The sequence below is a fragment of the Pseudorca crassidens genome, chromosome 10, assembly GCF_039906515.1.
Source record: "Pseudorca crassidens isolate mPseCra1 chromosome 10, mPseCra1.hap1, whole genome shotgun sequence".
NCBI lineage: Eukaryota > Metazoa > Chordata > Mammalia > Artiodactyla > Delphinidae > Pseudorca > Pseudorca crassidens.
This window is the reverse complement of record NC_090305.1, coordinates 2,405,441-2,649,522: the sequence shown is the minus strand read 5'-3', so window position 1 is coordinate 2,649,522 and position 244,082 is coordinate 2,405,441. Positions and strand designations below refer to the sequence as shown.

Genomic DNA, 244,082 nt, shown 5'->3' with positions numbered 1-244,082 from the left:
CTCTGCATGATTCTCAAACGAATGGTAAGTAACTGGACTACTATTTTTATCTTCAGCGATATTAACCACACTCTGCATTGACATCACATCCACTGCTTCACACTGACCTCAGTTGGCCCCTAACCAAATCGCCCTTCCGTAGTGACCCAAAGAGCTTGTGGCAGGATGTAATCCAGTACTCTACTTCCTTCCTTCATTAAAACCATCTTCTCCAAAAAGAAGGAAGGAAGGGAGGGAAGGAGAAAGAGGGAGACAGAGAGAAGGAGATAGGAAGGGAAGGAGGAAGGGAGGGAGGGAAGGAGAAGGGGAGTCAGTTGAACCACGCAGGGTGTTTAGTGACATAGCTGAGTTATCTTGTAGTGTAAGCTTGTTATCTCTTTGCCAACTGGTGACAATTTGAGAAGCGAAAGCCAGTTTGCAGGCTGTGCTATGAGCATCTCTGCAATCCATTTGGGTGCATAGAAAATAAGCTGTTACACATCTACCGTAGGAAGAGAAGCTGAGTCTCAGAGAGACTCAGGGGGACCCTGCATTGGATTAGGAATTAGATCGGTGCTTGTCCGGCCCCCATTATTTCTCAGGCTGAATCCCTGAAGGTCCCTCCTAGGTAGGGTAATTGACAGAGACCTAAGGGACAAAGAATTGGCTCAAGGGACCATAGGTTGGCATTCGGACTAAATGGTTTAATGACTTGATGAATAGATTGATCCTTAGAGGCCAGAAAAACCACTCCAAGTGAGTCAAGGGCAGGCCTGGAGTATGGAGCTCCTGCCCAGTGGGTGAAGGCCAGGGCTCTTGGTAGCAGTTTATTAGCTCAGTGACCACACAGCTGGGCCGCCCAGCAGCTCCCACAGGCTTGCCCGAACAATAGGAAGAGCATAGGGTTTGCTTTGGTTGTCAGAACTTCACATCTAATGAAATGCACAGCAGTCTACACGGCAGGAACACTACCAGTTGCTAAAGACGTATCAATATTCGTGTCTACACTGGGAGGCTAAGAGAACAAACTCTAAATCAACGTTTAACTGGAATATCACTGGGAAATCAAAACCCAATTCTCCAACCTCACATAAATGCTCACTGTATTTTCGATTTTAAAATTGCATTTTAGTTACAAAAATTAAAGACACATGAAAAGATTTCCACTGGAATAAATAAAATCAAACAACTTAAAGAAGTATACATAGTGTAAAAAATTAATGAACAGAAGCCTCAGTTAAATAGAGCCGAGAGACCAGCAGGGGGAGCTCTCACCCCTGCATTCAGAGCTGAGCCCAACCAGAAAGAAGAAAGATTCCCTTCTTTCCTGCTAGGACTCAACCACAGACTCTTTGTTTACTATTTTTGTTGCCCTCCTAACTTCTTTTCCCCTCTATAAGATGTTATCCTTCCCATGCCATGTGGAGACTTGCCGGTGGTTCACCAAGGTTGCAGGCCCCAAATTGCGGTTCTCTTCTGATCCTGAATAAACCCGTCTTTGCTGGAGAAATACCAGGCGGTCCTTTGGGTTCAAGTCAACAGCAAAGGGAACATCTTCCTCCCTCCCATCTCTATCCTTCCTCAGAGGCAGGCACCACCCTGAATTTGCTGTGTCTCCTTCTGGAACTCTTTTCTATGCATTTATATACATATTTGCATTTACAAATACATAGTCTTCTTTTGGCAAAAATGGAATCATTGTTCCTTATTCTGCAGCATATTAAAACTCTGTAGTGTGTTTTACAGATATTTTAATGTCAACTTTCTTTTTTTTTTTTTGCGGTACCCGGGCCTCTCACTATTGTGGCCTCTCCCGTTGCGGAGCACAGGCTCCGGACGCGCAGGTTCAGCAGCCATAGCTCACGGGCCTAGCCGCACCGCGGCATGTGGGATCTTCCCGGACCGGGGCACGAACCCGTGTCCCCTGCATCGGCAGGCGGACTCCCAACCACTGCGCCACCAGGGAAGCCCCGTGCTTCATCTTTTTAGCCTTGCCACCAGCATCAGCCTTCTTGGCTGCAGGTTTTTTCTCCTTAGTATCTGGCTTCTCAGCCTTTTCACCCGCCATCTTGCAAGATGGAACAGAGCCCAGCACAGTTTTAAAGTGACGGGGATACAGCAGTGAACGAGACGCGCAGGCCCCTGCCCTCATGGAGTCATATTCTGCTGGGAAGAGACAGACAACAAAGAAGCGAACAAGATGGTGAGGAGTCCAGGGAAGAAAGAAAGATGGGGGTTCTGAAATGCAGTAAAGTGCATGGGAAGGGCTTCTTTATTTTTTTGTGTGTTTTACCCACATAATTTTATTTCAAATATTTATAAATTTGAAGAGCACTGCTTAAGGGCTTCTTTAAAGTGGAGTCAGGGAAGGCTTTTCTGAGAGGAAAATGGAAATGGGGGACACACTTAGGGGCTGGGGGTGGAGGCGGGAGTCAGAGATCTGAGAAACCCTTGAAATGGTGGTGAGCATCTGGTGCATCTGCATTTTTCTCCAAGGATCCCTCCCCCCAGATATTAAGAACCAGTGCATTCAGCTGCTTAATGAGGCTTTAGGGGGTTGAGTCCAGAGCTGGGTGTTACATGCACAGAATGCATTAGTACCACCCCCATTTCTGGCTCAAATGTCAGTGCTTTGTCGTATAATCGAATCTGGACTCATGAGGACCCGCCCAGAGGCGGGCTTGCGCTCAGCTGGGACACCTTCCTGCTCTCACGTCAGTTATGGGGACACTGCATGTTGGCAGCGTGGACAGCACTGGACACACAGCCCGGCCTGGTGGCGCGGGGGCGGAATCGGGATCAGGGTCGTGGCCCGGCGTAGTCAGGGCCGGGGTCGGGGGCGAGGTTGGGCTCAAGGTCGGGGACAGACAGGGCCGGAGTCTAGGACCCGGGTACGGCGAGGGGGAGGGGGCGGGGCCAGGGGCGGGGGGGTCAGGGGACGGGCTAGGGGCGGGGCAGTGGGTGGGGTCGAGGTCGGGGGTCAGAGGTCGGGGATCAGGGGTCGGGGTCGCGGCCCCGCCGGCCGCGTTCCGGCTGCGTGCTGCCCTGTGTCCTCTCTGCAGGCGGGCCGAGTCGGAGGCTGTGCACGCGGAGCGGCCGGGGCCTCGGGGCAGCAGCGCCCGCGGAGACGCCGCCGTGGACGAGCCGGTGGCCAGCGGCGCCGAGCGGTAAGAGGCGGCCCGGCCCGCACCTGCGGGACGCCCACCCCCCAGCCCCGCCCCGGGTCCCCGTCACAGAGGCCGGGCCGCGCACTCACCCCGCACACCCCGCGGCGCCGCATCCCCAGCGCCCGCGCGCGCCTCCCTCCCGGTCCTTCCGCCCGGGCGCGGCGCAGGTGGATCGGTTCTTACTGATGCAGGGCATCCCTGAGCTGCGTTCTCTGCGTCTTCGGGACCCACCCTTCCTCTAGGGGACAAACAGTTGTAAATGACTAGGAAAGACACTGAGTACTGCGGTGGCTTCAGTTTGTGGTTTTTTTGCAGATACCCATGCCCTAAGCAATAACTTAATCCGTTTAAGCAACGCCTTAAAGATTGCTTCACTTGTTTTATGACACTGTAGTTCTCGGAGACTTATGCCTTAAACAGGAGCGGGCCTTTTGGTACCTCTGAGGCATGTGGGAGTGTCGGCTGTGCCCGTGTGTAAGGTTAATCCTGCTTTCAAACGGAGCACCTGGCTTAAATCATTAAAAGCAGAGTTCGTGACCCTGTGTTTTAATTCCAGATAACTCACCATACTTTTTCTAATTTGTGTTTTATCGTCCTGTCTGAAAATATCTCCCTTCTCACTTCAGACCTTCACTTCCTCCTCTTCTGTCATTTAGCCCTTCCTCCTTGCTTTTTCTGTGCGCCCGTATTTGTCTGATCGCCTCTGGCTTCCAGTTAATTTCCTGTTGCTACCCCGCCTCGCCCCACAGGCCCTCTCTCCCGCGTTCTGAGCTTTCTCCTGAGCTCCTTTGTGTGCGGAGCCCAAGTTCACGCGCTCTTTGAAATCAGCCTCGTGCCGTACCCTCAGCGTGCCTGTCCCACACCTGTGCAGGATTGTGAGGAAACAGAGAAGCGGGACGGGGGGAAGAAATGGTGAGGACAGCGGCCCCAGGCTGCGCGCGTCCGTCTCCCGAGACGTACGGGCAGCTGCCCGGCAAGCAGCGTCGGGGGATACCGAATGGAAATTTTTCTTTTTTTTTTTTATTTTAAATTTTTATCCTATATTGGAGTATAGTTGGTTGACAATGTGTTAGTTTCAGGTGTACAGCAGAGTGACTCAGTTATACATAAACATCTTTTCTTTTTCAAATTCTTTTCCCATTTAGGTTATTACTGAGTGTTGAGTAGAGTTCCCTGAAAATTTTTATGTCTTTTAACAAAGGAAAAGCTAACCAGCTTCTTTGTAAATCTCCAAACATTTCTCTTTTAAAAAAAATATATTTATTTATTTTTGGCTGCGTTGGGTCTTCGTTGCTGCGCGCGGGCTTTCTCTAGTTGTGGCGATGGGGGGCTGCTCTTTGTTGCGGCGCGCGGGCTTCTCATTGCGGTGGCTTCTCTTGTTGCGGAGCACGGGCTCTAGGCGCTCAGGCTTCAGTAGTTGTGGCACACGGGCTCAGTAGTTGTGGCATACGGGTTCAGTAGTTGTGGCACATGGGCTTAGTTGCTCCGTGGCATGTGGGATCTTCCCGGCCCAGGGCTCGAACCGTGGCCCCTGCATCGGCGGGTGGATTCTTAACCACTGCGCCACCAGGGAAGTCCTCCAAGCATTTCTAATTGCAGTTGGATTTGGTGAAACATGCCACCTTGAACCGTCGGGCAATGCTCACCTTTTAAATTTTCTCACACGTGTTTTGTGAAAAATATTGGTAAGGCAGGTGGATATCAAATAGTAGAACCAATGCCCACCCTGTAGGCAGTTTGCACTCTGGCTGACTTCATGGACTACTGACAGCCTTCCTTACTGGCTGACAAATTTGGTTACTTTCATTCTATGACCTCAACAGCATGGTTTTCATCACCTCCCCTTTATCATGTTAAGGTAAGGCTATTTCTCTCACAGGTTATTTTGTACCTTAGGGAACCAGGATTACAGAGCTGAGAGAAGCTTGAGAATCTGTCAGGAGGCTTTAAAAATACAAATATCTGGGGCTTCCCTGGTGGCGCAGTGGTTGAGAGTCCGCCTGCCGATGCAGGGGACACGGGTTCGTGCCCCGGTCCGGGAGGATCCCACATGCCGCGGAGTAGCTGGGCCTGTGAGCCATGGCCGCTGAGCCTGCGCATCCGGAGCCTGTGCTCCGCAACGGGAGAGGCCACAACAGTGAGAGGTCCGCGTACGGCAAAAAAACAAAACACAAATATCTGGCTTCATCTTACTGAATCAGAATCTGTGTCAGTTTCTTCAACTATTATTTTTAAAGAGCTCCCTTGGCGATTCTCAAGCAGAGACTAGATCCAATGCATGTTATCTCAGAGAGCAGAGAATTTTATTAATTTTATTTTTCATGAAAACCTCCAGAGAAAGATAATCTGCAGCCCACATTCCAATGTTCAGCTCTCCTTCCTGTCGAGAGAGAACTTCCCTGTGGATCAATTAAATCCTCATCCTGTACTTAAGCTTATTTGTCCCCGTTTCTCCTTAGTGCAGAGATAATACCTAGTACTACCTGCTTGGAGTTTGGTTTGCAAAGGATTTTCTCATTTGAGATTTAAAAAAAAAAAAAACTGAGTTCATCCCTCAAAGATCACTTTTTAAAATTAACTGCTCACCTCTTCACTTTCCCTTTCCAGGATAAATGATCACATCCCTCTCCCGCATGCACCCCACGCTTCTCCCGCATACCACTCAGCACAGTGTCTGGAACATAAATCCTCAATAGGTCTTGTACCTGTCCTTATTCATTTTTTGCCTTAAAAAATATTTCCTAAGTGTTTCTCAGCATCTGGAGTCTAGAATGAGAGGTGGGCTGGTCAGTGTTGAGTATGTGAGAATCTTGTTCGGTTGATGGAAAGACTTTTATACTCTTTCAGGTCTGATACTCAGACATATGAACTCTGGTGACTGTGCCATTGTGACCTGGACATTTCATCATACTTTTTAAATCACCAGTTTTGAAAACTGGTGTGCCATTATTTTAACAAAATGTGAATGAAATCATAAATTCGTATAAAAGCCTTTCATTTCCTAAGAGGTGTTATCCAGCTGATGATAGTTGGATGAGAACATTGCCCACTCCTCACAAATGCTGAGTGTCCTTTATAGGAGGGGGGGGGCGGTCATGGAACTTTGTGCCTTTTGTTATATTTTAACCAAGGGACTTGTACAATTATGTACTTGAGCTTTTAAATTTTTCTTACATTAAGTGTATCCTAAAACAAATACTGTTTTAGAACTTATCTCACTGGAATTTGGATACAGAAGTACCCGTTCCTGAAAATAAAAACCTCCCACCTGGAAGGGATGGTGCCACAGGTGGTAAGAAATCCTCGATGTGTCTATTTATATTTATACTTATAAATATATGAAAATTTATATTCTAATTTATAATATGAACAACCACTCATATTAAAGGGGGCTTGTTTTGAATATCACCAGTTTTATGTACCTATTAATTGTCTTTTTTTTCATACACATTCTTTCAGACAAAATGAACAAGGTAAGGATAGGTATTTGGTTTTAAGTAATTCACAAAAATTATTTTAACATTACCATGTATGCTCCTTAAATAAAATTTCTTTCCTCAAAGTTAAACTTTAAAATTTTATTTCTATAAAGTTCTTCAAACAAGTCAAAGCCTTTATTTACTATTTTACAAGGCTGCAAATTGGTCATTAAATATCTTACTATATTACTTTTTTTCAACATAACAGTGTTATAAATGGAAATTAACATTGTAGCGAAGATAATGCTTTCCAGTCACTGCCAAAAGGGAAGTGGTCTCAGCCCTTAAGATATCTTGAAGCAGCTGAAATGGTTATATTTTGTTTTGAAGTAGTGAAAAAAATGAATCTTTCGTTTACTTTTTTTGATCAAAAATAAAACAGTTAATAAAATAAAGACAGTCTTAATGATAGTCAAGGCTTATTAGTTAACACTGTTTAGTTGATGTTTATAAACAGATTATACTAATTCCTACTGAGGTCAGTAAAAACCGTTTATATGGATATGAGGGAGTATTATAGGACTTTACTATATATTGCTTGGTTAGAACAAGAACTATACATTCTTAGAACAAGAGTCGGGAACAGAGATGTCATGTGTTTAAGTCTGCTGCTTTATAGAACCAGTTGGAAATTCCAGTAGAGCAACTCATGCTGGAACTTACTTTGTCAGAGCATGCTCCCAAAAGAACACAGGTAGGGTTTTATTCATCACACTCTGAAAGTATTATTTTTTTTAAAAAAGGCATGCAGTTACTGACTAAAATGTTGTCCGTAGTTTTCCTGTTCTTAGAATAGTAAACAAGGGATATTCCAGGTACGGAGTTATCCTCTCAACAAAGGAAGTGCTACGGAGAACAGGTGAGAGAATATTTCTGTTTGTAAACCCCTAAATGACTGAAGTAAATCCAAGTACAGATGAGTTAACTGCTCAGCTGAAGTACGAGGCCGAAAAACAAACAGAAGGAAAGAAGTATTGTGTGCAAGTAGTGGGAGGTTACAGCGACGCTCCCTAAAATAGGGCATGGCTGGCAGACAGCACGGTATGTGGTGAAGAGGTGACTGGGCCTTTACCAGGAGGGTCTAGATGGAGAGAGCTTGGACTTCCCGTTCGAGTGAAAAGGAACCGTAATAGGAAAGTAATAATTCACGTGCCAGGAATGATTTTCGTTCCTTACGCGTATTAACTCATTTAACCCTCAGGACAGTCCTGCAAGGGAGGTGCTGTTGTCATTGTCCCTGTTTTACGGGTGAGGACATGGAAGCAGGTGACAGGTACCAGATGGTTGGACCAGAATGTGAAGGCTTGGTTCACGCTCTCACACCCCCTTCCCTGCTTCAGTCCCTTCCTGGGATTTGAATTCTTACTTTTTGCTCTTAAACTTTGGTGTGCGTGAGAACCAGCTAGAAGCCTTCTTCAAAACGCAGGTTACTGTTATTGGGCAATTAACATGTATGGAGCACCGCCGAAATTAACATGTACCGAGCACCCCCGGGTGTTGCTGTTACATAGCGTATTATTGAATGGGGATGCTGAGTTGCGTTCCTCTTTTGTCAACACAGTTTTAACAACTCTGTGGCTCCCTTGACAGCCGCTGTCTCTTCAGCTGAGGATTCTCCCGTGTGGCTCGGGACACAGCTCACCTAGCGCTAACACTGAGGGGAGAACCAAGAGGCACGAAGGGGATTGTAGTGACTCATGTCCTGGGATGCGGGTGGTGACGGGGGGAGGAAGCCTGCTTTAAGAGAAGGAACGCAAAGGAAGAGGTCAAGTGACGTGAGAGGACGTAAATGAGTCGGCAGAGCGCAGGGGTTGGAGACGTGAACGTGGGACCCAATGCCAGGGTTTAATCCCAGCTCCACCACCTACGAGATGAGCGACCTCAGCCAGTCGGGGCCTCAGTTCCCTCATCTGTCAAAGGTAGAGAATGAAACTGCCGACCTCATGGGGCTGTTGTGAGGACTAAACAGAATCACGCGTTTGGTGGGTGTTCGTGATTGATGCTGGGGAGGCCTGGTGATGGTGCAGAGTTGGAAGCTTGGGGTCAGTGAGACATTTTACTACTGAGATGTTTCTCCTCAATATGCTGTCAACAAGGAAAGGTTAAAAGTCACCGTAGCTTTCATTTAGTGTTTAACAATTTGCAAAGTACATTCATATGATTGTCTGCTTCTTAGACCACCTCCAGGGTGGGTATTATAATTTCCATTTTGCTCGTTGGTGGCAAAGCGGTTCAAGCCTACGTCTTCCGCATCCAGATTCCAAGCTGTTTGTTTCTCACTGTGCTACATGGATTGTGTCTGTTATCAATTATAGATTTAAGGTGATTTTCCTGTGATTTTCAGAGGCAAGTCAGTAAAGCTGTAGTATTTATTAGCTAAATAAATCAATTTTTACTATTTTCTGTACTTTTCAAAATCCTTCAAGGCTGCTTTGTTGTCTTTAGTGTAAATTGGCTTTAAAAGCAGCAGGAAGATAATGGGGCTATAAATATGTCAGTTAACACATCAGATCTTTCCATGGCAGTATTTCTAGTAAGCGTTAAACAAATACTAACTGTAAACTCAGTATTCTGTGGCCTGGCTTTTTTGCAGTTTTCATTTGAATATAATACCTGGAAGTATTAGTCCTAAAATAAAAGAGCACAATCAGATGAAAATTCCAATAGACTCTCTCTGGGATCATTTTTGTTTGATAGACATTGGTTTGCTTCCTTTTTTGATAGAATAATTTTTTAAAAACCACAGTGGCTAAAGTAGAAGCCCTTCTTAAGTAACCTAGCTACCTTCTTCGAGAGTTTCCTTTTATCTGATTCTGGGTAAATAAACATGTCACTATAATTTCAATTGGAGTTGGATAGCCTCCTTTTCACGCATCATAGTTGAACGTACAATATATCATAGGCAAATAGCTATAATTAGACACTTTCAGCCTAGTGGCCATTCATAGCCAGTTAGCCATTTGTAGGTATAATGATCTAGTCACCTGTGCATGTACAAAGGGATGCCCAGTTACTGTTTTAATCTGTACTTTAAAAAATGTATATAGCTGTATATAATTAGAGCATATTTGAAAATTAACATGTTTCTGTTATAGATAGATACACATATGCCATTGGGAACCAAACATTAGCTAGTCTTCGATAAGTTTTCTTATTCATTATCATTTTAATAGCATTTTAATTCTAGACAACCAACCATTCATTAAATAAATCATTTTTTAAGGGATTTCAAAAAATCTTCAGTGGAAACTGGCTGTAATGTGACCAGTAATCACATAAGGCTCTTCGCTGTGAACCACTCACTAACAAGTGCTTCAGTGGACAAGCCAGTTGGCTCCTACCCTGCCCTGCAGACGCCATTAAGTCACTGCTGGCCTTATGCTGCTGGAGACTTTTTTAAGGACAGAAATGAGCCTCATATTAATTTATGCTCAACTCTAGGAAACAATAGTGGCGAACTTTTAACTGCGCCAAATTGGAATCTGAAGTATGGAAACAGCAGTGTGGAAGAAAATTTAACAGATGAAAGTGATTTATCAGAAAATGAAAAAGCAAACGATACTTTACTCAGCTATTTTAAAAAGATGGACCTGAACCTAAAGCCAGAAACAATAGAAAATGTAGAAGACTCTTTCACAGAAGAACCAAGTGAAGTATTTCCATATCCTGATTTTCTTCCCCCTCCTTTCAATACCCTGGACTTGCACAAATTAGCCATCTCAAAATCTGAAAATTGGAAAATGACAGTGGAGCCTCTAGACAGCTCTCTGGAACATTTGGTAGCTCGTTTACTGGACTTAGAGAGATTGCAGCGCATGACTATTCAAAGAGAACGGCCGAGACTGCAGACTTCCTTCTGTGCTCCCTTAGCCACCGAACGACCCTCTTCCTCCAAAGCTGTACCCAGAATGAGACAGCCCAGACCTTCCGACTCTGTGGGTCTTCAGACAACTTGTGTAGGGAAAAGTCACGAGGAGAGGAAAACCAATTCTGGTTCTTGCAAGCTTGAATACAATGCTCCCAAGTGGGATTGCAGCCGTGCTGGGAAGTACAAGTGGAACCCTAGACCAGCTCTGAAAACCTCACCCACCACAAAACAGGTGATTGCAGCTTACGACGACTTTAAGAACCCCAAGGTCTCCATTTTAAACCCACGCGGAGAACTGTCAGCCGAGCCTGCTCCTGCCGAGACAGCCCGGGTGCTGGTTAAAATGCTCTCAAGCAGATGTCTGCCACCAAAGTCTCCTACACCAGTCTCACCTGTACCTCTGTCTTTCCCTGAAAATCAGAGGGAAGAAGTTAAGGCACCACCAAGGACCGGAAAGAAACTTTACCGAAAAGACATGGTACCGAACAGACCATTCTGTATTCAGAAGCTAAACTGTTAATCACCTTCGTTGATAGCTAAGGATAAGTGCTCACCCATCGACCAAAAATAACTTTTCTTTCCTGCATCTCAACGTGAGCAAGTCTATTCCAAGAAGCCTGGCAAAAATATGGTTCCTCATTCCGAGGTACAGGTATTACACACACACACACACACACACACACAATTCCTGAATGTGCTGTGGAGTGGAACTTGTGACAGTCGCAGCTGAGATGTCTACATATAAACCAGGGGCTTCCCTGATGACATATTTGAGTCTCTTACATGTTATGTTTCAAAGGAATGTTTCACTTGGAAAACCGTTCTATTCAAGATGGTTCTTTTGTTGTGATTGTTTCCCAGTGTGATTCCATCGTCAATAAATGGCATAATAGACTTATCGCTGGTACAATTATTCTTTTATTCTGTTCTATTAAACAATCATAAGAGTCAGTGATTTTTTTTTCTTTTTTTAATTGGAGTTGATTTACAGTGTTGTGTTAGTCTCAGGTGCACAGAAAAGTGATTCAGTTATACATATATATGTATATATTTTTTCAGGTTCTTTTCCATTATTACAAGATATTGAATATAGTTCCCTGTGCTATACATTAGGTTTTTGTTGTGTATCTGTTTTATATATAGTAGTGTGTATCTGTTAATCCCAAACTCCTAATTTATCCCTTCCCCTTTGGTAAACCATAAGTTTGTTTTCTGAGTCTGTTTATGTTTTGCAAATAAGTTCATTTGCATCATTTTTTAAGATTCCACATATAAGTAACATCATGTAGTATTTGTCTCTCTCAATGATTTTTTTTTCCTCCGCTGGTACCCTTTCTTCTTTCCCTTCCCATCTCGACAAATCTCCTTTGTCTGTCATTTTGAGCTAAACTTTGGGTATTTGCTTGGCCATTAAAAGCTAAAGAAGTTGCTATTTTGTTAAATTAACATACAAGATCCTCTAGGTCCTCCCATGAATCCTTAGAAACTTTCCCTTCCCCAGGCCCTTTGTCATATACAGGAAAGCAAGATCATTTCTCTTTGGGGCCTAGCTACAGGTTCAGGCTTGAAACAACCCGCTTCCCTCAGATCTAATAGTTTTAGGATATTGAAGATATCCACAGAGCCTCGGTTCTGTCCACAGAGCAGCCCAAATCTCTCAGTTCATGGGATTTTTCCCCAAGGCTCTTTGTTGCTGGAAGTGTTAATCTTGGTTAGATAAAGCTCAGACAGCCAGAGCTTAACTCATTAACGGGTGAAAAAGGGAAACTATGCAATTGACACACTTCACTGTACGTAAGAGTCAGGGAAACAAAAAAGGAGAGTCCTGGTTTCTCCCGGAGGCCTACGGAAACAGAATCTTTGGGAGTCGGGCCCCGGGATCCACTTTGCAGAAGGCGGCATCCCAGGTGATCTTATTGCAGGTGGTTCTTGGAACGACATACTTGAAAAACACTGTAAAGGGGAAAACCCGATGTAACACGCATGGATCAGAGTTTGGATATTTTGGGGGGTAGTGGGCTTTGGTTTTGGTGGATGGTTAGTGAGTTCAAATTAGTTTTTATTTAACGTTAAAAAAAACACACACATGATTAAAACTTCAAACATAACCAAAAGGGAAAGGCTTCTTCCCACCCCCAAACTCCTCCCCGGCACTAAGGCAGTCAGTATTAAGCTTCTGTATATCATCCCCCTAAATAAGATGGAATATTCGAGTTAGGGATGGGTGAGATGATTTAAGGGACAATTGAAATAAATGTTGAAGAGGCAACTTGTTTGAAACGAGGTAGCTTGTTTCCTCTATTCTATCGTTAGGAAAAGAACAAGGCTCAAATAGTATTTAGAGGCAGGGGTCAGAGTATGCTTAGCTTTTAGGTTAATTTCAAAGAACGTTCTGGAACCTCATCAACAGCAGTAACAAATAAACTTAGTTGTTCAGGATCCCTTATTATAATAGACTTTTACCTAAATCCCACATAATGAGCGTCTTTAGCCAAATGGCGTAACATCCCATTCACAGACTGTAATACAGACGTGGACTTGTACTTTCACTCAGTTCCAACCTGCAATGACCTTCTTCGTTTCCTCCACCAGCTCTTTACTCCTGCCTACAATTCTGAGTCCTGAACCTTACGTACGAGCCCTTTGTATCCATTCTCATTTTCTTCTTTCTTTACGTGTTTCGATTTTTAGCCCCTCACCTGTAGAGCTGGAATGAGCTAATTTTTCCTTGTAATCCCTTCAGGAAGGGACATGCATTTTGTCCACTGCTGCAGCCCGGTCACTGCTTGGCAGGTGGTAGACATCCTTTAAGGCGTTCGACTGGAGTGGACTTCACCCATCACAGAGGACTGTGACGTTCGCAAAGCAGCTTCAAGCACTCGCTCCCAGGCTCCGCCGCCGCTAACAGCCCCAGCTCCTCAGGCAGGTTCCCTAACCTCTCTGTTCTTCACTTACCCAATTTGTAAAGCGAGTAGGATACCTTTTATCTCATATAATCACGTGAGATCAAGTGAATTAAGTGCCTGGCAAACTCAGGCACGTCATCAGGGAGAGTAGGAAGGGCACAGGAAGGCAGAGCGGTTGGAGTGGGCTGCCCCGGCACTGGACTGTCACCGGATTAAGTGACAGCTCACGATAGACCGTCAGCGTCCCACTTCTCGGGAGGCACGTGCCGGGCACTGGGGACCTGTAATGTCTTAGAGGTAGGTAATGGCAAATTTCTCATTGGGAACATAACCAGACTGTTTTATTTAGGATGCCATTGGACCGAAAAAAATAAAAAGAAAGTAACAACTGAAACACCTACCAGATAGCTTTCAGTTAAGAGTCCCAAATTGCTCTAAATGTAGTTATGTAAAAGCTGTTAGCAGCACGGCTAAGACTTCAATTATGAGGCAAAGGGACTAGTAATTATATAACATGTCTGGAGCACTTGGTTAAAACAGAGTTGCTGGGATTGGATTCTCTTTCCGGTGTTTAAACCGAGGCCCTAGAACGAGGCACCGCGTACAATGATGGGGGAAAACAGGCAACACATAGAAACCGGTGAGGAGAAAAACTCACCACGGAGCAGGGCGGGGGGGGGGGGGGTTGATGTGTAGTTATCAACAAATTCAAGACATTTTGCTACTTCCCAGACCTGCTGGAAGTCAACTTCTACCACTGTTTTTGCAGAAACAGTTGGCAGTTTGCAACAGACATGTACAAAGTAACCCTGCTCAGGAAATTCTAGTTAACTCTGGCTTTCTGGCTTGCTCGTGGATCCCACGTTCAGCCTCCAGCACTGACACTTCTTGGCTCCTTTCCGGGTCTTAACTGAGGTAGAGTCTGAGTTTCTCATCCGTAGGAGAAAGCCCGTGCTGAAAGTTGCCATCAACCTAAATCCACCCTGCATACTACTTCCCCTGATAAAAACAGGATCGCATGACCCCTGCCCATCACTTTGGATAGATGACTACGTAGCTCTTAGTCCTGTACCAGGCCGCACAGGAAACACACCCGGGGCTTTGACAAGAAGGCTCTCCAGAGCCGCTGCCACTCAGCCCATCGCTCCAACCACCACGACCTGGCCAGCCACCGCTGGCAGGGGCTCCAGCTGGATCGGACGTGCTCTACAAAGCCAGCCTGGGCCTCTGGCCTCCGCCCTCCGGTCCTGTTTTGCGTGTGCTGAAGGTTCACACGACCTCCCTGTTCCTCTTAAGTATTTCATCACTATTCTGTTTAAAGCTGAAGACAGTTCCTTAGGAGAAAATAAAGAATGGGCAGAAGCGGACAGGGGTCCAATACTCGTCAGGCTTCCCTGCCTGCAATGAACTGACTGATTTAAGTCATTACAGGAAGGGGTCATCCCGTTACGCATCGTTTCTATCCCTAGGAAAAGGGAAGCACGTGTAGCGGGAACGAGAACACAGCACCTCTGGCGTGTGCTCTGCGCTCAGCGGCTTGCAGGCTGTCTCCGGGCTGCAGGTTCTGGGCGCAGGTCCGCTCGCTCGGCGGGACCTCCTCCCCACCCTCCCCTGCGTGAGACTCACAAAGCCTGCTGGATGTCTTCCGACGACTTTCCCTAACCTGGCGGTTCCCAGTCATATCTGAGCACAAAACACTTCGCAAAGCACATCTATGAAGATCAGGTAAGAAAGAGTGTTTCTGACCTAAAGCTAAATGTAAGATACCAAACCCGAGCAATGAAAACTCAGGAGGCAGTATGGTAACAAGAGGCACATTTTATTACATTTTCCTAATAAGTCAACTGGGAACATTGCTGCTGAAATGCAACTTACAATTCAAATGACACTGGGAATAATTAGGACACATGTCAAGTATTTTCAGAGATGAGCTTCCATATCTTGATCACTAAATGGAAAGATTCTTCAGAAGAACAGTCCCTTACCCTACACATAGGAGAAGAAAAATTAAAGATACCATGATGATATCTATCAAAATAACTGGAAAGCATTTAAAAAGTCAATTTAGTGTACATTAATTGACATGTAAAACACATGAATTTGTAGTGAACATTTCTATAAGGACATTTCGTCTCAGAAAAGAATGATAAAATTTACGTTAAATATACGCCTGAACTAGGATGCTATGAAAAAGCAAGCACTTCATGAGGCCCAATTTCTGACAATGTCATGATAACTAACATAAAGTAACTGTGCATTTGATATCTGGCTTCTTTCCTATCTCGACATTTAAAAGGGGGTTCCCTCAACTGCTCGGCCTAAATCTGAAGGCATGTGATGCCCGTTTCAGAGTCTCCTTCTCCCCGGCCAGCTACAGAAGTCCATCCAGGTGAAGGGGCGGGGCAAGAATGCAAAAAGGGACAAACCTGAGAACTTTACACCTCACTGCCTCCACCACATACCCAGAACACTGTGACTGTAAAAATGTCCTGAGTATTTGTTTTAGTCAAGAAAAGAAAGTGGTAATTATAATGGCAAAAAACAATTTTTTTTTAAACACAAAATTATTTTGAGAAAAAGAGTGGAATGAAACAGGCACTGGGGAATAAAGAAACAGGACGCTATTAATAAGGACGTGAAGGTGAGGGTGAATACAAATGCTGGGAGGGTCTTAAGATTTATGACAAGACACTCCCTTCAAAACCCTGACATTGCAGCCTAATTTCTGATAACCTTCGAGAACAGGTCTACCCAGAGAACGGTGTCTAAAATGTGGAAGCTCAACCATCCCCCCAACTACAGAGAGAACTATGCCGTCCTAGGACTTATGGATCCTGAAGTCTCACAATCACTTGGCATCATTTTTGCCATAAAGTGAAATACAGCAAGACCTTTGTGAGAGTAACTACACAGCAGCTGACCGCGCGTCTGTGGAGGATGGTCCATGCCCTGGGCCCACCTAGCAGAGGGCTTGCGGAGCTCCACGTCTCTCTGCCTTAGAACATTACAGACTCCAATACAATTACGTGTGTGTGGATAAACACTGCTTACAGGGTTCCTTTCAAGTAGATAAATCAAGGAATGCTGAGTTCGGGAATTTCAAAGATCTACGGAACGTGCCCTCGCCATTTCCCTTAGGAAGGACCGCTGGCAGTGCTCTGGGTATCTGGTCTACTTCAAGACCGCGCCCGGAGCAGCGGCTGAACACAGACACTGCGGGCGAGCTGGAGAAGAGGGCGCCCCAGGCGCTGAGCAGCGCTCGCTCTCAGGGCTCCTTCCGACCCTTTGCACCAGCCAAGGAGACGTGGCACGGCACGTGGGCGGCTACCTTCAGACGGATGCTCTTCCGGTGGCTACTGTCTTTCTAATAATCCTTAGGGACCAATCTTGACAACCACGTGTGATGTGGAACCTCACCACCCACACGGCCAACATCACTAGATCTGACCACTACTCTCATCCTGGGGGGGGGGGGGAAGCGGGGGAGAGGCAGGAAGCGTGATAAAGCGAAAACTTTACAATGAACACAGGAGCGCCACTCTAAGCCCCCAACAGTAATGCACCCCAAATCATAATGCTGAAAACTAAAAAACTGGACAAAAATTAAATGGAGGATTCTTTTTTTTTTAATCTTTTATAGGACAGAAACCTTAGCTCATGTCTTCTGGTGTCATCATCTTCCACTGAGCTGCACCTAAAACACAAAGAACAAGTAACAAGCAACTTTGTTTTTTAAAGAACACGTAACAGTTTTGAAGGCATAAGATGAACTGTCTCTAAGTGGAAGTTAACTTACTTAAATAAGTATATAAAATGAAGCCATGAAAATCACCAGAAACATACAAACGCTAACTATCAATATTCTGAGTGAAAATGCCTAGGAGAGACTTGACCATGCAGCATATTATCACCAAAGTAAACAGCGGTGGGAAAATCACTACCCGTTTCACTCAGGTAGGAAAGCTGCACCTGTGGTGCCCTGTTTACAAGGCGCCACCACCTGAGGATGAGAACCACCTGGCGTTTATGTCAGTTTACGTCTGAACCACGAGGAGACGGGGGTACAGCGTCAAAGCTGGCCTATCGTATCACCTATCACCTTCCTGGCTGTAGTGCATCTCATGCCTTTAAATGGAGTAAACCCACCAGAAGAATGCTGCTACTCTGATTTTCCATTCTTGAATGCACCAAAATGTGCATGCTTGTTGTAATTAGGTGCCTGGGTGAATAAAAAAATCCCATTTACAATTTAAAAATATTATTTCAACCCCTAAAATCTGATGATTTTCCACATTCCTCAGGGAGACAAGCATTAATTTTACCACCCAAACAGAAAAGATTGCATACATTTCTGAAAATTCTCTGCTATCATGTTAAAAAATGCTAATTCCTTCGTGTTGCAAAGCCAAAGCGATTTACATGATTTTGTTTTCAATTGTTGCTAAATGTTTATCTACACATGCTGTCAGAAATAACCTTGTTAGGGAGGTGGAGCTGGTGTCTCAGCAAATCAGACCCCTTGGAGAAGGCGGCGAGTGGCCTGTGCCCCGTTTTCCTTTTTCTCTTTCCGCACCATCAGAAGGAAAAGTGAGAAAATAGCAGAAACATTAGTTAAATCCTGAATTATACCCCACAACCTACAGGAATTACCTCACTACACTGAAAGCTGACAATACTGGTAGAATTTTTTGATGAAATAATTAGGATCCTAATTATTAATAAAATGATAAACTTCTGGCTAGGTTTACATCTTTAACAAATAATTCTTTCAGTTAAAGACTTAAAGGAAGAAACGCAAGGTTGCTTTTAACTCTATATCGTTTACCTGACTTACCAGCACTGAAGACAAAAACTTTTAAAAATGGCTACAAATGCCTTGTTCACAAAAGACTTTATTACCTAGTGATGCATACTGAGAACATACAGAAATCTGCATGGTCCACCGTCACATGCAGTAGAACAATCTTCACTTTACAATAAGTGAGTGTCAACTGTTTTATGCAATAGACAACACTGTAAAGTCACATCCTTAAAGAAAAGCTTCATTTACAAAAGAAATAAAAGGTAAAGAAGCAATTACCGCTTTTAAAAAGCAGCTGCTTTGTTCAAGAGTGGAAGGTTTATGCCTGTATTGAAAGACAACATGATCACAAATAATGAAAACAATGAACAAATGAAAAACACTTTTACCATAAAGCAGTACACTTTCAAAATGACATACAAATAGTTAAAAATTTCACTATGTTGTCTAACTTTTCAATATGAGGACTTGCGGAATTAGGCCTCAACATCTGTTACTAGGGAATGAAAGCTACGCATCGTTTCTGTGTCACTAGGAACTGTATTTAAACAAAATGTATATAAAGTCTATAGCAAGTTGATTTAAAAAAATTAAAGTTAATAAGAAACAGTACACTGAAGGCGCTCTATCCATCAAGCGCATACTCTTCAAATTTTAAATGTGATGAACAGAACAGAAATTGTAACTATGCCACAGTTGCAATGCCAAAAAATAAAACAAGATCAGTTATCACACATGCAGGGAATTCTGCCACAAAGCTAATATCCCTCATTTGTCAATTGTTCCAATAAAATAACATCTTAAAACACCAGTGATGTTGATGGTTTAGCTTACCTTCAGTGTACTGAATGTTGTACACAACCTGCTTTAAAAGAGGAGACCATCCCTGCAGGCAGGCTCAAGAAGGAACAGGCCCCTTCGGCACTGACTACCCAGGGCATGCTGCTGTGGCCTGCACACACACACCTAGGAAAACGTGAATATAAACAGCATTTACGCTGGCCTTTTTACCTGGAGACCAAAACGAAGCCAAGTTTGCTAAAAATAAATCAACCACCCAGTATTACTGCTCGCTTTATAACAGATGCTTCTGTCTTTTATGTGAACTGCAACCATTTACATTAGCACTGTAATTCTGTGCAGTCTTGGCAATTAAAACATTTCTACAGTGAAATTTCACATAAGACACAAAACAGATTAACTAACATTTCTAAAAGAAATATCACCCTTGGTGTTAATTCAAATATATCATGCTTCCTCAAATTTGCAGGAGAAATATTTATAAGTTTATATACATTAATAAACTGCTGTGAAATTTCTTCAGTCTTTGTATTTAATTACTCAAACCCTTGGAGCTTCTTCATCTCGCTTAAATCTTCTCCTGGATGAAGGCATGCTGTAGGGCCTGGTTGATGCTAATCCGTTTAGCTGGGTCCAACATTAGGATCTGGTCCAACAAGTCCTTCAGCTGGTGCACTTTTTTACGCTGGTCTTCAGGAAGTCGCTGGCACCCAATCAAGTCAGCCAACAGGTCCTTAGTTGGATTAATGGTGCTCATGACAGTAACTTTCTCCTACAAATAATGTTTTAAATGTGTATCTCTAAATAAATTACTAAACATACACAACCTAAAACCTGAATGAAAAGGCCAGCCCCAAGTTAGCTATGACAGTTCAAACATCATTCTGTAACTTAATTTTATGAACAGATCAGAATGACAGCAGAAAGGAATTCTGAGAATTCAAAAACATAGTTAAGTGATTAAGGTCAGGATGGGGTGTGAACAAAGGCATGGAGGTCTGGAACAAGCAGCGTGCCCGCTGGCCTACTGCCAGGTGTGGGATGGTGGGGTCCATGGAGTCGTGAGGAGGGGGAACGGCTGAGGACCGCAGTCTTTCTGAGGAGTTAAATACATTATCTTACAGGTAAGAGGGCGCCAAGGAAGAATCTTTAAGCAGGGAGAGTAACACGCTCGGATTTGTTTTCAAAAAGACCACTGGCAGCAGTACGGAAGCTGGATGGGAAGCCAGACCAAGAGAGGGACCCAAGGAGAGAGAAAAGGGCCTGAATACGATAAAAATAAACTCATTGTACTAGGCAAACATTTTAAAATCTTTTCCATAACCTGACGTGTCTTATTCAGGAACTGGCCAACTGCAACAGGAATTATTTTTATTGTTTTAAAATACTCGCATCTCCTAGAACCACCCGGCACGCAATCCGTTAACGTAAGATAATCATCTAACGTAGCACACCTAAAGGACACTTACCCTCTCTGTTACTTTATCAACTTCTATGTACATGAAGTTGAGGTTTTGATCAAAATGTTGGTCTTTAAATACGCCTTTCCGAATCATCTGGCAATAAAACAGAACAGTTGGATTTTGAGCTCTTAGACAACACTGGTAGTCTGGTCTACCGATGACCCCAGTACACAAGTCACACAAGTGTTCCTGTTTAGTGTCTCTGGGTTTGCTTCCTTATTTGAGAATGATCTCCGATTCCTTGTTCTCGAGAGAATAACACCTTTGGAAAAGCTCAGACAAATGCTGTACTTAAGACTACTTAACAACATGAAGTTATATTTTCCCGGGCAGTGACTTAAACCAATTACAATAAATATCATGTTGTGCTTTCACTATTCAACACTGAAGACTAAGTGAGCAGAGACTTACATCAGTGGTTCTTAGGAAAAATACTACACAAGTGGGGCCTTCTCTCTTGGCAGTTAAGAAACCTAAGGACGTTTAAAAAATTATGTTCTAACAGCCCTAAAGTGATAGCAGGTCAGGCCTCGTTAAAACAAGTACCAACATAGCTAATTTCTGTGTTTCTGTCTAAACGAGTCCAACATAACAGAATTTGGACAGAACTTAAAAAACATAATGGCTTCTGACCTACAGGGAGAAAAATCTGTAAATCTCTCAGAAAGTCAGCACATAAGCTGAAATCATAAAAGCCTAAGATACGGTCTTTAGACATTTTTATAAATGCCTATAAAGTTCTTGATTTGTGTTAATCAAACAAACTAATATTACAGCTCAAGCATTAACGGTGAGTTTCACGTTAAAAAGATGTCATTTGCCGTGAGTTTTCTCGGTACCTTCTTCCTCTCCCAGCAGCTTCCAACCTCTATAAACGGACTGCCACCAAGTCCCCCGCTCATTCTCTGATGACTGAGTCCTTCTCTCCACCATCTGCCTACCTGGACCTGCATCTTTTCTCACTGCAGCTGTTACCAATACAGGTGTGCTCCCAGGAACCCTCCTGCTGCTCTGCCTATCACTGAATGACAACCAGTGGAACAAGGGAAGGACAGAGATGTGAAAACAGTCGCATGTATCCTCTCTCCCTCAGTTCCAATTCTACCTTAAACTATGGGCCCTACGCTTCTGCTTAATTCAGGAGAGTAAAGAAAAGCACAAAGGCAGACTTTAGACGAGAAAAGGAAAATGGGATTCTCTTATTCTCTCTTGACAGCTCTTGGCTGGTTAGAACCACTAATTTAAACACCAGAAATGAGAAGAGCTAAGGAATCAGAGTAGCCACGTGCCCACCTCTCAGAAACTGTTTTATAGCCACGAGAGATGAGTGTCAGCAACCACGAATCTGCCGGAGGCGCCACGAAGACCTCGGAAACAAGCTCCCACTAACTCCTACCTTATTTGGCATCTTTCCTTTGAGATCCATGGCGAGCTTCAACATGTGGTTATTGGTTTTGCCAGGAAATAAAATCTTTCCAGTGTAGAGTTCATACAAGGTGCAGCCTACGGACCACATATCTATACCATAGTCATAGCTTTTACCTATAACTGAAAACATAATGCAAATTTTAACGTATGACGATAAAAACAATCAACTACTGTTTACTTCCATTAACAGGGGAATCAACTTAGCTCGGACTATGTAACCACAGTCTGAGTACCTCACTTTCACATTAGCTTCATATTCTTTCCCACTAATTCTTTATGGGACTCTTCAACTTAGAAACCTTAAAAACATGAGGGCGTGGGGAAGCAGTGAAGGGGCAGAAGGAAGGGTGCATCTCTTCTATCCTTTCATTGCGCCTTTGGTGGAGGGCTCGCCAGCCTCGGCCAAGGCCGAGGAAGGGGAAGAACACAGGACCCAGACGGTCCACAGTGTGACAGGCCCTGAGGAAGTGAGAGCAGTCGCCCGAAGCCGAGGGCTTTCCACACCTGCCACAACCACGGCCATCCCACCTGAGGAGCATGAACTGGCTACGGTTCCCTTCCTCACGAATGACTCAAGCCGCTGCCGCAGCGCCGGAAAACACTGCTTAGACCGTCAGCGTGCCGCTCCCACTGCGCACGGCGGCCCAGGTCGAGGAGCGCTGGAAGGAACTTACTGATTTCGGGGGCGCGATAAAATCTACTGACAAGGTAAGGCGTTATGTCATTATCCGCCACATGTGACGCCGACCCGAAGTCGCAGAGCTTTAGAATAGTTTTTGATTCATTAACCTGCAAAACATTTTATAATTGAAGTTTAACTCACGCCGGGAGAAATTAAGACACATGATCAGATTAAAAAAAACGGCTCTGAGAAGTTATTCCCAATACTGAGAACAAAGTCACTCACTTGAAAATTCCTTTTCTAATTATTTTATAATTCAACTTCCTAATTGTGAAGAATTAAGAGCTCTCAAATATTTGATCATAAATTAGTAAAAGAACTTTCTTCAGTGAGGAAATAAGAGATAATGCCAAGTAAATTTAACCAAAGCTATTTAGGAAAGGGTGGAATAGTAACAGAAGGCACTGAAGCAAAGCATCTTCTAAAAACCCCCAGGAAACCCGAACCAATCAAGTTACTGCCTAAAGGAACACGAAGACGGTCACTGGGAAGAAATCAGACTTAGATTAACTTACAACTGACTTAAGTTAACTTTCGTTTGCCAGAAAATTACGATGGCAATGAAAGCAGAAGAATGATTCAGATTCAATTTGGACAAAAAGAGAATAAAAACAATTCTTCATCCGAAGCTGCTAGACCTTCCCAAATTTAGCACTCCCTTCGAGTCTAAAAAACATTAAATCCCTTAAATGTAAAGAAAGTATTAGGAAAATGTTAAATATATTTGGCAAGACGGATAAACAGGAGCACTGTATTGGTCATTTGTCTCTTTTCTCCTTTGTCAACACTTCCACATTCACAGCGACAGTGGCACCTTCTGAGAGAGGTTGGAGATGCTCCCATGGCTACTGCCACACTCATGAGCCGGAGCATGTTCAGGGTTAACAAGTGAAGGTAATCCACATTCCAGAGTCCCCACCCCCCTTCAAAAGAGACACACACAAATTCTGAGTTGGGACTTGAACTTGGCCTACTGTTCCCACCCCAAAGACACGTAACACTTTAAATAAGCAGCCCTGGGCAGTCTCTCCTGGGATACCATAAAGCCTGGTCAGTGCTACAGACTGGTCCACTACAGACGACATCCACGGAATTAAGATAATACAGGAAAAGTACTTTTAAAGTTTTTAAATATAAACTGCATTCAGCCACTTAAGGGTGCAGCTGCAGTAACCAGAGAAAACCCCGGGGCCACTTTAACATCTGAGTCTGCCAGGGGAGTGCTCGGGCTGGGTGACATGCCCTCAGCAGCCAGGGACCCACACTCAGGCACTTCCCTCCACGCGCCCGCGGGGAACGCAGCACTTCTGCCGGCCTGACGGCTGAAATCCTGGGCTAAAAGCTTTGGATTTTCATTAACAAACAGCGCCGCGTGGTTGAGGATGTCTGTTTGTTCCTTTCTCAGGAAGAAGGCCAAACTGTCTGAAACCCATGTGAAAACCTATACTAGTTTAGCACTAACTCAAAGAAAAATGAAGTTTTAAAAACAAGAGCTTCTAAGATGCTAACAAATGTCTTATTACTTAACCTCCATGGTGGTTACACAGATGTTCAGTGCATAGTTACCTTTACCTTATACATAGTTTATACATTCTTTGATATGGATGGTGTACTTCACAATTCAAAAAAGAGAGAGAAAAATTGAGGTAAAGATCAACTATGAAGTGGACTGTGCAGCCTACAGCTGACACTGTGGCCGCCAGTTCACTGGAATTACTCAGCCACTCTAACCTCAAGTAACATCAGAGATGCAGTACCTTCCTTTGAAACTCAGACCAAACGTACAAAATGGAACGCCTCATTAATGTGGTGGTCTGGAAGGAGATATTTTAAGATTTTTAAAGAAGAAGAGAAAGCGAAATCTGAACTAAGAGCTAAGTTACTGACAAGGAGTCCAAAACAAACTTTAATGGGATTGTATCTTTCTTAAAAACATGTGGAACATGTTATGGGCAGACGAGCTAGAATCCCCCAGCTGTGAACAGCCCCGACTCTGACAGCATGACAGAGAAAGGGCTGGGGAGGGAAGGGGCGCATACACACCAATCACTCCATTGTAATGAGATGTGTTTCTAAGTTTCAAAAACATAAGCACTGGGAAATCTGCATGTACCACACCAGAAGGCACGAGCTAGGAGAGGTCAAGACTGGGAAAGGCTCCCTTCCATACAAGGCCCAAGAACGACCGAGCTTTCCTGGGTGTGGCCGCCAGAAGCCACAGCTTCTAAAGCATGAAGAATAAATGAAAAAGAATTATTCCTGGACACCCTAAACTCAACCCCATGCATCTACTTCAGAGAGGGTAACTCCCTTAAACGTCCCTCGCTCTGTCAGTCTATAAAACTAGAGAACAAAAGACTGTGAACACTCCTTATTTCAAAACAGCAACACTGCAGCATTTCTCCAGGTACCCGAGGAAGCCCATCGTTACTACCTCAAAGCATTCTGGAGGTCTGTGTGCACTCATCAAATCCATCAATCAACAGGAAAAAATTGGGACAGCAGCCTACTTCCTCTCCATACTTTACTATAAAATTTCATGGCCCAATTTCTAGAAGAGTAAAAACTGGCAAAGTCATTTGTAATGGGTAATGCACTGAATTATTCTTCAAAGGTGTCATTTCTAGAACACAGTGGTGATCACATTATAGTAGAAGTTATATGGATATAACAAGGCAGCCTGATCGTTTGACTTACCAAGATATTGTCTGGCTTGATATCTGCATGGAGGATATTGCATCTTTTAAGGAGTTTTAGTGCCAAGAACAACTGCTGACTATAGGATCGTACAGCCTTAATATGAAGGCCAACATCCTTACCATATTTTTTTAACACCTCTCGTAAATTCATACTTTTAGGAAAGAAAAAAACAAATAAAATTAGGGTTAAAATGCAAAGTGGAAATTAAGGAAGGCAAAACCATTTTCAAGCATAAAGTAAAATCAAGTTCAAAGCATGAATTACAATGAAAACACTCTGTTCAAGAACCCCCTCCCACGGCCCAAACGTTTGATAAATTATCCTACATTGAAATGGGAGCACATGAAACTGTGTGTACACAACACAATTTTCAAAATGAAGAGAAGGGAAGGTATGCAGTGCTAAAATTCCTACTGATGTGGAATGGGCTTCCGCTGGAAAGCATAAACATGAAGCCACAATTCTGAAGGGGGATGTCATATTCCTCCTCCACTATTCCCATTTCTTTTCACTGTGGCTTAATCCTTTCTTGAAGTACTTAATTTTCAGAGAACTCTCTGCTGAGCTGAAGGCCACACGAGGTGAGCGTGTGACACACAGTACACAGCCAATCACTGTTTACACATTAACAACTGTCAAGAAGCTAGGTCTTCACCAATAGTTAAAAACACATCAAATACCCAGAACATTTATCACGGCATCTATCTGAACTGAGGTTGGCAACGGTGAAGAGGCTGAGTTTTCAGGGTAATGTACAGGTTTTGACACTGTACCTCAGAGGCTCAAACACGAGGCAGAGATGCTGTTTGTGATAAAAGTGTCTGAAGAGTCGCAAACAATGAAATTTGTCATCAGGATCAGCATCGTTCAATTTTTTCAAGAATTCTAGTTCTTTTAAACCAGTTTTTTGCCTGAAATGAAAAAGAAAATTAGGTCAAAATTGGATACATCAAGAATTTAGGAAAACTATGCAAACAATAAATGCTGGAGAGGGTGTGGAGGAAAGGGAACCCTCTTGCACTGTTGGTGGGAATGTAAATTGATACAGCCACTATGGAGAACAGTATGGAGGTTCCTTTAAAAGCAGAACCTACCATATGACCCAGCAATCCCACTACTGGGCATATACCCTGAGAAAACCATAATTCAAAAGAGTCATGTATCAAAATGTTCATTGCAGCTCTATGTACAATAGCCAGAACGTGGAAGCAACCTAAGTGTCCAGTGACAGATGAATGGATACAGAAGATGTGGCACATACATACAATAGAGCGTTACTCAGCCGTAAAAAGAAACAAAATGGAGTTATTTGTAGAGACGTGGATGAACCCAGAGACTGTCATACAGAGTGAAGCAAGTCAGAAAGAGAAAAACAAATATCATGCTAACGCATATACGTGGAATCTAGAAAATGGTACAGATGAACCGGTCTGCAGGGCAGAAATAGATACTGAGAACAAACGTATGGACACCCGGGGGGAGAGCCAGGGTGGGTGTGTGGGGTGGGATGAATTGGGCGATTGGTATTGACATATATGCCCTACTATGTATAAAACAGATAACTAATAAGAACCTGCTGTATAGCACAGGGAACTCCACTTCGCTGTACAGGAGAAACTAACACAGCACTGTAAAACAACTATACCCCAATTTAAAAAAAAAAGAATTTAGGAAAACTAAATAATATGTATTTATTTAGTGATGTGTTTAGTCTGTTTTTTTTTTTAAGTACTAATAACAGAACTGTTGAGGAACACAAGTCTCTATATCATTCACACAATACTTTACTCTTAGCCAAATACTGTTTTCATGGAGTTAATTTCCAAAATAATCAATGAACAAAACAGAAACATAGAGGAATAAACCCACCTTGCTTGAACGGAGATCAATCTTGCACATTTTATCTCAAGATGTCTTGATGTAAATATTATCCTCTGAAATTCTAGTTATAATTTGTCAATAGACTAGTTTAAAATTAGTGTCTATAATACAGCAGCTGGGGACTTCCATCAAACAAACTTTCTAAGCCTAGGCAACCTAAGACTTCAGTATAAACCTAAACACTTCTTTCTTGCGTTTCCAAACCAGTGCCAAGTTGACTTTAATGCCAGCTCAGTGTGTGGCACAGATTATGCATTAACGCACACGGGTATGCAATCACCTCCCTGCTCATAAGGAGAGGAGGCAACAAAGATACAGATAATTCCCAGAACTATCTGATTCGACGCCTTTTGCAGGCCACCGTATGCTCAGTGACACCTGATCAATCTGCCCTTTTGATTTCTCACCTTTCGGCTTGAGCTTAAGCTGTTCACAGCAAAGGACGGTCGTAAGACAAGCGGTAGGCGGAAGGAGTCTGAGCTGACATCAGTGCACAAAGCAAGTGCTGAAATGCACTGAAATGAATTAAATACAATCAGCCTACGGCTCGAGAGCGTCTCACAGAACAACACGTGACGATCGATCAAATACCCAGAGCTGCTCTGTCGCTTTATAAGCCCAATACCTGTCCTACGCAGACTGTGGTCACTATTTAAAAACAGGCTTATTTGTGAACACCCGCGAAGGTGTCGGTGAAGGTTTTGTTCTGTGTCCTGAACTTACATGAGCTCGTTGTTCCGAATGATCTTCACGGCCACCTCCTGGTTGGCCCTCGCATTATCCCTGGCTCGGACCACGTTACTGAACACGCCTTGACCCGTGTAGCCATACACGTTATAACGCTTATCCAGGACTTCACCTATGTTCACACCTGAAAAGGTAAGCTAAAAGATTAGAATTCTGACCATAATAGACTACTGCACAAAACTGTGAGATACACATCAGAAAAGTCGAAAAGTAGGATACACAGTGCAGTCACTTAAAAACTGTCAAATCCCTGCTGCGTGCTTGGCTTCCTGGACACCATGCAGACTCAAGGCCTCGCCCCCGTCGTGACCCTCTTGCGTAATGTGGTTAAAGCTGCCGGCTGCCAACCGCTGCAGGAAGACTTTCTGCTCTCCTAGCAACTGCTGACGGTCCTAACACCGAGGAAGGAAGAACTGTGCTCACTGCAGGGTCTCCAGCTGCAGTCTGCGTGGCTGGCACCCCTTCCCTCTGGAGGATGATCTCATGGCTGAAAATAACTCTGAACAGATTTAAGCTGCACATCAAGTCTTCACCTCACTTCAATTTGTGATGCTTCTGGGCTGTAACATGGGTTCATGAAGCTGCTAGACGTGCCCCACTTTTGAAGTGACGGCACTGTGATGTGACTTTCAGAGTCCTCCCAAGTGTGAAGGCACTAGGCCACGTACTTTTACAAGCTGTTACAATGAACTCTAAAATTAATAAGAACTGTATTGAAAAAGGATAGATACATGTATAACTGAGTCACTCCGCCATACACCTGAAACTATCACATTGTTAACAACCATGCTCCAATAGAAAATAAAAAGTTAAAAAAACAAAAACAAGAAACTGTGATCTTACGATAATAGCCTTCTGCATCAGTCCAGTTATCCCTGAGGTTGGGATTCTCTTTGAAATCTTTTCCAATGCCAGCAGCCCGCAGACGCGCACTCTGAAATTAAGGCAGCAACATGAGCTATTTAGCCACCAAACGGGCAGACATTTAAAGCACTTCCTTTAAAAGAAAAACAGGTAGAACCAGCTAAAATTTGATAACATTTTATGCCAACTTAAATAAACTTGTACTATGACTTGTGTAAATGCAACACAGCAGAAACACGATTATCTAAGTCTCCTGAATCACAATAATGCTCAAGAAAAAAAGTAACAAGTTATCTTCACATTTCTTTTACTGCCCTAGTCACGCAACACCCCCTCCCTGTCTCCTCCCATCTATGGGTGAAATGTCACTGGCTGTGTTAGAAGATGAGTTTAAGAATATCTGGTACTTCTGAAGTGTCTTCACTACACGTCACTCACATCACTCTCCATGACACCCAGAAAGCCCTTCAACATCATCCAGGTGGATGATGGGTGCCAATACTTGAACTGGCTCAAAATCATCTCACGCTTTCTTAACCCATCTCTTTTGCGTGCTCCTGTGGCAGCACACCACACAAGGGACACGTTACTTAAGCCAATCACCGGTGTCTTCAGGGTCCTGGACATCACTGCTTTATCCTAGTCCATTTTTAATCTCCCTGTCACATGTTTATCTCTCCCACCTCCCTTCACCAAAGCCTCTGTATTTCTCACGTTCTTTTAAATTTATGATGGAAATGGTCTGCTACTTTTGAGACCATTTTTCAAGAAAATCTTTTCAAGAAAAACCACTGATAAAGTGGCTAACGGTACAAAATTTCTCAACCCACTCCTTGTAACATTTCCAACTCTTCCATGACTTCTATTAGGCTCCAAATCCTTAAGTTCCCAATCGCCTACAATGCAGAGGCCCAAAGTGGACCCTAGGCCTGAAAATTACTGATGTCACCTGGTCTCCCCTGACTGCAGCACACACACACAGAGGCTTGTAAAGCCAAGCAGCAAGCTGTTTAAATAGAAAATACCTACGCGTTCAAGTCATCTGCTGTTTAACTGTATGAAGCCCTCAGACTGCTCTGCTGTACTTGTCTTAAAATTTGATTTAACTTCAGACAGAGAAAAGATGCCAAACTAGTATAAAGAGATTCTAGATACACTTCACCCAGACGGTCCGAATGTTAGCATCAGTTTGCTTTATCCTTCTCTCTCTCTCTATGTATATACCACTGAAATACGTATTTGTTATATACCCTTTTCTGATTAACAGTTCTGTTTTTATGACTTAAAATTACTCACGTCAAAATATGCAGCAAACATATCATCAGATTCTGTGAACATGTCGGGCGCCAACAGCTTCTTCTGAGATGAACCTTAATGGAAATTAGCATTAATATTTGAAAAATGAAGAGATGCAAATGGAAACACAAATAATATATCAATGGAAAATCACTAACAGCAATTCTAACTTCCTTTTCCTCTTGCACATCCGTTTTTCACCAATATCCAGCTTACAATCACTCTGTGACACTAAGACATATGCAGCTATCCACTTTTTACTGAGAGTGCGCTTCAGAAAGCTGAAAGACCTAACAGCGGTACTTCCACTAACGCTGAATTAATATGCTAGTAACTAAGCAACGATTAGGTATTACAAGGGATGCTCCTCTCTAAACTGCAATTTCTCTCAGAAGGTTAGCACCCCGCACTATGAGTACAGATCTGCGTATTTCTCTCCTAAAACGCCTAATGGCCCCATTAGAACACTGGGCAAAAAAATAAATGTAAGGAAAAAAGAATGCAACAGCCTTAACCATACGAACACATGCCCGACCTCATACGCCCAACTCAAACGCAAATTAAAGTCACAATGAAATACCATCCTATGAGACTGGCTACAAATCTAAAAGTATGACAACATTCTGTTAACAAGGCCCTGGGTAAAAAGCCCTCAGACATGGCTTGTGGGATGGCAAAACTGTATAACCTTTACAGAGGGGATCTGGAAGTATAGAGCAAAATGACATATTCATTCAGACCCAGAAATCCCACTTCTATGAAACCATTCCAAAGACACAGTAACAAGCAGGAAAAAACGACTTAATGCACAACGCTATTATCATTGATGCTCCAATCAGCAGCCAAACATCTACCATTAGAAGACTAACTGCATAAACTACGGCACACTCATCACACTGTGGGAATACGCAGCTGTAAAAGGGAACGAAGGTCATTTCATACAGATGAGTATGTATAATATTTTGTGTGCATGTGTAGACAGAATATAAACACATGCATGTATGAAAGATGTTTTAGTGATTTTTTTAAAACTCAAAATATTCCTAAAAATCAAAAGCAAATGAAAATAAGCCTAAACCAAATCAAACTGGTGGTATAACCGCACAGAGAACTATTTCAAAAACCTTTAGAACAACACAGGTTTGTATACATCTTGAAATACATCCTAAGGACAAAACCATTACATTTTCAAACTGCATTCAGTACATTTAATACTGACAATCGCAGTGATAACTCTGCGTATGAAAGTTTCAAAATAACCTAAGTACCTGTGCTTATTAGGAACCAAGTTTTTCTACTGTAAAAGAGAGAAATACAAAGTCAAGAAAGTTAATAAAAACCCTGTAATCTCGAATGTGAATTGGCAAATCAGTATGAACTCCTCCTTTCCAAAAACGTATGTATTTCCTAGTTTGGTCCGCTGAAAAGGCCCAGCAGCAATGGGCACCCCTAAGTGCCCTGTAGTCTCCAACTGGCATTTCCTACCAAGTGGAACCAAGGATCCCTGGAATAATAACTGATTCTGCTCTGGGGCAAGACACACACAAGGTGAGCCTATGACGTCTTACTGCCTTGGAACAGGAGTCAGCAAACTACAGATGGGGCCGAATTTGGCCCCTTGCTTGTTCCTGTATGGCCCTGACACGTGAACACCTCGTGAACTTCAGTCCATCAAGCGTTTTGGGAACGTGGCCATGCTCATCCATCTGTGCTGGCCCAGCTGCTCTGCACCACGAGAGCAGAGCTCAGTAGTTGGAACAGAGAAAAAAGTCTAAAATAATTACAAAAGCCTAAAATATTGGATATTTTACAGAAAGCCCCTGTCCCAGAAAGTAAAACAGCCATGTTAAATAAATACTGCAGGGTTTGCCTCAAAAAGACACCAGAAACCCACTTAAAAGGGGCTCCCTCCTCGTGTGAAGAGAGAACAATCTAAGCTTCAAAAAGAAAATGGCAGCAGTGGATCCAAACAAGAGCATAATGACACCAGAGAGTAAAACCCAACAAAATACCCAAAACCTCGCTGCTCACCTCTGGAGGCTGCTGGGGCACCAGCTCTATGCCATGCTAAAAACTGGTCAATAGCGAAAATAATCAAGCATTTAACCTGCCTTTCCTGTATGAACTAGATTTTGGGGTAACCAAAGAATGGAAACCTCTTCTTTTACAGAATTAGAGCTAATAATTCAACAGGAATGATATTTTGAAAATCACCACTTTGGAAACCCTGCCGCCCCCGATGAAATAATGGATCTAAGTAGGGACCATCGATGGCTGCTAAAAGCGTGAGGCAAACAGCTGAACAGAAACTTCAGTGGAATATCTTACCTAAACACACAACCTCAGTGCCAATAAAAACAGGGACAGCCACACCACACCTACGTGCCACCAGATGTGATATAGAAGTACATACCGCCAGTTAATGAAGCATTCCTGCCCCAAAAAATTAAGCCGACACCTATTCAAGTCTCTAACGCTAACTACTAGTTTTCAAGAAATACGGAGAGCGGAAATAAATGACACAAGAACGTGGCCAGACAAAATCAGAGTAGAGAAGTTCACAGGACACAGGCCCTAGCACCTTCACAAGTAAAGGGGGGCGTCGGGGGGCGGGGGACAGACCACACCACAATGAGAAAACTATTAAAAAAGAGACTTCAGAGATGTATACCCCAAACATAATGTGTATCTTATTTGGATTTTGACTCAAACCAACCAACTTTAGACATCAGATATTTAAAAATTATCAACTTTATCAAGTGTAAGTAATGTTTTTTAAAAGGTCCTTATCTAGCAGATACAAACTGAAGTATTCCCAGATGAAATCAAATCATGGCTGGGATGTGCCTGAAAATAGCCTAGCAAGCCAGAGCGAAGGCGGTGAGCACGCGCGTGGGGTTCAGGGCGACACTCAGGTCACGCCTGCTCACGGGGAGCAGTCACTGAGGCGCCCAGGGCCCTGCCGTCCTCTGCAGTTTGTTGCAGAAGCAGCATTCCTAGTCCCCCATCCCACCCCCATCCCCAAATAACCTCCCTCCTTAGGAAGTAACAGGGCTGCAAATTCAGAGAAAAGCATGGTTGAAACAAAACTGCAACTGACTCACCATTATTCTGTTCGACTGTCATGAGATTATGCTTGGCCTTGACTGAGGCCTCAAACGTATCAACGTTCTCCCGTTCATACTCCTTGACGTCGGCAGCGACGCGTTCCAGGACGTCCTCCGGGGAGGGAGAGCGGGTACGGGTGCTGCTCTGGGGGCTGCTGGGCTCAGATGGCGCGGACATGTTGCTGTCCTCAGCAAGGTATTTGTATTTCTGCGGTAACGACACAGAGTGTTACTGTCACAACATCTGGTGCTAAGAGGGCCTGAACTGAAAAGTTAAGTGTCAAGTAATGCTAAAAAAGTTTTAAAGGTATTGAAGTCTTAACTGAATTAGATCCACAATCCCTTATATGTAATTCCAAATCCACAAAACTCTGAAAGCTTTGCTATGTCTGGTGCACATTCATTAGGTGGCAAAACCTGCGCTGCAGAGATGTGATGCTCTGAACAGGCTCACCTTCCCCAGTGTGAACACGATACGCCTCACTCACTGCAAAACTCTCCTAGTGGCTGATAATGGGGTGCTGTGCTAGACCCCATTGATGGGGCAAAGGAATATACATATATGCACCATATTACCTTTCTAACATTCACATATTTCTGAGTTCTGAAGCACATCTGGCCCCAAAGGTTGGAGATAAGGGATTGTGGACCTGGGTAAGAACAAAAAAAGATTCAACCAAGTCTTTAGGGATATCAGTTTAATAACAGTTTCATCAGTGCCCCACAAAGGTAAGTTTCCTCTGGAATTCTAGTTATGCCCTATGTACTCAGGTGATTCAAATTCTTCCCCTCACTCTGAAATGCTGTGGTTGCTCTCTCTGTTTACACAAGCTGCTACGACTGTCCTTTCCTTGTCTGCTGTCCTCCTAACAGCACCCAAGTATGTTTCATATGTTCCAGAATTCTTCCTCTCAGCTCCATCACTCATCCCCATCACATGATGGTGAGAGAAGGCGCTTTACAGGGACCACCGTCCTCCAAGGCTGGAGTAGCCAGGCCTCATCTCAGGATGGCAGGGAGAACCGGCAGCCTTCCCAGGCAGCTCACCTTACCATTAGGCCTGAGTTTGACACCCTTTCCCACTCAATCCCTGCATCGCTCGGCTCTCAAGGAGTCTTACAATTATTGAGATGTTCCATTTAAACGTTCACAACTGCATTAGAAAATGTGCCATTTTATTAGGCATTAAAAAACCTTTCCCACATATTAACAGGCTATTTATAAGTTTGAGCTAAAGGAAATTCCTCCAATTTATACTCACTTATGAGGGTTTTCTTGTTCATCAACTTAAAGAAAAAAAAAAGAAAGCAAACTCCAAATTTTGTCTTATAAAAGAGGTTTATATCAGAATCCCATGTATAACAAAAAAGATTAACTGTTTCAATTTTATTAAGGAACCACCTTCCTTTCAAGACCTATTCAATTGCTACTATTGTCACTGCATTGTCAAAGTAAAAATCCTTAATTTTGTTACAATAGTGGTGAAGGAGTGTTGATCAACATGTTCCTGAAACCACGCACCTGAACAATGGCCTGCCTTTGTATTCTTCTCTGTTCTATCAAGGCTTCTTCATCTTCCTCCTCAACATCGAAGTCTTCAAGGCTTAGAAAAAATTACACACATCCGTGTAATTAACTTCAAACACAGAGACTCCAAAAGCATTACGTTTATACATTTTAAAAAAATAAAAGCTGGAAAATGTAGGTCATCAGTACATTGAGCAAAAATCTTAAGCCACCCCACTCTATCCTTGCTTTCGAACTGTCCTGGTTTGGAATCCTGGCAAGTAACTTAACCTTCTACGTCTCATTTTCCTCCTCACCTGTTTCATAGCACAAAGACTGGGAACAAAAGAAAGATGCCTAAGTTTAAAAGTCATCACTAGCTGTGCCTTGTAGTAAAGTCATTTCATCTCCGCAGCCCTCGTTTCCACACCTATACAACAAGAGGGGGGCTGGGATACACAAGTAAACTGCTACCTTTTCTGGGTCACAGAAGCCTTTGAGAGCTATAGATCCTTTCCCCACCCAAAATGCCCAGGTAGACATTTGCACACAATCTGAAGGGAAAGTGGCTCTCCCTGCAAACACTGCCCCGAGCGGTTCAGATGGTCCCACAAGAACCCCGCACTCTTCATGATCGCTCCTAGCGCAGCCCTTTCTACGACCTGCTGGGTGTTCACTGCAGAGGTGTAAGCGACCTGCACTTGGAAGGTACCAGGTCTGCGCAGGACACTTTCCCTCCACTCAGCCCTCTTCTCTCCCAGCTCCAACCAGGGCTCCTCAGCTCAAGCGCTGCTAACACTAGGACGGTTCTGTGCGGTGGGGCATATCCTATGCACCGGAGGATGCAGAACAGTGTCCCTGGCCTCCCGCTACTAGATGACAACTAAACAGGTCTTCAGGCATCACCAAAACATCCCAGGGAGGCAAAGCTCCCCCCGCTGAGAACCACTGCTCTGAATTCGTCTCACTTGTTTTTGAGATGTGCCATTTAGACAACGAAGTTTGCATTAAAAACTGTCCCCGTGAGTTTATTAGGCTGAACATTTCTGCATTTTCCACACTATAACAGGCACAGCAAGTGTGTACCGTTTACACAAAATGCAAAGTCTACACTTAGTAAAAAAAAATCCCCCCACCAAAACTGGTAACTGAGATTGGCAGGATACCTCTATGGTTCCTAATGAAAATACAGAAGGAAAGGCTCGTGATAAAGTGACGGCCCATATTCACCCCAGCCAAACCCAAATTCAGACAACCATGACCTCTGTCACATAACCTATAAAACCTGCACAGAAGATGAACTTAAATTCAGGGTCAAATTAATGTATTTGCTTAAAATATTCAGAAGGAAATTAAAGATTTCCAAGTCAAACAGTGTTTCTCTGATTTGGAAAAAGGAAATTATAGGAAAGTTCCGTTCTTACTTATCATCAGATGAAGATTCCTGCTCAACTTTCATTCCTTCAGAAAGACTTCCTTTAAATTTATCTTCCTTTACTTTGCTTCTGCTCCTACGTCTACGACCACCCCGTGACCGAGACCGCCTTCTCAGGCGTGATCTGCTCCTTCGACCTCTGTCCCTGTTTGAGGAGAAGAAGAAGACATATTTTAAAGGTCAATTAAAGCTGAGGAGGCTGTGAGTTTGCTGGGCGTAGGGGTAGTACAGGGACTCTCTGTACCTTTCAAAAGTTCAGCTCTGTTGTGAATCCAAAAGCGTTCTAAAAGTCAAGTCTTTAAAAACAGTTAAAATTTTTAAACAAAATTAACACACCAACAGTAAGATATGGATACCCAGCCTAACTGACGACAACTAAACCACAGCTACTCTTCTCATCAACTACAAAGGGGCGCGAGGGAACTGTCGGGCTCTGTACCTCGATGGCAGCTGTGCAACCACACATCTGTCGAAACTCACAACTTTACAACAAAAAGGGTGAATTTTACTTTATGTAAATAATATATCTCGATAAACTTGATTTTTAAAAAGATCACTGCTGAATAAAGTACGGGAAAGACAAAGGTGACAGAAATTATAAGTCTAGTTAATACGGCCCTCAGACATTGTTATAAATGCCCTGTTAACCAAACAGAAAGTGACTTCAGAGTGCAAGTATGAAGGTGGGAGTCTGTGTGCGACAGTGCTGTGGGACCCCAAGAGAAGGCCGTGAGTCTATAGAGGGCTGATAAACTAGGTTCATGTCACATCTGACCATGTTTATCTCAGACTTCTTCTGAAAACTTACTAAAACAACATTAAAAGGAACAATGACAAAATAAAACCTTCAGTCAAAGACAATGTGAAGAGATGTGACAACAGATACCAATAAAAGCTTGAAACATGCAAAGTGGACAGAAAAGCAGCAGCAGATCAAATCTAAATCTTAGTCCAATAGGGACACACAAGGTAAGTAAGAAACAAGTCAGTGCCTGCCACAAAGCCCCAGAAAGTCTCAAGATCTGGAGATACTGTATCCTCTGAAGGATGGAGTACAAGGGAAAAGCTAAAGAGAATTGGCTGAAATCCTTTAGGAGGTATATTCCCCTTTCTGACTCAGTGGAGAATGCCACCAGCCGCCCCTCCCCACACTACCGCAGGAAACTTAATATTCACTTTACAGAGAGGTAGTGGTGGTTGTGAAAACTGGCCCACGGCACTGGAGGGCACTGCACTGGGAAGAGAAGGGTTAAGGGGGGACCCACATTATTTAGGACCAGAACTCTACTGGCAGCCATGTCTTACTCTCCAGCAGACGAGGAGATTCTGGAAAACTCACAAGCCCAAAAGGAAAGATCTACAGTCACTGATAACGCTAATCCGCCACCAAACTGCAAGTTCCAGGTTGTCCGAATGGAAGAAAGCTTCCATCTAGCGTTCTAAACCAGAATAGAAAAATAAATAAATAAACAGTCATCTGCGACTCTCCTGGCAGTCCAGTGGTTAGGACTCTGTACTTCCACGTCAGGGGGACCAGGTTCCATCCCTGGTCAGAGATCTAAGTTCCTACTCTCATGGAGAGGATAGGCAGATGAATCGGAATAGGCAGCAAGGGAGGATCCACCTGGTGGAGGAAAGTCCTCAAATGAAAAGGCAAACAAGCAGCCAAAGAAATCTGGGTAGAAACAATACACAGGGTAGAGGAGAGACTACAGAGAAGAAAAGCGCCACAAAATAGACTCATTATCATCTATGACATAAAGATGCTACTTCCATAAAATGAGAGTAAAATGTTACTAAAAAACAGCCAACAAGGTCTTGGAAATTTAAAAAATTATGAGTGTGCAGAAGGGAGAAAAACAAAATCAACAGAAAGGTAAGAAGGCAGATTGAGAAAGCTTCTCAAGACTGAAAGTAGAACAAAAGGACAAACATAAAAGATGAGCGAGAAACACATTCACAGAAAGAGAGACAAAATGAAAAGGCAGAGACTTCGTACCAGATGAAGGAACAAGATAAAACCCCAGAAGAACAACTAAATGAAGGAGAGATAGGCAACCATCCAGAAAAAGAATTCCGAATAATGATAGTGAAGATGATCCAGGACGTTGGAAAAAGAATGGAGGCAAAGATCGAGAAGATGCAAGAAATGTTTAACAAAGGCCTAGAAGAATTAAAGAACAAACAAACAGAGATGAACAATAACTGAAATGAAAAATACACTAGAAGGAATCAATAGCAGAATAACTGAGGCAGAACAACGGATAAGTGACAAGGAAGACAGAATGGAGGAATTCACTGCTGTGGAACAGAATAAAGAAAAAAGAATGAAAAGAAATGAAGACAGCCTAAGAGACCTCTGGGATAACATTAAACACAACAACATTTGCATTATAGGGGTCCCAGAAGGAGAAGAGAGAGAGAAATGACCTGAGAAAATATCTGAAGAGGTTATAGTCAAAAATTTCCCTAACATGGGAAAGGAAATAGCCACCCAAGTCCAGGAAGCACAGAGTCCCAGGCAGGATAAACCCAAGGAGAAACAAACATTACTGAAATCAACAAGGGAAAAATGACAAATAACATACAAGGGAACTCCCATAAGGTTAACAGCTGATTTCTCAGCAGAAACTCTACAAGCCAGAAGGGAGTAGCACCATATATTCAAAGTGATGAAAGGGAAGAACCTACGATCAATATTACTCTACCCAGCAAAGATCTCATTCAGATTCGATGGAGAAATCAAAAGCTTTACAGACAAGCAAAAGCTAAGAGAATTCAGCCTATCAAACCAGCCCTACAACAAATGCTAAAGGAACTTCTCTAAGTGGGAAACACAAGAGAAGAAAAGGACCTACAAAAACACACCCATAACAATTAAGAAAACGGTAATAGGAAGACAAATATCGATAATTACCTTAAACGTGAAAGGATTAAATGCTCCCACCAAAAGACACAGGCTTGCTGAATGGATACAAAAACAAGACCCATATATATGCTGTCTACAAGAGACCCACTTCAGACCTAGGGACACAAACAGACTGAAAGTGAGGGGATGGAAAAAGATACTCTATGCAAATGGAATCAAATGAAAGCTGGAGTAGCAATACTCACATCAGATAAAACAGACTTAAAAATAAAGGCTGTTACAAGAGACAAGGAAGGACACTACATAATGGTCAAGGGATCACTCCGAGAAAACAATTATAAATATTCACGCACCCAACATAGCAGCACCTCAATACATAAGACAACTGTTAATAACTATAAAGGAGAAAATTGACAGTAACACAATAATAGTAGGGGACTTAAACACCTCACTTACACCAATGGACAGATCATCCAGACAGAAAATTAATAAGGAAACACAAACTTTAAATGACACAAGAGACCAGATAGATTTAATTGATATTTAAAGGACATTCCATCCCAAAACAGCAGATTACACTTTCTTCTCAAGTGCACACAGAACATTCTCCAGGATTGATCAAAACTTGGGTCACAAATCAAACCTCAGTAAATTTAAGAAAATTGAAATCACAACAAGCATCATTTCCGACCACAATGCTATGAGATTAGAAATCAATTACAGGGAAAAGAACGTAAAAAACACAAACACATGGAGGGTAAACAATACGCTACTAAATAACCAAGAGAGTCACTGAAGAAATCAAAGAGGAAATCTAACAATACCTGGAGACTAATGACAATGAAAACACGACGATCCAAAACCTATGGGATGCAGCAAAAGCAGTTCTAAGAGGGAAATTTATAGCAATACAAGCCTACCTCAAGAAACAAGAAAAATCTCAAATAAACAATCTAACCTTGCACCTAAAGGAACTAGAGAAAGAAGAACAAACAAAACCCAAAGTTAGTAGAAGGAAAGAAATCATAAAGATCAGAGCAGAAATAAGTGAAATAGAAACAAAGAAAACAATAGCAAAGATCAATAAAACTAAAAGCTGGTTCTTTGAGAAGATAAACAAAATTGATAAACCTTTAGCCAGACTCATCAAGAAAAAGAGGAAGAGGACTCAAATCAATAAAATTAGAAATGAAAAGGAGAAGTTACAATGGACACCACAGAAATACAAAGCATCGTAAGAGACTACTACAAGCAACTCTATGCCAATAAAATGGACAACCTGGAAGAAATGGGCAAATTCTTAGAAAGGTATAACCTTCTAAGAATGAACTAGGAAGAAATAGAAAATATGAACAGACCAATCACAAGTAATGAAATTGAAACTGTGATCAAAAATCTTCCAACAAACAAAAGTCCAGGACCAGATGGCTTCACAGGTGAATTCTATCAAACATTTAGAGAAGAGCTAACACCCATCCTTCTCAAACTCTTCCAAAAAACTGCGGAGGAAGGAACACTCCCAAACTCATTCTATGAGGCCACCATCACCCTGATACCAAAACCAGACAAAGAAACTACAAAAAAAAAAATTACAGACCAAAATCACTGATGAATACAGATGCAAAAATCCTCAACAAAATACTAGCAAATGGAATCCAACAACACATTAAAAGGATCATACACCATGATCAAGTGGGATTTATCCCAGGGATGAAAGGCTTCTTCAATATACGCAAATCAATCAATGTGATACACCATACTAACAAACTGAAGGAGAAAAACCATATGATCACCTCAATAGATGCAGAAAAAGCTTCTGACAAAGTTCAACACCCATTTATGATAAAAACTCTGTAGAAAGTGGGCATAGAGGGAACCAACCTCAACATAATAAAGGCCATATATGACAAACCCACAGCAAACATCATTCTCAATGGTGAAAAACTGAAAGCATTTCCTCTAAGATCAGGAACAAGACAAGGATGTCCACTCTCACCACTATTATTCAACATAGTTTTGGAAGTCCTAGCCACAGCAATCAGAGAAGAAAAAGAAATAAAAAGAATACAAATTGGAAAAGAACAAGTAAAATTGTCACTGTCTGCAGATGACATGATACTATACATAGATAATCCTAAAGATGCCACAAGAAAACTACTAGAGCTAATCAATGCATTTGGTAAAGTTGCAGGATACAAAATTAATGCACCGAAATCTCTTGCATTCCTATACACTAACAACTAAATATCAGAAAGAGAAATTAAGGAAACAATTCCATTCACCACTGCAACAAAAAGAATAAAATACCTAGGAATAAACCTACCTAAGGAGATAAAAGACCTGTACTCAGAAAACTATAAGACACTGATGAAAGGAATCAAAAATGACACAAACAGATGGAAACATATACCATGTTCTTGGATGGAAGAATCAATATTGCGAAAATTTCTACATTACCCAAAGCAATCTAGAGATTCAATGCAATCCCTATCAAATTACCAGTGGCACTTTTTACAGAACTAGAACAAAAAATCTTAAAATCTGTATGGAGACACAAAAGACCCCGAATAACCAAAGCAGTCTTGAGGGAAAAACACGGAGATGGAGGAATCAGACTATATTACAAAGCTACAGTAATCAAGACAATATGGTACTGGCACAGAAACAGAAATATAGATCAATGGAACAGGATATAAAGCCCAGAGATAAACCGACACACCTATGGTGAACTAATCAATGGCAAAGGAGGCAAGAATATACAATGCAGAAAAGACAGTCTCTTCAATAAGTGGTGCTGGGAAAACTGGACAGCTACATGTAAAAGAATGAAATTAGAACACTCCCTAACACCATACACAAAAATAAACTCAAAATGGATTAGAGACCTAAATGTAAGACCAGACACTATAAAACTCTTAGAGGAAAACATAAGCAAAACACTCTGACATAAATCACAGCAAGATCTTTTTTGATCCACCTCCTAGAGTAATGGGAATAAAAACAAAAATAAACAAATGGGACCTAATGAAACGTCAAGGCTTTTGCACAGCAAAGGAAACCATAAACAAAACGAAAAAACAACCCTCAGAATGGGAGAATATATTTGCAAACTAATCAACAAAGGATTAATCTCCAAAATATATAAAAAACTCATGCAGCTCAATATTAAAAAAACAAACAACCCAATCCAAAAATGGGCAGAAGACCTAAATAGACATTTCTCCAAAGACATACAGATGGCCGAGAAGCACGTGAAAAGCTGCTCAACATCACTAATTATTAGTGAAATGCAAATCAAAACTACAATGAAGTATCACCTCACACCAGTTAGAATGGGCATCATCAGAAAATCTACAAACAACAAATGCTGGAGAGGGTGTGGAGAAAAGGGAACCCTCTTGCACTGTTGGTGGGAATGTAAATTAATACAATCACTATGGAGAACAGTATGGAGGTTCCTTAAAAAACTAAAAATAGAATTACCATATGACCCAGCAATCCCACTACTGGGCATATACCCAAGAAAACCATAATTCAAAAAGACACGTGCACCCCAATGTTCATTGCAGCAGTACCTACAATAGCCAGGTCATGGAAGCAACCTAAATGTCCATCGACAGACGAATGGATAAAGAAGATGTGGTACATCTATACAATGGAAATATTACTCAGCCATAAAAAAGAATGAAATTGGGTCATTTGTAGAGACGTGGATGGATCTAGAGACTGTCATACAGAGTGAAGTAAGTCAGAAAGAGATAAACAAATATCGTATATTAACGCATATATGTGGAACCTAGAAAAATGGTACAGATGAACTGGTCTGAAGGGCAGAAATAGAGACACATATGTAGAGAACAAACGTATGGACAACAGAGGGGAAAGCGGTAGGGGGCAGTGGTGGTGGAGTTTGGGAATGACATAAAAGAACCTGCTGTATAAAAATAAAATAAAATAAATTTAAAAAAAAAAGATGAGAGAGGGGGAAGTCAGTGTAACAATTTATAAGGTCTAATTGGAAAAAATCCAGAAAATAATGGGGGAGAAAGCAAACAAAAACATGAGAAAATTTCCCAGTACAGGCAGCCATAATCTCCCTGCTTTAAAGGGCCTATCTAGTGCCCCGCAAAATAAGTGGAAAAGAAGGAGCTGCTCATCAAGGCATTATTACAGTGAAATTTCGGAACACAGGACATTTCTTATAAAAAGAGAAAGAAAAAAGCAAGTCCTATAAAGAAACGCCCTCTTATCAGAGGAGGACTTCTGAATAGCAATATGGGAAGCTAGAAATCAGTGGAATAACAGTTTAAAAATTCTTAAGAAAATGATCTCAAACTAGAATTCTATTCCTTGATAAATCAGCAATGAGAATAACAGGCATTTTTTAGAGACACAGTTCCCCAAAATTGTCCTTTATGTTCACTTTCCTCAAAAAGCTATTGGAGATGCATTAGCAAACAAGGAGGTAAAGCAAAAAACTGGATACAGGAAACGGAATCACAACGTCAGAGAAGAACAAGGGACTCTGGAAAAGGGAAGCAAATCCTACGCAAACTACCGTCAGCTTGGAGCCAGAAGGCTGGGAGCATGAGAGTCCTCTCTTCCCCTCTCCCACCGACTGCTTGCTCTGGAATGAACGGTATGTATACGATCACAATGATTACATTAACCTCGACCATGTCCATCTGCAAGAAATGTGATGAAACTGGGCAGAAGAGAAACGTGTGAGGAACAGTATTAAAAAAACTAATGAAACCAAAACATATGGCAATAACTTAAAAAAATTTAGACAAACACACTATCAAGGCATTTCCACTTCTGAGAATCTAGTACACAAAAATATTCAAAGAGGGCTTCCCTGGTGGCGCAGTGGTTGAGAGTACACCTGCCGATGCAGGGGACGCGGGTTCGTGCCCCGGTCCGGGAGGATCCCACATGCTGTGGAGCGGCTGGGCCCGTGAGCCATGGCCGTTGAGCCTGCGCGTCCGGAGCCTGTGCTCCGCAACAGGGGAGGCCACAACAGTGAGAGGACCACATACCGCAAAAAAAAAAAAAAAAAAAACATTCAAAGATACATACATAAAGACTGGTTTCTACTGCTGTGAGTTAAAAGAGATCTTCACCCAAAGAGTCTTTCACGTCTACTGAGGACATCGTCTCCAAGTCGTGTTCTTAAGAGGACCAAATACAAGTTCACAGAAAAATAAATACAGAGCTGCAACTATGGAATGACAGGATACTCATTTATTACTGTGATCTAGCCTGCTAGTTAAAAGAAAAATCATAAGCCTAGTTCATTTAGTATTTATCTCGCTTTAAAACAGAGGAAAAAAAAGTCCTACTTAAAAAAAAAAAAAGATTGTGTTTTTAACGAACATGGATTTATATAAATTTGAAGGAAAACTCTATTAAAGAAAAATCAGTGTGTGTGAAACATCACACGTTGGTAATAGAAAACTATATGGCGTCACAGCTACAATTTTTCAGAGAAAACTGTTTGTTAAGAAAACCTACCAACTGAGCTTCAAAAACAGTCAGAGTTTGACGGATCAAACGGGTATCTTTACCTTCTCCGAGGAGACCGGCTTCTTCTTCTGGGAGATCGGCTTCGTCTGAGGGGGGAGCGGGACCTCCTCCTAACAGGAGATCTACTGGCTCTTCTTCGGGCTGGAGACCACCTACTGATTGGGCTGGCATCTTTTGACCTTTCCCGCCTACTGAGGATGTCATCTCGAGGTCGTGTTCTTAAGGAGACCAAATACAAGTTCAAAGAAGAATAAATCAAATCAGAATAAATGAATTTCTTCTGCATGTAAAGAACACTTGAAGAAAGGGCACATTAACCTAAAGGTAGTAAACACAGATTAATAAGTTTTATAACAAAAATTCAGATGATCACAGTGACATCTGGTGTTACGGCAGACACACAATAGAAGGTCTATTTCCTCTGGTCTCACAATTTGAAGAATTATTAAAGATTATTCATATTGTTAAAGCCACTGATTTTAATTTCAGATAAACAAATAAAACTTGCCCAAGTGAGTAATAATATTCCATTCCCTTGGTTTGAATACTGTTTTCTTTTTAAATTTTTGACATTTTTGCAATTAAGAGCCTTATTTTTAATGTATCAATTAAGAATAAAACCCCCCTTAAAAGTCAACATTAACCTCAGAAGAGGAAATACAGGTAAGAGTTTAGGGAAAAGGACAGTCCACCTAGTCATCGAAGTAAATATTGGTATAACTTATCTGGAAGGAAATGTGGCAGTTAACTTTCTAAAATGTAAACGTACATAATCTCAGACTGCAATTCCACTTCTATGAATCTATTCTAAAAGAAACTTAACACAGAACCAATGGATGTCTTTGCAAACAATCATGAAAAACTGGAACCAACCTCAACTTTCGTCAGTTTCAACAAGGGAATGGTTAAATATATTATGGTACGTCTACACTGTGAAATACCATGTTGCTATTATTGATATATGAAGAATTAAAAACGATCCTTATGTATTGTCACAGAAGTGTTTCATGAAAAAAGAAAATCACTGTTAACATAAATAGTATGAATCCTATTTTTAAGAAAAAAACGCATACATACAATTGTATGTGCATAGTAAAGGGGCTAGAAAGAGACAGTCTTCTTTGGAGTGGCAGCAGAGGAGGGATGGAAAAAGTGAATTTACAGGCTTCCAGCACGATTTAAATTTCTCTTTAATTAGCATGTATCTCTTCTGCAACTAAAAATAAAAATTTGTTTCAAATATTCAACTCTAGTCCTTGATAAACTCCTCCTCAGAATTTCCTTTTCAAACTGAAAGCAACAGAAAGAGAACAGGACCTTAAGAACGACGTCAGATAACACCAGCAACACTGTCTCCACAGAGCTGCAGGCAGAGCCATTTCATTACACTGCTTAGAAGAGTCAACAGGATCTCTTAAGATACAGCACTTTGAAAATAGCATTCTTGAAGCTTCTCAAAACATAGGATGATTTATTTAAACTTCAAGGCCAGTTCAGATTTATACCCATACACAGGAAACATTAACATGCAACAGTAGATGGCTAGGAATTCAGTTATCTTTGCATGGTATAAGCCGACATTCTTTTAGAAACTTGGTTGGTAATTTCTCATGTCTAATTACTGAATATAAAGACATTAAAAAATCAGTTTCTAAAGTAGCTTTTGGACTAATCTAAACAACACCCTCCCCTCTCCGCCAAAATCCCTTCTGTGCCTTTACTCATCAGTTCTATGACCCTAGGTAAGTTAGATAACCTCTCAATCTATTTTCTCATTTATAAATTAAGTATGACTTACTTCACTCTGTATTAAGTCAGAAAGAGAAAAACGAATACCGTATGCTAACAACTATATATGGAAACTAAAAAAGCAGTACTGATGAACCTAGTGGCAGGATAGGAATAAAGACGCAGATGTGGAGAACGGACTTGAGGACTCGGGGAGGGGGAAGGGCAAGCTGGGACGAAGTGAGAGAGTGGCATGGACATATACACACTACCAAACGTAAAATAGACAGCTAGTGGGAAGCAGCCGCATAGCACAGGGAGATCAGCTCGGTGCTCTGTGACCACCTAGAAGGGTGGGACAGGGAGGGTGGGAGGGAGGCTCAAGAGGGAGGGGATATGGGGATATATGTATACATATAGTTGATTCAATTTGTTGTACAGCAGAAACTAACACAACATTGTAAAGCAATTATACTCCAATAAAGATGTGAAAAAAAAATGATGACCAAAAAAAAATTAAGTATGAGGATCACTCCACTTCCTGAGAGACAATCATGAGAACTTATGAGAAAAGAACTGATGGACCAAATGTACATGAAATATTTTCATTATTATTGATAAAAAATAAAATCACTTTACACTATTCTTCCTAAACTTAAGAGGTACTATTTATTTTTTTCAATGAGATTACAAGTATATGAATTAGTAACAGAAAAAAACTTCCAGTTTTAATTTAATTATATTTTGGGGACCAAAAAAGACAACTGTAGTTCCAATCATATTGTCAGAATTCAAAATCATGTCAATTCAAAAGAATGGACAGATCACAATCCTTAAACTGATACCTCCATTTTTTAAATTGTCAGCCCATACTGTTCAAAGAACAATCCCTACTCTGGAACTATACAATCTCCTTACCCATAAAATGGGCACACATAGACTTATCAGCCAAATTACTTGGATTTAAAGGAGTGATTCTGCACATCAAATACTAAATTAAGAACTTTTAAAATGTCAATAAAATTAAAAATCACCTAGAGTCAAGATACTGACAAAAAAGTGCAAACATTAATATAGTTAGTGGACAGGGTTATACATAACACTATAAAACTCATTACCATCTCATTTTTATTGTCCACAAGTTCTAGTTTCTCCTCTGAAATCTGCTGCAATACAGCTTTGCAGTCAAGTTACCTTGGCGAAGAAAGGCGTCTCCGTTCAGGCTCCCTGCGTTTTCTTTCCAAGGATCGGCTCTTGGCTCTCCTACCAGGAGACAGAGTTCGAGAAGGTGACTTGCTTTGCTTAGACCTTCTATCATTTAAGAGTGGAGATCGACTTCTTCTTGACTTATCACGTTGTTTCGGAGACAAACTTCTTCTCTTGGGACTACGACCAGGTCTTCTACTGGGGGACCTATTTTCTTTCCCAGAGGAAGCATCTTTAGAGGGAGATTTAATTGGCTTCTTCTCTTTATCAGTTTCAGACCTTTTCGATTTTCTCTCTTTGGACCGTGACCTTCTGTCTTTGGATTTACCTCTCAAGTCAATTGGGGATCTAGATTTTTTGCCTCGATCACGACTTCTACTTTCATTTATAATTGGGGATTTTTTCCTATCTTTTGACTTACTTTTATCTTCAATTTTCACCTTGTCATCGGCAGGAGATCTGGCCTTCCCAATCTTCTCTTGAGAGCGCCTTCTAAGGGTAGGAGACTTGGACTTTCTTGCCTGATCTTGAGACTTGCTTCGTTTGGAGGGACTTTTGGACTTTTTCCTCTCCTTTGACTTGCTCCTCGTCGCCTTCTCTTTAACTATTTCCACACCTCCCTTACTTTTCTTTTTATCAGACCTATGTCTAGTCCGTTCTTTGGATCTGCTTTTACTTCGTTTTTTTGTACTATTTTTATTGTCCATAAGTTCAAGTTTCCCCTTCGTACTTGAAGATCTAGTACTAGACCTATTTCCATTTCGTGCCTTTTCATGAATCTCCCCCTCCTCTTCAGAGCCGGACTCATAACCTTGTAATATGAGCCCCATGCCAGACTGGACCTTTCCTTCCATTAACTCATTATCAAGTTCAGCTTTAATCAAGGCCCTCTGTTTCTCCAAGTCTTCCAGCAAAGCTAAATCATCAAGTTTAGTTCTTTTTGCTGGAGACATACCTTCTTTGTCAGAAGCATCAATAACCTCTTTTCTTTTGTGTTTCTTATGTTTATGCTTATGTTTATGTTTTTTATCCTTGTCTTCTTCTGAAGAATGTTTATGTTTCTTATGTTTACTTCTGTGTTTATGCTTCTTTTTTTTGTGACGACTGTGCTTATTTTGAGATTGGTCTTCTGATACTTCTCCATTTTCTTCATTTACACTCTTTTCAGAATTATCAGCATCTTCCATCCTATAAATGTATCAAACACATTTAAAAGTCACATCATTTATCAAGCATTCAGAATCATAACAAAATAATAGCAATGATGAAAAATACATCTCAATGGGATACAAGAAGTTAGTCACTGAAATATTTTATTTCAAAGGTACATGGCAAGAACTGAGTTGAACAGTGATTTAACTTTAATTTGTTTCTAATGGTTGAACTCAAATACCAGAAGTATTACAGGAAATACATAATGGGGGAGGTTAACATAATTATACTTAATAGAATAAGGAAGGGAATCCAAACCAGGTGCAACAAATTGTTAATGCTGACTTCCTTAAACAGTCACTCAAGTAACTTGGTTTTTAAACCAGCATTTCCCACCCAACTCAACACCAAAGGAACCCCCCCTCCCATTTTCTTTTTCCGTAAAACATTAGTAATGACATATATTGGGACACTCATCTCCGTCTCCGCTTGGATTCAGAAATATATATATATATTTAAATCTCTAGCGCCAATACAAAGCTGCGCCCGAAAGCAGCAGTCCCTTCATGCGCACAGGCGGCTGCTGGCTGATGCTGATATTGTAAACACATCCCGAGGGTTAAAAACTTCAAAGTTGGGCTTCCCTGGTGGTGCACTGGTTGAGAGTCCGCCTGCCGATGCAGGGGACACGGGTTCGTGCTCCGGTCCGGGAAGATCCCACATGCCGCGGAGCGGCTGGGCCCGTGAGCCATGGCCGCAGAGCCTGTGCGTCTGGAGCCTGTGCTCCGCAACGGGAGAGGCCACAGCAGTGAGAGGCCCACGTACCGCAAAAAAAAAAAAAAAAAAAAAAGGTGAGTAACACTGTCCTAAAGAATGAGTAAGAAATCAACCACAAGGGTTAAGGGGTACTTTAGATATAGGAAAAAAGATCAGTGTTACCAGGGTGTCAAACTTGTGGAAGAGACTGGTCTAACGGAGGTTAAGATCTCAAGTGGACCAATTCCAGATGAAAAGATATAGTATGGGATTCTGGAAGCACACGGTTGAGACAGTCAGAGGCTCAGGAACTGCAAGGTTAAGCTACTGGATGGATGGTCTGTAATGATACTGCTGTTATGGTCCTCCAGCCAGGTCTCAGTCTTCAATACACTTGGGGGATGAGGGGCGGGGCGAGCAGCCAACACAGCACAGCATGCTTGTGAAGTTACTCGCTCACAACAATGAGGGGGTGTGGAGAACATGGAGAACATACAACTACCACATGGCACGAACTTTGAATTTGGGGTGCCAGACTGCCAATGTCCGTTTCTGGCACTATGCACTGTGGGAAAGGAGAAAGTATTAAACGATGCTGCAGAGGAAGCCGTGTCTGCAGCTGAGTCAGGTTTCAGTCTGGCCTGACTTCTCTCAGATGTGGTATAAGAAGACACAGGATAGATGAAGTAGTGTTCTGGGATCATCAAATTTTCTCAGAGATTTGGAAAAGGAAAGTGTAATTTTTGTGTTTAAAAAAGAAAAAACCAACATGGCTTTATCAAGGAGGGGGGAAAAATCACAGATTTAGGGTGAAGATACAAAGACATTTCAACTTTGATCCTTGTATAGACTACAACCTCATACAGGTAACCACCTCCCTTCCCCAGAATCTCCCAGCCCACAGTCTAGAAGGTGAGCTATGTGTCGGTTTTTCTGAACCTTGAGTTACAGAGAGAAAAGCTTGAGAAAAACAGAACTAGGCTAATTCAAGATACAGAAGTAGGTACGGAGAACCTTTTTAAGGTCGGGAAGGGTTTTCAGGTATATAAAATCTCAGTGTCCGAAGTACAAAATTCTAGTCAATAAGCTAAAACCCAAACAATGTAGGGCAGCGGTCCCCAACCTTTTTGGCACCAGGGACCGGTTTCATGGAAGACAGGTTTTCCACGGACGGGGTAGCGGGGGATGGTTCAGGCAGAAACACGAGCGACGGGGAGCCACAGGGAGCCATGGGGAGCGGCAGATGAAGCTTCGCTCGCTCACCTCCTGCTGTGCGGCCCGGTTCCTAACAGGCCACGCACCGGCGCACCAGTAACGGTCCGCAGCCGGGGAGTTGGGGACCCCTGATCTAGGGAATTCCCTGGTGGCCCAGCGGTTAGGACTCCGAGCTCTCACAGCCAAGGGCCTGGGTTCAATCCCTGGCTGGGGACCTAAAATCCCAGAAGCTGCGGTGCAGCAAAAAACCAAACTCAAACCACCTGAAGACCCTCTAAGTATCCTCAAGAAAAAGGAGAGTTGGGTGGTAAGGTCTCCAGAGCCAGACTACCTGGGCTCAGTTCCTGGTCTCACTACTTACTAGTCATGTGGCCTTAGGTGAGTTTAAGCTTGCTGGAGAAAGGAGCAGTACCCACCTCAAGGCACGCGGTAAGGACAGCACAGTGCTGGTTAACAGACATCAAGGATAGCGAGGCCTAGCACAACCCTAGGGCCCCAAAAGTAAGTTGTGCTTATTGTTCAGACACTGGATAAATGTGCTCCCCACTGTGGATACTATGCAGCTGCAGACAGACACTAAGAGTGTTATTTTAAGGAATCCTGGCGGGAGCGAGGATCCTCAAGTCAAACGGCCTTGTTCCAACGCTGCCTGCAATGGGACACCTCTAATGTGACCTTAGACAAGCTACTCCCCTGGGCCTCAGTTTCCTCCACTGTAAAAACGGGGGACATAACAGTACTGGCAAATCACAGGTTTGTCGCAGCAATGAGTTCATACAAATTAAACTGTCACACAAAGTGCTCAAGAAGTACTGCCTCTGCCTATGTCCCCAGGACAGATGAGACTTCACATTCAAGGAGGTGGACGGGACTCGCCTAAGGGCAGGTGTATCTCAAGCTGATGAGAAGGCTGGTATTACATTCAAAGTCAGAGCTCTTGCATTTGCTCAAAGATGCTTTTAAAATGTCAGGTCATGTCACCACTCTGAGTGAAAACTGACTACTGTTTCCTACCTTATTCAGAGCAAAAACTTAAACTCTCTCTGAGTCCTATACTATCAGCCCAACCCGTCCACCACCCTGAACCCCTCGTTCCCTCCCACCCTCACTGCTCTCCTCCCACAGCAGGGGCTCTCCCACCAAAGGGCCTGGCACGCTTCCCCCAGACACAGTGCTGCTGCCCCTCGCCCACCTCAGGCCTTTGCTCAAATTACACTTCCTCAGCCAGGCCTCCGGGCCAGTTCCTTTTAACTGCTACCCCACCCTAGCCCACACAGATGCGCTTTCTCTGCTTAACTGCCCTCCACTTAATAGAATTCTTATTCATCTCTCCCTATTGTAACACAAGCCCTAAGAGGGCAGGATCTGAATCTGTTTAGCTCGATGCTCTATCCCCGAGGCCCATAAGACGATCTAAGCTAGAGCAGGTACTCAGTAAGTATTTGTTGTGTCAAAGAAACGATCTACATGGAGTAACATATAGAAACGGTATCACTGACTACAGCTGGTTTACACTGTCTGCACCCGCACTCGCAGCTCTTGACGGTGAACGCTTTTCACTCACTCACATCCCCAGTGCCCCATACAGTGCACGTGCCTATTTCTTGACGGCAAGACCCTCAAACGATTTAAATTTAACCACCTCCCGCAGAAAAATCTGCTCTTTTAACCCTTTTCCAACGCTTCCTATAATTTACAAGTCTTCCAAGGAGTTTCAATCAAAATTCTTAAGAGTTTACCCACAGGGGGCTTCCCTGGTGGTGCAGTGGTTGAGAGTCCGCCTGCCGATGCAGGGGACACGGGTTCGGGCCCCGGTCCGGGAAGATCCCACGTGCCGCGGAGCGGCTGGGCCCGTGAGCCATGGCCACTGAGCCTGCGCGTCCAGAGCCTGTGCTCCGCAATGGGAGAGGCCCGCGTACCGCAAAAAAAAAAAAAAAAAAAGAGTTTACCCACAGAGGAAGTAATTTCCTTCAAAAGAAAATCAAGCTCCTAAAGCCTCAGAATGAAGACTGACATCGCGGTTCCCAATGTTACTAAACAGTCATTCCCATGAGACCCCAGTTTTCCTTGTAACTTAATGAATGTAATTCAAGAAATAATGACTAGGCTGCTAATGAAACGCTACCAGTGCCTTAGGGCCAGCTAGGTTAACCTTAATAACTAACCCCAGAGTTCCCCTATACTGGGGTTAGGCAGAGAGCAGACCTTCAGCCTCCTCCGTTGATCTCTCAAGGCAAATTTCAAAGAAAATAACGAGTGAAGTCTGACTAGGTAAACCAGGGAAAGTTGAACTCAACGAATAAGTGAACTCGTAACATATCACATATAACGCACGAGCTTGTGCTAGGTCAGTTAATTTAGGTTCATTATCAACAACGTTCTTCTAAGCTTTAGGAAAATGTTTCTTGTAAAGAAACCTGATCATCTTCCTGGATGTGGCTCATATACAAGCTGCATACACATGACTTTATACTTTAACATTTACACCTGGCAGCCTAACACTGCACATTTAGCAGGTATGCGTCTACACTCAGCTGGTCTACAACAGGTGTGTCCTAAACCAGTACTTACTGAGAGCTGAGTAACAGCCTTCAAATCTCACTTGGAAACAAGGCTGAATTCAAAGTGCAGACAGTATGGAAGTGTTAAGCAGTATGCATTCACGTGTCTGGTTAAATACATTGTACAAGTTTCACCCTTCAAACAACCCAGGGGCATCTGGCACAATGAAAATAGCCATGGAACAACTTTAAAATAGTGACCAGTTACCAACCTCTAGCGTTATTTTAACTTCCTCTTTCACATATTTTTTTCAAAGAATATTCTTAATAACATCTTATTCGGGAAGCATTCAATTCATGCTTTGCAGTTGGGGGCAAGGGGGAGCAAAATGAATGCCACTGCATTTTATAAGGAAAATAATTAAGCCTGTTTCTCTGACTATGTAGATGTAAAAATAAAAATGGATTCAAAAGACCAACTAGTCTTAAAACGAACCTTCCTCTGCCCCCCACCTTTTCCAAGTGGGATATTAAGTTTCAAAGAGTTAGAACTGTCATATCATGAAAACGGACCTTTCTAGGACACTGGAAATAAATAAAAATGATTTCAAATGTTAAAGGCTATTTTTAAAAGGAGCCACACTGTATAGCGAGGGACCAGACAGTACAGAAGTCAGGAGCAGGGCTCTAGAACTAGACTGCCTGGGTTTCAATCCTGCATCTGTCACTTGGTGTGACCTTGGGCAAGCTAACTTAATTTCTCCATACTTCCGTTTCCTCATCTGTAAAATGTGGGAAATAACAGTATCCACCTCCGTCGGGTTGTTAGAAGGATTGACTGAGGTGATATTTGTTCAGTACCTGGTCTTGGTAAGTGCAAGTAAGTCAATGCATATAAAAATTTAAATGCTTAACCATCGAAAAAGGCTGAACTAAAGAGACTGACAAATGTAAAAGCCACTAAAAGGCCTTCAGGGAGCTTAAAACTATTTTATACCTTTACCTTTTCTAAATGTTCCACTTGGAATAGACTCCATGTAACTGTGAACTCCTCACTGTGTCCTCAAAAAAAAACTATTAAGACACTACATTCCAGCATTCACTGCGGGCAGCCAACAGGGTACCTGCTTTCTTAGCAAACTGTCATTTTCTATGGCAAAACATTTTCAAATAAGTGAAAGTGGGACACACACAGACCACACATTCCATGCAAAACAAGTGTCGAGGAGGGGGGAGGTGGAATTAAAGACTATCTCAGGGTCATTCATACTGCAGGGGCCAAAATAAATATTATTAAATCTAGTGTTATTTGAATATGTAAATAAACATGGCTGAGCCACTCCTCAAAAGGAATCTGAACTGTCCCTGAAATCAAATAAATGGACATACTATAGAACTTTAAACAGATTACTAGAAAAATCAGCCGCGTTGCCTAAGGTTTGGACCATCTTGTCATGAAGACTGGAACTGGGCCTCACTGTGAACTCGAGGAGAAACAAAAAGAGACAAAGTCTACCCAGAACTTCGGAATCCATCTGCCCTCTTTTAAGTCAAATTGAAGTGAAGATAATAAAGCAGCTTTCAGAGGCCTCTAATGAAAAACTTCGTAAATACCTCTGTCTAGCTGAGTAAAACAAATGACTGAGCAGTCCACAACTGGACGCACAGCAACGAAGCGATGGGCTGGCTGGTGGCAAAGATTTCTCCTCTCTCTCAGTCCAAAGTTGCTGGGAGAATGTATCTACCTCTTTCCTAAGACGTCAGGAAACAAGTCAGATAATGCGGATGCAAAAGAAAAGGTCGCTATAGGAAAACTGTTTTAAAATCCATTCTCTTCTAGGTTCTTGAGTTTTCCTAACACACGAAGAACAAGATACTGCTTTTAGTTAGGCAACGGTCACCCCTGCAGCATGTACAAGTCTGTTTTCGCTCGGCCGCATCGATCCTTATATTAGCTTAATTACAGACATGAAGTGCTTGGGTTTGGAAGTAGCTAACAATTTCTACTTCTTCCACTCGTACTCCCAAAGAAGCACTATAAACTCAGGCCAAAAATGCTAGGCCTCAAAACCGAGGACTTGATCTTACTTTGTCTCAAGTTTGCAAGTTGGCAAATTGCAGTAATAGGCCTGGGGGGGAGGGGAAGGGGGGATATCGGGTGGATGCTGGAGTAGAGTACAGGGTGGCAGGAGAAAGCACCCCGCCAGCCACAAACTACAGCTCTGGGGTGGTCAAGGAGCACGGCCCCGGCACCCCTTCTTCTCCCTGCTTTCAGGTCCTAAGACTGACAAGGGCAGCAGAAGCACTGGGGAAACCGCCTGCGGAGGGAAGGTCTCAGGGCTCGCCCGCGCCGCCCTGCTGCTCGGGGGCCCGCACCGAGGCCGCCGGGAGCCCCGCTCGTCCCCGCGGACTGCAGGCGGGCAGGCGCGCCCCCGCTGGAGCCGCGCGCTCGGGACCTGTAGAGGCCGCTCGCGCCCACGCCTCCCGGGGCAACGACGCGGCAGGCCCGGCCGCCCTCCACCCAGCAGCCGCGGCCTCCCGGCGAGCGGAGCGCGCAGGCCGCCCGCCCGCGCCCCACGACGCCTCGCGGGAGGCAAAGTTTGGCCACGGCCCCAGGGCCCGAACTTTCCCGCCCGCCCGCCCGGGCAGCTCTCCGCCCGTTCCCCCTCGGCCGACCCCAGGCGCCGGCCTTCCGCGCTCCTAGACTACTTACTCTGGCTGTTCCCGCAGCGACTGAGCCTCCGCGGCGGCCATCTTGAACTTCCTGACTCCTGGGCGGCGGTGGCGGTGGCTGCCCGGACGGTGGAAGCCACTGGAGGAGGAGGAAGAGGGAGCAGGGCCGTCGCGCATGTGCCGACAGCGTCGGGAACCGTGGAACTCAGAATTGCTCGGAGAATCCGGATATAAAATGCATCCGGGGACAGGGCGCACTAGCGTCATGACGCACTTCCGCGACGGGGCGGGGCTGCGGCGGCGAGGGCTGGGGCTTTAAAGGCACGCGTTGATTGGGTTAGAACCGACGTTACGTTCTAGGACCCCGGTGGGAAAAGGGGGTGTCCGCCTTGCGGGCGCGGTTCCGAGAACTAGTTACATTGTGGGGCCCACAGTTGGGTTAAAATTCTCAAACTGGGGCAAACAAGATGACTTTGCTTTTAAATGCCTTTTACTGTCTAGATAAGTCAATGTGAAGCGGCATTAAAGGAAACTTGTAGAAAGGCAGGAGTACTGGAAACCTAGGACTGTGCCTAGAACATAGGGAAATATTTTTATTGATACACTTCTTTGAAACTTTTGAACTTTGTTTAGCTTTTGCTAAGTACAGGGGTAACGATTCAGGAATCCGTTACTCCAGTTTAGTTTCGCTGGTTCTGTAATTGGTCCGAATAACTTTGTAACTTTGTTTTTCTATAATGAATTTACAGTAACGAGATTAAATGAAATATTGTGTGAGAAAACATTTACTGTCTCTTGGAGAGCTTTCAATACCATGGAAGTTTTTACATTCTCTGTCTCTCAAAAGAGACATATCTTTCTCCATACTCTGGAACCTGAAAGCAGGGTGATGATCACTTTTATTCTTATAATCCACTGAGTTTGGGTTTGACCTAGAAATTTGAGTTCGGAATATCTGAGCTTCTTATATATCTCTTGATTTTCAGAGAGGAAGAGTTACAAATACTCTTACAAAGTAAGTCCTTCGTTGGCTGGAATTCCAAATGTGTTAAAATGTTAAGCATTTTCCCCTTATAGACTTTATTAACATGGAACACTAAATCAATCCCTGGATATTTATTGATTTTTGTGGGTTCCCCCCCCACATACCTATTGTTGCATTTCTTTATATGGTCCTTAATTATATTGTTTTCCTTATGAAGGATTTCTCTTTCTCCTTAATAATCAAATCCAGGTATAATAACTTAGAAGGCTTCTTGCAAAGGAAATAGTTTTCAGAAATATGTTAAGAATGGTTTATATTTTCAACCATATATTTATCTATGTACGAATAGTGTGTAGGTTGGGATTTCAGAGTTCCACTAATTGTTCCTACCTCTAGATTCTCATCCCTGTATCTTTTCAAAGGTACTTTGTATATGGCAGCCTTGTATTTACAGTTTATTATATTCTCTGTCCCACGAAGGCAAGGCCATGTGTCATTGTGTTAAGAATAGCTCAAATATGTTATTAAAATAACAGAAAATTAGTACATTATTTTTAAATAAATAATTTTAAAATGAAAATAAACAGAGTGTAACAGACTTATTACAGATCTCTTCTTGGAATTGAGGGCAAGCCTGTAAGAGATCTCACCTTGGATATACAGTAGAATAATATACTTTAAGGCAAAGAAGCCTAGCAAACTGGCACTCAGAGGTAAGGTGACTTGCTTGTGATGACTCAGTTCCTGGGTGCCAAGACACGGTTTGAACTGAAATTTCTCGTCTGTGCTCTTCCTTCTTACTGTGCTGCTTCCCACAGAAATGTCATTGGTTTAGCATCCCCTTATTGAGCACCTACCCACACAGCTCTTTGGTTTTCAAACTCCTTTCGAATAAAGGTAACGGAAAGAGCACTGGATTGGCACCTAGAAATTCCTTATTTTCTCTGTGTCCGTAAGCTGTAGTCTCTTCCTTGTTGCTGATTCGTGGAACTCTCATAAACCAATCTTTCCTCAGTCATAACGTGATCTCCCTGACCTCCCTCGCCCCCCCCCCCCGCTCCGCGTTTCTTTGCAGCAGCTTTCATGTGGACATTAAACTAAGCACACCGAGTGTGGCGAAGGATAGGTGGGGAACACAGGAAGTAAGGTTCAGGCTTGAAGCCTGATTATGACTGGCTCAAGTTTAGACTTGGACAAACCATTCAAGTTTTTCAACAAAAGCATAGTAAAAATCAAGTTTCAGAAAATGATGCTGGCAAACACTTTTCTCTCGCTCGGTACTACTCTCGGAGGGTGCACTAGGACAGGATTTGTCAAGGACTCAGTCCGAACTATACTGCCGTTGAAGTTTTGGGAAAAACGGGGTTCTCTGAAGGCGAAGTTAAAGCAAACATCCACTTATTACTTTAATCATTCAGCAAACGTTTACTAGGCGACAAACTTAAGCCCAACTTTTCATTTTTAAACTTGAAGCCCATCCTCTCAGCCTCGCTACTTTTTCCTGTCCTAGTTCGGGAACCTTTGCACCGGAAAGCAGCCGCTACTGGGTCGATCCCGCGCCGGGAACGAGCTCAGGGGCTGACCCCGCCCACCGGAAGTCCCTGGAGGGGCGGGGCCTCGGCGAGCGCGCGTTTCTCGGCCCAGGGAGGCGCGTGCGTGCGTCCTTGCGTGCGTGCGCCTGGGAAAGGATGGGCGGGGCTGAGGAGAGCGGCAGCCCCGCCCCGCCCCGCCCTTCGGAGTCCAGCCAGCCTTGCGCCTGCGAGCGGGCCCGTGAGGGTTGCTCGGAGCTGCTGACGGATCTCGGGGACCGCAGCGCCCGGACGCCGGACACACTCTCCGGCCCGAGGACAAGGTTTGGGGGACAAGCATGCATTTTCGCACACTGGACTTTTTCTTACCGTTTTCCAAGTATTAGTGGTTTCCTGCAAGACGCACCTTCCCGAAATAGTGCGGTGCTTTAGCGTGACGTTCCTCCCGTGCCAAGCGATGTATTAAACTTGGACCTTCTAAGCTACCCCGTTCTTGATCGCGCCAAGCTCTTCATAGGCTCGTTATACCGTGGCTCGTTAGCAGACAAACAAACAGCTATCCTAATTCCTTTGAGGAAAACTGGCCCGCGCAGACTCCCCAGATGTCAATTCGAAGAATGTCGACCACCTTTTAGGTAACACGTAAGGTTTGACTCAGTTTAGATCTAGACTTGGGATTTGTAGATGCTTGGGAAGACACTGGGTTGAGTTTTTCCTTTATTACAAAACAAAAACTTTTCCCTTTGTTCCATGAAAATAGTTTTTTGTTCTTTGTTTTAAAGCAGCTCCAATGCATTCACGAATATCTGGAAAATACAAGAGAGCAAAAGAAAACGAAACGAAAACCACCCAGAGTTCCATTACCCAAACTGAACCAAAAATCATCTATGGGCCTATTGGGGCCTATTTCCACGTGAAATATTTCTTGTACTCCTGTATGGAATGTGATAGTTTGCTTTTCCACGTAACATGCCTATCTTTTTTTTTTTTTTTTTTTTTTTTTTGCGGTACGCGGGCCTCTCACTGTTGTGGCCTCTCCCGTCGCGGAGCACAGGCTCCGGACGCGCAGGCTCTGCGGCCATGGCTCACGGGCCCAGCCGCTCCGCGGCATGTGGGATCTTCCCGGCTCGGGGCACGAACCCGTGTCCCCTGCATCGGCAGGCGGACTCTCAACCACTGCGCCACCAGGGAAGCCCCATGCCTATCAATTTTTACATAATTCTAGCTTTAGTAAATGTCTTCGTAACTACACGATGGCCCTTTCTTTAGTTACTGGGTGTCCAGTAGGGTCAGTGTTGCTCTGTTGTGTGTGACTCTGATGAGGCAGTGTCTCCAATGGTGTTCAGAACGTGACCATTCAGGTCAGGAAGACCTGGGCTTCACCACGTGTTTAATCTTTGGAGCCTCACTTTACACCTCAGTAAGGTGAGCGTAATCATTCCCATCATGTCGGATTATTACAAGAATTAAATGAAATAATGAGTGAAAGTCCCTGGAGCATGTATTGATAAATACTAGCTATTTCTATAGGCAAGGTTTTTTTTTTTTAGTTTGTTTCTTTTGTTCTGATTTTTTTGTTTAGTTCCAGATTTTGTATGTAGTTACATACAATTGCTACACTGGGTGTAAGGGGTTTTATACACAGCTTTTCATAATTTTATTACGTAACACATAAATAATACATAAATTAGAAGCACTTTTTGCAGTAAGAAAAAATGAAAATTGTAATCCTACTCCCTGTAGATAATTATTATTCACATTTTATAATAGGGCTAGCTAGCCTTTCTCACTTTTTTATACTTGTATTCGTATATTAATGACATGTTAAAAACTGCAATTGCATTATGAACGCAGTCTCATAACGGGCCAAGGATAGCGAAGAGGCCAGTGTGGAGAGAGTGCAGTGATTACAGGAGTAGGAAGTAAAGCTGGAAAGGGAGTTTGTAGGATTTGGATTTCACTTAAAATTTATTGGACGGAGTAAGTGCAGGGTTGAAGAATGGCATAATTTATTTTAGAATGTTTTCTTGGCTGCTCCAAGGAGCTAGACAGCCGGGGACCTGGGGAGGAAAGGTGGAATCCAGTTAAGAGTGTAACTCAGTAATCCTGGTGAGTAGAGGTGGTGGCTTAGAACAGGGTGAAAGTGGGAAAAAGTGGTTGGATCCTGGATATATTTTGAAAGGACAAGCTGTAGAATTCCCTGATCGATTGGATGTGGGGTGTGAGAGACGGTGACTTAAAGGTATTTTGGCTTGAGCAGATATAATGCAATTGCCACTTAGAGCAGATTTAATTGGTGGGGATTGGGGGCAAATGAAGAGTTCTGTTTCAGTCATATTATGATTTCAGAGTCTATTAGATGTCTAATTGTAAGTGGGGTCTTAAAGACTTCAATTATTGTTGTCCATTTTCCCCTTCATTTCTATCAGTTTCTGCTACATGTATTTTGGTTCTTTGTTATTAGGTTCACGCATGTTTATAAACATTATATCCTATTGGATTGACACTTTCATCATTACAAAATGTCCCTCTTTTTCTGTAGTATTTTGTCTGACATTAGCACAGTCATTCCCACTTTCTGTGGTTGCTGCTTGCGTGATTTTTACTATGAAATCAAGTATATCTCTGTAGACAGCATGTAGTTGGGTCTTGTTTTTTAAAATCTATTCTAATCTCTGCCTTTTGATTAGAGATTGTTTAATCCACTCACATTCAATGTTATTGACATAGTTGGATTTATGTCTATGATTTTACTTTTCTGTATGTCTCATGTCTTATTGTGCCTTTGTGCCTCCTTTACTGTTTTCTTTTGAATCAAGTGAATATTTTCTAATGTAGCAGTTTAATCTCTAAGTGATTTTTCTCCCACTATTTTAGTTATTTCCTTTGTGGTTGCTCTAGGGCTTACCACATACATCTTAACTTACCAGAATTAGCTCCAAATTTGTACTAACGTAATTCCAATGAGATTAAAAACCTTACTCCAGTATAGGTTTGTTCTATTTGCCTATTTTTTGTGGTATAATTATTATATATATATTGTATCTATAAATGTTACAAACCCAACAGTACATTGTTATGCTGATTACTTTATATCTTTTAAGGAAACTGAGAGAAGAAAGGAAAGCAATACATATTTACAGTTGACCTTGAACAACACTGTGGGTCCACTTATACGTGGATTGTTTTCAATGAATACTGCAGTACTACGTGATCCGTGCTTGGTTGAATTCATGGGTGCAGAACCTTGGATATGGAGGGCCAACTGTAAAGTTATAACACGTTTTCAACTGCGAGGGGGGTCAGTGCCCTTAATACTACATTGCTCAAGGGTCGACTGTATAGCTTTTATTATGTATGACCTTCTTAGTTATCATTTCTGGTTCTCTTTATTTCTTGTTTTTATGGATCCAAGTCACCATCTGGAGTAATTTCTTTAGCTCAGTACAGCCTTGCTTCTACCCACCTCCTTTGTACTGCTGTGAGCAAATGTTACATTTCTATTCTATATGTTATAGACCCAACAATACATTTTATTATTTATACACATAAAATGTATTGTTTTATACAATTGCTTTTTTTCATGTGTGCATCTTTAAAACAACTTTATGGAGGTATGATTTGCATATCATAAAATCACCCATTTTAAGTGCACACTTCAGTGATTCTTAGCAAATTTCCATAATTGTGAACCATCACCATAATCCAGTTTCAGAACATTTTCATCACCCCTGTGGTATTTCCTCATGCCCACTGGCAGTCACTCGCCATTCCCACCCCTGCTCCCAAGCGACCATTAATATACTTTCTTTCTCTATGGATTTGTCTTTTCTCGGCAATCATTGTATTTTTCTTTTTCAATTTTATAGTACATTCTCAATTTTGTACAACTACTACCTCTGTCTAGTCCCAAATATTTTCATCACTCCAGAATAAAGCCTGTACCCACTAAGCTGTTTGTCCCCATTCCCCTATCCACCCAGCCCCTGGCAACCACTGGTCCGTATCCTGTTGCTATGGAGTCATCTATTTTGGATATTTTATCTATATGGAATAATATATTATGTGACCAGTTGAATCTGTCTTCTTTTACTTGTTTTAGAGGTTGATTCACATTGTAGTATGTATCAGTACTTCACTTCTTTCTATGGAGGAATAATATTCGATTGTATGAATATATACAATTGTTTTTTAAATCTCTTAAGAGAAGAAACAAAAAGGCATTTATGCTGTCTTTTGTAATTACCTAATTACCAGTGCTGTTTGTTTTTATGTGTTGATTCAGATTACTGTCTGTGGTCACTTTCTTTTAGCCTAAAGAACTTCCTTTAGTATTTCTTGTAGGGTGGGACTTCCAGCAGCAAATTCTCAGTTCTTGTTTATCTGGAAGTTTCTTTATTTCATCTTCATTTTTGAAAGATAACTTTTTAGATATACTATTATTGGTTGACAGGTTTTTATTTGACCCTTTTTTTTTTAATTTGTTTATTTTATTTTTGGCTGTGTTGGGTCTTCGTTGCTGCGTACAGGCTTTCTCTAGTTGTGGTGAAGGGGGGCTACTCTTCATTGCAGTGCGCAGGCTTCTCACCGTGGTGGCCTCTCCCGTTGAGGAACACGGGCTCTAGGCGCACGGGTCTCAATAGCTGTGGCACTTGGGCTCAGTAGTTGTGGCACGTGGGCTCCGTAGTTGTGGCTCACAGGCTCAGTAGTTGGGGCTCGTGGGCCCTAGAGCACAGGCTCAGTAGTTGTGACGCACAGGCCCAGTTGCTCCGCGGCATGTGGGATCTTCCCGGACCAGGCCTTGAACCCGTGTCCCCTGCATTGGCAGGCGGATTCTTAACCACTGCACCACCAGGGAAGCCTGTTTGACCCTTTTGAATATGTTATTACTCTGCCTCCTGCCTTCCATTGTTTCTGCTGAGAAACCTGCTGTTAATCTCATTGAGGTTAACTTTTTTTGGGCCACATCGCATCTTAGTTCCCCAACCAGGGATCAAACCCGTGCCCCCTGCAATGGAAGCTTGGAGTCCTAACCACTGAACCACCAGGGAAGTCCCAGTGTCCCCTTTAAATGATGAATTGTTTTTCTCTTGCTGCTTTGAAGATTTTCTCCTTGTGTTTGGCTTTCAGCAATTTTACTGTGATGTGTTTATATGTGGATTTCTTTTGCGTTTATTCTACTTGGAGTTCTTTGTTCTATGGCTTTTCAATAAATTTGGGAAGCTTCCAGCCATTATTTCTTCAAATATTTTTCTGCTCCTTTTCTTCTCTCTCTGGCAATCTCATTACACGTATGTTGGTGTGCTTTAGAGTGTCGCACAATCCTAAGGCTCTGTTCATTCTTTCAAAAATTCTTTTTTCTCTCTGTTTTCTGATTGCATAATTTCTATTGATCTATTGTCAAGTTTACTAATTTTTTTTTCTGCCAGTTCCAATCTACTGTTGAGCCCCTCTAATGAGGTTTTCATTTCAATTATTGTATTTTTCAACTCCGGAATTCCCGCTTGTTTTTTAAAAATAATTTCTCTTTATTGATATTCTGTATTCGATGTGACATTGTCATCAGACCTTACTTCTTTAACCATGTTTCCTTTAGTTCTTTGAACATGTTTACAGTGGCAACTTTGAAAGCCGCTGGTAAGTCCAGCATCTAGTTACTCTCACAGGCGGTTTCTATTGCCTGCTTTTTTCCCATGGTGTGGGGTCATACTTTCCTGTTTCTCTGCATGCCTTGTAACCTTTTGCTGGAAGTTGGCATGTTTTAGCAACTCTGGTTACTGGTTTCCACCCTTCTCCAGTCTTGTTATTATCATATGCTTGTTCATTTGTTTAGTGACTCAGTTATTCTAGTGAAGTCTGTTCCTTCCTCCCCCCATGCTGTGTGAAGTCTCTGGTGTTGCTCCTGAGGGAGTGCAGCCTTGCGGATTCCTACAGTCGCTCTGGGATGACAGTGGTTTTGGAAAGGTTCCCTTTGCCTGTTTCTTATACTGGCCATACCCCGGTGTGTTAAGCTCCACTAGGTGCTGGCTGACTGCTGTATTGTTTTCAACATTACCCTGGGGCATAAATGGGTCCACAGACTAAACCAATCAAATTCAGGGACATTTAACAGGATACTTTCTAAGGTCACTGTCTGAGATTTGACTGAGATCTGACTCAAGGTGGGTTCCTACCACCAGTCTCTATCCCTGGTTCTCTGTTACAAACGGCTGGCCTACAGTTTAACCTCCGTATGCAATGATTCTACCAATCTCCTCCGGGTTGTGTTTCCCCACATCCTCCACTGTTCTGAGAGCATCGGGAAGCTCGAACTTCCTCTCCTCTGTTGCAGATGAAGCCAGTTCTTTTGGGAGGAGATGAGAGGCTGTCTGTTATACAGCCTCCTGTAGCCTCCTGGCAAAGTCTCTGATCCAGGACTCTGGAGCTGGGAGTCGGGCAGTGACACGCCTCTCTCTGAGTGACACTGTGTTAGGGGCTGGGCGCTCGGCGGAAGGGGACAACGGTAGCCACAGGTCCTCTCCTTCTCCCAGTGCCTCTGCCTTGGGACCATGGCAAAGGCAGTCAGGGCCCCAGTATTCTCAGTGGTGCCACACTTGAGGTGTAAAGCCTTCAGTCCACAAACGGGAGCTGGGCAGAAGAAAGTCCTCTCCTCTTGGCTGCATCTCCTGGAACTTAGCCTGAGGAACAGGGAGCTGGGGGCAGAATGAGAAAGGCTGACAGCTCCAGAAGATGGCCCTCTGCCTGGGAGCTGGGGGACAGGGAGCCCCGTGTTTTGGGTGACACCAGGCTGGGGTGGAGTTTCTGTCTCTCTGATTTGGGAGGGTGTGAAGGAGGGAGCAGGTGTTGGTTCAAATACCACAAACTCTCGCTGATTTTACCAAATTATAGTAGATTTTCTTTTTTTTTTTTTTAAAGATGTTGGGGGTAGGAGTTTATTTATTTATTTTTGCTGTGTTAGGTCTTTGTTTCTGTGCGAGGGCTTTCTCTAGTTGCGGCGCGCGGGCTTCTCACTATTGCGGCCTCTCTTGTTGTGGAGCACAGGCTCCAGACGCGCAGGCTCAGTAGTTGTGGCTCACGGGCCCAGCCGCTCCGCGGCCTGTGGGATCTTCCCGGACTGGGGCACGAACCTGTGTCCCCTGCATTAGCAGGCAGATTCTCAACCACAGCGCCACCAGGGAAGCCCCTAGTAGATTTTCTTGAATGAGTGTTTCTTCATTTGCTGCATGCCCTTAGGATAATTTCCAGAGACTATAAGTGATTGTTTTAAATACCTTTTATCAGGTTTGCTGGGGAGTGGGTTCATGGAACTCCTCACACTGCAATGCCAGTTAAATGTCTAATTGTAGATGTGAAGTAGGCAGTGGATAGACAGGTCTGGAGTTCAAGGGTGAAAGTAGAGCCGGAGATAGACGTTCTGGAGACATGGCGTGTGCATGCATTTTAAGAATGAGATTGACCAAGCTCACTTAGGTTCTGGGCAAGAAGGTAGATGGAGAAGAGTGTCGGCAAGGTTTTAAAGGCCATGCTTATTTAGGGTGATTGGCAGTAAGCGTTATCACTTAGGTGCCATTAGAGAAAAAACGTTAAGTTCACATAAAGAGTTAGGAGACATTTAACAATTTCCTTAACTGCTCTGCGGCTAAGTAATAACGTGTGGCCTTGAGTGAGTTGTATAATCTCAGTTTCCTCGACTAAAATGAAGGAGTGGAGCTAGGTGATGACGAGAGCCTCATTGTACCTTCCAACTGCAGCCTATTATTCTTTAAAATTGCATAACTACACATTCTTGCTTTCTCCAATTCCAGGTACTTATATAAATTCCTGTACTCAGTGCTGGCAAGAGTTTGGTAAAATGGGCTTGCTTACACACTGCTGGTGGGAATGAATTTAGTAATGTGCTTCAAGATCCTTACGAATGTCAATGCCATTTGCCCCAGTTATTCCTCTTTCAGGGCTTCCCTGGTGGTCCAGTGGCTAAGACTCTGCGCTCCCAATGCAGGGGGCCCAGGTTCGATCCCTGGTCAGAGAATTAGATCCCGCATGCCACAACTAAGAGTTCACATGCTGCAACTAAAAAAAAAAAAAAAAAAAGATGCCACATGTTGCAGTTAAGACCCGGCATAGCCAAATAAATAAATAAATACCAGGCCAAAAAAATCTCCCTCAACTTTACATTTTGTTACAAAGTACTCTATCAGATGCACTCCAGACTTTTTAATATTCACTGTAGGTCTTTCCATGACTGATCAAACTAGAATTTTGATGTATATGTCACTTCTCAGTGACTTCAGAACCTTTTTGAAGTTTAGGGAAAGATGATTTAATTTTTCAGATAAAATTACCTTCTAAGATCTAGGTAAGATCTGCCTAGAAGTCAAAACATTTTGTATTAAAAAATTTTTTGTTATGTTGCAGTTGCAAGCACAGCAATTTGTGCAGTAGATCTCTGTACGCTATGTTCTTCAGTAAGTGAATGGATAAACAAACCGTTGTACATCAGTACAATAGAATACTATTCCAGGATAGTGAGAAATGAACTATCGTGCCACAAAAAGACATGGAGGGTTCTTAAATGCACGTAGCTAAGTAAAAGAAGTCTGAAAAGGCCGAATAGTATATGATTCCAACTATATGACGTTCTGTAAAAGGCAAAACTATGGAGACAGTGGTTGCCAGGGGCCCAAGGGGAGGGAGAGATGAACAGGCTGAACACAGAGGATTTTACGAGAGTGATACTATAATGGTGGATACGTGTCATTGTACATCTGTCCGAACCCATAGAACACACAACACCAAAAGGAACCCTAAAGTAAACTGTGCACTTTAGTTAATAATGTATCAACATTGGTCCATTAATTGTAATGAATGTAGCACACCTATTTAGGACATTAATAGTAGGGGAAACTGAGATGGGGAGAGAGGGAGTATACGATAACATTCTGTACTCTGTGCTCCGTTGTATGTAAACCTAAAACTCTAATAAAGTCTAGTTTTTAAAAAGCTCAGCTGTCAATTTGTGAGGTAGACCTCTGCATGTTTTGAGTGTGTGGGGGAGGTGTCTTTGTGTACGGGGTGGAGTCACAGATAACTAGATGTCATTTCAGCAACATTTTCCCCTCCACATTTACAATAGATTGGTTTTTTTTTTTTTTTTTTTGGCAGTACGCGGGCCTCTCACTGTTGTGGCCTCTCCTGTTGCGGAGCACAGGCTCCGGACGTGCAGGCTCAGCGGCCATGGCTCACGGGCCCAGCCGCTCCACGGCATGTGGGATCTTCCCGGACCGGGGCATGAACCCGTGTCCCCTGCATCGGCAGGCGGACTCTCAACCACTGCGTCACCAGGGAAGCCCTACAATAGATTGTTTTTAAAATTGTGTGCCTTGTAGTTTGAAAATTTAACACCCAACTGTATGTCAGTCATATCTCAATAAAACTGGGGAAAAAAAGGATTTAACACCAGCCTTTTAAAATGCCTTCTTATACGTTCTTTTCTCTTTTTTTTTTTCTATTCATAGGTAGGTCTGTGTTGTTAAATTAATGAATCTGAATTTACATTCCAGTACGTTTCCTGTGATCCTGACATTTACCAGAGGAAAGCATTATGTCCAAATCCTTTTTCCTAGGGTTCCTAGGGGAAGACTTTGAAGCTCAAGTTGCAAGCTTGGGAGAAATACTTTCCTTAGAGACGTGTGGGTGCAAGCTTTGCCAGGTCACGAGCAACACAAAGGACGCCTCCGGAGCCACGTCTTAATTTCCTGTTGAATGATAGGTGCCAGTACGGTTTTGAACCAGAAATGAAAATCGACTCAGATGAAAACTTCAAGTTTTAGAATGCAGATTAGTCAGAAAACAAACAGAATCTGGAAACGATGCCTCTTCTGTTACCAACGTACGTGCTCCCAGACCTAAATTCTGTGTCAGGTCCTAACCCCGGGTGGTCACAGCGACAGTCGTCGTGGGCCCGTGAATCAAGCGCACTGAAGAAGCTGGACAGTTCCTGCTCATGGGCCTTTCTCTCCTGTGGCTAATGTCCTCTGAGCTAAAATCAGGTAGGTAAGATAGAAAGACCCGGCCTGAGTGCTTTATATTATGCTGAATTATGCTGAATTTCTACTATACAATCTCAGAACCTGGGGAGAATTCAGTGTCCAAAGTTGTTTCAAAATGAGAACTGATAAAAGTCAGAAAAGAAGGAAGAAACGGCAATCGAGCTTACCTCTTAAAATGCTGTGATGAAAGAAGCCTTCTGTGTAGCCTGTTTTAGACCACAGTTGTACTAACTTATGTTGTAAATGTCAATAGAGACCTTTCGGATTTACACGTTTCCATTGTAACTGAGATCTAAGTAGAACTTAATGGGAAGACAATTTTCACAGTTTTTCACATGCTACGAAAAGTAATCATCAGCGCTTGATAGGGAAAAAGTTTTCTTGACACAAAGTGATTGGGGGAAACATAGGAATCAGTCATCACAGAAAGGAGTCAGTCATCAGTGTTTTTTAAATTGTCCATAGTGTTTGGCTTTCTGTGAAGCTGAACATGTTAGAAATCTCAGGAGACTTCTCGTTATGATAACTTAAGTCTCTGAACAGTCATTTTTCTGGAAAGTTTAGAGCATTTCTTTTTGGCTGTTGCTGTTCTTATTCACTCAGATGAAATTCAGAAAATCGTATTTTGGATGTGAACAGTCACGGCGCCTGTGTTTCCTAGTGCAGCTGGTTACTATTAGCCCTTTGCAGCTTGCAAAATTTCAGGCAGTTTGATATAATTCAGTATAATCAAAGAGTGTTGGAATAGAAAATGGTTTTCTAGTATATGCATTATATTGTCTCCTCTTAATGTCTGTTTGAATATATGTCCATAATTTTGAAGAGTTAAAAACTTCTCTACGTATCTTGACAAGCCTGCAGTCTATTAGCCATGAGGGCACAGTGGTGAAGAATACAGTTTGGTGCCACTGCCTGGATGGGTACTAGGGTGCCAGCAGTTTTACCACCTTTGATTTTGTACCATCAGTACAGCATCGACACAGCCAAAAACGCAGACGGCATCTCAGTGTCGTTATGAAAGTAGTTTTGACGTTGTAGACCCTATGAAAGGCGTCTGGAAACCCCCAATGGTTGTGGACCACACTTGGAGAACTGCGACGGTAGTTAGAAAAGTTAGTTAAATCGACAGAATAGGGAGGGATGACACTGTGCATTGGCTGACACTGCCAGGGGAGGGTTCCAGCCCCCGGAGGGCAGCGAAACTCATCACTGGTATCAGAGTCGCCAAGGAAAACACAGCGCGGTGTAGCGCTGGATGGACCAACACTTTTACTCGTGTAGAGAAGAGACAGAGGAAGATCAGCTCCAGTAAACAGTGTGTGTTGCTCTCCCACGGCCAGCAGTTCCCCACCCCAGCCGAGGCAGGACGAACGGCCTGCACGCATCTCTCTTGTGCTGCAGCAGAAGGACCCGATCCCTCCCCGAGGAGTCTGAAATACTGAAAGTCTGCGGGTTATCCAGACACCCACTGGAGCGGAGCAAAGGAGCCCACAGTGAGCCTGAAACAGGGAAATACATCCCACACAAGGCCGTAAAAGACCAGGCTGTGTGGGCTCTTTCCCTTGGTGAGGAAGTATCCAGGGAGCGAGCGAGGTCGAAGGGCCGTGGGCAGGAGATTGCCTTTCCCGGCAATTACGTGTGATCTGTTCCCACTCCAGTCTTACCTACTGCTTCTCTTTATCTAACCTCATCCAGTTGCTTTCCTTCTTTTTTTTGGTCAAATTATTTTGCCTTCATGTGTTCTGTAATGTTTTCTCGTTGAAAATTATTATAAAATTTAATCGTGGGGTTCCCTGGTGGCACAGTGGTTGAGAGTCCGCCTGCCGATGCAGGGGACACGGGTTCGTGCCCCGGTCCGGGAAGATCCCACATGCCGCGGAGCGGCTGGGCCCGTGAGCCATGGCCGCTGAGCCTGCGCGTCCGGAGCCTGTGCGCCGCAACGGGAGAGGCCGCAACAGTGAGAGACCCGCGTACCGAAAAAAAAAAAAAAATTTAATCGTATAGATGTTTGCTTTTAAAAATTAATAGTGGAGGAAATGAGGCCTCATTTAAAAATTATAACCAGCTAGCAGTCAATCCAAAGTAGTAAGTAAGTGCTGGATAGCTACCTATTACAAGTGTCCTCAAGACTGAAGAAAGGATAAAATCAAAACTTCCGGGACTCATGCCATCTTCATATGTGGGGGCCATGTCGTCGCTTCCAGTCACTGCCCCCTCCTCTTATTTTCTGCCTACTTAGAGCCTTTCGCCACTTTCACAAACTATTTGGCATAAACAATGCTGAATCCTGCCTACTTTGGGCGCTTGTTAAACTGATGACCGACTTCCTGTTGTCGATAGGATTATCAATAGAGAATGTAAAAGGCAGAGACATCCGCTACAGAATTGGATTATTTCTCCACTATTTCAACATGGGGAGTATTCCTGTGTTTTTCTCATTCTTGAAAGAGACAACGGCTACTAGACTCGCCCTTTTCACTTCACTGGAGGGACGGACGATCTCACCTCTCTTGAGGGTACCTCTGGTGTACCCTGCTAGAAGGAAGTCACCTGTTTCCTCTGGTCAGTGGGCACTGCCTCAAGTTATAAGTTCTAGGTAGTATTCTGGGGAGAATTTGAATTGCTTTGGATTAACTGTCCTGATGTGTAAGAATGGCTTGTAAACTCTGAAATGGTATACACTGGAGAGGGGCCAGCGAGACGATTTCTAATTTTTGACTACACGTAAGTTCATTCATCTTGCCAGGGACGAAACTTACAGATGTCAGATTATAAATATTGCTGCGACAAGAAACCATCTATAGACTATCTGAAACATTCTGCTGCCTTACTCATCTTATTTGGATAACATGAGTGGTTTCCCTAAATACTCAAGTCATGTGAAAAGTACTTTGCAATCTGTAAGTGTATGTACAAATAATAGCTACTGGAAGGTAATAAAGTAAGAGGAAGACATGAGAACAAGGGTGAAACACTTGCAAGAAAGAGGAGGCTGCCTAACACACAGACATGAGGGTGATGTGACTATGCAAGGGGACTTTGATCTTCAAGACAGGATTTCCATCTTTCAGTGTTGCTCCCTTTTATAAACTGTAACTTGGTTCTTGTGCTTTTTTCATCCATACAGGACTTAGTTTTGATAGGATATATATGAATCTGTAAATATATAGGTACAGATTTATATTGTATCTGTACTAACTACAATTCATAGAGTTAAAATGAGTATTTCTGATTGGTCTTCATTATCATTTTGAAGATTACAGATCATCTAAATATACTATATATATTCCTGAACTTTTTTTTTTTGACAGATAAAAATTTGCCTGAGATTCCCAAGCATCTCAATGCCCATACCCACAATTCCTACTCACATTTGTCCAATGAATGTGAAGAAAACAAAACAAAATAACGACAGCAACAAGATTGCATCAATATGCGAGTGACTTGCTGTTAATAGGTAAACTAGAAACCATGGAAAACTATAAAGTGAAAAATAAGTTATCTATGATCCTACCACCAAGAAATAGTCCCTATATTAACATTTTGATATTTCCTTCCAGTCCCTCTTTTTCTGGCTTTTTCCTTAAAAACAGTTTTTTGGGTTTTTTTAGATCTAAAGTGACACGTAGGTTATTTTTAGTCAGTTAAGATTTAGGTAGAACCAGTGAAGGAGGGCAAAACTTAATGGATGAAATAAAAAAGCTTTAAAACTTTTTAATTAAAATATTCTGTATTACTATTTAAAAAACAGACCTTGAATTTAGACATAGAAGTACAGAACCACACTCCCCCCAACCGTATACTTTCTTGCCTTTTAATCAGTGTGTTTTATGAATATACCAACAACATCCTGAGGTGTATGAAAATACAGAAACTCAGACCCTGCTACAGTTGATCCTCTGTGTCTGCAGGTTCTGCATCCATGAAGATTCAACAATATTTGGGGGGGAAATTCCAGAATGTTCCAAAAAGCCATACTCGAATTTGCTGCACATTGGCAACTATTTACAAAGCCTTTACATTGTGTTAGGTATTATAAGTAATTTAGAGACGATTTAAAGTATACTGGAGGATGTGCATAGGTTATATGCAAATACCACGCCATTTTATATAAGTTACTTGAGCTTCCATGGATTTTGGTATCTGAGGGGGCCCTGGAACCAATCCCCTGCAGATACCAAGGGACGGTTATAATTATTTTTCACTTTATTGCTACTAACATATTTTAGAAGGTTTTGAAATACTATAATAGTTGTTTTTCAGGTATTCATAAACATATTTTACACAATAATATGTGTCTTTCACAGAAGCTTTCAGTTTACTTCTTGGTGTTCTCATAACATTCTTCAACCCTTTCTATATAATTTTTTGTTTGGATTAGCTCCTCTCTTTGGAAAACCTTGCAACAGAAGGAGGATGGACCCCACCCAGAAACTGGTTCTGATGTTGAGACGGATGACACCACCATCACGCCAAGTGAGTATGGAAAAGCTTATTTACTGAAACTGTCTATAAAACAGAAAATCAGGGACATAGAAAATAGACTGGTGGTTGCCAAGGGGGAGGGGGTGGGGGAGGGTAGGAGTGGGAGTTTAGGATTAGCAGATGCAAACTGGTATATATAGAATGGATAAACAAGGTCCTACTGTATAGCACAAGCAACTATATTCAATATCCTGCGATAAACCATAATGGACAAGACTATGAGAAAGAATGTACATATATATATATATGCATCACTGAGTCACTTTGCTATACAGCAGTAATTAACACAACATTGTAACTATACTTCAGTAAAAAATAAATTAAAAAAAAAGTTTATTTACATAGTCAGGTTTTCTGGGGCGAGCAGCCGCTGGCTCCCAGCCTGGTTTGAAAGTGGCTCAAGAGAGCAGGGGAGGGCGACTGCCTTGGTTTGGCGTAGGGTCCCCACGACCCAGCCTGGGCTTGTGTGGTTTGAACTTGCACCAAAGTAGGAGCATTCGATGCTCTCATCAGCTTGCTCAGATGTGGGGCACAGGGGAGGGATATGGGAGGGGGGCTTGGACACTGTCTGTAGTCAAACATGGAAATTGGAATCAGACTGTGTATGCCAAATCTACCTTCCTGACCATTTGTGTAAATAGTTTTGAGGAATCTATTTTCTGTAGCATAGTTTAGGAGAATGATAACAATGTAATAGTGATGGTAGCTGACATGTATACTTACTGTGTGCCAGACACTGTAATCACTGCTTTACACATATTAGTTCATTTAATCTTATAATCAGTCTATGCAGTAGGCAATAGTATCTTCATTCTACAGATGAAAAATCTGCAAACAGAGAGGTGAGGTAATTTTCCTAAGCTCACATAGCTAGTGAGTGGCAGAGACGGGATTTGAAAACAAGTAAAGACAAATTACCTTTAATTCTTTTTTCTTTCTGATTGTTTGCACTGGCCTCCAATATTCCATGTTAATTAAAAAGATTTTAAGAATAATGAACTTTGAATCACTTCCAATTTGTCTGTGTGAATTCGAGCAAATTTTGGGTCCTGGGAAATGCTCTTCCAAGGGAACATGTATTTCTGCTTCTTTAATTTAACAACTTAGCAACATACCATTCCTACTGAATGATCCCGCACAGTTATAATTTTGTCCCTTTTTCATTGTGTTAGGATATAATATACATCTCTCTATTTTTTTAATAAAGTTAGATTTCAGAAAACATGAAAGAGGGAATACAACTGCCCACGTCTTTAATTAATTTGTACTGTCCTTGAGTTGGTAATTTATGGAGGAAAAAACTGGTACAGACTTTTATCTTCTTAGTGATGTGACTTTTTCTCACTAATCTCCTTAACGATTTTTTTTCTGCTCTTTTAAATGTTTAGCTAATTGCTATCTAAATATCACTCGTGGGAAGTTTGTTACTTTTAGCTCTGTGACTTAAGATACAATATTTGGTTAGAAAGGTGGTTGATAATAGTTTTTAGGTAAATACATATCTAGTAGAGACTTTTAAAATAATAATTTAACTTTTCTAAACTTTGTATAAAAATAAATCTAATCATGAAGTGCTTTGAGAACTTAAAAAGCATTACTGAATACAGCTGACTGCTTTTAGGAGAGCATCTTATTTTAACTGTTCAGGCTACTTTGAGACATTTTTTATTTCAATGCCCTTCTAAAGTCAATATTAACTATATGCGACTAATTGCATTTTTCTTGAAATCTGTTATAAAACAATTTCTTGCATAGGAAATGTACTTTCAGTAAAGGGAACAGTTTTTTTCTTTGATGTTTTGTTTTAGACATTGAGTGGTTTTAGCTTGTCCAGGGGATTTTTTTCATTATGGTGTGAGATAAGAGTCAAGAGTCTTTTTTTTTTAAAGTCTATCACATGGATTTCCAGTTGTTCCAACACCATTAAGTTACCTTTGTCTTTGTGCTGAGAAATCAAATGGCCGTATATGCATGGGTATAGTTTTGAACTGCCTGTTCTTTTCCATCGGTCAACATTTCTATTCCTACACCAATTCTGCACTGCCTTAATTACTGTATCTTTGCAGCAAGTTTTGACATTAGGTGGTATAAGATGTCCAACTTTGTTATTTTTCAAAATTGCTTGGCTATTCTAGGTCCTTTCCATTTCCACTCCCACATAAATTTTAGAATCTGTCAATTTTTACTTGTCTGAGAAACTGTTTACTTCTCCTTCCCTTTTTTAAAAGAGTTTTTAAAAATTGTGGTAAAATATACATACCTTTTATCATCTTAACTGTTCATAAGTGTAACTTCAGTGGCATCACTTACATCCACAGTCCTGTGTACTCATCCCCACTATCTGCACCCAACATAGACTCTGTCATCATCCCCAACATAGACTCTGTTCCCAGGAAATACCAACTCCTCCTTTTCTCCTCCCCACCCCCCTGGCAACCTCTTTTCTGATCTGTGTCTGTGAATTGCCTATTCTAGCTACCTCGTCTCAATGGAATCATACAGTATCTGTCCTTCTGTGTCTGGCTTATATCACTTAGTGAGACCTCATGGATATCTTCAAGGTCCATCCATGTTGTAGCATATATAAGCATTTAATTCCTTTTTATGGCTGAATAGTATCCCTTTGTGTAATATATATACACCACACTTTGTTTATCCATTCATTTATTGATGGACACGGTTGTTTCCACCATTGAGAATAGTGCTGCTGTGAACATGGGTGTGGAGATGCCTGTTTGAATCCCTGCTTTCAATCGTTTTGGATATACAGTTGACCGTTGAATGCAGGAGTTAGGGGTGCTGACCCTCCTACAGTTGAAAATCAGCATCTGACTTTTATTTTTTTTAAATAGGTGCAAAGTTTATTTTATATTTTTCAATATATTATTTTTTTTAATATTTTATTTTATACTGGAGTATAGCCGATTAACAATGTTGTGATAGTTTCAGGTGCACAGCAAAGGGACTCAGCCATAAATATACATGTATCCATTCTCTCCCTAACTCCCCTCCCATCTATTTTTTAAAAAATATTTATTTATTTATTTGGCTGCGTTGGGTCTTAGTTGCAACATGCGGGCTCTTTGTTGGGGCGTGCGGGCTTCTCTCTAGTTGTGGCTCCCGGGCTCTAGCGCGCATGGGCTTAGTTGCCCAGCGGCACGTGGGATCTTAGTTCCCCAACCAGGGAGCAAACCTGCGTCCCCTGCATTGGAAGGCGGATTCTTAACCACTGGACCACCAGGGAAGTCCCAGCTTCTAACTTTATAGTCAGCTCTCCATATCAGTGATTCTATATCCTTGAATTCGACCAACGATGGATCATGTAGTACTGTAGTATGTATGTATCGAAAAAAATAAATGTCAATTTGTTATACTCCACACATAAGTGGACCCTTGCAGTTCAAACCTGTGTTGTTCAAGGGTCAACTGTATACCTAGGAGCAGAATTCCTGGGTCATATGGTAATTCTAGATTTAATTTTTTGTGGAACTGCCAAGCAATTTTCACAATGACTGCACCTTTTTCCTTCATTTTTTTTTTTTTTTGGTAGCACCGCGTCTTAGTTGCAACAGGCAGACTCCTTAGTTGCAGCACGTCCTTCACTTTTTTTTTCTTAAAGCTAGATTTATTCTATTTTAAATACTATCCTTTATTATATTCCGTACTTCTTATTTTATTTTTTATTTTATTTTTTTTACATCTTTATTGGAGTATATTTGCTTTACAATGGTGTGTTAGTTTCTGCTTTATAACAAAGAGAATCAGTTATACATATACATATGTTCCCATATCTCTTCCCTCTTGCGTCTTCCTCCCTCCCACCCTCCCTATCCCACCCCTCTAGGTGGTCACAAAGCACCGAGCTGATCTCCCTGTGCTTTGCGGCTGCTTCCCACTAGCTATCTGTTTTACGTTTGGTAGTGTATTGCATGTCTTTCTTTCTCTCTCCCACCCTCCCTCCCTCCCTTCCTTTCTCCCTCTGAGGCTTGCGGGATCTTAGTTCCCCGACTATCTGGGATCGAACCCGCCACGCCTGCAGTGGAAGCTCGGAGTCCTAACCACTGGACCTCCAGGGAATTCCCTTGCATGTCTTTCTTGTTTAAACCTAGCAAACTCCACTTAGTTGTAGGATAACTTTTCATATTAAGCAAAATTAAATTCTAGCATACAAGTAAATAGAACAGAGAAAAGTCAGACTATTTTAGGTTTGAAAGGGTGGGTAATTACAGTGGACATAAGAAGCTAATTTAATTTGTCTAACTGTTCCTTTAAAGAAATTTGGAAGAAAGAAGAAAGGGAAAATAAAACAAAACAAAGTCTTGTCACCCCAAATTCTAACCTTAATGCTCTGTCTTCTCCCGTGTCTTTTTACTTACTTAGCTTGGCAACCACACCCAAGGGCACGCACTGGACCCGCTTCTCTCCCAAACTCAGTAATTCAAACACCCTCTCCCAACCACAACCGCTATGAGCGTTTTCAGTCTCAGTGTGATCAGTGGGAGAAACCGCTGACTTCTCCGTTTCCTCTTTTCTTTCTGCTCCTCTCCTGCCTGGTGTAGATTCCATGTTACATTATTTCATTTGCTCTTTCTTGATTATGTGGGCCACTCCCTTTTCTCTCTGTCTTTCCCAGCTCCCGTCTCCTAAAATCCTCACCCAGAAGAAACTTTGTAATTACCATCCCTGGTAGTTACATTCTGGGTTGGTGCTTTTTTTTCCTGCAACACTTAAAATATTTCATTCCACTGTTTTCATGCTTGCATGGTTTCTGGTGAGAAATCTGATATAATTCATATCCTTATTTTGCTATGGGTAAAGTGTTCTTTTTCTCTGGCTTCTTTCAAGATGTTTTCTTTGTCTTTGATCTTCTGCAGTTTGAATATGATATGCCGAGGTGTTTTGGTATTTATCCTGCCTCCTGTTGTCTGCGATTCCTGGATCTGTGGTTTGGTGAATGTCATTGATTTTGGAAAAGTGTCAGCTGTTATGACTTTGAATATTTCTTCTGTTCTTTCTTCTCTTTCTTTTCTTCCTGGCAGTTCCGTTACACTACGTTATACCTTTTGCAGTGGTCTCATATTTTGTGGATATTCTATTTCATTTTTTTCCATTCTTTTTTCTCCTTGCATTTTAGTTTTTTAAGTTTCTATTGATTGGTTTTCAACCTCTGATTCTTTCCTTGTCCATTCTGTCTACAGGCCCATCCATTCTTCACTTCTGTTACAGTGGTTTTGATTTCTAGACTTTCTTTTTGATTCTTTCTTAGTGTTTCCGTTTTCCTACATACACTACCTATCCTTACATGTTGTCTACTTTTCTCATTATTAGCGTATTAATCATAGTTATTTAAAATTCTTTTTTTTGTTGTTGTACGCGGGCCTCTCACTGCTGTGGCCTCTCCCGTTGCGGAGCACAGGCTCCGGACACAGGCTCAGCGGCCATGGCTCACGGGCCTAGCTGCTCCGCGGCATGTGGGATCTTCCGGGACCGGGGCATGAACCGGCGTGCCCTGCATCGGCAGGCGGACTCTCAACCACTGCGCCACCAGGGAAGCCCTATTTAAAATTCTTGATCTAATAATTCCAAATTTCCTGCCGTATCTGAGTTGGCTTCTGATGCGTGCTTTACCTCCTCACACTGCATTTTTTCCTTTCAGCATGCCTTAAAATTTTTTGTTGAAAGCTGTATATGATAAAATGAGATAGATATGCCTTTAATGAGATTTTATGTTTATCTGGCTTAGAGTTAGGCTGTGTTTACTGTTGGCTGCAGCTGTGGTGTCAGGGGTTAAAATCTCCTCTAGTGCCCTTGTTTTTGTGTCCCCTATTGTCTCCGGTATTCCTAGAGACTCCTTAAAGAAGTTCTGACACTTGCTGTTAATTTAGCTGTAATCCCCTGTGATTATAGAGGAGCTCTATTGATTTTGTGGTAAGGTATGTGGGGGGAGAAGCAATCTATTGTCCGTATTTGCCTTTGCCCACTTTGAAGGCTACAGGAGGACGGAGCTGTTTCCCTGCCCTTTGGCCAGTTAGGCGAAGGTAAAACCCCAGCCAGTAGGCTCTGGTAAAACAGTTTCCCTTGTTAACAAGAATAAAATACTCTGGGTGCACTTTTATGTGGTTCATTTCCCAATCCCCTCCTGGAAGCACAAAAGGATTTTTGTCTGACCTTTTCAGTGGTAGGATTCCAGGAGGTAAAACTCATGTAAGTATGGGATCCCCCCGCCCCAAGAATGGGCTCTCTTAGGATATTTTAACTCTCAAGCTTCTCCGCACTAAGCCTCCAGCAATTTATCAATTACAGTTTAAAGTGTTCTTTCCAATACTGGCACCAGCTGCCAGCTTCTGCTCCTAGGTATTTGTTCCCAGTAAGCTGTGATTCTTTGTATCTTAGATTCTTTATATCCTGTCTGTTTCCCCAGCTTTGGGGGCAGCAGTTTTCCCTGTGACCTCAATTCTCTGATGTATCAAAGAAGAATTAGTGATTTTCAGTTTGTTTAGACTTTTTCTTGTAAGAATGGAAGTGACAATGTAAAACCATTTTACATGTCAGCCCAGAAACCACAGAAGTGTGCTTGTTGATTTTTCAAAAGATCCTGCTATGATATTGATTGGAATTTGTGCTGAATCTGTAGTTCAGTTTAGAAAGAATTAACATGTTAACAATATTGAGTCTTTTGATCCATGGACATTGTATACATCTCCATTTATTTAGATATTTAAAAATTTCTCTGAGCAGCATTTTCTAGTTTTCAGTATATAGGTCTTAACACATATTTTGTTAAATTTATCCTTACATGTTTCACATTTCTTGGTGCCATGGTATCTGTTCAATGTCAATTGTCATTTGTTTACTGCTTTATATAGAATATAAATAATTTTTGTATATTGACTGTGTATCTCACAACTTTGTTAAACTCGTTATTTCTAGTGGTTTTTGTGCAGATCTGTTAGGATTTCTTATATATACATATACATATATTTTTTTGCGGTACGTGGTCCTCTCACTGCCGTGGCCTGTCCCGTTGCAGAGCACAGGCTCCGGACGCGCAGACTCAGTGGCCATGGTTCACGGGCCCAGCCGCTCCGCGGCATGTGGGATCTTCCCAGACCGGGGCACGAACCCGTGTCCCCTGCATCGGCAGGCGGACTCTCAACCACTGCGCCATCAGGGAAGCCCAGGATTTCTTATATATTAATCACTTGTTTGCAAATAAAGACACTTTAACGTCTTCCTTTCCAAGTCATATGATTTCTTAAAATTAATAGATGTTATTTTCCCTTAGCTTTGTTTTTTTCCTTTTCTTTTGGCTGCATGGCATGCATGATCTTAGTTCACTGACCGGGGATCAAACCCACGCCCCTGCAGTGGAAGCATGGCGTCTTAACCATTGGACCACCAGGGAAATCCAATAGATGTTAATTTTTAGAACAGTTTTAAATTTACAGAAAAATTGAATAGGCAGTACAAAGGGTTTCTATATTCTTCTCCTACCTCCACCCCTGCAATGTCTGCTGTTAACATCTTGCATTAGTGTGGTACATTTGTTATAATTAATAAATCAATATCGATACATTATGATTAACTGAGGTCCATAGTTCAATTAAGGCTCACTCTTTAAAATACACTTTTGTTTGTGGCTGCACCACAAATCGTGTGGGGTCTTAGCCCCCCAACCAGGGATTGAATCCATGCCCCCTGCACTGGACGTCTTAACCACTGGACCACCAGGGAAGTCCCAAGATTCACTATTTGCATCTTACAGTTCTATGGGTTTTGACAAATGTATAATATAATGTCATGTATCCACTATTACAGTATCATACAGAATAGTTTCATTGCCCTAAAAGTCTCCCGTGCTCCACCCATTCATCCCTCCTTTCCTCCCCCTGAATCCCTGACAACCACTGATCTTTTTACTGTTTCCATAATTTTGTCTTTTCTGAATATCATATACCTGGAATCATACCGTATGCAGTCTTTTCAGATTTGCTTCTTTTGTTTAGCAATATGTATTTACATTTCCTATGTGTCTTTTTAGGGGGAGGGGGTGCTTGATAATTCATTTATTTTTGTTGCTGAATAAAATTCCTTTGTCTGAATATACCACAGTTTATCCATTCACTTATTGAGCTAGGCTTCCTCATTAGGAGAAGAGTGATATTGCCAAGTGTGGCCTAAGGGAAGAAAGTAGCAGTGCAGCATGAAAGCTCAGTGTGTCCTCAGGACTAGAAGAAAGATAAGACACCAACAACGGATTCAGAATTCTAGAATACATATTGCTTTTATCTGATGCAGGTCTATCTTTAATATTATATTTTCCAAGCCATGAATAGCAGGGATTCCCTAGGCTAACTGGAAAATTATTATATATTTCTTTTCTTTATTCCCCACATTTGTGGAGTCCCTACTGTGTTTTAAGCACTATTCTAGGCATTGGGGAAATGATGGTGAACTCAGGATGTATAAGGCCCTCGCTCTTGCATTCTTGTAGGTAGGAAACATATAATAGTAAGTGCAGTGAAAAAATAAAGCAGAATGACAGGGTAGAAGAAAACTACTTAGGGGATGGTCATCAAAGCTTCTCTGAGGAAGTGACATTTGAACTGAGACTTGAATAATATGAAAGGGGAGCCATTGGGGGAAGAGTGTTCCAAACACCAGCAAGTGTGAAGACCCTGAGATAGGAATACATTTGATGTGTTCAAAATACAGGAAGGAGGCCCACGTTCCCACTGAAAACCATTTACCCCATTTTATGATGCGATCACAATGCTAGGGGGTGAACTTCTACAATATGCTGGTTTTGAGCGTTTAATTCTTCTATAAGACCTTTGTAAGCAATTGGTCAAATTGGACTTCCCTCGTGGTGCAGTGGTTAAGAATCCGATTGCTAATGAAGGGGACACGGGTTCGAGCTCTGGTCTGGGAAGATCCCACATGCCGCTGGGCAACTAAGCCCATGTGCCACAACTACTGAGCCTGCGCTTTAGAGCCCACAAGCCACAACTACTGAGCCCATGTGCCACAACTACTGAAGCCCGCGCGCCTAGAGCCTGCGTTCCACAACGAGAAAAGCCACTGCAATGAGAAGTCTGCGCACCGTGACGGAGAGCAGACCCCGCTCGCGGCAACTAGAGAAAGCCCGCGTGCAGCAACGAAGACCCAACACAGCCAAAAATAAATAAATAAAATAAACAAATTTATTTTTAAAAAAGAAATTGGTCAAATGGACTAACCTGCTATTCATATGTTCTTTTAACGGCTCCAATTACTAAACTTAAAGTTAGGTGGCATCGCATTCTCCAGACTTTCCTCCTCTCTGGGTCTTTGGGGTGCTTCCTCTTTATCCTCCCCTATGGCTTAGTCTTGAGTCTCGTTTCTTCTCACCCTGCTATCTGCTTAAGTGAGCTCATCCATTTCCATTATTTGTCAGTTATGGACTGGCTACTTGACAGATTTACTTGGATATCTCTCAGAAATCTCCCCCCACCTGCCTCAACTGGCTCCTTGGTCTTCCTTACCTCAATATATGAGATACCTCCATTCAAACCAGTCTACATCTAGTCCATCATCAAGTTCTATTAATTTTACCTTAAAACATCTATGAAATTCTCTGTGTTCTTTCTAATTCTGTTGTCACCACCGTAGTCCAAGCTTCCATCTTGTTGGAACTCCTGCAGTTGCCTCCTTTATTTCTCTATGATTTCTCCACTCTTGCCTTTGCTGTGCTCCAAACCATCTTCTAACCAGAAACTGGAGTAAGCTTTTAAAAGCGTGAATTAGGTTCTCATTGCTTTCCTGCTCCAAACCATTCAATAGTACTGTGGTTCTTTGAATGAAATCAAACTCCTTCAATGGCCTGTAAAGCCTTGATAATTTAGGCTCTATTTTCCAGTCTCATCTCTGAGCCTCACTGGCCTTATGTTAATCCTAAGGCATGCCGTGCTCTTTCTTATCTTAAGGCTTAGGGTTTTTGCTATTTCTTCTGCCTGGATTTCTCCTTTCTCACTCTTCACCTAGACTACTACAGCTTATCCTTCAGGTGTTGGCTTAAATGTCAATTCCATAGAGGGCTCTTCTCCAAATGACATTAAAGTGGTGCAGCCACTCTGGAAAACAGTATGGAGTTTCCTCGAAAAGCTAAAAATAGAACTACCGTGATTCACATGATTCAGCATTTCACTCCAGGTTATTTATCTGAAGAAAGCAAAAACACTAATTCAAAAAGATACATGCACCCCAATGCTCATAGCAGCATGATTTACAATTGCAGAGATATGGAAGCAACCTAAGTGTCCATCAACAGACAAATGGATAAAGAAGATTTGGTACATATATACAATGGAATATTACTCAGCCATAAAAAATAATGAAATTCTGTCGTTTGCAAAAACATGGATGGACCTAGAGAGTATTACGCTTAGTGAAATAAGTCAGACAAAGACAAATATTCTATATCATCACTTATATGTGGAATCTAAAAAATAAAACAAACAAATGTATGTAGCAAAAACAGAAACAGACTCACAGATATAAGAACAAACTAGTGGTTACCAGTGGGGAGAGGAAAGGGAGGAGGGGCAAGTTAGGAGCAGGGGATTAAGAGAAAAAATACTACATATAAAATAGACAAGCAACAAGGATGTATTATACAGAACAGGGAATATAGCCATTGTTTTATAATAACTTTAAATGGGGTATGATCTATAAAAATATTGAATCACTGTGTTTTACAACTGAAACTAAAATTAATAATGTAAATCAATTATACTTCAATTTTAAGAAAGGAAGCAAAGGTGCTTGAAACATATTTTTAGATTATGATTTTATTTTGTAAATTTTATGATTTTATTTATTTATTGTGAATAAATTGGCTACATGATGCAATTTTATAATTTTAAATAAACATAATATATGCCAGTCTGTATACCATAAAGATTATATTGGAAGGTGTTTAGTCTTAAAACTAAATAAATAATTTATCATAGGATTCTTATAAAATCTAACTCCTAGTACATATCAGAGATTCAGTGGATAAAACTTTCAGTTCAATTCCACAAATATTCATCGGGTACCTCTTATGTACTAGTTGCATCGTACTAGAAACTCATCTATCATTTAAAGCTGGGTACACCTGAAATAATTTAGTTATGACAAAGTGACACTGCAGTTACTGGCTGGGGATTTTTGTGTGTCTGTGGACATCTTCCATGAGGGGGCAGCAAAGGACCATTCTCATTTTGTTCTTATGTATGAAGTCTTAGACCTTACACATTGAAAACTGAAATATCAGGAATCTTCCAAGAGTAAGGGAAAACAGAGGGCATGGTTATAGCTTCACTTTGTTTCTAGGTTATCTTCTATATGGTCTCATGTGGTTTTTATACTGCAGAGTGGATTATCACACGCGGCCTGTGGTTTCAGTGACAGCTTTGTAATTGAATGCTGGCCGTGGGGTCAGCCCCTGGGGTCTGAATGCTGGAAGCGTGGCTTCCCAGCTGTGTGGCCTGCAGAGACTACTTCACCTTTCCGAGCCTGTTTCCCCATCTAATAAAACAAGGGGGTGGGTAGAATGGCAATGCCTCCTTCGCATGGTTTTAATAAACACAAGAGAATTTCTATATCCTGGAGAGGCTGAGAACAATTAAAAGATAGAGCTAGAGAAGACTAACCCAATAGCCTACTGTCTTGGCAGTACCTGTTAAGGGTCTGAAAAAGGAACGTATAGGCCATTACAGAGGTAGCTATATTTTTAAATTAATGAACATAATATTTATGTAACTTGTAAAGCCAATTAAATGCATGTGAATATTATGTTAAAATCTTTCACTATCGCAAATGGCTTATCTTTTTTTTTTTCTGGCCGCTCCATGAAACTTGCAGGGATCTTAGTTCCCTGATCAGGGATCAAACCTGGGCCCCAGCAGTGAAATTCCTCAAATGGCCTATCTTAATTTGGTAACTCCAGTTTTTTATCTTCTACGTAAGTAAATAAAATAAGATTTGAGGCACCGAGCTTGTTTCATCCTCACTTAATTCTCACAAATTTATTGTAATAATTATGTTTCTTCTTATTTCTGACATTTTTAACGGCTTTCATTTGTTAAGATTTCCTGATTATTTCTTTTTTCTCCTTTGCCTGTAAAACTTCATTGATGATGGTTTTGTTTTTTTATCTCTTGTGTTTAAATTTTTACTAGCTGTATTTGAAATATCTTTCTATCAATGTTGAGAATTAATCAGTATCTAACCTCCAACTTTCAAATAAAAGACATTTAGCCTGATTTCTTTTTCCATTTCTCCCTTGTGACATGCCTATATTTTGAGAAATAATCTAAAGTTTTAATCTGAGAATATTATTATTTTGGTTGTTTCATTTTGTGTCTTTTCAAATGGACCTCAAATGGTGCACAGAAATAGATGAATAATAATTTCTGGTTCATGACATGTTCTTACTACTGATCCATGCAAGGTCCTCATTTATTTTTTCCTTATTTTTAATATTGATTAAGCATCCATGAAGTTGCCATCCAATTCAACAGCCAGAGCCTTGATATTAACCTACAACTAGCTCTGTAGTACACGCCCCTCTTGTTCTGGGTCTCCCTGCATTTGAGGTATCCATCATTCCCTTGTCTTTTTGCCCGTTAGTCCTTTGCTTTACATGGCTTTATCTATATATTTCCTTAAAATATTATCTAATACACTTGTTTTTAACTAAAAAAAAATTATATCCATACTATATGGAATTTTTCAAAATTATATGGAGTCTTCTGACACCATCCCACTATATGTATATACCAGAGCTTGTTTTCCATTCTTCTATTGATAGACAGTTAGGTTGTCTCAAGGTTTTTCCTACTTTTTATTGTACTTAAGCAATAACTTCTTTGGGGCTTAAACCAAAGGGTAGAATTTCTGTTAATGTTTAGCTCAACAAATAGCACCGAGCACTTTCCAAAGTGGTTGTATGCAATAGACCGAACGTTTGCGTCCCCCTGAAATTCATATGTTGAGATCCTAACCTCCAGTGTGACGGTCTTAGGAGGTGGGGCCGTTAAGAGGTGATTAGGTCCTCTTTTGTGTGGAATTTGTGTCCTTGTCGAAGGGATTCTAGAGCGCTCTCTTGTCTCTCTGCCTTGTGAGGATACACTCGCCTTCTGCAACCTGGAAGAGGGTTCTCGCCAGAAGTCGGGCATGCTGACACCCTGATCTTAGGGTCCCCAGCCTCCAGAACCAGAAGAAATAAATTTCCATTGTTGATAGCCACCCAGTCTATGGTATTCTGCTACAGCAGCCTGAACAGACTAAGATGTACCAATTTAGAGTCCCATGGAATGGATATGAGCCTAATCAGCCTCTTCTCTAACACTTCTCTATTTCTTCCTCTTTTTTTTTAAGATTTTTTTGATGTGGACTGTTTTTAAGGTCTTTATTGCATTTGTTACAATATTGCTTCTGTTTTATGTTTTTTGGCCCCCGAGGCATGTGGGATCTTACCTCCCAGAGGAGGGATTGAACCCACACCCCCTGCACTGAAGTCTTAACCCTTGGACTGCCAGGGAAGTCCCAGGACTTCTCAGTTCAAAGGAAGATGGGAGACTTGGTGCCCTGCGTCGCCCAGCAGCACCTCTGCTTCCAGCGTGTCAGCATCCTGGAAGCCGGTTGTTTTCAGCTTCTCCGCCTGCCTTTATGGTGCTCCTCAGAGGTGGCAGCGATTTCACCTCTTCTGTTTATTTGCGTACTTTCAGGGCCTCGAAGGGTACATAAAAATGGTTAGTTCTTTCAACCATCATAACCATAAAAAGGTCATAACTATAAAACAAGTTACAGTCTATAACTAAAAAAACTAACCCTCCAAATTATAGTCTATTTTAATTTTATAGTGATATTAAGAATACATTACAATTGCAATTTTAAAGAGGTTTGCAGATTAAGAACTCTTTTGTTGTAACTTCTATGTTTGATAAATGAGGGGTTTTTTTGTTTGTTTTTGCGGTACGCGGGCCTCTCACTGTTGTGGCCTCTCCCGTTGCGGAGCACAGGCTCTGGACGCGCAGGCTCAGTGGCCATGGCTCACGGGCCCAGCCACTCCGCGGCATGTGGGATCTTCCCGGACCGGGGCACGAACCCGTGTCCCCTGCATCGGCAGGCGGACTCTCAACCACTGCACCACCAGGGAGCCCCCAAATGAGGTTTTTTAAATAGCCAGTGGTTTCTGGATTTTGATTACTTGTACAAAAATGATTATGCAAACTGGTGGTCACAGAGTTTCTCCCCAGGGATCTCCACTCGTGTGTTTACCAGCACATTGAACATACCAGAAGTTGTCAAGCTCTGTTGTCTCAAACTCAGTTTAAATTTGGCTGTCGATTTGAAATTTAGAGACAGAACTTTTCATTCGATTACTCTCAATGCTGTAATCCATACTTCAAACAAACTGGATCTAGCATATCTTTCTTTGCCTTCAGGCTTTCCAAAGGGGAAAAGTACACGGAAGAGCCATTAACCATTACAGATGGCCACTTCAGTTATGATGGTTATTTCTTTGTATTCTAAAACATCTGTTTATTTTATATTTGTAAGGTGGTAAAATCAGTTGATTCAACTAGCTCTCTCAAGAACAGGAAGTAATAAAATAAGAAGAAAAGATGCTTTTCCTCTGATCATTTTTGTGTTCTTTGTGGCTCATGGAATAGATCTGTTGCCTTCCTTTGTATCTGCCACGTACGCTGGGCAGGAAAGAAAAAGTAGGGGGAGGGAGGGAGAGAGAGGGAGGGAGAAATGAACTCTCCATTTTCTGCACTTTTCTGAGCAGCTTTTTTGTTTTTATTTGTGTAATTGCGTCTCAGCGCTGCCACCAGCCCCACCCCATTCCAAGGAAGTCCTGAAACAGATATGAAGCTCATCTCCAAATGCATTGACTATAAGTAGTTACTTATTTCCTTTTGCTTTTCAAAAATATGAGTCAGCATTGGATAAGTAGGAAAACTACCTTCTTTTCATTGGAAAGAAAGAAAGAGAGGGTCTGTGTGGTCAGGATCTATTTCTTCACAGGGGAAAAGGTCTGAATTAATAATAGTGGTTACTGTGTCCTAGGCACTGTTCAAAGTGATTTATGTACATTTAGTCCTCAAAACGGTCTAGGAAGTGGGTATTATTATTGCCCTCATTTTATAGTTGAGAGCCGACTGCCCATGGCCACATGGTTGGTGACTAGCAGAGCTGCAGGTTTCATGCTCTGATCCAATGTGCTCTTATCAAAGGCACCACCTAAGGTTAGTCCACAAAATACAGATCATGAGGTAGCCTCAGAGCTTCCCAGATGTCAAAGAAAAAAGGAAGCCAGGTTATTTGCAAGACTTCCGGCTATGATAAACGCAAAGCAATTGCTCAGAGGAAGCGCAGCTTTCCCAGGTAGTGGGGCCTGGGAAAGAGTTCTTCTTTGGATATTTATGAAGTTGATGCCATAGGATGTTGTGAACAAGATTTGTTGTAACACTCCCACAGCAATAGTGTGAGGCTTTTTTTTTGTCATGACAAATCAAGGAGGAACCACTATCTTATGATTCTGATGTGTGACTCTTCCGTCGTGTGGCATGATCCGAGGAGGTATGACACACTGATTAGGTGAACAGATGGATCCCACGTCTTCTGAGCAACCCTCCAGAAATGTGTGTTTCGAGGCTAAACTTTTGATAAACATAGAATAGCAAAGAATTTGATTTTATCCTTTCCTTCAGGAACCTAGAATGGATATATTATGTTGTCAAGGTACATCCTTGGATTTTAACCAACCCAGCAGAGAGTAGGATTAATATGTTTCCAAGTCTGCCCGACCTCAACACAGAGGATGTGATCTTCTAAGGATACTTTTTGCTATAAAATCCCATGATTCTATGGAAGTGAAATAAAGCTTCAGGTAAATAGAATTCCAGTTTTCAGATCCTAGAGTCTTAATCAATTGATTTAAGAGTACAGTGCTAGGGCTTCCCTGGTGGCGCAGTGGTTGAGAGTCCGCCTGCCGATGCAGGGGACACGGGTTCGTGCCCCGGTCCGGGAAGATCCCACATGCCGCAGAGCAGCTGTGCTGTGAGCCATGGCCGCTGAGCCTGCGCGTCCGGAGCCTGTTGCTCCGCAACGGGAGAGGCCACAACAGTGAGAGGCCCGCGTACCCCCCCAAAAAACCCCCAAAAAAACAAAAAAAAAAAAAAAAAAGGAAAAAAGAGTACAGTGCTATATTTCTAATATAGTGTTATATTTCTAATACCGTGTTATTCTTTTTTTTTTAATTGAAGTATAGTTGATTTACAATGTTGTGTTAGTTTCGGGTGTACAGCAAAGTGATTCAGTTATTTATATATATATATATAAATTCTTTTTCAGATTCTTTTCCATTATAGGTTATCACAAGATATTTTAAATTTTTAATTAATTTATTTATTTAGTTTTGGTTGTGTTGGATCTTCGTTGCCGCATGCCGGCTTTCTCTAGTTGCGGCGAGCGGGGGCTACTCTTCGTTGCGGTGTGCGGGCTTCTCACTGCGGTGGCTTCTCTCGTTGTGGAGCACAGGCTCTAGGCGCGTGGGCTTCAGTAGTTGTAGCACGAGGGCTCAGTAGTTGTGGCTCGCGGGCTCTAGAGCGCAGGCTCAGTAGTTGTGGTGCTCGGGCTTAGTTGCTCCGTGGCACGTGGGATCTTCCCGGACCAGGGCTTGAACCCATGTCCGCTGCATTGGCAGGTGGATTCTTAACCACTGCACCACCAGCGAAACCCTATCACAAGATATTGACCATAGTTCCCTGTGCTATACAGTAGGTCCTTGTTGTTTATTTTATGTATAAGACGGTGTCATTCTTGGTAATAGTAAAAGGAAGAAATAGGGAGAACAATTGTAGATTGCAGCTTTCTTTGGTTGGATCAGAGCTTCTTCACTCATACATACTCTGCCTTTCCACTTTTCTTTACCAATCATTATAACTTTCAAAATAGTGTAATTTTATATTCTAAGCATACTATTTTAACTTGTATTTATTTTTATCATAGGACATTTACAAAATAAGAATAAGCATGAAGAAAAAAATCACCCACAGTCCTACTTGAGTCTATAAATCTTTTTGGTCCTGTCTGTCCATCCCCACAACACGCATGCCCACTTACATGAAGGGTCAGAACACGCTCACTGTGTGTAACCTTCCTTATTCATGTAGTAAGGCATCATGGCATGGCTCTCAATGTCATGAAATATTGATGTGTGGAGTGGCTGCAGAGGACAGTGTTATGTAGACTGCTCAGGAATGATGCTCTACTGGTACTTACCTCACAGCAGGGACAGCCATACTGGTTGTTAAAATATGAAAAGACCTCCTTACTGGTGGGTAAGGGGTGCTTCCCTGAGTCCTCAGTGTGGCTTCCCACTGAATCTCTCCAGCAGCGAGAGGGCAAATGGATGGCCCATTAGGGGCCTCCTGGGTCCTGCTCTGGTGCTCGGCCAGCCCGATTTCTGAATAGTAAATGCCCACACCAGTGGTTTTGGGTATCCTTGAATGTATCATGATGTACCCTATTGTTGGTAATATTTAATCTGTTTTTAGGAAAGTATTTTTCCCTTAAATATATATTTTTAAAGTCTTCTGACAGATTTCATTGAAATGTTATGATATCTTGAGGAATCCATGGGTTTTCATGGGAAATGGGTGTCTAAAATTATCACAATTATTATTATTACAATTAATGTAATAATATATAACTGATTGGAACAGAGGTTTGGGCATATAAAAATCCAATTTACACACAGAGTATACCTGAGCCTAGACTTTATTTCCTTCTCTATAGAGCAGAAACCACGACATCTGAGTGGAATTCATTGTTTTTACGTTACTTTAAATTCACACCTTCAATGCATTTCTCTTTGGAGTATGATTTTTTTTTTTTTTTTTTTTTTTGCGTTACGCGGGCCTCTCACTGTTGTGGCCTCTCCCGCCGCGGAGCACAGGCTCTGGACGCGCAGGCCCAGCGGCCATGGCCCACGGGCCCAGCCGCTCCGCGGCATATGGGATCCTCCCAGACCGGGGCACGAACCCGCGCCCCCTGCATCGGCAGGCGGACTCCCAACCACCGCGCCACCAGGGAAGCCCCTGGAGTATGATTTTTTTTACTGTGATAATATATTACACTTCAGCGTCCTCCAATACTGTTCTAGCTTATTCTTCTTTATTTTCTTTCCTCACTTATTCATTCTTAACACACTCATACATATTTTTTTCAGATACCTTTTATATTTTCCCAGTCTTGATTAGAATTTCACATTTCATATTATTTGGTTAATTTTTTATAATCTGACCTCTGCATTTGTCCTCATACTGATAACAGTAAGTTACCAGCTTTTATCTGTTTTAAATAAGCAACTTTGTTATCAGGCTTATTTTAAAAAAGAAAGAAACTTGCAAATTTTTATTTACCCAAATCTTCAGAATGTGTTTTTGATTTTTTTGTTTTTGTTTTTTAAGCCATTTATGAAATGGCTATAACTTTTCATGGCAAATTTCCAAGTTGTCTCTTTTTGACCCTAGGAGGAGAATTTTTCTTTAATTCTCAGATGATGAGACCTGTTTGAGGTCAGCCCACACCTGCTCCTGCAATGACATTCTTTTCCTTGATTAATTAATTTAGGTAAGGGGAAGGCAAGTCCCTGCCCATTGGCCTTACTGTGAAAGACGTTGCAAGATTTTTGTCTTGTCTTCATCTCCATTTCTGTCACCCTCATCTAAGCCACTGAAGTGTCTCACCTGGTCTCTGCTTCTATTCCTTCTTCCCCGAAGCAGCAGAGTGATGTTTCAGAACATTAATCAGAGCAAAAATCCATCAGTGTTTTCTCCTTGTGCATCAAATAAAATTCATTCTGCTCACCATGGTCTGTAAGCCCCTATGCGTTCGGCCCTCCCTAAAGTTCCCCTTGAGCTCTTTAAGCTCCAGGCACACCTTCTTTTCCTCTATTTTAACTCTCTGAGCTTTTTCCGGGTGTCGTTCCTCTGCTGAGACCGCTTTTCCTCTTCCTCTGGACGTGTTCACTCTTCCTGGCTTCTCAGTCTTGGCTGCAAGGTCATGTTTTCAATATTTCTCGGTCTCAAGTAGCCTCTCACGCTAACTCACCACTTTTATTTCCTTCTCACGATTTAAGACTATGTGCCGTTGTCCCTTCTACTTTATTCAATAATTGTTCGCTAAGTGAGATGTAAGTTCTATCAGACTCGGGACCCTGTCTGTTTTGTCGGCAGTTGTTTGCCCAGCACAGACAGTGTTTACCGTACGATAGACGTATGACAAATACGTGTTGGTAGTCCATGCTCTAGCCTCCTTGGCAAAAGAGGGTTTATTACCTTTATATGAATTTGTCCAAGGTTTAGTTGTTTCCAGTTAAGTTTATACCAAGAGGGATCCATGTGCCCCCAAGTACTACCTCATTTCAACCAGTACATGAGGAATATCCAGCCTTACTTTAGGATCTAAATGCCACACCACAATTATCTATAGAAAGTGGCCGAATCTAGCTACTGAATAATGGTCCTTCTTAGGAAAAAATTTTAGACACGTACTTTATTTCTGTAGTTGCTGACAAGTGTTTTATTTTACAGAATAAAAGGCATCTTGCCTAGGGTAAAAGCAAAGGGCCCCTTCTTTGTAGGACTTTCCTTTCTGTTGTGGAAAGGATTTTCTTAGTTTCTCTGTGTCATGGTAATGTTGAATTCTCTGTTGGAAGGCCAGGGCTTTTGGTTTCCTTGATGTTCCTAGGCTCTGGGCTTTTGTTTAAGATTTGTATTTTAGGAGGGAACATTTCCATGGTTACACCCGTTCCTTTACCATCCTTGAAAAAAAAACGGTGACAAGTGGAGTGATCTGATTCCTGGATTACTACACAGATGTCTTTTGTATCTGCCTACATATGAAGCTCTTGGGCAACTTCCATTTCCGTGCATTCATTCCCTTGAACGCTTTTTTTAAATGAAGCGTGTTTTAAGATTAGGAATAAATGGCTTGGATTGGCAAATTAAACAAGGATGGCCTATGTTATGTTAATGGTCTAAACTCAATGTAAGATGAATTTAAAGGTAAGTATATGAAGGGAGAGATTGTTTCAGAGGCAAAACTAAAGAGCAGCGTCAGGCAGTATCACACACGTGTGAAGAATCAATGCCGCATTCAGAAAGACTTTGTGTTCAGAAGGAGTGTTCAGTTTTTTTAAATATAATGTTTCATGTCAAAATACTATAAGAAACCTCTGCACTTTTACTGACGTGGAGCAGTAAAACTCACTTTTCCTCAGGGCAGTCTGTATGCTTGTTGTTATTCCGCTCAAGCCTGGTCCAGCTGCACACAATCCAGCACTTTTCCGAGCATTGAAAGCGTTTGTTTGCACAGATGCGTTTGAATCTACACTCATGAGATAATTTCAAGTGAGATGAGGGAGCCAGAGAAAGACCTTCTCAGAATTAATGCAAAATCTAAATTGTGGAAAAGCAGTGCAGCTTTTTTTCATGTTAAAGTGGTGGTTAACTTATACTGTATTTCTCAATGAATAGATGAGAAATTTAATTTGAATATTAACTGTTGTGTGCAGACTGCTTGGCTGGTGGTTCATTATGAAGCATTTAGTGACTTTTACCATCTGGTGTCGCCCCCATCTTGCCTGACCCTTGGAGCCTATCTTTCCCTCCTGAGAGACTTCCTCTTATACTTTGGTGTCTACTCTCCTCCCGTGACCTATTTCAATTATAAATTATTACTAATATATAATTATTATTAATTTATAAATGCTTGTGGTTTAAACATAAACATAACACTAAAAGGGAAAACTCTATTGTCTTAACCTCTGGAGATATTTTATGAGTATATTAACATATATGTTATAATTTCTTTTTTTCTTACTAAATGGGGATCATGCTATATGAATTATTGTATAATTTTTTGTATACATCTTGAATTTACAGTGCTAGTATTTATAGATATTCTTCATTATTTGTAGTTGTTTTTGTAGATAGCGTATGTTTTGCTTCCTTGAATAAGTGTTTCAGTAGCTAAATTCCTGGAAGTGGGACTGTGAGAGGGCAAACAGGTATGAATATTTAAATTCAATAAACACCAACGAATTACCTTAAAAAGTACACCAATTTATACTCCCAATAAAACGTAAGAGAGTGATTTTTTTTTTTTTTACTACATTCTTACTAGCTCAGGACATTATCTTTTAAAAAAAAAAAATCTCTGCTAGTCTGATATGTACTGATGGGGTTCAGGACGTACTGCCCCACGGTGTGGCATCTTGGCATATTGAATATTTTAAGCTGAAGGAGTTTGAGAAAATGACAGACCTTTTGTCCTAACACCTTTTTAAAAAAATTTTTGTATTGAAGTGTAGTTGATTTACAATGTTGTGTTAATTTTTGCTGTACAGCAAAGTGACTCAGTTATACATACATATATGTTTTTTCATATTCTTTTCCATTATGGTTTCTCACAGGATATTGAGTATAGTTAATCACTGTGCTCTACAGTAGGACCTTGTTGTTTATCCGCTCTCTATATAATAGTTTCAATCTGCTAACCCCAAACTCCCAGTCCAGCCCTCTCCCCGCCCTCCCCCTTGGCAACCACGAGGCTGTTCTCTATGTCTGTGAGTCTGTTTCTGTTTCATAGCTACGTTCATTTGTGTCCTATTTTAGATTCCACATATAAGTGATATCAAATGGTATTTGTCTTTCTCTTTCCCAGCACCTTTATTGACTAATCTTTCCCCCATGATCCCCCATAATCTTTCCCCCATGGTTCACTTTTATCATAGACAACATGGCCTATATATCTGAGTCTGTATCTGGACCCTCTCTTCTGGTATAAAGAAGTGCGGTCGACTTTTGTATGAAAATTTTACACCTGTCCGCCTCATTAAGCTATCTTACTATTTCTAACACCGTGTCTGTTGAGTCTTTGTGATTTTCTTTTGAAATTATCATGTCATTCTGTAAGATCATCTTCAATCCTTTTCAATCTTCCTAATCCTTTGATTCAATTTATCTTTCTTATGAGCTATTAGGTCCTTCAAGTCAATGTTGTTTACTTTTTAATTTTTTTAAAAAAAATTTAAAACATACACACAAAATAAATAAATATAAAAACACCCAAAACCAAAAAGAATCCTCTTCTATGTTTTAACCCTAAGGCTAAAGTAGCTGAAAACTAAACTCAAAATTTGAAACTTAGGGCTGCTGAATTACTCTATCAGTCAAAGTCACCGTTCATGCAAGTAAAAGTTAGAACACAGAGTTAGAGAAAATCAAGACTCCGTGAACTTGAACGGGGATGCTTGAGACGGTTTAGAGAACTCCATGGAGAACTCATACAGCTGACTAACAATAACAACAAACATTTGATTAAAAGATGGGCGAAGGAACTAAACAGACGTTTTTGCAAAGAACAAGTTTCACTTCATCTGAATCAATCAGCGAAGGAAAACACGACTGCTTTTCCTAAAGACACGAGGGATAAAGCTATTGGCTAAAGGAGGGCATTGTTCAGCGTCTCACTTGCAGACTGTCTCCAGGTTAGATTACTGGCACATTAGGGACGATTACGGGTATATAACATGTTCTGATTTTTATGTGTTAACGTTCCAGCTGGTAGGTAATAATCCCTTGATGAAGTTGTTAAATTATGTCAGGTTCGAAGCTGGATGCAACTAAAACATGTTTGCTTCATGACTAACTTCTACGTCCATGGACATTATCCAGTGAGTGAGCGACAGGGCCCTTCTTTCGTGCTCCTGCTTCCTCTTTTCCAGTACATCTATCCTGTTATTTTGTTCTCGTATAGCCTACTTCTTTTAGGCTCAGGAAAGAATCTCTATGCAGGGCTGAACCCAACAAAGCGTGGCCCCAGCAGGGCTGGCACAAAATCAAGGGGAAGTTTGTAAAAGAGAGCTGCCTGGATTAACTGTTTAGTGCTTTCCTCACTGACCACACTTGGGTTGTACAGAGTGGGACGACCCTGCTGAACTATGTGCCTTGTCCACTCGCGGGCAATTTCCTTACTGTGTAAGCTGAATGCTGCACCTAACGTCGTGCTGTCTTTCCTTTAGAACCAAAAGACGAGGGACATATGCCCTTTAAATTTATCTGTATTCACATTTTCTAAAACTATCAGTCTACTTTTTAAATGAATGTAATAACGTTTATATACCTGGAAGGAATCTTCTGCCTCAGGAAGACATTGGCCAACATATTAATACTAAAAAAATGCCGACTGGAAATTAACTTTTTTAAAAAACATTCTGAAATTTCTGAAACATTTAGTGCTTCTTTTTTAAGAATTGCCTTCAGAACTTTAAGCATATTTTTACAAATATTGTCAATGGTGATAGATCTTCATCCACCAACATGGGATGTGATTATTGCGAATAGTCAAAAAGTCGTTCAGAGTGAACGCTGATGTATAATGCACGTGATTAAGCTAGGTAATGCCAACTTTTTATCTTTAAGAAAGAGATGTGTCTATAACATAAGTGACTAGATTTTGGTTTGTGGTGGATAAATTCACTTGTAATCTGCTCCGGCGGATTACTTTACATAAAAGCATTGTCATCATAAGGATTATTGAACAATGAATGTAATATGTTCTGCTGTTGTGTGTGTTTATAAATTTTTTGAAAATTTCTTTACCTCATTGACCCCTTTTGTAGATACTGTGTAGCAAATATAATATTTATGGTTATTATTTTATTATCAGCAGTAGGATTTACTTAGGAACATTGTCTTTTTCCCAGGAATGCTAATTCTAAATTAAATTATGTAAACTTCAAGCAACATGATACTGAACATTAGAATAGTGAGAGGCGAAGGATGTAAATATAAACAAATTTTAAAATTCTTATATTTTAGTCAAATTATAGAGAAATAATCATTTTAAAATAAAAGAAAAGAAAAATGGGACTTCCCTGGTGGCACAGTGGTTAAGAATCCACCTGCCAGTGCAGGGGACACAGGTTCAAACCCTGGTCGGGAAGATGCCACATGCTGCGGAGCAACTAAACCCGTGCGCCACAACTACTGAGCCTGCACTCTAGAGCCCATGAGCCACAACTACTGAGCCCATGTGCCACAACTATTGAAGCCTGCATGCCACAACTACTGAACCTGTGCTCTAGAGCTCACAAGCCACAACTACTGAGCCCATGTGCCACAACTATGGAAGCCTGTGTGCCACAACTACTGAACCTGTGCTCTAGAGCCCATGAGCCACAACGACTGAGCCCATGCACAACTACTGAGCCCGCGTGCCACAACTACTGAAGCCTGCGTGCCACAACTACTGAACCTGTGCGCCTACAGCCCATGCTCCGCAACAAGAGAAGCCACCACAATGAGAAGCCACGCACCGCAACAAAGAGTAGCCCCCACTTGCCGCAACTAGAGAAAGCCCGCATGCAGCAATGAAGACCCAACGCAGCCATAAATAAATAAATAAATAAATAAACAAATAAATAAAAGAAAAAAGAAAAAAAGAAAAATGCCCCAAATTACCTTTTTAATAAACTTTATTTTTTTAAATCTGTTTAATGCTTTTATGGTATATGGTATTTGTCATATCTTTTTTTATAACAATAAGATAGATATCACTAAACCCATTTAAAGAGGAGAGTTTCATAGAGGTAAATCACCTTGCTCAAGATCATACAGCAATAAGTGTTAAAATTGGGGAAAGAACGTAGGTTCTCTGACTCGAAACCCTATGTTTCAAAGGGTAGTTTACATGGGAACACCTTGCAGGGGGAAAATGGAGTGTTAAGTGAAGGGCATTAGATAGTCCTGCCTGTGTCCTTAACTAGCTGTGTGATTTAAGGTCAGTTTATTTCACCTCTTTGGGACTTAGTGTAGTCATTTGTCAAATGAGGGTGTTTCTTTTCCCCCCTGAATTATCGGCTAACTTCAGAGACTCTGTAAGGGCATACCGTCAATGTTATTTAAAAGGGCAGAGTGGGGAGAGGGTTACAAATATTACAAAGTCAGTCAGCTTTACGAAGTCAACTTCATATGATAACCACTAAGGATTAACACAAGTTCCATTGAATAGCAATGAATGTTTAAAAACACATGAACCACTATAGAATCACAAAAGCTGATAAAAAATTTTGTGGTTGTTTTATTAACTTAGTCAAATTCAACAAACTCCCTGTGGGTGTTTGCTTATTACGAGACTAGCTCAGAGAATATACAGAGGTGACAATATCTTTAATTTAAGGGGAGAACACAGATGCATCTGAGGAGGGAAACAGAGTTGCTGTAACTGTACCCCAGCCCCCATTTCTAGGATTCACATCTGTATAGTTTGAGGCCTCAGTTTACCTTTTAACACCCTCATTGCTCTAGCTGCAAATATAACATGATTATGCTGAGCTTACAGTTTCCTGGGGCCACCATAACAGAGTGCCACAATTGGGTGACTTAGAACAACAGGAACTTATTGTCTCACAGTTCTGGAGGCTGGAAGTCCAAAACCAAGGTGTCTGCAGGGCCGTGTTTCCTCTGAAAGCTGTAGGGGAAGAGTACTTTCTTGACTCTTCCAGCTTCCTGTAGTCCTACGTGTTCTTTGGCTTGTGGTAGTTTATCTCCAATCTTCACATGGAGTTCTCCTTGAGTCTCTTAACATAGTCTTCCTTCTGTGCATGTCTATCTGTGTTTCCAAATTTCCCCTTTTCCTAAGGACACACGTCCTTTTGGATTAGGGCCCACCCAAATCCTCATTTTAACTTGACTACCTCTGTAAATACCCTATTTTCAAATAAAGTCACATCCTGAGCTACTAAGAGTTCAGACTTCAGCATATCTTTTTTTGGAGGACATGAGGCAACCCATAACACTAAGAATACTCTGAGAATAGTGTTCTACTAGACGAATATTTCAATTATAAAACTTGGAGTTGTTTAATTTATTTTTTGTTGTTTTTAATATCCTTAGAACTGATGGACGGTTCTTTATTATTATTCCCCTGATACAGACCTGTTCTTAAAAGTGACTATAGCTACTTGGGGGCACATACAGCCCCCGTTACTGTGTGGATCATTCATCTCTCTTCCTTTTTGTATTTTATCTCATATTCATTTGTTTGTTTATTTATTTTAAAATAGTTATTAGCTACCTATTATGTGCCAGACATTGCGCTGGGCATTGGATTCTATTAGCTTTATTTCCATCTGACTTTGGGGAAAATTTCTGATAGAAGGTGTACTAACCCTGGAACATTAGAACACTATTCAATAATTTTTGTTACTCAGCTTGCTAAATTCTATTCTTAATATAATGAAACATTTTTATTATGGCTTTCTGAGCTTTCTGACCTAGAAGTATGGAGGGATGCCTTTAGATGTGTCCCTTCCAATGCAGAGACCATATTTTTCACCCATGATTTTTGTTCAACGCTTATCATTTGGGCACTTTCTTCAACTCCTCAAAAAGTCAAAGAAAGAAAATTTACAGAAAAACTGTAGAAATTTACAGAAAAACATGCAGAAGATGATCTGTGAGTCCATATGTAAAACTCATACAGGAATGTGAAATAGTTTATATTTGACACTGAGATTGAGAGACAAACAAACAAAATGGATCTAATAACAATTCTTAGCCCTTAAGGAATGGAGTAGGCATTCCAGAACTTCTGCTCAAAAAGATTTCAAACAGTGTTTCAGCTCCCAGACCACAGCCTGGTGCTCAAGCTCCAGCTTAGTTTTCTTTCTGCAAGTGACCAAGGGGCCGTTAGTTTTGAGGGGTAGCAAGGAATTGCAACACCAAGAAATGAAATAAAGTGAGTCAACAGGAAGCTGTGATGTGTGGGAAAGTCTTCCTTGTTCTTCAGTTAACCTTGATTTCTATTTATAAAATCCAGGGGAAGAGTTTCAAATGTGGAATTTCTTTTGAAAAGTTGGGAATATATTTGTTAAGATGTGAGCGATGATTTCCACTGTAGGACACTTGGGGGTGGCCTCTGATGCCTGCACACACGTGCAATCCCTCTGGTCATGCTGGCAGCACCTCCCCTACTCCCAGCCATCTGCCTCTCTCCCTCTACTGCCCAGGAAAGGACAGGACTTCATGGCTGTCACAGCCAAGCCAGCTGTGACAGCAAGCCACTTGCTTGCCCCCCCATCTTTCCCTCCCTTTTTTTAAAAAATTAATTAATTTATTTTTTTGGCTGCGTTGTGTCTTTGTTGCTGCCGTGGGCTTTCTCTAGTTGCGGCGAGCGGGGGCTACTCTTCGTTGTGGTGCACGGGCTTCTCATTGTGGTGGCTTCTCTTGTTGAGGAGCGCAGGCTCTAGGCACTCAGGCTTCAGTAGTTGTGGCACGCGGGCTCAGTAGTTGTGGCGCGCGGGCTTAGTTGCTCCGCGGCATGTGGGATCTTCCCGGACCAGGGATCAAACCTGCATCCTCTGCATTGGCAGGCAGCTTCTTAACCACCTCGCCACCAGGGAAGTCCTCCCTGTTTTTATGAAATAATATTGTGGAGAAATTGAAAGAGTACAGAAAAGTAAGGGATTAATTTGATAACTTTGCCCCCCTCTGCCTCCTTACAGGCCGGTGTGCTGCAGGAGAGGGGTGATTCAGGCCACACGGAGAACAGGGCTGACTGTTCTAGTTTATGGAACTGTGCCACATTCAGTCTGACTAGCCTTATCCGTTTTCTTCTACTTCAGGATGACCTTGCACTTTCTTGGAACAGCTGCCACGATTCCAGTGGACAACTAACCCTGCCTGTTTGTTAGTCTCCAATTACATCGGTAGACACACTGCTTACTTCTGCTGTAGTTCCTGGGAAAGATCTCAGTTGCCCGCACTTGGGTATGCTTTCCTGTGTTTGGGTTTATTAGTTTTGTGATTTTTTTTTTTTAAATACTTATTTTATTATTTATTTATTTATTTTTGGCAGTGGCGGGTCTTAGTTGCTGCACTTGGAATCTTTCGTTGAGGTGCGCAGGCTTCTCTCTAGTTGTGGTGTGCGGGTTTTCTCTCTCTAGTGGCGCACAGGTTCCAGAGCGCGTGGGCTCTGTAGTTTGCCACACGCGGGCTCTTTAGTTGAGCTGTGATAGCTCACTAGTTGTGGAGCGCGGGCTTAGTTGCCCCGTGGCATGTGGGATCTTAGTTCCCTGACCAGGGATCGAACCTGCATCCCCTGCATCGTAAGGCGGATTCTTTACCACTGGACCACAGGGAAGTCCCTGTGATCTTTTTTTTAAGGAGAAGTTGTGAAGTAAACTATTTAGATACCCAAAGACGGTACAAGTCATGCTTAGCCAAGAGTTCTTTGGAATTAACATATGTCTTAATATGTCTTAATAATGTGTCACACAGATGACCTCAGCTCTTCCCTTCTCTTCTTGTGGAAGCTTAACACTGAAACCCTGGGGAAATAGTACACCTGTCAGGGCTTGACATTTGTATTGAAATAGTTTCCAACAGTGTTCTCCCAGTCTGTTCTTATAAAGTTATGGAACCAAAAGAAAATAGGATTGGGCTTCCCTGGTGGCGCAGTGGTTGAGAGTCCGCCTGCCGTTGCAGGGGACGCGGGTTCGTGCCCCGGTCCGGGAAGATCCCACATGCCGCGGAGCGGCTGGGCCCGTGAGCCATGGCCGCTGAGCCTGCGCGTCCGGAGCCTGTGCTCCGCAACGGGAGAGGCCACGGCGGTGAGAGGCCCGCGTACCGCAAAAAAGAAAGAAAGAAAGAAAGAAAATAGGATTAACGCAAAACATCAACAACTAAGCAAAGGGAACAGTCCTCCACTGACGTGTAGAAGCCCGGTCCCGCCTTTGGAGCTGAACCCCTCTACCCGAGGGGTGGGGGGTCGCCTGAATGACCCAGAGAAACGGGCCTCACTTTCTTGGTTCATTTACAGCCCCGCCACCACCTCCCTTCCCTCCTGGCCACACCCCAACCTGAACTATCTCAGAATGGCTAGAGGCTCTGCTGTCCAGGATCGAAGCCTAAACGTCCCTCCTGACGCTGAAGCCATGGGCAGTCTGAACAGAACAAATTTGCAGTTTAACTTTTCCCACCTGAGCTTTCAAATGCCAAGTCTGTGTCACTTTTATGTTAATGGTCTCTCTTTCATCTGTCTGATGTGGCCTGGTCGGTATTAATAGGTTACATTTGTTCAGAGGTAAGTTTTATCCATTAAAAGAACAACTAGAGAATGTTCTTTTGTTTGAGATAATGAGGGCTCCTTGGAGATTACTTTACTAGTCAATTTTACATGAATGTTCTTTGAAGAGGGCCTCATTCTCTGCCACAGCTTTTCCCCTCAATTAACTCAAAAATGTCCCAAACTGAACTCGTCATCTTTGCTTCCTGAAGGCAGACCCCCCTTGACCCCCATTTCCAGGAGCGCCTCCCTCTGTTGGGTGACAGGCTCAAAGAGCTTTGACTCTTGTAACATTCTGCGTTCACCAAGAAGTATCCGTTGTTTTTGCTTTTCAAACTTCCTCTTGGACTTTTCCAATCCTGTCCATTTTTATGGCTACCACCCTGTTCAGCTCTTCATCCTTTCACACATGTATTTATTGTTATTTAACGTCCTAAGTATGTCCACGGACTTAACGGTCAGCAAACACGAACTGTCCACAGTGTGCTAAGACTTCCTCCTCCAAATCCATCGTACGGACCTTTCCAGACTACCTTTCCTCACGTGAGCTTTTATTATTCTGCCAGAGACTGTCATTGTCCCCAGCGTTCACTCTTCCCTTCACATGTAGAAACACAACCTTTAGCTGGGCACCTGGTCAGCCGGTCACCCAGGTAAAGGCGATTTTACCTCTCTTTCTGCATTTTCTCACTTCTCTGATTAAGTTATTCTTTGACTAAAGTTTTTCTACAGACAAAAGGCAGGCAGGGGACATGGCGGGGTTCTGTTCTGGGAAGGTCTCGTAGGGGGTTGCTCGTCACAGTGCCACAGCTGTGTATTTTGGGGTGGTACACTCTGATCCCCTTCATCTCACATTCAGGTCCCCACAAAGAAAGGATGCGATGGCTTCAGATAGTTACTCTCCTTCCTACTGGGCAGAGACCTCGCCCCAGTCCACCTCCTAAGACGGAGGTCATCCTGTAAGTTAGCTGCTCGTGGGCCCAGCACCTCCCCTGTGAGCCAGAGTGGTGGGAAGGCATGGCTGCTTCCTCAGAAGGCCTGTGGGCATGCGATGCTCCTCTCTGAGGCCACAGAGGCAGCGTTGACACCTGGAAGGTTAGGTGATCGTTCCAAGGAGCGTCCTTTCAAAGCCCCTGCGGTCCAGGTCTCTGGAGCACATCACCTCCCCAGTTTTGAGAAGACTTGCCTACTTGGATACCAAATGACCTAGTACCATTAATTTTTCACAAACCTACAGTACTTCCTTTGTCATAGAGCACATGCCTGCCTATGTGTGGGTCAGTTTGGGGGCTCTGCTCTTTTCAGTTGGTTTGGATCTATTCTGGTTTCAGTGTTAGTCTTAATTCCTGTAGATTTATATTGTCTTTGTGTCTATAGAGTAGTTTCTTTTATCTTGTTGTTCTACTTAAAGGATGTCTTGGACTTTCTTGGCCTTTTGCCTCTCATACAAATTTTAGAATCAGATTGTCAGTTTGCATTTTTAAGTCCCTGCTGGGATTTTGATTTATTTCGTGTTAATTTTAAACTAGATTTTATTTATTTTCAGAATGGTCTTTTTCTCTGTTTCTGATTTTTTAAATTATAATTATATTAGTATGATGTTTTACGGTGATGACGCAGGATTGGTAACTATCAGAAAGCCGGGACAGTATTTTGTATAATCTTTTAAGTGTTAAACGTGTCCTACAAGAAGAAAGTCCTTTCAGATAACGTTTGTAGCTGGTCATTACAATAGATTTGTTAGGCTAACCATCCAATCAAGATTGGTGGGTCAATCTGACATTTTACGGGAATCTCCAAACCCTGGGAGGGAGGGATGGAGCTCCCAATTATTTCCACTGAAACAATGATAGCAGGATTCTCAAACTCCCAGAGGCCTGTAGACATGTTCTCAATGAGCCCAGGTTCCTCAAAAATACTTTTAAATGTCTTATTTTAGATGATAATCTAAACAAATTGAGATGTATATATTCTGGATCTTTTAGGTGACCTTTATTTTCATAACCAAGTCATGTAATTTCTATGCCCAAAATTATAACAAGGAAATCCAGAAATCCATATGTAAAGGTTTTGATGTTTCCTTATCAAGAGTCACAGATTCACCAAAATCCTGTGAACCTCACTCCACCTGGCTGACCTGAGATAACTACTGGATGGGGGCTTCAAGTCTCCCAGTGTTTTCTGTCTCAGTGAGCTGCAGAATCACCTACCAGACTTTAATAGTGGTTGACATTATCATTATTTTAAATACGAGGGTAGATTACCGCAATATAAGAGTAAAATATGGCTTCCAGTCTCACAAATGTACAAGTGTGACAAATATTTTAATTTCTTCATAATAAATGTGTTTCCTGAGACCACCACAACCGTCTACCAGAGCAGGCGTGAAGCTACCCACACACTGCACTCGGCCACCAAACTGTCTTCCAAAGTGGCTGTACACTTTTGCATTCTCACCTGCAATAAATGAGAATTCCTGTTGTTCCACACGCTTGCTAGGGTGTTTAGGACTTCGGCCATTCTAATAGAAGTGTACCTGTATCTCATTGTTATTTTAATTTGCATTTCTCTGATGGCATATGATATAGTGCATCTTTTCATGTGCCTATTTGCCATCTGTATGTCTTCTTTGGTGAGGTGTCAAGATCTTTGGCCCATTTTTTAATCAGCTTTTTGTTTCCTTGTTGTTGAATTTTAAGAGCTCTTTGTATATTTTGGATAACGTTCCTTTATTAGATATGTGTTTGGCAAATATTTCCTCCCAGTCTGTGGTTTTGTCTTCTCATCCTCTTGACAGTGTCTCCTGCAGAGCAGAAGTTTTTAATTTTAATGAAGTCCAACTTATCAATTTTTTCTTTCATGGTTCATGCCTTTGGTGTTGAATGGAAAAAGTCATCACCATACCAAAGGTCACCTAGATTTTCTCCTATATTATCTTTTAGGAGTTTTGTTATTTTGTGTTTTACATGTTGGTCCATGATCTGTTTTGAATTAATTTTTGTGAAGGGTGTGTGGTCTGTCTAGATTCATTTCTTTGCATGTGAGTGTTCAGTTGTTCAAGCACCGTTTGTTAAAAAAGCTATCTTTGTTCCATTGTGTTACCTTTGCTCCTTTGTCAAAGACCAGTTGACTGTATTTATGTGGTGTATTTCTGGGTTCTCTATTCTGTTCCATTGATCTGATCTATTTGTCTAGTCTTTAACCAATATCACACTACCTTGGTTACTGTAGCTTTATAGTAAGTCTTGAAGTCAGGTAATATCAGGCCTCTGACTTTGTTCTTCTTCAGTGTTGTGTTGGCTAGTCTAGGTCTTTTGCCTGTCACATAAACTTTAGAATCGGTTTTCTAGGATTTTGACTGGGATTGTATTGAATTTGTATATTCTATTATATTATATTGGGAAGAACTGACATCTTGACAGTATTGAATCTTGCTGCTCATGAACATGGAATAGCTCTCCATTTATTTAGTTCTTTGATTTCATTCATCAGAGTTTGGTAGTTTTCTTCATGTAGATCTTGTACGCTTTTTTCTTTTTTTTTGGCTGCGTTGGGTCTTCATTGCTGTGTGTGGACTTTCTCTAGTTGCATCGAGCAGGGGCTACTCTTCGTTGCGGTGTGTGGGCTTCTCATTGCGGTGGCTTCTCTTGTTGCGGAGCACGGGCTCTAGGCGCGTGGGCTTCAATAGCTGTGGCGCGCAGGCTCAGCAGTTGTGGCTCGCAGGCTCTAGAGCACAGGCTCAGTAGTCATGGCGCACGGGATTTGTTGCTCTGTGGCATGTGGGATCTTCCTGGACCAGGGCTCGAACCCATGTCCCCTGCATTGGCAGGCGGATTCTTAACCACTGTGCCACCAGGGAAGTCCCACGTATTTTGTTAAATTTATAACTAAGTATTTCATTTTGGGGGTGCTAATGTAAATGGTATTGTGCTCTTAATTTCAGACTCCACTTGTTCATTGCTAATATAAAGGAAAGCAATTGACTTTTGTATATTAACACAATATATCCTGCAGCCTTACTATAATCAATTAGCTCCAGGAGGTTTTTTGTCAATTCTTTTAGATTTTCTACATAGTCATCATATCACCTGTCAACAAAGACAGGTTTATGTCTTCCTTCCCAATCTGTAAACTTTTTATTTCCTTTTCTTGTCTTAGTGCATTAGGAAAGACTTCCACTCTTTGAAAAGGGGTGGTGAGAGGGGATGTCCTTGCCTTGTAACTTATATAAGTGGGAAAGCTTCACGTTAAACATTAAGTATGTCAGTTTTTTGGTAATCTTTATCAAGTTGACAAAGCTTCTCTCTATTCCTAGTTTACTGAGAGTTTCTATCATGGGTGGCTGTTGGATTTTATCAAATGCTTTTTGTGCATCTGTTGACATAATCATGTAACTTATTTTTTAGTTAGTTGATGTGATCGATTATATTTATTGATTTTCTAATGTTGAACTAGCCTTGCATGCCTGGAACAAATCCCACTTGGTCATGGTGTATAATTCATTTTATACATTGCTAATATTTTGTTGAGAATTTTTTGTATCTATGTTCATGAGAGATATTGGTCTGTAGATTTCCTTACTTCCCATGTCTTTGTCTGATTTTGGTATAATACTTGCCTCATAGAATGAGTTAGGAAGTATTCTCTCCACTTCTGTCTTCTGAAAGAGGCTGTAGAGAATTGATATCATTTCTTCTTTCAATGTTTGGTAGAATTCACAAGTGAACCCATCTGGGTCTGGTGCTTTCTGTTTTGAAAGGTTAGTAATTATTGACTCAAGATGTTTAATAGATACGGGCCTGTTTAGATAGTCTATTTCTTCTTGTGTGAGTTTCGGCAGATTGTATCTTTTAAGGAATTGGTCCATTTCACCTAGGTTTATCAAATTTGTGGGCACAGAGTTTTTCATACTGGAATATGCAAATGATATCCCTCTTTCATTTCTGGTATCAGTAATTTGTATTCTCTCTCTTTTTTCTTAGTTAGCCTGGCTAGAGGTTTGTCAATTTTATTGATCTTTTTAAAGAACCGCCTTTTGGTTTCGTTGATTTTCTGTGCTGATTTCCTATTTTAAATTTCATTGATTTCTGCTCTAATTCATGTTCTTTTCTTCTGCTTACTGTGGATTTTATTTGCTCTTCTTTTTCTAGTTTCCTAAGGTGAAAGTTATATTGCTGATTTTAGACCTTTCTTCTTTTTTTTTAATTTTATTTTTTATTTTTTGGCTGCGTTGGGTCTTAGTTGTGGCATGCAGGATCTTCATTGAGGCATGCAGGATCTTTTGTTGCAGTGCACGGGCTTCTCTCTAGTTGTGGTGTGCAGATTTTTTTTTTCTCTTTCTAGTTGTGGCCCTCGGGGTCCAGGGCACGTGGGCTCTCTCATTGAGGTGCCCGGGTGTCTCATTGCGGTTCTCTTGTTGCAGAGCACAGGCTCTAGGCACGCGGGCTTCAGTAGTTGTGGTGCATAGGCTTAATTGCTCACGGCATATGGGATCTTCCTGGACCAGGGCTCAAACCCGTGTCCCCTGCATTGGCAGGTGGATTCTTTTTTTTTTTTTTGCGATATGCAGGCCTCTCACTGTTGTGGCCTCTCCCGTTGCGGAGCACAGGCTCAGGACGCGCAGGCTCAGCGGCCATGGCTCACGGGCCCAGCCGCTCCGCGGCATGTGGGATCTTCCCGGACCGGGGCATGAACCCGCATCCCCTGCATCGGCAGGCGGACTCTCAACCACTGCGCCACCAGGGAAGTCCTGGCACGTACTCTTTAAGAACTGTTATGTCTTCCTGGAGAATCAGCCCCTTTATCCAAATGTAATGCCCTTCGTTATCCCTGAAACTTTTCTTACTTTGAAGTCTGTTTTGCCTGAAATTGATGTAGCTGTTCCTGCTTTCTTTTGATTAGGTTAGCATGGTATACTTTTCTCCATCCATTTACTTTTAATCTGTATGTGACTTTATATTTAAAGTGGATTTCTTGTAGACAACATACAGTTTGATCCACCTTGATAATCTCTGTCTGTTAATTGGTACATTTAGACCATTGACATGGGCCTGTGATTTTGATGAAGCCCTGGCAGGTCTCAATAGCAAACAGATCTGCTTGGATATATTTTAATGGTAGTTGAGATAAGGCAAATGATGTACTTAGTACAGTGCCGAGGACATCATGAGTGTTCAATAGACCTTAGGCATCATAGTTAGGCTTATGACTTTTAGCCATCAACTTTAAAATTCACCCCTTGTATCTCTTCGTGCTGCCTCAGTGTGACTGAGACACTGCTGTTTATTACCCCGTCTTGTTCATTCACAGCTTGTCACTTCCAACATTCTGTTTCGAGTCACATCGGAGTAAGAATTCATTGAGCTGACAACCTATCACAGGGCATCTTTGCACATAAAGTGAACCAATTTATAGTCATTGCTGACAGCTGTTTTTTGAAGGAACGGCCATTTTCCTTAGCTGATTGCAAAGAACAGTGATTAATTCAGCTCATCAGCCTGCAGCAGCACATGCTAAAAAGGGTCTCATTGTGTGAAGCCTGCTGGTATCTTAAACCTGCATTTCTGAGTTTGTCAGAATTTCCTGAGCCTAGCCTGGAGTTCCGGAGGTCACTTCATCCACCTTCCTGTCTCCAGAGACCCCTAAATGAAAATAGAGCCTGCTTTTCCTCGGCAGTGGGCCCTGAGGAGAGGTGAATTTAGCAGCATCTGTGTTTCAGGATCCTGTGGACATTAGACAGGCCGCCCTCCTAGCCAGGTGACTTGTCAGGACCTGAAAGGGACAGAGTCTGATGCTACAATTACTGGAAATATTTAAGGAGCAGAGGCAGGACTGGCTCCCCTTCCCCCTCCCTGGTCTAGAGCGAGAGGAGGTGTGTGGTGAGATGAAGCGGACTTTTGTTTGTATGATACCCGAAGGAGGCATCCGTGCAGCTTACAACCATCCGAGCTCTTCTTCCCAATGTCTTTCTGCGATGGAAGGACTTGAGCGCCATGTTCGACATGACCTCCAGGACCTTGCTGTGGACCCCCGGGTGGAGCCAGGACCCTCCAGGAGAGCTGAGGGGTAGAAGAGACCCAGGAGAGTGTAGCGTAAGGACGGGGAGAGAGTGACAGCAGAGGGGGAGGAATCTCCAAACAGCAGTCTCGTGAAGTGGGCTTCAGCTAGACGGGCCGGGACTCCACGGTCAGCCGACCCTGAGTCCTTTTCTTTCTAGTGACAGCAGCCCAGCTCGGTGGACCAGACATTGGCCAGCGGCTGCCAGGACTTTCCTCTTCCCTCTACAGGGTGAACTGGGACGGGAGCATCTGCACCAATCCATAGAGTGGGGACCACCTTGCCAGCCGTGGGCTCAGGCGCCAGGCCCCAGCCATGAAAGTTCTTGCCTCCAAGCACCTGTCATCCAGGTGGGGAGGGAAAGTGGAGACGGATGACTGATCTTCTCCTCTGGGCCAGACGGGAATCCAGGAAGCGACTTCCTTCCTGTCCTCCACCGCCCGGCTCCTTCTTCTAGTCCGAGTTGTGCTTACTCTTTTTGTCACCCTCTTATGTGTGTCTTAAGCACATATATCTCCATTTTTTCCTCTTTAAATTTTTTATGTTAACACAAATGTTGCCACCTCCTTCCCCCAGTTCTCTGCCCAGCCAGTCAATGGTTTTGAATCCCTGATGCGTCCATTTCTGCTCGCTAGTTATTCTTCATGGAAACGGTATGAACAGATCAGTAAAAGTCACAGCAGCGTTTTGTTCAATTCATCATAACAAGTTACACTGGCCATGTTTCATAGCTTAGTGATAGAACATTTTGGTTGTGGAGTTTCTCCGGAGCTCTCCCATACCTTTTTTCATATATTTAAAATTCCTAATCAACTATACCTCAATAAAATTAAAAAAAAATAAAAAATGTAAGATTCCTTGACTTCTGTGAAGGAGGCGTATTTAGGACCCCCATTTTGCAGACACGGAAGCGACGGCTCAGGGCATCGCCAGCACGTTCGTCGCGAGGCTGGGCTGGGAGCTGGGGCTTCGGACTCCTTGTCTCCTGCCCACGTGTATTCAGCGCGCTCGGAAGGACGGAAGAGGCTGCTGCCTTGGGGAGCCGTGTTCAACTCACGTGCGTATTCCAGACACAGCTGTCGCTTCTGCAAAAATGGTCGAGAGGTTGACTCTTGAGCTGCCGGCCACCCACCGTGGTGGGAGGATGCGATTTGAGCCGGGCTGCTCGCCTTCGGGAAGCCACGTCTACATCCGCATCACCGCGGGGCGAGGCAGGAGGTAGGGTTTCCAGGACGGTTGGCAAGAATCGTGCCTTGTATCTCCCAGAGAACGCATACTGCTGTAAAGGAAGAACTAGTTGGTTTTTCTCCAGCTGCTGAGCTGTGAAGAAGCGAGAAGCTCTGTCTCCAGGGCAGGACAGTCCTCGGAGAGAACAGGGGGGCCCTGCCTCAGCACAGATGAGAAAACTGGGCGAGTGCACCTGCCCTGCGTCACGGGCTGCTCTTCCGCTGGTCCTTCTGGGGCCTCGCTGCCTAGAGAGGCCGCAGGCTGCAAGCCAGAGATGGCATCTCACCACGTTCTGCCATACACAGAGCAAAGCGTCATCTTCCTGCGGCCGTTCCGTGTAACGGGAGTGTGCTGGGAAGCAGCAGTCTCACAACTTCCCCTTGGTTCCTAACAACATTAAAAAGAAAAACGCTGGTGTGTCTGGAAGCAATTTCGGAGGCCTCTGGATGCGGCAGGTGTCCGTGATTGGCTGTCAGGTTGTCATTTACAAGACAGTTCACTGAGTAAGTGATTCCAAGGGGCTCAGGAACCAGATCCAGGACGGCACATGAGGCCCCATCCTGCAGTTGGAGCTGAACCTTGAGTCATTTGCTTGATGGATTTCTTTTCTTTCCCTAGAAACAGGAAATAGAGTCTCAGCTTTCTCCCTAAGCCTCAGGCAACAGGGCTCGTGCAGGAAGTCCCCTTCTCTCCTCATCCGGCAAACAAAGGTGCACCCACGTCCCCGAGCTCTGCAGACGCAGCTCTGCTTTCCGCCGCCGGGTCCCTGGATCCCTGTCCCCTCCTCTGGGCTGGTCCCAGCATAAATCTCCACATCTCGGGGTCACTCCCCCTCTGCACACAGGCTGCTTTGCAAGTGGGAGAAAGGGTCCACAGAACTGGATATAAATTTCCGTGCGAACAGATGGGTGGTGTGTTTGCACACAAACCTGTACGTATCACAAACCAACCCAGAGAGACGGGGACCTAGGCGATGCATAAAACATCTTGCCAGCAACGCTGTCAGCTTCATAAAGCTTCAGTTCGCTACCCTGACAGCCTGAAATGTCTCCCTTATTCCTGGAGGGAGCACAGGGTCCCAGGTGAGGTCACAGCGCAGCTGCATCAGCCCCTTCCATAGGGTGGACGGATGGCACCCTGAAATGCTTTCCTGAGCCACCTGTCCTGCCCAGGACCCCTCTGAGCACTGAAGCAGTCAACCAGTAAGAGATTCACAGCGCAGGGCAGGGTAGACACCTCGGGCGCCCGTGGCAGCCCAGCCCTTGCACTTGCAGGGGAGGCCCAAGGCCGGGGAAAAGCCACCAGTTATCTCTGGAAATGGCCAGCCTGTTTTTCAGTTCTCCCTTTGAGTGCTTGCTAGAACAGCATCTTAGAAGTGTGTTAAGGCCGCTGCCATCCTAGCAGCGTAGACAGGGGCATGAATGCTGCTTTCAAATGAAGCCCAGCTGGGAATCAGTATTGTCGTCCCCGGAGATCTGATTCCCAGCAGCTCCAACTGGTCCCATTATGCCAATCACCTCATCTCCTTTCTGTTTTCCTCACTGCCTTCCTCTCTTTATGAGTTTGTTCCCCTTTGGGAGTAATCTCCAAAATCCTCAGTTGTTTTCAGAATACTTTAAAAATTTTTTATTTTATATTGGGGCATGGTTGATTGGAACGATGTTGTTAGTTTCAGGTGTACAGCAAAGTGATTCAGTTATACAGTTATACGTACAGAATACTTTTGATTTACCTTTTTAAAGTAAACCTTTTAGTTGAGCATAATTCATACAGAGAAGTGCACAATGTCTGAGCTCCAAGAATGCCCACGAAATGAACACGCTAATGTAGCAAAGCAAACAGATATGGAAACAGAATCAGCCGCGTACCAGGAGCCCCCTAGGAGCCCCTTCCATCCCTGCCCCCCCACAGGGGAGCCCTCTGCTTCGTCCCTGGGAGCTGTCTTGGCTTATTTTGAACTTCACTTAAGGAGACTCGTGCGACAGTACGTCTCTGAGGTTCACCTGTGTCGTCGGGTGTGGAGTTGCTGAAGAGTCCTCGAACTCGTTTGCTCTGAAAGAACGCTTAACCAATAACAAGTGGAAGAAAATGACTTCGGACAGGAATTTTAAAGCCAGCTTGAGTGTGGATGGGAGATCCCAGAGAACTTGGCCTTCAGAGTGTCTGAGCTGGAGGTGGAAGGTGAGCTAAGAGCCCGTGCCCCCCCCCCAGCCCCCTGCTCTGCTCTGAGATGTGCTCCAGCTACCTCCCTCTTCATCCCAGATGGATGATCAAAATGAGGACAAATTGAGTGTCTCTTGTTCGCCTAAGTGAGTTTGTGTACCAAGCTGTGTGTACCTCCTGGAAAGACTGCCCACCTGAGCTTGGGATTCAGAGCCAAGTGGATCAACTGAGAATCTAGACTAATTTCCAGGAATGTGGAGTCAGACACAGCCACCGATGAATAAATCGACAAGCGTCCGTAAGTGCCGCTGCGCTTTTCCTTCACTCACCTACATCCACAGGCTCTGAACTAAGTCCTTCATTTCTTTTTTCATTGGTGAATGAGATTCCTATATCACAGAGCTGAAGATGCAAGCCATGATGTCATAGAGCAGCATATTCTACACCACTAAGAAATAAAAAGTGCCCGAGCTGGAGAGTCTAGTGGAGAGCCGTGTGCAAAGCTGAGACACTAAAATCATTCACTGTGCGGGGAAAAGAGAAATGACTCAGCCAGGCAGACACGTGAGCGAGGAAGCACACCTGCCTCCACCTGGGCACGCGGGGAAGCAAGGAAATAAAAGTCGCATGAAGATTTGGAGCCAAAGCCTATCGTGATCCGTCAGTGGACTGAATTCGCACCGGCGAGCGCAGCATCCGTTTTAAAGTGGCCTCTGTGTTGCTCCCTGATTCTGGCAGAAGCAAAGGCGGATCTTCCCTGGAGAAGGCAGACTTCCTCCAGGGAACTGCAGTGGTGAGATGCCATCAATCTCACATTTCAGGATCTTAGAATGGGAATACATGACGTTTGCTAATAACACCTACTTCTCCGACTTGTGGTGGAGATTGATGTGGAAACATACACACTGCTTAGTATATAATAAGTTCAATAAACGATAGTCACCACTGGGTATCGTGTCCCACCTCTCTGTGTTTATGAGTAGGTACCCTGGAGTCCCAGTAACTGGCCAGAGAGCACAATGAAAGTAACAGCGGGAAGCCTGGGCGGGCAGGGGAGGCTTCGTGCAGGAGAGGTCTTGAGCCTGGTTGTGAAGGATTGAACAAGTCAAGAGGGGAGAATATTCCAGGCTGTGGAAAGGGTATGAGCAAAGGCTGGAAGGCGGACGCAAACATGGCCTACGGAGAAGGAAGGGGATGAGTGCGAAGGGCACGGGTGTGAGAAGGGATGGGGAGGGGGCGCGGTTTGGAGTCCTGTCTGGAACTGATGGACGGTCCTGGTAAAGGAACGGTGTGCTGTCCCCGTCACCTGAGCTGACCAGGATGAGCTCTGATGGTGCAGCCACTGGAGAAGGGTGAAGCTGGGGACAGTCCTGAGCCGTGACCGGCTTTATGGCTGCAGCAGGACGGTGTGCTGGGGGGGTGGGAGGGGATGGGCCGCTGCACTGACACCCCAGGTGAACGCAGACAGTGTGAGTTGCAATAACATCACGTTGGAAGGAAAAATAAAGAGCAAAAAGATATAAGAGGTTATGACTTATGTATATTTCAAAGACACACAAAAAACAGTAGATGTTTATGGGAACACGTGATATGCAGTAAAAAAATGAAGAATCACATAGCCACCAACATGTGGGTGTGTGTGGGTGGATGGAATCCCAGGCACCTTTGCTGTATCTGTCATCCTTTATCTATTTAAAAGAGAGGGATACAGTGCTTGCATGTATGCAACTACATAGTAAAATGCTAGCAGGTTGTAATTTTAGTGGTCAGCACGGAGGCGCCAATTATATTATTTTCTGTATGTTTGCAAGTTTTTATAATTTTCAAAAAAATTAAACAATGAAAAACTGCAAAGAAATATATCAGAATGTTCCTAGAAATATATTACTGCGCTCACGTGGCTTGTGCCAGCGTGGGAGAAGCGTGTGATTCTTTTCTCCCCTTGGTTTTCCAAGTTCTGTGACTATAGTATTTTTTATAAGGAAACACTTACAGATGATTCTTTTAATTTGTTTAAAAAGTAACTATATGGAAAAGAAAAATGAATAGCAGACTCTGTATCAACCTCTTTGTATCAACCTCTCAGCAGACAGGGCTCCTTTGTAAGGTGTGATTAATAAAATCCGCTGGGGACGGTATTAGCGGGCTCTCTATTACCGGGCTCATGTCATACAAAGGGGGCAGTGTTGCTGATTCTGACACCAATATTTCCGCAGGCCTGAATTGACAGAATCTTTCTGAATGTGTCATTTATGGTACCAAATGAAAAAGGTCTTGTTCACCAGCCAGACTCTAGGCCCGAAAGGGACAGACAGATCTGTATGCGGGCTCTTTTGCCCAATTTAAAACCAGCATCTTCATAGTAACCAAAATTAATTCAGCACGAATTTTGCTGAATCGGATCCTGGGCCTGCAGGAGGGGGGTGCATCGATGGTCAGCTGCGTAGATGGGCCCAGTCCTCTCGCCGCCGGGGTCACTACACAGAAGTGTAGAAATGTGAATAAAGTTCCTCAAACCCCCAGTTCACAAACGCTGGGACAACCAGCATCCTCCCCGTGTTTGCAGGGAGGTGGGGGAGTTTCCAGGTTCTCGCAGTCGCCTCTAGCCTCTTGTTCTGAAATCCTTTCCCCAGATTGTTCCTCTTGAACCTGCAGCCCCCCACTGGGGCTCCCTCTCCCCCCAGGTTTGAGGAGGTGGGGTGCACGAGGGGGTGATGGAGGGGCTGAGCTACTGCCCCACAAAACTTCCTCCAAGTGAACACCCCCCCACCCCATAAAGCCCCCTGCTGATAAAGCCCTTCTGCTCTCCGCTGTTTCCTACTCCTCTATCTACTGTTTTTGTTTGGGTTTTGTTTTCTGGTCTAGGGTCTCCTAGCCATTCAGTCTTGCGCTGCCCTGAGTAAATATATTAACCAGAACAATTTTGTTCTTATAGTTTTATTCCCATCCATCTTGGCTTTGCCCCAAGGGCTGTTCCCCCCCCACCCCCACCCCCCCGCAACAAAATAGTACCTCAAAGGGTTTTGTCAAAAAAGAATTCTCCACGGAAGGTGAAATGCTGCCTGCAGAGGTTAAATGGTCACCATTCCGCCCCACAGTCCTGCTACGCGGGGCTCACCCCTTCACGACGTAGCTCGAGAATCAGAATGTATCTGGAGCCAAGCTGACCATATAGTTCTAAGTGTCAAACAAATGGTGAAAGCAGAAAGTTTTGTAGCTGTGGGTGTGGCATGGGGGAGAAAGCTAAGGCATTAGATGACCTGTAAGAGATTGTCTGAATTACTGAAATGATGGAAACAGAGGCAGAATTTTCTATAACGGCTCTGAGACCGGCTTCTTGTGCCCTCAGGCTGTTTTGCAGGCTGGGGGCGGTTCCCTCTGTCCAGAAGATGCCGTGGGCCCCGAGCTATCAGCCACTTCCTGGGGGGAGGGGCGGATGGGGTCTCTGCTCTGGTCTGATTGCCAAGCACGAGAGAGGCCTGCATTTTCCCGCCTGAAGTTGGGAGTAAAAGAACAGTGCAACTAGGACAAGCCCTGGAGTCCTGGTCCAGCTGAGCAGGGAGCTCATTTCTGAAAGTGGAGCTATAACAAGAGCCACCTGTGCCGTAATGACCTCCTAGATTAAGAAAAAGTTGAAAAACCAGACCTGAAGGAAGCAGAGTCCTTCCCACGAAGGCAGTGCAGCCCTAAGTCTGTTTTGGAAATGAACCAGCTGTGAGCGGACACGGCCCCACGCAGTGACTGGGGGTTGGTGTGGAGAAACAGGAGCCAGGCCCAGGAATCGAGAGAACAAAGCACGACACAGTCAACTGCAGCGCTGAGCTCCTCGCTTCACCCACGGCTGAGGTGGCGCTTGGTCATCACTTGCAAGTCCTCAGAATCTGTCCTGCCCGAGAGAGACCCCAAGACCCGAGTGCACACGTGGCCACTGCACAGCAGCTTTCCGTGAAAATGGCAGCAATGGGGGCGGACGCCTCACAGCTGGGCTGCGCATCGTTGCAAGCACTGATCGCCCGGTAGCTGGAAGGGTAGTGAGTGCTTGAGAAGAGAACGCTGGTTCAAGGACACGGAGTGTCCACTTATTTTTACTTCTGAAAACGCTTCACCTTGCGTTTCCACTGCCGCCTCTTCTACGGCTGTTGCCTCAGCTCGTACTTGCATCCTCTGCCCATAAAACAAGGTGAAGTGGATGTGGGACTTGACAGAATGAACCATTTGGCGTTGGGCACGTGGTTTTTCAGTAAAGGTGCCAGTACCAGCGTACGTGATGCTGGCACGATTGCACTTGGGGACAGCGCCTCCCACTGTCTTTCCTGTGAGGTGTCTGCGTCCCTTTCACTTGTGCTAACCCCTCAAGGAGACAGAGGGCTGCTGAATAACTACGGATGCACCCCAGGAACAAGACGTGCGGTCCAGCATCCCAGCTGGAGGAATCATTTTCTAGTCAATCTGCAGTGAACTTTAACCTAAAACAAGCCTGCTTTCAGAATTAACTAGACCGTTAGGGGGAGTATGACAGGGAAGATGCCCGATGTGCTCAGAAGAGCTTCTCGCAACCTGGTTATGATGCAGAGGGTGTGTGTCACCCCTGAGTGATGGAGGTGGCCCCCGCTTGGTATTCTTGATGTCACGTGGGTGAATATCCCCACTTACATGTACGCACACCTCTTGTCTCTTGCCTATAAACTGGGTGGTAAGATACTAGTGGTCAAAAATTGCTTGTTACACATCTTTCATGCTTAATGGAGTACTGAATTGAAATTGCTTATTTTGTGGACCTTTGCCACACCTGCCCCAGCAGGAGCCGGTAAATCACTGACCCAGGATTGGAAACTGAGTGCAGACAGGTTGGCTAGTCCTACGTACATCATTGATACAGGTTTGCACTAAATAAAATATTTACTGGGTGGAATATATACATTAATTATCCTAGAGATAAAAATTGGGGGAGATACAATTTATTATGGAAAATTTCATAAAATTTTCATAAATATTGAGAAGAAAAATAGTATAATAAATCTTCATGTATTCAGCACCCAGCTTACCAATTATCAACTCAAAAAAAAAAAACCCAATTATCAACACATACCCAACCTTTTTACATATATACACTCCCTGTGGATTATTTTGAAGCAAATCTCAGCTATCACATTTTGTCTATAAGCACTTCACTATGGCCCTCTAAAATAGTAAAACTCTTAAAAAAAATAACCATTATAACAACACCACCCCTAAAATAATTAACAATTACTTAGCATCATCAAATATCCATTCATTTAAAATATTTTTCAGATTGTCTCATATTTTTTATAGTTCTTTCAAATCAGGATCCAAAGAAGGTCAAATCACTGTAATTGACTGATATGCCGCTTAAGTCTCTTTTAAGCTAATCTCTGATTTCTCCCTTTCTCTCCCCACCCTTTGTATTTGTTGAAGAAACCAAATTATTTGTCCTGTAGGTCTGGGTTTTGCTAATTGCATTCCCATGGTATCTTTTAGCCTGTAGCTCTCAATGGTGAAAAACTGAAAGCATTTCCTCTAAGATCAGGAACAAGACAAGGATGTCCACTCTCGCCACTATTATTCAACATAGTTTTGGAAGTCCTAGCCACGGCAATCAGAGAAGAACAAGAAATAAAAGGAATACAAATTGGAAAAGAAGAAGTAAAACTGTTACTGTTTGCAGATGACATGACCCTATACATAGAGAATCCTAAAGATGCCACCAGAAAACTACTAGAGCTAATCAATGAATTTGGTAAAGTTGCAGGATACAAAATTATGCACAGAAATCTCTCGCATTCCTATACACTAACAATGAAAGATCAGAAAAAGAAATTAAGGAAATAATCACATTCACCATTGCAACAAAAAGAATAAAATACCTAGGAATAAATCTACCTAAGGAGGTAAAAGACCTGTACTCAGAAAACTATAAGACACTGATGAAAGAAATCAAAGATGACACAGACGGAGAGATATACCATGTTCTTGGACTGGAAGAATCAATATTGTGAAAGTGACAATACTACCCAAAGCAATCTACAGATTCAGTGCAATCCCTATCAAATTACCAATGACATTTTCCACAGAACTAGAACAAAAACCTTAAAATTTGTATGGAGACACAAAAGACCCAGAATAGCCAAAGCGGTCTTGAGGGGAAAAAATGGAGCTGGAGGAATCAGGCTCCCTGACTTCAGACTATACTACAAAGCTACAGTAACCAAGACAGTATGGTACTGGCACAAAAACAGAAACATAGATCAATGGAACAGGATAGAAAGCCCAGAGATAAACCCATGCACATATGGTCAACTAATCTATGACAAAGGAGGCAAGGATATACAGTGGAGAAAACACAGTCTCTTCAATAAGTGGTGCTGGGAAAACTGGACAGCTACATGTACAAGAATGAAATTAGAACACTCCCTAACACCATACACAAAAATAAACTCAAAATGCATTAAAGACCTAAATGTAAGACCAGAGACTATAAAACTCTTAGAGGAAAACATAAGCAAAACACTCTATGACATAAATCACAGCAAGATCCTTTTTGACTCACCTCCTAGAGAAATGGAAATAAAAACAAAAATAAACAAATGGGACCTAATGAAACTTCAAAGCTTTTGCACAGCAAAGGAAACCATAAACAAGACAAAAAGACAGCCCTCAGAATGGGAGAAAATACTTGCAAACGAAGCAACTGACAAAGGATTAATCTCCTAAATATACAAGCAGCTCATGCTGCTCAGTACCAAAGAAACAAACAACCCAATCCAAAAATGGGCAGAAGACCTAAATAGGCATTTCTCCAAAGAAGACACACAGATGGCCAAGAGACACATGAAAGGATGCTCAACATCACTAATTATTAGAAAAATGCAAATCAAAACTATAATGAGGTTATCACCTCACACCGGTTAGAATGGGCATCATCAGAAAATCTACAAACAACAAATGCTGGAGAGGGTGTGGAGAAAAGGGAACCCTCTTGCACTGCTGGTGGGAATGTAAATTGATACAGCCACTATGGAGAACAGTATGGAGGTTCCTTAAAAAGCTAAAAATAGAATTACCGTACAACCCAGCAATCCCACTACTGAGCATATACCCAGAGAAAACTGAAAAAGACATATGCACCCCAATGTTCATTGCAGCACTCTTTACAATAGCCAGGTCATGGAAGCAACGTAAATGCCCATCGACAGATGAATGGTTAAAGAAGATGTGGTACATATATACAATGGAATATTACGCAGCCATAAAAAGGAACGGAATTGGGTCATCTGTAGAGACGTGGATGGACCTAGAGTTTGTCATACAGAGTGAAGTAAGTCAGAAAGAGAAAAACAAATATCGTATGTTAATGTATATATGTAGAATCTATAAAAATGGTACAGATGAACTGGTTTGCAAGGCAGAAATAGAGACATATATGTAGAGAACAAACGTATGGACACCAAGGGGGGAAAGCAGCGGGGGGGGGCGTGGTGGTGGTGATGGTGATGGGATGAACTGGAAGATTGGGATTGACACGTATACACTGATATGTATAAAATGGATAACTAATAAGAACCTGCTGTATAAAAAATAAATTTAATTTAATTTAAAAATTCAAAAAAAGAAAGAAAAAAAAAAGACATCAGGGAGCTAAGAGGACATTGAAGCCAGGAGCCAGAAGCTGGGGAGGTGGCCTGGAGGCAGAGGCGCTGCTCCAACTAGAGGTGCTGACTCAGCAAGGGGCACCAAGGGGCCTCTGGGCGGAGGTAATGGTCTATTTGTTGACCTGCTGCTGGTTACACAGTGTGTTTACTTGGTGGAGATCCACTGAGATGGACTCATGATTTGAGTACTTTTCTCTTTATATGTTTTGTCTTAAAAAAAAAAAGTCATTTAAAGGCTTTGGCAATTAACAAACTAGGGTTTGAGGCCCAGCTCTGCTGCTTGGAAACGTGCCCTCAAGAGAGTTCATCTTTTTCAAAACCCAATCTCTTTAGGTGTAAAATGTGGAGTGTAAGTGACAGCCTCATGGGAGTGTTCTGAGGTGCAAATGAGAACTTGTCAAGTGGCCTGTCAGGTGCCTGGAAGCTGGTGGGGCTCAGAGAACAGCACCTCTGATGATGTGTTGCCTTTTTCTGAGAACCTGCTATGCCGGGTGCTGCATTTCTATCTCACCCTCTGCGGTCTGTGCCGTTTCACAGAGAAGGAAGCCAAGGCTCAGCGTGGTGAAGGCCTTGCTCTGGATGGTAAACAGCAAACAGCAGGGCTGAGATTCAGACTCAGGCCTTGTCCAGGACCAGGGCTGGGAACCCTTGTCTATATGGCTGGCGGATTAGTCATTACATGGAGAATCCACTTCCAGATCTGGCCTCTGTTTCTGCTAAGTGAATACAATCTCAAGATTAACTTCTAGATTCAGCCTTGTTTCACAGTATTTCCAGTTTGCCCAGATTAAACGTACTTGTCCCAATGAACTCTGTAGAAAAGGGAGGCATTTAATCTCATCTCAAGGTGAAATTGAGAAATGCGGTAAATTAGATTGCAGATTCTATTCCAGAGTAACCAAAGTAAATCTTTGCCAAGCTCAGAGGTAACTCAAGTGTTCATTAGTCTTTTTTTTTTTTTTACATTTTAATACTTGAATAATTGGAATTCATTTTTTGCAGCAAATATACGTTATATTTTTGTATTATTTATTCTCATGACTATGAAATCACACTTGTTTATGCATCCTCCATGTTCCATACCCAAACGCTTATGATCAGTGAATTCGTATTTTTACTTTATGTAAATGTTCATTAGTCTTAAAGAAGAAGGGGGGAGGGGGAGGGGAGGAGGAAAGGGCTTCCGTTTTCCAGGGCCAGGCTGGAGGGGGCTGCAGTGGAGGCTGGGAACGTGATGCCATGAGCCCATCCCAGAGCAGAGTTTAGGAAGCAGCTTCTGGAATGTGCTGCAGATCCCAGCCACGTGAGCCACGTTCTGCCTTGCTGGCCTTGCAGCCTGGAGAGGCCGACGGGCTTGTGCGCTGAGGCTCGTGCGCTCTAGTCAGGCGCGCCTTTGCGGGAGTTTAGGTGTCTGTCCCGTCGGGATGAGGCATCTACCCTCAGCAAGCTAGTACTTCATGTTTTTGTTTTTGTTTTTCCCTTGAGTTGCCTAGTAAACACTTCTACTGGAATATTCCAACCTTGCCTTGGATGAACTAAGAGGAAAAGCAATGTGTCCACACCCAGGCCAGCCCAGCCAGGCAGGGCAGAGGCCCTGGGGACCAGCTTCGTCGACGTGGCCACAGCTGCAGCTCCAGCTGGAACTCGGGGGCGTCTGGACAGCGGCACGGAGCCAGGTGGATCCCGGGGGGCGTTGACATTGGCCCCAGGCCCTCCCCTCTGCTCTCTCCAGCCCTTTCATACTTGTTGCTCTTTGTACACAGTCCCGGCACTTATCACTTAACACATCTGTACTCCCGACTCAGAGCCAGAGGCCAGCCCTGTTCACTGGGCATCTCGGGGGCCTACGTGGCATTTATATGTAATCAGTGCTCCTTGCATGAAACCAAATGGTGTGAGATTGACGTGGGGGACGGTCGGCACGAACCAGAACCGGGGGGAGTGTCCCAGTGTGACCTCCCTGGAGAGCGGGTAGGCACACAGTACCTGGGGGGCCCTCGCAGGCGAAATTAGAGTTATTTGCTTTTAAATGATTATTCTTTTGAACAAATTGAAAGAATGTTGTCAAATATACGCTCCGATACACTCGAATCAGATGATGGCGAAGGTTGGTGAGTTTGGCAGACGCGGGCTGGGAAGGGGTGCAGGGTGGGTGCCAGCAGGATCCTCGGGTGTGTCCACAAGGTGGCGCTCACCTCTCGTTCTCAGTTCCCATCCACCAATAGTCTGTCCTTAAATCGCTGCAGGACAATTAGGACGACACTGCTGTGTCCGTGTCTGGTTTCAGGCACCACCCCCTGCCTGCTCCAGAAGATTTCAGACACTCACGTGTGGTCTCGTGTCCCCAGGAGCCTGGCCCAGAACCGGCCCGGGTTAGCTCACGCACAGGTGTTTGGGTGGTGACAGGGTGTCTGCTTTGAGTAACTTGCTGTATTGGAACCTGTGGCCTTAGCTAGTGGGACCGTTGTCCTTAGTCTGTACTGCCGCTGAGGTGACCTGTCACACTGACCCGGTCACTGCAAACATGCCTGGGCTTTTTCCGTGCAAAAGTGTCAATTTACAAGAGAAAGAGTCTTGGTCTCTGAATTACATGAGAGGAGTTTTTAAAATGCAGACTGAACGACCCAGTATAAACAATGAGGAAAATCCTCCTTCTTTGCCTTAAACTTTCATACCATCCCTGTGGACACAAGGGGTGCGCCTATACAATTGTTCCATTGTCAGAGAGAACGAGCTTCATCAAGTTTCTTCCCTTCAAACGATCTTACAAACTGCCCGGCAAGAACGTTGACCAGGCATCTCACAGAACAATGAGACAAATTCCCCAGATGCTAACTCGGCCTCTTGACGAATCTCCAGATTCTTCGGGTTGAACCCAGTTTTCACTAGTTTTGAGAAAATTTGCAGTGACCATCCTTCCCCACGTCGTGTGACAGGGCCGAGCATTGTGTGTCCTACTTGGTGTAGGAATCTCCATAAAAGGGGAAACAATTCCCAGCCCGAAAACATTTAAAACAGTGCGCCTGTGGGCAATCTTCTGAAATGTCACCAGCTAACAAAAATAATCTGTCACGTTTCTGCCCTGCCTTACAGTCCATGCGCCCTTACACCCCGAGTAATCCTGTGGCACCCTGTGAGGGGTCCCGCAGATAGATGACTGTCCCACCGCGGACAGGAGGAAATGAAGAGTCAGGAGGTCAAGTGACTTGTATAACGTCACCGAATAGGTGAGTCTCAGAATCCGGACGAAGATCCACCTTGCCCCAGTCCCGGCCCCTCTTGCTTCACGTCCTTTGCTGTTTCCAGGAGCCAGGCACCTTCCTAGGTGTCAGGGACACAGCCGTGAGCAAGATGCACAAAATCTCTGCTTTTGTGGACATCTTAGTGGGGAGATGTGGATGCACAAATGAGCCACAGCGCAGGTGTTTTATTAAACGGTGATGGGGGCTTTGGAGAAAAAGAAAGCAAGGCAGTGGGGCACCCGGAGGGGGAGGGGGTCTGGTGCAGCTTTAAGGGGGCTCAGGCGACCTTTGAACAGAAGCCTGAAAGTGGGAGGGAGTGGGTCACACGGAACCTGCGGGAAACACTCCCAGGCCGGGGAACGGTGCTCACCCGGGCAGGGCCGGGGGCAGCGCAGGCGGGCTGTGAGGTCAGAGGGGGGATGGAAGCGGCCTGAGGAGGGCGCGGGTCGGGGGCCACCGTCCTGGTCTTGGCTTGGAGGTGAAGCCCTTACAGGGTTTCAAGCCGACGTGTGATATATTGCTTCCGTTCTAACAGGGTCACTCTGGAAGTTTCCCTCACAATGTAAATTTCCAATGAAATCCAAGGAAGCAGTGGTCCAGGTAAATGTGGCTAGGCTCACTTTCATTGTAGTCCTCCTAAACGGGACAAGGATGGGTGCCTGCTCTGGGGTCCCTGGTAAGGGGCTCTCTTCACCCACCTGGTCTCATTCTACCCTTACAATCAGCCACACGATGTAATGGCTATTACACCATTTTACAGATGAAGAGACTGGGGCTCAGAGAGGCTGAGTGACCCGAGTTTGCAGGTGACCAGCGACATCCCTTGAGCTCAGACTAGACTCAGTTGTCCCTCTTGTGAACACGTGCTCATTAGTGGCTGAAATGATCTTTGCAGTGGAAGAAAAGGTGATCCTTGCCCAAGTGCCTCCTAAGAAATACACTTACGGGCTTCCCTGGTGGCGCAGTGGTTGAGAGTCCGCCTGCCAATGCAGGGGACACGGGTTCGAGCCCTGGTCTGGGAAGATCCCACATGCCGCGGAGCAACTGGGCCCGTGAGCCACAATTACTGAGCCTGTGCGTCTGGAGCCTGTGCTCCGCAACAAGAGAGGCCGCGATAGTGAGAGGCCCGCGCACCGCGATGAAGAGTGGCCCCCGCTTGCTGCAACTAGAGAAAAGCCCTCGCACAGAAACGAAGACCCAACACAGCCATAATTAATTAATTAATTAATTAATAAAAGAAATCACAAGAGGCTTTATTAAAAAAAAAAGAAATACGCTTACAATAAAAACTGGCGAATATTTTAAGTGTCTTATTAACACAATGGCAGTGTCCCTTCATGACATTTGTATGTGCCATTCAACCTCCAAATCTTACTTTCAACAGTGAATCTAGTAATATGTAATAATTTTTAACAGAGGGCCTCTGATTAATCTTTGGTCCTATTAAGAAAACCAAAAACATTTAAACAGCATTTGCAAATATAATAATTTGATTTTCTTAATTATCTGATTAACAAGCAAATCGTGCCAAGCACTTAAGTAATTATCCCTGGAAAAATAACAAACAGAATCTGAACACATGATGAATTTTACATTTTCTTAAAATGTGAACGTAAAATGAGAATCTGAGACAACTATTTAACTGCACGCTTTAAATTAGAATTTCAGGATTGACCTGGCACTCCAGCACAGAATTCTCTGAAACAACAGATCGGAAAAAAACCAAATATTCACAGGCTTTTTCTTAACCCCAGTATTTCAAAGATAGGTTTGATTTATCTTCATCATTTTTACACCTAATTCTGTATCTTTTCAAGACGAAATGTCACGTGCTTACTAAGGAAATGATGATATCATTCCAAATGAACTTGGGGTTGAATTCCCAAGTGAATTCTGGAGACCCCTTACCACTGGCTGAGGTCACATGATGTGCAGGAGAATTAGTCAGGAAGTGTGGGCCAGAGGTAGGACGTCTAGGGAGAGTCTTCTTGACGGCCAAGCTGCACCTGGTTCCATACTTGCTGTGTCTGGTTCTGTACTCACTGTGCTGGTTCCGTACTTGTTGGGCTGGTTCCGTACTTACTGTGTCTGATTCTGTACTTGCTGTGCTGGTTCCGTACTTGCTGTGTCTGGTTCTGTACTCTCTGTGTCTGGTTCCGTACTTACTGTGTCTGGTTCTGTACTTGCTGTGCTGGTTCCGTACTTACTGTGTCTGGTTCTGTACTTGCTGTGCTGGTTCCGTACTTACTGTGTCTGGTTCTGTACTTGCTGTGCTGGTTCCGTACTTACTGTGTCTGGTTCTGTACTTGCTGTGTCTGGTTCTGTACTTGCTGTGTCTGATTCTGTACTCGCTGTGCTGGTTCCATACTTACTGTGTCTGGTTCTGTACTTACTGTGTCTGGTTCTGTACTTACTGTGTCTGGTTCTGTACTTGCTGTGCTGGTTCCGTACTTACTGTGTCTGGTTCCGTACTTGCTGTGCTGGTTCCGTACTTACTGTGTCTGGTTCTGTACTTGCTGTGTCTGGTTCCGTACTTACTGTGTCTGGTTCCGTACTTGCTGTGCTGGTTCCGTACTTACTGTGTCTGGTTCTGTACTTATTGTGTCTGGTTCTGTACTTGCTGTGTCTAGTTCTGTACTTACTGTGTCTGGTTCTGTACTTGCTGTGCTGGTTCCGTACTTACTGTGTCTGGTTCTGTACTTATTGTGTCTGGTTCTGTACTTGCTGTGTCTGGTTCTGTACTTACTGTGTCTGGTTCTGTACTTGCTGTGCTGATTCCGTACTTACTGTGTCTGGTTCTGTACTTATTGTGTCTGGTTCTGTACTTGCTGTGTCTGGTTCTGTACTTGCCATGTCCATATCTTGCGAACAGCTTGGTTTACCCTCTTGTCCCCTACATTCCGTTGTATGTCATCTCCTTCCTGCCCACGTGAATGGACTTCACAATGTTACTTCTGGCTGAATTCTAGCTTCTTTTCATCTTTTGCACGTTTGCTGCAGCCATAATGTACAGGCACTTAGATGATGCTGGACGGGGCTCTCTCTCTCTCCAAGGCTTGGTGTGACTGTGACCACAGTTTGGCATCAGGCCAATGGGGAGACCAGGGCGTGTGTGGCAGACAGTGACAATGAGGAAGGAGAAAGCAAATCTGAGTGACCCTGAGTGACCTTGAGGCAGGCAGAGGAGCGGGACGTGGGGAAGGTCTGTGAGGTATGTACTGGCTGGGCTGGGGCTGCAGAGAGCCGGGGCCGGGCCCGCAGGTTCCTGAGATGACGGGAGGACACAGGAGCCAGCAGGGTGGCTGCGTGCGCGTCTCTGAGCCAAGGTCCTGGGACCCCCGGGGGGAGGGAGGAGTGAGGGCGCAGCCAGGGAACGGGGAAGAAAACAGTGACCAGAGGCAACGGTGGGAGAGTGAGAGGTCAGGCGCTGAGCACACGAGGGGCTGCGAGGGACGAGGATGGGGCTCAGCGCCCTCAGTGAGGCAGGCTGGGCCGGACGGTGCTGCAGAAGCGGTCATGTGTGTACATGTGAGTATGCGTGTGTGAGAGTGTGTGTGTGCGTGTACATGTGTGTGAGTGCATGTACATGTGTGTGTGTGCGTGTCTGTGTGTGGGTTATGTGTGTGCGTCTATGCGTGTACGTGTGTGTGCATGTGTGTGTCTGTGTGTATCTGAGTGTGTGCGCGCACCTATGTGTGTGAGTGTGTGTCTGTACATGTGTGTGTGTGTGCGTGTCTGTGTTTGGGTTATGCGTGTGTGTGTGTATGTGAGTGTGTGTGCCTATGTGTGTGAGTGTGTGTCTGTGCGTATGTGTGTGTGCGTGCCTGTGTGTGTGAGTGTGCATATCTCTGTGTGTGAGTGTGCATATCTGTGTGTTGTGTGTGTGTGCATGTGTGTGTGTGAGTGTGCATATCTCTGTGTGTGTTGTGTGCGTGTGTGCATGTGTGTCTGTGTGTGAGTGTGCATATCTGTGTGTGTGAGTGTGCATATCTGTGTGTGTGCGTGTGTGTCTGTGTGTGAGTGTGCATATCTGTGTGTGTTGTGTGTGTGTGCATGTGTGTGTGAGTGTGCATATCTCTGTGTGTGTGTTGTGTGCGTGTGTGCATGTGTGTCTGTGTGCATATCTGTGTGTGTGAGTGTGCATATCTGTGTGTGTGCGTGTGTGTCTGTGTGTGAGTGTGCATATCTGTGTGTGTTGTGTGTGTGTGTGCATGTGTGTCTGTGTGTGAGTGTGCACGTACTCCCATTCCTGGGTTGGGCACAGCTTTTGCTGAAGCTGCCGTGGCTCGTCTTCCTACTTGCCTTTGGGACACAGAGGAAATGGTCTGACCAGGATGTGTGTCCATCTGAATGGCCGCGTCCTCAGAAAGATTTGGCCACAACGCAGTGACATCATGACACTGGAATTCCTTTCACTCTGGAAGACGTGGAAACAGCTGCACACGATTCTTTAGGGTCTGGTAGCTGTAATTCTCCATGTTTATAGAATTTTCTTTTACCTTAAAGTACATTCAAAATACTGACGTGGCAATATAAATAACCTCTATTCTTGTTTTTTTTTTTTTTATATTCTTGTTTTTAAAGCAAGAAGTCTCTTGAATTTGTATTTCTATTTAAAACCAAACCCCCAAGGAAAGCCCAAGCACACACAAGTTCCTCAGTGCTCCACGCACCTCTGTGGTCCCCAGCAGAGACAGCGGCTTCCCCGGGGTCCCCCAGGGTAGAGGCAGCCCCCTGGACCCCTCCCCTCAGCTCTGCAGACAGTGGGGAACAGAGCTGGTGCCGCAGCCCTGCAGTGTGTCCAGATGGGCAGCCCATATTCTGCCGTGTTGCCGTGTCCTGCACCCCCCGGCTGGGCTCACCACATGCACGATGGGCTTGTGGACGCAGGGATATTTCGAAAGCAGAAGCCTTTGGCACAATGACTCTTACTCTGTTTGCAGAAGAGAGTTGCCATCCACACAGAAAATTATAGTTTCTATGCATGTGGGTTTGGAATTTGAACAAGAAGTGGCTTTGTCCTGGAAACGCTTTATCATAGCTGAAAATTACGACTTCTTTCTTTGCCACATCACCAGATGCACAGAAGGCTCAGAGAGAGGAAAGCTCTGTGTTCGCTGCTTGCAAAATGCAAAAGCCACATCAGGGACGTGGCCATCATCTGAACCAGCATCTTGTCTGGAAATAATTATGCCTCACGAAGAAAGCTAAGGAAATCTGCAGTGCACAAAATACGACATCCAGACCCCAACGAAGGCGACAACATTCCCTTACGCTTTGGACCAGCTGGGCCCAAGACCCTTGGTGTGGAAAAAGCAGGTTTTGCCCACAGCTTCAATTAGAAACAGAATCAGATAAAATTAAAAAAAAAAAAAAGAAACAGAATCAAAGTCACGTTCATTACCCTGTTAAATAATGATGTATACATGAGGAGGGAAACTTCCAATAAACTGAAAAATCATTTTTATTGCTCAGTGTGAGACTGGGATTCTCGTAGCACTAAAACCATTCCAGATTCTTCTAGTATGTTCCTTCTGTCTACACAAGGGGCATGTGCTTAAAACATATGTAGACTTTGCAGACCCCATTCACCAGTTGGGAAACTGAGACACAAAAGAGGCATGAGTTTCCTCGTTCGGTCTGGACTCAGTTCCTTTCCCAAATCGAAGAAACTGTCCCGTCCTGCTGACCACGTGGGCAGGTTTGTGGCTAATGCACGCTGCGTCTGGGGCTGTGGGAAATGTGGGATGGGGCAGCGTGTCCTGCTTCCATACCCTGACACGTCTCTTCCTCTGTATTCTGCCCACAAAGGAACAATGGGGTTCACAGTCCCAGCCCAGGGGGTGAGCTACGAGTCCAATAAAGAACAAGCCAGACGCGCATCCAGCGTCGAGTCACACAACAAACTAGGCTCTGGTAAGATCGCGCCCTTGGAAGGGAGATGGGAAACCGTGTCGGTGTACCCAGCTCCTGCCGCTGCCTCAGCTGTGTCTGAGAACACAGGTGCGTGGGGAGAGGGGGTGGGCAAGCCAGGGGCTGGGGGGAGGGGGCTGGGGAGTTACTGTCTGGTCTGCACAGTTTCTGTTTTGAAGGATGGAAAGAGTTCTGGGGATGGAGGGTGGTGATGGGAGCCCAACAACATGGAGGTCCCTAATGCCACTGAACTCACGGCACACTTACAAATGGTTTAAAATGATACATTTTATGTTCTGTGTGTTTTACCGTAATTAAAAAATACATTTAAAAAGAAGCTAGTGGGGGGACTTCCCTGGCGGTCCAGTGGTTAAGACTCCACGCTTCCACTGCAGTGGGCACAGGTTCAGTCCTTGGTCAGGGAACTAAGACCCTGCATGCCGCGTGGCCCGGCCAAAAAACTAAATAAATAAAAATTAAAAAGAAATAAAAAAATAAAACCGCTAGATGACATAAAAAAAAAAAAAAAAAGCTAGGGCGTAAGTCTAACTCAAGGAATCAGGATTCCTTCTTCTGCCCCACGCACAGTTCTGGCCTGGCAGCCAGACTTGTGAATACAAGGGAATTTCACTCCTGTCTTTAAGTTGCTTATACGGTAAAGATAAAGGGGTTTTATGGATGTAATTCAGGTCCCTAATCAGTTGACTTTGAGGTCATTAAAAGGAAGATCTTCCTGGGTGGGCCTGACCTAACCAGGGGAGCCCTTTAACAGAGGACTTCCTGAGCAGAGAGATGTGAAGCAGCGGCTCTCTTGTCTGCTGAGCGGCAGGGAAGGGGGGTCCTGTAGGAGCTCTAGAGCCACACCCATACAGTCACAGGGACCTGAGTGCCACCAACTTGGCCCTCAAGTTGAGCGCTTGGAAGGGGACCCTCTCTTCCAGCCAGAGGAGACCCTGCAGGGGCCCCGCTGCCTTGCGTGTGGACTCCTGACCACAGGACCTGTGGGTTACCGTGTTTGTGCTGTGAGTGGCTGGGTCTGCGGTGCCCTGGCAGCAGCAGCAGGAGATGAATGTGACCTTGCGGTCGCCTCACCGGGCCTCTGCTGCGGTACACTCGCCGGGTACGGCCTCTCCCTGGAATCCCACGGCCAAAGGTGCCCACCCAGCAAGAGGGAAGCATTGCGTGGGAGACAGGTGCAGACGACCTTGCTTTATTTTGATTAAGTAAATGTGGAGCTGAAAGAACCCAGAGGAAGAGCGCAGCCAAGCTCGTGTCCTACAAACACATCAGCCTCTCAGACGAGACAAAGGCGTGGGTCTTAAACACACTTCAATACTTTACATCCGCTCTCCCAAGTGTGGATCTGACCTTGGGGATAGCGCTCTTCTCGTGTGGCCGTGCCCAGGATGAGGAGAGAGCTGAGCTGTGCGTGCCTGGAGCTCGGAAGCATTGAAAGGGAAGGTGGAAACAGTAGCAAGAGGACGTGGACACCGTCTGTGGCCACAGGCAAGTCACCTGGTTCCTCATCTCTGCATCCACACAGTGGTATAATCAGAGTGGCGCATCAGCGGGTCTCGTCCAGGCTGCGGGGAAGGCGATGCACCCGGGGAGCCGAGGTCCTCGCATCAGCACTTCTATCCCGTGGACTTCGCGCCAGCTCCAAGTTGTTCCTGACGAAGCAAGCGCGTACTGGACCAGGAGCCGGCAGGAGGATGCTGGACCCGCAACCCCTGCGAAGTCAAGGCCATTGAGTCCTAGCGGCCTCTCGTGTGGGGCAGAAGCTGAGTGAGTGAATGAACAAACGAGTGTAGGTTTAACGAGGCATCCTGGTCTCTGGAGCTGGAAGGCAGCCTTGAAATCAAGGTGCGCGGCAGCTGCTCCAGGACCACCGGGCCCGCACGCGGTGCCCGCCCCCCCCCGCCCCCGCCCAGTCTGCTTCCACGCCGGTCCTCCCACGGTCTGCCCCCATGGGAGCCCGAGCGCTGTCTTGGACATCAAATCAGACCATGTCACACCCCTACTTAAAATCCTCCAAGGCCTGCCCACCTCCCCAGCGTAACCCACGCACCCCTTACCTGTGTGTGTCGCCGGCAACCGCCCGCCTCTCCGCGTGGGGTCCCAGGCGATCTGAGCCGGCTCCTGCGGCGTGGCTCTCGCATCCCTCCGCTGGAACCCTTTCCCACCCTCTCTTGTCATCCGGGCTTATCCTCAGAGAGCCCTTCCCCGGCCAAACTAAGTGCCCCTCCCGCCCCCCAGGGTTCTCCATCACGTACAGCTGAGCAGGGTTTACCAACCAGGGGAGAAGGAAAGCTGGAAAGAACCTCGAGGGGTTGGACTGAAACTAGAAATATCGGTGTGAACTCATGCAGAGTGAGTGTGTGTGTGTGTGTGTGTGTGTGTGTGTGCGCACAGAATTAGACATGGAAATTTTTACAGACGTCTGTGTGTGTGAACGTGGTATATATATATATGTGTGTATGTGTGCATATATCTGTTTTCACACACGTGTGTATGTACACACGTACATATACCTACACATATTTCCAACCTCTGTCAGCTGGAAGGGCCTAGAAGCAATGACACCCCACTAGAAACAGGCACATTGACACTCAGATCTTAGTGGGAGCTAGGGCTGCTTCCAGGGCTGGGGTAGGAAAACCACAGGATAAGCCTGAAACATCTTTTCGTGCCAAAAAGTAAGGAAGCGCGCAAGAACGATGGGAACGTGTCAAAAGGACACAAGAACCAGCTTGAAGGGGCTCCCACTGGCTGATTTTTAGAATAGTTTAAGCATCAAAAGAAATAATCGGATTACAACCCCTGTATGAGATAGTAATCTGTGAGTCGTGAGTCCGTACTGATAAAAATAAGTAAGTAAATAAATAAACACATGAAGAGAAGGGAAAGCTGGTCTTTTTTTTTTTTTTTTTTTTTTTTTGTGGCGTTACGATACGCGGGCCTCTCATTGTTGTGGCCTGTGGGATTCTCCCAGACCGCGGCACGAACCTGTGTCCCCTGCACCGGCAGGCGGACTCCCAACCACTGCGCCACCAGGGAAGCCCGGGAAAGCTGTTCTTATAGCAGAATGCCAACCAATAGATGTAGAAGGAACAATGGAAATAAATAAGTACTACTAGGCAACAATAAGAGTAATGGTTGACACATGTGTATGTCACTGGTGGGTGGAGGTGTGATGAGAAACAGGATATTGTAAAAATATTGGACCATCTCCCCACAAAATGATTAATCAGATGCAAGGAGGGAAGGGGCAGACACAGCCTAACTCGGTGATCAAGGTCACAGCACCACAGCTGGGACAGGAGGGCGCCATGAACACAGCATCCCTGCAGTGGTGTTCCTGCTGGTGGAGGGGCCTGTGCCCTTGACGACAGTCAAGGATCCTAGAGGCAGGAAGGCTGGGAACTGGTCCAGATGGAAAGAGCCTAGTGGGGCCGAAGATCCACTGCAGTGTGTGCTCCATGTAGGAGCCTCTGTGGGGAAGGGAAAGAGAGCCTGCTGAGCCAACCGGTGAGACGTGGGCAAGGCCTGCAGGTGGGATGGCTGTGCTGTGTGGACTTTCTGCCTTGGAGACTCATGTGTGGCAGTGGAGGGGAGGGCCCTTGTTGCTAGGAGGTACCAGGGAGAATATTTAGGGGTGATGGGACATGAGGTCAGGAAGACTATCAATCTACATATCATCTATCTTTCTATCTATCTATCTATCTATCATCTATCCATCCATCAATCATCTCCCTATCATCTATCTATCATCTATCCATCCATCAATCATCTCCCTATCATCTATCTATCATCTATCCATCCATCAATCATCTCCCTATCATCTATCTATCTATCATCTATCCATCTATCTATCCATCCATCATCTATCTATCCATCAATCATCTCCCTATCATCTATCTATCATCTATCCATCCATCATCTATCTATCCATCAATCATCTCCCTATTATCTATCTATCGTCTATCCATCCATCTATCTATCCATCTATCATCTATCCATCCATCATCTATCTATCCATCAATCATCTCCCTATCATCTATCTATCGTCTATCCATCCATCATCTATCTATCCATCAATCATCTCCCTATTATCTATCTATCGTCTATCCATCCATCTATCTATCCATCTATCATCTATCCATCCATCATCTATCTATCCATCAATCATCTCCCTATCATCTATCTATCGTCTATCCATCCATCTATCTATCCATCCATCTATCCATCCATCATCTATCTATCCATCTATTATCTCCCTATCTATCATCTATTTATCTATCTATCTATCTATCCATCTGCCTATCCATCTATCATCTATCCATCTATCAGAGAGAGAAGGTGATGAAACAGTGCAGTAACATTAATGATAATTAACAACTAATTACATAATTGATAACCATATTAAAAATTTGGAAATCTAGGTGAAGGTAATTCTTCGTACTATTCTTACTTTTCTGTGCATTGGAAACTACTTCAAAATAATACTAAAACTGGATATGGTAATGCCTTCTCTATCCACCTGCCAGGGTTTTTGAAAAGACCAGACGAAATCATGTTAAATCTCTATTAAAAGGTGTTTTAATGCAAAAATATGTAATTATCTTGATAATATATCTGCCTATTTGTTTATTACCCATTTTCCTGAACAGAATGTCTGCTCCACATGAGATCAAGGCCCTTGTCCTCTTATTTCCTGTTGTTTCCCCTCCATGCCTAAAACACAATAAATATCTGTAGAACACATAAGCGAATCACAGAAATTAGCTCAAATTTTCACTCGTCATCATGACAGTACCATGGTGTATATGTTAATAAAGAGAAAATGTAATCGATCTTCTCTTAGAAACGTTTATAATCTAATAGTCTATTGACCTCCTACTCAAATAATTACTGGTACGTGACTATGTAGATACTGGTGTGTAATTAGGTATATTCATTTGTGTGGCAGAGTTTGATCTCCCTTAACACAGGGGTTGAAGATAACTCCCAGTTAAACAGAGCGGATAAAACCTGAGGAGTAAGTGTGCATTTTCTACTATAGACACCCCCCCCCCGAAGGGACACTGACAAGGCCTGAGGATGCCAGGGTATCGCCCTGCTCAGAACTAGGCCTTGGGCTCTGTGCCGTTGCACGAGCCACCACTGTGAGCCTCAGAGTAAGGAAGTGACCTTCGGAGGCCATTTTCTAGCAGACAGACCCTCTCGTTGTACGAGGGCTTGGCTGAATTTTCAGGGTTGGTGCAAAGTCATAGCTGGAGCAGTGAGGGAGGGAAGAGGGACAAAGAAACACTGGCTCCTCTCGAAGCCAAGTCAATGTGAGGGATTTTCCAGTTTGTTACTCCAACTGCTAGAACGTTCCAGGGAGTTGGAATTTGCCCCATTGCTCAACTGGGAGAGTCCGGTCCTTTTAAAAGGACCACTTCAGCCCCTAAAGTCCTAAGATGTAGTCTGAAGGCATAAGAGTGTCTGATACAAGAGCACTGTATAGCTCTTTCACTCTCTCTTATTAAAAATACACACTACAGGGCTTCCCTGGTGGCGCAGTGGTTGAGGGTCCGCCTGCCGATGCAGGGGACGCGGGTTTGTGCCCCGGTCCGGGAGGATCCCACATGCCGCGGAGCGGCTGGGCCCGTGAGCCATGGCCGCTGAGCCTGCACGTCCAGAGCCTGTGCTCCGCAGCGGGAGAGGCCACAACAGTGAGAGGCCCGTGTACCGGAAAAAAAAAAAAAAAAAAACACTACAGAAATAATTCTTTCGTTTTTCCTCTACTCCTCTTCAGGGTACCTTCCTAAACCTCCATAACCCACAAGTCAAAGTCACTCCCAAGATTCCCTATTTTCTTTTCCTCTAACTAGGGAAATGCCTTACTCCACCACTTTCCGCTCCTGCCTTCCACTTTAAAACTGTTGCTTTAATCTAGGAATATGGATTTAAAATAATCTTAGAAACTGAGAAAGGCTGTACAGGGACATAAAACCTGGAGAACACCCTCAGTATTTCAAGATTAAATAGAATCATGGGTTCAGGTAGAGAAACTCCTGGGCCATGAAAACTCTAACATGTGGAGGAGTAATGTGACTAAAATATCTTTATTTATGTATCTGGCTCCATTTTGTTTCTATGTGTATTTGGCCTTTTCCTTCTCACCTACATCTAATTTGTGTCATTTTATTGAAGTTCGCATGTCTCTTTAGTTCACCTTACCTTCTGTTTGTTTATGTAATACCCACGTTTCCAACCAACTTGTGAGCAATCTTCAGTTACATTTTATTTACTGCAGAATCATCAACAGAGGCACTGTAATATCAAAATCACTTTCATAAGCCATCTGTTGACAATATTCTAGATCTTCTTGGAAGTCATATCTTGTTACAAGAGTGATTCATACGAACCAGATGTCCAACGATATGGAAATAGCTTAGTAAACGGCAGTACTTCAAGATCATGGAATACTACGCGGCCATTAAAGTTATAGGTATATGATCTATTTTGAAACATAGAACCATATAATAGCTTATGGAAAAAATAATACATAAAGTTTATGTACACTTTGATTATACTTACGTTAAATATTTATATATCAGAGAAAGCGTTAAAGATAATATGCACAAATGGTGCCTGGCTCATTCTAGGGCCTAAGTGGTTTTCTTATTCGTCTTTCTTTCCTTTTCGTTCTGTTCCCTCAAATAAATACTCCATGATCTGTTGGCTGGTAGATCTCTAGAACCAAACCAAGGAATAAGAATCTACAGTTCTTTGCTCCCTAGTTTTCAGTTTTCTCTCCCCTAATAAATTTCTAGGAAAATCATTGTTAGGACATTGATATTTCTAGAACTGGATAACTGGATTTAGTTACTCTAAAATCAGCAGACAATTTTGCTAATGGAATAATATACATGTTCATTGCCTGTAGTAAAAAATGGAATGATATATATCTGTTGACAATAGAAAAAGGTGGAATAATATTGATACATTTCTGTTGACTGTATTAAAAACTAAAGCTGAATAATGCTTTCAAGCCCATTGTAGCTAAAAGAGGGAAACATAGGGGGTTTAATTCGTTGTCAAATGATAATAGTACGTAAAACACACAACAAAAACAAAACCCCCAAGCTACCTTGCCACAATCTCAGGGCAAACAGATCTTCAAACCAGAGCAATGGGACTGGTAAGGGCAGGGACCTCAGATTCGCTGTCCAGGGACTCACACATTTGATTTCCTACCTGCGGGAGCAGTGCATTCACCTGTTTAGGAACGACACATAGATCTGGTCTGTTTAACGGTGAGAGATATTCACGTCCTCCATAAGCCGTGGAGGTAGGTTAGACCCAGGTACAATCAGTCTGAATTAGCATAATTCATGGGGCGTCATTACTCCTGAGTTCACTCGGTGACCCGAGGCTGAGCCAGGGACTGAGACCCGCACGTGCATTATTAATTCTTCTACAGACCTCTGGCTCCCATGAGGTTTGCCATCAGTTTTTGGCCAGGCCTACAGTCATCCAGTGGCTTGAGTCAACCACTCTCCAGGTGGCTCCCCCCAATGGATGGCAAGATGGTACCGGCTGTTGGCCGGGGGGCCTCAGCTCCTCCCCACGTGCTCCTCTCTGCAGGGCTGCTCTCACAACACCTGGTGACCCGTTCCCCCCAGAGCTGGCAGGGCAAGAGTCTAGGTCAATGGCCCTCAACTGGGGGCCATTTTGCCCCCTCACCCCAGGGACATTCAGCAATGTCTGGAGACATTTCTGATTTTTACAACCGAGTAGGAGGTGCTACTGGAATCTAATGGGTAGAGGCTAGGGATGCTACCAAACATCTTATAATGCACAGAACATCTCCCCACAATAAAGAATTATGTGGTCCAAAGTGTTCATGGTGCCACTGTTGAGAAATCCGGGTTATAGGTGGAAGCGGCAACGTCTTTCACGGCCTGGCCTCAGAAGCCCTACACTGTCACTTCCCTGTATTCTCTTGGGCACACAGGGCCGGCCCTGATGCCGTGTGGGAGGGGTCACACAGGGGTGCAGATACTGGCAGACAAGGATTATCGCGGGTTCATCTTGGAGGTTTGTTAACACAGCACCAAGTCTTGAGAGTGGTCGTCTTTCTGCAGTGGGACTTATTTCCCTCTCTCTGCTTGTCTATATTTTCTGAATGTATGGAATAAGAATGTAATTTTATATAATAACATATACCTGTAACATTACATAATGCAAAATAAACATCAAAAACACTGCATTAAATCCCTGTAACACTACCTAGTGCTTTGTGAGATGTTATCCGCTGAGAATCATGGGGTCATGGGCCACACGTACATGATAATCTGACATTACAGGCTGTTTTTAATAAGAAGGTCAGACAGTAGCCAGGAGGGGTGGTTGGGATTCCTATTGTCCCCTTTTGGTGAGAAGACAGAGCCATTGTTCCTGAGAGGCCACTGCTTCCTGGAAGCCTAGTACCATCTGGGCTCTGACGAGAGCTTTCCTTGGTGTCCATTTTCTCTCTAAATCCTATTTTCCTGTTTCAAAACTTCAAGTAAAGCCAAAGAACCAAGCAACACTGTTACAGAAACTTTAGCTGACACTGTCCTTCCCTTTTCTCTTATCTGAACGAGTTATTATTCAGATTGCCTCTGACTCAAAGGGTAAACTCCCTTCCTCCTCTGCAAGGCTAGTTGGTGGTCCAGCGGGGTGCGCTGGGTTTAATCCTTCTTCCCTCATCTGGGGCCCTGCTCCATCGGTCACTCCCATTCTCGGGTTATCATCAACTTCTCCCTCACTATTGGCCAGTTCTTCTCAGCACATAAATGCACTTAAATCTTTCCATTCATTAAAATAATAATGATAAAATGGTACACGTCTTCCTTCTCTCCCACATCCGCCGCTGGCTAGTGTCCAATTTCTTCTCTTCCCCAACTTCCTACAGAGATGTCTATACTCCCTGCTTTTACTTCTTCACCCCCAGACCTTTCTTGTCCTCCCCAAGGTCAACACGGAGTCAAGGCAGAGACTTTTTGCTTGTATTTGCCCGTGTTTCTCAAAGACCGGCCCCACTCACTTGCAGTAGAGTCACCTGGAGGTCACCTGGAGGTCACCTGGAGGTCAACTGAGCTGAACCTCTTGGGTAGGGGTTGGGCTGGACTTTGCAGTTTTGAGGAGCTCTCGGGACTCACGGTCCCCAAAGTCTAAGAACCACCATCTGGCCTCATAGGTGAGAGACCTTCTTCCCACAAACTGTTATGTCGATGCTGCTTTCAAAGGCAGAACTGGGTCTGACTTGCAGCAGAAATTCTTGTGATGTGAAATCACATATAACGAGAAGGAAAAACACAGCCTACAAACACACATTTTGGTCCTGAAGAACATTTTTAGAGTTTGATCTCACTTCCGTTTTCTTTTTTCAATACCTACTTACCATAGAAATTGAGATTAGTCTTGGTGTTTCGGTGTGAAGGCGGAGGTGGAGGAGATTTGCATCTCTACCCAGCAGCACATCTCAGAATGACCCATCTTATCCACCAGGGAGGGAATGACTGTGTAAATGTGGAAGTGGGTTTGGAAGATCAAAGTGTTTACCTTGAACTCTGTCACCTCATCCCCTACAGCATCAGATTTTATCCGTGACTTTAGGTGGGTGATAGGGTTAGCAATGTGCTGTCTTGAAAACCCTAACTTCTTTAAAAAGACAAAACTAAACTAACGTGTCAAACCAAACCAATGCCCTAATCTACTGGTTAAATATTTGCATTTCTGAAACCTGGAGGTCGCGGACTGGTGGAGCCCTGGGACGCAGGTGTGGTGGAGACTTGCAGGAGATGGCAAAGGGCCGCCAACATCAGGAGGAAAGCGCAGGCTCCTGGGGTCCCTGTTCCCCAGGGAGGAATTCCTGGTAACCCTGCCAGGACAGCCCCTCCACGTCCGCCTGCTTCCGAGCAGACAGGGTCCTGCGAGCACAAGGTGGCGGTTCGGGGCCCCTGCCACTGCCTGCGAAGAGCTTGCCTCAGCTCATCCCCTTCTCAGCTCAATGCCCCAGCCCTGACCCCACAGCCCGGTCCTCTGGTGACAGGAGACAGGAAAGTCTCCATCTGGCAGTCCCGTCAGATCAGAACATCCTTTCTGGGGAGGACACTGCTTTGCGCTGGCTTTTTCCAAGGCAGTCCCGGGTCTCAGTTCCTGGGCACCCATGGAAACACAGAAGGAAATGACCCATGTCCCCTTAGCTCACCAGGTAACAGCCCCGAAGCAGCCCGCCGACTGCCCTGTTGAACACACTCGTTCAAGGCCACCCAGAGGTCCAGTGTGAGCGGCATGCTGGTGTGACAGGAGCCGGATGTGGCTCAGAGGACCTTAGCGTCCTTATTTCCTCTTTCTCTCAGGCAGCCTTGAGTGGGAGAGGCCGGGCTAAAGCCAGCATCTAGGCATTCAGAGGCATTAAAGGTGGCTGGAGTGATGAAGAGAAGGAGGGAGGTTATAAAGGAGAAGTTGGCAGGTGATTATGTCACCAACAGCGGGAAATGAGGGATGCAGTTTCTGAGCAGGGAAGGGCTCTGTCCTTGGCAGGTAGACTGGGACCAGGTCTTGGCCGGGGTTCTAATGGGCTCTTGGAAAAAGCAAAGGAGGTGTGGTTGGGTGAGCTGGGCGGGGTAGAGGGGGCAGTTTTACAATTTTCAAAAAGTTTTCTCCCTCCTCCTGCTTCCCACCCCCAAACTGAAATGAAACCAGTTGAGTCCAGAAGGATTCACAGTTAGGAGGGAGGCAGGTTGCAGAACCTCCATTTGCAGGTTTGGAAGGCAGTGCCTCGGTTCGGTGCCGTGACAGACCGTGTCCCATTGGTCCGAGGGAGAAACTTAACCCCACAATTACCTGATTTGAAAAGAGGCTTTGCTATCTTCTAAAACATTCTGTGTTTAGTTAGTAGACTTTCAACATTTTAAAAACAGGAAAAGATTCTAGGCGTGTTTCCCAGGATATACCAATGCACATGTAAATTACCACAAAGAACGCATAGGAGATGCTGCCACTGTAGAGAGAAAGCCTAGCTTGAAAGCAAGTGTGGAAAAATAGAAGTGAGGCCTGTGTTCTCTTTACTTTGGCCTGTCGTTACTGCGGACAACAATTCAAAAAATCTAGAACACTGAAAATTGCATCTTCTAAATCGGTACATTTTGAAGACATACATGGAGTATACATATATTTTTTAAAAGCATGAAAAGGGATAAATGGAGATGAAAATATTTTGTGGGGTGTTTTTGAAGACAACGTGGGGAAAATGCTTCAAAATGCTTTAAGAAGCAAAAAGAAAATGCTTCTTAAAATGGTAAATTTTAAGAGCATATTACAAAATTGCATATAAATAAATGTTTCTCTTTGTCCTGTGTGGGATAGCTGGTCCCTGACCTTCTTGAAGCTCTCCACACTCCATACACCCACAGCTGAGGAACTGCACAGATGTCAGACACGGTCCATTAGGAGGAGTGAGACGGAGCCACAACAATCCAGCCCAGGGAGGAAGAAAGAGCGGAAAAGCCACGTGCTTCTCTGGGATAACGGAAAACATCTGTCACAGACTCACAGGGCTGGGAGGACAGCTCTAAGACCTTGCCACCCTCCTGGAGCATACTTGCTGCTTCTGGCCGGAATCCCTTTCCAGGGCTGGGGTGGGACCCTGTTTCCACCTCCCCATCTCTGGATGGACATCTCTGTAGTGGTCCACGTGCCAGCTCTGGGTGTCTGGTGGTGAGGCCATCTAGACTCCGGGAAGCCGGCCTTCTTGAGAAAGTCAGAGGGTTCAAGGCAGAGGTATGACCAGAGGTGGGGGGCCAGGTATGGGGATACGAGGGTCCTGGGGCACCGCTCTGGGTCCTCGAAACAAGCCACTGCCTGAAAACCCTGCGTTGGGCACTTATTGGAAGGGAGACCCGTCTGAGAGGACGTGGTCTTTCCTCTGCTGTTCGTTCTTTCCATCTGGACGATTGAGGATCCCTGCGCTCTGTCTCTTCCTCTGCAAGCCTGTGTCTCTACTGGCTGGTCCAGGAGGCAACTCTGCTCCGCAGAGAGTGTTTTCAGGCCTCCCTCCTTTTTATAACATCTCAGAGAGGAGACGCAAAGAGGCTTGGCTACTGAGTGTCTTTCACACTGTGGCCTGAGACACACTAGTGCGACGAGAAATCCATGTCATGAGTTGGAGGCGGTATGAAAAACAAACAAACGAAACAAAACAGAAGGAGACACAGAAGGAAACAGGAATGAACTGAATTGAACCGGAACCACCAGAGTACCCGGCACAGAGTCAGGGTGAGTGTCATTTCCTGGAGTCTGTGTGAACCTTTTGTTCACGGTAACATCCACACACGCGCATCTGTGTGCGTCGTGTTTGTGTTCTTGGTTAGGATGGGAGACTTGTGTCCGGGCCGTGGTCCAACGGGTTTGGAAGCCACCGGTTCAGGGAGGTGTTGCCTCTGTGGGGCTGCGCAGAGGAACCTGTATTTCGTCTTCGCCCCTGCTTCCAGGCACAGACCTCCCAGCAGCCCTGGAATTTCTGGAGTGATGAGAGTGTGTTAGTCACGACCTGAGCTTACGTTAATGAGGTGCCTCTTGGTGGCCCCTGGGCAGCTGTGGGAGGACGGAGACGGGCAGCCAGAGGCGCCAGCGGGTGGTCAGAGGGTTGGCACTTGCAGCCCCAGCTCTGGCCTTTGGGGAGGGGAGAGGGCTGCAGATTTCTAATCACCCATGGCCAGTGATGTCGGCAGTCATGCCTATACAACAAGTGGCCCACAAAACCCCTGAACAGTGGGGTTCAGGGAGCTTCAGGTTGGGGAGCACACTGAGGTCCTGAGGGGCACGTGCCCCCCAGAAGGCGTGGGGGCTCTGCATCCCTCCCCACCTGTTGCCCTGTGCCTCTCTTCCATTGGGTTGTTCCTGAATTGTACCCTTTGTAACAAACCAATATATGTAAGTAACATGCTTTTCCGGGTTCTGGGAGTCACTCTAGTGAATCATCAAACCCGAGGGGGGTGGGTCACAGGAGGCCCCAGGCTTGTAGTCGGCCGGACAAAAGGGGGTGGTGGCCTGGGCCCCTCATTTGTGGTTTGAGCCTGAAGTGAGGACAGTCTTGTGGGGTCTGCGTTCACCCCGGGTGACAGTGTCAGAACTGAATTGAGTTGCAGGACACCCAGTGGGTGTTGGAGAGCTGGGCGTGGTGTGAAGAACCCCACGCATTTGAGGTCAGAAAAAGGACCACACGGGGGCTCAGAGGAGGAACGCGGTTCCACTGTGATCTGCTCCGTGTCGCCCGCAGCAGGTGGGCAGCAACCAGGCGCCTGTCCCCGATGGCGACCGACTTTACTCTCCCGCCCCCTCAGGGGCAAAGTCCAGGCGTTTTCCTGCTCGACCTGCTGTGGAGTCTGTCTCCTCTGGCTCAGGTGAGGCACATGTTGTCTATTGTTTGTTTAGCAATTGATGAGACACTGCCATAAAACTCGTTGCTGCTTTCTCGGTGGACTTCTCAACTCCGGAATAATGGGAGATGTTAGCAAAATGAGGCAAAAGCTGTCCTACCTGTCCTGATTTTCTCTACCACTGTCCCACAGAAAGCCACAGAGGCAACGTTACATTTTCTAATGACCACTATGAAAACGCAAAAAGAAATGAGCAGGAACTAATTCTAATAATTTATTTTAGCCAATCCAATAGATCCAAAATATTATCATTTCAACAAGTAACACAAAAAGATTATTGCTGAGATACTTCACATTCCTCTGTGCTGCTCCCTTTATTTTTTATTTTTTTTTTTGTGGTACGCAGGCCTCTCACTGCTGTGGCCTCTCCCGTTGCGGAGCACAGGCTCCGGACGCGCAGGCTCAGCGGCCATGGCTCACGGGCCCAGCCGCTCCGCGGCATGTGGGATCCTCCCGGACCGGGGCACGAACCCGTGTCCCCTGCATCGGCAGGTGGACTCTCAACCACTGCGCCACCAGGGAAGCCCGCTGCTCCCTTTTTGATTCTTGTGTATATTTCACACTCACAGCACACCTCAGTTCAGAATTGGCCGTATTTCAGGTACTCACTGGCTAAATGTGGTGAGTAGCTATCCAGATAGTGCAGCTCTACGTTGTCTAGCACACAGAGAGGTTAAACCACTGTCCCAAGGCTACCCAGCTGATAAGAGGCAGAGCCACGATTCATATCTAGACAGCCTTGACCTGGGCCTGGGCCCGCGGTCACTTTGCTGCGCTGCCCCTCTGTGCATGGCCACCACGGGCATGGCATTTCTGATGCAAAGGGAAGGGCTCCTTGGATGGTGGAGGGGGGACCGTGGAGTGGTGACCTAAGATGCCCAGACTGCATGGAAGAGGAAACACAGCAAGGAGAGGCTGACGTGGCACAGGCCACCCTGAGTGTGAAGGGAGCGGTTCTGCAGAAGTTCAACGAAGGGCAACGTGAGAAGGTCATCGGTGGCTCGGAGCCAGAGGTCCTGAAAGAAGAACAATACCAGTGATGCTGACCTCTGGACGTGCTGTGAAACGGCTGAAGGGAGAGGAAAGAAAAGTCATCGGAGTTAGGAGGTCAAGGAAGGCAGTGAGGGTAGGGTGAGAGCTGGAGGTGGTCAATAACTCAGGCAGGGCGCAGATGGAGAGAGACCACGTGAGGCTAACGTCCTCACCTGAAGCCTAACGCAGAGACAAAACACGCTTGAAAAGAGCTGACAAGCACAGACCGAGGAACCCATCAGCAAAGGCAAATTATGTAAGGAAATATGTGGCTGGGATACTGCGTAAGAGTCTATGAGGTGGGGTTACAGCAAAAGCATTAAATGATGGATGGATTTTATCTGCATAAAAATGAAAAACTCCTGTACCTAGAAAAAGTTATAAACACGTTAAACATAGATGAAACACAGGATAAAATATTGCCATATGAAAGAACAAAGGTAATAAACAAGTTGTAAAGAATTCAAAACAGAATAGAAAGGAAAGCAAATCGTAAAAGGGCAGCTTGCAGAAAAACTACATGTGACTAAGAAAAACAAGGAGAAAGACAGTCTCACTAGCAGCTAAAGAAATTCAAGTCAACATTGAAATGCAATCTTCACCTATCACATTGCAAAGGTGAAAAAAAATACCAGGTTTGGATATGGGTTTGGGGAAAGAGGCACTTATATAAACTACTGATGAGAACGTACGTACATCGGGGCAGTCTTTTTGGAGGGGATTTCAGTTCTATTGCTATGTAACAAAAGACCGCCAAACTGGGTGGCTTCACAGATATTTTATTACCTCAAGGGGTTCTGTGGATCTCCTGGGCTTAGCTGGGTGGTCCTGATGCTGGACCTAGAGTCACCTGGGGGCTCCTGCTGGGCTGGAGCATGCCAGGGTGCTCCGTACACGGCTGGCCATGGAGCTGGCTGGAAGCTCGGTTTGGGATGCCAACGGAAGCACCTCCACGTGCCTCTGTGGGGAGACCGGCAGTTAGGTTTTAAGAGAGGGTGTCTCAGAAGCAAGTGTTTATGAGAGGCGGGAAGGGAAGCCACCGGGCCAGCTAAAAGCCCTGTCTACGGGCCCAGTATCACTTCTACCATATTGCATTAGTCAAAGCAGGCCCAGGGCCCAGCCACGGTGGTGGAGGAATAAACTGCACCTTTTGGTGGGGGAGGTACGTTACAGAAGAGCGTGTAGCGTGAGAGATGCTGCCACCATCTCTGGAAAATTCAGTATCCCACAGAAGGCAATTAGACAATATTTATTATAAGTCCCTAGTGTCCGTAAATCCTTTGTCCCAACAAATTCTGCTTCTGAAAATTAGTTTGAAATGCATAGTTGTAGATATTCCTGAAGACTTGGCTATTTAAAAATTGTTCCTCATAACATCAAGTTGAAAGGTATTCTCGTGGCTTCAAATAGGAAATTGAGTGAGTAAATGCATGTGCAGATCTAAGCAAAGCAGCGTCCTGAGGTGGGGTCTGGGGGTTGCAAAGGAGGGGTAATGCCGTTGGGTGCTGTTTTCCCCTTCCCGGCTTGGAGCCTCTCAGACACTCCTGAGCAGGGGTTTGGGGGCAGCCGGGAGGTCGGCAGATGGGGTCCTTTGCCTGCTGAGCAGCAGGAGGAACTAGGGATTTTGAGCTGCTCGAGAGGGGCTGAGCGTGAAAATGATCTCCCCAAATTCTGAATTCTGATTTGTGGCAGGTGGAGCAGACATTCTGCTCCACAGAGGCCAGAGCTAGCGCGGCAGGTGGAGACAAAGGCGAGGCCACTTCTACTTCCCTGGAAGGGAGGGCTTTCGACGACCTGAACGGGGACCCGAGGCACACGGTGGCCGAGCCCCTCTGCGCACCGGGAGTGGGCACGGTGACAGCCAGCCCGGTTCAGGCTGTGTGTCGGCCCGAACTTGGGGGACGTGCCCCTCCTCTGTGGCCCCTGGTGGTCCATTAGAACAGCGAGGGGTGAAGTCCAGGACCCCCGGCACGGGGAGACCCAGGGCCCTGAGCCTCGTCCGCAGGAGCGGAGTCCCCTGCCTGCTTCTCCGCCCGACTTTCCTGTGTCAGGCAGTCCGTCTCCACGTAGGGCCTCTGGGCGCAGGGGACACACATCGCCCTGTATGCCGTGGCCCCAGAGGAGAGCTATTGCCCGTCACTCCCGCGACTGTGCCGGGGGCATCTGCTCCTCCTGGCCCGGGTCGTTCTCAGCCCTGAACCAACCGCAGTGGCCAGAAGATGTCAAAGCAGACCGCTGGGCCCGGGGGACGGTACAGCTCTACCTGAGCCACACGGGGTCAGAGCAGGGGTGACACTGTGGTCCCCCAAAAGGACCCTGAGGGAATATACGCCTGGTGGGAAAACAGTATGTCCACTCCAGAAAGTTACCCAGGGTCACCAAGGTGGCTGGACCACAGCCAAGTCCAGGCCTTTGCAAAAGATGACACCAGCGCAGTGTAGCACTTCGAGCCCCAGCTCCGCCCTCACGGCTCTGTAACTGTAGCCCCTCTGCCCCTCGTCTATAAAATGGGAAAAACAGAGCCGGCCTCACAGGGTCCTCTTAAGGGTTAGATTAGTTAAAGCAGCAGAAGTGCTTCGTCAGTTCCCGGCACTGACTGAATGTTGGCCCTCACTGTGGATGGTCCTTTACGAGGTCTGCAAAGCCCAGAATGGGCAGCTGGCCGATGGAAACGGTCCAGTAGGAGGGCGTGCTGAGCGGCGGCGCTTCGCTCAGAACAGACTTCACCCTAGAGGCCACGCAGTGTCGACTGCGTCCCTGGGGTCTCCACTGAGGGTCAGGAGCGGGGTGGGAGGGGGGTGGGCTGTGTCTTGCCCTCTGTGGCACCATCAGTACCACCGGGGGAGGCAGCAGCTCCCCGCACACACCCCCACCCCACCCCCGCCGAATTCATTTGGACGGGAGCCTCTGAAACAGTGGCCCAGGCATCCCGTCTGTTTCAGGCTTGAATTCCACCCAGAAAGCTTTGGGGCCGGCTGAGGTCTGGGCACGTACACTTGGTGCTGTGTTTGGGATATCCCGGAGTAAACACCATCTTCATCCAAGGCAGTTAAACCAAGAGTTCTGTGGTCCAGGCAGTCTGGGGAGACAGGAATCGTACAGCCTTGACTCCTGGGCGTAAGGACTTCAACACGCAGACGTGAGGAAAAGCTTCACAGAACACAGAAAGTAAGACAAGTGCACAGCGCTGGGAAGGGACTAGGAAATCAGATGACGAGGCCGAGGAGGGCTTCTCCCTCTGAGAAGAGGCCTCTTCGATGGAGTCCCGGACAGGTGGACAGAGCAGCCTGGACACACAAAGGAAGGGGCGGTGAGAGGTCAGGGGAAGCTGCTGTCAGCCTCTGCTCGCTGGAGGGTCTGGGATGCTCTTCCCAGCTCTGATGCGACCCCTCCTACACACGAGTTTCTGCTCAATGTACTAAGTGGAATAGTCAAGAAAACAAACTACGAGACGACGGAGCAATGCCTTTGACGTCTTGACAGACAGCGATTTCCATCTGCCACACTTCCGGTTGCGTAAAATGAAGAAGTTTTAGATATTCAAGCTCTAAAAACAAATACTTCTCAGAAACCCTTGATCGTAAAGCCAAGGAGGATGTGCTCCATCAAAAAGAGGAAGCAACTCAGGAAGAAGGAAACCCGAGACCCAGGAAGCATGGAGTGGAACCTACGAGGCAGGTGGAGGGGATTCGCGGGGCGTCAGCCACGCGCGACAGCGAGACACCAAGCCCGACCTGGGCAGGTCGGTGGCTGCAGGACGTGTGCATTCAAGAGGCTGGAATTATTAGAACGCTTCTGAACATTGGGATGTGTGTTCTGGCTTCTGGTTTAGGCACGTAAGGAGCTTGGAAGTCACCACTCCACGCTAACAACAAGTAAAAGGTCAAACAAACTGAAAAAATCAACAGCTCTTCTTAGAACGGCCAGAGAAGTAAGGTCATAGCGCAAACTGCTGCCCCCCCAAACTGGAGAGACAGACAGCTAGATACAGAGCATCACAACTTACTGCAGAAACCGGACACCTGGGCTGTAATTAGTGAACGACTTCAGCTCAGTGTGGGCCATTCCAGGGGACTCAGTCATTGGCGGGTGGTTGGGGGCGCACACTTTTGTGAGTTTTACCTCCAGGAGCTCAATCAGGTTCCCACTGTAAATATCAAAGAAAAATCCCTTCCCGCTTCCAGCAGGGGGAGGGGAAAGGAGACCATCTCGAATACACCAGAGCACTCTGCTCCTCTCAACAAGGTCTGCTCTCGGAAGACACTAGTTAACCAGAGCCCAACCTGCTGGGCTGTTATCAGAGCGAAGCTGACCCGAGGGAAGGGACACCCCAACTCCAGCCCCCTCTAGCCATCCAGTCCCACGTAAGCGGGGAGGGAAAAAAACCTGAGAAGCACCTCTGCAGCTCTCAGCCCAGGGGCAGAGGTTCTAAAAGACTTTTACCTGGTGTATCACGGCCAGCTATCGAGAAAAATATTATAGGGCAGAGCAAAAGGCAAAAAACACAATTTGAGGAGACAGCGAAAACATCGGAACCAGACATGGCAGGGATGTTAGAACAACCATCAGATAGTTCATTAGACTAGGGACTAAATATGCTAAGGGCTTAACGGGTAAAGTAAACAGCATGTGAGAACAGATGGGCAACGCAAGCAGAGAGACAGAAATCCTAAGAAAGACCCAAAAAGAAATGCTGGAGATCAAAAACTCTGTACCCGACGTGAAGAATGCCTTTGATGGGCTTCTTGGTAGACTGGCCCCGGCTGAGGAAAGATGTGAGCAAAGTGCAAAAGCCATATGGAGCTTGAGGCCAAAGGAAAAACAGTCATCCTAAACCCTCCACCACACACACACACACACACACGCGCGCGCGCGCGCACACGCACGCACCAACTTTCTGTTCCCCTGACCCCTGGGGCTAAACGGCCCAGCTGAGGAACACCCAGGGCAGGGCTGCTCCCCTGATACCGGGAAAAAGTGATGGGCAGGTCCGCCTTTGCCCTCAGATGGTTCTGAAATGGGCCATATAAACTGCTTCAAATAAATTAACCAAGAACAGAAGAATAAGAGAGGTATTTATTGAGGTCTAAGTGTTTGACAAATACAGACTCATTTCATCCTCGCTTTGATCTCCAGTGCTATGGTTACCCCTATTTATAGGAGAGGGAACTGACGCACAGGGTTTCCATCAGTTTGCCTCAAATCACACAGCAAGTAAGAAGCCGGGCTGGGACCCGAACCCCGACAGTCTGGGGGCTTGGGGACCAAGTCCACGACCACGACTCCTGGCCACAACGCTGTGACCCGGGTCAGAGCAGCCTTGACCCTCACTGCCGTCCACCGCGCGCCCGGCGAGGCTTCCATCCAGCCCAGCAGAGCCAGGCAACCTTAGAAGCACTCCGAAACCCACCCAATGACCGAGAAGAACGCCAGCCACAGAAGGACCACATCCGCACAGCGCCAAGCCTCGGTCGGTCTTGACTGAATTCCAGGGCAGAGGCCAAGGCCACCGGAGCGCGCTGGCGGGGGAGCGGACTTGGCGTCGCCGTACGGTGCAGCCGTCCCAGCGCTTCTCGGGCTCGTAGGGCTCCCGGCGGCGGGCGGGGAAGAGGCGCTGGCTCTTCCCGCGCCTGCTGCGCGGCGCCGCCTTGTCCGCGGGCGACTCGTTCTTCTCCAGCGGCGTCGCTGCGCAGCCGCACGTCGTCGTGCACGTCTAAGGTGAAGCGCGGCCCGCTCTTGCCGCGCGTCGGCGCCACCCTCAGGTCGTAGAAGGGGTGGTCGTGCGGCCGGATCCGGGCCTCCGCGGCCTACAGCGGCCGCTCCGCGCCGGCCGCGCGCAGCTCGCGGAAGGCGGGGCGCCGCGCCATCAGCGCCTCGCTGAGGACCTGCCCCACGGGCCGCCCCTGTGGATGCGCGCGGCGCGCCGGTGCCCGCAGCCGGCTCAGGAGCTGGACGTCGCCTCTACCTCCTCGCGCTCGCGGTCCGGCAGGAAGCTCGTGTCCACGGCCGCGTCCTTGCCCTCGGGGTCGCCCCCCTCGGGGTCCTCGTCGCCGTCGTCGGGCGAGAAGGACAGACCGCAGATCCGGCGCCGCTGCTCCCGCTGGCGCTCCCGCCCGCGCCGCGCGTCCAGCTGCCGGCGCCGCCGCCGCTCCCGCCGTTCGCGCTGCGCCCGCTGCATCTCGCGCTGGCGCGCCAGGGCCTCCAGCCGCGCCTTCACGTCTTGCAGGGTCAGCAGCCCCGCGGTGCTCCGCTTCAGCTCGGCCTCCATCGCGTCGCAGTGGGCGCGAACTTCCGGCCCACCTTGGGCTTGCTGATGGTCTCCTCGGCTATGCGCCGCTTCAGGACCCCCGTGTGCGCCTTCTGCTTCTCGCGCTGGTTGAGCGGGTGCAGGGCCCGGCCGGCCCGCGCATATGGTGCCCTTGTACCGAGCCGTGCCGCCCGCCGGCTCCCCCGGGCCACGCGCGCCGCGTGCTCTCGGCCCCGGCCTGGGAGCTCGGAGCCACCGCGTGGACTCTATAGCGGGGAACAGAGGCAGGGAGTTCCGGAGGGACCAGAGTGACAGCTCGGCGAACGGTCTAGATGGACGCGTTCCAACAGAATGGAACGTTCTGTAGCTGCGCTGACCCAGGTGCAGCCGTATGGGGCTTACTGAGCACGAGGCGCTGGGTTTTCACTTTATTTCAATTAATCTAAATTTCAGTAACCACATGTGACTGTGGCTCCCGTACTGGACGGTGCAAGCCTGGGAGCTGCACATGGACAGGGTTGGTCTGCCCAGCAAACTCTTACCTGTCCAGGTACCCACTCAAGCACGGACATGCAAGAGTCAGAGCCGCCAGAGAGCCGACCTGCACTGGACCTGAGCCTGGCTTCGTGTGTGCTGACCGCAGGAAAACAGTGTGAGCGAAAAGCACCTCTCTCCTCAGTCAGGTACATGGCTCCTCTCGGGCACACAAGCCAGTGAGGGGAGAAGGGTCAGACAGAAGCATCTTCCCGTACCTCCGTGGAGGGTGTTAATGTCAGCTGAGTTCCCGTCAGTATGTTAGGGGCGGGGCAGGACCGTGCTAGTTGCTGTCCCTACCCCTCCCTTAAGAGCCATTCCTGCAATATGTCTGTCCCCCTGGTGCCCAGCGCGCAAGTTCCCAGAAGCAGTGTGGGCACAGCCCTTGCTGGGGGAGCCGTAGGGGACAGAGGGGATCTGAGCCCAAAACTGACTTCTTGGCGTTCTAACCAAAGCAGAGTGAGGGCCCCCTAATTCATTGATTTCAACCTGAGCCAACCGTCTTCCCTTGGGACCAGACCTGTCCTGCCTCGGGCCCCACAGCTCCACCCCTATAAGCTCTGGACGTTGACTCATCCAGCCATCCTGCTGCACTGTGACCCCGTGGAATGCAGCAGCTCGTCAGGCAGAGACTCCTGAACCCTCGGCTGCCTCCGGGAAGCCTCCCATTGCCTTCCTTCAGCCTCAACGAGAACCTTTATCACAGGAAGGTAGAACATGGCACCTACGTGCCCAGAAGCAAGTAGGGTGGTGGTACCGCCCACCAAATTGGCCAAACAAGAAATCTGGGTGATTTCCCGGACTGCTATCCTCCACACGTAGCCAGTGACCGCACCCCCCCAGATCGTTGATAGGTTTTCCTTTTCTCTCCCTTCCCACCACTTGCCTTAACCCAGGAGCTCTGCTTTTTCCCCACCTAAAGCCCACAGGTGCCCTGTCGGCATGTTCTCAATCTCGTCCATCTTGTGTACACTGTCCAGGGATCCTCGTAAGAAGGGAACCTGGTAATGTCGCTCTGCTCCTTGAAAATCTCCTCCAACTCTCCCTTTAAGATCACATGGGAATCCTTCCTTCTCCTCCCAGGTCTCTAATAACGCCCCCCCCCACCCTCCATCTCCCAGCGCCCCACACCACCCGGCGTCCAGCAGCCACCCGGAACTTTGCACTGTTCCTGAACAGAGCTGTGCCTTTGGGGACACTCTTCCTACAAGTCCTGCTCCCGCCGGGGGTCCCTCAGGACCTCCCACAGAAAACCTGCAGCTCGCAGCACAGCCCCTCCCAGATGTACAAAGCTACCAACTCCCTCCTGTCTCCAGGCTCCCCAAATCATAACCTTTCTTAGACATAATACAAATCGGACTACTTGGCGGCCCCCATTCTCAATTAGATACGCCAACCAGTCACACTTTAATCCAATCAACTCCAGTATGGCCACAGCCACTGACTGCCCTTCCTCCCATCTAATCACAGTCTGAATGTCAGTGTCGTCCCCAAACCTCATCATCCCGGCTTCCGATTAGCCGGCATCCGTCCTCTCAACTCAATCACAGTCTCCGTACAGCATAGCCAGCCAGCCCCCAGAATGAACAAGGTTACTCTCAAACTCCTCGAAAAGGTTGGCAGGAGGAGGCAGACCTATCTTAAGAGTCTCAAATCCTGATTTTACGAATATTCCCCACACGTTCCCAGATGCTAACCGCTTGTGACCTCAATCCTCAATGAAAAGCAAAACGCTACTGCCTTAAACTCTTTTCAACTTTATCTGCAGATAACAGTGACAGAAGAGGGGCTGGAGCAGCAGTCTGCTTCAGTGAATCTGAAATGCCGATTAAATAAGCAAATTTTAATTTAGAGAAAATGTAATCGACTCCAGGCTTAGTTACAAGGTGAAACAAACATGCAAACGAACAGCAGCAAATTTTTTATTTTATTTTTTTAAATTTTTACATATGTTCCCATATCTCCTCCCTCTTGCGTCTCCCTCCACCCTCCCTATCCCACCCCTCCAGGCGGTCACAAAGCACTGAGCTGATCTCCCTGTGCTATGCAGCTGCTTCCCACTAGCTATTTTACATTTGGTAGTGGATATATGTCCATGCCACTCTCTCACTTCGTCCCAGCTTACCCTTCCCCCTCCCCGTGTCCTTAAGTCCATTCTCTACATCTGCGTCTTTATTCCTGTCCTGCCCTTAGGTTCATCAGAACCTTTTTTTTCCCTTAAATTCCATATATATGTGTTAGCATACGGTATTTGTCTCTCTCTTTCTGACTTACTTCACTCTGTATGACAGACTCTAGGTCTATCCACCTCATTACAAATAGCTCAGTTTCGTTTCTTTTTATGGCTGAGTAAAATTCCATTGTATATATGTGCCACATCTTCTTTATCCATTCATCCGATGATGGGCACCTAGGTTGTTTCCATCTCCAGGCTATTGTAAATAGAGCTGCAACGATTATTTAGTTTTCCTTTTAGTTTTGTGGAATTCTCCACACTTCAGTTTTCTCATATGAAAAATTACAAACTGGATTATCGGGTCCTTTTGAGTTGTACAGGTGTAGGGTTCAATCAAGAGAACTTGCTCGTAGCTCATCTAATTTGATCACAGCCATGGCTCAGGGAGCCTGGAGCTTCTTTGCTTGGATAATTCCTACTGGCTGCTGGTTATCTAGAAATCCAGATTTCTCTGGGGGGGTGGGGAGATGCCAGCTCAACCAAAGGCATTAGCTCATAGACCATATCAGACTTCGGTTGGCCACAGCTGGGCTGACGTGTTATCAAATTAGTCCAAAGGTAAATCCAAAGGGCTGGGAAAGGAGTGGATTAAGTCCAAGAAACTACTGATTTGGTGGCAGAGGAGTTGGGGCAGCCTCTGGCCTTCATGGCCAGAGCCTGGCAAATGGGTGCTTCTCAGACTTTCCAAGGACCCAGTTGTGAACATCTTCACTAGTAGCTTAGTCTAGGGGAATGAACGTAAGGAACCAGATCCCTTTCGTTCCCTTGGAGCTGATTGATTGTGAGATTTTTCCATTCCTAGTTTCCTGGTTGGGGAAGTTCTTCACTTCCCTGAGAAGCCCTTCCCTATGCCCTTGCCAACCCTGCAAACTCACTCCATGCACTACTTTGAGAGGGTGGAGTGTGTAGGTCTCACTCGGCCCCTTCTCCTTTCTTCCATCCTTCCCAGACGTAACAGTACTGTCACCTGCCACATGCTTCATCAGTGCTCAGAAGCCGGGGACAAGAGGGATGAATTGCACTGTCAAGGTGGCCCCAGATTACCCAACCCAGATTGCTGTCTGATTTCTGTTCATTTAATTTTTTGAAACAAAAATGTTTTTATACTACATGAATTTTGTAAAAACTTTATATAAAATGGTCTTTATGTAACCCAAGCCTGAGAGAGAATAATTATTCGTAGTTGGCATTTACTTCCAGACTTCAAATGCATATGTAAATATGTATTTTAATATAAATGAGATCATTGTGTACATTGATAACTTCAAATGATATGTCATACTTCTTTCCATTCTAACACTTAAAGGCCTATCAGATACTTTTCAGTGGCCCCAGTGTATTTCAATACAGGAAAGTATTACAGTTTACCAATTTTCTATTGCTTGACATTTAAATTTTTTTAACTCTACAATGATCATTCTTAAAGCTACATATCTGTGAGAGAACTCTTATAGTGCCTGGCATTTAATATCTATTGTTATTATAATTATTAGTAATCCTTTTTAATCTGATAGCCCTTGACTTTCTTTGATTTTAAGTTGAGCATCTTGTGCTCTTTAAATTTCATGACAAAATTCTTAACCTACTTTTCTATTGAGGAAATTTCTTCTTTTCTTATTGATTTATAAGAACTCTTTATATATTGAGAATACCAACCCTTTATCTGTCATATAAGTTCCAAACATTTCTACCAGTTTGTTCTTTGCATTTTAACTTTGTTTAGGGTTTTGTTTTTGTTTTTTTCTTGCCACATAGCATTGTTTTGTATTTTCATTTTTATGTAGCCAAAAGTCAGTCTTTTTTTTTTTTGACTTGTAAGTTTAATATATGTTTTAAAACTCAGTCAGTTTTGTAACATTGTTTTATGATCTGGGATCTTATTTCTGAACATACTGTAAGGCAGTGATTTAGATTTTTTCCCAAAAGGTACTAAATTAAAATGAAAACTTAGGAATATTTCTCAACCTGCTCCATGGACCATAGGTATTTTTTCTTACTAGTAGTAAGAAAAACAATAAAAATGAATTTTTTTGTAGGGATTTGCCATGTAAAAAGCTTGTTTACATACTGTATCAGCTAGGAACCTTTCTGTTCCAGGTAAGAGAAGCCTGACTCAAACTGGCTTAAATAAGAGATTCAATGACCCACTTATCGGGAAAGACCAGGCATCGTGTGGGCTTTGGATGTAGCTGGATTCAGAAGGTCAGTAAGCTCACCCTCCTTTCTGCTTCATTCTTACGCTGACACTTGTTAGGGTCATAAGATGATGTCCAGCAATTTCCAGGAATTACCTGCTGTCTCACCCATATCCAGGGCAGAGAGAGATTGTTCTTTTGATCGTTCTCGGAAGAGTGAGGGAGTTTCTTTCCCGGGTCCCATAATAAATTTCTCTTTGTCCAGCCATGGAGTCCAGGAAAACGATAAATGGTCTCTTTCGATTTAATCAGTCAGAGCCTTCTCTAGAGCAGGGGGCGGGGTGGTGGGGGGCAGCGGTGGGATGTGCTGGGGAAAGGTGACGATCCATCCAAGCAAAAATTGGGGTCACATCACTGAGAGGCTGGGAGGATGGAAGCTGAGCGCTCAAATTAGCAAACCCTTACCATGCATACACCAGCCTGTTTGTTACTTATAGGAACCCTGTGCAGGCAGGTGGTTACTAACTTCCCTGTTTTATGGATGAGAATACCAAAGGCTAGAAGAGTGACATGATTTGCCTTGATCGCTCGCCTAGATGGTGGCAAAGCTCAAATCATATGACTCTAGACTCTCCGCTCAAATCATACGACCCTCAACTCTCCGCTCTGCCTAGTACTCAAATGACCTCCCTTCAAGCTTAACATCGCCATTTAGTACGTGGGACTGCATCCGTTCTACAAATGAGTTTAAAGAATTAAAAGGTCAAAAGGAGATATTAGCTGTTGGCTGAGTCGATGCTTCTAATAGAGGTAGAGCATTATGTGAGGTTCCACCATGGTGGCTTCAGAAGAACTGGACATGAGGATCCTGGTCTGCCTCAGCTGGGTTCCCCCAAAGAGGAGCATATGGTACAAAGGCTTATGCGTGGGTGGTTTATTTGTCAATGTGGCCACAGGGGACAGGAGGGAGAGTCCGGGTGAGACGGGAGGCTGAGGAGGACAGCCGGGACAGTCAAGGCAGCCACCTCTGTAGGGGACTTCCTGACCCCACAGGAACTTTTGGAAGCTCTAGAAATGGGTCATCACGGGGTGGGGAGAAAAGGGGAAGCATTTATCCTACAGCTCACGTCCCCAGTCGTCCCTGGTTTTTCTCAGGGTGTCAAAAGCCCTGCATTTCTGAGCTGTGCATAAGTGAGTGCCCAGTGGGTTGGTTGGACATCCCAGCCGGTCACTGCAGTGGCCAGAAGGAGATGGGACAAGAGGATTTTAAGTGGGGCACCAGGGGTCTTCAACACGTGATCCATTATAAGCCGATAAAACAAAGCTTGAGTTAACGAGATGGTACACAAACAAGCCTGAGTTCCTGTTTCCCTAGCTAGCATCTGGTAAGTTCATGCCTGGAGTATTACAACTGAAAAGGTCTTCCTGGTTTTTCTCTGTTCGACTACTGCAGTAATCTTCCTAAAACACACTAAAAATTTCCATTTTGTCACTACTTTACTGAAAGGGTTCATTCCTCTGCACTGCTTGCAGGATTATGTACAAATGTTTTTGCTTGGCATTCAGTATTCTTCACCATCGGTTTTACCATCATTAAACAGCTGTACTCCCCCCGTCACTACCCAAGCTGGCCTCAAGCCAGTCTAATTTCCTTACCGTTTGGTAAGCAGGCCAAGATTATTCCTTCTCTGTGCCTTCGTTAATATTGTTCCCTCTAACGGACAGGGATGACATGCAAAACATTTACCAACCACCAAGGCAGGCACTGGCCAATTGGCATGAGGTCTGAGCCAGTCAGAACTGATGGCAGGTGTAACTGACAAACGGGTCGACCAGTTGGCTCAGCTGCCATTCTCCTTGTGTCTCTTGGACCCCATCTCTCCCTGTCCTCCATGAAAGTTTCCTGGATTGCTGTTACTTATGTTGTTCTTTCCTTCTTCCTGCCTTGTGTCCTGAGTATTCTTAAAGCTGTTCATGTGATGACATAACAGCCTAAAACACCTGCACTTGTGGGCAACACTTTACTGCCTTTTCATATGGGGACAATTTCATGATATTTTCTGTAGAGAGAATAGAAAGATATAATTCAGTCTTTCCTATAACATAGCTGATCAAAAATAGTTATTGATATTTTAGAAAAGTTTCAGCTTCAAAAATTTATGACTGATGACACACACTCTTAGAATTTTTGTCATATGTGAGGAAACCTCTACTAAGGTTCCTTCATCTCTGAGCTGTAAAATTTCAGGAGATTTAGATGTCTGTGGGATGCCCTTTGAATTGCCTTTGGATGAATTCCTGAAAGCCATTCCAGCACCAGGATAGCCAACGATATTGTATCTGTGTGATGGCGTCAAGACGTGGCCCCCAAATTCTTAGACACTTCTCTCATTGAGAGATGGATCTATGTCTCCTCCCCCTTGAATCTAGGTAGACTTGTGATTTGGTTGTAGCCAACAGATAGCTAGACCAGGAAAAGCAACACAGATGCTACTTTGTTCTCTGGGATTCTCGCCTTTGGAGCCCCGATCCATCATGTAAGAAGTTGAGTTCCTCCAAGGCTGCCATCCTTGGGAAGGAAGCCTGGGCCACATTAGGAGCTGAGGTCCCAGCTGACAGCCAGCATCAACCAGCAGACGTGATTCTGGCCCCAGCGATGGAGTCACCCCTTCCACGGGGTCTTCCAGCCGAGGGCCTGGACGTTGTGGGGCAGAGACATGCTGTGCCCTGTCCGAATTTCGGTCCCAGAGAATCCATGAGAGCAATAAGACGGTTGTTTGTAGCACTAGGTAACACAGTGCTAGTGACCAAAATAACCGTGGACAAAAGTAGCTGTGACCTAGGTACACTCCTAAGGTTGTGGGGTGCCAGGCTTGAGCACAAATGGAGGTCTGTATATCACACGTGTAAATATCTGAAGTTTCTAGATTGAATATTATAAATCATGCTAATGAACTATTAAATAAAGGTGCTGTCTCCTCCTTCACTGAAAAGTATCCTTCATGGTGACCGGGAAGGCCAGGTTTGGATTTAGAATTCCCATCAGAGCCCCCTCCCCTTCTTCAGATCCCCCCAACTCCACCCAGCACCTGTGGCGTACGCACCCCACGCTCCACCCATACCCCCTGAAAACAGCCCCATCGTAGCCTTTCTTGGCCCTGCAGGGGCACAGCCAGCAGTGGGGCTTGTCATCCACATGAGGGTGGCTTCAGATGAGACCACATCTGGGCAGGATGAACATCAGGGCAGGATGTTGCAGGATCCCAGGTCTGGTGTAGAGTCTGGGTGGTGGGCTCTGGTGTGCATCCAACAACGTGGACCCGCAAACTTCTCACCAGTGGTCGGGGCGGAGTCAATCTTGTACAGCCCAAAGGCATTGCTTGTGCCAACTACAAAAATGAATCTCTCTCAACTCAGACCTCAATTTTCAGTTCGACTTCCCCTTTGCCATTTCCCAAGAATATCCCCGGCCAGTTCAGTGCCACCTGAGAGGAGGGGAAGTATGACGGAGGGCAAGTCATTGTGGAAAGAGACAGCCATACTGTCACTTGTGGTCGGAGCTTCTCACTTTGGGAAACACTCCAGGAGCATGGGGCGCAGAGAAGAGGCCCAGGCAAGCAAGGGGCTGGGAAGCTATAGCTCCATTCGCTTCATGGAAACCCACCTCCATCCCATTTCTTGGCTTGCTCATGCCCTCTTGAAAGACGCCCTGCGGAAAGCAAGATGTACGCCAGATTTGGCCTCTGAGACCCGGTAAAGAATTTCAGCTGGAGCAGAGGTTGACGTTAGTGGCCCCCGGGCTACATTTGACCTGCAAATGTGTTTTTATTTGGCCTGTACAGTGTTTTAAATGTATTTCTTAATAAGGGGTTAGCCTTTAAAAACTGGAAGATATCACACGAAATTCTCGATTTCTTGCTTTTCCTAGAAATTAGGATGATCTGGAACACGGGGCCTGCATTCCCCCAGAGCAACAAGCAGCCACCCCTTAGATAGGACACAGGCTCCTGGGGTCTCCAGGCCTCACCACCACACTGGTCTCTGTCTGGGTCTACTTCCTGGGGCGTTTGCGTGTCCAGTGCGTGGGTTAGAGAAGCTGGACACAGACACCTGCAGAAGATGGTACCTGCTGATGGACGGCCCTGCAGATGGCAAAGGGCTTAACGTCTGCTGAATGAGTAAACGTCTGGAAAAGTGAAAGGTTAGTAAACACATTCAGGAGGAAAGAGAGCAAAACAAGAATCTTAACTGTGGGCTTCCCTGGTGGCGCAGTGGTTGAGAGTCCGCCTGCCGATGCAGGGGACACGGGTTCGTGCCCCGGTCCGGGAAGATCCCACATGCCGCAGCGCGGCTGGGCCCGTGAGCCATGGCCGCTGAGCCTGCACGTCCAGAGCCTGTGCTCTGCAACGGGAGAGGCCGCAGCAGTGAGAGGCCCGCGTACTGCAAAAAAAAAAAAAAAAAAAAAAATCTTAACTGTGTCAGTCCCCTTTAATGGGTAAATCTAGTAGCGCTAGGGTTATTGATTTTATGTTATAACACTGACTATATGTTACTAATAATAGATTCTAATTCAATCCCATCCTTAAAGAGAAGGAAGCGTGTAACACTTCTCAAAGTGGATAAACCGAAACAAAAGGCTACATTGCAGCCCCATCAGTGAACTGCTTCAAATCTGTCGTGAAACCTAAGTTTATCATGCGCTTTCTTTAAAAAAATTTAATTAAAAAAAATTACCTGCCCATCTTATGTAACCCTTTAAAAAAAAAACACAACAGTATGGCAGTTCCTCAAAAGACTAACATAGAATTACCATATAATCTAGCAACCTCACTTCTGCATATGCACCCAAAAGACGTGAAAATAGTCTTGAAGAGATATCCGTGCACCCATGTTCACAGCAGCATCACTTACAACAGCCAAGAGGTGGAAGCAGCCCAAGTGTCCATCAAAGAATAAGTGGGTCAGCGAAGTGTGGTCCATGCATAAAGTGGAATACGAGTCAGCCTTAAAAAGGAAGGAATTCCGACACATGCTGTAATATGGATGAACCTGGAAGACATTATACTCAGTGGAAAAAGCCAGTGACTAGAAGCCATATACCGTGTGATTCCAAAGAGGTTCCTAGACTCGTCAGGATCAGAGACAGAAAGTAGGACGATGGTCTCAAGGGGCTGAAGAGGGGCACAGGGAGTTAGTGTTTAATGGGGACAGAGTTTCTGTTTGGGAAGATGAAAAAGTTCTGTGGATGGATGGGGGTCACACAGCAATGTGAATGTACTTAATGTCACCGATTGTAAATTTAAATACCGTTAACATGGTAAACGCAAAAGATACACTTGCGATCGTCAGCTTCTCTTCTGAAGCTTGCTTCCCCCGAGAGGGTGCAGAACAGCTGTCAGAGAGGTGGCCAGAGCAGAGGATGGAGCAGGTCTCACGAGCCCGATGGGCCAGTGGAGGGGCCTCGTGGTCCTGGGTTAAAGGAGGTCACCGTCCGAACCCCACAGCTTCCTGGCCGGCAAACACCTCGTTAGACAAGTGCTGGGGGGATCAGAGCTCAACAGTCACAGCTACTTTTCAAAATAACTGTTATCCAAAGAAGATGCAGGAAAGCCAATTAAATGTGGACAAGCCCAGCCTAAGGTCTCCAGAAAAAGGTTATCACCCGGTCAAAGTAGCCTTGCAGCCCAAGAGGACCCACATTTGGAATCAAACCAGGGATACAGGACCTCGCCTGCTCCCCACGTGCAGCCCCGGTGGCTGCAGAGGTGCCTGTGGAACCAGCCAGGCAGGACACAGACCTGAGGCTGGGACGCACAGGCTCCCGAGTGTCCGATAATATTGCTGTTCCCCCTGTGCGTGTACGAGATTGTATGTTTTCGCCCCACAGCAACGTGTCTCAGTAAATATGAACGTCACATCTCATTACACCAAATGTATTACACTAAAATATACCTGGAGTTTCTGAAATGGGTACGTGAGTTTTACAAACTGAGATTCTCAGCTGTAATAGTATACTCACGTCACACAGCACCCACATGCCCACAGGCACTCAGAATCCTCCCCATCTCCCCAGGCTTGGACACTCGCCAGCCCTGCGACCTTAGCCAAGGTGCCTCCCTGCTCTCAGCTTCCTCATCTGTAAAATGGGGACAACAGTTAGTATTTACCTCAGAGAGTCGGGCAGTAAGTGCCTGATCGGTCCAGCAGTGGGTGTTTGTGAGGTAAGGTAAGCTCACCTTCCAGGTAGCGGAGCATCTGGGTAACTCCTGCCTCTGACCCTGAGACCCTCCTCGTATGTATGGGTCATTGATGTTTTAGTTTCAAACTCACCAGTTGAAATTTTTTTCTTTTTTTTAAATTTATTTTATTGCAGTGTAGTTGATTTACAATGTTGTGTTAATGTCTGCTGTACAGCAAAGTGACTCAGTTATGCATATATATACATTCTTTTTAGTGTTCTTGTCCATTATGGTTTATCCCAGGACATTGAATATAGTTCCCTGTTCTGTACAGTAGACCTTGTTTCACTTTTCTGTCAACACTGTTCCCCGAGGGCAGAGATGTGAGATGCAGAGGGAGAGACACTGGGGAAACGTCGAGGGGGAGGGGGAGACGTGATCTCTAAACACAATCACAGCCTGCATCTGAGTGCCTCAGAGTCTGGAACACTCGACTGGGTTCACTGTTATGACCCCCGTAGTGTGCCCGCCCCTCGAGAGCCAAGACGGGATGCGCCCAAGGGCCCTGCCGCCACTTTGGCTGGGACCCTGCCTGCCTCTGCCCAGGGAGTCTCCAGCTTTTCGGATGAGATCACCACCGTCTGAAACCGGGAGCAGAGCGCTTGGCCAGAATGTTCCAAATTAAGCCAGACACTGTGCTTTTTTTTTTTTTTTTTTTTTGAGGCGGGAGAACATGTGTTCGAGCTTTGTAAGAAAAAAACTACTCAGGCTTCGTGTTTTGATGACACTTGGCTCCCACCTCCTATAAGTCCAAACGTCTGTGGAACAGGGAAGTGAGCCCTGAGTCGAATGATAAAGCTGATGTGATTCATGAGTTTGTCGGGAGGAAAGGAGCAGGAAACGGAGGGGCTGGTGCCAGGGCTGTGACATCATCACTTTGGCATCCAGGCCCGTCCTGGAAAAATGCAGCCCGCGCCGCCCTGACGATTTCGAGACACAGGAGACAGAAGCTATTCGGTTGCTTGGCCAACTCCTGAGAGCAAGGGACTGGGTTTTGGAGGTCTTATCCCCCAGAGTGCGTGAAGGGTGAAATGTCAGTATGTGGACGGCCGCCAAGAGCTCCAGGAGAAGCCAAAGAAGAAACAAAACCCTTCACTTAAAACACCAGTGGGATACACACATATATACACATATATCTGCACATACACATATACATATGTATCTAATCCTATGTGTATATACAGATGTACCAACACACACACGCACACAGACACGTATATATTTAATCCTACGTCCTCTAAGAGACTTCTTAGTGAGGAGGGGAGGCCAGTGCGGGGGAGGTGGTGATGGGAGGAGGAGATGGGATTTTCATCTCCTTTCACCGAGGAGGACCAAGGGTACAGGGTCCGAGCCGTCCCACACGGTGACTAGACCTAAGGCTCTTCCACCTGGTCCACAAAGGGACAGTATTTCACCTTCACAGAACAAGTTAATGACCCCCTGATCCAAAGCAAGAGAACTGCAGGAAAGGGAGGGCCCCTCTGGCCTCCCAGAACCAGATGTACGAGCCCTCCCCCCACACACACTGCCGACCTTGCTGCCTCGGGGCCGGCTGGCTAAGTGAAGCACTGGCTGCGCCGCCTCTGTTCCGGATTCTCCCGCAGACTTTGCTGGTCGTTCGGCCGGGCTGGACCTCACTTCAGCCCTGCAGTCCCTCCCACGCCCGTGATGTGGTTCCCTTCTCTCTCTCCGTGCTCTGTGAGGGCAGGCGAGGCTCACTCATTTTGCATTCTCAGTACCTACGGTATAATAGGTGTTCAATACACTGATTTTAATTAATAAGTGCGCAAACAATGGATGAAAATTTTAAATTAAGAAATGAGTTGAGGCCCTTATCGCATGCAGACAGCCTCCATCCAGCAGGAAGGGACCCAGACATGACAGTTTCTGGGCAGCTACAAATGTAGCCCCACTTGAAGCCAGTATTCTTTTGCCACGTAGTCCACGTTTATTTAGTGAGAAGAGATAAATTTTCTTTTGGTGAAAATTGTATATGTCTTCCACCTAGGGGTTTATTAGAGACATTGAATATAACGTAGCATCGAAACTGACTGTATTTGGAGTTGTCTTTCATTTCACTCTTCCCATCACTTGTGACGAGATTACAATGAGTCACTCATATACACAAAGAATTGAAATAACACAGAGCCTTATTCAAAATGGATTTTAAGTGTATTTTTCTTGGCTTTCATTACCCCAAAAACATTTTCCATTTTTCTGGAGTCTTTATTATCTCTTGAGTTTTCTTTTGCAATTTTCTGAATACAACTTCTTGTTTACACGCTAAACAGTCTGAAATTTGTGCAATAAAACAAACCACTCAGTCCCGGGAAGCACCCTCTTCAGTGTGTTATCTGGTGTCAGAACCTCGCTTGACGTGGGATGAGCCTCAGCTGATGGAGACCAGTGGCTGCGCCTTCAGTCTTCACTCAGCTGGGAAGATGAGCGAATCCAAGGGGCTTCGTCTCACTCTCCACTTGGGGGAATGGACCGTGTGGGTGGGGAGAGGACCAATTTATATCAAGCCATTTATCTAAAGAGTCAACCATGGAAACCCGCACTAACCAAGGCCCCATTTGTGACTGGCTCCAGTAAGGCCTGAGCCCATGGGGGGCCTGGGGCCCAGAAAAGGTGCCTGGTATCTCACACCAGGTACCTTAATTCCAACCTGGGCCCGTCTCTCACTTCCATCAGAAGGCAAAATCAACATCCAGCCTTATGGTGACTGATGGCCATGAAATAATAAGGATAATAACGACAGCTCCCCCCCAGGTGTGAGCCCCACCCAGGTGGGTGTGTTTGCCGCGTGGCTGGTTCCCGGGCCGTGGAAGCAAGGTCCAGTGAGGCAGCACGTTGGGTGCAAGAAACAGGTGCTCATTGAATAGCTGCAACCGGGTGAATTTGCTGAAACATGGCTCTGGGTAAAGTTCCCTCTGTGTCCTTTTACTGAACCCTTACGATGTAACTGTGGGTGGAGCACTGCTGTGTCCATTTGACAGGTGAGAAAACTGAGGCGCAGAGGCAGACTGGTCCCCATACTTACAGCTGGTGCAAGGGACAGCTGATCTGAGCTCAGACCTGTTTGACCTCAGGATCTGTGCTCCTTCCGCGATCTCACGTGGTCCCTGGAGCCCCGGAGCCGGTTCTTTCAGAGAACTCATTGCTGTGTGCTGCCTGGCAAGGCACAAAGAATACCCACTGGAGTATCCACTGCCCACAAAGTCACCAGGCAGCAGAGGTTCAAGGCCGTTTGCAGGGCAGCAGAGCCTTATCTGCTGCCAACTGCAGATAAAGCCCAGCCGGAGCTCCCAGCGTGTCACTGCCACGAGGTGTGGCTTTATTTGATTCTATGTGGGCAGATTTTGTGAGGTAGAGAGGGGTCGAAGTCCGGGACTGCAGAAAGCAGCCCGCAAGCATGTTCTCGCAGGAGGTGCTGGGTTTGTGAGGGATGGGCCACGGGTCGGGGCTCCGTGGGCAGGCTGGGAGCGCTGCACACAGTCCGTGGTGTGGTCCTGCCTCTTTGTGTGTGTGTGTGTGTTCTGTGCGTGTTTTCCACGTCACATAGCACGCTTATGTGTTGTATGCGTGTGTGTGCATCGGTGAAGGAGGGGCACATGCCTGTGACCAGCCCCAGCACCTGGGCCTGGGGCAGAATCCCAGGCAGCGGGTGCGGCAGCTGGCTGAGCGGGGAGCTTCTCAGACCCGCTCCAGACCCGGTAAATCACCTGCTCTGGGGCTGGGTCCCGGCTATACTTGCTTTTTAACATGTTTCCTAGGCAGTTCTTATACTGAAAGATGAGAAACCCTGTTGGAGGGATTGGGCAGAAAGATGGATGTCCACTTTCTCCTCTTAGACGTGTGCAGTATTTGATACTTTTGTAATTTAAAAAAAATACAGGTTTGAGGGAAGAAAGAAAAGGAAGGAGAACAGAAAAAAGGCAGCATAGTTTGGGGTGGGGCTTGAATGTAGGAACCCCATTTCCCAGACACTGGATTCTGGACCGCGCCGTTTACAATCTGCCGTCACACTGTCCCCTCTTCTCTGCTTTTCCTTCTCTCTCTCTCTCTCTCTGTCTCTCTCCCTCTCAGACACTGTCACTCCCCACCAAGCAAATACCACTACAACACCCCCTCCCAGAAAGCCCCCAAACAGCCCCAAACTAGTATCTGCAAGGTGGCGGCTGCTGGAATTGCTTGTCCTGCCCAAGGGACCAGCGTTACTATTTCCCGAGCTGTACAGCACAGACAAGCCGCCCAAGAACTGCTTACAAAGTTGCCTTCTCATCATGAGCAAACACACCCACCATCTCCTGGCTTCCCGTCGACGTGGGGTTTATTCCACACACCTCGGTTACAAAATGAAGGTTGTTTGAGTTCAGTTTTTGAAAATGAGTTTCTTTCACTTGAAAATGCAGAAAAAGTCCATTCCAAAGAGCACCTTCAATTCTAAAATTTTTAGTTTTTCACTGTTGGAGTCTTTAAAGGGAAGCCATTCAGGGCCTGGCTCCCCGGCAGGTCCTGGCAGCTGTAAGTCCTACGCTGCACCAAGGGCAGGCAGTGCAAAGGGCCTGCGCTCACCGCAGGGGCCTTCCAGCCTGGGTGCCGCACGCTGGCAAACACTGACCTGAACTCTCAGCCCCTCGAGTCCTCTGCCGCTGGCTGTGCAGGCCTCTTGCCACTGTGCTTGTGAATAAGAGCAACCAGTTACCGGGTCTCTCACCGAACCGGGTACTTGACATAAGCTGCCCCCGATCGGCCTGCCAACCCGCAGGGTGGCGTGAGACCCGCTGCGTGGGGGAGGGGAGGGTGAGAGCCGCCTGGGGCTCCGACCCAGGTCCACAGCTGCCGGCACGTCTGTGCATGAACCCTGCTCTCTGCTACACTTGGCGGTGCCCGAGGCCTCACAGCAGCCCTCGCCCTGGCTCCAACCATGCGGAAGGAAGCGGTAATGGGGCTCTTTATGGGGGTGAGGCCAGGTCTTCACCAGGTGGGCAGGAGCCTGCGGCGTGGGTGGAAGAGCCACAGCCAGTGGACCAGTCCGCTCATGCAGGGCATCCTCGACCCAGGCCACACGTTGGAATCACTGACGAACTGAGGTCAGGAGATCCCATCCCAGGCTACACCCAGACCAAGGAGATCTGAATTTCTGGAACTATCTGTGAAGTTCCACAGGGATGCACAGCTGAGGTGGAGACCCCTGGGCTCCAGGCCGGTCAGCCTGGCTCCCCTACTGCTCCCTCGCATGGTTGGTTGTGGGCCTGCAGCCCTGGGTCACCCGGGGCGTCAGACAGGCCCAGCCTGGACCTCTCAGTAGGAACCTGCGTTTTAACAAGGCCCCTGGGTGATTCGCTTGTGTGTTACAGTCCCAGAAGTTCGGCTTCAGATGACTACCTCAGATGCCCCAGCATTTGAGAACCTCGGCAGACACCCCGGCAGCCAGACCTGGGGAGGGGTCTCGCCTTGAGCTCCCATCAGCAGCACGGTGGGAGCTGGTGACTCCCTCGAGGAGCCTTGGGGTCTGACAGCCATAGCGCAGGAGCGGGTGTCAGTGAGATCGTCCCCACTGACAGCTGCATCGTGGTTCAGTGCAGTTTTGGAAAATAGATCACCACTGCGATGATAATGGGTTATTTTCTTGTGTCTTAATGACCTTGATCGTGAAACAAAGCATCCTGTAACTTAGTAGCTTAAAACAGCAACTATTTGCTCAAATAACAACTGCTGCTCAAATAGATAACTGTTTATTTGTTCAAATTCAACTGTTTATTTGGTTCAGCAATGTGGGCTGAGGCAGCTGGGAGGTTCCGCTGCCGACCTCGCCTGGGGTCACCCTCGCAGCTGTGGCCACCTGGTGCATCAACGAGCCGGGGATGTTCTGAGACAGACGCAGTGGGCTGTGAGCCGCACTGCTGCCTGGGGGCCTTGGTTCTCCTGCACCTGGCCAGGTGAGCCTGGGCTTGTGACACGGTGGCGGCAGCAGTAGGAGAGCAGGACGTGGACGCCGAAAGGTCTCTGCTGGCCTCGCTCAGAACTCGCACGTCACTTCCAGCACACTCTGTCAGTTAAAGCAGGTTGCAAGGCCAGCCCAGACCCCAGGAACAGGGAAAGAAGCCACGTCTCCTGACGGGGACAACTGCAGAGGTTTTGCAGCTATTTTTAATCCACCCCGTCTTATCCTTTGGCCACAATTATTTCCATCATTCCCATGTGCAAAGTGCACTCCCCCAGCCCGAGGCCCCCTGCAGTCGCACCCCACCGGGAGGAGCACAGCAGACACTAGGTGGCTCCTTGTTGGTTTGTGTTTGAGCAGAGCCTCGCTGCCTGCGTGCTGGGATCAGGGAGGCTGGGCCCAGCACGAGGCCCTCAGAGCTGGGTGTTTGGGCAAGTTCCCAAGGTCAGAGCTGGAGGCGAAGACAGGCCGGAAAATTACCTCTGTCTCTCCCCTCTCTTTCTCTCTCTGTGTCTCCCATTTTCTTTTGTTCATCCCCTGCCCTCTTCTCCGCACTGCAGTTTGTACCTACCTTCCATCCATCCATCCATCCATCCATATCTGTCTATTATATCTACTATCTATCTATCTGTAATCTATCTAAGGGATAGCATTTGAGTGCGTGCTATAGTCCAGGGATTATCTCTTCAACCCTCATACCAGCCCTGGAAGGTAGACATCTGTTATAGACTGAATGTTTATATCCTCCCCGGATTTCTGTGTTGAAGCCCTAACCCCCCATGGTGTTCGCAGATGGGGCCTTTGGGAGGTAATCGGGGTGACATGAGGTCATGAGGGTGGACCCTCACGATGGGCAAAGTGCTCTCTCACTATTTCTTTCTCTCCCTCTCTCTCTCTCCCTCCCTCCCCACACAAGGGCACCCAGAGGAAAGGCCACGTGGGGATGCACTGGGAAGGGGCTGTCCGCAAGCTGAGAGCAGAGCTCGCATGGGAACCGGCCTGGCTGGACCCCTGAGCTCAGACTTCCCGCCTCCAGGACTGTGCAAAGATACATTTCTGCTGTTGAAGCCCCCGGGTCGCGGTGCTTGTCACAGCAGCTGAGCAGACGTCTGCAAACCCTTCCTCCGTGTTACAGATGGGGGTGTGGAGGGTCCCAGGAGCTCAGCCACTGGACTAAGGTCAAACCCTGGGGAGGGTGGAGCCAGTCTCAGTCGGGGTCTGTGTCCCACCCACCGGGGCCCTGCCACTCGGCTGCCTGCCTCGTGGTCACCTTGAATTCTGGACTGTTCCTCAGTGATGCCACGTTGCAAATGGTTCTGAAAGTAAGGGCACAGATTGAGGTGTGGGGAGGGCAGGGCAGCCTTTGCCGGCCCTGGACTCTGCTCGGATGCCCCTGTTTGCACCCAACCCCCGCTCCAGGCCACAGGAGCCTCTCCGTCGTTCACCAGCCCTGCAGGGCCGCCCGGGTCCCCTTTGTGCTCCTGTCTGTCCTTCAGGCCTTGAGAGATTGGTTTCTGCCTAAGCCGTCCCGGTTAAGGGAGAGGAGGAAGGGTGTGTGTAGATTCCCGGGGATGGGAGCCGCGATGGAGCCGCCGTCAGCACGCCCTCGGCAGGTGTACCTGAAGGGAGGTGCTCACCAGCGAGGAAGGAAAGCACAGGGCCTCCGTGTGCAACGGCCCAAAGCTGCTCGTGGAGAATCTCACTGTGAATCCGGGCTCGGCGGGGAAGTATTTCGGAAATGCATTAATGTGCCGGCTGTACCCCCCGTCCCGGAGGCCCCTCGCACACCGCCTGCCGCAGTGGGCGAAGAGGCGGGGGGGGGGGGGGGGGGGGGCGGGCTGAGCGCCGGTAAGGCAAGGGGACCAGGTTCTCAGAAGGCCTTACTGTTCACGCTGCTGTGGCCCCAAGAGGGTGTGTGACCAGCAGGACCGCGTCTCGAGAGCCAGGCTGTGCTGAGACAAGCGATCTCACGAGGCACGTCTGGCCCTTTTCCCTCGGGGGGTGGGGGTTGGGTTTGTCACGTGGCTGACTTTGTACGGATATTACTCCAGGATGAACGAATATACGAACACTTAATCCCCCTTACAGCCCTAGGAAGTAAGCATCGCTGGTATTTTTATTTTAAAGATAAAGAAACCCAAAGAAACCAAGTGCCCTGAGGGACAGAGCGGTTCAGCAGAAGCCCCGCCCCAGGCAGTGACTCAGCCTGGCTGGGAGCAGAGCGTCATGTGAGCAGTGCTCAGCCTGGCGGGGTGGGCGTGGGGCGGGGGCCTGGGCAGAGCAGATCTCCTTGGCGGGCGGATGCACTGGACGGTCGAGGGAGGCTGGGCAGAGGGGCTTCCGCTCACCTGCCAGCTCCAGCCCAAGCTTGAAGGAGCCTGCCCGGCCGAGCGCCCATGCCACCAGCGAGGGCCGGGCACCCGGCCTGGCAGAAGTTACTGCCTCACTGTCCCCTTAGGCTCCTGCCACATCCTCAGGTCCCGAACTGGCCTGCGGGGGACCCAGACGGAGCCAAGTTGAGGACCAGCCCCCTTGGTGCGGACGGTGTTGCCTGCGACAGAGGCTGCGGTGCGGACAGCCCTAGCCCGGGGCCACCGGGAGGGTGTGATGAGTCTGGTCCCCGTGGACGGTGGCTGACCCAAGGGGGCGGATGGTGAGAATTCAGGAGAACAGGCAGCCCCACAGGCCATAAGAGAGAGCCAGGGCCGGGGACAAGTGGAGGCAGCAGGGGGCTGGAGGGACCCGGGAAAGCCTGGCCCTGGCGAAGCCGGTCCCGGGAAGGCTGCTCAGAGGGGGCCGGACGAGCAGAGGGGAACACTTTCCACCCTGGGGCCGCAGAGAGGGGCAAACGTCATCAGGGCTCAGTCAATAGAACCGGTGTAAGAACCGGGCAGGACTCAGCTACGCACATCGGGGCCCAGGTTCTGAAAGGGCCCAACCTCAGGGCTGCCCTGTCCTGAGTCACTGAGCTCCTGACCTACGGCTCCTGCAGTCCCCCAGCCTGAGGTCAGACCTCAGGCTCAGACCTGCAGGGGATGTCAAGGGCAGCTCTAAGGGCCTGTGGAGGCAGTCAGGCCAAGGAGGCCCTCCCCGGCCCACTCCCTGCCCTAGACTCTGACCTCCAGCCACCCCTCCTGCCGTGACACGTTTGCAGTCAGCTTTGCTCCACCTGTCTCGCACCCGCCTGGCTTCCGCGTGGCTGCCCTCTGGAAACGTTTTCCTTTCACTAATACATCCCTCAGAGGTGCTGCTGTTTCCAGACTTTCTTATTATTGTAAACAATTGGAGGAATTCTTTTTTCTTTTCTTTTCTTTTTTTTTTATGGAACAGTTAAAAGCAACAGTGTAGATTATAGATGACAGAGACTTGGAAGCTTCTCCAGGACATCTTGTGAGATGAAAATTCAAGTTGCAGGAAAATATTTTTATCTAGCATGATTTCAATGCTATTATTTTTATGTTTGTCCGTGTAAAGATGTATTTCTTTTTTGTTCGACATTTGTATGTATTTGGTATTTGTATATATTGCGAAACGATAAGTCTAGTTAGCGTTCTTCACCTTACTTAGTCACACATTTTTTTCTTGGGATGAGAAGCTTTCAAAGGTGCCAGGAGTGTTATTTACTAGCCATAGTCACCCTGCTGTACATCATCGTTTGGGCAAACTTTAGGGGTAATCTCCGTGGTGATTTCTTCCAAGAAGAAAGATCTGCTCTCACAAAAATGTATCTGAACGAGAAGAAAAATTCATGTTTTTCTTCCTTGTGAAAAGTGTCCCGTCATGGGGGCGGCGGGGAGGGGAGCAGGTGAGAGGAGGGGTGCCTGTGAGCTGGGCACTGAGGGGCAGGAGGAAGGGTCCTGCCCACCGGGTCTCAGGGACCCTGAAACACCGCTGCTAAAATGTCCACATGTCCTGGTGGATTGTGTTTAAAAGTTTGTGAGGAATAGTGTGGAACTGGGAAAGCATTTTTCTGTGGAAACAGTACCATCAGTGGACGATTCACTTTTCAAACACATCCACGCAAATGCGTTTAATGCACGTGGGCCTCGCTGGCTGTGTCCCGTAGGGCGTTGGAGGCGTCTGCCCATCTGCGAAGCCAGGGGTCCTGTCTCAGAGGGTCGCTGGGAGGAGTCCACGGGTTTCTAGCTGTAAGGTACTTGGAACAGTGACTGGCACATAACTAGGTATAGGTGTATATGTACCTTATGTGGGTACATGTATACCTACGTGTAGGTATATATATACCCCTGGGGGGGCTCAGGGCCCAGGGCGGAGCCCTCAGAGGTGAGGGCTGGGGGCTGCACTCCCACCTGGGGCCCCACGGCGGCGCTGGGGAGGAGCCGCAGCTGAGAGGATGCGGTGGAGGCAGCTTCTCTGCCAGGGCCAGTGGTTGGCTGCGTCCCCGGCCCTGGGCCTGGAACTAGCAACGTCGAGGACAGGATGCTCTATGACAGGAGGGTGCAGGGGTGTGGGTGAGAGCTGGTAGCAGGATGGGCTCTGAGCACAGGTGTGAGTCTGGGAGCCACTGGGGCACCTGGAAGGGGACTGTCCCCCAAGTTGGCCCAGGAGCCCTGTCCTGCCTTACGAGACCCTCGACTAAGATGCCCCCGACCCGTCTGTGGAAGAGTCTTCATCTCTGCGGGTCGCCCTTTGTGGCAAACGCCTCTGCCCAAGGCCACCAAGTGGCTGATACAGAGGCCAGGCTTCCGGGTTCCTGAGCCCCTGGTCCCCTGAGCATCCCTTCCAGGGCCTCTGAGTCACAGAGCACCAAGGACTCGCGTGGGGATGGGATGGGGGGCCCTGGCATCCCGGGGGGCGAGGCATCTCAGGACCAGGGCCCGAGGGGCCGGGGGGCAGGGCTGCGCCCCACGGGGGCTGGAAGGGGGGCTGGAAGGGGGGTCAGGAGCACGTCACCAGGCCCCCAGTGAGGGGGTCCAGCTCGGGCTCCTGCACCTGGTCTTGCCTCCCAGGTGGTCTTCCTCCGACCCCATCTCAGCCCTCAGCCCCGGCTGAAGGTTTCAGCAAAGCTCTGCTGTCTCATGCGGTTTACAGAGCTCAGCCTCACGTCCTCATCTGTGCAGATTTATACGTCCTAATACTTTGTATTATTTCGCACATGCACGCACTTCTACCCTACCGTCTGCACACATAGCAATTCACACTCATAAACACTATTTCCACGACGTTCCGGAAATGGGGTTGGCGTCATTTCGAAGGGTTTTGAGTGATAATGGGCGAGGCCTCTGAGGTGAGGCTCTTTCTCAAAGCTCCTCCCTGCAACACTAATTATTTCGCCCACGGGTATGTATGAAGCATCCACTGGGTCATCCCCAGTTTCACGGAACCTGGCCTCATTCCAGGTGACGTGGCATTTCCAGAATCACTCAACTTGCTGTTGTACCTTTTCTTTGCGTCGGCTCCCAGCACTGTTAGTTTTTTTGTTTGTGTGTGGTACGCGGGCCTCTCACTGCTGTGGCCTCTCCCGTCGCGGAGCACAGGCTCCGGACGCGCAGGCTCAGCGGCCATGGCTCACGGGCCCAGCCGCTCCGCGGCATGTGGGATCCTCCCGGACCGGGGCACGAACCCGTGTCCCCTGCATCGGCAGGTGGACTCTCAACCACTGCGCCACCAGGGAAGCCCACTGTTAGTTTTTGTTTGTGGCAGGTGTTCATTCGTAGAGGTGAGTGATCGATTGTCATGACTTAGAACAGATGTCTCTCACTTCCTGTGACACCCAGCTTTCACCCCCTCCCTGAAGTCAAACGAACTTGCCTCGAGCCCCATCCACTATGGAGGTAAAGATCCAGGTGTCTGATGTGAGGAGACGGCAGGATGGAAGTCTGCGGGAGGTGCTGTGGGTACCACTGGGTCCCCCGAAAACCTAGGCTGAAGCCTCACCACGTGGGATGTTTGTTTTAGACCAGACGACACACCTCTCTCGCGGGTGCTGTCCTGCGCCTTGTGGGGTGTCTAGCAGCATTCCTGGCCTCTGCCCACTGGGTGCCCGGAGCACCACCCACAGTCATGACAACCAAAGGTGTCTCCCGATTTTCCCCCTAAGGGGAACCGAGGGTTTACATAATCCATCAGGAGGTTGACGCTTGTGTGTGTTTATAATAAAGATTTTGGCTGTGAACACAAAATATGAAATTTGTGTTGAATTGCATCCCCAGAAAGGTGGGTTGGCGTCCTAATCTGGCTACCTGCGAGTGTGAGCTCATTTGGAAACAGGGTTTCTGCAGGTGTAATTAAGATAAGGTCACACAGAAGTAGGCGGGGCCCCAGGTCCAGACGATGTCCTTACAAACTGGATCTGGGAGAGGAGACAGCACAGCCCTGGAGCGGCTCACCTGAGGGCGGACATTCACAGGTGTAAACCCCCAGGTTACTCATCCTGGGTGGCGAGGTCCCTGGATTCAAAGCCCGGCCTGGGGTTGGAGCCCCGGTGCTGAGTCGTGATGAGAGCTGGTCGCGAATCCTTCCCCACGGAGCTGAGGATGGGGGTCAGAGCAGTTACGTGAATAAACAGAGAGCCCACAGGCGCATAAAGAAATCGCAGGACTCTGGTGTCCAGGATGCGAGCACGAGGCTGTGTGGGGCTTCTCTCCCCCGACGAGAGCTGCTCTTCGCCGGCTGTCTGGTGCAGCTGCACACTCGGCCTGTTGCCCGTTCAGAGCAGCGCCGGAGCCCCTCCTTCTGAAGCCGCCCCTACGAACAGCTGAGGGGACTTTCTAGAGGTCTGGTCGTTTTACTCCGTTGACTTTCCACAGCATGCCTGTCTCCTCATTCCTGACAGGTGGCTCAATCTGGGTTTCAATTCCTTAAAAATAAAATCTACCTGCCCAGGTTGATGACTTGTATCCACGATAATGGCTAATCAAAAGAATATGCCCCTGGGTAGGTGTCACAAGTGCTAAAAAGGGTTCAGACCCTTTCACCAAACACGCCACTGAGGGGATGTCACGGATCCTCGTAAGGGCACTGACACAGCAGAGGATTATTTATGATCAGAAACGAGCGGAAACTACACATTCCCCCAAAATGGGGACTGTTCAGTAACTTTTGGTACATCCGTACGATGAAATACTCCTGAGGCGTTAAAATTTAAGTTTTGAACACAGGTTATGAAACACTGCCAGTGTAATCCCAAATCTATTACAACAAACACCGAAAGGATGTGCTTCAATACAATGCGTGAGTCTAAAGTTCTCCGTTGGGCTTTTCTGTATTATTCATGTTTTCTACAATGAATATCTATATCCTTTTGTAATAAAAGATAGAACGAATGAGGTTGACTACGGCCTACGCAAACAACGTAGCCCACTTTAAGTGTGCAGCTCTTGGAGTTCTGATACATGTAGACGTAGTGTAACCACACTCACAGGCAAGAAGTAGGACCTTCCCACCCCCAGCAAGCTCCCTCTGGCTCCTTTGCAGTCAAGCCCCGTCCCAGCTCTTGGAAACTGCCTCTCTGTCTTCTGTTGCCATAGTTCTGCCTTTCCTAGAATGTCGCCCACGTGGGATTACACGGAGCGTAATCTTTTGGACGCGGCTTCTGTTCTCTTAGCAGTTTCTTGAGATTCATGCATTGGCCTCCGTACTTCACGTGAGATAATGAACCGTCTTTAATGCTTCAGCTGCTGTCACTTGGGTTTTCCAGGCCTTGGGGTTGGTATTGCTTTTAACTGATAACAGTATTGGACACCACTTTGGAAATTCCACTCATTGTTTGAGGTCCTCCTTAACACGACTTCCTCCCCGGGGAGACGTTCACGATACTTCTGCTCCCAAACAGTTACGATTCCTCTGTTTTGAATCCTTATGGCATTTTATGTTCCACCCCACCCCCCAGAGACAGCCTTCTTCTCTGTAATACAGTTAACTGTGCTCTGGTTTAATCGATCCCGGTATTCCCAATCCATTAGACGTTGGGCTTCTTAAAGCCAGGAGCTATCTTACTTGACGGCAATACCTTCCGATCTACACACATCACTCTCTGCCGGCCTGATGTGTGAGAGCATTGCCCTCTCTGCTCTGGTCATTCCGGCCTCCTCGCTGCCCCGCGCGTGCCGTGCTCACTCCCGCTCGTGTCCTCAGGGGGGACAGCGGGCCGCAGTGTCCTCAGCGCCACCATCCTGGTGGCATGTTCGTGACGGGTCAGAAGGCCAGGTGTCTGAGTCTGGGGACGGTCTCTGCCCAGCACGTCGCAGGACAGGCTGGCTCACAACGTGCTTCTCAGCAGAGGTGGCCACGGACCCTTTCGAATTCTCTTCTCCAGCAGTGGCCTCTCCAAGCTTTGTTTTGGACCCCTTAAGAAAACCGACAACTCAACCCATGTCCTGTGTGGCTATGCCATATGGAAGTGGGTCCCAAGCCGCCCCAGGCCCCCCGAATGACTCTTGCTCCTCTGCTGCGGGACTTCTCAGAACCTTCAGAAAACCATGAGTTTGGTGCACTCCCAACAGAAGGATGGCGTAGCCAGCCTTTCCCAAGTGCATTTAACCACAGACCCTGGCCCATTTCAAAAATCTTCACTTGGAAATGATTTCAGGCTCTCAGCAAGCTGCAGAAATAGTCCAGAGAGGTCCTGGCTTTGCTCCCAGCTTTTAGTTTTTGTTGCAGCAATCTGTCGGACTCCGAGACTTTTGGAAACTGCCTTTAAGAATTCTGCGTTGCTTGTAACCTAAGGTCTCCTGTCAACAAAGACAGAGACAATTACTGAGCTCCTGCAAGAAACCTGAGGGGTTTTCACATTTAGCCATGAACATTTGTTTATTTGTGAACCGCACACACAACTGCTCTCTTCAAGCTTAGCTTCTAGATTCCAAGGGCCAGACCCATAACATGTACGTTTCAATTGTTAGCAGAAGCTACAGGCAGATTAAAACCCGACCCAAATGCTGTGTTTTCCGAGTAGAATGTGTGTCAGGTGGCTTATTCCTTCCCGAGAGTTCGTGGCTGGCACTGGTCATTGGCAGAGGAGAGCAAGCCCTAATCACAGAGGGGCCAGGACGTGAGCCGTCGCAATGAGAGCCAGAGTCCAGCCACGCGCAGCCCCCCGCTGCCACTTGCTTGGGAGTAACTTCTACTCAAGGGCAGGCTAAAAGGATGGCACTCCTGACCCGGGTTTTAGGAACACCTCTCCTGTGAGCATTCCAGGCTCATCACAGATGCTCTGGCCTCACCCCGCCTTCGAGTGTTTCTCTTTCCCTGGTCCTCTCCGGCCCTCCCCACACCTCCCATCACATCAGACCTGGGCCTCCCCCGGGCCAGCCCCGGCCGGCCGTACCTCTGCACGGGCCAGGCTGCCGCCTGGCCTGGCCCCCACCTCTGCCGGGAGACACCCTGCTACGTCTTCAGCCTCAGCTGGACGCCCGACCGGGAAGGCCTCCCTGATGCCCCAGGGAGAACCAGCCCCCTCTCTCCCCTGCTTCCTTGGCCACATTTTTATCAGTCTGAATTGTCCTGCTAGGCCCGGAAACCCAACCCCGACTGACTTATGCAAAAGGAGGCAATTTACCGACCTTGAAGCCAAACTGCGGGAAGGACTGGGGTGCCAGGAAGCAGAGCCTGGGCCGAGGTCGAAGCTCTCCTGGCCTCTCTCTGAGTGTCCCAGACCCCGTCCACGGGAGACCCCATGGCGGCCGTGTTCCGACCCAAGCCCACAGCCTCACACCCAGGAAGGAAAGGCTTTGTCCTCTCAGCAGCAGCTCAGCAAGTCCCGGGGAGGACCCTGGGATCCTCACTGGGGCTGGGGGCAGGAGGCATCCGGATGGGGCCAGGGCAGGTCGGGGGTGTCAGCGTCCACTCAAACCACTGACAGGGTTGGCGGGGGCAGGATGCTCACAGTATTGGCAGAAGAACCGGGAAAGTGATGGAAGACGGAACAGTAGCCACCGGTAACAGGACGGTTCTGCTTCTATTAAGAGCAGCTCGCATCTGAAACAGTCTCACAGACATAGAGAACAGACGGGTGGTTGCCAAGGGGGCGGTGGGGGAGGGCTGGAGGGGGAGTTTGGGATGAGCAGATGCAAACTAGTCTATACAGGATGGCTAAACAACAAGGTCCTACTGCAGAGCACAGGGAACTGTATCAATATCCTGTGATAAACCATCATGGAGAACAATATGAAAAAGAATCTATGTATGTATAACTGAGTCACTTTGCTGTACAGCAGACATTAACACAACATTGTAAGTCAACTATACTTTGGTAAAAAAAAAAAAAAGAATAGATTGCATCAGATACATCTGGACACACAGGGAACCTCTGTGCTTTCACTCTGGTCTGAGAGCTCTTTGAGGGAAAACACCTGATCTCTTCCTGATCCTTCTGTCCCCTGAGAGCAGCACAGTGCCATGCCTTACACTGAGGAGGCCCCAATAATGTCTGCGGAGTTGAATAGTCATTAATAAGGTTATTTTGCAGGGATGGACTTAATGTAACAGGATTCATGAAGCTTGTAAGATTTAGGATCTCTGAATATTTTCATTGAACCATGGGGGTCAAGGAGGAGGCTGAATGAACAGTTCCTCAAGGTCATCTTTCCCCCATAGCACACTTATATACTGGCCCAGAACTTGTCCTTAATTCTCTCATTAAGATTAAAAAAATAAAGCAAAGTTCCACTGTCGAGCGGCTACTTTGTGAAATTATTATCTGTTAAAGATTGCATTGTCTGATAGGGATTTATTCTGGGTTAGTTCAGTCATGATAAGGATTAAGAAAAACACTTTCATAGATTTTAACTTGCCAAGTTCAATATTGCTATATTTTATGTAAGTGGCTGGCCCCCTTTTGAGCCCTATGGCAGCATTAGATAAAGTAGTTAATATTCCAATAAACTAGTAACGCAAAAAAGAGGTGTTCATTTTAGACATATTGTCCCAGGCTCTCCAGGACAAAAGGCCACTCACATTCATACAGGGGTGTTTTGGAAAAACATATGGTTTGCCTATTAGGTCCAGGAAATGCTAGGCCTGGTGTGTACATAAGGGAGCTCGAGGTGGGAAAGATGTCCCTCCCTCCCTCTCCGGAGAGATATCTTGGGTCTTATGCCCTGTCTTTCTCCCTTTCTCTGTCCCCATTCTGCCCTGTAGATCCCACCCCCTCAACTTCACCAGGCCCCGTGTCCTTGTCTTTATCCTGATATGAGTGCCATGGTCTAGGTCTGCATTCTCTCCTCCGAGGCCGGGATTGGCAACCTTTTTCTGTAGAGAGCCGGATGATAGACACGTAGGCCTTGTGGGTGTACAGTTTCCGTCCCAGCTTCTTAGTTCTGTCGCGGTAGAAACGGCCATAGACAGCGTGTCTGTGAATGGAGGTGGCCCTGGTCCAGTAAACCCCAGGCTGCGGGCTGCGTGTGGCCCTCAGGCTGTAGTTTGCCAAGCCCCGGAAAGCATTCTCTAGCCACTTCATTCCGACGTCAGTGGCCTGTGTGTTTTTCGTCTTTATATCTCCAGGCTCTTACAGGGTGTCTGGTACCTAAGAGACATGCAATAAAAGTTTGTAGGGAGAGTGCCGAGTGCCCCAGCCCAAGCATACACGTCGAGGATGTCGGTCTGTTACCAAGCTGTTAGATATTATTTCAATTTCAGTAACTTAAAGGACTTGGAGCTCTTTTTAGATTTACTAAAAATTAGAAATCCATTCCCCTTCTAACAACAGAATTCCATGTTTATTGTTTTATGAACAGTTGTTCAGCAACATGGCATCCAGCACCTCTAATTATAAGCCTTTTAAAACGCATTCCTCTTGGTGGTAAGTTTGACCAAGGCTTAGACAAGAGGCGTTTTGTTTTTTGTTTAAACAAGAGCATCTCAGACACAGGTGAAGGATGAGATCTGCTCGCTGCCAGGAAGAATGTCGGATCCTTAAACTCCTTGTTAGCTCAGGCGTGTTTTGCTTATCTTTAGGGTTAATCATTCTTGGAAGAAATTCCTCACCGTGTTCCTCTAAGTCACAGCAAAAAAGCTTTGCTCTAAGTGTTTGCTCTTAGGAGGAGGGGTTGCCAGGGGTCACACAGCCTCTCTCTGCCCAAACACAGCTCCATGCTGGGTGTGGGCGCGCCCCTGGGTAGGCACGAAGCCATGTGTCCTGTGCTAGGCAGGCGCAGTCACCAGCAGAAGGAAACCCTGTGTCAGAATGAGATTTGGGTAAATTATCCACCAAACCCATCACCAATCTCCTCCAAGGCATTGTGCTTTTGAGAAACTATTAGAGGATCACAGAGCAGCCAAAGTACCTCCCAAACAAAGCAGCTTTGGGGCTATAGACACCCTGTGATCTGCCCAGGCGCCAGGGAGGTGCTGCAGTCCCTTCCACAGCCCTTGAGAGCCAACGGCACCCATCTCCCCGCTATGCCTTCACACTGGCCACTTGAAAGCAGCCGGGGGTGGTGGTGGTGGCGGGAAGCACCCATATGATGGAAATAGGCAAACACGACGAATCAGGTCCAGTGCACCACTCGATCCCGTGTCAAGTCAAGCCTTCTCATCCTCCCACACTGGGATGTATTTAAAGACAGAGCAACTGACCAGCCCAACACATTATTTCTAAAACCATGAGTTTTAGAAAGATTGATATTATTTTGTTCCTGTCTTCAAGGGGTCTGTCTGGGAGATAAAACATGGACGTATGAAAAGATGACTAATAATGTCAACCTCTCAAAATGACCTCTGTGAGTTTCTTAACCACCCTGCCTCTCTGTCTTCCCATCTGTGAAATATCTGTAAAATATCTCTCAGGAAACATAGGAGGTTAGATTAGATAATATATATAAAGCATCTAGCATGTAGCATGGCTGATAGTGTGTGCTTAATTAAAAGTGGCCAGGCTTCCCTGGTGGCGCAGTGGTTGGGAGTCCGCCTGCCCATGCAGGGGACGCAGGTTCGTGCCCCGGTCCGGGAAGATCCCACATGCCACGGAGTGGCTGGGCCCGTGAGCCATGGCTGCTGAGCCGGCGCGTCCGGGGCCTGTGCTCCGCAACGGGAGAGGCCACAACAGTAGGAGGCCCACGTACCACAAAAAACAACAAACAAAAACTGGCCATTATTATTATTATCATTATTATTATTTATTAAGGAAGAAAGAAGTTGGAAATGAGGAGGTGGCAAAAAATTAAGATTTTTTGCCACGCCTCAGTCTGAGGCGTGGGTAATAGGGGAGATAGGAAACGTTTTATAGACTTAATTTAGGGAGACTGTTCATTCCACGCGCCTTTGCAGAGGAAGGCACTGTCGGGACCACTGCCGCCACTGCGGGGGGACCACGGGGCATGTGGGCTGCCTCTTCCCAAGGTTCTTTATCAAAGCCCCCAGGCTGGCCTGCGCAGAGGGGAGGGAAAGACCCCAACGGTCCCCAAATCCTGCTTCTGCACCTGGTGACGCAGGAATGGAGCCACACTGCCGGCCCTGGTCCCACCCCAAACTCCATCCGCAGAGCTAAGATGGGGCAGCGCAGAAAAAAGCTCCCATCATCGAAGTATTGTTTTGATAAAATACTTGTATTTTGGAAAAACCGAGACTTAGGAGCATTTCCAAGGGAAAGCGTTCACTTCACACTGATTTGCCAGGAGAGGAGAGAACCGCATAATTTCCACCGTGACAAGAGAAGGGTCCTGCTGGGAGGGGCCATTTGATCAATCCTACTTAGGGAGATAATCCGGGGAAAACTCAGACGAAGAAACTAGAACCTCTGTTCCTAAATGCTCAGCAACATCCCGATTTGGAATATTTAGTAATAGAACCTACGTCTGAGAGCGAACGGATGTGAGGTCATGGTCAGGGGACAGACCCAGTGCCGTGGAGGTCTCTGGACCTCTCCTCACTGCAGAGCTGGCCAGACCGGAGCAGCCCTGCCCACACAGCTGACCCCCATCCCTGGGAGGAAGTGGGTCTCGAGATAATCCAGTCCAGGGCTTCCCACCCTTCTATGAGGAGCAGCAAAGCACCGCAGTGAAGAGGGTAGACTCTGGACTCAGGCTGCCGGAGTCACATCTTGGCTGGGCCGTCATCACCCGGGAGTCGACCGACAACCTTGAGCCATGTGATCTGGAAGCAACAATGCAATAGCAGCTGTTCACAGCACGGCTTAGACCCAAGCAAGAGGGGCCCTGCCTTGGCCCCAGGCTTCACGGGTCCCCGATCTAGCCCCACGCCCGTTGGGGTGAGGATGTGTCCACCTGGAGCCCACGACTCTCTCTGGACTACGTCCCAGGTCCTTGGGAGCCTGAATTTCCTGCCCAAACTGCCTGTTCCCACCTTCAGGACCGACATGGACCCGTTCCCCGGGTCTCTTCTCCCGAGGTACCACACCCCAGGCCCTAGGGGTGAAGCAGGGCAGCTGCTGGCGGGCTGTGGATGGGGCTGGGAGGCCTCTCGGGCGTTGGGGAGGAGACGAGGCAGGTCGCAGGCTGACGGCAGGCTGGTCCTGCATCCCTGCGTGTTATTAACCTCGAAGTGCCAGAAGTCCTAAATCTGAACCTGCTCCTCAGGTCACGATGAAGGTGTACTTGCAAAGGCAGGAGGACAAGAGCTTTTTCTGTTCGACCATCTGATGAGTAACTTCTAAATATTTAGGCCGACAGGGTGAGGACCTCTGCTCGTGCTGGGCCTTGGGACCCACCAGTGTTAGGGCAGAATGACTCCCACAATCCGTTGCGTGTCCATCACCAGCCACTGTACCAAAGGGCCCTGATGCTCCCCTGCTGCGCACGGAGGAGTCCACTATGTCCTGGAAGCACACGTGTAGGGCTTCATTGTTACATGTACGCTTTAAGGAAAGCTCGAACCAAACGCTGAAGAAACAACAGCACGAACAGGCCGCAGTCCTCGGGGAATGGCCATCTCTGCCCCAGAAGGGGAGTTGGGGGCCCCGGCTCCAGAGCTACTCCCTTAGCGAGGCTCAGCTCCTCCCGCCCCAGCTTCTCTCTCTGTGTCTCTGACACAGTCATTCCCCTTCTAGAAACGTATGCTATGGAAACAAGCAGGATGAGACTGTGAGCCCCAAGCCCAGGGCAGTGATGTCTTCCTAACCCCAGGAGGGTGCCTGGTGCGTCGTGGGCGCACAGTGCACGATTGCCGAATGTGTGAAGGGGTGGCCAAGGGTCTGGGAAGAAAGACACTTCCTGAGACATTATTTGTGACAGCGAAAATACGGAAACAGCCTAATACCCAAAATTAGAAATATGAGGAAATGAAATATTGAACATCTAAATGATGGATTGTTGAGCAGTCATTAAAAGTTACCTCTTAGTCATGTACCAATATGTTCATTGCAGCTCTATGTACAATAGCCAGGACATGGAAGCAACCTACGTGTCCATCGACAGATGAATGAATGGATAAAGAAGATGTGGCACATACATACAATGGAATATTACTCAGCCATAAAAAGAAACGAAATTGAGTTATTCGTAGTGAGGTGGATGGACCTAGAGTCTGTCATACAGAGTGAAGTAAGTCAGAAAGAGAAAGACAAATACCGTATGCTAACACATATATATGGAATCTAAGAAAAAAAAAAGGTCATGAAGAACCTAGGGGTAAGATGGGAATAAAGACACAGACCTACTAGAGAATGGACTCGAGGACACGGGGAGGGGGAAGGGTAAGCTGTGACAAAGTGAGAGTGGCATGGACATATATACGCTACCAAACGTAAAATAGATAGCTAGTGGGAAGCAGCCGCATAGCACAGGGAGATCAGCTCGGTGCGTTGTGACCACCTAGAGGGGTGGGATAGGGAGGGGTGGGAGGGAGGGAGACGCAAGAGGGAAGAGATATGGGAACATATGTATATGTATAACTGATTCACTTTGTTATAAAGCAGAAACTAACACACCATTGTAAAGCAATTATACTCCAATAAAGATGTTAAAAAAAAAGTTATCTCTTAAATTCCAGTGGGATGGGAGAATTCTCACAGTAGAATTTTAAGCAAAAAAGCAGGATTTAAAACTATATATAGAATATAAAGCATAAATCTAATTGTGTGTGAAGAAACACACATACACATATACACAAACAAATACACACACATCAACTAAATCAAGGTGTTAACAGAGTTGTTATCTATAGTTGTGGAATTCTGAGCAATTTTTAATTCATTCTTTTGGTTATTTTCAAAATTTTCTACAACGTCCATATGTGCATATATTACTAAATTAATTTTTAAAATAGAAACCCCATAAACACAATTAAAAGTGGAAAAGGGCACCGAAGAAAAATTTTGCAATATATGTGTCATAAAATTCCTATCATTAATTTATAAAGAACTCACATGCATCGAATAGCAAAAGATGAACACTCTCATAGAAAAATGGGGTAAAGTCTATTGTGGCAGAGATTAGCTTTCCACCTACATCCCTCACCCACACCCCGAGGTCCTGGTTTCAGTCTGGGTGCCTGCCCAGCTGCACTGCATGTCCCGGCATCTCTTGGAGGAAGGTGTGTGGTCTTGAGACCAGGTTCTCTCCAGAAGAGAATGATGAAAGTGGCATGTACCGATTTTATGACTGGCCCCCAAACCCTGGGGGTAGTTTATGAAACAATAGAACCCCATTTCTAAACTTAACGTTTACTGAGCTATTAACGAGAGCTCAGCACTTCACACACATGATCTCATTTAATCCTATCAACAACCCCCTGAAGAAGTATTATTATTCTCCACACTTTAGAGATGAGAAAACTGACACCAGAGACTGTTTACACTGTGGCATGTGGTATATGTATGTACAGAAATGGCCTGAAGAGTATATTCAAACATTTTAGTGGTTATTTCTGGATGTTCCGATTGTAAGTACCATATGTTCAAATTTCCTCAACAAACATATATTACTTGTATAATTTTTAAATGGTAGAAAACTTTTAAGTGACAATAATTCATTAGAATTTTATGGACAATAGATGGCACAGCTAAGACATTAGCCAAAGAACTTTCAGAGGAGTATAAATTATCCTTCCTCTCGCTCTTTATTTTTTTTTTTAGTACATTCTCTGCACAAAAAACAATTTTCACTTCCACAGTTGTAAACCAAATCTGAAAGGTTCAAAAGGAGGTCAGACGATCTAATAATTACTGCGACTTAAAAATGTACCTTGCCCCTCTGAGGGAGGGAGACCCTCTGAGTCACCATCATCTTATAACGATCATGACCTACAGCCTGGGTCATTGAGTTCATAACAGATATACCAGCATTAATTAGCATGCTTTAAACCAGGGGTTGGCATGTTTTTTCTGTAGACAGCCAGCCAGTAGATATTTTAGGCTTTCAGGTAATACGGTCTGTTATAACTACCCAGCTGGGCATGGCTGTGCCCCAGTAAAACTGTTTACAAAATTAGGCATCTGAGGGACTTCCCTGGTGGTCCCTCAGATGGTAAAGTGGTAAAGAACCTGCCTCACAATGCAGGGGACGCGTGGGTTCGATCCCTCGTCAGGGAACTAAGATCCCACATGCGGTGGGGCAACTAAGCCCGTGAGCCTCAACGAGAGAGCCCGGGTGCTGCAAATCACAGAGCCCACGTGCCCTGGAGCCTGCGCGCCACAACTAGAGAGAAAAAACCTGCACGCCACAGCTAGAGAGAAGCCCGCGCGCCATTACAAAAAATCCCGTGGACCGCAAGGAAGATCCCACGTGCCACAACAAAGACCTGATGCAGCCAAAAAAAATTTTTTTTTAAAAAGCATCTGGGGCTTCCCTGGTGGCGCAGTGGTTGAGAGTCCGCCTGCCGATGCAGGGGACATGGGTTCGTGCCCCGTTCTGGGAAGATCCCACATGCCGCGGAGCGGCAGGGCCCATGAGCCATGGCCGCTGAGCCTGCGCGTCCGGAGCCTGTGCTCCGCAACGGGAGAGGCCGCAACAGTGAGAGGCCCGCGTACCTCCAAAAAAATAATAATAATAAAGCATCTGGCCTCTGAGCCACGCTTTGCCAAGCCCTGTTTCAGACTCGCTATTCAAAGTGTGGACCAGCAGAATTGCGTCACTGGAGAGCAGGTCAGAAATGCAGGATCTCAGGCCCCTCACAGACCTGCTCTTCAGAATTTGCATCTTTAGTAGGATGCCCTGGTGATTTGCATGTTCATTCAAGTTTAGAAGCTGATTCTCAAGCATGTCTGCTCGCTGGTGTCACCTGGGGAGTTTCTGTAAAAAGCACCAATGCCCAGAGATTCGGATTTCTTTGGTCGGGGCTAGAGCCCAGGCATGGGATCGTTAGAGGCTCCAAGGTGATTCTAATGTGCAGCCACCACTGCAGACCTATAGACCTGGTCATCTGAGCAGATCCCTAATCGTGACTCAAACCCAGAGGACACCGCCCATGAGAAAGACAGAACATTCAGCACCCCTGGCTCAGCTATTGAGAACGAAATGCACCTTGTTTGCCCCCAACCCTGAGGATGAGCCCTGTGAGGACCCTTCCACCGAAAGGCGGAACTGCCACTGCTGGTTTTCGTTATCTTTAGCAGGTTCCTGCGTGGCTTTCACAGACTTGGCCACGGAGTATGCCGGGCCCTGGGAGCTGGGCCAGCCACACACAGCAAGAATCCAGCCGCCATGATTCAGCTCCAGGAGAACATGGAAATGCCTACATGTCACTAAACCAGAAAGGACGGATGCCCGCGGGAGTCGGGAAGGATCACGGGATCAGAAAGCCTAACCTTCATTTCACTGCAGAACATATTTACAAGAAGAACAAACGTAAAGATGCTGAACGGCAGATGGAGTCCTTCGGAAGTTTCTTGGGGGGTGGGGAGGGGGGACGTGATAGCATGAGTTGCACCGCTCAGATCTGTTGGGGACCACCCAAGGCAAGGTACCAGTGAGAGTTTACAGTTTATTAGAAAATTGGAAGCTGCTTGTGCAGAAACTCCAACCGGGTCAAGAACAGCAGTGCTACCCGGCAGTGATGCTCCAGGCTGGTCCACGGGACCTGAGACGCATCCCTGTTTGGAACGAACCCACAGGCCAAGGTTCAAAGTCTCAGAATGACGCCTGCTGAGGTGTTCAGGGGCCAGGTGTCATAGGGGCTGCGACCTGTGCTCAATCATTGAGTCTGGGCGCTGCAGCTACTCTTTCTTCTGTGTGCTAGTAAATTAATAAAGAAAATGGGCGAAGTTTCAAAGTCTCCGTACTAGTTATCAGGAAAATGCAAATCAAAGCCGCAACGAGATACCACCTCATACCTGTTGGGATGTCCACAGTCACAAACCAGAAAATAGCTTGTGTTGGTGAGGATTTGGAGAAATCGTGACCCTTGTGCACTGCTGGCTGGGACACTAAAGGGTGCAGCCACTTGGGATAACGGTATATGGATCATGGTATATGGAGGTTACATGGAGGATAACGGTATACGGAGGTTCCTTAAAAAATAAGCAAAGAATTCCCGTATGATCCAGCAATTCCACTTCCAGGCATATGTCCCAAAGAAGTGGAAGCAGGGTCTTGAGTAGGTATTTGTGCACCAGTGTTCACAGCAGCATCATTCTCAACAGCTATAAAACACGACCCAACGACCTTGGCCCCCAGTCAGGTCGTGCTGTGTGAGTGAGGGCTGCCCCTCCACTTACCTGTGCGTGCAGGTGAGGGCGTGTTCACTCATATTTGCACCTTCTATGTCTGTGCGGAGCTCCTGGATCAACTCAGTTGCTTGGAAGACATCTTAGACGGGAAGGGGTCAGGGAGTGAAGGGGACAGAAGCTGGGTTAACATCAGTGCTGAAGTTCCCCACCGCGTTCCAGGAAGGCCACAGAGACTGTTATGCATTGCAAAGCTTCCAGACTGGCGGGTAATTAGCCGTGGGCCCCCTTGGTGCCCTGGCCTCCCTGGTCCCTCCCCTAGCACCCCCAGATCTCTCCATGAGCTGCATCTAAAGGGTCACCCGGCACCGCTGAGAGCCTCTGGAACCCCTCAGCCAACGCCCAAGCTGACTCTTGGGCGCCCCTGCCTTGCATGTTGTGGTATATTTTGCAGTAAAAGTTCCGTTTGTGTTGATGGTTTCAGGTAAGAACAGACAGCAGAGAAAATGATGACAGCTAGGAGATCCACAGGTGCAGAGTATGCTGGCCTGAGCCTCTCAGGGCCCTTCCACCATGACCCAGTGGAGCCCTGGGCCCCGGCAGACGAGTTTCAGATGCTCATGCGCCGTGCAGAGGTGAGACCACCCTGGCAATAAGCAAACGGGGGGCGGCAGCCTCCTGGCACGAAAGTGCTCTTGGCTCTGTACCAGTGGGGTGAATCACACAGGACTTTGGAAAGCTTCCTGGCGAACACGCACCTGGGACGGACGGTTCGTGACAAGTGCCGGCTGGAACCGGAACAGCCAAGCGTTGGAGGGAGCTCACCGCTCGGCCAAGGGCAGGCTTGTCCCACCTGAGCGGACCCTGCAGAGCGGCAGCTCCGTCGCCGCAGTGCACTTCAGGTCATACCAAAGCGGTGAGCACAAAATGATGCCTACTTCGCATTTGAAGGAGGAGAGCCGTCGCTGTTTACCGTCAAATGCAGACTCCCGGGGTGACCTCAGGCTGGTCTGGACATGCAGGATGGGAGGCAAGAACCGTAAAGGTGGTTTATAGGATGAATTCAGACACAAATTAGTGCAGGTTGTCAGATACCACAATACTGCCTCGCACAGCACGTTTTCCAGGTCAGAGGCCATTAGGGGCTGGAAACGATGGCTAATGGGGTGAGGGGAACGTCGTACTGAGGATCCACTCCACACCCACCGGGGGATGCAGTCCTGGGCCTCGTGCTGGTACCCAAAGCTCAGCTCATCCAGCAGGACGGGGCTGCTGGCGTCCAGAGGGGTGGGCAGTGTGAGAGATAAAGTGTCTCACACACACTCACACACACACCTAGACACACACACACACTCACATACTTGCATACACACACTCACTGTGAGGCCACGGGAGGCTCATGCCTGGATGGCGTATAGAAATAATGAGTTAACGTGAGTGTGGTTTCGAGCATAGACACCGATTTCAGTTCTGAGTAAGGGATGAAAGTCGCTGAACTGGGTTAACTCTGACTCAGACAGCCTTTCTGGTAAAGAAAGGCTCTATTTTCATGCCAAGCGGCGGCCTGGGCAGGACGAGCTTCCTGAGGCTTTGGCGGCTCCCCCTACCGCTCCCGCCCCCACGTCTGGCAGCGTTGAGCTGCGTGTACTCACACGTCTTGCTGACTCCACCTCGTTCTGTTCTCTTAGAAGGAACTTCAAGCTGCTGCATGAAAATTCCATGTTGATGACGGGAAAACGGAGCAAAGCCCCAAAGCCGCTTTCCCGACCGGCTTTCCGTGGTCGGGGGGCGGGGGTCCTACGGGAGGCTGGGAGGCTGGGGAAGCCTTCTTCCTGCCCTGCTGGCTATCGCCACTTACTGATCTCTTTACTTGGAGGAGAAAAGAGCTGACAAAAGAGACTGTCTCCCGAATTCTGTGTTGAATAAATCAGCAGATTGCACCCCTCCGGAGAAGAGGGGCGGCCCTCAGGGCATCAGGACCATCACCCCCAGGCCCTTGAGGGAAGCTGCTGCTGGGGGGGTGGGCGCACCTCGAGGGCCCGGATGTGGGTCCCCCGGAGGCATAGAGCCGGAGAAACCCCAGCAGGACCCGCAGGCGCTGACCCGCAGCCCCTGCTGTGCTGGGGTCTTCAGGGCAGCTCGGCAGCTCTGCATCTTCCCTGACTTTCTCCACCGGTTCAGGGTCCTGACCGCTCCCTCCATCACATCCAAAGGACAGTGAGCTGGCCCGACGGGGCCCCAGAGCCGGGCCCATTGCCCTGGGCAGCCACCCCTCAGGCCCCTCCTGTCCCTCGCATTTTCCTCCCCGTCCTGTCCTCTCTCTTAGACGATGTCTTAACTAGTGTCTGGAGCTCCAATTTCCCTTGAGTTCGGCATCTCAGACTCAACCAAGCCCCAGCTGAGCTCAGGGGCTCTCCCATCCCCTCGGGTGCCCCTCCCCCATCAGAGGTACCATCAGGCAGGAGCACAGCTCACAGCCCTGCTACCCTCCCCCAGGCCCCGCATCTGGTTGGTACCAAATCTGACATCAGTCCCTTTTCCACGGTCCCTCTCCTGCCCCTTTCCTTCTGTTTCCAAGGGAACTTTCTGACTCAACGGACTCCTACCTGCCCACCCTGCCCCACCAGAGACTGTCCCCCAATAGTGTAGAGCACAGCTGCTACCAGGGGTCCCCCAGGATAGGTCTGCTCATGTCACACATGCTCTCCAACACACGTGCCTGGGCATGAACACACACACACCACACGCCACTCACCCACACGACATACACCCAACACACACATACACAACCACCCTCCCCCAACGCACGTGTACACACACGCGCGCACACACAGCTCTTCATAACGTTCAGAATAACACCTCTAGACAATGCCCAGCCTGGCATGCAGAGCTCCCACGTCAGCTCCAACCCACTTACCCAGCCTCTTCTCCCACAAGCCCCTGATCCAAAGATGACACGTTTAGGCACTATTTGAAATGAGCCCATTACTTGCAGTGGAAGGAAGTTTCCCATGGAATACTTTGCGGTTGCTCGTCTGTTCTGTAAACAACAACAAAAGCTGTATATATACACACCCACACAGGTACATACACACAGACACGTGCGAACTAGATATTTTAATGCATTCTATAGGTTTCTATATAATATATCTGAATGTACAAAGAAGGTGAAATTGCTCAAATGCTGGCTCCCCACCCATGTCACCTTTGGGACGGTGGCAGCGGTGAGGATGCTGCCGGCACCCCCGTCTCGGCTCTCAGCACAGTGGCTGTAACCTCTGATCTGCTCATCTGTCCCCGACTGGATGGAGGTTCTTGGGGCAGGGCCACAGCTTCATCTGCATGTTGTCAGGGGTCAGTGTGAGGCCGGGCACAGAGCCAGCGCTCGGGAACGTGTGTGGGTGGAGCTGGCATCTCCTACAAGACACTGTCCTCAAGCGGGACCTGGGGAGCACCCTGTACTGGCGGGGGTGGTGGTGACAGCGTGCTCAGTGATGTGGGCGTGGCCTCCAAAACCTGCATGTGCAAAGGTGTCATCTATAACAGTGACTTGCAGGCAAGTTTCAAAATCCTTCAGGCAGAATGCTTTTTTGGGTGTGTGTGCTTTCCTCAAGGCGCTGTGGACTCCTTGAAGACACGGAGCATCGGGGAGAAGGCCAGGATCCTGATGGGGTTTCAGGCCTTAGGCCTAATTGCCCCCAAACTCCTTCCACCGCTAAGCCTGTCACAGTGTCCGATTCATCCCCTTGGGCTGCTGGCTCACAGCCACACATTGGAATCACCTGCGGAGATTGGTCCTGACACTGGAAGCTTCCACCAAAGAGTCTGGTTAATGGGCTGCGCTGGGCCTGGGCACCCATCTTTTAAAAGTTGCCCCGATGACTCTGATGGGCGGTTGGGACTGAGAACCTCGCTGAGGTACCAGGAGCCGCAGAGCCTCCCGACCCCTTCCCAGGTCCCCAGGAGCGTCTCTGAACCTGTTCCAGAGGGTCAAGTCATGAAGGTGCTGACAGCACCTGCTGCTACTTTCGTTTTAAAATCATAAATGAACAAAATAGCTATTCAGAGATTTCCCCTTTACTACTGGACAGCTTGCAGCTCTGAGAACTCAGGAGGGAGGCCCCGTGGCGGCCGTGGAGGAGGGATGGGACTTTGTCACCCGGTTCGCTGAGAACAGCAGGCCGCGCTGCCTCTCCTGACAGCATTTACGTGATTTTTCATCTTAGTTTTACACTGTGTAATTCATGCCCGCAATGGGCCATTGGTTAAATCAACAAAGCATTTGGAATACGGACATTTAAATCCAAGTTTATGAAGAAAATAACAATCATTCCTCACATAAGCTTCCGAAATTTTACCAGTTACGTTCAATACATTGAAATTCTTACAGGATGTCAGTTCAGGATATCCAGACCATTGTCTAAAAGAGAAAAAACAGTAATCATTGTATCCAATTGCTTTTCCATTTATTGAAATTAAAATCTAACAAAAGAAACACCCTCTCCTTTATCTTATCATTTTGAAACAAAATATGAAAATTCTTTAAAAATTAAGTCCATGGTCCACTTTTTTTTTTTTTTTTTTTTGCGGTACGCGGGCCTCTCACTGTCGTGGCCTCTCCCGTTGCGGAGCACAGGCTCCGGACGCGCAGGCTCAGCGGCCATGGCTCACGGGCCCAGCCGCTCCGCGGCATGTGGGATCTTCCCGGACCGGGGCACGAACCCGCGACCCCTGCTTCGGTAGGCGGACTCCCAACCGCTGCGCCACCAGGGAAGCCCCATGGTCCACTTTTGATGCCCTTAACTTGGTTAAATTTCAAGCTGCATTGTAATATTTGTTGTTTGCCCAGACCAAACACAATATAAAAATCATTTAAAAATTGGTTTGCCAAAAAACTGTGTGTTCGTTTTTGTATAAAATTAAAGTATGTTACATATCACAAGTCACTCGTGAAGGGAGAAAAAGTAAAAATGCATCTTACAAATTATGATCATCATTAATATTACATTAGAAATACTTTCTGACATCCTTTGATATCATATTGATCTGAGATAAGATACTAAAATTAAAATGACTTTTAGCGAACATCATATAAATTTTTTTTTAATATTGAAGGAGTTTTTTTACTTTTGAAGGAGTTTTCAGATTATATATTACATGAAGGGGGTGCATGGGTCAAAAACTTTGGGGAAATGACATCTCTTCCCCAACTTGATTATTTATCAGAATTACACAAAGAAACTTGTGGGTCCCTGCCCACCCCCAGCTCCATGAATCGGAGTCTCCAAGAGATGCTGGGGCACCTCTATTTTTTGTGGGGGCCCTTCTATTTTTAATAAGCACCCCAGATGATTCTGGTGATGAGCCTGGTGTAGAAAACGCCCATCTTGTCAGAAAGCGGGTCCCGAGGCAAAAAAAAAAGCCATAAGAGGAAGTGTCAGCTGGCAAAGCACATAGTTGGCAGAAGGAGGTTTGGTGTGAGTGTGGTCTTGCCCTGGAAGGTCTTAGAAAACCGGCCTGAAGACACTGAAGGGATAGACCCAGGATTGGGTGACAGTTGAACCTGCACATTACTGCAAACCCACAGACCCAGTGACTCGACTCTGATCCCTCCCTTACCGTGGAACCTAGAGAAAGTCACTTGCTTCCGGCTCCTCAACTGTATAATGAGGATTAAAAAAAAAAAAAAAATCAACCTCCAAGGATTGTGCTAAGGGTTAAACGAAATCATTTGGGCAAAGCAATTGGCCCCAAAGCAGCTAACCCTAAGTGAGAACGCAAAGAAATGGAAATGACTTGGAAGAGTGATTCTGACTCTGCCTTTGACCTACCTCAGCGAAATTCTGATTGTAGTTTTTGCAACTGCAGCCTGTCTGTTGTCCTGTTCTTTTAGGGATGGACAGTTTCTTCATCGATCCCAGCTATCTGGGGTCCCACGCCGTTTCCATCGGCTGGTGCTTCAATCACTGAACTGTCTCCAAGGCTGCGAAATGGTTATTCTCTGGGCTGATCAAATGAAAGCATCTCAGTGAAGGGGGCCAAACAGTGCTGTATTAAGAGCGTAGTTCCCGCAAGGTTCTCTGGGTGAAGATGAATGTTCGAGAGAAAGGGGAGTTTATTCTCCAGCCTCCACTGAGCAAGCAGAGACGTTGGGCTGGGGGTCGGGGGCCACTCATGCTGAGATCTTCAATTTATTCTCCCCACAAAGCATGCTTTCATTTAACATCTTTCAGAGATGAAAATGTAATCGTTAGCTCAGCTTACAAATTGGAGGTGCGGTTCTAAAGCCTGGAGAATAACTCAGTGGAAGTACACAGGCTGGTGATGAGATTAGAGCTGCAACGTTCAGACATCGCACAGAATAAAATGCATATTCAGGAAGCTGGAGCTCGGGTCCCATGCGGACCAAAACTATGTTATGCAAATACAGTGTGTCTGTATTAGTCAGGGAAGTGATGCAAAACAGAAAGAAAGCAACCTCGAGGTCTTTGTGCTCCTTAAAGAAAAGATGCGACTGCTCCAGAGCTGTCCCCTGAGAGGATGCCTGGCTGTGCAGAACGTGGACGGCTGGCTCTGGGGAGGCACCTGGGAAAGACCCCCGCCTGGCACTGAAGATGCAAACAAAAGGCACACTAGGGTGAAAAGGGGGGAAAGAAGGACACGGTTATTTTCATCTTTATCCTCGTCGTTCGCACGGTCACTCTCAATCTATTGTGAGAGCTGACTGTGTTTCCCTATCTCTTCCTTTCTTTCAGACACAATGCTCTTGACTGCTGAAAATTAGTAGTGCGTTTCAGCAAAACTCTTACGGCAAAAGTTTACCATGTGGTGTTCATTCTTTTCATCTGAAGAATGAAATTGGAAGTTTGGGAAATTCCTGTTCATAAAGTGACATACCCACAGCTTCTCTCCTTGATGAGTGTTTCCACTAGTCAACAAGCTAACTAAATCCAGGACAAGACATGTGTATGTGAATTTTATAAAGAGAACAGGAGGTATTTGCTATGACAAATTGAATGTGCTGCTCTAAATTTACTACACAGGTCCCACACGGGGGCCCCTAGAGATATCAATCTGTAAGTGAGCTCATTACCACAGAGAAAGGTCCCTTAAAATGGGGGAGAAAAATTGGTGCAGAAATGAATGGTCTGACGTCTGGCTGTGCAGCAAATACCCCAAGCCTTATCTCCAGGGTGCATTCTAGACAAGGAATGGACAGCATGGCCATCTCCTAAAAATGAAACAGGGCTCTAAAGAGCTCACACCGATTACAATCAGGGATGCGGCAGCTACTGCTTCCAGTCTGCCACAAATTTCTTCCACTTTGAAATTAAACCCTGGTGGCATTAAAAATTGATAGATGCACTCATCAGAGGTACCTGACCAGCTTCTAGAATATCATCTTCCCTCTCTCCCAGTCCTCAAGAGCCAGGAATTCCTGATCTCTCGGGCTAACAAATCTAAATTTAAAAAAACATAAAGGAAGACTCACAGACATAGAGAACAGACTTGTGGTTGCCAAGGGGGTGGGGCTGGGGGAGGGCTGGACTGGGAGTTTGTGATTAGCAGATGCAAACTAGTATATATAAGATGGATAAACAACAAGGTCCTACTGTAGAGCACAGGGAACTATATTCAATATCCTGTGATAAACCATAATGGAAAAGAATAGGAAAAAGAATATACATATATATGTATAACTGAGTCACTTTGCTGTACAGCAGAAATTAACACAACATTGTAAATCAACTACAGTTCAAGAAAATTTTTAAATAAATAAAAATAAAAAACATAAAGGAAAACCCAGACCACCTGGTTACTTCTCAAGATCCAGAGGGGTTGTTTATCTTTTCTGAAGAAGCACCAAAAGTTCAGACAAATTCCTGCTCATTTTGGTGCTGTTCTCACTAGATTTATGACCCGACAATAAAAAATCTGTTGAATCAGTGAAGGAGTGAGTGGTGAAAAGAGATGGACAGGTGACAAGGAGGGATTTTTACAAGGAAAGGGAGATTGTGTTGATGAATATTTAAAAAAATTAAATTGGAGGGGTGAAAAAAATGACACGTAAAAAAAATAACTGCTTATTTGGGTAAAGAGTCCTAAGTTTTGAACCTGGATTTATAATCAGTGAACTGAAAAGAAAAAAACAAAAAACCAACCAAACAGAAAAAGCCTTCTCTTGAGATCACCAGTAAAGTCACAGAAGCTTTTAGGAGTTTCATTTCCTTAGGAAGTGTGCTCATTCATACCACGTTGTCATAGAAACATTTTTTTAAGTGTTTTCCGGCCATTTTGTTGTTTCACTAAAGAAGCAGGGGACCACCAAGTACTGGATTCAGAGGAGACAGAAAAGTTCCCTCCTGCCCACTCCCCACAACTGAAAGAATTCTGGACCAGTTCTTTGACTTAGGAGTTCCTGGAAGTGCCTTTTGTTTGAAAACACTGACTGTTCTCCCAGCTGGGAGCCAATTCAGAGGAAAAGTTCAGCTATTAAGGAAGAAACCTTGCAGGCAGAAGGAGGTGGACGGTGCAAGCCTCCTGTACGATGCAGCATCTAACGCGTGATCATTTGGAATATGTGTAAATATTTTTACCCACCTTATTAAAATGCTTTTAATTCTAGATTTGTATATAACAGTTAAATGGTGTAAAAAATGGTCTAAATAATGTTTTCCTGTGAGCCTATGACTTAAACAGGGTATTCCCAGATTCCATGTCATTTTCCCCGATGGTCATCCTTCCTCATTTCTTATGCCTCTTGGGGTGAAATGAGCAGCCAGAGAAATGGGAAAATGAGGTGATTTAGGTAATGCTCGGTTTCTGCCCCAAATCCTTAGCTGTCAATTTCATTCTTTTATTCGTTGTTTTGGAAGCCACTTCAAACACTTTTTGGAAGGAAGTTGTTATAATAAGTAATTGAACCCTTGGTATGTGTTTGTATTCCAGGAAGAATTGCATTTTTCTAACATGGGACTTTAAATTGTTGGGATAAATTGGAAAACAGTCTCCTCAATTCCATTTGCTCTCAGTTTGAAAGATACTGACTACATGTCAAAACCCGTTTCCCCGGAAGCGATCAAAAGCAGCAAAATTAATCACCAAGAGCTATTATCATTGAAGACTAGACAGTGCCTAATATCCAGGAGGTCACGGTTACAGGGGTGAAGTACGTGGAGATCATGCAGACCTTGGCCATTTGCCTGGAACAGGGCCACACTGCCACCCAGGTAGACCAGTTCTCCCAGGGAGATGGCCTTTAATAAAACCATCCTGCAAGGGACAGTGCGGGCTCCACCATAGCAGCTGCTATGGGCGGAGTCTGTCTTTCAAATGCGGTACACTAGCAAACCCAGAAAGCAATCTCACTTACTGTCAGACCGGGATCTGCTGACATTGAACTTGGAGGGTTAGGAGTATAATCAGACTCTAAGGAGGTGCCGGTGTGCTGACCTGTAAATAGATTATTAACAAAGAGCAAAGCTTGACAGAGCGTCTGCAATTGCTTACCTTCTAAACTGCGCTCTGCCCAGAGTTGGACATCAGACTAGCACTGGTTTTCTAGAATATATGTGTATATATATATATATATATATATATATATATATATATATATATATATCTATATCTATATATATATCTGGGGAGGCGATGGAGGAGAGAAAGTCCCTCAAGCATGAACGTTCCACACACACACTCTCTTCTCGCTTAGAGGGTCAACAGAAGCAACTTAAACAATTTTAAGTAAGGAGGAAGCAAACGTTCCACACGTCCTGAGCTCATCTTCAATCACTGGCCCGAATCGGATGTTTTCGGAAAGCAGTGGTCCCTCCATCTCTTTAAAAATTTATTTACTTATTTCTTCAATCTTACGACTTCTGCTCTGGGCCAGCTGAGGCCAGGTCATCTGGAATGTTTGCGTTCAGGAGCACTTGGGAAAAGAAACTTCCATTATTTTCCTGTCTGGGTGAGGGTCAGAACAATTCACCATAACAACGAATACAAATGTACTTACTTCTGTAAAAGTCAACTCCTTGAACCACGGCATGGGCATCTGTGCCGTTGCCCTGAGCCTTTATTCTGGTTTCAGTTCACTGAATGCTTTGTGCCTGTTTAAGCCCCATCAGTGAGGTACTCACAGTCCCGGGATAACGGATAGCAGAAAGTTGACAATTAGCTGAAATACTTGGGATGTGCAGACAACCGAGTGAAGTCACTCGGGCTGCCACGTGGAAGTCAACATCCAGGCGGATCAGAGAGTCAGAGAGAAGAGACTAAACTCAGAGGCTCTATGAACATGGCCTTGCCTGCGCTGCGCCCATCTGGGAATGAAAATACAAATGTCCACAAAAGCCAAAGAGGAAATCAGGATGTGGGTATCAGCCTTAGAAAGGAGGGTTGGGCTTCCCTGGTGGCGCAGTGGTTGAGAGTCCGCCTGCCGATGCAGGGGACACGGGTTCGTGCCCCGGTCCGGGAGGATCCCACATGCCGCGGAGCGGCTGGGCCTGTGAGCCATGGCCGCTGAGCCTGCACGTCCGGAGCCTGTGCTCCGCAACGGGAGAGGCCACAGCAGTGAGAGGCCCGCGTACCGCAAAGGAAGAAAAAAAGAAAAATAAAGGAGGGTCACCTGTGACTCCTGTGTATGATAACTTCAAACATGATCTTGATGGACATTTGCTCTCATTTCCTTAGACTCACACTCAGGAAGAACTCGAATTGTCGTGTCAAAAAGGCGAAGAGAAACAAGGGTCTCCCGCCCCAGAAGGATGCTCTTGAGATTCCAAAAGGAAGGACACAGTGGGGCAGGAGAAAGAGTTTATGCCTTGGAAAGAGGGGAAAGGAAGAGGCTGTCACCTGGGGGTGTGGCCGGGAGCGTGGCAGCAGGGATGCTCTGGAAGGTGGGTGCGAAGTGAAGTGGGAATCCGGAATCCGGAGGACAAATGGCTGCCGGCACACCCCGCCCCGTGGAAGCCACGCCCATGGGATTGCAGGCGGTCAGGAGCTGCTGTTCTGTCCTCACCGGCTCAGGAGCCTCATGGACCCCTGCCTGCCCTCTGCTGTGGACAGGATGCCCGCCTCTCCAAACACCTGCTGAGCCCCAGAACTGCCCCATATTTCCTTTCTTAAATGGCCCAAATCAGATAATTTCCCCCCAAAGTAGGTCCTTGCTACTCAGTAACGCCGTTGGGGACAAATCAAGCCCTCGATGTGGGTGAGGCTGAGCGGCCACATACATCCTCCCTTTACAGATTTCTGCTCCTTTCAATCAAATTTATAGACACGTACTTAGTCCACATCTTTTCAGAAACATCTGCATAAAGTGAGGGGCAGTGGGATTCAGCCCTGGTCTTCTTACCTAGGGATTCTCTCTCACCTCGTGCTAAGTGGCCGATGGTGTGAGTGGATATGGACGCTGCACAAAACTGACGGGAGGCTGGGGCATATAGATATGATCGGATGTCAAAGGATGTGAACATCGACCCAAACCTCCCCCCTTGATTTCTTGAACAAGCTGGAAGTAACTCCGTCTCCTTTTCATTCACTCATAGAATGAAATGTGCCCAGGGTACCAGTCTAGACTCTGGGTTGTGTGATGCAACCAATGCAGATATATCCAGGACAACATCTCTACCCCCAGGAGCATGAATAACTTTACAACCAACATTCGCTACAGTTAATTGATCATTATTTACTGTAACGTAATGTTTTACAGTATGTAAATGTAAAAAAAATTTTACACTGAGAAGTGTAAAACTCCAGCAGCCCTTCCCAACAGGATTATTTCATGCTGTGACTAAGACAGATAGTCTTAAACAGTCTTGGGTTTTCATTGAGTTTTCTCAGCATCACGTTAAAAAATGGTGACTTAAGTTTATGTAAACACCTCAGCTGCAGCGGGGAAGTCTGTTACTCAGGACTTAAGCAACAAATTCCGTCCTCAGAAAAGGGGTATCGTGGAATGGTATTCCGGGTGGCAAGAACCCACAGAGGTGAGGTCAGTGGATATGAGATTAGGATTCCTTGCAAGTAACAGGGATGAGAAGGAATACATGGACGAAAAGACAAATTCAGAGAGAATTCACCTCCCAGTGAGGCGCAGTGGTCATCTCCAGCCCAACCTTACTTTATAGTCTGGAAACGGAGACACTGAACACAGTGACTGATTACAGTACAGCCAGCTCAGCGTCTGTGGTGATAAAGCAGAAGTGACCAAGAGAGAATCTGCTTAGATGAACTTTAAATTTCCTTTGAATTACTGCAGTAATGCTCGCCTATTGCATTAAATTTGGAAAACATGGAAAGTGCACAAAGGAAAATAAGAAGTCTGTGATCCCATTCCGAAGAGATGATCACCATGAACCCCTTTTAGATGGCTTGATGCATGGAATTTGGGTCTCCAGGAAAATACGGATTTGATGATAAGACTATGAACCCCCCCAAATGTCTCATTGCTGGGAATCAGGGGACGGCGGCGTTTTGGTGGCTCAGTCATTCGTGTCCCTCACTCACCTTATTCATTCAGCAGATATTTAGTGAGCATCTATCACGTGCCAGGCACTGTGTTAGGCACTGGGTGTACCAGTATGTACCAGTATGTACCAGTATGAAGGAGACGGTCATTGTCCCTGTCCTCGTGGGGATGACATTCCAGCCAGGAAAACATAATTAACGCTTAGTTACAGTCATGAACGGTGAGGACACCGTGAGATGGTACAACGGGTTGCCCGACACCAGACTTGCTTTGTCTGGTTGAAGCTAGAATCAACCTTGCTACTCAGAGCGGCCTCTGCAGAAAATGAGCTCCGGGGCCTCCTGGGAACTTGTCAGAAATGCAGACTCTCAGGCCCCACCCACTGAATCAGGATCTGCTTTTTCACAAGCTCCCAGGGGATTCGCAGGCCTATTAGGGCTTGAGAATCACTGTTCTAAAGGATGTGGGACTCCTCAGTCCAGCGGGGCATTGGGGCAGGTAAGGCCCACTAGGCCCGCGAGCCTGACACCCACCGTCCGCATAGGAGATTCTCTGGAGCCAGCAGAGGAAGCCAGTGCGGCTGGACCACAGCCGGAGGAGGCTGTGGGGTCAGCCGGGAGGCCTCGGTCTGCGGCCAGCCGTGGGTCCAGGAGCACTTCAGCCCCTTTGGGAGCCCCAGTTTCCTCACCTGCAGGGGCAGCTCTCCTCCCTACCCCTGAGGGCTGACATGAGCGTCAGACCAGCCACTGTGCCGAAAGCATTCACAGCGCTGAGGCCTCACCACTGCTTTTCATTTGATGAGGGAGGAAGGAGAGCTATGTTTGCAGGGCCTTCACTGCCCCGCCTCCCGTGGGCGGAACTCAAAGTGACTTATTCCTCAGCCATTAAAAGGAACGAACTAATGCCTTTGTAGCGACATGGATGGACCTAGAGATTGTCCTACTGAGTGGTGTAAGTCAGACAGAGAAAGACAAATGTATGATATTGCTTACCTGCGGAATCTTACAAAATGGTACAAATGAACTTACTTGCAAAAGAGAAACAGAGTCACAGATGTAGAAGACAAACTCATGGTTACGGTGCCGGGGGCGATAAACTGGGAGACTGGGATTGACATATACACACGGCTATATATGAAACAGATAACTAATAAGGACCTATTGAAGAGCACAGGAAACTCTACCCAACACTGTGTAATGACCTATATGGGAAAAGAATCTAAACAAGAGTGGATGCGGGTATATGTATAACTGAGTGACTTTGCTGTACGGCAGAAACGAACACAACACTGTAAATCAACTATATTCCAATAAAAATTTTTTAAAAATCACGGTGCCCCTGTAACTAGTTTACCCAACTCATCACAAGCACAGGCAGTGATGGAAAAGACACTCTAGCTCCAACTTTGCATATGGCGGCGGTAGCATGGGGGTGGGGTGGTTACGAATTGAGGAACAGGTGTGGTTAGGGCCCCGCTGCGGCCAGGAACGCCTCCCCAGCCCCGTCTAACCTCCTGGCTTGAGCCCCCATGTTTTCTGATGCAGAACGAGGGGGACACGGAGGGTGACCTGGAGTGACCACCAACCTTTGCTCTTTCTTTTCTTAACTGTGAGTGTTAGGGAGCAAGGACAGAACTTACAAAACAACCTAAGCCCAAACAAAACAGCCACAGGAGAAAAGTAAACAGAAAAACGATCATCCCTTCCAAGTAAAGGCCTTGAATTTCATGAAGCCTTTCTTTTATTCCCATTTGTTACTCTTAAGAATCAGATTAAAGTATCTGGTTTCCCAAGCGCTTGCCTACAACCAGGGCTCCTCCTCGGACACACCTTTGTAATTCTACCCACCTTGGCAGACAGGCAGGTGACCCAGAGAGCTTTGTTCCCCGGTTTCACATTGTATTATGTAGCCTCAGGCACCAGGCTACCCAGTCAGCCCGATTTACAACCTGAAACCACTTGTCTTTTCTGTGTCTGTTCCTGACGTTTACGCAACACAGGTCCTCAGAGGTGTACCAGCACCCTGCCTGCCCTCTATCATTTTATTTGTCCTCACAGCAGACATGGACTTCTTATATTTTTTGTGTTCAATTCCTGATACATGGAGAGGCAAACCCAGGCAAAGAGAGTTCAGGTGCGCCGTGTGAGATGATACACTGGACTTGGTGGCTGGGCTGGACTAGAAGTTCTAGTACTTACGTCAGAGATTCTCTCATCACCGTCATCATCTAATATTTAAGTAACAGAAAAAGCCTGAGAAGAAAAGCTCACTAGGACCTAATCCCACTTCCCAGAGTCAAGCACTGGGCACACGCTGGCTCTTTACTTCCAAACTCCCACAGCGCCGAGATACCCCTTTAAAATGTTACACAAGTAATACGTGCATCTTAATTCAGAAATGTACACAAGAACACTACAGATAAAGCAGAAGTCCCTGCTGACATCTTCCCATCTTGACTTTGTTCACTACCCCATAGGCACCTTGAAGGATGTGGCAGGTATCTTTCCATTTAGTATTGTTTTGTCATATACGTCCATATAACTGTGCTGTACCCATAGTCATTTTCATTGACAGTGTTTTCCCACTGACATTTTGTTTTTTGAGATCTAGCCACACTTTTAGGGCTGATTCATCTTCTGTGGCTCTAGAGTATTCTATCACACGTATGTGCCACTAATTTGTTCATTCCACTTTTTAAAAGTATTTTTTAATTGAAGTGTAGCTGATTTACAATGTTAATTTCCGCAGTACAGCAAAGTGACTCAGTTACACACACACATATACATTCTTTTTTCTATTCTTTTCCATGATGGTTTATCCCAGGATGTTGACTATAGTTCCCCGTGCTACACACTAGGACCTTGTTGTTCATCCAGTCTATATTCCATTCCACTTTTGATGACCACTGAAGTCCTTTCCACTTCTGATGGCCACTGAAGTCCTTTCCACTTCTGATGGCCACTGAAGTCCTTTCCACTTTCTCACCGTGGCAAACACTGCACATTTCTCTAAGTGCCTGTGTGGAAATGTTTCTCGGGACTTACTCCTAGAAGAGGAATTGTTGGGTCACAAGAGGAATTGCTGTGCACTTTCAGTTTCAACAACAACGGCCAAATTGCCTTCCAAAGAGCTTTTTCCAACCCGGACGCCCCGAATCAGCGCGCGAGGGTACGTGTCTCTCCATAAGCCGGCAAAAATTCCTGTTCTTGTCAGACTTCCCCGAGTATAATTTTCCAAAGTTAAATATGACTCTCACATCTTTCTACAAATATGGCATGCACATGGGCCAAAAGTTTACTCACCTCATTAACTAATGAGGACGTCTGTAAGATGAAAAAGCTGATTCAAAGACCATTTGGGGAAATGGGTTTACAGAGTCCTTAACCTATATTAAAATAAGATTGCTAGGCTAGATATAAACATGGTTAATGTCCTACAGGGAAATAATTCTAACCTTTGAAGTTACCTTTTCTTTGGGGCAAAGATTATTTGCATCTCTACCAGGCACAAATCTACAAGTTGGTACATAACCTTATAGAGACTCAGCTTTTCATTAATAGTAAACAGCAACATCAAACAACAGAAACTTCTCCTAGAAAAGTAAGTAATCCTTGAGCTTTTAAACAACGCTTCAAAACGAGGTTGAAAGGAGCGCCATCCTTTTGGTCTTATTTTCAGATTTTGGATAATTTCTCTTAATAGATTTTTAAAAATCTGTATCAGTGCAATGGATTAAAAAGTGGCAGTTCATTGTGTTTTACTCGGAATGTCTGTAATGATTAGTGACTTTTGGGCCGTTGTTATTTTTACTCTCTAGTTCCAGGTCTCTTTAACAAACAAATATTGCGGACAGGAAATAGCTTCCTTCTCTTTAGTGACCAGAGTGCCTGGCACAACTGAAGAGCAGCCTCACGAAGTTAGGTCTCCTAGGCAACAGGGAAAAGGAGACCTGATTGCTCCTAGGATAGATTTATTGGATGCATAAAAACACCTTCACTGTGGTCGGAGAGGTTCTGCTCAGCCCAGCGGCAGTGGGAGAGGGGGTGTGTACCCAGGGAGAATACGATGGGGGGAGACCTCAGTGGGGCTTTGTGGGGGACGGCAGAACTCAGCTCTGCCCGCTTCCTCAGCCTCTACCCTCAGGTCCCTCCTGCGGACTAGGTGGTGAGTCCATCAGTTACCAGCATTTACTGACTGTCGCCAGGTTGGGGAGTCTCCAGGTTGTGGAAAACACCTTCTCTTCCCAGTTCACAAGGCAAACGGGAGGTAAAGATAAACTTGGATGAACTTTGAAGGTCTGATATGGGCAAGTCACTGGAGCAGTCTGAGTAAAACCTGGAGGCGGTGATGTGTGTGCGTGTGCGTGCGTGTGTAGCAGTGAGACACACCTCTCGGTCTGGATCGAGTCACGTGACCGACAACCTGCCCTCAAGCTGGACCGAGTCACGTGACCGACGACCCCCGGGTCTGGATCGAGTCACGTGACCGACAACCTGCCCTCGATCCCCATCGTTTCTGCGCCCTAGCTGGGCTTTCGATACTTTCCAGGAGCGCAGAGCGCTTACGGGCCTCGCCCTGGCTCTGCCTCCCCAGCCTGGGGCGATGTGAGGTCACCCGAGACCCTCTAGAACCAACTTCCAATACTTGAACTAACCGGATTCCTTAACTATCGCTCGAAATTACCTCCCAATTAGGAGCAGCCTGAGGGGCAGGAGGCCGTGAATCCCGGTTCTCCACGGGGGCAGCTTCCCCGGGTCCACTTCGAAATCTCTCCGGCTCACCAAGGGCCCCAGCTCACGCGGGGACGCTCTTTCCGAGGGGACCCTTTCCCACCGCCGGCCCGTCCCACTTCTTAGCAGGGCGTCCACTCTCCTTTTGGGGGGACCCTGTGGCTGGCTGGCCCGGGCCTGCCGCGTCGTCTGTCCCACCGTGTCCCCATCTGTCCCCAGCCGCGTCCGCGCCGTGGCCGGGCGGTGGCGCGACTGGAATGCGCGGGGGACGCGGGGCGGGCGGCTTCGGCCTCCGGCCCGGCCCAGGGTAGATGGGCGGGCGGCGCGCGGACGAGAACCTGGCCGACAGCACCGGCGCCGGGTCCCCGGAGCGGGTGCGCCCCGCCCTCGCCCCCCTCCCGGCACACGTGCAGCTTCCACCCCCGCGGGTCGGGTGGGGCGCGCAGCCCCCCGACCCGACAGTCTCCGAGGATCGAGAAACGGAAAGAGAGAAGTCTCCCCGGGAGCCCGCCGAGCGCAGGCCAGCCCGCCCTCTCTGCCCAGTCTCGTCCGATCCCGGCCGGCGGCTCGGGGCCCGGAGGGGAGGGAGGGAGGGGGCGGGGCGGGGGCACAGAGGCGGGGCCGGCGCCCGGGTTTCCGCCCCTCCAGGCAGCCGGGGGTCCCCGCGGCCCCAGCAGCGCGGGCTCGGGAGGCGGCGCGGGGCGCTGAGGCCAGGCCCCCCGCTCCTCCGCTTGGCGCGTCCTCTCACCCGGAGGCGGGGAAGGCGGACGCGACCGCGGCCTCGACGTCGGCGGCCGCGCCGCCCGCGAAGGGAAGCGCCTTATAAGCCGCCGCTCGGCCGAACCCGCGGCTCGTCGCCGCGCCATCCCGGAGAGCTCGCGGAGGCCGGGCCGACCCCAGACAGACTCCGACTCCGGACAGACTCCCGACCAGCGCCGGCTCCGGACAGATCCTGGATCTGTCCGACTCTGGACAGACCTCGGACGGACCCCGGCCCCGAACAGACACCCCGGCTCCAGACCGATCCCGGCTCCGGACGGACTCCCCGCGGACCCAGGCCCGGGCGAGCGCGCCCCCTGCCGGCCGGGGCATGCTCGGCCCGCGGTATGGCCTCGGCGGTGTTTGAGGGCACGTCGCTCGTGAACATGTTCGTGCGCGGCTGCTGGGTGAACGGCATCCGCCGGCTCATCGTCAGCCGGCGCGGCGACGAGGAGGAGTTCTTCGAGATCCGCACCGAGTGGTCGGACCGCAGCGTGCTCTACCTGCACCGCAGCCTGGCCGACCTGGGCCGCCTGTGGCAGCGCCTCCGCGACGCCTTCCCCGAGGACCGGCCCGAGCTGGCGCTCGCGCCGCTGCGCGAAGGTGGGCGCGGGCCCGGCTTGGGGCAGGGGGTCGTGGGGGCTCCTTTGAAGTGCAGGGAGGGGGCGCAGGGGCGGTTATTAAGCGGGGATCGCGACATCCCGGCCCCCGGCACGGGACAGGGACCCTCAGACCTCCGCCCGCCCCCGGGCGGTGAAGTGCAGTGGCTGGTGCGCAGGAGTCGGCGCACGGGGCCCGAGGCCGGCCAGACGGGCGTCCTGACCGTCCCCAAGGCGAGCCACCGGCCCGCGCCAGTGTCGGGCGGCCCCTGCGACTCCCGCCGCGGCCGCGGCCGGAGAGGCGGGGGGGACGTTTGGGAGGAGTTAAGGACAGCGTCCAGCTGGGGTCGCGTCGTGTCTGGCAGCCCCCTCCGAGGCCACCCCCGGCAGGGCCGCGCCTCTTGTCCCCGGTGACCGACAGCCCGAGTGCGCGGTGCCACGCGGCCTCCGTCGCCACTAGGGTGGGTCCGCATTCGAGTTTGATGAGCCCAGAGGCCTCCTCCCGCGCCTTGTGACTTTCCTGGCTCGCAGGGACTGGGTGGCTTCCCGTTTCCTTTTCTCGGCCCACGGGCTGGCCTTTGGAGGCCGCGGAGAGGAAGCGAGAGGCTGAAGCCGAGGCAGGAGGACTGGGGTCCCCCCTGCCCCCTCCCACACACACGCGTGACCACCTGCAGCGCTGGGAATCTGGTGACACTTCCCAGCGCCTTCCTCTAAGCAGATCCCTGGGGCACTTTAGGGGGCATTTACTGAAGCTGCCCGTCTGCCTGAGGTCTTGGGATAATCTCCACTCCGCCCCACGCCCCCCTCCCCGGGACAGCTCCCACCCGTGTGTGAATTATATGGGTAATTAGCTCATTCTCATGACACATTCTCGGGCAGACGCGTCACTTGGAAAGGCTCCCAAAGCCAGCACGTGTGCAGGCCCTGCTCCCCTGAGTCTCGCTTTCGTGCTGCTCTGGAGGGAGTTTAGTGGTATTTCAAGCATGGCAGCAGTTTACCTTGATCTACTGTGTGTGTGTGTCTGTTGTTGTTTATCAAATGGATGCTGGAACAAGGCAGGCCATAAACAAACAGGAGTCCCCGAGAGCTGGTGGAGGGCCTGCCCTCCCCCGCCCTCCCCATACCCTCCCCCCGCCCTCCCCTGCCCTCCCCCATACCCTCCCCCCCGCCCTCCCCTGCCTTCCCCCCATACCCTCCCCCATACCCTCCCCCTGCCCTCCGCCTGCCCTCCCTTCTGCCCTCCGCCTGCCCTCCAGGTCTCACTCTGTCAGAGGACCCCGCTCAGCTGTGACTCCAGGCTCCCCACTTGGCTCCGCCCCTGTAACATAGGACCTGACACTCACTTTTCTTGTGCGGATTGGAGTGCACCCTCAGTGTCCAGCAGTAGTAAGCCCTCCGCAAAGGTGGCTTTTGTTGTCACCCCCAGCGGCTTCTGGTGAGGGTCATAGAAGGTGGGGAGGAGGGCGGAGCTTCAGTCGCCCTGGGATCTGGTGAGGAAACCACCTTACCCGGAGCACAAGGGTTAGGGTGCGCTGTGCACTCGCACGCCCTGGGCTCTGTCCCTCCGCACAGGTTGTGCCTGGTTGGTTCTGGGTTTGCGAGGTGTCAGCGCACCATCCGCAAGGAGACAGGAAGAGGGTGACCACCAGGGAGAAAACAAGGCGCAGAAGGGGTATGATAGCTGCTTTCAAGTGTCTAAAGGGAGAAAAATCGGCAAGAAATGGGTATTAGGTTTAGTGGGGGACATGCGGGGCGGCAGTCAGGTGAGGACCAGTTGTGTGTGAAGGCCTTTCGAACAGCCCACGGTGGACTGTGGGAATGTCTTCTCGGCTGGAGTCCTGACCAGAGGGCCTCCTGCAAGGCCAGCTCAGCACCCCTGGAGGAGAGGAGGTGGAGGCCCGGGGCCGCAGGACAGGCGACCTGAACCCTCTGTCTGGTTCCAGGTTCTCTGCCTGGAGGCAAGTGGCCCCTCCCCCAGCACTACCTGAGTTTGTTGTACACCCAAGGGAAGGCCTTTTCCTTCCTTAGAAGGAAGGAAAGTCCAGGGAAGTCGTTTGCTAAGTAAAATACATCGCCATAATGCAAAAGAAGCGTTCACCTTATTTCCAGGTGGATTTACTATTTGCATAAACAGATCGTCTGGACATACAAACCGTACACACAAAAGGCATCCAGATGTGTGTGCTGTTTTAGAGATGCCAGGTTTTCTCAGTGCAATTCCCCATCAGATTCCCTCAGTTTAAATTTATTGCATGTTTCTGGGCTGGGTTACATTGGCCCGCTCATCTCTTTAAAAAGCTTTGCAAGCGTAGGTTTGAGAACTCGTGCTGGCAGCAGGCTGGTAGCTCTTGTAAATGCAGGACTGAACACCTCCAGGGGGTGGGAGCGCCTTGGGTCCGACTTGCATCTTTGATTCTGCGTGCAGTGAAGGGGATGCTGAGCCCTCTGTCTTGGTCCCTGGAGTACTGCAGTGGGAGAGTGCTTCTGTGCAGAGAGTACTTTTCCTTGATTCTGCACACACACTGGTGCTAGCCTTGGCTGTCTGTCTGTGGAACGTGTATGTTTCCTGGTGACACGTGCGCAGAGATGTTTAAACCCCTGCGTGGAGTGGCGGCACGGGGCTCACTCGCCCACCTCTCTGGTCTTCTGTTTGGGCGAGGCTGCCCTCAGGACTAGTCTTGCTTCTTCTGTCCTCTTCCTTGGCCTCTTGGCCTCTCACCTTGTGCTCTTCTGCGTCTGGATCTGATATACCCGTCCTTCCTTTCTTGTGCCCCTGCCTGGGGGAGGGAGGTAGCTGCTCTCTGTGCATATCATCTCTGGGTGACCAAGGTGTCCCCTTCTGCTCTTTCCACACTCTGACACAGGTAGGGCCGAGTCTTTGACTTAAATCCCCTTTACGTAATACTTAACATGGTTCAGGGCTCCTGACCAGATGTGGCAAGGTCTCTTGCCTGTTCCATCTCTCGTCTGGGAAGGTTCACACTTTAAAAGACAAGGATGCAGAATTTCCCCAGTGACTGTTTGGGGCTCTTGGATTATTTTGATCCTTTTTAAAAAATAACACCTGTTTCAGGCCTTATGAAGTCATCACTGTAGAAACAGATTCTATTTCCAAAGTAGTCAGGTGACCTTTGATTCCTGATCACTGTCAAATCAACACTTTGGTTTTATATTCACTCAGCAAGTACCTACCAGATGCCTCCCCTGCACCATCATCTTCTAGGCGCTGGGGATGCAGCAGTGAACAAAACAGACAAACCCTGCCCTCATGACTCTATATTCAGGGTGGGGGAAATCCAATAATAAAGAAGATAAGTTAAAAAAAATGTTAGATGGTTCTGCACCTTCAGAAGAAAAGAAAAGGGAGGAAGGAGAGGAGCTATGACTTGCAGGGGCAGGGAGGGGTTCACTTTCAGATGGGCTGGTCCGGAAGGGCTCAGAGGAAGTGACCTGTGAGGAGAGACCGGGAGGAAGTGGGGAGAAAGCGATGTGGGTGCCTGGGGAAGAGCTTCCAGCCAGTGGCCAGAGCAAGTGCAAAGGCCTTGAGGCCGGCATGTGCCCGGCGGCCCTGTGTCCTGAGGGGGCCGCTGTGGTTGGAGGGGAGAGAAGGGGGTGGAAGCAATGGGAGATCGAGGTAGGGAGTGGGCAGATGACGCTCAGCGTGGGGCTCTTGTCGGAGATGTAGAGCTCGGAACGGGAGCGACCTGATGTGACGGGCACGCTGGCTGCTGTGCTGAGCATGGCTGGAGAAGGACCAGGGCGAGCCGGGGAGACAGGGAAGGTGTGAGAAGTGGTCAAACACGGACGTGTCTGGGAGGGAGTGCAGGGTCTATGGAGAGACCAGATGTGGGTGTGGGGAGCCTTGGGCGATGCAGGAAGCCCGCAGGGGGAGCTGACGGAGGGCCCAGCTTTGAACACGGTATTTAGTGTTTTCTCCAAATAAGGCCCCTCCTTGAGATCCTGTGCGTGGTGCTGGGGTAACGTCTGTTCACCCCTGTCACCGGGGACGTGGATCTGCCTGCGTCTTCATAGACCTTCTGTTAGATGTGAGATGGAGGGGCAGAAGCGAAGGCGTCCGGCACCGACCAGAGAGGCCTGGGCGCAGGTCCGCCAGCCAGGACACCCCGCCTCCCCACGGCTCTAGGGGACAGCGCTCTGCTCCCAGGCTCTGCTCTCACGTGGATGGGGAGAAGCTCTGTGCTTCCCCGAAACAAGCAGGGGTAGATCGCTGTCTGGTCTGGGGGTGAACTGCAGAGCCCCGAGTTTCCTTTCTTAGTGAAAGTGGCTAAAAAAGAGCAGAGGCCACCCACAGGTCGGGGCAGCAGATCGGGGGGACAGAGGCCACCTCTGTCCGGCCTGACGGGCCCTTCAGTGGGCTGGGGTTCTGTCCTCCCCCCTCACAGCCCAGCCCCGCCCCCATGCATGGCTTCCCTGGAGGGGGTCCTGCCCCTTCTAATGGGGAGAGGGGCAGTTTTCACTTCTCTGGGGCATTTTGGGTGATCTTTCTGATTCACAGACCTATTTCGAATCTCTTCCATATATAGGGCTGCCGGGCTCTGCTGTCCCCCCGGGGCCGGGGCCGGCATCCCTCCCGGGAGCCGGCTGTCTCCTCTCTTCCTAAGGTTTTATGTTTCTTTCCCAGACCCACACCCTGCTGTCGCTCAGGCTTTGTTCCGAGTTCCCTGTCCGGACTCTCCTTCCTCCGTGAGTGATGGTGTGCTCTGCGGTCCCATGGTCTCATCCGTCAGAGCTCCGGCCGTGCCGTGGGCCCAGGTGACTCGGGCTAACTCCCAGTCAGAGAAGGAGCGGCCAGAAACTCACAGAGCTTGTTGGTTCTGGAGCTTCTAGGCCTCGCTTACTTCCCACTAGATTTCCAAGGGGAAACTTGGCTCTGCATCTCAGCACCGGGACCGGCTGGTAGCATCTGGGTGCCCTCAGGCTGGCCCTCAGGGACGCCGTCGTCCTTTTCTCTCTTTTAACAACTCTGGGCCTGGTGTGCCTCCACTGTGCGTTTTTATAAACACTTTTCCAAACAGCAGGAGGTGTTTCTGGTTGGGAGCAGTCAGAACTAGGGAAGATGGGCGTGCAGCGGAAGGCGGCAGCAAAGCCTCTGCGGTAAGAAGCAGGGTCGGGGCCGTGTGGCCGCTCCGTGAGGCTCGGTGCGGAGCTGCAGGGCGGGGCCGCGGAGAGGCTGGCCAGGAGCGATGACCCCACGGGCGAGCACGGGCGCCCCAGGCCCCGGCCCCTTGGTGCGGGGCGTCCTGCAGGGGCAGCGGCCGTCAGCAGAGTACATAGGGGACAGGGAGTGAGGGCGCGGCGTTACCAGGGGTTGACGTTGTCCCACTGAAATCGTTTTTATTGGTGTTCTTGTTCACTTTCACTTCCTCGGGTGACAGTAGGCAGCCACCAGCCCTTTCGGTCGTCACCACTGACAAGATGGTCCCCATGTCCCTGAACGGGCCTGAGAAAGTTCCCCCCCCCGCCCCCGCCAGGCACTGGATCCAAATCCTCCCCGTGACGGGGGCAGGGAGGGGGCTGAGGCGAAGGGCTGGACGCCTTTCTTTTCTGGTCGGGCCTGGGCTCCCTTGAACCGTGGCAGCACAGACAAGACGTGTCCTGTGTCACATAGAAGCACAGACCACGTGCCGCGACGTTGTCCTCCAGGCAGGCCCCGCAGGGCCCCGCTCCCCCCGCCCCGACGTGGGTCCTGCTCCGCTGCCGACTTACACTGCAGGTCGTGCCGCACGTTTAAGAACAGGCACCTCCGTCGTCCTGTGCTGGTGTGTGACTTACAGTCAGTAGGAAACACGACGAGCGGCATTTGGACCGAAGGTGGGGGCAGGGAAGGAGCGGACGTGGGATTAAGGCTGTTACCACGATGCCTGCTCACCACCAGAACCCCCTGCTTCCCGCAGGGGAAAATCCAGGCCCTGCAAGACTGGTGGACCCGCCTGGGGACACGAGGTCACGGCGGGAGGAGGTTGGGCTGAGCGGCCGAAAGCACCAAGCAGCAGCTTTGGGACCAGGCAGGTGAGGATGCGGTGTCGGGCTGTTTCCGGTTCCCTCCCACGTGACTCGAGGCGGGTGAGGATGCGGTGTCGCGCTGTTTCCGGCTCCCTCCCACGTGACTCGAGGCGGGTGAGGATGCGGTGTCGCGCTGTTTCCGGCTCCTTCCCACGTGACTCGAGGCAGGTGAGGATGCGGTGTCGGGCTGTTTCCGGCTCGCTCCCACGTGACTCGAGGCCGGTGAGGATGCGGTGTCGGGCTGTTTCCGGCTCCCTCCCACGTGACTCGAGGCGGGTGAGGATGCGGTGTCGGGCTGTTTCCGGCTCCCTCCCACGTGACTTGAGGCGGGTGAGGATGCGGTGTTGGGCTGTTTCCGGCTCCCTCCCACGTGACTTGAGGCGGGTGAGGATGCGGTGTCGGGCTGTTTCCGGCTCCCCCCCACGTGACTTGAGGCAGGTGGTTCAGCTCAAGCCACCGCTGCAGGGTTGATAAGCTGGCAGGGGTGGCATCTGCATGGCCGCCGCTGTGAGCGCTGAAGCCACGACAGAGCCATGCTGGACGGAAGGCACCGTGTGAGGCGGAGCTTCTGCCCTTTGCTCTGGGTAGGCAGCGTCCCTCACCCAGAGCCCTCCTGGCGGGGGTGTGGCCTCCAGCCTCCTGTCCTAGGGAGGTGGGGACGGCGATGGCGCCTGAGAGCCGGGGGAGTGGGGCACCCGATACCTCAGTGGGACCCCTACCGACCAGGCCTGGGGCTTTGCTGGTTCAGAAATTGGGATTTGGTGCTTGGCGTGGGTCAGGCTCGGGGGCAGTTTTCCGAGGCAGATGCTCTCAGTGTGTATTTTCTATGAGAAATAGAGCTGCCACGGGGGCAGAGCCTGGGTGGAGAGCCGGGCCCCCCTTGGCCCCCAGGGGTGTGTAAGGCTTGTCTCAGCCCTTCCGGCCCGCTGTCGCCCTCACCCCTGCGCTGCAGGTTCCCTGCTGGGTTTTCCTGGTGACACCTCCCTGCGGTCAGTCTTGGCCTCGTGTCCGTCATCCTGGGCAGCATGTAGGGGCAGGTCTTGTCGCCTGGTGCCCGCTTCGGCATCAAGTGCTTCCTGTTTTGAGAGCCTGGGACAGCTGGCGTTGATTCCCTAAATTCCTTCCAAGTTTTAAGACGGACTAAGGCGCAGTGAGTGACTCCTTAGCCGTGTTGAGTCTGAAGCTTAGTAAGGAATTCTGCCTGTGGTGGGAGAAGAGCGAGGCGGCCGGAGAAGGAGGGGCTGGCGGAGGGATGTGGTGAGAGGCGGGCATCTCACAGGCCTGGGAAGAAGCGGAGGACAGAAGTCTTCCCGCAGCCCCTTCCCGGGGCTTCCGGACCTCTTGTCTTGTCTCTGCTCGTCTCTCTCCTCCGCCTCCTTTCCCTGCCCTGCTTCTCGTCCTTGCAAAGACGGGGAGGAGATGTTCCTGTCCATCAGTGTTGCCTTGGGCATCTCTGGGCCAGGGGAGGGTGATGGGGGAGGGGGACCGAGCCTTGTGTGCAGCAGGGTGGGCATGGGGGCAAAGGGTGGGACCCCATGGATGGAGCCTGTGAGGTCAGAGTCGCCACGGGTTCCCAGGGAGCGAGGGCTGCGTGGGGATGCTTGAGTTTAGCAGAGAATAACCACTTTGGTTGAGCTCAAGCTCATCGCTGAGTGAGTCCCTGCTGGTTTTATGTTGACTACCTATTTAGAGGACAAGTATTTACGAAGTAATCATTGACAATTTTCCTGGAAATTTTAAAATATTTTATTTCCAAAATTTGTACGATCCTCAGCTTCTAAAGAATATATATCTCGTGACAGTGCCCTCCGCACCTCGCCCGAGCCGCCTGCTTCTCTGGGCTCTGCGTGGATGGACTTTTGAACTATGCCTTCTTTGACTCAGTTGGAAAGTCCACATCACAGAAGATTTCCCCGGGGTCTGCCATGGGAGTCTCTTCTTAAGGGACTGGCATCCTCTGGGTAACGGACACTCCTTCCCAATTGACCCGAGAAGCATGTGTCTTCACTCCCAGAATTACAGCGGCAGAAGGCGCTCAGGCAGATTCAGCCCTGAGTCTGTCCCTGGAGGCTGGGACAGTCACCAGAGATGTTCAGTCCGAGGCCTCCACCCACGGAAGTAGGACGTGGAACCAGGTGCCTGAGGTTAGGACACTGGTCCGTGTCTGCTCCCTCAGCCTGATCTTTGTGCTGATACAGTTTGGGTTCAGTTTGGGTTCCGAGAATGCGTCAGGTGTTTGTGTTTGTATAAAGACCTAACCCAGGAACTGACAGAAGCTCGTTTGGAGTTCTCGATTTTCAAGGGTAAACTAGTTTAGACAGAAGGGGTACCCTGGCTGCTCAAGGCTGAATTTCAACCCCCAAAGGGATGTGAAATTGACATACCGAAATGTACATAGTCGTGTTATCAATCTTACAGTTTCAAAGTTTTGGGCTATATCTGGATAAATTTCTCACATCACAAATTGTGTAGAGTGAAATTTTTAAAAATTGAGATTATATTAGTGATGATGCTTTATCAGAAATTAGAAAATTTCCTGGGGCTGTGAAGTCTTCTGAGTCAGTTTCCTTAGAACTTGGGTGTGGCGGGTGGACCGCATCCCTTCCCGCTGTCCTCGCTGGACTGCGTCCCGCGCCTTCCATGGACTGATGGCGCCTCCTGCTGGCCGGCCCTGGAACGGCAGCCTCGTAACCAAGGGGGGGGGTCTGAGTTTTTCTGTCCAACTGCAAATTTACAACCATTTTATCCGCTTGCATTCTTTAGAATCACGATCTCAGATAGTAAAACTGAGTCAAACAAGATCCCCACAGTTTTCGTTCGATCAACCATATTTGGAATACAAAAGCTAAAAGTTCTAGATAGTCCTAAATTATTGGACGTAAGCACATTTTTGAAAATGAAGTTTAAAATAGTTACTGTAAACAAGTGACATTTGGAAAAGCTCTGCCGGTCATCAAAAGCCAAAGCTCTTGGGTCACAAAGGAAGAATACAGCAGGTAGGACAGAAAGCCCCCCGACTGCCTGTACGTAGTTGAGCGTCCCCATCCGCCGTCTGTCCTGGGCAATGACACAGGCCCCAGATGTGGGCTCTGCTCACACCCCGCGCCGGGTGCTGTGTCATTTTGGGAATTGATGCTGATCTTGGGTGTTTCCAGCTGGTGTTTCGGTTTCCAACAGTTGAGAACTTGAGAAAGCTGATGGGGGCGGACCTCAGTGGGTTTGAGACATGAAATTTTAAAGGAAGCTTTATTTCATTTCTGCACTGTGGCCCCAAAGCACAGTTTTGGGTTTGTTTGTTTGTTTGAATGTTTTCCTTCCGCATTTAGTACACCTCCCTGTTTAATGGGAAACACCTTTAAAACAACTGAAGGAGGGAGATTTCCAGGCCCAGGAGGGGAGGGAAACGTGGGTGCTGGCGTTGGAAGAGGGGCCAGGCCACTGGAAGCCCCGTAGCCAGTGGTGACCCCTTCCTGCCCTGATGTGGGGTGAGGGAGGGGCTCTGTGGGGGCCAGGTAGCCTTGGGGGCCGCCCCTAGATGGATGCCAGTCAGCCCAGCCGAAGCCATAGCTTCATGAATCTCCACCTTTGATTCCCTGCCCAGGGAAGAGGTGGGCGTCCTTGTCATTCACGTGGACGGCTTTCCTTGGGGAAAGGAGGACATACCGTGGGAACGCGGAGCCCGATCACCTTGGTTGTCACCCAGAAGCCACTACGCCACGGGGAGATAAATTATGACGAGGGGCCCCCAACCAAAAGCCAAAGCTTAAGAAACTACCCCTGTCACTGTTCCTGCAGGAGGGAGTCCAGCGTGTGCTTTCGCCATTGAGATGTTCTCAGCCCCTCTTGTCGTGAAGCATGTTTTCACTTCCAGAGAGCACCGTTGGGCTTCTCCTCGGAAGCATAAAGGCAGGTGAAAGGCAGCGATAAGGTCGCAGCTTCCACAGATGGAACCAAACCAGAGTGGCCGACAACTAGGTGGGTTTATTGCCACCTCGGTCTCGGGCAGCTGTCGTCCGAGGCCTGTGACCCTGAGCCTGCTGGCCGGGATCCGCTGGGGTCAGTGACCCCGAGAAGCAAGAGACGTGGTTGGCACCCGTAGGCTGCTGGACACACACAGGCGATAACTCGTCCTTGACTCTGTTCTCTTGTGCAACTTTATTCCATCAACAAACGGCCAACGACCAGTGAATCCCCTGCGGGTGTCAGTGTCAGTGTCAGGCCCTGTGCTGACGGCTGACGACAGGAGGGGACCCTGGGCACCTCCTACACTCAGCTTCACAGGTGGGCTTGGGGAGGCCACAGGGGAGGGAGCAGGTCTGCTGCAGAGCGGTGAGTGCTGCAGAGGTGGGGTGGATGGAGCTCTCCCAGAGCTCAGAGCAGACCGAGTCCCGCCTGGTGGGTGGGGGGCTTCACAGAGCAGAAGGCGTGTCCCAACCCACGTGGCCTTTAAGAGATGGTGGGATTTTCCCACTCGAGCCTGGAGGTAGGGGAAGGCCAGTGGGCATGAGTCCCCCAGAGGCAGTGCTGTGTGGTGCCTTGGACCGGTTCCTCGGGGTTGGGATGAGGATGTGGTAGTCACAGAGCAGTGGAGCTGGTGAGGTTGGCGAGGCTTGGACCCCCAGGGTGTGTGCGCTGAGCCTAAACCCTTACATGTTCCCAGAGGCCTGACCACGTACTTCTTGCCTTTCTCTGCTTCGTCTGGAAAGCAGGTCGCCAAGAAGATAGTGTTGCCAGGTAAAGTACAGGACACCAAGTAAGTTTGAGTTTCAGATAAACACTGAATAATTTTTTAGTGTGTTTATCCATACTGTTGCATTATTCGTTGTTTATCTGAAACGCACCTTGAACTAGGTGTCCTGCTTTTTGCTTGCTAATTCTGGCAGCCCTAAAAGAAGATCAGCATAGAGCAGAGTGTGTTTATTTGACTGAATGGTACCCTGGGTGGTTGTAAACCCAACCATGGGCTACACGTGCTCTACGTCCTAGGAGGTGGGTGTAAATACGCCGTATGCGTTGACCGGATGAGAGGCTGATCCTGTAAACTGTCCTTACAGAACACAACTACTGTGCCATGAACTCGAGTGATTTAACACCAGTGTGTTAGATGTAACAGAAGTTGAAACGTGACAGTCGTTTTGCTTGTCTTAGAATAAAGAAGCTCTTTCTGGGGACGACTTACAGAATTGTCCTGTCTCTAAAAACAACTTTGCAGAGGACTTTTCAGCGTCCCTCTTTTCCTCTCTAGACTTGTCCGTAGGAAGCAAGAGGTCACAGAGGGGTGTGTGTGCGTGTCTGCGTGTGTGCTTGTGCGTGTGTGTAGTTCTAAACAAGAAGCTCAGGGCTGAGACCCTGGCACCCTGGTGTTTTCTTTCTCCCTTCTCGCTGCCCCCAGCCTGCAGGGTGGTGGGTAGGCCAGGCAGCCTAGGTGAGAGGAGAGGAGGTGGCCCGGGCCCCTCTCTGCGGCGATGGCTGGGGAGTCGTGCTGAGGTTGCCAGCGAGGGCTGTGTGGACCGAGGCTTGGGGTCTTTGGCTGGCTGCCTGGGTCCGTGTGGCTTGAGGTGGGGTGGGCAGGACCAGATAGCCCACTGAGAAGCAGGCCCCCGGGTGGCCAGGTGAAGGTGCACCCGGCCTGTGCTCCAGGAGGTCCAGGGACCCCCTGCTCAGCCCAGGCCTTCAGAAGCGCCTCGCCCTGTGTTTGGGACGCCCCTGGTTTCCATGGACCACGCGTTCCGGGGCCTCGTAATTTCAATCACGTAGTGTAGGAGGTTAATTTAACACTACGTGGACTTGGTGAGCTGCCTGCAAAATGAACAACCCTTTCTCACCTGTAAAACAAAACCAGAACTTCTGAAAACTGGGATTCAGTGACTGAACATAGTTCTGGGATTTCAGCCTCTGTGGTTTGGTCGTAGCTCACCGGGACCAACATCCTGGGTCACGTGAAATGTCCTTGGGAATCTGACCTGCTCCATCCCTGGGAAGCTGATGTGTAGGAGCTGTGCTGGGAAGGTCTGTGCTCTGCACTGCTCAAAGGAAGATAGAAACGCACCTCGAGTCTCCGTGCCACTAGCTCTCGTGTTTTAGAGACAGAATACCGCGCTTTTTAGTAGCCAGTCGAGACTTCCGGTAACCAGAACGAGGGTAGGAGCCGATTCCTGGAAAGTGCTGCGAGTCACGCCCGCGCTGGTTTTCTCTGGGTAGAGATGTGATTTTTTCCCTTCCAAAGCCCGTATCTAAATGACTTGTCTAAACACAGGCTCCATTTCCACAGGACCTGTGGTCATCTCAGCTGTGTCATTGGGGGCTGGTGGGTCCAGCCTCCCCCAGCTACAGCCACCACGCTGGCGGGGGCTGAGCTCTGGCCTTGTCCAGGGTGCGGCTGGAGAGTCCCGCTCGGAGAGGCCTCTGATGGTGTCTCTGTGGCTTTCAGACGGACAGCGTCCACTGCAGCACACACGTTAATCACTCGTTGGGTCGTTGCAACTTAAAACGAGGTTGAGAGCCAGGCTTTCGGGGCAGGGCTGCACCCACGTGAGGCCGAGTAAACTTCCCAGATGTCTTGCATGGAGGGTGACGCCAGGGAGGCGTCATGTTGTTCTGTAGTTGATTCGGGAGCACACGTCTTGGTGTTTTTCTGATGGAGGCATTTCTGTCTCAATCCCAGGGCTGGTCGCCATAAAGGATGCCCACGACATCGAGACCAGGCTTAACGAAGTAGAGAAGCTGCTCAAGGCCGTCATCAGCATGCCGCGCAAGGTGGGTGCGCAAGGTGGGCGCGCAAGGTGGGCGCGCAAGGTGGGCGTGCAAGGTGGGCGTGCAAGGTGGGTGCAGGCGGACGGGCGGGGCTGGGGCGCGCTTCCTGGAAGTGTCAGGTGGGGTTAGGTGTAAGCCCAGGGAAGGAAGGCTCCTCGGGCTCTGGGGGCTCCGGTGCTTTCTCCCTGGGGAGGCAGCGGAAGTGACGGGCTCGCAGTTTACTGGAAAGTGAGGGGAGATGGACGTGCGTGAATGCTGGCGCAGACCAGGCACGAACTGTTCCCACTGTCCCCATCCTGTCCGTCCCTGGGCCTCGAGCTACCTGAGCACCTGACAGGTGAGTGGGGAAGCGGCCCCGTCCGCGCTCAGTCCCGCAGTCTGAGCAGTGCGGGGCCACCAGCGTCAGACGGGCTGCCTCACGAGAGGAAACTGTGTAGGAATGAACGTGTTTCTTCCCAGTATTCCAGGTCAGAAGTCGTGCTCACCTTCTTTGAAAGATCTCCCCTGGATCAGGTGTTAAAAAATGACAACGTCCATAAAATTCAACCCAGCTTTCAAAGTCCGGTGAAAATATCAGGTGAGAGCCACAGGGCCACCAGAAACCTTCCCAGCCCACTGTCCACGTGCTGGACACACCTCCCCCACCTTGGGATCCAGAAATACAGCCCAACAGAAGGGTGGAAGCAGCAGGGGAGGGACCGTTTCCCGATTTTTATGAAACAGTGTGTTTCTACCTACTGACCTGCAGTTTACACTCTTCCTACTTCCAAAGCAAGTTATCTGACGTATAAATTGGAACGTACTTAAATAGTCTATGATGAAAGCATCAGTGAGGCTTTTTTTTTGTGGTACGCAGGCCTCTCACTGTTGTGGCCTCTCCCGCTGCGGAGCACAGGCTCCGGACACGCAGGCTCAGCGGCCATGGCTCACGGGCCCAGCTGCTCCGCGGCATGTGGGATCTTCCCGGACCGGGGCACGAACCCGTGTCCCCTGCATCGGCAGGCAGACTCTCAACCACTGCGCCACCAGGGAAGCCCTCAGTGAGGCATTTTGAAGTGAATTACTGGAATGCGTCGTCCAGCCTGCAAAAATAAGAGTTCGCCTAGCGCAACACTGACTTGGTTCTTGGCTTTAGGGCGAGGGGACAGAAGGGGACACATGGTGTAGGTCTCCTTAGCGTGGACACTGGGTTGAGCCTCTGACAAATGTCAGCAGCGCTAGGAGGGGATGGTCAGCCGTCCTGCGGGTCAGAGGGGAGCGAGGGAAGCCTGGGTTCAGCCCGGTGGCAGCTTCCTCAGATCTGGGCCGCACGTGTTGCTACGACAGTAGACTCTGTTTTTGCAGTACTGTCGGCAAAGCCTGTGAGGGGCATCTTGTAGGAAAAGAGGTCTGTCCTGGAAGTCTCAGGTACCAGGCTTCCCCAGGCAACTTGTCTGGCCTGAGTGAGGTTGTGTGGGCGTTTGCCGGGCGCAGAGGGGATACAGCTCGGCCAGCGGTGACATCCCACAGGTCACCTTGACGTGAGGGGAGGCGGGGGGGCAGGGCGGGGTCCCTGTGTCCAGCACTTGAGTTCTGAGTGGAAGGAAGGAAAGAGGAGGGAGCGGAGGAGGGGGGCTCAGAGGGAGGTGATGGGGAAGAATCAGCAGGTGAGGGGACCTGAGCCCAGAGCCATCACCTGAAAAGGAACTGGGTCCCAGTGATGGAAAGACGGAGGGGGCACATTGGGGTGACGGCTGACGTCACTGTTATAAAAGTGTCCTTACTGAGTGATATACCAGGGCAAGGATGAGAGTCCTTAATTGTGTGCTGGGGCACGGCGGGCAGGGCTGGCAGGTTCTGGGAACCCGGGATGGAAAAGTTACTTTTCGCTCTGACCGTGTGTGCGCAGGACAGGGTTCAGCCTGGGTTTGCGTGTCTGCCACTTTTGTCGTCTTCCCAGGAGAGCTTCGTGTGTGTCCTTAGGAAGATGATCAGGGGACTGGGGGCCTCTTCTTAGCTAACGCCTAGCGTCCAGAACCTTCTCTACAGGAGAGTGAAAATGGCGGTCAGCCCTCCTGACCGGATGTCCGGGGACCCCAGTGTCCAAGGCTCGGAGAGGCTTCAGAGTGTGTCGGGCTCTGTGTGCTGTCACCTGGAGCGTGGGCATCTCTGTCCTTCAGTCTTGCACGGAAGAGCCCCGGCCCTGGCATCTCCATTTTGCTTGATTTCTTTCTGTTTTGAGCAAACAGGAGAACCGAGAGCCGCAGGATCCTTTCAGGGCCTGGGGTTGGTGGCAGGCGCAGGTTGACCCAAAGGCCCCAGGGCGTAAGAGGGACGGGTCGGCGCTGCATGCAGGTGCTTCTGATGGCGACAACCTGGCGTCCCCAGCCCCCGTCTCAGTGCCTTGTCTTTACTGCCGATTCGGATAAACTCACGACCCAAGTTTACCCCAAAGCGCTGAAAGGAAGGAAACAGGATTGAACAGGGGTAGCGCTGGGGTCCCACGTCGAGGTTTTAACTACGTTCTTGTGTTGTTTCGAGAACTGAGGACAGAGGTTTGGGGTTCCTCCTGCCCACGAGCTCAGGAGGCCTGGCACGCAGGTCTGGGAAGGCAGGGCCTTGGCCTCCCCATGCAGGCTGGGAGCCCGGGTCCTGGGGACATCGTGCTCCCTGCTGGGGCATCACAGGGGGGAGTCACTGTAGCCACCGCGGTGCAGCACAGAACACTTGGTGACACAGGGCTGCCTGACAGTGGGCTTGGTAAGCAGCTATTGCGAGTCAGCTGCAGAGAGCACGAAGCCTTGTGCCAAGACCACGGCCTGAAGGCCGCCCTGCACGGGAAGCTGGCAGGGTCACCCCTTCCAGAGCTGAGGGTCTCCCATGCCTGGGGGTCCGTCCTCCTCGTCTGCCCTCATCAGTCAAAGGGGTTCTCCCTGGGATCTTCGCCCCCAACCTCGCTGGCCCTCCCTCTGCCTGAGCGCGTGGCTGGGTGGGGCAGTTCCCATGGCACGTGAGACGTGCTTTCGTTGTCCACTGAGACAAGGATGTGGCAAATTCAGAGAAACTTCTAATGAAAACTGTTCGGTACAGTAGCGCTGCCAGCCGCAGAGGGCCTGGAGCCGCGTGGGCAAGCCCTGCTCCTCAGTCTGGGCCCGTATTTGCGCTGCGCGTGGACTCGGGAGTCCCCGGGCGCTGGGCCTCAGGACCCGGAGAGCCAGGCGCCCTGAGGGCTGAGTCTCCAGCAGCCCAGCCTCTCCCGGGGGTGTGTCCTCAGTACCGACATCGGCCACCAGGACCTGACTTCCTGGCTCATTCATTAATGGATTTCCTGTCATCCTGGGCATGTCAGGCAGTGGTCACTCTGGCTTTCCATGTCACCGTCGACCCCTCTGCTCCAGGCCCTGGGCCTCCTGCTGGCTGGGCCCTGTCTCCTCCCTCCCCACAAGCCCTGCCCGTCCACGTCCCTCCTGTCCAGCTAAATTCCACTCGTGCATGGAAACGGCCGTGCCCACTGTCACCCCCTCCCCCAGACTTCTCAGCACCTTCTCAAGCCTCTGATGTGGCATCCTGGGAGGTGGTGCCCTGGCGGACAGCCCTGACGTTGGCCCACTCTCAGGCCTCCTGCAGTGACATCTAGGTTGACCGGCTAGGGATCAGAGGCTCCACTAGGTGGCGCCAGGCGCCCATGGTGTGAGAACCAGCACCACCACCACCCCCCCACCCCCACCGGGGCCCCGAGTCTGGCGAGTGCTCTGGCTTCTTAGGTGATGCTTTGGACCGGTGCAGCCTTAAACACTCTTCATCCCGTGTTAATCTAAAAGTTTATTACCGAGTCTAGGAAAACTTAGATTTAGTTTTCTACACCGTGGCTGTGTTGGTGCAGCTTAAAAGAAAGCATGAACCCCAGCCTCGCTCTGGCTGCTTGGATTAACTGATGTTGGCCTCAAAAATCATTTCATTTTTTAGTAACCAGGCATCTGTATATTCTCAACTTAATTTTCACCATGCGGGGAGAGTCCTGGTCTCCAGCTAATGAAACTACACGGCTTTGGGTTTTGTTCCGTTGCTAGAGACGTTGACAGTAGAACAGGAAAGGGGATCGGAGAGTGTGTGAACGCTTTCAGGGCTGAGACTGTCCGCAGGAAAAAAAGAATAGATGAATTAATGAAGTGAGTTATGGTGGCATATGGGGCATGTGAAAACGGGCTGCGAGTAAGAAAAGCAAATCACCACCAGCCAGACACTAGCCATTGTTGCAGGAATGATCCCTGGAAGATGCTGAGATTAGTGGGTGAAAGTTGAAGGAGAAGCAGAATTTGCACTTGCATCTCCACCAGGATCGTTCTCAACTACAAAGAGAGAGGGAGTATCCTCATTTTGGAGAAAACCTCCTGACCCGAGAGATCCAGACGACATCCCAGGAATAAGTGAGGCCTGTGGGCATCGCACTCCTGATCTGATGCCCAAGGGAAGGCAGCGTCCCTGCGGGTTCCTGCCGGACCGTCCACCTCTGTCCAAGCACGGAAACACCAGGCAAGTTGAGGCACAGTCAGTGAAAGACTCACCAGTCCGCGCCCCGAGTGTTGCAGCCACAGGAGAGATGAGGCAAGACCCAGGCCCTCGAGGCCGTCAGGGGTCACAGGAGGCTGAACCACCACATCTTCCTGCCCCGAGGGATCCGGGCCGGGCCCAGAACAGACAGAGGGATGTGGGTGAAACTCAGGTGCAGGAGGTTTTAGTTTAGAGTATCGCGCGATGTTCGTTTCCTGGATTTGCTCGTCACACCATGGTTACGTACAATGTTAGCCAAAGGACGGGCCGCCGAGCGATCTGTGAAAGCTCTGCACTGTTTGTGCAACTTTCCCGTAATTCTAAAATGAGCTCCAAAAAGCTTTCAGAAGTAAGAACGGCAAAGCAGGACTCTTCTTCATGTGAAGAAGATTCTGTATGCAAAAAACTGGCTTGAAAACGAACTATTTCATGGAACTGCCATGTATGTGATTAAAGGTACTAAGCTGACTTCTAAGAAATTCCCATTTTCAGTATGTTTGAAGGCAGGCTTCAGATGCTGAAGCTTTTCAGTAAGCGTCGCATTTCCTTTGGTTCTTTTTATTTGGGTGACGCAACAGATATGAGGACGCTTGGAACAACGATAGCAATAACTACCATTCGTGAGCCCCAGCATTTGTTAGATTCTTTATAAAAACCATCTCATTTAATCCATACCTGTGCCCCTTAGGATAGCTGGATACGGTTATTCCCCTTTTACGGACGAAAAAGCTAAGCAAGGAGTAAGCTGCTTCCCACACTTAAGTGGCGGAAGTGGAGTTTCCTGGAGGGCCCAGCTGGCCCTGCAGACAATTGGCTTCTCTGCACAGACAACTAAGGAATGATTTGTAACAAGTTTGTTTTGGGGGCTGGTTCCATTTTCTAGATTCCACATTCTAGAGCTCCAAATCTCACATTTAAGATAGATGAGGAAGTTCCTATACAAGGTGACTCCTGGCGACATTCACAGATGTTTTGCAGCACTGACGTTTGTTTTCACTTGTAGGGTCCTCCCCTCCAAATTCCCTTGGGAGGTGGTGGGAGAGAGGATCTGGGGGCTGTCAGCTGGCTGTCCTGAGGCCCCTGAGGTTTTACGTGCTTCCTGGGACAGGTTTGAGTCAGTTAATACAAGCAGTAAAGCAAGGGGTTCTGTGCTGTTGTGCATTTTAAATTGTGAAGCAGGGGAATATTAATCTCTCCTGTCGGGGTGTCGTCCCCTGCAGTGTCTGTGCACTCAGGCTTTGGTCAACGTCTTCATGCTCTTTTTGCACCTGGTGGTGTAGTTGACCCCAGAGGTTCCAAGCACTGACTTTTCGCTGGTTTTCAGCTCCTTCTCATGACTTACAGGCTGTCCGAGGCGGGTGGGCTCTGGGTGGGCTCAGCCAGGGAGAGGAGGTCGGGAAAGAGCCATGTGCTGATGCCACGTGGAGTGCGACCGACCTCGAAAGGCCAGCGAAACGAGCGCTGTCACTTCTCCAGAAAGTCAATTGGAAATTTTAGCAGTTACTTGGCAAATCCGACTGATGGATAGTCATTTTATCCTGGGGGGCAGAGGTAAGGAGAAAATCGACTTTTTTTTCTTCTTTTTTTTTGTGTAGTTTCCCTAAGTGTCTTCATGTGGAGAGAAATTCATAGAACTGAGAATCAAATACCCAGAAGGATTAAAAGTAAATAGGAAGTTACAATTTCACTTATTAAAAAAAAGCAAATCTGTACATGGGGATAAAATAATCTAAATTACGGTGAGATGTAAGAAATAAAACAATCCCGCAAACAACAATAGCATCAGATGCCCGACGAGACGGGGTAACGCTGGACATCCTTGCGGCCTGTGCCAGGGCCAGAGGAAGGGCTGTCTTGAGCTGTTTCCGTGCATCAGGCCCTGAGTGGGAAGATGATGATCATTGGATTTGAGGACCCGGCAGGAGTTTAGAGTCTGTTTGAAGCACGTTTTTAAGGTGAGGTTAGTGAAGGCCCTGATTTGATGGGACAAACGAGGCCCTGAGCGTGGAGCTCGACGACCAGGGGCTCAGGTTGGTTGGAGATGCACGCAAGGAGCTGGAGCCCTGGTGACCCTCCAGGTCTATCCTTGGAGAGTCTGCGATCCACTGAGGGAAGGGAAGGACACACAGTCCCCGGGAAACATCAGTAAGAGCTTCCCCAGGTCGGAGAAGGGAGTCAGGTGCACTTATGTTTAAATGGACCAGATGACGTGATGGAGCCTGGGAGCTAATAGGCTCTTAGAGTTGGAAGGGTCCTTGGAGAGCATCCATGACAGTTTTGAAATTTCCAGTTAGGACACTGCGTCCGGTATCTCGGGGTTCCCTGCTGGGCTGCGCCGTGGAGTCCCAGGTCCCAGGCCGGTGCTGTTTCAGCTGCCCACGCCTCCGCATACACACACACACACACGCACACACACACCCCGCCACCACCGTTGCTCGGGCTTGCCCTTCCCCCGCTCCCCTTCTAGAGCTGAGTGAGCACCAGACTTTGCACTTGGAATCTAACCGCACAGCCAATGTAGATACACAAAGATGGTCTCTTTGTTGCCCTTTTAAAATTACTCCAAGTTGTGCTTGTTGGTGAGAAGTCAGTTTATATATAGGATTATATAAAGCAGAAGGTGGAGTCACCCGTTTGGTTGAAAACGCACACGGATTGCGCTGGATCCTCACGGCGACCCTGGGCCGTGTTATCCTCACCTGAGACAGGTGAGAGCTTAGAGAGGTCAGGCGACCTGGGCAGAGCCCACGTCGTGTGCGGTCGTCTTAGCCTGAAACCCAGCCTCGTTCTGCTCCAGCTTCAAACCCACAGGGCGGGCGTATGGCGAGAGCGCTCGGACTGCCAGAGCGCCTTTCTGCGGGGGAGAGATGCCCCTCTTGACTGGTGTAGGGTCGGCAGGTGTGGCGCCTGAGTCTGGGCGGCGGAGCATTCTCTAAACTGTGGGGAAGGAGGGAGCACAGTAGGAGAAGGGGGATGTGGGGAGATCAGTGTGAGCCCAGACTGCAAAACTTCAAAGTCGGATCCCCTTCTGAATATTTCCCTTACTGCTTTCGCTTTCAGAAATCATGAGGTCCAATGGATTTTGCTTAGCAAATACCGAAACAATCGTTATTGACCACAGCATACCAAACGGAAAAGACCAGCACGCAGCTGTGGACCCCTCGGAGCACCTGTAAGTGCACTGATTCGAGTGTCATTTTACACACGAGGTCCCGAGCCGTCAGCCAGTGCCCGGGCCAGGTTCCCTGCCCACTCAGGGCTCTAGGAAGGGGACAGAGTGTGACCATGCGGCTGGCAGTGGGGAGGGGGGACATTCAGGAGGAGTTGCCTGGCTTCACCTCTGGGCTGTGCTGGGCCCTGGAGGGTCCGGGGCCACAAGCCTCCTCGTGGGGGCCTGGTCTTCTGGGGTGGGGGGCGTCAGCTGCGTGTTGACCTCTCGTCGCCTCCCAGGGGGCTTCTTTGTGGCTCACGGGCCTGCCCTGCGAGGGCGGATGCGTCGGCTTAGAGAAGGCAGGCAGCTAAAGGCCCCCTGCCCTCCGTGCTTCCTTCCTCGGTGACAGAACAGGGACTACGATGGGGGCTCTAGGAGAGCCACCCCGGGTGCTGCCAGCCGTCTCGGGGTTATCGGGCAGGACCTGGCTCTGGTGACTGTCAAGGCCACGCCCGGGGCTCTCCCTGCGGTGTGAACTCAGGGAGTTCGTTCCCGTCTCCTGGCTCCTGTTCTCTCCGGGTGGGACCGCTGTGCTCTCGCAGGATCTCCTGAAGGCTCAGGTGACGAGCGTGGATGCCTGACACTGGGACCCCCAGGCAGCTCTGGAAGCTCAGGGTCTCCCGCGGGCACTTGACCGGCACAAGCCCGGAACCAGGGGGCCTCTCAGAGTCCGGGGGTCCCTCCGCACCCCGTCAGCCCCACGTGAAAGCGGACCAGGACCGACCCAACTGCTGCCGTGCCTCGCGCTTGGCCAGGACCACGCACATCGTACACACGGTGTGTGCACAGACAGCTCCCAGCCCGAGGGTCCCCCAAGCCAACTTGGAGCTGGCATTGTGGGTCCGAGGCTGACGTGGATTACACGGCGACGGAAGGAGGTCCTGCTGCATGGGAGGAGCTTCTGGCCGGGCTTGTCCTGGTGGAGTGGTTGGTGGACCACCAGGGGCTGCAGGGTCCTGGCTCTGGCTCTGCATCCCAGGGACCCTTTCTGTCTCAGAGGCCCCGAGAGGCCCTCTGCCCCTGGCATGAGGCCAGCTCTGAGAAGGAAGTTCAACCATGAATCGTTTTGGAGGAGAAGCATGGAGAGAAAGCAAGGGCTGTAATGTAACTTTTCCAGCCAGCCCGGGGCTCTGCACGGACAGGGCGACCCATCCTCAATCTGCAGCGCCGGGTTGGTGGGAGAGAAAGATAGCGGGGAAACCTCTGCGATCCCAGGATAGCTTAACGAGGAGATGTCGGCCTCTGAGTGGCCCCGGAGCATCTCCAGGGAACTTGGGCTTGCTGGGCATTTCTCCAGGTGCCTGACCTCGGGCAGCCCCGCAGAGATGGTCTGCTGCCGTCTGTCTGTCGGGAGGGTCTGTCTGAACACTCCAGGGGACTCCTGTCCACTCTCCTGGCCACAGCTGTCCTCAGCGCTCCTCGACAGCAGCTGTGTGGCCCCAAGGCTGTGGATCAATGCTGCCGGGCCTGCTGTTAGGACCTGTCAGTCCCCATGCTGTCCCTGGGGGAGAGCAGCTACAGTACTCGGACCGGAGAGCCCCCTGCACTCAGGGACCAAGTGTGTGTGCCTGGCGGGGACGTGAGTGAGAGCGGGACGGCTGGCCTCTGCCTTGTGACCACCCTGGTTGGCTGGAGGGGTTGCCAGGCTCCGGGAGATTCTGCCCAGGCCTGGGGCGAGCCCTGACCCTGTCCTCACTGGTTAGAAGCAGGGGGATTCGCCAGGCCTGCCGAGGAGTCCGGGGGCTGATGGGGACCCCAGACTACGCTGAGCATCCCAGGTCCCCTTCCTTCCCCGGTTCTCAGGGGATCTGAGGGCAGGAGGGGTAGCAGGGGCAGGAAGCTGCTGGGCGGGGCTGTGTCGTGGCCGCCACCGGGCCCGTCCCTCACCTGCCCGGAGCCTTTCCCTGCACCTAAGGGCCCCCTCTCGGCCTCACTGCCTGCATGGACGCAGGGCTCCACGCATCTCCACACACGCCCGTCAGCATGGACTTAGAGGGAAACCCACCTCCATGCCTTTCCTGTCTGATTTCGAAGCTGCCATCGCCGCCTCCTCCGCTTCTCCCTTGCAACTTAGAGGCAGCAGGCCTCCCTGGGACCCCGTCCACCCCACGTGCCCTGGATGCTGGCGGGGCGGGGGGGCACCTCTCCGCCCTCCCCCTCCCCCATCCCGGCTGGCTCCCCAGCCAGTGTAGCCAGGCTGGCGGCTATGTGGTTTGGACGCCTCGTGCCCTGCCCGTCGCTGCCCGGCTTTCCGCTGTAGTTGAACTCCTGTGAGGTCTCAGTCAGCGGGAGTCAGAGCAGGGACAGTGCGGACAGTGTGCTTGGTGGCCCCAGGCCCTCTCCGCTGCCCTGAGCAGGGCCTGCATCCGCCCCCCTCTGCCACTCCCCTTTGTTTGGACTGGTTCTTAGCTGGGGAACAATGGAAAAGGTACAGGCAGCATCTGTTTCCCCTCCTGGGGAGAAGGTCCTCCGTGCACTGTTTTCTCTGTGAAGCGTCTTTTAACATTTGTCGTCCTTTTTGTCCAGCTTAAGCAAGTGTGCTTAAGCTGAGGCTGGGTCAGGCAGGGCGCGGAAAGGGTTTCCATTCCTGGGGAATTCCTGTTGAGAAGGTATTTAGGTCACCTCACATTTGGGGCACAAACCCTTCCTTGAGCTCTTCCCGTGCCCGCCATGTAATGCCCCACATTGAATACAGGACCCAAATGCAGGACCCCACCCTCTGCTAACCTCTGCCCTCACCCAGCTCCTCCCTGACTCCTGCCTCCTTGGTCGTGTGTGCACGTGGCCCAGGAAGCAGTCAGGCTGGGAGCTGGGACCACACGGCCTTCTTCACCCGTCTTTGCCATGGTCCACAGGCCCAGCACGTGGCAGGTCCTTGTGCCTGGTCCACTCTGTGTCCCCAGCGCCTGGCCCAGAATAATCCCCAGATGGAGAGAGAAATACTGTGTGAGTGGATGGATGGATGGATGGATGGATAGGTGGATGGATGGATGGGTAGATGGACGGATGGACGGATGGGTGGATGGATAAATGGATGCGTGGTTGGATGGCTGGCTGGCTGGCAGGCTGGATGGATGGACGGATGGACAGATGGACGGACGGATGGATGGATGGATAAATGGATGGGTGGTTGGATGGATGGATGGATGGGTGCCTCAATATTGATCAGTGAGAGTAAATCAGTCTCTAAGGCCGTGAAAACCAAAGCCGTGATGGCTTTGGAGTCGGGCCCACGTGACTGATCAATTTGCAATCATGGTTCCTTCCACACTAGCTCCACACACAGCCTGGTGGTGGATGGGCCGGTGTCGTGGAGAGCCCTTCCGTGCTGTTCGATCCAAAGACCCTCCTGCCAGTGACCGTCTGCCCTTTGTCCAGTGCAGCGGGGCCGGGGGCCAGTGAGCCAGCCCTGGCCTCACCTCTGCTTTCCCATTTCAGGTTTGAGAACGGCGGTGAGTTTGCCTCCGAGCTGGAGGATGGAGATGACCCAGCAGCTTATGTCACCAACCTGTCCTATTACCACCTGGTGCCTTTCGAGACGGACATTCTGGACTGAGTCTCCACGGGGCCCCTCCTCCCCCAGCTGGTGACCGTGGCTCCACTGAAGTCCATGATGCCAGGGACCGGTCCTACCCAGCCGCCCGCGCCCACGGAGACCGTAAGTCTCCGACAACCAGGAGTCGGGTCACGGGGGTCCGGCACCCCTGCTGCTTCTAGGGGTCTTCCTGGCCTGTGTATGCATCCCCGGGACACACCCCCTCCACGCCTGGAGGGGCCACAAGTGCCTGCAGGACGTCCCGGGCCGGGTCTGGACACCGGCTCCTCCCCCCACGTCTCCTCCCTCCACAAGCGCACAGAACATTTTGCGTGGCATCTTGGTAAGTCACCAAGTTCTGGACAACACAGGCAGGTGTGTTCTGTCATCCAGGATTTCCCTGGAAATCAGGACGTGCAGCTTCCATTCCTGTTTTTTATCTTCTATCCGGAAACTGTGGGCTTCACGTCAGCCAAGGGAGTGTTTGCGGAAGGTTGGTTGTGAATGGGGTTTCGGCTGCGGGCATAGGGGAACCACTGACTGGTGCCCGTGTGATGAACTCTGAGTGGTGACGATTCTCCCGAGAGGAAGGAGTCCCCACCGGGGCTCCTACGAGGGCTGACAGCGCAGTGACCCCTGGGCTGCTGAGGGTCACCCTTCCTGCCGGTCACCAGGATCTCGGTGATACATTTGCCATATCCACCTGAGTGGATGGGAATCAGGGGGTCACCGAGTGCCCCCAGCGAGTCTCCCTGTGCCGTCGGGGAGGGTCTGGGCTCTGCGTGTTCATCTCCTCACAGAGAAAACTAACGACCAGAATTTCTCGTGTAAATAATAGTAAATTATTGAGAAGCCTAATTCTTTTACACAGTCTGTTTTTTAATCTATTTTAATTAAATAAAACACGTTACTCTACTTTTACGGGTTTAAGATGTGGCTCTTGTTACCCCTGCCCCACACGCTGCGCCTCCGGGCTGCCCCCGGCACTCCCGTCTCATTGTCCTTTAGGAAATGTGCTGTTCTCACCCTGGGGAATGATCTATCCAAACTGCAAAGTAAGCAAAGTGTTCTTTTGAGTTAGGGTTTCCCCTTTCTCCATGCTCCTCGCTGGCAGCCCCGGGAAGCCGCCTGGAACCCAGCTGCGCAGCAGATGGGCTTCCCGTGGCTTTTGCGTCTCCCTCTGCTTCCAGCTGTGCTCAGTTGGGTTCAGCCTGCTTCTAAACAGGCTGTCAGGCGGCCAGTGGGGTCGACCAGTTGCCTTCTTCTCTTGGGGGTAAAGTTCAGGCCTGTGCAGGGTGGGGCCTCTTGCCTGGCGGGGTTAGAATCAATCACAGCTATAACCGCCTTCCAAGTTCCAGTCATTGGTTCCTGGGTTTTCCTCGTTACCCACATTCTGCAGGGGACTTCTCCCCAGCTCTGGGGCCACAGTGATGGCAGCCCCCTGAGCTCATCTGCTCACGGGGGCTGTGTTACCCCCTCACTGCCCAGCTTGGCTCCCCAAGACCCGCCCCCCAGCTTTCATGCAAGAAGCTTCACTGTTTCCAGTCAATGCACCACGAGATCTCAGATGTTTGGATATTTGTTTTCCTATAAAACACATCAGAATGTTCTCTGGCTTCTTTTTTTTTTTAATGTTTTTTTCTGGAAAAACATGATCTTCTAGACCCATTTGTTATGTCCCCGCATTTGAAAGATGTTGCCAAGTTGTGTTCCAGAGAAGTCATACCCACCACCAGTGCCTGTGCCGTGGCTTCTGTTGATAGAAATTGAGGTCGTTTCAACTATTTCACAAAACAAGAAGCAAAGGATGTGTCTGAACACACACAAAACTCCTCATGAATGAGAATGAATTTGTAGAATAAGGTGACTGTTGATTTGTGGGAGTTTTTTTAGATGTGAAAGGTACGTAGTTCTTCTCATGAAGGAAATTGGCCTTTGTGTCACTTAGCTTCTGCAGCTTAACACGAGCTCCAAACGTAGTGACTGAACAGTTCTAGGGTCGGCTGTGTGCACTGGGCTTAACCAGGTGGTTCTGCTACTGGGGCTCAGGCTTGGTGATGCTGGCCGGGCTCACTGAGGGAGAGCTGGTGTAGGAGGGCCTGGCGGGCTGGACCCGTCATCTCTGCATCCCCTGCCCTCTATCCTCCAGTTGGCTAGCTCGGGTTTTTCACACTGCGACTCACCATTCCAGGGCAGACAGAGGCCACGCCCCCAAGTGCAGGTGCTTTTCAAGTCTGTTTCCATCCCATTTGTTACCTTCCCAGAGGCTTAAGCCCGGAGTCAGTGTGGGAAGTCAGTGGGTACAGGGAGGTATCGACAAGTTGGGGCCATGTTGCAGTCAATTCACTTCATCCCATAAAGGCCTGATCTTAAGTCTCTGCTTTAAGAATCTGGGCTGATCACTCTAGTCCCTCTTGGTGGTAAAGCCAGGTGCAGTGTAGGTTGGGGGTAGGTGAGTTATGGTCTCCAGGCCCCTGGCTGGGTTTGGAGCAGCTGTTCACACAGTTTCAGGACTAGAATACAAGCTTCTTTCCACTAAAGTTCATTTTTTTCTGAAGAGAAGTAGGACTGGCTAGAGCGATGGGGCCCTTGAGACCCAGGAACAGGGCTGCTGCTGAGTGCAGGACACACCTCCTTTTGGTGGTTTTGAAAATATGTTTTTATTTTCTGAACAGTCTGCTTTCCTTCTCTTTAAGGGAGCTTAATGACCAGCTATCCCTCTGGTGTTCCACCCCACCCAGCAGGAAGGGTTTGATTTTTGCCTATTTCAGCTGCAAACGTGTTTAATGGAAACAGACTGACATCAAAACTGGGCTTTGAGAAATTGTAACAGCTGGATGACGGGCTAGAAAGTCCTCCAGTGACTTGAAATGTTGACTCATTGACAACGGTCTGATCGACACATCAGCCACCCACTGTTTTTGTTTTTCTTTCATTTCATGAGTGGAGTTGACTGAGTCAGCCCGGGAGCCTGCTGTTTTGGGGAGAGGAGCCTGCAATAAGATCCACGACGTTAGTCTTCTGAGCGTTTAGGCAGAGCTGCCGTGACTTCCCAGCCCTGAGGCAGGAGTGTTGCTGGAATGGGACTGGTGTCACCAGTGCCCAAGCCTAGAGACCAGGCATGGGAAGAAGGAGGGGGAGAAGGAAGAGAAGTGACACTCGCCGAGCATCCCCGACGCCCCAGGTACTGCGAGGGGCGATGCGTGTACAGGCGTGTGTGCGGGGCGGTCTCGGTTCTGAGCAGACGTCAGCCAGCAGGTGGAAACACACAAAACAAACGAGTGTGAAGGTCCTTTGGGACTCTGTGGGCGGGAGGCCTGACTGCTTCAGTCTCTGGGGAGCTTCACACGGCAGTCAGCTCACAGGACAGTCTAAGTCCACTCCTGTGTTGAGGGCAGGTTGCCATCCAGTCTGGTCCCAGCTCGGACTTGAGTTAGAGCTGCTTTCTTCAGAGTTGGACTCCCCGGGCCTGGGGTCAGCCTCCAGACACGAGCTGAGCAGCGTGTGGGGACCAGGAGTTCCTCCAGGGCCCCTGGGATCTGGTCGGATGAGCTCAGAGACCTGGCATGGCGCGGTCACCCCCGTCATCCCAGCCCCACAAAGACGCCGCACAGGGCCTCTGTCTCCCCAGTGGCTGGACGGGTCAGTACCGTCCCCCCAGCACCCCCAGGCTGGGCAGTATTCACTCTCTCCGGGAACCTGGCTCCACTGGATGGTCAGGTGCAGCGTGGTCACGGGGGATGCTTGAACCAGTCCCTCCCCGGAAAGAAAATAAGAAAAAAATGAGGAAGTGTAATTGACGGTTTGTGTTTGGCACGAAGGAAGACAGTCGGGGTCCCTGGGGATGGGTCTTTTGGCTTCCTGGGTCACCAGCAGCAAGGGGGACGTTTGGCTTCGGAAGATCCCAGTTCTTCAGTGGGGGGCAGCCGGGTTTTGGGGAGTCCTCCCCATGGCAGGTGGGTTGCCCTCAGGGTGCCCACGTTGCTTCTGGCTTTGCCCCTGCCACGATTGCTCACTGGGGAGCCTGGGTTGAGTCCGGGCTTGCTGCAGCTCCCAGGCTCCTGGCAGGCAGGCCTTTCCCCATCCGGCCCGTTCTGTGTGGAGCCTTCCTCTGGCAGGGCCCTGCTCCCATCGTCCACCTACAGCTGGAGCCCCAGCCGCTCCCGGCCCCAGGCACACGGCCCGTCCTCCACCATCACCATGAAGGGCTTCCGGTTACCAGCGGACTCATTACCTCTGGGTTCTGTTTACAGACCTGCGTCTCCCCAGCCCCCAAACACTCGGCTCAGAGCCCACATAGTTCATCCTGCGTGGCTGGCTCTGCACAGGGAGATAAAAACCAGTTCGGGGGTGAATTGGACAGAACATTCCAGAAAGTTCTCTTTTCACAAATCTTTTCCAAACATCTAAGGAGCCTGATTAGATGTCACCATTTAGTTTAGTATCTTCTCGGTGATCAGTTTTAAAAATTGACTCTGACCAGGGCCAGGATTATGCTGGTCTTGGGAGGTCTGCAAGCGGCCTGATGCTGGGGGATCACCTGTCCTTTCTGGGGCCTGGCTGTTTCCTTCTCATACACAAAGTAGCCAAGCCCGCTCATGGTTTCTCACTGTCACTCTCTGTCCTGATTATCCACCTGGAGTAGGTTCAAGTGCTATTACTATTGTTAATCACTGTTCATAATTGTTATTACACATGAGGAGTGAAATGGTTCAGGCTGTAATTCTCCTCTTCCAGTTGTGTGTTAGTGACGAGGGTCAACGCTGCTGTGGTAAATCGCTAGGCAGTGTAGACTGTGGTAACTGTACTGTCTTTGGAGCCAGATGGACGGAGGTTCAGATCTCGGCTACACCACTGAATGGGTAGCTCTCAGCCAGTCACATGACCTCTCTGCCCCTCAGTTTACTCAGCTGGAAACAGGAGAGATCATAAGTCCTTCACAGTCTGTTATGAGGATTAAATGAAAGAAGGGATGGGAAACACTTAGCAATGTCTGGAAAATACTATGGTCCATAGGCGATAGATTCTGGTACAGGACATCCAAGTTATCATAGAATTTGGTCTAGAACAACTGATTCGTTTCCTTAAAGACGAAGCAGGCTGCGCACGTTCATATTCACAGGTACAAGTTTCTGTTCTGAAAGGGGACAAGGAGGGTTGGGACGATTTGCAGTTGGCACGTCCGAGGCTGGTCTCAGAGGGAAGCTTAACCAACAGGCGCAGGGCATCGCCGGTCTCCGTGCTGGTGGCCGTGAGCTGGACGGATCACTGGCCTGACCAGTGGGCATTTCTTATGTTTTCATGGATAATTCATAGGAAGGTGCCCAGGACGCGTGTGAGGAATACGCTCGAGGAATAGGACAGGGAGAAATAAGGTGAGAAAAGGGTGAAGGGCATTTTGCCTTGATTTAATCAACTTTGTTCATCACTATTCAGACCCACAGAAGCACGGCCTTTGGGGTGGCGCAGAACTGCAAATTCACATGCAGGTAAACGTTGGTTACGCCGTCTCTCCATCTGGCGGTGCACCTGCTGTGTGACCCCCCCCAGGCCCCCCCAAACATTCTCACGGGCAGAGTCAGTCTCCCATCAAACCTTCCCAGCTTCCCTTTGCCTCATGAAACCTGCCACCAGACTGCTTCCTTACCCCGAGGTACAGAAGCCTCATGACAGTATAAGGAGGCATCCCTTCCCTGGGTACTGGAAATGTTACCAGAGATCAAAATCTCAACCCCAGGGAAGGGGCTCTAATGGTCAAATTCCAGAGCTCAGCTGTGGGCGGGAGAAGGACGGGGCTTAGTGTCAGGATAACACCCAGAAGCTGCCCTGAATTGGAGTGTTGAGTGCTGACCCTGACTGCTCTCAGCAAAGCTGTGATGGGGTGCCAGGCTCTGCCTCAGGGCCCATGAGATGGGGGCAAGTGGGCTGGGAGAGCCCTCACTCTGCTTCATCCCCAGCTCACAGCTCTGGGAAGTTTTAGGACACTAAGATTTGGTTTTATATAAAGCCATCAGTATTAGCTGTGGTCACAACCTCAAAAGTCCTCCGTCTTCCCCTCCTTTCCTTCTGCTGCAGTTTGAAGGAAAGTGTTTGGGCTTTGGAGCCTGACAGATGTGGGTTGAAATCCTCAGAGCTGCATGCGTTGGGTCAGCCACCCAGTACCATGCCCGGGGGTCTGGAGGGAGGGGGCGCAGGGAACAGCAGCCCAGGAGAGGGAACAGCAGTGCAAAGACCTTGAGCAGAAGGATATTGGCCTTGAGCGACCGGGCACTTCGGTTGACCAGCTTCTCCCCCAAATTGTCCAAGAGCAATGAGGGAAAGGAGACGGTGAGACCTCACCATGCTGGCACAGGGCAGGTGCGCCCCTTGCCAAGGCCAAGGATGCCCATCTTATGAAAGCCCTACAAAATCTTGCTCCCCTCACAAAGAGGGAATGTTCTGGAACTTAGAAGGTTTGGCAGCAACAGGGATCCAGGAAGCCAGAAGCCTCGCACAGTAGGAGGGGCCACCCCACCCCCCAGGACTGGCCTTTGACAGAAGGGGGAAATGCTGTCCTTCAGCCGGGGGCAGGCAGCAGAGGCAGGGACAGCCTCACCTGGTCCCTGCAGGGCCGGCTCCCTGGGGGTGGTTCCTGCTCTGTCCCTGCTTTGTCACACAGGGTGAGAAAGTCGAAGGACTATAGGATTTCTTCGCCGTAGGTCCCAGCTGAGCCTGAATTATTCATACGTGCTGGATCAATTATTCAGGACGATGGATTGGCGTGTGTGGTGCAGGTTTGCTAGTAAACAAGAGGCCTGAGCAGCGTCGAGCAGGAGAGACAGGCCCCGCCGGCCCCTGCTGACGGCATCCGTGTCTTGCCCTGGCTTCAGGGCTCTTGCTGGAGAGATCAGTGACCCCACAGGCACTCCCCAGACAGGTCCGGGGGTGGCAGTGTGGCTAGACCCTGTCCCTAGGCCTGGCTCCTGCCACCGGATTGTATCTGATCTCAGGTTGGCCGTAGCTCTGTCAAGACTTCTTACGTGTCTGCGTTCTCCATCATTCGTTGTGGAATGTCTTCGTGAGCAGTCGTGAAACAGATCTTTGGCACGAATCCTTGTCCCAGCGTGGAGGGCGTGAGACTGAAAAGCCACACAGCTCAGGCCCCAGATGAATGTGGACCCCTCGGCCGGCGAGCTGGCGGGGGTCTTCTGAGCCACCCCACTGGGATGGCCGGAGCCTCCCGTCCCGGCCCCCGTGCCTGTCCAGGCTGCCCCCTGCCCCCCACACATCCTCCTCTGGCTTCGCGTGCCCAAAGCAGCCTTCTCCCTCCTTCTCCAAACCCACTCTTCCCCAGCGATCTCCATCCAGAAACTCGGGAACCGTTCTTGACACTCCCCTGACCCCCTTGCACCCCCCATTCGTGCCGTCGTGCAATCCCACCTCCAAGTTGCCTCTCACCTCCATCCCCGCTGCCGCCTGCCAGCTGCCAGCCCCGGCCCACCAGATGTCAGCGTTCGGGCTCAGCCCCAGCCAGGCCTCTGCGTCCACAAACTGGCTCCTAATGGGTGGACACCCCCTTCAGCCACGGCAGGAGTCCATCACGAGGCCAAGGGCAGGGGGTGGCAGTGGGCACCAGGGTCCATTCTGGCCTTGAAAGCCCTCAGTAGAGCAGAATTTTCTTTGCTGGGTATCTGTGCTTCCAGACTCACTTCTCTTGATCTGAACGGCTGGCTGCCTGGGGCTTTGGCCCTCCAGGGGTACAGGGGAGCAGCAAAGGGGAAGTTACTTGGGGGTCAGTTTCCAGAACTACGTGGGTGAAAGGAGAGCCCCCCCTCTGAAGGGTGGATTAACCCCAGGCTGCAGGGCTTGCCCCAGTTGTCAAGTCACCCCCAACACGGGTGTGTTAGTGCCTGGGGTCTCCAGAGATGGGGACTTCAGGGACAGCTGGAGGGGAGTGTGTCCAAGTAGGTGATTTCTGTCCCTGCTCATTCTTCCAACACACACGGACGGACACGGACACTCACACAGACGCTCAGCGCCTGGACATCTGTGTGTGTGTGTTTTGTTGTTGTGGTTTTGTTGTTTGTAATTCAGAAAAATGACCTGGCGCTGGAGGGAGCTCTCACTGCAGCTGGAGGACCGGGACGGGAAGAGCTTATCTGACTCCACGCGGGGTTTACGTCTGGCAGACCTGGGAGTCCTCACTGCCCTCGTGCTGTGACCCCTGGCAGGACAGTCCCTGAAGACAGGACAGCAGGCCCTGGGCTCCGTTCCTTCCCGGGAGAACCTGGTGCTCAGGTGGGGACAGCATCCCCCAGGAGTGCGGGCCATCCCAGCCAGCTTGGGCTGTGGAATGTTCCAGCCCCCAACCACATGGTTGGTCTTTTTGGTGACCAGACCCTAACCTGAAGCTCTCTAGGGGCCCTCCAGGGCCACCTCATTAGCATAACAGAACCCCTCCCCTCACTAAAGGAAATTCGAAAGGGTTTTAAAACTCAGTCGGAACCTGGGACAGACTGAGTATAGTTTTCATTATATCACTGTTTTTCTGGTGCTTTCCATGACTGAAATTGATTATTTATGCAATTCAGTGTTTCCTGTTTGTTCCTCCCATTAGACGGTAAGCTCTGTGCAGGCAGGGATCTGGTTGTTCCTGTTCGGATCCGTAACCTTAGCCCGAGGTCGATGCCTGGCCCCCAGATCTGCTCGCTAGACGGTTACAAAGTACGTGAGCAGTGGGGAATGAGACACTATGGGACCAGATTGCAGGCCTCCTGTGGTCCGTGGCCCAAGTATTTCCAGCCTTTCTCACACTTCATTTCAGTAACCGCTGGGAAAACAGCGCCAGGAAGGTTTGTAAAGTCACCAGGGGTCCTACTCCACGGAAGCCCCTTTGCAACAGGGTCCTATGAAGTCTTGGTTGGGGGGAGGGCTGGGAGGGACCGGTGACTCAAGGCTTCATTGCAGTGAGGGGCGTGACTTAGCTCTAAGTCGGGGAAAAGAGCCCAAAATACAAAAGGTGGTAAGATATGTCTCTCTCATGTTTCACAGCCTGAGAAGTGGTAATAAAATTTAAAAAAAGAAGGAAAATTAAAAGTAGAGAATATGTCTCTCTCATGTTTCACAGCCTGAGAAGTGGTAATAAAATTTAAAAAAAGAAGGAAAATTAAAAGTAGAGAATATGTCTCTCTCATGTTTCACAGCCTGAGAAGTGGTAATAAAAAAAACAAGAAGGAAAATTAGAAGTAGAGAAGGAGGAAGGGGGAAAGTGCCGGGGCCCCACGTGGGGAGTCGCAGGTCGAGCCTGGCACCTGCTGAGCGTCACTGGCCATTAGGAGGGGGGAGGAGAGACTGCGGGGAGGGATGCAGGTTCTCCAAGGAGGACTGATGGAGGCTTAGGTCGCGGGCTTCCAGCATCTCCTGCTGACAGCCAAGCCAAACTTGGAGCTGCACTGAAAATATATAAGTATATAAGGAACATGTTGATGTCTGTTGATGAAAATAGCAAACAGTGCAGGGGAGCCTGATGACGTCATGCTGTGGAGATGGGCTCCTGGTTTACTGCACCCTCTTTCCAGAGCAGAATTGAGGGCCTTTTCATATTCAGACAAAGGCCTCCAGCCTTCACGTGATCTGCTCAGCTAACGCCCGGTCTTCAGCTCCATCATACTTTTATTACCAACGAAAACAGAAGCTTTTAGTACAATAATCGAACATGAACATTCTTATGTGGTCAAAAATAAAAATATAGTATTCAAGTTTTTTAAGCCCATAAACTTAGAGGCACATTTTTTAAATTAATTTTTATTAGCATATAGTTGATTTACAATGTCGTGTTACTTCCTGCTGTGCAGCAAAGTGACTCAGTTATACGTATACCTATATCCAGACTTTTTAGATTCTTTTCCCGTATAGGTCATTACAGAGTGCTGGTTAGAGATCCCTGTGCTCTACAGTGGGTCCTTAGTAGTCATCTATTTTGTGTATAGTAGTGTGTATGTGTCAATCCTAGTCTCCCAGTTTATGCCTCCCAACCCCCAGCTTTCCCCCTTGGTAACCATAAGTTTGTTTTCTACGTCTGTGACTCTATTTCTGTTTTGCAAATAGGTTCATTTGTACCCTTTTTTCTAGATTCCACATAGAAGCGACATCATATGATACTTGTCTTTCTCTGTCTGACTTACTTCCGTCAGTCTGATCATCTCCAGGTCCATCCGTGTTGCCGCAAATGGCATGAGTTCATTGTTTTGTATGGCTAAGTAATAAGAGGCACACTGTAAAGAGAATAAACATAAAGCTGTAAAAAGAAAGTCCCACCACCCCAAAGAGGTCACGTGGGGGGTGGAAAGAGCAATAAAGGAGGAAGGAGAGGAAGAGAAGCACGTTCCTTCCGGGAAAGCCAGAGCAAGTGACTCAGAAGATCTCTCCAGGGCAGGCTGAGGCGGGAGAACAAAGGCCTTGAGAAAGTATGATTGGTCATTGCTAACATCTAGATGATCACGTAGGCTTTTCAAGGTAACTTTATATTTTAGTGTTCAAATCTTTTAAGATCTTGCTCTAAATTGAATGCTCTGTATTTCTTTCTGGAAGCCATTACTCTGCGTTTGGGCGGCTAGCAACATCTTAACCATACACAGAAGCGGCTGCCGGCCTTGCTAATGTATTATGCTAAGTCCGAACTAAACGTATCCCAATTTAGCTTCCCTCAGAGACTCCCACCAATGCCGTAGCATCCCGCCCGCCCCGCAGGAGCGGGTGGGGCAGCAATTGGGATGGAAAGAGGCAGCGGCCTTAACTGACGGCAGTTACAATAACGTCCTTGGAGAAGTTAAACATACAGATTTCTTTTCTTTTCTTTCTTTTTGTTTATTGATATGCTTGAAATACCTTAAGCAGTTTATTTTTACTGTAAGTTTTGTCTCAGGTTGAGTTTATAATTTTATCATCTTAATATCTAATAAAGGCATTATAAGTTTGAAAAAAAATAAACAAAATAAAATACCGTACTTGGCAAATTTCACAGGAACATGTGAGTTTCTGAACGCCCTGCTGGAGCCCTTCCCAGGGCCTTGGAAGGGGCTAGCGTGAGTCGGGGGCTTGAGGCTTCAGCACCACAGTCAATCCATCAGGCCACAGGCAGGGTTCAGGCAGAGAGAAAACCCTTCTTGAAAATGCCTGTGGTCTGGGCCAAGTCTTTGGTTTCACATTCCTGGTGAGTGCGACCCAGAGGAAGGGTCATGTCCAGTCTTTCCAGTCTCCACCAAGAAACCTAAGTGGGGGAGGAAGGTGACCACACACCAAGAATGTCTCCTGTCCCCAGACAACCTCCTCCTCGTTGCTTCCTTGATACATTCCCTCAGTCACTCATGAAGTCATGCCCGCGTTACACAAATATTTGCTGAGCATTTGCTGCAGGCCTGGCATCTTGCCAGAAGGGCTCCAATTCGTGGCTCATTCTGTGGCTTAAGGCTGAAAGCTTTGTTTGTTGTTCTCTGTTCTGATGACACTGCCCGTATGGGACGGATCAACTCATGGACAGAAGGTGGGTGTCCTGGACACCACTCAACCCTCCAGTGCAGGCGGCCCAGGGCTGTGGTCTCGAGACATGGATACGGGTCCCAGCCCTGGACTAACGAGGTGCATCCCTTGGGCAATCAGCCTCCCTGAGCTTTGTTTCTTTATCTGTAAAGCCCAGCACTTAGTGCTGAAGGATTTATTAAAACTCAGATGGATGTAAGCTTGGGGAGAGAAAAAGCATTAGCAAACTGCAAGCAGCCGCTAGGAGGCGGAGGCTTTGGGGATGGAAGGTCCCTTTATTTTCTGCCGAAAAAGTCCAGGGAGTGAAGATGCTTGGGCTGTAAAGCATACCCGGGCCATCTGTGCTCTGGAAGGTCCTGATCCTGGAGGTGGCCCTGTGGTCCCATCTGTGTTCTGCGGTCCTGCCCCTGTGGCCATGGCCGACGAACCTGCAGTATCTCTGGCACAGGCTGCGCCCACCCTATGGTCTCTCCCAGGAATTTGAAACCAGTGACTCAGCCAGGGAGGGTCACTGGAACAGGGCTGTGCTAGGAGCCATTTTCCTAATCTCCCACTATGGGGGTTTGGGCAGCTGGTTCTCTCTCTTCCCAAGGCTTGAGTTTCCAGTTCTTGGATTCCACGAGCTGCACCAATGTTCTTTCCAAACAACCTTCTTGTACATCAGTTTGTTGGAAAAGGTTTTTGTTGAAACCAAAAAAATTTACTGAATACAAATCATAACGCCAAGGGCTGCTCGATTAAACAAGATAATATACGTGAGAGCCCTTCACAAGCCAAAGTGAATATCGCACACCTGGTTATGAGGTGTGTCTTTGCTTCTGAATGACCTGGGACTTGCTGGAGTCAGAGCACCCATCCTCACTCGTTTGCTGGACCTTGGCTCAGACCTATGTTCATATGACCTTGGACAAGATAACTCCCCAGTCTTAGTTCCTCCATCTGCAAAATAGGGTAGAAAACCCAAGCTCATAGAGCTGTTATGAGACGAGAGTAAGATTCATATAAAGTGTATAGCCAGCCCCTAGCATATAAATATTAAATATTATAATTTGGCGAGCACTAATGAGCAAACCCTGCAGGCTTACCATAAAAAGCCACTCTGAAGGCTGGAATCTGAATATTTCTCAGTTGCAGATTTTGGACCTCCCCTGCCAAAGTGTGCGTTCACCCCATTCACCCACCTGGGGCCAATTTTCTGCATCATTTTTTGCTATGAAAATAAAAGGAATTTGTTCTTACTGTCCTTGAACCACATTCCAAGGGAGAACTTAAGTCCTGGCCAAATGTCTCCTCCTTTGCAGGAGTTTCTTAATACTGCTTAAATAGCCTTGCCAGCAATGATTCAACATCCCAATAATATCTCAACCTTTGGGACTGACATATATACATTTCTATGTATAAAGTAGATAACTAATGAGACCCTACTATATAGCGCAGGGAACTCTACTCAGTGCTCTGTGGTGACCTAAATGGGAAGGAAATCTAAAAAAGAGGGGATATATGTATATGCATAGCTGACTCACTTTGCTGTACAGCAGAAACTAACACAAGATTGTAAAGCAACTATACTCCAATAAAAATTAATTTTAAAAATCTCAATCTTTTTGTGCTTTTCAAGTGAGGAACTGTATCCATTTTGACGTGACAGCTAAAAAATTAATATTATGCCCCTCATTATATTGTTTCCCCTCATTATTATTTTCATCCTTATTGTATGATTACTCCACTTATTCTCTAATTAGAGAACAAACTCTGGGTGTGAAGGTCTTGGAGGCTGGGATCACAGGTAATTGAAGGCTCCTTGGAGGTACCAGCCACCTGAAGTGTCTGTGTCTAGGAAAACATGCCTCACTTTCACAGATGGTAACATTCCAGGGTCGCTGCTAAAGGAAAGGGCTGTCCCATCATCTACAGAAGATATTAGTCATGGCTTGAGGCTCACGTCGAATCCCCAAAGTGCTACGCGGGTGCCGGGAGCCGTCGCTTTGTTTGTTTGGGTGATACCGCGAGACGGAACCTTCTCCCATCCTCACGTCCCTGGGCCTCATTGAATTCCATCAGGTCCTGGATCCTGTTTTTCAAAAGAAGATGCAAATCAGTTATACATACACAATAAAAATTAATTTTAAAAAAGGAAGATGCAAACCCACATAGCTTTAGGTGGACCTAAATCCTAGGATAAGATTCTGAGATGTTTCTGACATCTTTACCGCAGAATCTTTTATTTTCAAGCAAATCTGCCTCTTGAACCAACTGTCGATGGTTATGGACTGACTTAACAGGACTAGAGACAACGTGTAGAACTTTAATGGTGCGAGTCTTCAACACACACGTCTTAGTCGCTTGGTAAAGTGTCCACTATTCAGGCTTTGCTCTCTGATATTGGGACTGTGGCCACTTCCGGTCACCAAGTGACATTTACTCTCACTTAAAAAATTGTCGTTAGCGTTCTGTGGTAACTCTTAAGTAGGCCTTTAAAAGTCACCACCGAGAAGCTTAGATTTTATTGCACTAGAAATTCAATTCAGTTCACTTCAAGACTATTTGTTTTTTTTTTGTTTTTTTGTTTTTTGTGGTACGCGGGCCTCTCACCGTTGTGGCCTCTTACCGCCGTGGCCTCTCCCGTTGCGGAGCACAGGCTCCAGACGTGCAGGCTCAGCGGCCATGGCTCACGGGCCCAGCCGCTCCGCGGCATGTGAGATCTTCCCGGACCGGGGCACGAACCCGTGTCCCCTGCATCGGCAGGCGGACTCTCAACCACTGGGCCACCAGGGAAGCCCCAAGACTATTTGTATTTTTGAGATGAGTTCTAGCCAGTTCAGAATTCCAGCTGTCTTGATGTATAGAGATAGCATTAAATAGAGAAAAATACTTAAACAAATGTTCAACAGTTTGTACATTCGTAACATTAAGTAATTAAAAAGAAATGTCATATGAAGTGACCAGGGACTCCCTAACTAACGTTAAAGTTGTCATCTAATAACTGCACTCTTTCTATTTTGCACTAACTAACTTGCTCTGTTTCTGCTGAAACCATCGTGCAGGTGGACCGTTCCATCCGGTCACGGACTTGTCACCTGTCCTGGCGGGACTCCCAGCCGTGCTCATCACCACTGTTTACCTTTTAACCTAGTTACAGGCTTATTAACTTTGTGAGCTAAAGCCTTTTCTTTCAGTGACAATCAGGCTGCAGCCCAGGGACGAGCTGTGTCTGAATAGCTGCCACTCCCTTGAGACCCCGCAGAACACACACCTGTCCCCTCTCCCCCTGCACACAAGGAGGCTGGGCTGCCAGTAGGCATCTCTGCATCCTTCCAAGTTTCTGCTCTGAGCAAATCATCTTAGGACAATT

At 47.3% G+C, this 244,082-nt stretch overlaps 4 protein-coding genes and 2 long non-coding RNA genes across 27 annotated transcripts; 3 read left to right on the top strand and 3 right to left on the bottom strand.

Moving 5' to 3' along the window:
• Nucleotides 1–2,700: 2,700 nt before the first annotated feature.
• On the top strand, nt 2,701–11,391 carry FAM217A (family with sequence similarity 217 member A). Its single transcript, XM_067753288.1, is given in 7 exon segments — nt 2,701–3,146; nt 4,018–4,102; nt 6,354–6,438; nt 6,606–6,619; nt 7,245–7,319; nt 7,417–7,484; nt 9,849–11,391. Coding segments are annotated over 7 exon segments (1,989 nt in total). The 3' UTR covers nt 11,065–11,391.
• A 3,808-nt stretch (nt 11,392–15,199) lies between these two features.
• On the bottom strand, nt 15,200–55,974 carry PRP4K (pre-mRNA processing factor kinase PRP4K). Of its 7 annotated transcripts, none has more exons than XR_010946620.1 (17): nt 55,777–55,974; nt 47,428–48,627; nt 44,547–44,723; nt 36,100–36,255; nt 34,691–34,772; nt 33,167–33,377; nt 30,063–30,136; nt 28,746–28,836; nt 27,879–28,026; nt 26,048–26,185; nt 25,272–25,425; nt 22,567–22,681; nt 21,861–22,012; nt 20,471–20,557; nt 18,480–19,773; nt 17,876–17,962; nt 15,200–17,618 (listed from the first exon to the last, which is right to left on the bottom strand). XR_010946620.1 is itself a non-coding variant. In XM_067751888.1 (15 exons), exons 1-15 carry the CDS (start codon nt 55,911–55,913, stop codon nt 19,570–19,572), a joined length of 3,126 nt encoding a protein of 1,041 aa, XP_067607989.1. In that variant the 5' UTR covers nt 55,914–55,974; the 3' UTR covers nt 17,008–19,569. The 7 variants fall into 7 exon arrangements, 1 of the variants encoding a protein (XP_067607989.1); XR_010946619.1 differs by having other exon boundaries at nt 15,200–17,093; XR_010946622.1 differs by having other exon boundaries at nt 15,200–17,962; nt 18,480–18,525; nt 19,035–19,773.
• A 2,422-nt stretch (nt 55,975–58,396) lies between these two features.
• LOC137231505 (uncharacterized) lies at nt 58,397–137,460 on the top strand. 14 transcript variants are annotated; one of them, XR_010946613.1, is made up of 6 exons: nt 58,397–58,885; nt 67,874–68,299; nt 72,681–72,775; nt 121,569–122,182; nt 123,169–123,302; nt 123,853–124,446. It is a non-coding gene; the product is annotated as an uncharacterized lncRNA (long non-coding RNA). The 14 variants fall into 14 exon arrangements; XR_010946612.1 differs by lacking the exons at nt 121,569–122,182; nt 123,169–123,302; nt 123,853–124,446 and adding exons at nt 129,129–129,320; nt 135,532–137,460 and having other exon boundaries at nt 58,400–58,885; nt 72,681–72,779; XR_010946605.1 differs by lacking the exons at nt 121,569–122,182; nt 123,169–123,302; nt 123,853–124,446 and adding an exon at nt 79,815–80,015 and having other exon boundaries at nt 58,403–58,885; nt 67,811–68,299; nt 72,681–72,779.
• Nucleotides 137,461–148,865: 11,405 nt separating this feature from the next.
• On the bottom strand, nt 148,866–178,500 carry FAM50B (family with sequence similarity 50 member B). Its single transcript, XM_067753226.1, is given in 6 exon segments — nt 148,866–149,418; nt 149,420–149,643; nt 149,706–150,025; nt 150,028–150,148; nt 150,150–150,253; nt 178,287–178,500. Coding segments are annotated over 6 exon segments (1,458 nt in total). The 3' UTR covers nt 148,866–148,943.
• Nucleotides 178,501–189,709: 11,209 nt separating this feature from the next.
• On the bottom strand, nt 189,710–204,338 carry LOC137231504 (uncharacterized). 2 transcript variants are annotated; one of them, XR_010946602.1, is made up of 4 exons: nt 203,756–204,338; nt 195,974–196,053; nt 192,432–193,232; nt 189,710–191,020 (listed from the first exon to the last, which is right to left on the bottom strand). It is a non-coding gene; the product is annotated as an uncharacterized lncRNA (long non-coding RNA). The 2 variants fall into 2 exon arrangements; XR_010946601.1 differs by lacking the exon at nt 195,974–196,053.
• Nucleotides 204,339–204,452: 114 nt separating this feature from the next.
• Nucleotides 204,453–230,128, top strand: PXDC1 (PX domain containing 1). 2 transcript variants are annotated; one of them, XM_067751885.1, is made up of 5 exons: nt 204,462–205,164; nt 217,849–217,940; nt 218,397–218,514; nt 225,528–225,639; nt 229,117–230,128. In XM_067751885.1, exons 1-5 carry the CDS (start codon nt 204,909–204,911, stop codon nt 229,232–229,234), a joined length of 696 nt encoding a protein of 231 aa, XP_067607986.1. In that variant the 5' UTR covers nt 204,462–204,908; the 3' UTR covers nt 229,235–230,128. The 2 variants fall into 2 exon arrangements, with proteins under 2 accessions (XP_067607987.1, XP_067607986.1); XM_067751886.1 differs by lacking the exon at nt 225,528–225,639 and having other exon boundaries at nt 204,453–205,164.
• The last annotated feature ends 13,954 nt before the right edge of the window (nt 230,129–244,082 follow it).

Excerpts from the sequence above, each read along its gene's own strand:
- PRP4K (XM_067751888.1), bottom strand. The coding sequence starts at position 55,913 with ATGCGCGACGGCCCTGCTCCCTCTTCCTCCTCCTCCAGTGGCTTCCAC. Across the intron at positions 34,773-36,099 it reads GAATCTTCATCTGATGATAA|CCTTGAAGACTTCGATGTTG; the intron begins GTAAGAACGGAA and ends ATTTTTTCTAAG. Across the intron at positions 33,378-34,690 it reads AAAGGCAGGCCATTGTTCAG|AAATACAAATACCTTGCTGA; the intron begins GTGCGTGGTTTC and ends TCGTTACCGCAG.
- PXDC1 (XM_067751885.1), top strand. The coding sequence starts at position 204,909 with ATGGCCTCGGCGGTGTTTGAGGGCACGTCGCTCGTGAACATGTTCGTG. Across the intron at positions 217,941-218,396 it reads TCATCAGCATGCCGCGCAAG|TATTCCAGGTCAGAAGTCGT; the intron begins GTGGGTGCGCAA and ends GTTTCTTCCCAG. Across the intron at positions 218,515-225,527 it reads AAGTCCGGTGAAAATATCAG|AAATCATGAGGTCCAATGGA; the intron begins GTGAGAGCCACA and ends TTTCGCTTTCAG.